The 288358-nt window shown below is 35.1% G+C and overlaps 2 protein-coding genes across 2 annotated transcripts; both read right to left on the bottom strand.

Moving 5' to 3' along the window:
• Positions 1–7527: 7527 nt before the first annotated feature.
• Positions 7528–204614, bottom strand: Srp54k (signal recognition particle 54k). The gene is made up of 14 exons (XM_090399586.1): positions 204367–204614; positions 179935–180026; positions 158906–158990; positions 140499–140603; positions 123267–123391; positions 108477–108627; positions 106669–106728; positions 106406–106494; positions 78662–78762; positions 59955–60041; positions 52904–52977; positions 33112–33220; positions 20979–21195; positions 7528–8612 (listed from the first exon to the last, which is right to left on the bottom strand). Exons 1-14 carry the CDS (start codon positions 204442–204444, stop codon positions 8474–8476), a joined length of 1512 nt encoding a protein of 503 aa, XP_090255712.1. The 5' UTR covers positions 204445–204614; the 3' UTR covers positions 7528–8473.
• Positions 204615–215521: 10907 nt separating this feature from the next.
• On the bottom strand, positions 215522–281242 carry LOC150102420 (protein FAM161B-like). Its single transcript, XM_090399023.1, has 5 exons — positions 279566–281242; positions 268973–269122; positions 246227–246326; positions 232899–233114; positions 215522–218953 (listed from the first exon to the last, which is right to left on the bottom strand). The coding sequence occupies exons 1-5, from the start codon at positions 280936–280938 to the stop codon at positions 218927–218929; spliced, it is 1866 nt and encodes a 621-aa protein (XP_090255149.1). The 5' UTR covers positions 280939–281242; the 3' UTR covers positions 215522–218926.
• Between the last annotated feature and the right edge of the window lie 7116 nt (positions 281243–288358).

Genomic DNA, 288358 nt, shown 5'->3' on the forward strand with positions numbered 1-288358 from the left:
GTAGAGTGATGTGGGCAAATACTAAATGGAGAACTGAACAATGAAACTTATTTGTGCTTATGGTCCTATAGAAAGTTCTACTAAGAAAGTAGAGGAATTTTGTGGTCCTTGATGGAAATGATTATCAGACATACAGAAATGTTTTGGGAAAATTTGGAGAAAACAAAAAAAAAAAAAATAATAATAATGGTAAGTATCTGCTAGATTTCTGTTCAGGACATGGATTATTTATTACTAACACCATATTCCAACATAAATATGAGCACAAATTCATATGGAGAAAAGATGCATTGTGTCTTTGACTGTTATTGTTGATGGATGGCAATGTTTTCCTACTAATTCAAGAAACGAGTATACAGAGGATTTGAAATTGGAACTAATCATCATTTGGCACTGAGCAAGAAAAAATTAAAGAGATTGAAAACAAGAACCAAACTGTGGAGATACAGTGACAAACAGTGAAAAAACATTGAGTCAGAGAGGTGTGTGGTGAGGTTATCTGCAAGGTTAGAAAAATCAGAACTCCAGAATGGAATCAGGATATTAGAAATTATCAGGATAAGTGAAACACTGTGTAAAACTAGCTAAACAAAAGTCATGGGAAGACTCTGGTAAGAACATAAAAAATAAATATCAGGAAGGTGGCAATATATTTTGGAGGCTATTAAAAAAGCCTAGAAATGGAGGAAGGAATACTGTAAAAGGAATCAGAGATGATAAAGGTCACATGAAAGATGACGATATCTGGAGTAATTTTTTTTTGAAGGATTGCTAAATTAAACAAGCAATGACAGCATGATGGTAGAAAACACTCAACAGGAATAGTATCAATACTCGAAGAAGGGAAAAGCCATCAAAACCCTCAAATGTGGAAAGGTAGCTGAAGTATATGATATTCAACCAGAAATGCTCAAATATAGAGGTATAAAAGTTTTACAGTAGCTACACTGCTTAATTCAGAAGTCCTGGTCAGAAAGTCAATTTTCCAGATAATTGGAGTAGAGCTGTCATAGTACTCATCTACAAAAAGGTAGAAATAAAATTGAATGTGAGAATTACAGAGAAATACTGAGTTCCTAGTAAGATTTATGCCAGTATACTTGAGAAACAGCTAAGAAAATTTATGGAAAGAAAATTTGGATTCAGGTCAAATAAATTGTCAGGATCAAATTTTCCCTTTAAGATAAACAGCAGAAAAAGCAGGAGAATATAACAAGGATCTGTATTTATGCCAGTATACTTGAGAAACAGCTAAGAAAATTTATGGAAAGAAAAGTTGGAGAAAAAAAAGCTGGATTCAGATCAAATAGAGACTGTCAGGATCAAATTTTAACTTTAAGACAAAGAAAAGTCATAAGAATATAACAAGGATTTGTATTTAAGTTTTGTAAATCTGGAAAAAACATATGATAAAGTGCAAAGAGAAAAGGTGTTCATAATGTTAGTTCATCATCATCATCAAATTCCTGCCATGTACCCTCAAGGGGTGTACAGGATATGATAGTACTACATGAAAAAAATTACATCATTATTAATTTCCTATCTACAATTTTCCTCCAAATCAGTCTGTTACTTGTCAAGACTCCAACATTATCAGATCTTATATTTCTATGGTCTAAAGCACTTTGTACCGTATCAATCCACCTATATCTTGGTCTTCCTCTGGGTCGTTTTGCTGCCAACCTGGCAGAGAACACTTGTTTTGCTAATCTTTCCTCGCCCATTCTATTTAAGTGTCCATACCACCTGAGATTAGCTCTGCTAACGCATTCTTGGATGCTGACAATGTCAAGTTCTTTCCTAATATCCTCGTTTTTAATATGATACTGCCATTGATGCCATCTGTTCATGCCTATAATCCTATAGCCTTTTCCAGATCGACAAAACTTAAATACAGATCTTTGTTATATTCCCATGATTTCTCGACTATTTGTCGTAAAGTGAAGATCTAATCCTGACAGCCTCTATTTGGCCTGAATCCAGCTTGTTCTTCACCAAGCTTTTCTTCCACAATTCTTCTCAACTGCTTCTCAAGTATACTTGCATAGATCTTGCCAGGAACACTCAGTAGGGAAATACCTCTGTAATTCTCACATGCAGTTTTATTTCCCTTTTTATATATGGGTACTATGAGAGCTCTACTCCAATCATCGGGAATTCGTCCCTCTGTCCAGGCTTTCTGAACTATGCAGTGCAGCACTGTAAGACTCTTATACCACCAGACTTCAGCATTTCTGGTCGAATATCATCTACTCCTGCTGCCTTTCCACCAAGCCTTTGATGGCTTTTTCTACTTCAAGTATGGATATGTATTCCTGACTGCATGCCTGGTCAGTGTTTTTTACCACTGTGCTGTCATCACTGCTTGTTTCATTTAACAGTTTTTCAAAGTAATTACTCCATACTTCAAGGATATCTTTTTCTCCCGTTTTCATGTCACCTTTATCATCTCTAATTCCTTTTACAGCACTGTTTCCTCCATTCTTAAGCTTCTTCAACAACCTCCAGAATATTTTGCCACCTTCTTGATATTTATTTTCTATATTCTTGCCAAAGTCCTCCCATGACTTTTGTTTAGCTAGTTTTACACAGTGTTTAGCATTCTTGCATTTGTCTCTATATTCTGTAAGAGCACAAGCTTACTTATTTGACAGGAACTTTTGGTATGCTTTCTTCTTTTCCTTCACTGCCTCTTTAACTTCCTGTGTCCACCAGGGAGTTCTGATTTTTTTTATCCTTACAGACAACCTCACCAAATGCCTCTCTGGCAGAATCAATCAATGTTTTCTTCAGAGTTTGCCACTGAATCTCCAAGGTTTGATTCCTGTTCTCAAACTCTTTCATTTTTTCTTCAATAATCTTTGTGTATTTTAGTCTACAGCTCACATCTGAGAGCTGCTCAACTTTTATTCGCTTTAAAACTTTCTTACATGTTATTCTTTTCAATATGAAATTCAATTTTATCCTGCTCAAGACTAAATAGTGATCACTTCCAATTTCAAATCCTCTGTACACTCTGGTGTCCTGCACCAGGGAGAAAACATCACTATCAACAATAACATAGTCAATGAGACCTTTCTTATTCCTAGCCTCTTCTCTCCATGTGAATTTGTGCACATTTTTATGTTGGAACAGTGTTAGTAATAACCAGTCCATGTCCTGAGCAGAAATCCAACAGATATTTGCCATTATTATTAGCTTTGCTCTTTTCTCCAAATTTTCCCAAAATATTTTTGTATGTCTCACAATCATTTCCTACTCTGCTATTTAGATCCCCAACAAGGACCAACTTTTCATTTTTCATTGTGTCAGTTGCTTTTTCTAAAGCCTCAAAAAATTCCTCCACTTCTACCTTAGTAGAACCTTCTGTGAGACCATAGGCACAAATAAGTCTCATTGTCCAGTTCCCCATTCTCATATTTGCCCACATTATTCTACTTGAGACTGTCTGCCATTCAAGAAGATTAGCCTCGTATTTTGTGTTGAATACTATGGCTACTCCTTCTTTTCCTTGATTGTCATTGCCTGAATATAACATTTTGTATTTATTGCTCAGAAAGATCTCACCAGTTTTGGTCTTTTTTGTTTCAGTCACCCCTATTATGTCAACCTGATACTTATCTAATTCCTCAGCTAGCTCCATTTCTTTGCCATTTAGGCTTCTTATGTTGATAGTACCGATCTTTAACTCTGGTGATGTTGAGTTGGGGTTTATTTTCAGATTTGTTCCAGTAGCTGACTTTTCGCTGTTCGCCCTGGTTCCCTGGCGAAAACAACAGGGGCCTTGTTTAAATTTCAAAATTTCATGCCGGCGATGCCCCATCTGGCATGAAATTTTGTCATGTTGTACCATCATTCTATATTTTGGTTTAACCAATAAGAATACAATTTGGTCGGCTAAATCCCAAATTGCCAGCCCATCCTCGTCTGTTAAGTATCCAAGTAGATACCCAACAGGGTGCACCACAAGAAGGTGAGGATTGGACATTAGGTCAGAAACCCTGGTCGGTTCTCCACATTCCTTTAAAGGCTATGTGGAGGTCTCCTCTCAGTTATACAGCTTTGACCCTTAAGCACCCCATAATGTTAGTTATATGGTGTAAATGGGACATTATACCAAGCATTACTTTATATATATATATATATATATATATACAGGGTGTTCGGGATAAATTTGACATATTTATAATTAATTATATTTTTCCGTAAGTTACATGTATTAACACACACTTCTCTTCATTGAAAAGTTTGGACCCTTCTTCATTCATATACAAGATGTCAGAAAGGATGGATAGCTGGAACCCACCTGAATCATGGAAGAGAATAACTTGTATCATGATGATTCGTGCCCGCCATCAAAATAAGGATATTACGACTGCTGCCCAATGCTCCCTGAATACAGTAAAAACAATCAGGCATGAACTAGAGACTTGCAATGGTGACTACGAGGATGTAGCAAGAAGAAAGATCCCTAGCAGACGATCTGATTGCGTTCGTACAGCAGAATTCCTCGCAAATCTGCAGGAACAGGTGTTGAAGAACCCTGGCATTGGAATTCGGGCTTTGTTCGTGGAGTTGCTAACTGTAGTCAAGCCCCGGATAACAAGGGTAGCCAATGGTAGGCCGTATGTATGGCAGTAGGATTCGGCCCCTTGCCACACCTCTGGGAAAAGTCAAAAATGGTTGTCTGAAAATTTCTACGACTTCACCAGTCCAAATGTTTGGCCTCCAAACTCCCCAGACCTTAACCCCATGGATTATTTTGTATGGGGCGCAGTTGAAAAAGACACCAATCGCACTTCCAGTAATACAAAAGCCCAGTTAATGGATAAAATTAAAACAGTTTTTGCGGCCCTTCCCAGGGAGACTGTAGCATCAGCTTGTTCGAGGTTCCGAAGCAGAATTGAAGCTGTGATCGATGCTAATGGTGGTTATTTTGAGTAAATCTTGTTGATAGTATTGTAATTAACTCTGCCTGTAATGTTTTTTTGTCAATTCATTAAATTTAATAGATACAAAGAAGATTTTCTTTTTCCTTATGAAACTGTCAAATTTATCCCGAACATCCTGTATATATGTGAGTTGTAAGTCAGTAGTTAGAATTGTGAGAGATATAGAAAGATGATTTGTTGTTAAATCAGATGTGAGACAAGGGTGTACATTATCTTTACTATTATTCATCATCTGTATGGATCACATCGTGAAGGAAATTGGCATTAAATGTGATGATCTTATACTTCTAAATAGATCCAGCAGAGGTCTGCAAGATTCTCCAAGTAACTGCTATAATAAATTTGATATGGAAATATTGAAAATGTCGACTGCATTCTGAATGGAGAATCTGTACAAATAAAACATATCAGCCAATTTAGCCACAATTTTTAGTGAAGATAAAAAATTAAATATGGAAATAGACAACGGAATTAACACAGCTGGAATGGTAGGAAGTCATACTGAATAAATTTATATGGAATAAGACAAATTAGTCAAAACACCAAACTAGCTACACAAAGACTGTTTCAAATCGATTTTAAATAATGGATCTAAGAGATGAGTTAGAAATAAAACGCTTGATGAAAGACAAGATCACAGAATGAGAGTTTTGAGAAAGATCAGGAGAATAAAAACATGGCAATATCATATTAAAAATTAGTATATTGGTAAAGAACTTGACACCATTAGGATTCAGGAATGTGTTAGCAGAGTTAATCTCAAGTAGTATGGTCCTAAAACAGAATGGGAGAGGAAAGGTTAGCAAAACAATTGGCAGGAAAATGATCCAGAGGAAGATCAAGTTCTAGGTGGATTGATACAATAAAAAGTGGTTTAGAAGAGAGAAATATAATATTTAATAATATTGGAGTCCTGACAGATTAATTTGGAGGAAAACTATTAATAGGAAGTTAGTAATGATGTAACGTTTTCATGTAGTACTATCATAATATCTTGCTCCCTCTCCAAGGGTACATGTAGAATTTAAGGATGAGTTTCTATTCTTTTTGCTTTTGCAGTTTTTATGGCCCATAATTTATTTCCATACAACAGAAAAGGTCTTGCCAAAACTATAAACTCTTATTCTTGTATGCATTTTAGTTGGATTTGGAAATATTATTAAAAGAGAAATACGGACAACTAAAATCTGGAAGGATGGATCTATTTCCATGGGAACAAAGTTGAGGATTTTGGATGTATTTGTTTTTCAAACAGCGACTTATGGATGTGAAACTTGGAACCTAAAAAAGTCAGATAAGAAAAGTATAGCTGCTTTTGAGATGTGGTGTTACAGAAGGCTGTTGAGGATATCATATTCTCTCCCAATATGGACTGGGTCACCATGGGAGTAGTAGACCCAAACCTCCCACAATGGGAGAGGCCTTCACCCTGCAGTGGGTAGAAAAATAAGCTGTTCATCATCATTACTAACAAGAAAAGCTAAACTGACTATTGTATATGCTGTATGTAAATTATTGAATGAAACCGCCTCTGCTGAAACCTTTTAAAAAGAATAAGCTTTATAATTATAGTAGTTTGCATTATGAAAAAAAAAAAAAATTCTTTCAAACAGAATTGTATTTCAGAGCATGCATTTCAAGTGTAAAAGAATGATAATGGACATCACGTATTTCAGCTGTTCATGAGAGAGAGAGAGAGACATTAAATCTGAAGAATAAAGTCGTGTGAAAAGGGAATTTTATAATTTTATTTTAACTGCTTGTCCATATAGGATTCAATCAGACAAAGAAATGGATGAGATATTTTGTGAAGCCAAAGAAACTATTATTTTCCAATTCAAATATTCAGCTGTTCATGAGAGAGAGACATTAAATCTGAAGAATAAAGTCGTGTGAAAAGGGAATTTTATTTTAACTGCTTGTCCATATAGGATTCAATCAGACAAAGAAATGGGTGAGATATTTTGTGAAGCCAAAGAAACTATTATTTTCCAATTCAAATAGAAGTGAGATAGGTAAAGGCTTTGTTGCTATAATATTTAAGAAGCCTGTCTGATGAGTCAGTTTCTTTAACATGCTTTTCAAAATAGTGATCATGATTCTAGTTGCTTTCTCATAGGCTCTTTCATATGGAAAATGAATTCAGTGACTGAAGTGTTTTGAGTAATGCAAATAAAAGGGTAACTGTTTTTCTTATTCAGTGATTAAAATGATTAGCTGTTTAAATATATGATGCTGTTTTACAGGCAGAAGTTTCAGTTTTATATTAATCCTCAGTGATTGTGTGATTATGAAAGAATGGCTGATGGTGGAATCAAGAAACACTGCCAGATTATGTTGTTTGTAAAACTGACAGTATACAAAAACTTGTTTTTTTAATGAAGATGTGCAATTCTGTCTGCTTATGTAAAAGACATAAGCAGACAGAATGGCATGATTTAAATAATGGTCTTTTTTTTTTTCTTCCCTTCTCACAACAGAGAATGATTTTAGAAAAGAAACAGAATTTATATGCACGAAGTGGTTTTTAAATAATTCACTGTACCTTTTGGTGCTAAAGAATAAGAGTCAATACTGTAAAAAAAAGCATACTTTAATATTGCAAATATGAATATATGCATAAATATATGCACATTTCTCAATTGAATATTACCTAGTAAGGACTACCTAACAAAATGAATATGGGCTTTTATGGTTTGCAGAATTCTTAAAGAGGTTAAGTATAAAACAAAGGTTGGTGTTAGGAAACTAAGATATTATGTACATTTTATTTAGATGTAATAACCTTACACCAATTAGCCACTGCCATCATGTACAGCTTTTTTTTTTAATATATATATATATATATACCTAATAAAACACTGTACAAAAGCAGAATGAATCTGCACATTGTTATAAAACTAATGATAACACCAAGTTCCTCCTTCATTATAGCAGTTTTTAGAACTTTCGATGAACATTTACAGCGTCTTAAATATATACCTGTCCTTATTACAAAGTATTTGCACACCTTTCTTTTTACTCCTTCTCTCTCTCTCTCACTTTTTTTTTTTAAATATAATTTACAAGACAATATCCTTTACAAATTCAACCAAGATGCCTGTAAGTGAACTGCTTACAATCAACGGGATACAGTTTCTGTCCTAGATGTAGGAATAAGCATTAAAAAAATTACTATAAAAAAGTGCCTTCAGATTGTACCACCTGTGGAAGTAAAAACAAATGTCTACTTCTGACTCCTGAAAAACTGTTATCTTGAAGTCTGTTATAAAATCAAACTTTGCAATTTATAGTCAGTTTTTTAAACTAAATAGTTTTAGAGATACCTGTAACCAAGAAGGTGATGTTCCCATTCAATGAGAGACAATATTCACAAAAATGAAATGTTATAAGAGTCAGAAATACAGTACTTCTGTCTCATTTTTCCCCGAGAAATCAATAAATTTCGGTTCCTGAATCAAATATCACACAGGAAAGGTCTTCAATCATGATTTACATGGCAGATTTATTCAGTCCCTTTGTCACTTCCCCATACCCATCATATGACTTAAATTGCCAGAAGCAGCACCTTGTAGTTGCCTCATCATGCTTTGGAGACCTGAAATTCCTCCTGCAAGTGAAGATAAGTGAAAATTAGAAACACACAAGTAGAATATTGAGCTAACATACAGCATTTAATTTTTCTCTGTATTGATTTATAACACAAAAGCAATAGAAACTTGCAATTCACCTTCTGAAAGTTAAGCAGGTGATAAATATTAAAATTTCCAAGAATTTTTCTTTCAGTGTTATATCATTAAAAAAATAATAAGAAAACCATGAAATTAATAAACAGCCAACCTGTGTCTCTGAGCATTATAGCATTATTATGTTCCCTACAGTTTTTTTTTTTTTTTTTTTAACTAGAAAGCCTGTGGGAGCAAGGTACTTAATTGTAAGGTACTCGCTGTATTTGAACAACTTAATTCATTTTCACACATGACATGCAGTTTAATTTATGATGTTTATAAAAGAAGTATAAACACTGTGAAACTAGAGAGAAAGGTTGGTGTGAAGACTATAAAAGAACCTGCTATTTTCTCATTAAGTTCCAGGATGAACCAAACCACTCTTTTTTTTTTTTTTTTTAAGTTATTTTCATTTCGTTGCTTACAGATGGCAATGTTCGTGTTATAGGACTTTAGGCTTATGATGAGTTGCATCATGATTAAAAAAAAACTCTAATGCCATTTTCTAGTGGATCCTATTTTGAGATTTATTTTTAAACTTCTTCCTAGGATGTATTTAGTTCATTCTCTTATATAAAAATTTCATTGACAACAAAACTATTAATTTATAATTCATACAGCAAAACAAAATGACTGACAAAACAAAGACTTGTACTCTTGTTTGAAATATGAAATATTAGCTTCTTAAAATTAATACAGAATGCTTACAACAATACAAGCATCTGCAATGAAAACTGAGGCTAAAAAAACACAAGTGACAGTTAGAGCTGGCAACTACTGTATTTGAACAACTTAATTCATTTTCACACATGAAATGCAATTTATAAAAAAGTATAACTAAATATAGTTATATTATACTTTGTTAATACTGTTAATAAATGAAATATGAGCATGTGTACTAAAAAAAAAAAAAAAAAAGAGAGAGAGAGAGAGAGAGAGAGAATCCTGATTGTGGAAATGAACATTGTGATGATTCAGTCATCTGATTAATAAAAATACCATATATTTTGTCAGTCATATTTGCACCTAATACCAAAGAAAAATGTATTTTCTCAAATGTTGAATGGTATTTTTCAATGCTACCAAATCATGATTTTTTTTATATATTTATTCCCTTCAAGCTGATTGATAATGAAGGATATCAATTTACATTGATTACCCTCTTTATCAAGCTGATTGATAATGAAGGATATCAATTTACATTGATTACCCTCTTTATTTCTTCTCCCCTTCTCACTTTTTCTTTGGTAGTAGGTACAAATATCCCCCCCCCCACCCCCCCCCCCCCCCACCCCCCCCCCCCCCCACCCCCCCCCCCCCCCACCCCCCCCCCCCCCCACCCCCCCCCCCCCCCACCCCCCCCCCCCCCCACCCCCCCCCCCCCCCACCCCCCCCCCCCCCCACCCCCCCCCCCCCCCACCCCCCCCCCCCCCCACCCCCCCCCCCCCCCACCCCCCCCCCCCCCCACCCCCCCCCCCCCCCACCCCCCCCCCCCCCCACCCCCCCCCCCCCCCACCCCCCCCCCCCCCCACCCCCCCCCCCCCCCACCCCCCCCCCCCCCCACCCCCCCCCCCCCCCACCCCCCCCCCCCCCCACCCCCCCCCCCCCCCACCCCCCCCCCCCCCCACCCCCCCCCCCCCCCACCCCCCCCCCCCCCCACCCCCCCCCCCCCCCACCCCCCCCCCCCCCCACCCCCCCCCCCCCCCACCCCCCCCCCCCCCCACCCCCCCCCCCCCCCACCCCCCCCCCCCCCCACCCCCCCCAAGCAGTTAACATTTTGAATAACTTTGGCAGCATCTGCTATGGCTGTCAATTGCATTTATTCTCAGAATGGTTTGTCTATTTTGAAAGATTAAAATAAAAATATAAAAATTCCCAGGAGGAAGCATTCTGCCATTTCTAAATCAGAGTGTCTGACTCACCTTCAGCTGAAAAGCCTTTATAAAACTTCTTAAGAGTCCTAGATAAGATTCAAACCAAGGTCTTTCCAACCAAAGAGAATCATCAATACTGACTGATGAGCCACAAAGAACTGCTAGACTGGCATATACTCAACCTAAGTTCTTGGCATATGTGCACTATTTCCATAGCTACAGCATCTCTAATTTTGTTTGTTCCACATAAGTGTAGGAACTTTTCTGGTTAATAAACCAAGAAGTTGGTTTACTAGTGAGGATGGATATATGCTTATATCCTTATGAAGAGTGTATAAAGCATATTACATATATAATTTGATGTTTTATACTGCACTGAGGTATAAAAATGAAATATATTAGTTTTTGTTTTAATCCTTTACACAAGTGTAGGCAAACAAAGTTTGCACCTGAAGTAGTTCAGGACTGAGGCAACTTGTAGCAAAGGTGGACCTAGCTCTCATCCTTTACTTTCATTAACTTACTCCAAATCCAGAGTAAATTAATAATAAGGTGGTACACCTTTTGGCAACTCGTATAAGTAAATATGACCTCTCCATTGCCTCTGCCTTAATATCACCACTTCTGGGTCTGCCTCCCACTGACGAGACCTCAATAAAGGTCAAAACCAGTCTGGGTAGTGGCCTTTCCCTTAATGCATAGCATTATACATGTCTGCAAGGAGATGTGCTTTGCATTAAGGGAGATTATGTTGAAAAATAAAAATAATTTTAAAATTATAAATTCCTTTTTTTCATTGTTAGGCTGAGAACTTTTCAGACCAATTAAGACTAATTTACCATTACTATACATTATCTCACAATCATAGACATTTTGCATACAATCTTTACATACTTTCAATAATACAACTACTTACAAGTTCATTTTAGCAGAATCTCTGACACCATCTTATTGTTCATATGAAAATCTTCTTATCTTTCTCTTTGCTTAGTGTCTTGCTCCTGTTTTCCCATTACTTTCTTTGTTTGAGAAGTCAACTATGTCTTTCTTTATTTGATCCTTGACATAGTTTGATATGCAGCTCCTTCCTTCCACAATGATTCAACACATTTCTCACGTGGCAGTGATCCAGGTAGACTGCTCGAAGCTTGCGATGCTTCTCTTTCACTTCCGACAGCGATTCTTGGCATTACAGTGACTTAGGTAAGAGAAGACCTAAGAAGACCTCCATTGTGCGCATGTCTCTCAAAATTGGTCACGTGTTACTTTTAGACATGCTGGCATCATTCTTCACGCATCTTTGGAACTCTTTGTTCATGGCTACTATGGTCACATATTGACCCCTGGACTTGACGGCGTCATTCTTCGTGGGTCTCTGGAAATTTCCATCCATGGCAATTCTCAGAATTTTCTCACTAATCTTAGCATTAACTCACTGGCTCAACTTGATGATGTCATACACCACATTAATGTAAAAAAGGCTGAATACAATACTTTTACATAAAGGATTATTTAACAATTTTCTGATTACATTCTCCTGTATAACAAAACATGTAAAACCGAACATGATAAGTTACAAAGTCACTTTATCATGAAGATTTTACATCAACTTCCAACCAACAATTTTCCTCCAAATCAATCTGCTATCTGTCAAGACTCCAATATTATCAGATCTTATATTTCTGTTTTCTAAGGTACTTTTTACTCTATCAATCCATCTCTGTCTTGGTCTTTCTCTGGGTTGCTAACATAGCAAAAAAAAAAAAAAAAAAACACTTGTTTTGCTAATCTTTCCTCTCCTATTCTGTTTAAGTGATCCTACCACCTGAGATTAGCTCTACTAACATATTCCTGAATATTAACAATAGCAAGTTCTTTCCTAATATCCTCATTTTTAATGTGATATTGCCATTGATGCCATCTGTTTACTGCCCTAATCTTTCTCAGAACTCTTCTCAAGTTTTATTTCTAACCCAGCTCTCAGATCCATAAGTTAAAATTGGTTTAAACACAGTCTTGTATGTATAGTTTAGTGTTTTAACTAATTTCTCTTGTTCCATATAAATTTATTCAGTTGACTTCCTACCATACCAGTTTTGCTTATTCTATTATTGATTTACATATTTAATTTGCCATCTTCACTAAAAACTGCACCCAAATAGCTGAAATATTTTATTTTATAGGTTCTCCACTCAGGATACAGTTGATGTTTCTAATGTTTCTGACTATTTTCATTGCTGATTTTCATACCAAATTTATTATAGCAGCTATTCAATTTAGTCAGGGAATCTTGCAGACTTGTACTTGATTTATTTAGAAGTATAACATCATCTACATCAAGTAAAGAGCTGAGATTAACATTACCAATTTTGGTATATGGTTTAATATCACTTTCCTTCATAATGTGACCCATATAGTGAAGATAATGTGCTCCCTTGTGACACACCTACTTTAACATCAAACGATCATCTTGTATCTCCTTCAATTCCAACTGCTGATTTACAGTTGAAATAGACACTCTGTATTGCTTTATATAATGTCCCATTTAAACCATATAAATGTAGTGTTTTGAACAGCTTTCCCATTGGCACCTTGTCCTTCTCATATGCCTTTTCCAGATCTATGAAACTTAAATACAGATCCTTGTGATATTCCCAACACTTCTCAACTATTTGTCTTAAAGTGAAAATCTGATCCTGACAACCTCTATTTGTCCTGAATCCAGCTTATTCTTCTTCCAACTTCCCTTATACAACTTTTTCTTACTGTTTCTCAAGTATACTTGCATAAATCTTACCAGGAAAACTAAAGATTCTGTTTAATTTTCCTTTTTACAGATGGGAACTATAAAAAGGAAAAGCAAATGTTTTCAAAGCTATGGAGAAAACAAAGAAACCCTTAGAGTTACAGTGGTGGTTAGGGCCTCACATTAGAAGGGACTTTGCCTTGGTATAGATAACCTAAAATTTACATCTTAATGTCACATCCATCCATCTATTCACTAGGCATCCACAGATGCCATATGGTCACTCCAATGCTCGGTGCTGCATTGGAGTGACGATATCGCTGCCACACCAGGCCTCGCCATGTAATTCTGTTGTATGCTTTTCTGGAGGCGTCAACTCTCTGAAGATCAGTCACTCCCCACACCATCCATCCATCTCATTGAGAGTCTACCCCTTTCTCTTTTTTTTGGAACTTTACAAGGATTGTTTGAAAAGTTTGGTAAAAAAATCACCTTTATTTCTCAACATAGTCTCCATCAAAGTCTACACATTTGGTCCAGCGAGTTTCCAATTTTTTCATCCCATCAAAAAAAGGATTTGTCAAATTGTGCAAAATAGTCATTGACAGCCTTGATGACATCCTTGTTCGAAAAAAAATTTTTTCCACCAAGCCAAATTTTTAAGTTTGAGAACAAGAAGTCAAGTCCAGAGAATACAGTGGATGTGGAACCAATTTGAACCTCAATTTGTGCAATTTTGCCATTGCAATGGCCGATGTGTGGAATGGTGCATTGTCTTGATGAAAGAGCACTTTTTTGTGCACTGATCTTGGCCATTTTGTCTTCAGTTCTTCTTTTAAACAAAAACCAACAGTCCAACAATGATGCATAATGGACTCCTGTTATTGTCTTACCCTTTTCCAAATAGTCTATCATGATAATTTCTTGGGAATCCCAAAAAACAGTGGCCATCACTTTTTTTTTTTTTTTTTGAGCTCTTTCACTGGACATTGTCCACTGTTTTGACTGCTGCTTGGACTCAGGTGTGTGTAGTGGTGGATCCAAGTTTCATCTACAGTCACAAATTGATGCAAAAAAAAATACTGCAAATTGCAATTAAACATGCCAAACACTGCGTTGAAATGTCTTTTCACATGTGCTTTTGATCGACAGTCAACAATCGCGGCACCCATCATGCACACAGCTTTTTCATGTGCAATTTTTTGTGCAGGATATTATACACCCATTCAGTTAAGATGCCTACAATCTCAGCAATCACACACACTATCATGTGGCAGTCTTCCATAATGATACCATGGATTTTGTGATTTTGTCAATCAGGTGTCTGGAATATGCTTCATCTTCGGTGGCCTTACAACCATATTTAAACTCATTTATTCAAAAAGAAATAGTCTTTAATGCTGGTGCAGATCCCCACGAACCATCTAACTTGGCTTTGATCTGTGTGGTCATACACTTCTTCAAATAAATGTGTTTTATCACTGCATGAAACTCACTTTTCTCCATTTTAATGTAAAATGCAAACATGATCATTTTAAATGTTTGCCAAACGAGAACTATGTGTCGCACATGGCTAAAATTTTTCCAGGCGTCGTGAAAAAGATGATACATGCCGACACTAGTATGAACAAACAAATTGTATCACCGTCTATTGAAAATTTACCAAACTTTTCAAGCAACCCTCGTACCTTCTATTGCTGTTCTGAGAAGTCCTCCTTCCATCCTTTCAGTGTGTCCAAAATATTTTAACTTTCTTCTGTCAGTATCCTTAAGGAACCTTGAAGTTCTACTGATCTTTTCTAACACACATTCAAAAGCAGCTATACTTTTCTTATCTGACTTCTTCAGGTTCCAAGTTTCACATCCATAAGTCGCTGTTGGAAAAACAAATGCATCCAAAATCCTCAACTTTGTTCCCATGGAAATAGATCCATCCTTGCAGATTTTAGACAAGTCTCTGACTGTTGTTTTTGCCATTCATAATCTTCTTCTGACATCTTCTGAACAGCAATTCTTCACATTAATAATGAATCCCAGGTACTTAAACTTGCTGACTTCCTCAATTCTTTCTCTATTAAGGAACACTTGTTTCTCAAGAGCTTCCCTGTTTGTATTTCATTTGAGAACCATGATCTTTGTCTTGCTAGGATTCAGTTGTAGTCCTCTGTTATTACTGATCTTGTTAACTTTATCAAGAATTTGTCCTAGTTCTTCCTTGTCAATACAGAGGAGTATGGTATACCTCAGATTACTGATCAATCTACCATCTATCCTAATTCCTGTCTTGAGCTCATCCAATGCTTCATGCACGATGTCCTCAGCATATATATATATATATATATATATATATATACATACACACACTAAACAAGCGAGGAAAAAGCAAACGTTCTTGCCTAATTCCCCTTCCAACCTGAAACCAATCAGTTAATCCAACACCTGTTCTTACTGTGGCTTCTTGCTCCCTGTACAAGTTGGCTATCAACCCGTTGTGTGTTAAGGAAAACTCATCTTTTCATTACTTCCCATAGTTTCACATGCTCAATAGCTTTAGAGTAGTCTAGGAAACATTACCAGAGGGAGTCTAAATTCTTTATATTTTTCAATGATCTGTCTAAGGCAAAGGATCTAATCTCTGATGCCTTTACCTTTCCTAAAACCTGCTTGTTCCTCAAGCATCGCTGCCTCAACTTTGACCTCAGTCCTATTTAGCATAATCTCATCTCATCTTCCTTTCCGTCTTTTACCTTGAGGTGTTGAGGATTTGTTAATCATCAGACCTCAAACCGTTCACAGGATAAAGTGGTCAGTCCTATGCCCTGGTGTATCCTATGTCCGTAATGTTGAGTTCTCAAGGCCAGTTTGCCTGCTCTGTGGGATGAAAAACCCCAGGATGAACTGGGGAAAAATCCCTACTGTCCACACCCAAGACTGGCTAACTTGGCTATGGCTGAGGAAGATCCTTCAGCTCCTCATGTCTCCGACAGGAATAGAACCTAGGACACTCCTTCCCCAGGCATATGGTTGCGAAGCACACAACCACTAGGCTAACTGACAGACTTTTAGTCTTCAATCTTCAATAAAATTTTTCTTGCATGAGATATTAAACTAATAGTTCTATAGTTCTTGCAAGCTTTCTTATCTCCCTTCTTATGTAGTGGTATGAAACCGACTTCTTTCAGTTTCTAGGTCATGATCCTGTCTCCCATATCCTTGAAATCAATCTATGAAACACTCTTATCCCTCCATCCCCTGTGGACTTGACTCTGCTGGGATTCCATCTGCACCTGGGGCCTTATTGCTGTTAAGCTGCTTAACTGCTTTTTCAACTACATGCCTAAGTGAAGGAGGTTCCAAATCGAAATTTTCCTGGTGATGAGGCTCCACCAAATTTTCTTTATACACTCTATTGTAGTTCCTCACAGTATTTTTTCCATCTGTTTTTGATTTCCAATTTTTCTGTTAGTAATGCTCCATTCCAGTCTTTGATAACCTAAAATTTACTCAGTAAAGGGCCCTTAAAAATTATATCTTAATGTCACAACAACCTTAAATCTTGCCTGGTGATGGGGGTATACTGGTGTCCAAAACCTAATGAACGAACACTATTTCTGAAGACTACAACCACAAATTCAAATGAATCAGCTTGTGGCAATTTGTATAACTAATGATTTCAAGCAGAAAGCAGGCACACATTCAAATTGTGTGCAAAGGGGTCAGCACCTAACAGGATAAAAGGCACTCAGCGAATTGTTGAAGAAAGCTCTTTTAATGAAGGAATAAAGTTGCAAACTTGGATGTCTTGTAATGTCTCATCATCTAGATGATTTCATGCAGGAAAAAATTTTTGGAAAGCTTGAAGAAGGTTCCAATATTGCCAAAGAGTTTGGAATCTCACATAGTATTGTATCCAGACTCTGAGTAGCATTTCAAACCAATGGAATGTGTTTCAGGCATTTCAGGTCATAAAAATCACATAAAAATCTGGCCTCATGCTCCATGGTAGAGTGAGAGTGAGGCCAGATTTTTAACAGCAAAACATAACGCACCACAATAGGTCAACTTGCAAGTTGGCTCCATTAAAGCACATGTACGTGGATGTCTGCAACAAGTAGGCCTATACACCCAAAGACCTATAGTCTGTGTAACTTTATCTGCAGCTTATCACAAAGCACGTTTTCAGTGGTGTTGTATACATAAAAATTGAACAAGAAACCAATGGGCTAATGTATTCTTTATAAATGAGAGTCATTTTAGTCTTTCCTCCAATTCTAGACACTTGATCTGGTGTGAAAGTGGTACTGTTTACCATCACAAGAATGTTCTTGAAAGGGATAGATACAGCAGTGCTGGGGTCATGGTGTGGGGAGACATTATGCTTAATGAATGCACCAAGCTACAAGTGCTGGAAAAAGGGACTATGACGGGCGAACGATATTGCAACGAAGTTCTTCAATGTCATGTTCAATTGTTACATGGTGCTGTAGGTGAAGTATTCATTTTTATGGATGACAGTAGCATACCACATCATACACGAACAGTGGAGATACTTCTGGAGACTGAGAATATTAATCAAATTGAGTAGCCAGCATGCTTCCCAGATCTCAATCCCCATGCACATGTTTGGGACACAATAGGTAGATACATTGCTGCTCAAAATTTTTCTCCAGAAAACAAACAAGGCCTTATCCTTGCCCTGAAGGATGAGTGCACCAGTTCACCTCAAGAACTCCTGAATCACTTGGTGCTAAGCATGGTATGACATTGAGAGAGAGCTGCATCGCAGTTTGGGTGGGCATATTTTGTACTGAAATGTTTCTCTGCATGCACTGTACATTAATTCCTTAACTACAGTGGTATCTTGCTAATCCGAACAAATAAAAACCATGCTCGTTCGGATTAGTGAATTTCCCCCAAGAGACAACAACAACTAGCGTTTAAGACAAAAATAATCAGATTCTAATGGCACATCAATTTACTTCCATAAATAAATGAAGTAACTGATAGAAAAAAAAGCTACTGTACTGTAATGTAAAACTTAAAAAAAAATACAGTACACAACTTTATTTTAGTAAAAAATTTAGTTTGTATGTACTATTTTGTTGAGGATTCTGATTTAATAAAATTGCATAGTTCAGCACATAACTTAATTTGCATAAAAAATATCACTTTCTTGTACACAACACAAGAAAAAGGTTTTTTTATTTCTTTATAGAAAAAAGTCACTGATTTTCTTTTGCTTCTTAGACACTAAACTTTTTTCGAATCCTTCTTTTCGGAGCTGCATTAGCAATAAAATTTTGTGGAATGGCGTATCATTCTGCTTAGCCCATTCTATACACATATTAAAACTGTCAACTGTCTCTTCGTGTTTTATTTTTTTCGAGTTATCATCATCATCATTATCTTCTAATTCATTTTGTAGCATCATATTTATAATTTCAGCATCTGATCTGATTTCGAATTTACTTTCGGTTCTACCTGTAATCTACAGTATAACCGTACAATCGGCAGTATGAAAAAAATACTGTACTTTGATAATAACAAAATAGATAATAATAGTTAAAATAATAATAATATGTAATAAATAAAACTTTTTTTCTTTCAAACTGCAATTTGGATTACTGGAGGGTTCGGACTAAAGAGGTTCGGATTATTGGGATATCACTGTATGTCCTTAGGAAATTTGTAACTATTGCCAAAAACATCTTGCAATTTAATTTTTTTAAATTGAATTAATTATAAATTAATTTAAATTTCTTACAAAATTTTAAACACATTTTTTGTGAAATACAATTTATTAGTATGCTGGCAATAAATTTATGTTCACATTTGACTGTAGTCATGAAAGCTTTTTTAATATACAAGTAAAAATGTAGTTTGCCCTTAGCTTTGTGGACAGCAGTATACTTCAGTTTTACATTCACTTCATAATGTATATTTCCAGGATAGTCTCTTCCTCTGAAGCAGCATATTTTTAAAGTTAAGTTTATCTACATAAGAATGATTAAACCCTAAAACTTATGATATAGTAATTAATATTATTTTTTATGCAATTTGATATGAGAAGCAATATGTATACAAAAGTCTAAATTTCAGTGAAATATTATGCAGAGTGATACAAAGCATATAAGTTACAATGCAGCAATTAAAAAGGATATATAGAAAAATGGATTTGATGCAATATTAAATCAAGGTGTAACATGAGTATCTCCACTGTAGTGCCCACATTATGAAGGAAAATTATTTTAAACCTAGTGCTAATAAAGAAAGTATTAAGTTCAGTTCTTTACTCTTAAATATATCTGTATGTCTTCAAGAATCTGTAGCCAAATTATATAACCACTGCCATATCTAGAAAATCAGCATTATTAAAACAAAAAAACTTTGAAAAAAGGCAGAAAGGGCAATCCAGTCTGGTTGGAAATGTGAATAGTGTACCCACTCTCCAATCAACTGGTTATGGGGTCAAATCCCAACTGTGGGCATGGATGCTGCTGATGAATATATTAAGATAATAGATGAAGGTTATTACCCAGTGTGTGAGAATGCATACTGGAGGCTTGAAGTTTATGTCTGGTCTGATTGACATGAATAAACATGCATTTTATTACCAAAAAGTTAACACATTTAACTGTTTAGGAAGCATGATATTTAATAAAAATGGAAAATCAGATACCCCACAAATTAAAAATAAAAAATGAATTGAACTTAAAGTTAAGATGTAAATAATAGAGTTTGTAAATTGGTTACTTAACCATTTGTTTCTTTTTGTATGTTGCAAGCAAGATGTTTTGAATTGCTGTTTTATTTTTGACTACTGAAGTCATGCATAGATATCAAATAAATTTATTTATCAGACATTAGCACTTAATTATATTTTTGTCTGAACTGTCAGATTTTGAATTGCTTGTGCTGGTTTCTATCCAGGCAAATACAGGAGTGAATTGAATACCAGTCAAACAGAGAAGCAGAAGTCACCACAGTAAGCATTGTGTGAATAATTAAATGAATTTAACCCAATGCATACTGAAGATATTATTATGTTTGTTTCAAAACTTTCCTGCACTGTAAAATGGAACTTTATCACAGCTTTAAGCACAATCCGAGTAATGGCAGCACATAATAGTGGTTTGGAATGGAAGTTGTCTACTGTAATTCTAAAAACCATTTGATACAAGACTGGAGTCCAAAATATGAGAGCGCAGAGGAAAATTAACAGAGCAAACACTTATGGTGGAACCATATTAAAAATGAAAATATCAGAAAAATACTAAACTGTTCAAAAATGTAAGCAGGTATGATCACTCAGAAGATGAACAATTATTAAAACAGGAAGGAAAATGACTAAGAGAGAGAGACTAAGATGTAGATTGGTTGACACAAACACAGAAAAGTACAAATTGATTGAACCACTGATATAACTAATAACAGGTGTCAATGTGGAAGAAAAGAGTTAACAGATAATTAGCTATGATGTAAAAAAATGATAAACAAATTGATTAATGCTGGTGTCTAAACATAGTCAACCATAAATAGAAAAGTCATCACAGAAGCTTCATTTTATGAAATTTAATCTTTTCTGAAGTTTGATAATAAAGAAATCAGAAGCACATCATTAATTACGAACGAGGTTATGATTTATGATGTTATATTTATGAACCATATATTTAGTTACTCTTTATGACATCTCATAATAATTATGTATTCCACTAATTCCTCACCTTTGAAGAGACCCTTAATACCTCCCATCTTCTTTACCATTGCAGCAAATTTTGTGTACTGAGAAAGCAGTTCTTGAACCTCTCTTGTGGTTACTCCAGATCCTCTTGCTACCCTTGTTATTCTACCTGGTTGTCTAGAAAATAATTTTGCTCCTTCTCTGTGATCGAGTTCTATGTGGAGAAGAGAAATAAAACAAAATCTCTTTAATATATTGAAGGTAAAAATGAGAGATACTTTAGGTCTACAAAATTATATGCACTTTATTAATGATGGATATATCCACAGTAAGCTTCAGTTGGTCAAGATTGGCAACATCCTCTGGATGAAATGATCTCAGTTTGAATCCTGTCCAGAATACACAGAATTGTTATAAGGTCTTTTCAACTGAAGATGAGTTAGCCAGTCCTCATATGGAGATGGCACAGTTGTTTTTCCTCTCAGAAACTTTATGGTTTTACATTCTACAAATACACAGGAAACAGACAAAACAGTGGCAGAAACAACAGACTATGTACATATTATGACTTTAATTAAGATCTGTATGAAGGCAAGTTCAGCCATGATGACATGCCATTAAACCTAACACAAAGACATAGGATATTCAAGTAAACTTTTATTTAGATACACCAATTTCACAAATTCTGCATACTACTTCATTCAGGATTAAAAAAAACAAACAAATATATAAAATAGATGTTATACAAGTCAACTAAGTAATTTTACATAATTCAACAGGGGGATAATCCATTATTAACTACTTCTTCCATAATTAGTATGCTTGGCCACAATGTCAAATGTGTGCCTTTGTTAGAGAGAGGGATATATAAAAGTTCGTAAGCAAAGAGCTCTTTATTTTAGTAAATACTTTTACACACTGACCGAGAGTTCACTTATGAAAAATGCACCTCTCAGGCGTTTCAAGTTCCTTAGTATTGAAAGAGAGTTTTTGCTCTCTTAAGGTTTCTGCCTGGTCTCTGACGAAAACCAACCAGTTTGAAACAGCTGTCAAGCCAGTGAAACCTTAAAAAATGGATAAATTAGAAAGTGAATATATGGACGACTGGGCAGTTTGCATGATTTCTAAGGTGGGCCACGTTAGGGCGACTCGTAAATGTCAGCAGATGTATTCCAGTAAGCTCTCTGGTCAACTTATTTTTTTATGAAACTTTCATACTTTCTGCTTTGAAATAATACTGGATCTAATATCCACTTGATTTTTATAATTTTTGCATCACCGAGCTGAAGCCTTTGGGATCTTTATCAACATTTAAAGGGAAATGAAAAACTTCAGAATGCTTGATGGTATTAGAGGAGCAACAGAAACAACAAATCTGATGCAATGGGGATGAGAGATTTTTAGCCAAAAAGTAAGGAGGAGTAATTGGTAAAACTGAGGTGAGCAGTGCTTGAAAAAGCTTAAATTTGAGATTTTGTTAGAAAGAAGTATGTTTGGTTATGATAAGGACAGGCAAGAACTGAAGGTGTAAATGAATACTAGCCAAAAACTAAGACCATATATATTTTTGATATGAATATAGAAGGCTGTGGAACTTTATCTGCATGTAATCAGTTTAGTTGAAATCACGAGGGACAAGAACTATACAGTAACATATTCCTTACCAACCATACACAAGGAGAATCATGGCTTCCGCAGTATCTCCCATATACTACTACTACTACTACCCAAATTTCCTCCAGACACACCTGGCAGAACAGTGGCAGCAAGATTTTTTGATGGTTGACCTAGAAGCCCCCCAAACTAATGGTAACATTGTAATGTTACCATTAGTTTGTTCCAATATACTATCTAATGAACAGTAAGTGGCATAGCCATTTTGAAGCTATGCCCTCAAAAGGAAATGTTGGGCCTCTCCATGATGTGGTTATGAAAATATCACTCATACTACATGCTAGAAGAAATGGGAGGAAACGTAACCAGGACTTTTGATATGTAATCTAAATATTTCTGACCACTCTTCAAGATTCCAAAGAACAAAATGATTTGGCATTTCTTTTGAAGAATGTAGGGCAGCACACTTTGACCCTTGCCAATGTTAGTTTACTCCAAGATAGTTTTCTTGTCTGATGGTGTAATGCCTGTTGGCTGGAGGATATATCCAGGACCACTAACAGGTCCACAAATGTGAACATATATGCAGAGGATTCAGCTGCTGCAGCCCAACTAGACTGCACTAAAGTAGACTTCATTAAAGTTTGGCATAAAGTGGTGTCCTGAACATCAGTTCCATCCATTAGATTTAGATTTGATTATAGCGTCAGAGGGCATTTCAGTTAAAGACGTAACTATTCTGCCTCCAGTTCATGACAGTGATCATGCGGTACTCACTTGGGAAGTGACTAAGTTTATGAATGTTCCATTCAGAAAAGGTTACATGCTAAACTACAAAGCAGGAAATTATGACCAACTCAGGAGTATACTGAGTTCAGTGGAATGGAATCGGTCGCTGGATGGAAAGAATATCGACAGTGCATGGAAAGCATTTAAACAATACTTAAATGATGCGATATTAGAATGTGTTCCGAGAGTTTGAAGAATAAATAGAGTAGGAGTCAAATGGATGTGTAATTATTAAGCAAGAGATTCGTAAGAAAAGGACGATGTGGAAGGAATCCCGTTTGCATAAGGATGACGTCCATTATGAACGTTATAAGCAGCAGGTTAGAATAGTCACAACTGTTGTACAGAAAGCAAATTCTGATTATGAAAAGAAACTGGGTCTGCGTGCTAAAGACAACCCACAAGAATTCTATCGATATGCTGCAAGTAAAAGAAAGAATGAATATGAAAGAATAACTCTTCTATATCCACATGCCACGAGGGTTACAGATGCAGAAGAGGTTGTTCAGTTAATGAGTGTCCATTTCGTTAAAAGCTATCAACCTGATGAATGCAACATTGAGCTCACTGTTACCTCTTCACTAGATGAAGAAACACAGGTGTGTGAGGTTGAGGTATTAGAGCTGTTGCACAAACTGAATAACAATTCATTAATAGGGACTGATGGAATATCAACACATGTGCTAAAAGAGTGTTCAGCTGAACTGGCCATTCCTTTGACCAGGATGTTTAATAGGAGTCTCAGAACAGGGAAGATTCCACAGGAATGGAAGGAATGTATGGTAATTCCATTGCACAAGGGTGGTGCAAAGACCGATGTATCCAACTATTGACCAATTGGTATCTCAGGATTAGTGGTGAAGATTTTGGAAATATTGGTTACGGCCTGCATTCAGAAATGGGTTGACAGTGAATATCTACTTTGCAATGAACATGGGTTTACTAAGGGAAGGTCATGTTTTAGCAACTTGCTCACATTCTATAACAATGTTACCATTGAACTAGACAAGGGGAATGAATACACGATGATACTTTTGGATTTTGCTAAGGCTTTTGACAGAATACAGCATGGCAGACTGCTGCATAAATTGGAGAAAATGGGTTTGGGTTATACAATATCAGCATGGATAAGAGGATGGCTGACTGACAGATATCAAAAAGTGGTATACGGGGGATCTGCATCTGCAAGGTTTAAGGTAACAAGTGGTGTACCACAAGGATCAGTGCTTGGTCCACTGTTATTCAATCTGTACATTAATGATATTGGGAAGGATTTGACAAGTGACATATAGTTATTTGCTGATGATGCAAAGATAGGTAAGGTAATCAGGAATGCTGCTGATATGCAGTCTGCAGAATCATTTGAATAGGCTGGAATTGTGGGCATGGGACAATGGGTGTCAGTTCAATGTCAGTAAACATAAAGTGGTGATATTTAATCACTTCGCATGATTAAATATCCGATGTCGTATTATATTGGTGGGATTAGGCTAGAAGAAACTGATGAGGCTAGGGATCTTGGAGTGTTAATAGATAGGAAATTGAAGTTTAGGGGGTCATGTGGCAAACATGGCCAATACAACTCCAAAGATAATTGCAATGCTGAAACGAACGTTCACATGTAAAGAAAAGGATGTTATTTTGCTCCTCTTTACAAGGCTTTGATAAGACCCTCACTTGGACTATTGTGTGCAGGTCTGGTCTCCTGGTTTCCATTGTGATTCTGATATATTGGAGAGAATACAAAGGAGAGTGTTAAAAATTATATCAGAATTGTGGAATGCTGATTATGAAGACAGATTGAGAATTTGTAGACTGCAGACACTAGCAAACAGGAGAAACAGGGGTGATATGATTGAAACTTACAAACTTCTGAAAGAGTCATACAGGATTTCAATTGATAGAATTTTTCGATTTATGGAGGGTGGGGAAAGAATGAGAAAGCATCCTTGGAAGCTGAGAATAAAGGCCGCCAAGAAGGGTGTGAGGGCTAGATTTTTCTCTCAGAGGGTGGTGCGTGATTGGAATGGATTGCCATTGGATGTTGTGAGTGAAAGCAGTGTGAATGAATTCAAGAATAAGTATGATAGCTGGTGTGTGCAATATGTGGCCTCCCTCGATGCGTCTCTGACTCCCTGGAGGTCTCTCTTAATAATAATAATAATATTTTAGACTTTTGAGATTTAGCCAAGTAGACTGCATGAAATCTATTTTCAAAAGAATGTCTTCAGCTCCCACTGTAACATAGCACAAAACATTTTGTACATGTGTATTAAATAAATGTGTATAATAAATCTAAAAATGGACATTTTTTCACTTTCTTTGAAAAGGAACTCCTGGAAGAAAAGAAAACCATCAAACAAGTTATAGAATCAACATATGGCATTATATGTAGTAAAAAAAATAAATAAATAAATAAAAAACTCTTATTTACTACAGCTTAAAATTGATAAGAGAATAAAAAGAACTAACTATACTAATATTTCTGTTGAGTGCTGTGAAAAGAGAGCATTTTTTCCTCGGCGTGAAAAATGATACTCAATGCTTTCGTTTTCATCCCCACAAGTAGTAGTAGTGCACACGCATGAAGCTCATTGTGCTGCACTCAGATATATATATATACTGAAGATAAGCTTCTGGATAACATACATATGTTGCCTAGGAGGTGTATATATTCATAAAAGACAATGATTGGAAGATCATAGAAATCAGCGGTGATCTATGTCAAGCTTTAGTTTAAAATTTTAATTCTTTTAAATGCATTTTTGAGATAAAATTCTAAAAAAGGAAGTCAAGTTTTTCCACCATAACACTCAAGTTTCAATAAATTAACTATTAAATTTCTTTCCAGATTCTTTCATTCAATGCAATGAATTTACTGTTAAAAACTAAGCTATTTCAATCAACAGATTTGAGTCTCTTCATCAAAGTTTTTGTATTCTGGAAAATAAATTTTGTTCATCATTGGGAAGATGTTATTTGGAAACTCATTAGGCATCAGTTATGTAACTCAAAGTATGTTGTTCACCTTATTTGAAAAGGAATTCTTAGAACAGAAAACTATCATCAAACAAATTATAGAATCAAAATAGAATACAGAATTGGTAGAAAAACATTCATTTTGGATATCTTGTACTATTTCTACACAACTCTGAGAAGTGAAGGGAGAAAATTTTGGTGAATAAAAGAAGTAGACTAGACTTGAAATCTCATCCCATCAGCACACGTTTACAGATGCAGCGTGCAAAACTCTCTACCAATTTATTCATTTGTGCATGTTTATATATACAAGCAACACACATTTCTTGTAATGAATCATAAGTTTATTTTAATTTTGGTGTCATAAGGCCTCAACATACTTGAAACTATACTGCAAAAAATAAGAACTATTTTTATGTTGTTTCATGACTAGTGGTGGAAAGCTATTTGAAACTTTTTATTTATATTATTTATTTTTATATGCATTCACAAATGCTTCGGAGGATTTTTATGTTTGAATTGTTATCATCAGTTTTCACTGGGAGAGAGGGAGTGAATGGGTCCATTATTCATTAAGTTTATTAAAAGGATATTACCAGCTTAATGCATTTTTTTTTTTAAATATCACTCCACCAATACATAACAGACCAGAAATTCTAAAGCAAATCACTCCTGCATATGTGTGCATGTGCATGCATGCGTACAGAGGTCAAGAGAAGAGTATTCTGTTGATAGTTTTTTTTTGTTGTTTTGTTTTGTTTGTTTGTTTGTTTTTGAAGAGATGGAAGTTGTAATTACTGGAGAATATACTTTCTGGAGAAGGTTATCCCAGCAGTTTCAGTGAGTCAACAATTCAACTGTATGATAGATGACAGTTCTGCTGAAAAGCATCTATGGAAATATAAATATATACAGAAGAAGAGTATGAGAGAGGTGGTCAAATAGCCAAAATGCTACCTTCAGAACAGAGTACGACCTTGGAAGTCTTAGATGTGCCACCAAAAATGTGTAAGCAGTATTCTAAGGTTGGATGGATATGATTTGTACAGAGTTAGCAACTGGGCCTACAAAAATACTTTTAGAAGGAATGGTACAAGAAAAAAGAAGAAGCAGAAGACAAAGAACAGATTGGATGGGAAATATTAAGGACTGGACCTTTTTGTCTTATGAAGAATGTAAGAGACAAGCACAAAACTGTGCATGGTGGAAGCGCATGGTAGTCAACCTCCTGGAAGGAGAGATGACACCTGACAAGAAAGCAGCTGGGCAGATGAAAAGTAACATCTTGAGTGGAAAAAAGAATGTTAAGTTTTTTGAAGCTGAGTATGCTATAGAAATAATATCTTATGCAAAAAAACAGCTATGAGTAAGAGTCAGTCTGAGAAGAGAGATTAGATTGTGACTAATCTCTTTTTTCACAATAAGATGAGCGCTGTCAAAAGTAAGAGAGAAGAACCAAAGTCTTTTTTTTTTTGGTTAAAAAAATACAAAACTGTTTTGGAAGCATTGAAAGGTGACTAGGAGATCACTGTCCCATTGCAGGATGGTATGGAGATCAGTATTTGGGGCAGTGCAGATCATTCTGAAGATTTATTCTGAAGCTTGGGATAGCTGAACACTACAGTTTGTTGCACAAGTAGGATGAATGGAGTGCTATCATTAGCATAACTGTGAATCAGGTTTGATTCATAATCTCTGTCTCATATATATATATATATATATATATATAAAATGAGGATATGAACTAATGCAGCAGTGCCGAACACCTGCATTAATAGGAAAACCTGAGGAAAGAGCACCTTTTACCATAGCATGCAGTTGGACAAACTAAAAAAAAATGGCAATCCAATTATGAAGGATGGAAGGCAGAGACCATAAGATGGCAATTTACTAAGAAGCTCTTGCTAAACCCTATCAAATGCCTTGGAAACCAAGTGCAACAGCACAAGTCTCTCCAAACCTTTTGATGGTACATGTCCAATAAGATAGGTCTGCTGTGGATCTTGACTGGCAGAATCCATACCGATAGTCAGTGATTAATTGAAAGTTTTTTAGGTGTTTTTGATCAATGACCATATCCATTACTTTAGATAGCACTGATGTCTAAAATGATGTCAGCACTGATGGTGAAAATTGTCTCTCTTTCTCTTTTTTTTTTTTTTTTGAAATTGATGCTTACTTCCATACTATAGCGTAGATGCTAGCTAAGTATAATATACTAGAGAAATGATAAAGAACAGGCATTAATTCGGGTGCATATCTCGAGCACAACTGGTAGAATATCATAAGGACCAGCAGTCTGATAGCATTCAGACTGTTGAAGATTCTTCTGATGATTTTCTGGCATAAGGCCACAGGGGGCACGTGGTGCAATATTTCAGGTAAAGTTGAAGATAATTTATCTTGTCATCTATGCATGAACTGGATGAGAAGAATAATGCCCAGGAGATCAGTTTTAAATCTAGGAAATTCTGCAATTACTACCGTCTGAGTGAGTGAGAGAGAAAGGCAAGAGTACAACTGGATAGAAGTTGTGGTTAACAGCTTTTGGAAGGAATCAGAACGCACGGCTACCAGTGACACGGATGGAGAGTTTCTACATTTAGTCCTCTTGGAGTTGACTTTGCAATGTTAACGACTGTCTTGTGTTTTGTGGTTTTCAACGTAGGCTGTGTATGAACTGGAGTTTTTGTCTCAAGCCAGTTATCCCCCCCCCCCTGCTTTTTTTTACCACCCTCTCGATTCTTCCCTCTTGGAAAACATGGTTTGGATAATTGGGAATTTGGATAAGTGAGAATTTAGACTGGGAAATGAAGCTCTCATCTCGGCATGGATAATATATCATGTGGTCACAACAAGTATCAGTACTGAAGAACAGAAACAGTAGTCTGGTATGGAAAGGAAGTAAAAGTCTCAGAAATCTTCCAACTTGGCAGTGCTCTGCTAAAGGATATGAAGTTGAGAACTGAATGAGGGTGATTAAACCCATATAAGGATATAATCTGAATTACCAAGAAGATAAGTCATCTCAAAAGTATACCTGGAAGAAGAACTAGTTAAAAAAAAGATTCAGAGTGTATGTAGATTGTTAAGGATCATGTTACGAGAAATTGATGAGGCTAGAGATCTTTGAGTTATGGTGAATAGGAAATGAAATTCAAAGGTCACATTGCAAAAATTTCAAATATAACTTAGAGGATAATTAGGATGATGAAATAAACACTGATACAAAAGGGTAAGGGAGTCATTTGCCTCTTTACAAAGCCTGATAAGAACTGCACCTAGTCTACTGCAGTGTTTCTCAACATGGGCCGTATGCCCCACAGGGGGAAAATTTGAATATTTTGGGGGGCAATTTGAAAAAGTACATGTACATATTTATACATATTTATATTATACTTTTTCAGAACTTGGCTGACTATTATGCTGGGGGAAGCATCAAAATCTTTAAGATGTTGAGGTGGGGCATGATCCAAGAACGTTGAGAAACACTGGTCTACTGGGTTCAGTGAGGATAAAGAAGAGTAACATAGATGATATTCGAGTGAGTGAGGAGCGGGTTCTTTACATGGAGAGTGGTTAGTGAGGGGAATGCATTGCCTGAGCATGTCATGAAGGTAGGCGCATTGAATCAGTTTAGGGCATAGTTCTCAGTACTAGGGAACTTGAAGCATCAGAGATGTGTATTTTCCATAAGCGAATTCTCGGTTGGCACGTAAAGTATTTACTAAAATAAAGAGCTAAAGGCTTCAGCTTGCATGGTCTCTTTAACACGCATACCAAAATGATGTATGGCTTTTGATGTGGGATATATTGAGCTTCCCAACACAGATAAAAGAGACCTTCCATTGATATCAGATGTTAATAGTAACAGTAAATGCTTAAAACAAAAAGATATACCAAACAGGTGGAACAATAAAAGTAAATGCCTAAAAGAAAAAGATATACCAAACAGGTGGAACAATACTATCACAATACTCTTGTTCAAAGAGAGCAATAAGAAAAAGATAGAAAATTACTAAGCTTGCTGTCAGAAGTATATAAACTATTTATAAAAGCAATAACAACAGAATCACCAAATTATTAGATGATGGTCAGCCTAATGAATAAGCTGGATTCAGAAAGGAGTTTAACACAATCGACCATCTACAGACACTGAGTTGAGTAAGAGAAAAATGCAGACAATATAACATCTTAGGTTTTTAGAGATAATAAAAAAAGCCTTTTGTTATTACAAAAAAAAAACGCAATTCTAATAGCAATGAAGAACCATCGAGTAAGCCAAAATTATATGCAGCTAATAAACAAAATATCTGAAAAAGAAACCATTAGTATCCTTAATATGAACACAGCAACTCATTCCAAATAAATTAAGGAGTATGCCAAGGAAATACTATTTCACTCAAATTATTCAATGTATTAAGAATATGCCCTGAGGTGAACGAGATTGGAGTGGGAAAGGGATTAATATCAATGCTAAAAAACTAAATCATTTATGATATGCTGATGATATTGTAGTAAGAGTATATAACAACAAAGAACTAGATAGAAGAAATGATGAATGAAGTAAATACAGTATCAAATAAAGTAGGATTATATATGAACAGACTAAAATGATGAAAAATATCAAAGAAAACTAGATAACAGAAGAACAAATAATAATGGACAATAACAAAATAGAGCAAGCACAAGAACATGTATACTTTGAAAGCACTTTCACATTAGATAAAAGAAGCATTTATGAAGAAATGAAAAAATTCCTGTGCAGTAAAATAAAACCAGAATATTGAACCAAACCTTTCAACCAATGTTTCACCCCAGTTATGACACATGGATCAAACACATATCCAATAATCAAACAAATACAGAATGGAGAGAATGAGAAAATTAGGTGTAGAATGAAGAGAGTCATGCTAAACATCAGACTGCAAGATAAGGAATAAAGATATAAAAAAAAGAAACAAAAAGTTTTGGATATAGGAGAAAGAGATTTTAAAATTAAAATGGAGATGAGAAGAATGAAAAGTGACAGATTAAGAAAAATAGATGACCAGACAGAAGATGGAAGGATGACCTAGTGGAGATGGCTGGCAAATGTTGGCATCAGAAAATCTTCAACAGAGATGGAGAAAAATGAGGGGAGAGCTATAGCCAAAAATGTTTATAAAAAGGGCTTAGAAGAAGATAAGCACAAGTGCCTTGCTTGTGATGGAAAGAATCAAACAGAATATAATTTGGACAATGGACTGTGGTAGTAATTTAGGTTATGTCAAAAAAACAAATCAGGTTTTGGATGCCTATAGGCAAGAGTTTGCATAATTGAAAGAGATATGCATTAACTATTGACCTATATATAGAGAACATCTAATATCCATGCCATAACTCAGTATCAATAGTGCATCCCTCTCAGTGTGATATGGCAAGGTGGGATTATGGACAGGATCATCAGGAAGCAATCTAAACACATTACCACAAGGTTTGGCTGTGTACACTATCTAGTAGCCAGCTTGTAGAACTACTGTACCCTTAAAGGGTATCTCTCACATCTGTAAGTTAAAAGGTTTGGGGTGGTGGGAAATAGATACCAAAACCCTTGCTCTGGCGACCAAAACAAAACATCAGCCACACAGTGTCTACTAACACACATGATAGGCAAAATAAAGAAACTGAACCAATTTAGCATTTATTGCTTGAAATTTTTAATGACTTCGCATGAACTCAGTTTCTTTATATTGGCTGTCATTTTTTAAAAAATTATAGTCATTCACACGTGAAATGTAGTTCAACATATACAACTTTCTACCCATTCTATCTATAGTAATGATGTACACTGATACCATAGAAGGAGAGAAAACTGAAAAGACACAAGCAACTTTTTAATGCATAAGAAGGGGATGAACAATAACAATAAAGAAGAAAACTTAGTTCTTGGTATGAAAGAAATAATGAATTGTCATTGCACATATCTTGCTAGACAGAAGAGTGAGAGAATTATTGATGCCAATTCTGAACAAAACAACAACTGTGGAAATATCTACAGAAAATGAATACAGTGGAATGTTATGGATGCAGAGACATTGGTTAATACTCATGTTAATGTTTAATGGAGAAAAAACACATCTAAAAGTAGATATATTTTCTCCATTAAACATCAACATGAAAAGAAACTGAAGTGGAGTGAAGAATGAAGTAGTGAGTCAAGGATCTTTAGGGGTGCTATTGCAAATATGAGAACAGTATTCAATGTTTCAATGAATTTGTGAATTGTATAGAGTTAAAAGTTGTTCAGAAGTAATATCTGTGCAAAAAAACATTTGGTGGTTAGCATTATCTCACTAAGGAGAGAAATTTAATTTGAGAGATTTATTCACCCTGCAAGTGAAAAATGACTGTTCCCTTGTCCCTACACAGTACTAATTTGGCATAGGTTTTAAAACCTCTTGTGAGTGAGTGTGTGTGTATGCATGTGTGTACACGTGCGATAACTTGTATAGCATCTATTTAGGTTAATCATCATAAAGTTGGCCTGAGTTTTTATGAAACTAATACCATAGTTTGGAATAAAACTACAACTTTACTATGGATTAGAAGTTTACTGCAATCATTTACTTCAATAGAATCTTAAAAAAATCATCTAATGCATTCCCTTCGGTAATTTTTCATAACTGAATGAAGTCAATCCAAAAGCTTACAGCTACCTAAAAGCATTTATATTTATGTAAAATGTAAATTATTAAGTTAAGATTACCTTGATCATTCATACTATCCATTATAGTCATCAGCTTCTTTAGTCTTGCCATTGATTCCTGTTCGTTACCTTTTGTCATAAAATCACTACTAAAGCCTGGAATCATACCCTATAGTAAAAAAGGACACTTAGAAAAAATGCATTTGTTAATGTCTCAAGTAATATATATATATATATATATATATATATATATATATAAGACTACTACTATTAACTCGGGGTTGGGATATGTTCATTTTAATATAAACTGACTATAAACCCGAGAATTATAACAAATGGAGATTTATTTGAAAACGCAACATGTTTCATCGAGATTGACTTCATCAGGCGTCAAGAACATAGAAAGATATTAAAAGACACTGAAATAAACATTGAGACACTCTAAAGCTATACAATTATAAAGTTATGATATTCGACTGTAAATTACAGTTATTATGAACTTGAGCTACAGTCCGTGTTAAAGTTCTATTGTTGTACACTTGTGCGTGTGTGGAACCACGCGATCTCCAGTATCTGATAGTAGAGCTGAAAGAGTCAGGCAAATTATAGCTGAGATTATTGTTCATATGAAGAGGGTCCAAGGTGATTTCTTTTCACTCTACAATGCGGCGTTCTACCTCATCATGGCAAATGTGTAGGTTTGAAGTTGTTGTCCAATTTACTGCATGTTGGCGGCTTTCGTTGTTCGTGTTTATTGAAAACAGTACATGGCCTGACAGGGCAGTTGCTCTGGTTCTCTTATAAGCAATGTCTCTCTGGTGCTCCTCGAGACATAGGAGAATAGATTTCTCCGTTTGGCCATAGTAAGGTTTTCTGCACTCACATGTGACTTTGTATACACCAGGAAATTGTAGAAGGTTGTGAGATTGTTTATAGTTGCTGAATCTTGATCTTATTTTTGGAAGAGTCGAGAAGCACGTTTGTATGTTGAATTTCTTTAAGATTCTACTCAGTTTTTTGGATAGTGTGCTGATATATGGCAAGGAGATATAACCTTTGGAGTCATTCTGTGTCTCCATGTTGCCGTTGATGGTGGGATAACTGTTTGTTGATACTTTTAAAGGTCCATTTAAGATGTTGTAGTTCTTTTTTTAGTTCTTCATCTGACAGTACAGATCTTGCACGATTCGCAAGAGTTGATATAATACCCAACTTTTGCACTGGATGGTGATGTGAGGACACATGCAAATATCTGTTCGTGTGTGTTGGCTTTCTAAATATAGAGACTTTTATTGATTCAGGCGTCTTGGTGAGTTTAACATCAAGGAAACAGAGGGAACTATTTTCTCCATGGTCAATTTTATATCCTGGTGGAGGTTGTTTAAATGGTTGAGAAACATGTGAAGATTCTCAATACCATGCTCCCATATGAGGAACATATCGTCCACATATCTAAGCCAAATTCTTGGTTTTAAACTAAAAGAGGAGATCGCCTTTTGTTCAAAATCCTCGAAAAAAATGTTGGCTAATATAGGAGAGAGGGGGCTTCCCATAGCTAATCCTCTGACTACCTTCGAATTCAAAATAGCCAGAATTTACACAGTGAGATAGTAGAGAGAACATTTTATTTGAAATCTTGTTCTTTAAAATATGGAGAACTTCTTGTGTCGGAATGTTGGTAAAGAGTGCTACCACGTCAAAGCTCGCCAAGATGTAAGCAGATTTGAGTTTAAAGTCCTTGATTTTAGAGACAAAATCTGTTGAGTTTTTAATATAAGAAGAAGATTTTCCCTCATAAGCTTTTAACGATGACGCGAGATATTTAGATAATCTGTAGGTGGGTGAGTCAATGCTGTCTGCTATAGGTCACAGTGGATAGTTTTCTTTATGTACCTTAGGGAGACCATAAAGCCTTGGAATCAGTGGGTGTAAAGAACGGATGGAAAGCAGTGTATTTCGTGGAATTTCTGTGGTCTTTTGTAGGAGATTATTGGTTCTATTGTGTATTTCTCTTGTTGGATCCCTCTCAATTTCCGAATAACTATCTGACTCTAACAATGTTAAGATTTTTTCTCGGTAGTCTGTTTTATCTAGAACTACAGTTGCATTCCCCTTATCAGCTTTTAAGATGATGATATCCTTGTTAATCCGTAGATTTTTAATTGCAAGTCTTTCACCAGGGGATATATTACGAGAAGGAGGTTTTGAGTTGTTGATTGCAAGAGTTGCTTCTATGCGAAGTAAACTCGCGTCTGCGGTAGGAAGTAGCGAAGCTGCTTTCTCCATCTTAGTTAAAAGTAGTTCTTTAGGAATGCATTTTGGTGCCAACACAAAATTTAGACCTTTTTCAAGAATTTTCTCTTCATCGGGACTTAGCACGCAAGACGATTTGTTAATCACCAAATTTTTAAGTCTGTTATGACAATTATTTAGAGTAGACCTTTCTTGTCTTGACTTCAGTAAGTTGAACTTTCTGATTAGCTTGTGTGTGTGTTTAAGTTTTGATATTGTAATGCGCGGTGTGTACTTAATTCTTTAATATAATTCCAAGAATCAAGGTCTAAGCAGCCTGCTAATTGGTTTTCTAATGATGTTTTTTCTGTGAAAAGCAAAGATAAATTGCGTTTTGTATCGCAAATCCTCTCCGTTAAAAGATCTAGTTTAGCTTTAGTGTAAATTCGGTGCGCTCTTTCTGTAGTAATGATTTCTTTAAATTGTAGGAACTTTGGAATAATTGAGGAAAACTTACATCTTTTCAAGAAGATAAGTCTGTTGATATTCATTCCAATGCTGCTGAGTGTCTTCTGATATGCTTTCGTAAGCGCACAATTACCCTCGTCAGAAGGGAAATGATGACTACTACTATTAACTCGGGGTTGGGATATGTTCATTTTCATATAAACTGACTATAAACTCGAGAATTATAACAAATGGAGATTTATTTGAAAACGCAACATGTTTCGTCGAGATTGACTTCATCAGGCGTTAAGAACATAGAAAGATATTAAAAGACACTGAAATAAACATTGAGACACTCTAAAGCTATACAATTATTAAGTTATGATATTCAACTGTAAATTACAGTTATTATGAACTTTAGCTATAGTCCGCGTTAAAGTTCTATTGTTGTACACTTGTGCGTGTGTGGAACCACGCGATCTCCAGTATCTGATAGTAGAGCTGAAAGAGTCAGGCAAATTATAGCTGAGATTATTGTTCATATGAAGAGGGTCCAAGGTGATTTCTTTTCACTCTACAATGTGGCATTCTACCTCATCATGGCAAATGTGTAGGTTTGAAGTTGTTGTCCAATTTACTTCATGTTGGCGGCTTTTGTTGTTCGTGTTTATTGAAAACAGTACATGGCCTGACAGGGCAGTTGCTCTGGTTCTCTTATAAGCAATGTCTCTCTGGTGCTCCTCAAGACGTAGGAGAATAGATTTCTCCGTTTGGTCATAGTAAGGTTTTCCGCACTTTACACCCACTGATTCCAAGGCTTTATGGTTTCTCTAAGGTACATAAAGAAAACTATCCACTGCGACCTATAGTTGACAGCAATGACTCACCCACCTACAGATTATCTAAATATCTCATGTCATCGTTAAAAGCTTATGAGGGAAAATCTTCTTATATTAAAAACTCAACAGATTTTGTCTCTAAAATCAAGGACTTTAAACTCAAATCTGCTTACATCTTGGCGAGCTTTGACGTGGTAGCATTCTTTACCAACATTCCGACACAGGAAGTTCTCCATATTTTAAAGAACAAGATTTCAAATAAAATGTTCTCTCTACTATCTCACTGTGTAAATTCTGGCTATTTTGAATTCAAAGGTAAACTATATAAACATGTCAAAGGATTAGCTATGGGAAGCCCCCTCTCTCCTATATTAGCCAACATTTTTTTCGAGGATTTTGAACAAAAGGCAATCTCTTCTTTTAGTTTAAAACCAAGAATTTGGCTTAGATATGTGGATGATATATTCCTCATATGGGAGCATGGTATTGAGAATCTTCACATGTTTCTCAACCATTTAAACAACCTCCATCAAGATATAAAATTGACCATGGAGATTGAAGAAAATAGTTCGCTCTGTTTCCTTGATGTTAAACTCACCAAGACGCCTGAATCAATAAAAGTCTCTATATTTAGAAAGCCAACACACACGGACAGATATTTGCATGTGTCCTCACATCACCATCCAGCGCAAAAGTTGGGTATTATATCAACTCTTGCGAATCGTGTAAGATCTGTACTGTCAGATGAAGAAGAACTAAAAAAAGAACTACAACATCTTAAATGGATCTTTAAAAGTATCAACAAACAGTTATCCCACCATCAACGTAGCAACATAGAGACACAGAATGACTCCAAAGGTTATATCTCCTTGCCATATATCAGCACATTATCCAAAAAACTGAGTAGAATCTTAAAGAAATTCAACATACAAACGTGCTTCTCGACTCTTCCAAAAATAAGATCAAGATTCAGCAACTGTAAACAATCTCACAACCTTCTACAATTTCCAGGTGTATACAAAGTCACATGTGAGTGCAGAAAACCTTAATATGGCCAAACGGAGAAATCTATTCTCCTACGTCTCGAGGAGCACCAGAGAGACATTGCTTATAAGAGAACCAGAGCAACTGCCCTGTCGGGCCATGTACTGTTTTCAATAAACACGAACAACGAAAGCCACCAACATGAAGTAAACTGGACAACAACTTCAAACCTACACATTTGCCATGATGAGGTAGAACGTCGCATTGTAGAGTGAAAAAAAATCACGCTGGACTCTCTTCATATGAACAATAATCTCAGCTATAATTTGCCTGACTCTTTCAGCTCTACTATCAGATACTGGAGATCGCGTGGTTCCACACACGCACAGGTGTACAACAATAGAACTTTAACACGGACTGTAGCTCAGGTTCATAATAACTGTAATTTACAGTCGAATATCATAACTTTATAATTGTATAGCTTTAGAGTGTCTCAATGTTTATTTCAGTGTCTTTTAATATCTTTCTATGTTCTTAACGCCTGATGAAGTCAATCTCGACGAAACATTGCGTTTTCAAATAAATCTCCATTTGTTATAATTCTCGGGTTTATAGTCAGTTTATATTAAAATGAATATATATATATACATCAGTGGCATCCCTTTCAGGTTGGGTGTGCTGTCATGTGGCTTATGAAACCATGCTACAAAATTCACATCAATTTGACCGTATGACTGCATTTTTTTTTATGTATGAATGTTTTAAGAGTGCACAGCACATCAGTGCTCATCTTAATTGGTCCAATGCAATTAACTGCAGCTAACTTTGAATACTTCAATTTATCAATTAGTATAATTTTAAATATGGAAAGCATAAAGGTCAAATGAACAATAGCTAATCTTTGTGCATGCCATTTACGTGAGAAGCACAAAGGGCTTATGCTTTGTGGTGAGGTTAGATTATCATTGGCAAACAGTAAAATGAGATAGACATAATTTGAATTTCGATACTATTTTTAAATACAGCCCATATAATAGACATAGAAATCAGACAAAATATGAATACCTTTGGAAAATTATTAATTTTCCAGATTGAACCAAAGAAAGAAAGCTCTGGCATAAAACAGGACATTCAATAGATCATCAACATTGTTTCCCATTGTAAATATGGGCAAAAAAGTTATAAATTATTTATAGAAAATTTTAAAAACTTGTCTATATCGATGTCCTAAAATTCACACTTCATGCATGAAAAACAGATGATACTCAGAAAACAAAAACAGCAACTCATGACAAATGACAATGTTTGAGTGGATTGGTTGACACAATAACTAATCACAGCCACTGATTTCTGAGTGTTATTGTCTCAGGCAAAGCCCTGCCTTGCCTTCTGGGTGATTTAAAACCACTGGACTGCTAAGAATTTGACCAGCCGCACCTTAAGTACGTCTGTTCAAAGGTGTTCATATTTGCGATCGCACACCTGGACTATTAACCCGAATGTAATGCAATTTTTATACATTGAAAAGTATCCTCTTCATGAAGCATTTGTATATTGTATTTAATTTTAGTTATCGCTCGAAGCCAGGATCTTTAACAGGAATAAATGCAAAAATATAATATCGATGATATTGCTATTCCATGAGTGTGCACTGCACACCTGGAACATGCACCTCTGATATATATATGCAAGATAAGGTAAAAGTTACTTGACAGTTAGATGTATTTATTAATGCAAGATGAAATAAAATAACAATCTGAAATACAGTTACATTTTACATAGAGTTACAAATGTTCAAACTGATTACCATTAGCATTTACACACTTCTGTAATGCATTGGTCACTTACAATACATCTATCAAGTGACTTTTGTCTCACTGTGTGTGTGTGTGTGTGTGTGAGAGTGAGTGAGAGAGAGAGAGAGAAAAGCAGAAGGGTGTCATGCTAGAACACTAAAAAAGCTACATGAATAAAGAATTCATCTGTTTTTATTCAATTTATCATCTATAACATAAAGGTGAGTTGACTGGTCTCACACAGAGGTGGTATAGCTACCCCTGGAAACTCTGGCTTTTCATCCTGCAAAATAGGTAAACTAGCAGAACACATGCAGCTGACTTATAAATTATATTAGCCTTACAGCCTCAGTTGCTTTAGAATTACAAGCTGTAACTCGAAATAACCATTTACAAATTAGTTATTTCTCATAAAACTTTGATGCAGTGTTATAATTAACATATAACTTACTTGAAGATTCTGTATATGATTGTCTTATCTCATAATAGCAACTCCATATTATGCATTAACAGGTACTGGTAACAATCATATGCTAACTCCTGCCATGCAGAAAGATTTAAATGACAGATTAAGTGTTGCTAATAACATTCGTCAACAAGTTTTGTAATAAAGATTATAGCACATTATCAAAAATTATGGAGACAACTACCATGTTAGAGCAAAACTTTAGTTTAATATAAACCAAAATGAACACTCGACGTTTCGACCTTCATATCAAGGTTATCATCTGGAGCATACACATATATATACAAAGAAACAAGCTACACTACAATCTACATGTTTGTTAAAGTTACTGACCAACCTTAACAATTATTGGCCTGACCTCTGGTGAGGAAAAAAAAACTTTACTTCAAAGCTAGAGTCCTATTATTATTATCTATTAGGTTAAAAAATTAAATTGGGCTGGAGAGCAACATGCTTATATATATATAACTATGTGATTATACATATGAATTTCAACCAATTGGTATGGAATAGTTTCCAATAAAAGCTGAAAATTGCTTCAAATCCTAAAGTATGCTGGAAATTAAGTAGGCTGAACATGTGCCATCCAAATTCTTGGAATTTTTATGCCACCATTATGGTTGAGATTAGGGTGTTTAATCAGAATTTCACAGGCTTCTTTAAATTTTCTTTCATACCAGGTTTTTGTATGATGTAAAGAACAGGTATTTTAGGGATTGGACGTCCAGTTTCACCAATAAAAGGTAAGTTACAGGTGCAGTAGATGCAATAAACTCCTGGATGTGCCAATGGGAGGAGAGGATCCTTAGAGGAGTTGAATATGCTTTTTAATTTTATAGGCGATTTAAAAGTGGCATTAAGGTTATAATGGTGTAGGATTCTATTGATTTTTTTCTGATACCCTTTAATATATGGGATGGATATGGTTTTATTGTAATCTATATTCTTTTTTGATAAAGTTTTATGAAGAACTTTATTAATAGTATTTTTGTTATAGCCATTATTTATAAATGTATTACTAATAATCTTTAATTCTTGTTTAAGAGCTTGTTGATTAGAGCAAATTGTTATAGCTCTGTTTTTCAGGGCGTTAATGACTCCAAATTTTTGCGACAAATGGTGATATGAGTTAGCATGTATATATTGACCAGTATGTGTTAGTTTGCGGTAAACTGTGAAGGACAGACAGACAGCCTGAGGGAAGACGTATGACCAGTGTATCCAAGAATGGGAGCGAGTTCTGATTTCCAATTTTTATTGGAAACTATTCCATACCAATTCGTTGAAATTTATATGTATAATCACATAGTTTTATATATATAAGCATGTTGCTCTCCAGCCCAATTTAATTTTGTAACCTAATAGATAATAATAATAGGACTTTAGCTTTGATGAAGTAAAGGTTTTTTTTTTCCTCACCAGAGGTCAGGCCAATAATTGTTGTAAAGGTTGGTCAGTAACTTTAGCAAACCATGAGATTGTAGTGCAGTTTGTTTTTTTTTGTATATATGTGTATGCTCAATGATGACCTTGATATGAAGGCCAAAATGTCGAGTGTTCATTTTGATTAATATTAAACTAAAGTTTTGCTCTAACACAGTAATTTTCTCCATAATTTTTGATAATGTATTCTGATCACCATGTAAACATGAAAGAAAAGATTATAGCAGGTAGGTTCTATGTAGTTTAAAATATAAAATTTCAACATGAAACTTGTTTTCCACATCAGGATTCTTTGATAATATGTCAAACCATAAGGCTGGCTAAATAATGATCAATGATTGAAAAAAGGGATTGGGGGGGGGGGGGGAATACAATTATCAATAAACAAAAACTATTCTTTTTAAAATAAATATAACCGGTCAAAATTCAAGCACCTGAATATTTTACTCCTTTTTTTTTTATCAAAATACACTTATATTCAAAAGTGCTTATTAAATATTTAGTTTCCTTTTGTAAGCACTTTTCATATTTGTTTGAAGAAATCAACAATCTCCCACCACACTAGCATTCCATTTACCTGGTTTCATTGCTTCATTATTATGATATCCTGGCAGAACTAGTCACTCAATATAGGTTTTACAGGAAAGAAGAACAGATGAGAATTAAGAAAGCAGAACATCAGAGCTGGCCCCATTGTGATACAATAATGCCCAAAAAGTCTTAAATGACATCTCCAAACAATTTTCATCTAATTCTATTTTAGTGATACTCTTTTCAAATTTTTCACCTTAATATTTCCCTAATTTGAGAAACAACAAATATACTTTTCTTAAACTGGCTTCAAATTTTGAAAATCTTGCAGTTTAGGGTACCAAAATGCAGTTCCATTTCTGTCCACTGCTTTAACGAAGTTCTCCATGAGACCAAGAAAATATTTCTGTTCATGTTTTTAACTATCCTGAAAAGCTGGTGTAACAGCTTTTCAGGATAATTAAGAGGGTGGTCTGAAAAGTTCTTGGCCTAACAATGAAAAAAAGGAATTTATAATTTCAGAATTATTTTTATTTTTCAACATAATTTCCCTTAAGAGTAATACATTTATATCAGCGATGCTCCAGCACCATTATCCTGACCCTGTAGTGGTTCTCAGTAAGATCTGCAAAATACCCCTCTACAGCTGCAATCACCTCTTGATTCGAAGAAAACTGCTGACCAGCAAGGAAGAGTTTTAGTTTTGGGAAGAGATAGAAGTCAGAGGTAGCCAAATCTGGGGAATTGGGTGGATGTGTTTTTCGTCTAGTCTGGTTAAAAGATCAGAATAATATTCTCAGGTTATTGTTTTACCCTTTTCAAGATAATTAATAAACAAAATGCTTTTAGCATCCCAAAACACTGATGCCATAACCTTTCCTGCTGATGAAACAGACTTGTCTTCTTTGGGGCTGAATGACTGGCTTCTATCCACTGTTTTGACTCCTGTTTGGATTCTGGTGTGTAATGGTGAATCCAAATCTCATCTATAGTAATAAATCTATGCACAAAATCAGTTTTATTCTTGTTAAACTGCTCCAAGCACTGTTCTGAGATTTTCATGCGAGTGCGTTTTTGATCTGCTGTGAGATTTTTAAGGAATTGCAGTTGTGGCTGCTGCTATAATGCATTCTGTTACATGCTTCTCTGTACAAGAAATGAACTGACTGTTGAAGAATCAAAATCTGCTAATGAAGAAAAGGTGGACCAGTCAGCATGCACAATTTTTCACCAATATCTGTGATGTAGTACATGGTTGCCCATGTAGAAGAGTGGATATCATGTAAAAATGATCACTCCCAAGTAGGTTGCCATCAGTTTCCCACTTAAACAGTGGGTAAAGAGAGGGTGAGCAGATAGTCAAGCCGATAATAGTGAAAGTTCAGGTAGGCATATGGAAGAAAGCATTGCTTCCTGTGTTTAAGAGGGAGAGATTGTTGTAGTTGAGCATATGCCCAACAACTCTTCCTCTGATGTTTGTTTGGGCACTACCTCACAGTGTTGTGTCCATTTAAATCCCCCAGTAAGACCAATGGTAACTGTAATATGACATCATCAAGGTCATCTTAAGAAAAATCTGTGGCAGGAGGAAGGTAGATGCAGCATACTGTTATTATATTTCTAACAAAGTCTTATAGCAACTGCTTCTATACTGGTGTTAATTTGGATTTGTTGGAAGAAGATATGGTTGTCCATAATGAATAGCATCTTCTCTGTAGGCAAGTCCATCCTGTGTCCTGTCCTTGAGAGTAATGGTAACAGTACAGAGAGCCAGATCATCACTCAGTTTCAGGTAATTTTCCTGCAAGCAGAAGCATAATGGTTTATACTTTTTGGTAGCATCATCTGGCTTCCTATGAGGAGTGGTTTTGTTTTCAATTAGACTTGGATTTTTTTTTTTCTTTTTTTGAGAATTGTGGATGTCAGTATCCATGACTGCTTCCTCTTCTAAAAAAATATCCAAGATTTTGTCAAATTCCACTCCCTCTAAGGCACTCAGTATATTAATGGTTTAATCTTCCTGAGGGGTAGCAGAGGTATCCATGCTATTTGTTGATGGGCCACCTAATAAAAGGTCTGGAGGCATATCTTTGATCCTCTGTATTGTAGGTTCCAATATTTTTTTTTGTAATAAGAGGATTTTCATGTAGTGGGACTCTTCTTGGCATATATTCAGGAGAGAGTAAATAATGATTTCTCTTTGATTCACTCAATGGAGATAGCAAGCAGGTCATATCTTTCAAGGATGCAGTTGTGAGAAAGTGGGATTGATATCCTTGTCAATGTCCCAAATGAAACTTTCTTTATGGTTGCCTTCTCGGTGTCAGAGGGTTTTAGCAGGTGTTGTTGTTACTGTTGTGATATATTGCCTCTTTGCCTCCTGGTATGGGATGCACTGCTCTGTTTCAAACTTTTGTCCTTCCACCTCTGGCATGCTTGGAACTATGTCGGATGGTCTCCCTCACAGACCATATTGGAGTTTTGTTCTTAGTCTTTATGTTTCATGTTCTTTACTGCTACATCAAGTAAAGATGGAAGAGCCACAACATGCAATTTGAGTGTGGCCACATTTTTGAAGTTTAAGGCATCGTAAGGGGTTTGGAATATAGAGCAGTACTGGACAGTTCAGATATCCAGCTTTGACAGCTGTTGGTGATTTTGGTTTGTTAAAGGTAAGGATAATGTTTTTAATGGGAACCAGATGCTATATGTATCACTATTCTTATTGCTGGTCACTCCTTGGTCCTTGAGTTTGGAGCATGTCTCTTCATCGGGAACATGACAGAAGTCTCACTCAGATATTGTGCCTATAGAAAAGTTTAAAGTTTAGTGGGGATGACTGTAATCAGTATTCCTCCAATAGACTACACGGAGTAATATTTCTGTTTGTGCTACTCAGCTGCTTCAACACGGATATCTCCCGAATGCAGTTTCTTTACATTTTTTGGAGTTCCTGCTAACCTTTCCAAACCCTTCTAGATGAAGAAGGGTTTCCATTTTTCCAATGGGGCATTCACCTATTAAGTGTATGATTAGGAACAGTAATGTATTATTTATTGCAACTCCTGATGTTTTTTGTTTCTTACTTTGCTTTTCTGTTGATGATTCTATAGTTTCTTGACCTGGTTGGTGCTTGTTGCGGACCCCCCTGATTAACAAGAGGGTGAAGTATCCCTTCTCAGGAGGAGCTGGATTCAGCACCAGAGCTCCCCACCCACCATACAGTCACAAATGGATGCCCACTCACTGGCAAGCAATGACTCTGTTCAGAAGCAGGCTATCTCAGATGCTATACAAGCACCACAGTAAGCTTCAGCCTGTCCCCAACACCATGGGAAAGGAGACTTACTGTAACACCTTTTATCTTTGCAGGCAAGCGTACTAGCTGACTGATCCTGGCCAGGTCATCCAGCAGGACCACTCACCTTGCCAAAGTACTGCAAGATTACCAGGATCCCCCCCCCTCCAGTTGTCCATGAGTCACATTGCACGGCCAACATGGCAGAAAGGAGTTAAATTCCAGTGATGGTGGTCTGTAATACAGGGTAGTAAAAAAGACTCAAGAGAGGTAAAGCAAATACAGGAAGAAAAGCATAGACAAAAAATAAGAATGCAAAGGGCCAGTACTATTATTGGGAGGTCCCTTCCACCATGAATAGGTGCCTCACATGGAGAAAGGAATAGCAAAATCCATACATAAAGCACAAACAAAATGACAACATGAAAATGCAAACAATAATGGGAGACAAAGCAAAGAACTAAAAGGATATGCAATTATAAAAACTGAAGTTCACAATTAATGTTTGTATGATGCTTAATTGAAATTTTCATAATGAACTATTTGCAGTCTGTACCATTAAAATAAAAAAAAAAATAAAAAAACTGAAAATTTCGGTTGTCTGTCAACTTGGCTACCTCCATTTACAAAAAGGAAGGGAAAACGACAGACACAGATGATGTGAATGTCAGCTTCTGAGTGGATAAAACCCAATGATTTACAGCTGACATAAACTGATATTAATTATATATTCATTTTAATCCTTTATCCAAGTGTAAGCAAACAAAGTTTGTGGCTGAAGTATTTTCAGGAATGGGGCAACTCGTGGTAAAGGTGAAATAAGTTCTGATATCACTTACTTTAGCATCTCCCATAATGCAAAGCACATCTCCTTGCGGACATGTATAATGCTAAGCATTAAGGGAAGGGCTACTATCCAGACTGGTTTCGACCTTTACCGAGTTCTCATTAGTGAGAGCCAGGCTCATCAACTATCTCTAATCCAGAGAATTTTAATAATAAGATGTTGACACCTTTTGGCAACTGGTATATGGTGATATAACTTCTGCATTACTTCCACATTAGTATCGCCACCTCTGGGTCTGGTTCCCACTAATGAGACATCAATTAAAGTCAAAACCGGTCTGGTTAGTGGCCCTTCCCTTAATGCTTATCATTATATATGTGTGTAAGCAAACAAAGTTTGCACCTGAAGTATTTTCAGGACTGGGGCAACTCGTGGTAAAGGTGGAATAAGTTCTGATCACTTGCCTCGGTATCTCCCATAATGCAAAGCACATCTCCTACATAAAAACTTACAACATTACTAACTTCCTATTAAAACGTTTTTTCCAAATCAATCTGTTATGTGTCAAAACTCTATTATCAGATCTTATATTTCTGTCTTCTAAGGCAGTTTTTTTACTGTATCAATCCAATTATATCTTGGTCTTCCTCTGGTTCTTTTTCCTGCCAACCTGGCAGAGAACACTTGTTTTTTAATCTTTCCTCTCCATTCTGTTTAAGTGACTATACCACCTGAGGTTAGCTCTACTAACACATTCCTGGACGCTAATATTGTCACGTTCTTTCCTAATATCCTTGTTTTTAATACAATTGCTATTGATGCCATCTTTCATGCCCCTAATCCTTTGCAGGACTCTCATATCTGTGGTCTCTAATCTTTGATCAAGAGTTTTATTTCTAGCCCAGCTCTCAGATTCATAAGTTAAAATTGGTTTGAACATGGTCTTCTAAACAGCTAATTTTGTGTTCCAACTAATTTCTCTCTTATTCCATATGAATTTATTCAATTGACTTCCTACCATGCTAGTTTTGTTGATTTCATTGTCTATTTTCATATTTAATTTACCTCTTCACTAAACATCATGCCTAAGTAGCAGCTGAAATGTTTCAATTGTTCTATAGGGTCATCATTCAGGATACAGTTAATGTTTTCAGTGTTTCTGCCTATTTTCATTGTCTTTGTCTTGTTATTGCTGATTTTCATACCAATTTATTACAACAGTTATTCAATTTAGTCAAGGGATCTTGCAGACTTGTAACAGATTTATTTAGAAGTATAACATCTAAATAAAGTAACGAGTTGAGATTAACATCTCCAATTTTGATATCAGGTTTAATACCACTTTCCTTCATAATGTGATCCATATAGATAATGAATAACAGAGGGGATAATGTACATCCTTGTCTCACACAGATTTAACATTATACCACCTTCCTGTACTTCCTTCAATTCTAACTGCTGACTTACAACTCAAATAAAGACTAAGCATTACTTGATATAATGCCCCATTGACATCATATAACTGTAGCATTTTGCATTGCTTTTCTCTTGGCACCTTGTCATGTGCCTTTTGCAGTTATATTCCCATGATTTCTCAACTATTTGTCGTAAAGTGAAAATCTGATCCTGACAGTCTCAAATTGGCCTGAATCCAGCTTGTTCTTCACCAAGCTTCCCTTCCATAATCCTCAACAGTTTCTCAAGTATACTTACATAAATTTTATCAAGAACGCTCAGTAGGGAAATACCTCAATTCTTACATTGTTTTATTTCCCTTTTTATATATAGGTACTATGAGAGTTTTACTCCAATTATCTGGACTTCAACCATCTGTCCAGGCCTTCTGAACTATACAGTGCAGCCACTGCAAGATTAAAGATACCAAGAAATTATATACTTGGTTTAATCCTTTATCCAAGTGTAAGCAAACAAAGTTTGTGCTGAAGTATTTTCAGGACTGAGGCAACTCATGGTAAAAATGGTATGATTTACATCACTTGCCTTAGTATCCCATAATGCAAAGCACATCTCCTTGTGGACATGTATAATGCTATGCATTATGGGAAGGAACACTACCCATACCGGTTTTGACCTTTATTGAGGTCTCATCAGTGGGAGCCAGACTCAGAGGTGATACCAAGGTTGAAATAATGCAGATGTCATATTTTCATATAAGAGTTGCTAAAAAGTGTCACACCTTATTATTAAAATACTCTAGATTAGAGATAGTTGTTGAAAGTTTTTTCAGTTGGTTATATTATAAATTAAATACTTAATCCTTTATCCAAGTGTAAGCAAATCCTTTATCCAAATTGAAAAATTTCAAAACACTCTCTCTCTCTCTATCACTTCTTTCACACTACTTTTGCTGCCTTGCATTCTAAAACTTCCATTCTTGTTTGCATTCCACTGCATGCATCATACCTGCCATGTTATCTCATTTGATTCCTTATTTGAATTTCCACTTACACTCAGCATATATTTGACTTTGATAATTAATATCACTGTCTTCTATTTTCCATAAACTATTCACATTTGCTAATGTATACATTCTGCATACACACTACATCAAACAAATTTTTTAAGGTGAAATTAAAACAAAGGATTCACTGCTTCCATTGAGGTGATAGCTGAATCTGCAGGAAGAATTTGAGTTTCCTGCAGCAAAAATTCTATTGACTCCATATGAGACTGGCTAACTCATTCTCAGTTGCAAAGCACTGATAAATACTCTTCATATATTAAATAAAATTTGAACAAAAGTGTTTCAAACCAAGGGGCATCATTGGAACTGGCTGAGCTACAGAGGCTCCTCTGGTTTAATCCAATAATATAAAATTTAGTTGGCTAAGTCCCAAACTGTCAGCCTATCCTCATTCATTCAGTATTCAGATGGATACCTAACACTCAAATGCACTATAAGAAAGTCAGTTAGAAACCTGGATTAGTTTACAGGCGATGAAATGTCTTTTCCCAGTTGTGTAAGCTCTGAGCATTAATTAACCCCTATTTCAAACTTATATTCCAATAAACTTATATTCAAATAATATTCCAATATGATATTTTACTTTAAACCAACTTTCAAAAAACGTGTTTACATTTGGATCAAGATATAAAAAAAAAGACTGTATTCTATCTAATGGAATGAAAAAATTGAACTCATTGCCCTATTTACAATCCCTAATGGTTTCCAAGAAAAATAAAATTTAGGAAAGTGCTCTTCCAGTGGAAAATTTTTAAAAACAATGTTTACAGCTTGCAATGGAGTTAATCTGACAAGAGAACACTCCCTGCATCTATTATGAAATAATTCATTTGATTTTTGTGTAACTTCAAAGTGAAACCGTAGTTGTGACACTTCACAATTTTTATGAACTGGCTGTTGCTTTCAATTCATATTGTATTTGTACAATTGATATCCACTTCTATATAATACTTGTATGTACAAAATGCTCAGGCATTATTTCCTTACTGTGCTTAAGCTCATACTGTGTCATTTTAGACTAGCAACATTCACATAAGAATTAATATGTGTGTGTGTGTGCATGCGTGCGTATGAAAGAGAGAGAAAGAAAGAAGAAAGAGTAGTTTTAAAATTGTGTCAACACTTTTTTTTTTATCATTCTATATCTTATATTCAAATTGACACGTTCTTCGGCTATCTTAATTAATACTTCACATTCTTTACATAAACATCCATTCAACTATGTGCTCAGAAATTAATACACACCTGGGGCATCGTTGATTCTAAATACACCATCTACCTTAATAAATTAAGTTAGTAATATTAAACAACTTGCCTGTATATGAGGAGGGAAAATACAACAATGGCTTATAACAGCATGTTAATATATCACAGCAAGAAAGGGCAACTGTTCAACATACAGGTAATTTTCATAAAATTAATGTCTCTAACAGTTCAATAATAACCTCAAACCTTTACATTTCTTGTACTGACACCCCTGTTCAGTTTTCAAGTAAAACTGTTCAAAACATCTCTTCCTAGGACATGTTTCCACATACTAGAAATGTGCAGTGATAAAGCATTCTTACAATGGGTTCCTCTGAATATTCCTTTATTTACAGTATTCCTTGTAAATAACTGTCTGATTTTCCTGTAGACAACATTCAAAGGACATCTTGCCAATCCCTTAACCCTGCAGAGGTCGTGGTCAAAAAAATTGCAGCGGAGGTCACATGTATCTGAGAGATACATTCATTACTAGTATGTGCTAAAATGCGATAAAACTTAAAAAAAAAAAAAACACTGCAAATATAATACACGATGGGTTATTTATTTTACCAATTAAACCAATACTATACAGACATCAGAGTTTGCGGTATCTCTCAGATACAATATGCTATTAAATATCACTTTCACTTTTGCATTCGACGCTATCATTCTCATCATCGGACTCGAGTAACAAAATTGCTGAATCTCTTCAACATCTGATGGATTATCCAATCAATATATTTTTCCAGCCATTTTCGATGGTAAATAAAAAATAAAAAAATACTATACTGACATCGGAGTTTGCAGTATCTTTCAGATACAATTACTATCAAATATCACACACCTTTACATAACACGTGTTAAACCAAAACTGACCGCATAAACAGTGTGAAATATCACTCGTAATATATGCATGCGTAGATAGTCATGACTTTCAAGCTATACACTGGATATGTGTAAGAATACTTATATTAAACAATTTGTTTGTATCTGTCAGATCAGCCGCGACCTCCGCAGGGTTAACTATACCAATTTTCCCAAAAAGTCTTCATAGTGATAGCTATACTATAATCTACTCAACTGGGGAATAACAGCAACAATGTTGAGAGGACATAACTACACTAATTACAGAAAGAAAAGTAACAGGTGGTCTAGCTATGTATTTTTGTAATTAACACCCGTAGTTCATAAAATCATTTTCTAGAAAGTGATTATGATTATCATCATCTTCAATTTCCTGATATGGACCTTCAAGAGGTTTACTTCATTACTAATCTCCTGCTATCCGTTTTTCTCCAAATTAGTCTATCACTTGTCAGCTCTTCAATATTGTGCTGATGCAGTCAGAGATGCCTAGAAGACACTTCAACTGCATCAATCCACTAAAATATTATGTTACTCTGGGTCTTTCTTCCGGCCATCTTAACATGAAATACCTGTTCTACTTTCCTCTCTATTCTGTTTAAGTGATTGTAACATCTCAAGCTCTGCTCATGCATTCTTGAATGCTAACAATGTTAAGTTTCTTCCTAATATCTTCATTTAATATGATTCTGTCACTGGTGCCATCTGTTCCCTCCCAAATTTTTTCTCAGAACTCTCGTATGGTTTCTAGTCTTTCATCGATTGTTTTATTTCTAACCCAAAACTCAGATCCATAAGATAAAACTGGTTTGAGCACTGCTTGTGCTCATACTGCTTGCATATTGGTAGTTTTGTGTTTTGGCTAATTTCATTCTTATTCCATACAAATTTATTCATGCTACCTACCACACCAGCTGCACTTCTATTGTCTATTTCCATATTTAATTGGTCACCTTCAATAAAATTATACCCAAATATAGTGACCAATCATTTATCCAACTTTAAAAACAACACCACTTAAAGTAACTAACTTCTGGTTCAGCACCATGTAACTGTACTTCAATTATGACACTTCTTCAATAATCAGAACTGCAAATTTGCTTTCCCAGCATGGTTACATAAAAGATGGATTACTGCAGCAGAAGTATTTTACTTATTCTATAAGTTCTGCATTTTGAATGGAGTTGAAGTTTTCCCATGTGCCTGCGTATTTTCAGAGTTTGTCTTTTTAGTGCTAATTTTTATAGCCAAATTTGTTTTTAAAGCTATTATTCTATTTAATTAAAGAATCCTAGAAACTTGCAGTGGATTTGTTTAGGAGTACATCATCATTTGAAAAAGGAAACAGCTAAGTTTGGCATCTCCAATTCTTATGTCGGGTTTAATTTCACATTCTTTCATAATGTAATCCATACATATGATCGATAAGTGACAATAGAATACATCCAAGTTTTAAATCTGATTTGACATCAATTTACTTCCTAGACTTTCTTCAATTCTAAGTGCTACAGATTTGATATTCAGTACAGCTTACTAATATATATCAGCATAATCTACCATGGCTTGCATACTACAAGCATAAAAATACTGCCAAATGCACCATTTGCTGACTTCAAATATCCTTATGATTCACTTCATGAATATTAAGACAATGATATCCACCACACTAACTTTGTTAGATTGGTTGTATCAGTCACATGCCAAATTCCTGCCTCCCAAAACAGCTCTTCTTGAACATGAAAGAGGACCAAAAACCAAGTATACTAAGGATGATATGATTGTTTAAAAATAAAATTAAAACTTTTTATTATTCTTCTTTTCTTTATTAATTCATCATCATCATACGTATATCAAGGATTTAGGCCTAGTATGGCCTGTTCCGGCCTTAGAAGTCATCGTTTAAGAGGACGTCCTGGTTTTCTTTTTCCTAATGGCTTGTACTTTAAGGCTTGTTTTGGTAATCTTTCTGTTTTCATTCTTTGAACGTGTTCCATCCATCTATGTTTATATTTTTTAATTTTTTCAATTACTGGTTCTTGGTTTAATTCTTTCATAATATCTCCGTTTCTTTTGTGATCAAATAGGGTATACTTCAGTTTTTCTCATAAACTTCATTTCTGCTGTTGTTATTTCTTTAGTTCGTTAGTTCTTTATTAATTACAGATAAAAAAATGAGAAGGTTTCACTATGAAATGCATATTTAAAGTAAGTGCTAAGAAAGAAAGAGTACTATTTTCTCACAGAAGATTATACATTTAGCATCAGTATTACTGGTGTTTATTGCAAATTAAAGTTATTTAATTGTAACATATATCTAATCAAAAGTATTAACATTATTAACAACTGCCCTTTTTGTTTTTTATGTTTAATGTTTTATTAGCTTTTATTACAATACGCTTTTACCATATTAGATGCAATAAAATTTAACTTACCATTATTTGACTGAAAGGTCCCATTTTCATTATATTCTGAAATTGTTCATACATATCTCTTAAAGTAAATTCACCTGCAAAACACAAAAAAAAGCTTTATGTAAATTTTATTACCATAAAATATTTATAACTAAGAAGAGTAGGAAGGACAGCAGACAGTTATTTCCCAACATTACTCAAATGATGACTGCAGTATCAGTTAACTACAAAAATCTCTCTCTCTCTCAAGATTCAATATTTAAATAAATCAACATTATCCACTATAAAATTCATCACAAATAAATAACGAGAAGAATAGCATTTTAAGAATGGTATAAAAGAATATTCAACAGAGTTCAAAACAACTGTTAAAAAGAAAAGCTGCAATAAGATTCCAATTATAACTGTTTAACAAAATATTAACATGTCAACTATGTTTTGGTTATTTTCAAAGTGAAAATTATTTTGCCTGTTAAACAGACTGTTGTAGAATTTGAATTATAGCAATCAAATTCTACAAATTAACAATGTGCACAGCATGCTAATTCATGAATATGTGTGCTTAAAACTCCAAAAGCCAGCATTTAAGGTCTTGTAATCAATTTTAAAAAAAATAAATACTTATCCAACCAAGTTTTTTCTATGGGAGGGTAAAGCAAAAGGAGTGGACTCTCTGTAGAAGCGTCTTGATAGTTTCTCTGACCTTCTGTCCAGGGCGATGACATTAAGTGACGTATATACAAAGATAATGGCCCATGTGAGCTTTCTTACAGTATACTGGTATTACTTCCAAGCCTGTGTGGAGTCCACAGACTCATCATGAGAGATCAAAATCTCATTTTTGCTTCCTTACTCACATGACCGTGTACAGCTTCCAGGTATGATTTATTCTCCCATCATCTATTACTGTGTGCAGTAATTCCCCTGTATCTATCTGATTAGTTATTCAACCCTGCACTCACTCTCTCTCTCTCTCTCTCTCTCTCTCTCTCCGATGTTTCCTTATTTCGAATATAGCCAGGCAGCCATCTGCACAAAGAAATCCAAATTTTTCAATGTGTTCCCTGAACTTCAATTCCCTATATGTCACGATCGCCAGATCCCTTACATACTCTACCTGCTCCTCCAATATGATAAACTTCATTTCATCTTCTCTGGCCAAAGTGTATAACTTTATACTTAGTAATTGAAGTTACATCCTCTTTCTTCAGCCAAAAACACCAGCTTATTCAAATCCTCTTGCAATAACATAATGTCAGAACTTCCTGACACTGCTCTTCCTTTTAGTGTCATCAGCAAACTAAATATCCTCTTCCAAACCTTGAATATGTTACTGACATATAAATTGAACAACAGTGCTCCCAAAACAGAACCTGGGAACACTCCGTTCATCGCATTTCTTTTTCAGGACACTGTATTCTCATACACAATTTGCTGGCTCTTGTCAATCAACCATTCCTGTAAGCAAGCTACTAACTGACTATCCATCCTATCCTGCTCAATTTCAAGTACCATGTTGCACTCCATCACATGCTTTAGCAAATCGAGATAAATAACTATATAAGCATCTGAGAAAATGTTTACACAATGACTGGACAGATGTGTCCAATCCACTAGTCACCATATTATAAAATGTAACCAAGTTCCTAAAGCAAGACCCCCCTTAACTTAACAAACCCATGTTGCTCTTTCAAAAAGATTTCCATTCTCTCAATCCAGGTTTGCATTCTGTATCTAACCAGTCTTGCTAAAACCTTCACCACTACACCTGATATACACTCTAGCCTATAGTTGGACACTACTACTGCGTAGATTCTCCTTTATGCAGTAGCACTATTTGTCCTTCTTTCCATTCTTTTGGAAATGTTCCTATTGCCAGACTTGACTTAGTTGTTCAACAGGAGAACTACCAGTTCTCCTGTTGAAGTCAAGGACACTGCCAGCTTTTTTCGCACATTCCCATAATAAACGTGGTGATATCCCATCCAATCCCACAACCTTATTAACATTGAGGTTACTTAATATTCTAAACACTTCCCATTCTTGAACTGTCAGTCTTTTGTCCTCCTTCCTATTTTTATTCAATACTACTCCTAACCCCTTCATTAAATACACTAACAAAATACTCCTACTTGAACATTTTTAGATGTAGATTTAGATACTAAAGTCAGTCTTCCATGTTTACCCTTCCTTTACTAGTGACATGACATAACTAGAATTCCCAAGGTTTCTGCTTTAGCTGATCTCCTTCCTAACTATCCTTGTGCCTTATACTCTTTATGCTGCTGAGGGATACCTTCGTTTTTTATATCTGCTCCATAACATTCTCTTTCTCAGATGCTCAGCAAAATTCCATGATTCATCAATTTCACCCCTATTTTATTGACAATCTTGACATTGCCATAAACAACTAATTTTGGACTAAGTTCCAGTTACTGTTGATGTCTTTAACTGATCAAATGACTGCACCAATCTCTTTTTTTTTTAGTTTATCATAGTCATTATAAACACCTACTCTGTAATTCCACATATTTCCTTTTCTCTGTGAAACTTGTACCTGCCTAGCCATCCTGCATCAAAACCATATGATAACTCCCCAGTTGGTGGCACTATGGTCACATCTATTATCACTGTATGAGACAATATTATTAAATCCAATACTCTTGGCCCATGTGTTGCTTCAACTACATGCCACATAAGGTAGTTGTGCCTAAGTAGCTCAATCTCCTTACTCTCATGTGTTTTTTCCTACTCTGAATCAATGCCTCCATAGTTAAAGTCACCTATTATTATCACTCTCCTGTCACTAATCAGTTTCATCTGTCTAAACACAACAAAATCATCTCCTACATTTCTTGGACTGTAGCAGCACCCCAATAAATATCTAAAATTCATGCTTACCTCGGCCTCACACCAAATGGCTACTTCCATTGAATTCCACAAGGATGAAACACAACTCTTCTGAAATCATCAGTAATATTCAACCTCCTCTTTTATCTTTTCTGTCTTTTAGGAAAAATGCTCTAACCATTATAATCTATTCCCTCCAATAACTAAGTCTCAGTAACAATGTTTTGTGGATTGACCCAACTTACTGTATAAAGGCCACAAACTCTACACCCTTATTCCTAATATTTCTTGCAATGGTGTATAAGCACAGTAGCTTTCCCATCATTAGAGTCCTTTGATTCTGTTGCTCCCATTCAGGCCATCCCTGCATCCTTGTCTTCCATCTTCGTTAATCTCACGCTGATCCTGGTATTTACACTCAACAACAATCTATCTAGAAGTAATTTATCAGAATAATTTAATAAAAAAGGTGACACACCGTTTGGCAACTCCTATAGGTAGAGATGACCTTGCTAATGTTTCTGCCTGGTATCTCCGCTTGGGCCTGGCTCCCACTGAAGAGACCTCAATAAAGGTTGAAACTAGTCGGGGTAGTGGCCCTTCCCTTAATGCATAACATTATACATATCCGCAAGGAGATGTGTTTTGTATTATGGGAGATACTGAGATAGGAGTGATGTCAGCTTGCTCCACCTTTTCAACAAGTCGCCCGGTGTTGTACTACCTTACCCCAGTCCTGAAGATACTTTCAGGTGCAAACTTTGTTTGCTCACACTTGGATAAAGGATTACAATAAATTTAGAAAACTAAATCTAATCTAAATATAAAATATAACAATCTATCTAGTTTCACACTGCCACTCTCACTCAAATGCAGACCACCTGTGGAACACATTCTCTTCCACCTACATATTTATTCCTCCTCTCTTCCTTAACATTCTAGCTATCATATTTTTGTAATCACTGCTTTTCTCCTCAGTTCCCTACTATCATACCTTGACAACACATTCAAAATTTTCAATCTCACTCTTCTGTTTTTCCATCTCTAACAACACCCACAAATCCTGCACTACTTCATTCACACTTCCTCGCAAATCATTTGTTCCTATCAGCAGTCAATTTTGATGCACTTCCTCTCCTTTCCACTTAACGTACTGTTGCTCCTCTCAGACATACTTTTGCCACCTGATCCATTTTCACATCTTTCCACAGTCTCCATACAGCACCACACTACTTTCCACCATTCCACTGCAATCATTCATCTTTAACCTATGTACCACTGGCACTTTTCTTCTTATACCTCCAACCACCAATCTCTTTTCTAAATGTCCTATTTCACTCTGCACATGCCTCAATTTTTCATCAATCTTACCTACTCCTTTCTAATATCCTCACTTACATTCCTATGTTTCATGCTACAATAATTACTATTTATCTGATCTTCAAAAACAATGACCCTTCAATTAACCAACTCTTGTATTTCAACTGATTTCTGGTGCAGCACCATGTAAATGTACTTCAACTATCTGCCCTAAAATTATGAGAAAGGCAAACTGCCTTCCCAGCGCTACGTAAATGTACTTCCACTATCTGACCCTAAAATTATCAGAAAGGCAAGCTGCCTTCCCGATGATGTGGTCAGATAAGATAACTGTAGTTCTTTACCATTCTGCCTTTCTTTTTTTTGTCATTCCAACGTCTTTCACATCTTCCTCTGTCTCAGTGCTCTGTTGTGTCGTTCACCACATTTGTACCACATTCATTATTGTCAACTTACAGTATGCCCATACTGCTTATGTCATTCACACATTCCCACTACTTTCAACCTTCAGTCACTGATATACTTTGAATGCACTCTCCTTCCATCTGTCTTAAAATTCTATAACTTATCTGCACAAGCAACCAGTACATGCAGCACATCTCACATTTCACCAAACAACTGAAATCAATAATTAATTCATTAACAAGGTGGCTGCCATTTTGTCCTGACGGGAGTAGTTTTCTTAGAGATGTATACAGCACTATAACTTAAGACTTTGTAAGAAAAGTGAAATAAACAAGCACACAACACACTACAATCACTAAAAGCACAACGTCTACAGCAACTCTCACAAATAAACACATAAATAAACATAGTTAATTAATCTAAAAAGCTTCTCTGCGTGCAAAACATCCTCTTCCAGGACAGATAACTATCAGTAATCCAATTATCCAAGCATCCAAAAGTGAAGACTACCCATCAGTTTCCATGGTGAATCATAATTTTGGATGAGTTGAACAGATTTTCTGAAGAAATCATCCAATTCATCAAGCAAAGCTTTATAAATTTCAAAGATATTCATCAATAAAGCATAACCATAAAAAAGGAAATGGAAGTATAATGTTAAGTATATATAAGATGTACAACAAACTTCAGCAATTGGCAAAGGTTTGAATAAGCCTGTCAAACACATGGCAATGCTTTTTACCAGTTTATAGTCAACTCAGACTATATAAACAAATTCATAAGGTTAAAAAGAATAGTTCATTATAGCAGATAGTTTGCTATACTGAATTTCCTTTACCACAGCATTGTGTCTATGAAGCTCTGATCAGAACCATTCAGTAATTTAGGACTTTAGGAAAATGGTAGCTTCCTCGCTTTGTTTCTCATTTGCTGTTGTGTAGTACTTGCGTGCACGTGTCTTTATCTTAAGTTCCCATGAAGATGACAATGTGATGTTGCCGAAATATTGGAAAGTATATATTAAAGTTTGATTTAATTTATATTTCTAGTATATGCTGTCAATTCCTTAAGAATTTAATAATCATGTTTAACCAGCATATAAGGCTTTCTACAAGAATAATTATCTTTAAATGGATAAAACAATAACTGGGGAATATTATTCCGATCTTTTAACCAGACTAGATGAAAAAATTCTTAAGAAAAAACCTGGTTTGCAGAAGAAAAAAAATCATCTTTCATCAGGACAATGCACCTGCACACAAAGGTGTTTTTGCAATGTAAAAATTAAGATATCTGCACTATGAATTGTTCGAACATCCATCCTATTTCCCATATTTGGCTCCCTCTGACTTCTATCTCTTCAAAAAACTAAAACTCTTCCTCGCTGGTCAGCATTTTTCTTTGAATCAAGAAGTGATTGCAGCTGTTGCAGGGTATTTGCAGATTTCACTGAGAACCACTACAGGGACGGGTTAATGGTACTGGAGCATCGTTGGAATAAATGTGTTAGTCTAAGGGAGATTATGTTCAAAAATAAAAATAATTTTGAAATTATAAATTCGTTTTTTTATTGTTAGGCTGAGAACTAGGTCTTCCTGGTTGGCCAAGTGGTTAGCGTATATGCTCTCTCCCGTGAAAAGGCTGCAGGTTCGAATCCCACCATGGGCTTGGATGTCTGTGATTGTCTAGTGGTAGTGGTGGACGGTAGATGTCGTTGGTGTAGTTGTGAGTGGTGGTGATAGATAGTAACTTTTCAGACCACCCTCGTATATTACAGATACCATTAGCCTGATTGTTACAAAACTTAATCAATGTAAAATATATATATATATATATATTTTTTTTCCTTCCTGAAGAGGTGTACAATAATGTTCATGAAACTTATAGAGATTAAAACTTAAACTGTTCAACAAATGGTCTCCATGCGGCATATATATATATATATATATATATATATATATATATATATATATATCAAAAACTTTCCAGATATTTGCCATCTGCAGCAGTCCCTGATGCCTAAAGGAAATTCTAAATGCAAATACACTGTTGCTCTACTTAGAATGGGCATCGTAGCTTATTAATTTTATTACATATGATTATGATATGCAATGAGAGCGTCTGTAGTTCAGTCATTAATGAATATCCTCTCGTCGAAAAGAACCGAGTTCAAATTTCATCTTAGACATGACGTGAATCTTTATTAAGGGCTTTTGAACTAAATTAGCTAGTCTCATACAGAAGTGACAGCATTTATGCTCCAGAAAAACAGATAGACCAGCCAGAGAATATACACAAATCACAGAAAATTTGCATTACAACCAATAGCAATATATAGTTTAATATGATAGTACCACACAGCTTGTATGGACCTCAGGCAATTGTATCATATATGCTGAATAGATAAAAATGAAATGCAAAAAATCCCTTAAGTAGTCCAGAAGTCACTTGTTATTATAACAACACAAATGAAAATAAATTAAATATTCAAACTTACCATGCTTTAGTTTTTCTATCAGCTCCTCATTATCATCTAATTTTAGTTCATTTACCTTATCTATTAAGCCTTCAATATCTCCCATTCCTGTAAGTACAAAATTGGGGATCTATCAAATCTTTTGAACTAAAAGCAAGAAAATATTTAAAACTTCTTTATAAACAATATTATATATATACATATATATAATTACATTGCTGTAAAAAAAAAAAAAAATGAATGCATTTGGTTTGCCATTTAGTGCACAGAGAAAAATGAATTTCTCAGCCACTTTCACAAAGTATTATATACAACATTGTAAATCAAATATAATCTTATTGCAATCATTTGATTCCACAACATGAAAATTTATTTCACAATGAGAAAATGGAAGTATCCTGGACTAATAATCAGATTCCTCAGAAAAACGTTCCTGAGGAATCTGATTATTAAACTCTATAGCAGACATCAGCAGCCTTTTCCTAATTAGATGAAAACATTCTTCTCACTGCAACAGATGATTTGATGATGCACTGCAAAAGGAAACTTTTTTTTCTACTTTATAATTACATTTTTCATTAAATAAGTGACTAACAGTAACTACAGAAAAACTGGAAAAAATATAAGTATTCTGTATAAGTATTCTGTTAATTCCACTGATGATTGCAGATCAAATAAAAATTTTCAATTTTATAAATTATTGATAATCACATATTTCAAGCATAAAACATCAGATCATGATTAATTTGAATTTTTATTATAGAATAAAACTAAGAGAGAATTATTAATGGGATTCTGTGAGAGTAAACAGTTAAAAATTGAGTAACAAAATGATACACTTGTAAATTGCCTTACAAAAGTATTTTTTACCTTTGTAAACTAATTTACAATTATCACCATCCAATTCCTGACAAGTACCTAGTGCACAGGATTACTATGATAGTTTGAACAGATTATTACTAACTTCCTAGCAACAAATTTCCTCCCAAATTACTCTGTCATCCATCAACACTAATACTGTAAGATCATACATTCCAGTGCTCTAAGGCACTTCTAACTGCAGCAATGTACCTAGATCATGGGCTTCATCAGGATCATTTTTCTGCTATACTGGCATACCTGAATACTAGTGATGTTAATACAATTCTGCTTGATACTATCAGTTCACACTCACTCCCTAATTTTTCTCATATCTGTGGTCTCCAGTCTTGGATCAACTGTTTAATTTTCAAGCTGACACAAATGAAATTTAAAACTGGTTTGAACACTGCCTTGTACACAGCTCATTTAGTTTTGACTAATTTCTCTCTTATTCCATATACATTTATTCAGTTTGAAACTGCCATACCAGCTTTGCTTAATCTGCTATTTCCGTATCTAAGTTGCCATTGTCACTGAAAACTGTACAACAATAATTGCAATGTTTTGGTAATTCTATTGGTTCTCTATTTAGGAAGTAACTAATGTTTTCGAACATTCCTACTCATTTTTATGGAACTCTTTTTTATTGCTAATTTTCATACCAAAATTGTTAAAGCAGTTATTCAGTTTAGTCAAGGAATCCTGCAGACTTACCGGATTTATTTACAACTGCATCATCATCATCTGCATTAAGTAGAGAGCCGAGATTATCACCTCCAATTATAAGAGCAGGACTAATGTCACTTTTCTTAATAATATGATCCATATAGATGATGAACAACAGTGATAGTGTACATCTTCTTGTATAACACTTTTATACTTCCTCAAACTTTACATATCATCCTCCATATGCCTTTCCACATTTCAGGATTCTGATGGATTTTCTATGTTATTTATCTACTCCTGACTCTTACATATTTTCTACAACTGTTCTGTAAATTCTTGTTTCATTTAGCAATCTTTCAAAGTAATTACTGAAGATATCTAAAATATCTTCTTCATGAGTTTTCATGTTACCTAAGGAATCCTTGCAGACAACTTCCCTACATGGCTGTCTGGGTGAATAAATTTATATATATTTTTTTCAGTCTCTGAGTCACTAAGGTTTGATTCTCGTTTTCAACTTCATTTTTTCTTGAATAATATATGTGTAATTTAGTCTTCAGTTTGCCTATAAATTAAATTTGATTCCTTTTAAAACTTTTTGCACACTTATTTTCAATATGATATGATTTCATTCTGTTTAAAACTAAACTTCTTGTGTGTCCTGAACCATTGTAAAGATATTACTATCCATAACAATCAACGAGACTTCTTATTTCTTGTGCCTTCTCTCCACATGAATTGTACACATCTTCATGTTGCAATGTGTCCTGAACTTGTGCTTTACTCAAAGTTTTTCCAAAAAATTTAATATATTTCCTACTCTACTGTTTATTCTAAAAAATTGTTTCACTTCTTCCTTGGAATCTTCTGTGAGACAGTAGACACAAATAAGTCTCACTGCATAATTCCCATTATGTTTGCCAACACTGGCTGTCTGGGTGAATAAATTTATATATATTTTTTTCAGTCTCTGAGTCACTAAGGTTTGATTCTCGTTTTCAACTTCATTTTTTCTTGAATAATATATGTGTAATTTAGTCTTCAGTTTGCCTATAAATTAAATTTGATTCCTTTTAAAACTTTTTGCACACTTATTTTCAATATGATATGATTTCATTCTGTTTAAAACTAAACTTCTTGTGTGTCCTGAACCATTGTAAAGATATTACTATCCATAACAATCAACGAGACTTCTTATTTCTTGTGCCTTCTCTCCACATGAATTGTACACATCTTCATGTTGCAATGTGTCCTGAACTTGTGCTTTACTCAAAGTTTTTCCAAAAAATTTAATATATTTCCTACTCTACTGTTTATTCTAAAAAATTGTTTCACTTCTTCCTTGGAATCTTCTGTGAGACAGTAGACACAAATAAGTCTCACTGCATAATTCCCATTATGTTTGCCAACACAAACCCACTTGATACTGAATGTCATTTGAGAAGATTATCCTCATGTTTGGTGTTTAATACTATAGCTATTCCTTTGTTTCCCTGATCATTACTGTCAAAATATAGCATCTTATATTTGTTATTTAGAAGATTTCACATCTTTATCTTTTGTTTTACAAATGCCAATTATGTTGAACGTCTACATAATTAATTTTTTCATTGATATTTCTTGCAATGTTGGTGCCTACCCTACCCTGAATTCTGCTGTCAAGTTGGAGTTTCAGCCAGTAACTGACTTTTCACTGTATGTTCTGGTTCCCTGAGGAAAGTAAAAGAAGCCTTGATTAATCAGGCAGTCCCAGTGAGCATGACATTTAATCTTTTTTGTATTACCATTTTTTTTGGTTTAAGTCAATATTCAGTATCTGAATCAATATTTATGAACAGGGTGTTTGTAAGTATTCATCTAGTTCTGGTGTTTCTAAGAGTTGCTTTAAACCACTTATTACTTTTTTTCTAGGCTTGCACATGTAGAACTTTTTCAATGACTTCAAAAAGGATAAATATACATATCACAATCAACCATATTTACATATATCAAAACACATTTCAACACAAATAATTTATTTCCTCCCCTTCGTATGTGTCTATATTATATTTAAGAAATATTTCCAGTGTATCCCCAGAATGCATTAAAATATCACAAGTATTAGACAGTGAAGAAACAAACTACAGCCAAACATTGCTCAGTCAGTCAAGCTTTGTCAGGGTCAGGAGAGAGAGAGAGAGAGACAAACTTCCAAAAAGAGTTCTTATGATGAAATACCTAGTGGCAGTCTGCAGAATTCAATTCCATAACACAATATAAAAAGTATAATAAAGTTAGTTTAATCCTTTATCCAAGTGTGAGCAAATAAAGTTTGCACCTGAAAATATCTTCAGGACTGAATATGGCGTTGTACTACCTTACTGGGGTAAGGTAGTACAACACCGGGCAACTCATAGCAAAGGTGGACCAAGCTAGCATCACTCCTATACCAGTATCTCCCATAATGCAAAACACATCTCCTTGGGGATATGTATAATGTTATGCATTAAGGGATTGGCCACTACCCAGACTAGTTTCGACCTTTATTGAGGTCTCTTCAGTGGGAGCCAGGCTCAGAGGTGGAGATACCAGGCAGAAGCAATAGCAAGGTCATCTTTACCTATAGGAGTTGCCAAAAGGTGTGCCCTTTTTTTATTAAATTACTCTGGATTTAGAGACTTTCAACAATATAAAAAGAATCAAGAACACATGAAAGAAAATAAAAGCAGATAAATATGAAAATGAACTATAGCTCCTCTGCATTTGAGTCCAAGCACACTTATCCTGTCAGATAAGAAAAACCATAACTAGCATTCTGGAGAATCTAATATTTTCTTTATTCTACATTAAAACTACACGAAGACTGACACTTTCATCATTTTGTACCTGATGTCCTTAATTCTTATTCTAAGAACATATTGTTAATAAAAGTAACAAACTAAGCATACTTATTAAGTAAAGTCCAATTTCTACAAGCAGTTTTCAGAACTAACACTTGTCTTATATCACCTCTACAATCTTACATACTTTGGTACTTATCCTAATGCATGAAATCAAAGAACATATCCAACCTATTCTTAAAAAGGAAGATAAAAAAATCTACCCTCAAACTAAAAATCTACCCTCAAACTATCAACTAATTGCCGTCACCTTAATTCTCTCCAAAATAATGGCGTCATTAAAAGCCAACTTCTTCGCCACCTAGAGGCCTGCCAGTTAGTTAATCAATGATCATCAGTATGGATTCCAACACTACAGATTCAGAGCTAATCTGTCTTAACTTACATCACGCACTACTTTACATGTCATGGGAAAGGTTTAGAGCAGTGTTTCTCAAAATGTGGTACGCATACCCCCCCCGGGGGTACGCGAAAGGTCTTCTGGAGTACATGGCAATTTTCGACTATGCATCATTAACGCATGGAATCATTATATTTCTCAACAAATAGTGCAATTAGTAGAGTGCAACTAATGAATCACATCTCCCCTCCAACAGAAACTGCTGTATAGACTCAAGCAAAACCATATGTTGCCAGTGCAACATATGGTTTTGCTTGACACCACCCCTTCGTGAACATGTTAAAACTAAGAAATATATAGTGAATGTGTTTCAGATATTATGGAATTTGGTTTAAGAGAATTAGCATTTCAACTCAACTGTTGAAATACTAATTGGTCTTTGGTTCACGCGATCTTTTGTTAATACCGCACCAATCATATGCACTTCTTCATAGCTGCTCTACATATCTCAAGTCTTGTAAATTACTGGTTTAAATATTGCAAATATAAGTAGCTGTAAGCAGCAAGAAAACATTGATATTGCATCTGGATCAAATGAAATTGATAAGGGTATGTCATCTGACATCTCTAGAGAACCATCTAGGAAGAAAATCAAAAATCTTCGTATGATATGAATTACTTGAAATGTTTATTTTCATGGACAGGGAATGAAGAGGAACCTATTCCAAATTTTGTTCTATTAAAAATAAATCATACTTTGTGTTTCCATGAACATATAAATTCAAATAAAATAGACATTTACAATGAAATATACTTTATTTATTTATCATTTGATAAGGGGTTACTTGTTAATAATGAAAATTTAAGAAAGGGTATGCGGATATCTGAAGTTTGAGAATTCTTTTTTCAATAATGAAAAAATGTTTCTCAATTTGATTATTGAGAAACTTTTTTTCTCAATAATCATGAATTTAGGCTTAGGTGCTTTAGAACTTGTGTTGACCATTTAATAGAAAACAGAATGAATTAAGCAACAGTTTAATGCTTCCAATATTTAATCTCTGTCACATCTTCAGGAGTACAATATAATCTATATATATAATACAACACACAGTACACACAAGCAACACAAAGTAAAGTGAAGCGAAACTTAGTAGAATAAAGTATAGATGCCTAGCTAGGAAAGATATCCTCTGTGGGCATTAGAAAAATGCCCAGGTTGTAATTTAGAATGCCTAAGAACTACTGTTTACCACGCTTTGGAAATTTAATGCAAACGCTGATGTGTTAAACGTCCATAGATGCATGTTGAACTTCCAAATATATCTGAAGAATAATTCTTGGACATGGAGTTAACATAAACTTCTTACTAAATTCACAGGGGGTGCCTTTCCTATCTAGGACTCTAGTCTACTAAGTTTCACTTCAGTTTGTGAGTGTGTGGGGGTTACAATTTATATTGCATCCCCGGAAGATGTGTCTGTAGAGTCAAAATAATGGAAACATTAAACTATTTTATATACAATGAAGTATGTTCAAATATGAATGTCAGTTCAAAGAATGTTCTGAACCTTCTTACATCATTTACATCTTAATCACCATAATGTACTATCCATTTTCAAAATTTGGGAAATGAGACTTTCTGAATCTTAACCCTCCCCCCCCCCCCACACACACACAGTTAAGTTCTTAATAATGTTATTAATTTTAAACCTGGTACATGTGTAACTGTTTAAAGAAATATAACCACTTTAACAACATGTAGCTATAGTCTATTGCTTGAATTTCCCACTATTCTCTTAGTTTTAATGCAATGGCAATGTTCTGTAATATGCAAAACAAAGTATCTATTAAATAATGTTCACTTGATTCAACAGTATCCTTTTTCACTATGGTCACATTTTTTCCTTTTAATATGGAAATCCTACAGGTTCTTTAGATTTACTGTAACTATATATTATTATTATTATGTGGATTTTTCATATATGTATGCGGGTTTTTCATCCCGCATACAGACAAATCAGAACACACACAATTTACAGACAAAAAATACTACTTGTGGTGGGCAATAGATAGCGTTGATGGAGATGATTGGTAATAGAGGTTTGGTGTAGTGATGGAGACAGTTGTATAGTGGGTGTCCTCCAACGATGAGTCTTTGGACCTGTTGGAGGTGTCACGAATAATAATAATAATAATATATCAAACAACTAAAATGTCACAAACAAATATACATACACTTTGCATATAAGCAGTGTATTACAACAAAGCAACAATTCTATCCTGCACTGAAAGTTAGGTGAATTGATGAAATTTATTGCACATATACTGCCAGAATTCACAATCAGATTAAAAAATATTTAGCGACCTTTGGTCAAATGGTCAGAAGAAGAGACTACTTAAAGGTCAAAGCTAGATAACTGGAAGATGATTGAAGAAAATGGAGAACCAACCAGGGCTTCTGACCTAATGTCCAATACTCACCTTTTGAACCCTTATTAGCAGGAACCTAGATACTAAACAAATGAGTGCGGGCTGGCAACTTGAGATTTAGCTACTGTTAAATTCTGAATGAAAGAGAATTTATTTCATAATTATTTCATTCAGATTTAATGAATAACATTCCCGGAGCTAATAATTGTGCATCAGAAAGCTGAATGTAAATTACCGACACCGTGTATATTTCAAGTATTTTTCTCTATCCATTTTACTGTTGTTGGTCATTGTTAAATTTACGAGAAGTTAAAAGTATGTGAACCTTGTGTTAATGTGTAACTATCTGAGTCATAATGCAAGCTAGGTAATTGGATTAAGCATTGAAGACCTGAGGCGAACACGTGCACCAGAGTTGAATAGCACGCAGAGGTTTCCGGCAAAGCACACTGGGTGAAGTGGCAGTACTGGGTGCTGGATTAGTTAGTTAGTTAGGTGACGAGAGCAAAAAAGGAGAAGAACGTGACGTAGGAAGAAAAACATCACACCTCGGATATACAGAGCTTGGCAGTGCCAGCTCGGGACCTTTTTCCTTTCTCTTCGTTCTACGGATTCAAGTTCCAGGATTTCCGAGGAAGGTTGCAGGAGCGTGCGGACATGTAGTGAGGCAGCCCACCGGTCAATCAGCAGTTCAGCGAGTACAGACTTCGGCCTTGCAGAAGACACAGCGCAGACCGACAAGTTATGCTGAACCACTCGATCTGATAGTGGCAGGCTAGAATGGCTTACATCGAAGGAAGTGAACCATGTTCAAACCCACCAGTTGGTTCCTTCAGATAAAATCAAGCAGACACATGATCACCGAGACGAAAGCACTCAATAGACGAATAAGAAGAAGTATTTCTGGAGTCCCTGGTAATGTTAAAATTTTGTTCTATTAAGCTTAAGTTCTAAGAGGGATTATTTGTGTTCGTGCAAGGAACTTTCTAGTTAATCAAGTTACATTAAAGGAAAGGACTTCAGGACTGAAGCAAGGAGAAAAAGGGGAACCGTATGTTCTAGAAAAGGTTGTATAGGAACTTGTGTATGCTTTATGGTGTACTTAGTCTGATAATTCATTAAGCCTCAGGAAGTGTTGATTCCAACTAGAATGTTAAGCTACAAGTTGGAACTCTTATTTAGTTTCAATTGAGATTTTGAGAAATATAATGTAATGTTAAGGGCGAATTTGTATTACTTAACTGAATTCAATCTGAAAGATAGTTTTGATTTTTAATCAGAAATTAATGATACCTTTACTAATGATTTGATAAATAAATGTCTTTTTTTGTCAATCTAACAACTTACCTGATTTTAATGCTATTGCACCGCCCATAAAAGCCAGAACCAGTGCAGAGGTTAAGACATAAGGGTAACCACGACTGCAAATTAAATATAAGTTTTGTATGATTTAAGTACTCAGCGAACTAATCAAGGAATTAATTAGTAGTGCACATTTCTGGATGCTAATTCTCTGATAGTGAGTTATTCTCTTGTCTAGAATTTAGGATGGCGCAGCATAAAAATATAAATTTTTCCTAAAATCCCTTTGTCTTTCAAACTTTGTACACTCATCATTGGATTAACTAGTGACCTAGAGTTGATAGTGCGACTGCATAGTAGAAGATTGATAAATCAATCAACACAACTAAGATTGATCAGCAAACACAATAACTGCAAAGTTATAGTAGTAAGACTTATACGTTGGTTAGACATAACTGGTAATTAATTTACGGAATTGACAACGCATATAAAGTAAATAAATTAAAGATAACTTTAATGAATCACTTCTATATTTCAGCAATGTCACATTGCCATCTTCGGGAACATAAAGATATGGTATGTGCACTAAGGAACTAACAAAGCAAATGAGGAAGAAAATAAGAACTAATTTTGTTCCTAAAGTCCTAATGGTGCCCTCTTGCTCAGATTAATCTGCTCAGATGACAAGGCCCTGACTATGGAACTAAACCACATCCTCAACACTTTCTTAGCCAATGGCTACAACCCCAAAAAAATCCAAAAAATACTAAAACCTGTAAACCACAACCCCCCTCCCCCCTCCACAATAAAGACTACACCAAGTCTATCACTATCTCCTACATCCAGGGCACCTCTGAAAAAATAACTAATATCCTCAAAAAATATGACCTTACTTCCTGTTACAGACCATATAAAAAGTTGGCGTCCCTTATCCACTCTACCAAAGACCAACCACTTCCCCTAGACCTACCTGGTGTATACCAGGTCCCTTGCAGCTGCAAATTGTCCTACTTTGGCCAAACAGGCAGAACAACAAATATCAGGATTTCAGAACACCAAGACTACATCCGGTTTCACCAGTACAGCCGCTCTGGACTGGCAGACCATGCCTTAGATACCCACCATAAAATTCATTGGAAGAAGACAAAAATAATCCATCGCAGCAAATTTAAATACGAAAGACTATTCAAAGAATCTTCAGCAGCTCTAAAAAACTTTCCTAACCTCTACAAATTTGGGTGCATGAAACTGCCCCAAATTTGGGAGACTTTTATTTTGAGAACTTCAGCCCAACGGCCAAGACTACCAAATTAGCCCGCAAGAGGGCACCATTAGGACTTTAGGAACAAAATTAGTTCTTATTTTCTTCCTCATTTGCTTTGTTAGTTCCTTAGTGCACATACCATATCTTTATGTTCCCGAAGATGGCAATGTGACATTGCTGAAATATAGAAGTGATTCATTAAAGTTATCTTTAATTTATTTACTTTATATGCGTTGTCAATTCCGTAAATTAATTACCAGTTATGCAAAGTTATAGTTAATGATATAAAAATAGAAAAACTTATAATTATAAAAGACAAAATAAGGAAGTATTACACTACCAAACTGTATTCCAATAGGTTTAAATCAGAAGATAATGATGGTACAAGAAGATGAAATGTCATGCTGGCTGATGTATTGTCTGGTTAAACAAGGTCACTTATATTTTTGCCAGGAAACTAGGACAATCAGTGAAAAGTCAGCTACTGCAGCAAACTCCAACCCATATCAACAAAATTTAAGATAAGCAACATTAATGTAAGAAGTATCAATGGAAAAGAAGTAGAACAGATGGAACAATTAGAGCAGCCATGTTAATATAACTACAGTTACTGAAATGAAGAAAAAAAGAAGTGATATTTTAAACAACTACAAGATGTTACATGCAGGCAATAATGATCATGGAAAGGTAGAAGTAGCTATATTATTCAACACTAAATACACCAATATCTTTTAAATGGCAGAAGGCAGACAATTTCAAGTAGAGTGATGTGGACAAGCATCAAAATGGAGAATTGGACAGTACACTTATTTGTGCCTCTGGACCGGACCTATAGAAGGCTCTGCAATTTTTCAAATCATTAGAAAATGCAGCTGAAACAGAGAAAGTTGTTCCTTTTAGGAGATCTAAATAGCACAGTAGGAAATGAATGCCAGACCTACAGAAATGCTTTGAGAAAATTTGGAGAAAAGAACAGAGCTAATAATAAAGGTTAAGTACCTCAGGGATTTCAATGTTCAAGATATGAAGCAGCCATTATTAATACCATGTTCCATCAAAATATGCACAAATATATATATATATATATATATATATATATATATATATATAGAGAGAGAGAGAGAGAGAGAGAGAGAGAGAGAGAAACACAAGAAATAATCAAGTCTCATTGACTATGTTATTGTTGATAGTAATTTCTTCATACCGGTTAAGGACACAAGAGTATACTGAGGATATGAAATAGCAAGTGATCGCTATCTAGTTTTAACTAAGACAAAAATGGAAAAAAATCAAAGTAGAACAGTTTTCAAAGGTGAATTGTAGATTCAAATATACAGATATTATTAATTTTTTTCTTGAATAATCTGAAAAAAAACATCTATTACTTTCGAAGAGACATATGGTGAAGTTGTTTGCAAGGAGAGAAAAACCAGGACTTCATGGTGGACTCAGGAAGATGGAAAAGAAGAAAGTATATTGAAAATTCCTGGACAAGTAAGTTCAGATCATTTGTTTAGCTAACTTGGAAAGCACTAACATTAGATTCAGTTTTGTATTCTAACATGGTAATTCACTAGACAGTATGCTAGACTGAGGGAAATAATGATGAAAACATCACTCCTGCTGAAAGAAAAAGAAAAGCAGGCTTTACTCTGGAATTCAAACATGGATTTTTTTTGCTACTTGCCTCCAGTAAGCAACTGTTGGTATTATATTAGATCAAGAAACTCTTCCATCACTGAGGTTGGCCTCAGTGATGGAAGTATAGCTGAGGTTGGCCTTTCCTTAGGGGAGAGAGCATAAAGCGGCATCTTGATCCCCGCTTGTGTTAATTTGCTCCATATAGTTTCATCTAATGTGATGGTCAATGCTTGTTGGGATTGGATATCATCAGGGTTACCTCACATGCCAATATGACAGCTTAGACAAATGAATTGATTATTGTAGACTAACTGGATTTGACTAAAGTTTAGTATACACACCACACCTGTATGATAGTTCCTTTCCCTGTTTTAGACTTTGAGGTTTAGCACAAGACCAATATAATCATGAGATCTTAGTTTTCTCAAGAATAATGGCTATACCCACCTTTTATTTATCCTTATAAAATGTGATTGTATTGTTCATTGAACATGTGATCATATCTAGTATACGACGGTGGTCTGAAAAGTTCTTGGCCTCGACCATAGATTATTATTTATTTCGGGCAACTCCAAGGAGTCGACAAACTCATTGAGGCAACACTATCGGCAAGATTTTTTTTTCCAAGTTGGTACATCTGTTATAAGCATCCATGTGAAATTGAGTCATTCTATCAAGTAGTTTGTTTTATACAGCTATCTGAATCAAAAGTGTTGTCTGTATCCTTGAAATGGATAAAATTCAGTATTGTGTGGTTATAAAATTCTTTGTAAAAGAAGGTTTAATGCCAAAAAAATTTCATTCAAAGTTCATAAAAGTTTATGGGCACTCACTCCTCTCCCTCGTTTTTGACAATTAAGAAATGGGCTGCTTTAAATTTGGCCATACCAGCCTTGAAGATGATCCACATGAAGGACATCCAAAAAGTGTAACACCACCACAAATCATTGATCAATTGCATAATATGGTATTGGATGACTGGTGAGTCAAAGTGCATGAAATTGCTGAGACTATAGGCATTTCAAAAGAAGGATATATTTTGCATGAAATGCATATGAAAAAGCTTTGTGCAAGATGGGTGCCGTGCTTGCTCAGAGCAGATGAAAAATGCACTCGCATGAAAATCTCTGAAACAGTTACTGTGCTTGGAGTGGTATAACAAGAATAAAACTGATTTTGTGCATTGATTTATTATTATGGATGAGACTTGGATTCACCATTACACACCAGAATCTAAACAGCTATTAAAACAGTGGACAGAAGCTGGCTGTTCAGCGCCAAAGAAGATAAAGTCGGTTCCATCAGCAGGAAAGGTCATGGCATCGGTGTTTTGGGATGCTAAAGGCATTTTGTTTATTTTGAAAAGGATAAAACAATAACTGGGGAACATTATTCTGATCTTTTAACAGACTAGAAGAAAAAATTCGTGAGACAAGACCTGGTTTGCAGAAGAAAAAAATCATCTTTTGTCAGGACAATGCACCTGCACACAAAGGTGTTTGGGCAATGGGAAAATTAAGACATCTGCACTATGAATTGTTGGAACATCCACCCTATTTCCGATTTGGCTCCCTCTGTTTTCTATCTCTTTCCAAAACTAAAAATCTTCCTCACTGGTCAGCATTTTTCTTTGAATCAAGAGGTGATTGCAGCTGTAGAGGGGTATTTTGCAGATCTTACTGAGAACCACTACAGGTATTGGATAATGGCACTGCAGCATAGCTGGAATAAATGTATTAGTTTTAAGGGAGATTATGTTGAAAAATAGAAATAATTTAGAAATTATAAATTCGTTTTTTCATTGTTAGGCTGATAACTTTTCAGATCACCCTCGTACAATAGTCAATCATGTGAACTGTACACTGCTCACATAAAATACTGAATTGTGTATAGATAGAGAAGAGCTGATGAGTAAATTTGCAGCTGGGACTTCAGTATATGTGTACACATGAAACTTTTTTCTTTTCTTTTTTTGACATTTCCACCCATGAAACATACTGAACCTAATTAGTTTTGTACTCTAAATGGACTAGAGGCTAGTAATACCTCAGCTCTGCCTTGAGACAAAGTATGGTTCTTTCCCAAGCCATTTGTCTTGCTTATGCCTCCAATAAGTAGGAGCATGGTAATCAAACACTGAACAATGAAAATCATCTACTGCTTTATGATTATACACAGACATACATGTACAATGAGATTTAAACCAACAGACTGTAAAAATGGAGATGGCATTCACTTAGTCTTGATTAAAACAACAAACCAGGCAGGTAACACCTTTCTTTTTTTTTGGACTGTTCTTTCTGAAGGTTTGTGCTCCAGAATTTACTTCAGTTCTGTGCTGCTATTTTATTCTGTCATGTTCTATAGCTTGGAAACTAGCTTTCACATTCCCATTGGTTAAAAGAAGTGATAAATCCTTAGCATCAAATGACTATGACTGTTCAACTTCTCTTACACCTCAATGCTTTGACATAATAAAAAAAAAGCTTAAAAATATCTTTCTATACTTCCACCTAGAAACTTATGGACTAATAAATGATCACCAGTATGAATTGCACCACTGTCAATCACAATGGAACCTTTTTCGTATGTCACACAACTGTGAACAAATTTCAAGGAAATGTTTAGTGGTTGCTCATATTTGTACAGCATATTAAAACGACATTGGACTACATTCAGAAGCTTATTAAATAACCTCCTATCACACAGTCTATCTTCTGACTTCAGTATCTGGGTTTTCAGCTTCTCTCTGATTACACATGATAGTGGATGGATCTTTATTTTGAAACTTTGCAACTAACACAAGGTAAAGAACACAGAGTTGTGTTCTTTCACCTATTCTCTTCCTTCTACATATCAATAGCCTTCTCCAGTTGACTATAAATAAAATGTAGTACACAGTGTTGCCAATCATACATTGCACTCTTCTTTCTATTTCACAAACACTGCACCTACACAAATCAACAATACTCCAGAATATCAACTTTTACAAATCCAAATTCTGATCAACAACCTATTATTCAATGCTAGTAAAATTCAATCAAAGACATACAGTTTTTGCTGCTTGCATTTTCTACAAATGTTGGTCACTCGAGTTGGCTTTGGTAACTCTACAATGTTTTAAATATACGTCTAGAATGTTTTTTGTCCATTCATGTTGAAACAGGCAGCAGCTATTTAACACTCCTTCACAATTCAACTCCAAACTCAGAAGAACGTTTTTACTCTTTTTATTCATTCCTTCTATTATCTTACAAAACAGCCCCACACCCACCCCACATAGCACAAATAGAAAAAGGAATTAGAAATCTACCGGACAACACGGCAGATCTTATCCGTATAGAAAGTACAGCTTTACTATTAAAAAGCAGATTACCTCGTAGGAACTTACCTTACAATGAATACGTTTGCCTTAAAAATTTAAAGGATGACAAAAATATTGTCATAATAAAAGCTGATAAAGGCAATGCAACTGTCGTTTTAAATGCTACAGAATATGATAACAAAATGAAAAGTCTCCTGGAAGATACAAACACCTACAGACCCATAGACAGAGATCTGACTTGGCCTACACACAAAAAAACAAACGATCTAATAAAAAAAGTGCCTCTCTGGACAGAAGAACTTAAAAAATGCTTACAATCAAAACATCCTTTGATACCAAGAATATATGGTGTTCCAAAGATCCACAAGACAGATATACCTTTAAGACCAATAGTAGATGGAAGAGATTCACCGACTTCCAACTTGGCGAAATACCTCACCAACATGATCTCACAACATATAGGAAAAACATCTTCCTTCATAAAAAATAGTAAACATTTCATAGAAAAAGTGAAAGATATACATATTGGTCCAACAGACATCTTAGCAAGTCTCGACATTATCAGTTTGTTTACAAATGTCCCGAGACAAGAAATTTTGAATCTCCTAGAAGACCTCTTCCCTCCGGACATCTTGAATCTTTTTAAACATTGTATAAACAATACTTTTTTCACCTATAAAGATAGAATCTGGGAACAAAAAGAAGGGCTGGCTATGGGTTCATCATTATCAACGGTATTAGCAAACCTATTTATGGAAAAATTTGAAAACAATGCTCTTAAGAATTACTATAAAAAACTAAAAATATGGCTACGCTATGTGGACGATATTTTCATCATATTCAGTGGAACAACAGATGAACTTATCAATTTCAAAGATTATCTCAACAATTTGCACAACACCATAAAATTCACTTTAGAAAAATAAAAAAATAAAAAACTTCCTTTTCTGGATTTTCTATTAGAAGTTAATGAAGAAAGTAAACTCTCCTTCTCAGTATATAGGAAGCCTACAAACACTGGAAGATTTCTAAATGCAACCCCACACCACCATCCTTCACAAAAAATAAGCTTAATTAAAACTCTTCGAGACAGAGCATACAATATCTCCAACACACAAGAAAGATGTAATGAAGAACTAAAATACTTAACACAAATCCTCCAACAGAATGGATATGAAACAAAAACCATCAAGAGAATCCTTAAAATGCCTCCAGCAAACAACACAATAAAACAGGATTACAAAAATGCAATCTCGCTTCCTTATATCAAAAATGTTACAGACAAGCTAGCCAAATTGATGAACAAACACAACATAAAAGTAGCCTTCCTTCCTATGGAGAAAATCTCAAGATTCCTACATCCACCAAAACCACCTCATCATCCTCTTAAAAAACCAGGAGTCTACAAAATCCATTGTTCTTGCGGGATTTGCTACGTAGGACAGACAGGAAGATCTGGAGAAATACGCATGGCTGAACACCAAAAAGACGTACAATACAAAAGAGAACAAAAAACGGGTCTTGCTTTCCATACCACTTCCACTGGACATGATGTACTCTGGCAAAAAACGATGATGTCATACAGAGAAAACAATAGTTATATAAGAAAATTTAAAGAAGCTGCTAATATGCTAAAAAACCCAACCCAATGCAATAAAAATCAAGGTTTAATTCTCCATCAAGTGTGGTCAGCTCTAATAAAAAAATCTACCTCAACCTGAGCTCGGACTGTATGAACGAGAACAAGCACACGTGACATCATCCAGTATTGTTCAACGTGAATAAAGTTATATATCTGCATTCTGTTATTCGAGTTTTATGAATAGCCAGACGGTTATGATTTGTATTTATTAATTCTCTTGTTTAAACTTTAAGTTATACTATTTACCCCCTGAAGATGTAAATCCTACGATTTACGTAACTTGTCAGGAACTATTATTTCAGTGTTTTATAGAACTGAATAACAAAAAAATGTGGTGTAATCACCGAAATATGTCTTTTGAACCAATTAGCCACAGAAGTTTACGCCTGCGACCTAACTTCTTGTTATAGACCAATGTTTCCCAACCTTTTTGAAGTTGCGGACCCCCAGTAGCGAATGCTAATATGTTACGGACCCCCTTGTAGCAAATGTTAATTCACCACGGCCACCATAAAATTAAAATGGAAATTTTTTATATTTCATCATATCATAAAGGTGAAGTAATAAATTACAATTTTACAACACTAAATGTGTTATTTATGACAATGCAATACTGTTATAAATGGAGATATTCAGAAGAATATGAACATATCAGTTAGGCCCGGTGTTAACAACAGGTGCGAGCAACATGATAAGATAAAGTTTAATGGAAATAAACTATCCTGCGGACCCCTTTGAATTATTTGCAGACCCCCAGGGGTCCACGGACCACAGGTTGGGAAACACTGTTATAGACCATATAAAAAGTTGGAATCCATTATCCACTCGATCAAAGACCAACCACTTCCCCTAGACCTACCTGGTGTATACAAGGTCCCTTGCAGCTGTAAACTGTACTTTGGCCAAACAGGCAGGACAGCGAATATCAGGATTTCAGAACACAAAGACTACATCCGTTTCACCATTACAGCCACTCTGGGCTTGCAGACCATGCCATAGATACCCGTCATAGAATTCATTAGAAGAAAAGTAAAATAATACACTGCAGCAAGTTCAAGTACGAAAGATTATTCATGGAATCATCAACAGCTCTAAAAAACATTCCAAACCTCAACAAATTTGGGTGCATGAGACTGCCCCAAATTTGGGAGGCTTTCATCATGAGAACTTCAGCCCAATGGCTAAGACAACTGAATTAGCCGCTAGGGGGCACCATTAGGACTTTAGGAACAATATTAGTTTCTTGTCTTCTTCCTCATTTGCTTCTGTTAGTGTCTGTGTGCACATACCATATTTGTATGTTCCTGAAGATGGCATTAAAGATTCATTAAAGTTTCCTTTAATTAATAACTGTTTTATGCATTGTAAATTCCTTAAGTTAATTACCAGTTAAATAATTACCTTAAAAGCAAATGAGAAATGACCAAGTCTTCTCAGCAAATTCAAGAATACAAGTACTTCTGATGAAGAACCAGTGAAAACAATATGCATAGATTTTTGGAACAGCACAAAAAAAGACAGCTAAAAGAATAAAACTTTCAGCTGAATTTTCTCTTAAATTTTCTTAAGTTATTTTATAATTCTTGAAATCTCGTCCTACAACAGGAAGGATACCAAGTCTAGATCTCCAACAAAAATCAATTCTTCATTTTACTTTACATCAATTTTCCTCTATATCAGTGGGACCACAGATACATGCATGTGAGAAGATTGTATAGTATAATTTTTCATTTTCATAATAATGGTATGAGTAATTTCAAATCATTTAAGAATTTTTTAAGAATTAAGAATTTTTAAGAATTTTTAGTTTTAAGAATTTTAAAACATGCATAAAGAGAAATTTAGTGCTAAGAAATATGAAAACACAATGTTGAGAGCACTGAGACAAAGAGGATGAAATCAAGCAAGATTTCATCTTCGAAATAATAACTATGTAATGATCTAATCAGGTCAACAATCACTGAAGGAGTATATTTTGTATTTAACAATAAGCACAAACTTCTTAAACGAATGCAACTCAAGCAGAATGCAAACCAAATTTTAGAATGGAAAATTCCATATAATTATCAGTACTTTAAATTTCATTGAAGACATCAGGAACAAAGCAGTGGAGGAATCAGAATCCCAGAATTCCCTAACAAGGATCATCAAGGAAGCAGAACTGACAGAAAGAAAAAAAATATTCTTATTAGAGATCTACACACACAGATCTGGAAATGAATTCAGATTATACCCAGAACTAATCAGCCATGTAGCAACATACCAGATTATTATGAAGATCTAAGAAAACTGACTAGTTACTGATTGCTATTCACCGTTAATTTTTTACAAAGAATATATTCAATAAATCATAAAGTTTGGCTTAAAATACTTACCCAGAAGTTTGCTAACAAATGGATTCACTTTAAATGGCTCAAAGTCATCTATATGTTCACCCGTACCAATAAAAATTATGGGACTTTGAGTGGCTGCAACACTAGTATATATAAAATCAAGAGATTAATCTGAAAGTAATTTATATTGATTATTGAAACAATATATCACAATCAATAAGTTTTAAATTGAATACATATTATTTAAATTAATAAAACTAAAAAAGAAAATAAAAACCTCACTGAACATAGTCATAGATACCTACCAACATATATCCTCATTGCTATGTCAAAACATGAACAGAAACACTACATGAAAGTGAATTTAAATCATTTTTCATCAAATCAAAAACCAGGGAAGTTTGCAAAATCCTCCTTCAAAGAGGATTAGCATCTTCATTTGTTGCATTATTAAATTCACATTAACTTCTACAAAAGATACGTTTACTGACAAGGGGATGGTGAAAAAATTATTACAATCAAAAATCCATTATAACCAAGACAATTATAACTGAGATAATCACTATGTGAAATAATATATCAAAACAGCTGAAGAATCAGAAAAACTTTAGGTCCTCAGTAGTGATTCACCTAAGATCTAATGTAAATGAGTTGCTATTGTAAATGAGGTTGACTGAAGTTGTGATGGCAAAACCAATGGTATAAGGGTATAATTCAAAAATACTCTAGCTGTTGTATATTTTGAAGTTGAACATGCAAAATAGGAAATAGGTTTACTTTAATTCATGAAAAGTGGTCTGCAAATCATAAGGAAGTGCATTTCCTATTATCTGCAATTATGCAAACAATTTGGAGCATATTTCTTTTGTTTGCATTTCTGATGCCTGCAAGATCTATCCATTAAGCAAACTGTATTAATGAATTTATTATTAAATTTATGTCTAAATGTTATTATGAAGAAAATCTGCAATAGTAAACTATTCACTATAACAAAACAATACTGTCTCTACAAGTTCTGATCTAACTGATCACTGTCATAACTACTCTACTAGCTACAGTCACCTCTCACTGGAGAAAACTTGTAGAGACAGCAGGAATATTTTTGTTAGTCAAAAAACTCTTCATAATAACATTATGTCTATAGATCTTTAGACAGGACTGTTCAGTAGTATGCTGTTAATTCCACAATGTTTTTCTGAATGTGGATATCCTTCCTAAACTAAATCCTGTATAACAATTTCAAGTTTATATATTGAAATGTTTAATTTAAATGAATATCGAAGTTCATTAATAATTTTAATAAAGATTCTGAATATCAAATTTCAGCAACATTCATTCAGCCTACACAGTACTTTTACCTGCATATGGAATAAATAGAAAAGGTAATGATAACAGGAAATACAGCCACATGTATATATTGCAAACATGAATAGCAAGTACACTAATTAGATAGAATGCTCAGAGGCATAGCTTGGGGGGGGGGGGGGGTCTTCCCCATGCGGCACTTTGAACCTTTTTGAACTTTTGCAATTAATTCTAAAATACAGTCTCGAGAACTCACTTCCAAATATTGTAATACTACTGCGAATTATTATTTTATTTATTTATTTTAGATAAAAGTTCAAGGTTATCCAAAATTGGGACTTTTGTGAAACAATACAAAGATAATAATTATATATAATTTTTTTTTACATACTACTGCGAATTTTCCTCACAATTGCAGTAAGTGTTTCTAGTTGTGAGAGGAGTTTTTCGAAATAAAATTGATTAAGAATTACCTACATTACTATGAAATAGACTTTGCCAATGTCATCGACGATTTTGCTAACAGAAAAGCAAGAAAAATAACATATTAGAATGTTGAAATTAAAGTTTTATCTCAAAAATAAAAATAGTATTTTAATTTATTTCTCTATATGTTGTTTTGACTTTGTGTAGTATTTTTGGTGTGTGTTGAGAGGGCGGCAAACTCAGGGACCGCCCCAGGCAGCAAAAGCTCTAGCTACACCACTGATAATGCTATATTATTATTTTATTTATTTATTTTAGATAAAAAGTTCAAGGTTATCCAAAATTGGGACTTTTGTGAAACAATACAAAGATAATAATTATATATAATTTTTTTTTACATAATAATTTATATGATTATTATTATTATTATTTGACATCTCCAGGGAGTCCAAGGATTCATCGAGGGAGGGCACCAGGTCTACAACTCCGTCTCCACCATTCAATCACAACTGACCACAACAACACCAACGCCATCTACCGCCTACCCCCACTGGTATTTCCACAGACAATATATGTATGGATACATATATTATACATGTTAGTGCACTGGATAAGTGAGATTTAGGAAAGAATAAACCTATTGGTTTATTCTTTCCTAGTTTTCTTGAAAGCTTTGAGGTTATAGTTGTGAAAACTCTTCATGAAGAAGGCTGTTGCTCTGAGTCAAATGGAATAAAAGAAGAAGAAAAGAGAATGTTCAGTGTAGTAAAATTAGGCTTGTGTGAGAGAGAGAGAGAGAGAGAGAGAAAGAGAATATAATACATAAGATCGTTTTCTAAAAAAACTATGTAATTAGCTTAATAATAAGAAGAACAACAACTTATAAAGTAATAATCTCAGCTCTGCTGAATCACCACTGGAAGAATATGATTTGCCTAATTTCACATATACACCTTTCATCACAGATAACCTTGCTGCTTAACTTTTTTTTTTATCTATTCATCGATAATGCTAAGTATTTTACAAATATGATAAACTATGTTATCATAGTTTATCATATTTGTAAAATTTGTATCATAGAAAAAGAAAGTTTATACCAATGTATAAACTTTCTTTTAATCAACTACCATTAACTCTTTAAGGTGCGATTTCCTTCTGAAGAAACTGCCACAGCATATCACAGTCTAAGCAACTTGAATGCAAGTAGAAACCAAATCTTAGCTGAACTGGTGATATCAAAGAAGATGTGGAAATAATGAAAATATGTAAGAGAGAGAGTTAGCTTCCCCAGCATTAATATCAAATAGTAATTAATATCAAATGTTTGATACAAACCTACCAGCTTTGGTATCAAACATATAAATACTAGAGTAGCTGTTGGAGGAAGGAATACCATTACTACACCTGCTCCAAATTCAAATGCAACTTCTGCTTGAGCTCTCAGCAATGAAACTGACATTTCATGATCTCATCTCACCAATCATTTAAACAAATGCAAATAACTGTTCACACGATGTGCAATTACCCAATGGCAATAAAAAGGCTGGGTAAATAGGAACTCATGATAATAAAGAAGCCGGCATGAAATTTTGTCATGTTGTACCATCATTCTATATTTTGGTTTAACCAATAAGATTACAATTTGGTCAGCTAAATCCCAAATTGCTAGCCCATCCTCGTCCGTTCAGTATCCAAGTAGATACCCAACAGGGTGCACCACGAGAAGGTGAGGATTGGACATTAGGTCAGAAGCGTTGGTCGGTTCTCCGCATTCCTTTAAAGGCTATGTGGAGGTCTCCTCTCAGTTATACAGCTTTGACCCTTAAGCACCCCCTCACACATTCTTGAATGTCAAATTCCTTCTCAATATCTCCATTTTTAATATGACTCTACCACTGATGCCATCTGTTCACTTTCATAATCTTTCTCAAAACTCTAATATCTGTGGCCTCTGATCTTTGATCAAGCTCTTTAATTCTAACCCAACTCTCAGATCAATAACTTAAAACCAGTTTTAAGTTATGGATTTAATTTTTCTAATTTCTCTCTTATTCCATATAAATTTATTCAACTGGCTCCCACCACAGCTTTGCTTATTCTGTTGTCTATTTCCAAATTTAATTTGCCATCTTCACTAAAAACTGTGCTTAAATAGCTGAAATATTTTATTTGTTTTATAGGTTTTCATTGAGAACGAAGTTGAAGTTTTATATGTTCCTGCCTATTTTCATAGTTTTGGTCTTTTTATTGCTGATTTTCATGCCAAATTTGTTATTCAATTTCTGATGACATAAAGTGGCATAAAGACATACATAAATATACTTGGGCAGCAAGAGGATGGAAATCAATATTAGATTAGTTCATATTAAATGAAAAGACATCAAAATTTTCACTAGATGTTAGAGTTCACAGAGGATATGAAATAAGCAGTGACCACTTCCTTGTTAAAATAAAATTAAGATTACCACATAAATGGCTACAAGTAACAAGAACAGAAAAAAAAATTGAAACATTTGTTTATAAAACTAGACTATTGAATGACACAAATGTACAATGGCTATATGAACAAAGAATTAACCAGTATCTAGATAAAATAAAACAAAATGAAGAAATAGAAATAGAATGGCTTAATATAAAAACGATACTAAATGCAGCAGCAAATGAAAGCTTAGGAAAGACCAAAAAATTCAATAAAAGAAAAAAACTGAAGATCTGGGATGATACAATCAAAGAAATAATCAAAAAGAAAAAAGAAGCCTATCACAAATGGTTAAGCAGTAAAAGATTAGAAGATGAAATAGAATATAAAAGAATAAGAGCCACAGCTAAAAGAGAAGTCAGAAAAAGACAGAGAATCATGGAATAAATTTGTTTCTAATTTAGAGCATGATTTATATAAAATAAGACCCAATGTATATATGATTTTGAAACACCTAAATGCAGATACCAAAGAAAACATAAAATTAAACACTGAATTGAAATGAGAAGAATTTCTAAATTACTACACAGAACTGTGGACAGACAAATATTTTAAAAAAGACAACTGGCAAACAATTAACGAAAATGAAAAGGAAATAACTGAAGAAGAATTAGAAATCAGCCCGAAAGAAACAAGAAACAGAAAATCACCTGGAGAAGATAAGCTAGGTTCAGAACTATATAAATACGCAGGAACAAGATTCATAGGAAGACTCTTATTATTTTTAAATAAAACTTACTCAACTGGTACCCCCCCCCCCCCCAACAGAATGGAAAAAAGCAATTGTGATTCCTATCTTTAAGAAAGGTAATAGAGATGACCCTAAAAACTATAGAGGTATCAGTATACTAAATTCATGTTACAAAATATACAGCAGAATCTTAAATAACAAACTAATGAAATATTCCAAAAACTTTATTCTAGAGGTACAAAATGGATTTAGAAAAGGACGATCATGTATAGACCCAGCCTTCTGCCTAAAATTAATAATAGAGAAAAGAAGAGAATTTAATTTAGAAACACATATTGCATTTATTGACTTTGAAAAAGCATTTAACAAAGTTAAAAGAAACATATTATTTAACATATTAAAAGAAAGACAAATACCAAATAATATCCTAAAAGCTGTCACAAGTATATATGAAAATAATCAAATACAAATAAGATTAAATCATGAGCTATCATATACAAGAGAGATAAACCAAGGGGTCCGACAGGGATGTCCCCTCTCAGCAACTCTTTTTAATATCTACTTAAATGAAATAATAATAAAATGGAGTAAAAATTTACATCAAGGAATTAAACTTTCACCTACAGTTAACTTAAACACTCTCCTCTTTGCAGACGACCAAATAATAATTACAAATTCTGAAGATAACTTACAGAAAGCTATTTTAAATCTAAATGAGATATCCAAAGATTATGGTATGATAATATCAACGGAAAAATCAAAAACTATGGCCTTTAAAGGACAAGATCCAGCAAGAACTAAAATAGTATTAGATAACAAGATCTTAGAACAGGTGAATTCATTTAACTACCTAGGATGTATGATCACTTATGAAAATGAAAAAGATATAAACATAAAAATTGCAAAATATTTAAAAACAACAGGAGTAATTAACTCTATATTTAAAAACCAAACCTAGTTCAAAAACAAACCAGGCTAAAAGTATACAATACATTAGCCCTACATGTCTTAATGTATGGAAGCGAAATCTGGACAATAAAACAAAAAGACAAACAAAGATTAACAACAGTAGAAATGAAGTTTATGAGAAAAACTGCAAAGTATACCCTATTTGATCACAAAAGAAACGAAGATATTATGAAAGAATTAAACCAAGAACCAGTAATTAAAAAAATTAAAAAATATAAACATAGATGGATGGAACACGTTCAAAGAATGAAAACAGAAAGATTACCAAAACAAGCCTTAAAGTACAAGCCATTAGGAAAAAGAAAACCAGGACGTCCTCTTAAACGATTCAACGATGACGTCTAAGTCCGGAACAGGCCATACTAAGCCTAAATCCTTGATACGTATGATGATGATGAATTTCTGGTGACCTGAACTGGATGTGTTTAGAAATACAATATCATCTGCACAAAGCAAGAAGAAGTGAGTTTGACATCTCCAATTCTGGTATTAGGTTTATTGTTACTTTCCATGATGTCTATAGAATTCCAGCAAAATCTGGATACAATTCTGTAACACCTATTGAATAACATGAACAAGGAGTGCAATTAGGTCTCACTATTTTATCCACCACAGCTGGTAGAGAGGTTAACTCACAACAACAAAAAAACTGAATTTATTAGTTGTTGATAATGCTAAATTCAAGCTAGCAATTTCAGTATACAAAAGCAGTTTCCACAAAAAACTACAATTAAGTAACTAGTGGAAACAACCACACTTTGAGATTAGTGGAATGCTTTATTGCTGATGATTCCAAATGTAGCCTTAGCCTCTCATATTTATAATGGATTGTAAATAGTATCATTGGTTTCTTCCATTTAATACTATGTATGAACTAAACTCTAATACACAGTTCTGCTTGTCCTGACTTACCAGAATATGCACTTTAAGGTAGAGGGTTAATAGTTTTCCTGTCTGCTCAAATAAGCCAAGATGCAGGCAGATCATTGCACTAAATACACTCCTGGACAGGAGTGTATTATACACTCCTGGTCAGATGGACTGTTCAGCAGAAAGGATAAAGGTAGTAAGCACTCTAGCTATTTTTTCAGACAAATCCTTAATAAGAAAAATAGAAATAGTATAACTATGATTTTTGTAGGTTAATGTTTTATCTATTTTATAAAGGCTGCAACCATTGGCTAAAAAACATAAAAAAACACAGCCCTTGCTTTATGTGTCAGTGTTTTAATGAGACATTGTTAGGAGTGGAGACAAAATGATTGCCTCTCTCTCTCTCTCTCTTCCAATGGGTATAGGCTTTCTATGTACAGCCAATTCTTGACTGTATATAAAATAATTATATAAAAGAGGAGAATGTGACCTGTTATCATCTTATCATCTTATCTGCATCTTAGTGCAATGTTTTCCACTAAGCCTGTTGAAATATCAGAAGCAGCCACCCATCATCCTTTTACTGCTCAACTTCAAATACATCGAACCAGCTTCTCCTCTTTTATTCCAAATGTCTCTATTCTAGAAAATAGCCTTCCTCATAAAGCATATCACCAATTGCAACCTCTAACTCTTTTTTTGGGGGGGAGGGGGTAATAAAAAATCAATAGGTTTCCTTTTCCATAAATCTTGCCTACACATCTCAAGTGTACTGTGGGGTCTGCAACTTCTCGTATGTATGCATGTGTGCATAAATTTATAATCAGTTCAGAAATTAGACAGTCTTCTAAAATCCCCAAAAGATGACCTTTCTTGTTTGAAATAATACAAGCCACTCTGTATAAAAGAGTTCATGACATTGGCCACTCTGGTCTGTTGTAACAGACCAGAGTGGCCAATGTTATGAACTCTCTTATAGCATACAAAAGAGATATCAGGGCTAACTGTTATATCATGTCATATATGGCAATTTTAATGGCTGAAACTTGTAATACTTTATTTAAAAGAAAATTTCTTGACACATCATTTCAGAGAATTATGTGAGGCAATCAATTCATAATCAGATTTGCAATACTCTGGCTTCCAATTAATTTAAAAATCATAAGCAAGCAAGCAATAAATGGTGATGATACAATATATGCAACGCAAAAACAAGTCACTTGGATCCCATTATCAAATTCCTTTATACTGAATTTTTATATTCATTTTTTCCTTGCATTTGCCCAATTATTTTATCACTACCTCTAAAAGCATTAATTTTATCTTCTTCTTCTTCTTCACAACATGGTTTTAAGGCCAAGTCGCATGTTGCCATCTCATGCCACCACTATTGTAGTCTTCCAAATCTTCTTTTTCTATTTGGATATTGTCCATTAAATTTAGATGTTCAATCCATTTTCATTTTGTGTATATTTACTTGTGTAATAATTTATTGGTTTTATATTCAGAAACTGTAAATTTTCATTTTGTGGTCCCAAATGGATCACATAAGTATCCAACTGTTTTTCTGAGGAATTTCATTTCTGCAGTTTGAATTTTTCATCTTTTCCCCTTCACAGTCCATGTTTTGCTTCTATATTCTACAGTTGGTTTAGACAATTCAAAATATGCCTTTGTACTAAGGGTGATTTAATGGCTATATGTTTTTCACATCTTCATATAATCAAGCATCAATCATATGAATATGAACAAGTATCTGAAATTAGAAATATATACACGTCAGCACGAGAATAATATTTAATTTGCCAAATATTTTGGTCTGAATATTACAGATCATCTTCAGTGGCTGCATAGGAATAGTTTTAAAAAACAAAGTGGAATACGAACAATTGATCTTTCATACATAGAAAGAGCCGCGTGATGTCATATCGCTAAGTATCAGAAGAGTAAACATTTTGTAAAACATATAATTAAAGATATTAATTCAGAAATTCATATAATGATCTTAAATAACATTATACTGATAAAAAATAAATAAATAAAAAAATAAAAAAGATTTAATGTGTTATCCTGATTAAACTTTCCCAAATTTTTGATATAGATGTACATTATTCTTGTGTTAACGTGTATATATTTCTAATCATTATGTCACAAGTATCATTAAAAAATCAAAGTATCTGAAAGTATTTACTTGTTATTATTTTATTATGTACCACAATGTAGCTTATTACTGGGTTTTCTACTTTAGAAGCCCTTATTTTTGTTTTTTGTTTGAGTATTTTCATATAATACTGTTCTGGGATTTCATTTAATGATTTCACTGATCTCTGTAGATTATTTTCTGATATAGCCAAATTTGGTTGCTGTATATGATGTGTCTATCTATGTTTTGTAGGTTTATTTGTATTCCAAATGGGTTCTGATGTTTCCAAATTGATTTTTGTATGTATGTATATTAATAAAATAGAGGTGATAAAGTACATCTGTATACTTCTCTGATATATCTTCCCATTCTAATATTTGTTCTAATCTGACTGCTATTTTTATGTATATGTTGTAATAAATTGAATAAATTGTAAGAAATGGTTTAGTATATTTAAATCTGTTAGTATTTTAAATAATTTTTGTCTTTAATTTTATCAAAGATTTTTTGTAATCAATTGTAATCAATAAAGGCAACATATGCTACTTGTGCCACTAGTTTTATAAATGGCAAAACATATTGCTCTGCAAATTATATACTTCACTCTGCAAATAATTCACTAAAAATTCACTAAACGAAATAATTCACTCTGTAAATTATAAAAACAACATCAAAAACAAAGTTATTACAATTAATTTAGTTTCGAAGCTTTCATGTTATAAAAATCCTGCTATGTGTAAGAAGATTCTAAACAGAAAGGTATTTGAACCGAGAAATTCTGCACCCATTAAAAAAACTAGTTTCGACATTCTAAAGAAAAAAAAAAGCAATTTCACATGCAAGATAACTTAACTCAGATGTGACTAATCTGATTGCTTCCTTCACTTATAACACTGTATATCATATTTTCTTTATGATCCTGGAATCATCATCATATAATTCCATGGAGGCCAGCAGAGAAAGAGCAATATTAATTATTGCAATATTCTTTCAGTTATACCACTGCATTTCACATTCCACCTTGTAATTAACTGTCATTGCCACTAATGATTCAGTAACACAAAATACTTTGTGTATTTTGTGTTACTGAAAAGAAAAGTATACAACATTGAGCTCATTGTTACCTCTTCAATGGATGAAGAAACTCGGGTGTAGAAGGAGGAGGTACTAGAGGTGCTGCATAAGCCGAATAAAAATTCAGCAGCAACTGATGGAATAGCAACATGGATGCTAAAAGTGTTCAGCTGAACTAGCTATTCCTTTGACTACCATACATGATTCGAGTTTCAGAGCAGTGAGGATTCCACAGGAGTGAAAAGAATATATGATAATTCAAATACACAAGGATGGAGCAAAGATTGATATATCTAACTATTGATCTATCAACGTTTCTAGAGTGGTGGTAAAGATTCTGGAAAAGTTGTTTAGGGCTCACATACAGAAATGGATTGACAGAGAATCCATACTTTGCAATGGTTTAATAAAGGAAGGTTATATTTGAGCAACTTGCTCACATGCTATAATAATGTTACTGCTGAGTTAGACAAAGGGAATGGATGCAACATGATACTTTTGGATTTTGCTAAGGCTTTTGACAGAATACAGCATGGAAGACTGGTGCATAAATTGGATAATATGGGATTGGATTATTATAAAATATTGACATGGATAAGAGGATGACTGACTGACAGATATCAAAAAGTGGTATACGAGGGATGCGAATCTGCAAGATTTAGGGTAATCAGTGGTGAACCACAAGGATCAGTCCTTGGTCCACTGTTATTCAACCTATACCAGTGGTCGCCAAAGGGGTCGATATGACATTGTTAGGGGTCAATTCGGGCTCAGGGGTCGATTGGGGGTCGACAGAAAAATATAAGACATCATTGTATGGATAATATTTAATTCGGTTAACTTGGATTACCTCCATGACAAAAGATATGGAGGTAATGACAACGCAATTAAGAGTGAATCGTGGGATCAGTACCTCCATCTTACAAGTCCATGAATAGGATCTGTAAGATGGAGTAAGGTCATGAAAATAGTTACTGAGGCCAATCAAGTAGGCGAAAATTCGTATTTACCAATAAACGGATGTTGGTGGTTCCTGCTGGCCAGCGCAGTGGGAGCGAGATTGCAACACGTGCGTGGTTCTTATTTACTGATACTTACAAGTATTCGATCCCAGTCTCATTCTTCCGCACCAACATACAAGTGAGCATTAATGTTCTAAAATTCATCAACATACATATTATAATTCAATCATTATTCATTCACGAACTAAACTTCTCTATGTTGAAGAGTTGAGCAGCGCTGGTAGTAATACCAGTGATGTTAATACCAGTAGTTTATTAATATCACTAGTAATACCAGTGATATTACTAGTGATAGTAATATAATAATATGTACTACATTATACATACAATAAACACTGTAACTATAAAATAAAAAACACTGTAACTATAAAATAAACAATCTAAAAACTCATATAAGCGTCTTTTTTTGCTTGTCCTATTATAATTACGTAATAGTAAAATATAGGGGGTCGATAAAAAGTCAAGAGACTCTTGAAGGGGTCGACGGGCAAATAACTTTGGTGACCCCTGACCTATACAATAAGGAAGGATTTGATAAGGGACATACAGCTATTTGCTGATGATGCAAAGAGAGGCAGAGTAATCAGGAATGCAACTGAAATGCAAAAATTACAGAATGATTTGAATAGGCTAAAATTGCGGGCATGTGAAAATGGCATCAGTTCAATATTAATAAATGTAGAGTCAAGCACCTCAGTGTGATGAGATATCCAATGTCATATTGCATTGGTGAGATAATGCTAGAAGAAACTGATGAAGTTAGGGATCTTGGAGTTTTAGTAGATAGGAAGTTGAAGTTCAAGTGCCATATAGGAAAGAGTGCAAATACATCTCAGAAGAGAAGTGCAATGCTGAAACAAACCTTGACATGTAAAGATAAGGAAGTCACTTTACAAGGCTTTCACAGATCTCACTTGGACTATTGTGTGTGTAGGTATGTTCTCCTGGCTTCTGTGGTGAAATAATTGAGGAATCTTAGGAACATAAGGATTTGTATTTAAATGTTGTTGATCTGGAAAAGGCATATGACAAGGTACCAAGAAGAAAGCTACAGTTATATGGTGTAAATGGGACACTATACCGAGCAATACATCATCATCAATTTCCTGATATATACCCAAGGAGTGTTCAGGTTACAGACAGCACTACATGATTAAGTTTACATAATTATTAATTTCCTATCCACAATTTTCCTCCAATTTAGTCTATTACTTCTAAGCACTCCAATATTGTCATATCTAACATTTCATTCTTCGAAGGAAGTTCTGACTGAATCAATCCACCTAGACCTTGGTCTTCACCTGGGTCTCTTTCCTGCCATCAAACACCTGTTTTGCCAACCTTTCCTCCCCTATTCTATTTTAATGGCCATGCCACTTTAGATTAACTCTGCTGACACATTCTTGAATGCTAATAATGTCAGGTTCCATTCTAATATCGTCAGTTTTAATATGATTCTACCATTGATGCCATCAGTTCACTCTCCTCATTTTTCCCAGAGCCCTAATATCTGTGGTCTCTAGTCTTTGATCAAGTGCATTATTTCTGACCCAATTCTCAGATCCATAACTTAAAACTGGTTTGAACATGGTCTTGTATACTGCTAGTTTGGTGTTTTGGCTAATTTCTCTCTTATTCCATATAAATTTATTCAGTTGGCTACCCATCATACCATCTTTGCTTATTCTGTGGTCTATTTCCAGATTTAACCTGCCATCTTCACTAAAAACTGTGCCTAAATAGCAGAAATCTTTTACTATATAGGATCACTATTCAAAATGCAGCTGAAGTTTTCTATGTTCCTGTCTATTTTCATAGTTTTTAGTCTTTTCATTGCTGATTTTCATGCCAAATTTGTTACAGCTGTTACCCTGGAGACTTGCACTAGATATGTTTAAGAGTACAACATCATGTGCATAAAGAAAAAAGAACTAAGTTTGACATCTCCATTTCTAATATCAGGCCTAATGTGAATTTCTTTCATAATGTGATCCATATAGAATGAATAAGAGTAGAAATTATGTGCATCCTTGTCTTACCCCTGACTTTACATTAAACCATCTTCCTGTATTTCCTTCAATTCTAACTGCTGACTGACAACTTAAATTTACACCATGGATTGCTCTGTATAATGTTCCATTCACTCCATATAATTATAGTGTTTTGAACAGCTTTTCTCTGGGCACCTTGTCAGATGCCTTTTCCAGATCTACAAAACTTAAGTACAGATCCTTTAAACTATTCGTTTAAAAGTGAAATTCTGATCTCGGCAACCTCTATTTGGCCTGAACCCAGCTTGTTCTTCTCCAAGTTTTTCTTCCACAATCTTTCTCAACTTCTTTTCAATATGTTCGCATAAATCTTACCTGGAACACTTAGTAGAGAAATTCCTCTGTAATTCTCACATTGTTTTATTCCCTTTTTTTAGATGAGTACTATGGGAGCTCTACTCTAATCATTGGGAATTTGACCCTCTGTCCAGGCTCTCTGAATTATTCAGTGTAGCGACTGCAAAACTTTATTCATACTTAAGCTTTTGTTGAAAGTTTTTCCACTTGGTTATACTATAAATTAAAGAAACCAAGAAATTATATACTTGGTTTAATCCTTTATCCAAGTTTAAGCAAATAAGTTTGCACCTAGTCTGAACTATTTCCAGGACTGGGGCAACTCATATATAGACGCTTATGACTTTACTAAGGCAAGTGATGTGAAGTCATAAGCTTCTACATACATAGTCATCCCAGTCCTGAAAATAGTTCAGGTGCAAACTTGTTTGCTTACACTTGGATAAAGGACTAAACAAGTATATAATTTCTTGGTATCTTTAATTTAAGCATTTTTGGTAGCATATAATCTACTCCAGCTGCCTTTCCACGTTTCAAGTATTTGATGGCTTTTTCTACCTCAAGTATGTACTCCTTTTTGCATTCCTCTTGAAAATTTTCTAGTACGTTCTGTCACTGCATCGTTCATTTAACAATCTTTCAAAGTAATCACTCCAGACATTAGGATATCCTTATCTTCAGTTTCATGCCACCATTATCATCTTTGATTCCTTTTACGGTACTCCTTCCTCCATTTCTAAGCTTCTTCAATAGCCTCCAAAACATTTTGACACTTTCCTGATATTTATTTTCGATACTCTTACCCAATTCTTCCCATGACTTTTGTTTTACTACTTTTATGCATAGCTTAGCTTGCTTACATTTTGTATGTATTCTTTTAGGGAATCTGCTGACTTATTTGCTAGAAACATTTGGTATGCTTTCTTCTTTTCCAGGAATGCTTCTTGTGTCTACCTTTAACTTCTGGTGTTGTTATTTTTCTATCTTTGGATACAACTTCACCACATACCTCACACATACTTCAACCACAGTGTAAAATAAGGTCGGCTGCACCATTGTATAATATTGTCTCTACTTTAATTTATATTCTATCAACAATTTTGGTTTTATTTCTTTGCCCACTAAAATTTCCCTTAAGTTCTATTCAGATCTCATATACGCATGCATTTAATACCTTATTCAACTTAGCAATAATCTGCTTATCTTAGGCCCTGCAATTAATCCTTTCTACTCTTACCTATGTTCGCTATGTTAGTGAAAGACCCTTGATTTTAGTCTGTCCACTATAACAGGTTACCAACTCCCACACTCTGTAATTTAGAGAAATTTATTTGTTTTATGACTGTGCCACTCTAAATTATGTATACAGCATGAGAATTTAAGTTTGAACATACATAAGATCTGAATCTTAATTTACCCAATTCCTTAAAAGCTAGTCATGGCAATTCTTATTCTTTATAACTTTAATCAGGCTCGCAGGTTCGATGTATATTTGGAAACAGTGCATTGGCTAATAGATCAGGCAAGAGATTTACATAAACAAAATGTTTATTTTAAACCAAATCAATTGTACAAAGCATTAGACAAATACCAAACAAAAGCTCTTAAAGGCCTATCACTTACTCAGCATACAGCATATACAATTGGACATAACATATCCAATACTTAATCAACTCGTTTACAACACAGCTAGTTTGAGCTGCCTCTTACGTTATACTTAGCTAAACATTCTATTTAGGCATACATAAGATATTTAGCTTCTCTCTCTATATTCCCATAACTTAATAATTAACTAATCACAATTTAACCTCAGTAAGTATACATACAATCTCAAGTACAACTACTGTAACACAATTACTCACATTTGCGTTTCACATACAGTCCTAACAACTTGGACGATACTTCCTTAAGTTCTGCTACACTTTGCTGTTCTTCCTGGATGCTGGCTATAATTTGGGCAGTCCTTAGCATTCTTTCTGTGGCAGTTTCTCCAGGACAGTGTAGATCGTATCTTCATCGGTAAACTGGAACCACTGTTGATGCTGCAAATTCCACACGTTCGTAGCATGTCTGACAGCTACTGGAAATACATCGGACAGTAACGGCCTCTTCTATATCCTCCCCCCCTTTGCCTGGGGTCACACACACCTGGAGCCAAAGTCTCGACACAAACAAAACTGAAAGAGAGTTCCAAGAGCCTACAGCCCCTTTACAGCCCCGTTCATTCTTTGTTCTTTGGCGATAACTCCCCGGATCTTTTGCGTACATGATGACGTCACCTAGGTTACCTTTGTTTTTTGGCGGCAATTTTCTACATTTGTATAACCTTTCGAACTTGTGTTCTTACTGGTCAAACATAATCTGGGCTAATCCCTTATTTTCTGTTACACATAGACTTTCAAATATACATCGTTTTATATACACTTAATAGTAGAATTATTACATTCGTTTTAAAACTACAATTTCTTAATTCTACATGTTTTAAAATCTTTGTAAAAGCGATCATGAAAAATTTTTATAAAAATTTACTGTGAGAGATTTTACAAAGGCCCAATTTTCCTCAAAAAAAAAAAAAAAAAAAAAAAAAAAAAAAAAAAAAACGTTTTTTTTCTTCTTTTTTTGTTATTGTTCGCTCTCTGGAGAGGATATGACAAACTCCAGTTTGATTCCCCCCTTTGTTTCCTTTTCTTTGCATACCACCTCAGTATTTCTTTCCTTGGAAGTTGGTCGAACTTCGTAGCCTTTGTCTCAAGTCTCCTTTTTCTCACACTGGATGAAATAGTCAAAATGTGGTGAGTAGGACTGTTTATACTATCCACATTTGGCTGTAACGATGTATTGTTTTTGTTAATTTTTGGTGCTCCATATATTTTGGGTGTTTTACAAGAAAGTCTCAGTTTCTTAACAGTTTAAACTGGTCTTACAGTTAACTAAATTGTAGCTGTTTGTGTACTGTGACAAACTGTTTTTGTGCTCCAAAGATGTGATATAATACCAGTGAAATAACAACAAATAAGTTGAATAAATATTAATTTGTTTCTTATTATTCTTGTGTTTTGAATTAATACCTTTAAATAAATTAACATGAACTGCCAACACAAGCCTTTATATTCATCTAAGATAATTATTTGGATAAAACCACCATTACCTTTTTTTAAACCTGTTACATTAAATTTAACATATATTATTCTATAGATCGTTAAATATCATGAATATATTTTGCCATTTATTTATGCTAACTGGAGAGCATAATTCAAATAACATTTATTTAATTATTTACTGACCTCTAATCTCGTGTAACAAACACATTAGTGTCTTTTATCTATATTTGACAGATTGATTGATTGACAATTACAATTAATTTGCGCACCTCCCAGTTTCAAAAGCATTTGTTTCCTTACAGTAGCGAACAAATTAATCTGAACTAGCTGAATTTTCATCAAGTTTTTGGTATTGGTTCACTATCTTGGTTGAGTACCTTTACTGTCAGGCAAAAAGGTACCTGTTGTACTAAACATCTTTAAAATTGCATTAACTGTACCCAAACCAACATCATGCATTAGTGATTTGTCTTTGAGTCATGGATGTGCACCAAGAAAGAGCACATATTTTTAAATGCTTTCTTGGAGATGTGTCCATTTTATAGCTACACAAAATGAATCGGACACTATATCGACTTGTTTATGCTATTAAAAATGTAACAACACTTTTAACTGTCTCTATGATGTTTATTAATAGTGTTGTGCATTTTTAATACTGTAAAAATGTTTAAAAATGTGTACTCTTTCTCAGCACACATCCATGACTCAAAGACAAATTGCCAATGAGTGTGGTGTTGGTTTGGGTACAGTTAATGCAATTTTAAAGAGGTTTAGAGAGACTGGTACCTTTTCTCCTGACATACAAGGTAAATGTGGGCTAAAAAGGAAAACTATACTAACTCAATCATTTACTAGTCAGGAAAAGCAAAATGAAATCCAAGATTGTCTGCTGTAGACTTAAACAGAGGCTTGGCAGCTAGTGGGATTAATTCTTCTGACAAGACAGTCCATCCAATATTGTTGGAATCAGGAAGGACTGCCCATAGACCAAAAAAGAAACAACTGTTGATGAAGGCTATGCAGAAAAAGAGGCTTCAATGGGCAAAAGTGTACAAAGATTGGAATGTTGAGAAGTGGAAGAAGATTATATTCTCAGATGAGAGCCATTTCTTTGTCTAAGGAGAGCGAGTACCCTATGATTGCACAGCAGCTGAAAAGACTACTTCTGCCCACCTTCAACAAGCTCCTAAACACCCAGCTAAAAAGATGGTCTGGAGTTGTTTTACATATGACAGTCCAGAATCACTTGTGCCTGTTGACAGTATGATGAAAAGTAGCCAATATATAAAAATACTGAAAAAAAGAGTGGTCCCATAGATTCAGAAAGACAAAGAACTTATCTTTCAACAGGATCGTGCTCCATTCCACGCTTTAAAAAAGGTGAAAGAGTTCCTAAAAAATCACATCATCCAATTGCCTCAGTGGCCAGGTAACTCTCCTGACATTAACCCAATAGAAAATTTGTGAGCTATAATGAAAAACAGACTTGGAAAATTAAATTATGATACAAAGGATAACTTAATTAATACAGTCCATTATAAAAGTACATTTCGAAATGCAGAAATAAGAAAAATGTGTTCTACATTGGTAGAGTCCATGCCTAAGCAAATTAATGAACTTATCTGGAACAGAGGAGCAAATATAAATTATTAGGTAAAGTTGGAGTTTAATTTTTGTACTTATTTTCTCAGTGTGAAAAGCATTTAACAACATACAGAAACAAAATAAGCAGAGCTAGTACAGTTGGGGGGCCAGATGACTGAATTTATATGAAATGAGGGAGAAATTAGCCAAAACGCTAAATAAAAAAACAAAACAAAACACAAAACTTCAATACATATAAGATGTATTGAAGCCAGTTTTATACTGTGGATCGTTTTACTGCCGATTTTTATGAAAAATTTGTTACACCAGTTCTTCAATTTAGTTAAGGAATCCTATAAGCTTGTACTCAATTTATTTAGGAGTATAACATCGCTTGCATAAAGTAAAGAACTGAAATTTATATTTCCAATTTTGAAGTCAGTTTAATGCTGCTTTCCTTCATAAAGTGATCAATACAGGTGATGAATAATAGTGGAAATAGCAAACACTCTTACACCTGATTTACAAACTATCATTGGTGTATCGCCTTCAATTCTAACTGCTGACTTACAAACTAAAATACAAACTACGTACTATTCAATAAAATGTCTTGTTTATGCCATATATTGTCATGTTTTGAACAGCTTTTCTCTTACCAACTTATATGCCTTTTCCAGATCAACAAAACTTAAATATAGATCACTGTTCTATTCATTATAAGAGGTGTAGAGGATATCATGATAATTAAAAGAAACACACATATTAACCACAGTGAAAATTATTTAATTGTAAATATTTCATCCTAAGTATCTTAGGATATCATCAGTACAGTATTTAAACAATAATAGGAATAACATACAGTTGGGGCGCATGATTACAATAGAATCTCATTAAACAAGCATAACGTGCTAAAGTAGTACAAAAAAAATAAAATAAAATAAAATAAATTTAAAAAATTAATTATTTAACACAATTTTGTATGACAATTTCCCATACTTTAGGAATAGTAATCGTTGCGGTTTAAGTTTGGTCTGTGTAGTAGGGCTTCAGAACTTTCTTTGTATAAACGTTCATGTTTAAATAAAGATCTATGTAAAAGTTTAGACTTTTCCCAATGGATCCTATGGTTTGGATTTTCAATTCCGTGTTGAGAGAGGCCAGACTTCTGCGGTTTAAAAAGACGAATGTGGTCTTGATGTTCCTAGATGCATTTCTGAACAGACCTACCTGTCTGTCCAAAGTAAGATAACTTGCATGAGCATGGAATCTCATAAACACCAGGTGACATCAAGGGTGAGAGTTTGTCCTTAGGAGAAGGTAACAAAGGCACCACAAGTTTCATTATTTAAAAAATCATGATAGTACTATACAAAAAGGTTATATCTTTAGTTTTTGGTCATTCTCTGGGTCTTTTTCCTGCCATCCTGGAAAAACACTTGTTTTGCTAACCTTTCTTCTCCCATTCTGTTTATGTGACCATATCACCTAAGATTAGCGCTGCTAACACATTTCTTGTTGGAAGTTTTTTTCACTTGGTTATACCATAAATTAAAGATAGCAAGAAATTATATACTTGGTGTAATCCTTTATCCAAGTGTAAGCAAAAAAATTTGCACTTCAAGTATCTTTGGCAACTCGTGGTAAAGGTGGCGTGACTTCACATTACTTGCCTCAGTATCCCATAATACAATGCATATCTCCTTGTGGACATGTACAATGCTATGCATTATGGGAAGGGTCACTACCCAGACTGGTTTCGACCTTTATTAAGGTCTCTTCAGTGGGAGCCAGACTCAGAGGTGATTACCAGGCACAAACTTTGTTTGCTTACACTTGGATAAAGGATTAAACCAAGTATATAATTTCTTGGTATCTTTAATTTAACACATTGTTTCTCAACCTTTCTAAACCCAAGGACCAGTAAAATGCATAAAACAATTCTACGGACCACTGAGTTATAGATGCATAGTTGGGAAGGGGGGGGGGTATTCATCCCAGGCAGTACTTTTTTGGCATTTAAGAACTCTTGCCACACTGTCTATAAAAAGTGATGAAATAGACTTCGAAAATGTCATTGACAATTTTGTGAACAGAAAAGCAAGAAAAATAACATTTTAGAATGTTGGATTTTTTTTAAAAAACCTATGTAGGAATTACTAACATTTCAGAAAAACTGTGTCATTTATAACATAATCAATCTAAAAGCATGTTTTGAATACATATGGAAACAATTTTGGAAGTAAACGATTAAAAATGTACCATCGTTGAACAAAGCTTTAATTTTTATTAAACAAATAAATATTATGGTATAATTATGCTACTACTTACTTTAAATGAGATGGTTGAGCTTCTCAGCCCATGCAGAGTTGCTGGATATCTGGCTCAATATTGGTCAACTTCAGTCGGAGATCGGCATACACACACTAAGATGATTTCTGTATTTTGTTTTATTTGAAGGAGCGATTAAAATCTTTTCTCACAAAGATAGGGTGAAGAAAACTGCATGACGATTTTCAGTGCTTCTTCAGATAATTCGGAAAATCCACTTCTCAATGAAGGCAGAGATCCAAAATAGAGCCAAACCAAGATCACAGAATTGCATTGTGACTGTCACTTGAAAGCTCAATTAACTATTCTTTTTTCGATAATAAAAGGTCTTCTCGTGACTGCAAGCCTGAAATGGATTGCAAACCCACAGAAATTTCTTATAAAAGTTATTCGGAAAATATGTTTCAAAATTCCATTTCAGATTTTTGAGGTGGTCATAAATCCTTTCCAGAAACTCAGAATCAACAAAAATATCATTTTCTACTAAAAAGAATTCCAATGTTGGAAAGGGTGCAAACTGTCTGTCTTTTACATAATTAATCCACAAAACCAGTTTTTTCTCGAATGCCTTTATTTTGTCGTAGGTATCCAGAACAGTTAAAGAATTTCCCCGTAGGGAGAGATTTAGTTTATTTAATTTCGAAAAAAATGTCTGACAGATAGGATAATGTTGATAACCATGTTTCATCAACAAAGAGTGATGCAAAATCAGAATTACATTCATTTACAAAAAATGAAACTTCGTGCCTTAACTAAAATAACCTTGTTAGTACTTTGACCCTGGAAAGCCAGCGAATTTCATAATGAAGCAAAAGTTGCATTTATTCCATTTCATCGCAGAGTACTAAAAATAACCTGTTATTTAATGGTCGAGCTTTAATAAAATTAACTAGCTTTACAGCGTTGTATAGCACGGTTTTAAATTCTGGTGGCATTCCTTTGGAGGCTAACACTTCCCTGTGTATGAAACAATATACCCAATTCATATCCAGAGCTACTTCCTTGATCATAGAAACAACCCCACTATGCCTGCCTGTAAGGGCACGAGCTCCATCCAAACAGAAGCCTATACATTTTCCCCGCTGGATCCCTTTGTGTGTTTTGTATCTATTGAGAGTGTGAAATATTTCTTCTAAAGTTGTTCAGGATGGCAAACTTCTACAAAGCAGAATATCATCATGAATGTTGTTATCATGTGCATATCTTACGTAGCATATTAACTGCGCATCATTTGTAATATCAGTAGTCTTGTCTATTTGGATTAACTGAGATTCTACGCAACCTGCCATATCATTAAAGAATTTCCCCGAAGGGAGAGAAACGACCGACAGTGTCATTTGAAAGAGGAATCAAATCAACATCTTTTAGTAACTTGTTACCAAACATAGTTTTTACTACATCTTTTATAGCTGGAAGTAGTACATTTTCCCCGATAGAATGAGGTCTCTCTGTTTTTGCTAAGAGCAAACTTAAGATAGGATGCTTCCAGTGTCTTGCTATTAATGGAACCCATGGCCGAAATTACATCTTTCCCATGATTTAATATCCCTAAGTGCCGCCGAAAAAATTAATTTGGCTTATTTTTCACACTGCAATGTTTAGTTTCTAAATGTTGTCGGAGATTCTCATCCATAATAATAAATCAATGCACAAAATCAGTTTTATTCTTGTTAAACTATTCCAAGCACCGTTCAGAGATTTTCATGCAAGTACATTTTTGATCTGCTGTGAGCAAGCGCAGCACCCATCTTGCACAAAGCTTTTTCATTTGCAATTCTTCATGCAAAATATATCCTACATGTTATAAAATGCCTATAATCTCAGCAATTTCACACACTTTGACTTGCCAGTCATCCAATACCATATCATGCACTTGATCAATGATTTCTAGTGTTGTTACACTTTTTGGGTGTCCTTCATGTGGATCATCTTCAAAGCTAGTATGGACACGTTTAAACTCGGCAATCCATTTCGTAATTGTCGAAAAAGAAGGAGAAGAATGCAAATAAACTTTTATGAACTTCAAATGAATTTCTTTTGGTGTTAAATCTTCTTTTACAAAGAATTTTATAACCGCACGATACTCAATTTTATCCATTCAAAGGATACTGACAACACTTTTGCTTCAGACAGCTGTATACAACAAACTACTTAATAGAATGACTTGCAATTTCACATGGATGCTTATTATGGATGTACCAACTTAGGAGAAAAAAAAATCTTGCCGATAGTGTTGCCATTTATGTTTGAGGCTGAGAACATTTCAAACTACCTTCGTACATCAAGTTCTTTATTGATATCTTCATTTTTAATATGATACTGCCATTATACTCTCATTAATACTGCCATTAATGACATCTGTTCTCCCCTAATCTTTCAGAGAACTCTCAAATTTTAGATGCATAAGTTACAATTAGTTGGAATAGTCTTGCATATAAATAGTTTACTGTTTTGACTAATTTCTCTTTTATTTTATCAATTTATTCAGTTGACTTCTTACCATACTAGCCTTGATAATTCTGTTGTCTATTTCCATATTAAATTTGCCATCTTCACTAAAAATTGCACCCAAAAAGCTGAAATGTTTTACTTGTTGCATAGGTTCTCCATTCTGAATGCAGTTGACATTTTCAGTGTTTTTTCCATGTTTACTGCCTATCTTTTTTATTTTTGATTTCCATATAAAATTTATTACATCAGTTATTCAATTTAATTGGGGGTAGAGGAGGGTTCTGCAGACTTGTACTGGATTTAGAAGTATAATAGCATCTGCATACAGTAGAGAGCTGAAATTAATATCTCCAATTTTGCTATCAGGTTTAATGCCCAATTTCTTCATAATGTGATCTATAAAGATAATGAATAACAGTAAAGATAATATACATCTTTGTCTCACACCTGATTTAACAACAAATCCTATATCTCTCTCAATTCTAAGTACTGACTTGCAATCAAATATAAACTATGTATTGGTTAATATAATGTTACATTTAGACCAACTAACTATCTCATTTAAAGTGATAATCTAATTCAAAAATTCTGTATTTGGTTTGAACTCAGTTTCTTGTTCTCCAAGTTTCTCTTTCACTATTTTTCTTAGCCTCTTCTCAAGTATGCTTGCATAAATCTTACTGGAACTAGTCACAGGGAGATTTCTCTCTCTTAATCTTGCATTGTTTTACTTTCTTTTTTTATAGATGGGTACTATGAAAGCTTAACTTCCATTCAGAATTTGACATTCTAACCATGCCGTCTGAATTATGCAATGCACAGCTACTGTAAAACTTTATTTGATCATTTTTAGTCTAATATGATTTACTCCAGCTGCTTTTCCAGACGTTTCAGGCCTTGGATGGTTTTTTCAACCTCAAGTATTGATATATACATAATCATGCTGCATTCTCCTTGCATAGTTTTTTACCACTGTTCTGTCACTGTTTGTTTTACTGAATAATCGCCCAAAGTAATCATTCCATATTCAGAATATCTTTAGTTTCAGTTTTCATGTCATCTTTATTATCTTTGATTCCTTTTACCTGAACTCCATTTCTAAGCTTTTTTTTCAATAGCCTCCAAAACATTTTGCCAGCTTTCTGATATATATATATATATATATATATATATATATATATATATATATATATATATACACACAGGGTGTTCGGGATAAATTTGACATATTTATAATTAATTATATTTTTCCGTAAGTTACATGTATTAACACACACTTCTCTTCATTTAAAAGTTTGGACCCTTCTTCATTCATATACAAGATGTCAGAAAGGATGGATAGCTGGAACCCACCTGAATCATGGAAGAGAATAACTTGTATCATGATGATTCGTGCCCGCCATCAAAATAAGGATATTACGACTGCTGCCCAATGCTCCCTGAATACAGTAAAAACAATCAGGCATGAACTAGAGACTTGCAATGGTGACTACGAGGATGTAGCAAGAAGAAAGATCCCTAGCAGACGATCTGATTGCGTTCGTACAGCAGAATTCCTCGCAAATCTGCAGGAACAGGTGTTGAAGAACCCTGGCATTGGAATTCGGGCTTTGTTCGTGGAGTTGCTAACTGTAGTCAAGCCCTGGATAACAAGGGTAGCCAATGGTAGGCCGTATGTATGGCAGCAGGATTCGGCCCCTTGCCACACCTCTGGGAAAAGTCAAAAATGGTTGTCTGAAAATTTCTACGACTTCACCAGTCCAAATGTTTGGCCTCCAAACTCCCCAGACCTTAACCCCATGGATTATTTTGTATGGGGCGCAGTTGAAAAAGACACCAATCGCACTTCCAGTAATACAAAAGCCCAGTTAATGGATAAAATTAAAACAGTTTTTGCGGCCCTTCCCAGGGAGACTGTAGCATCAGCTTGTTCGAGGTTCCGAAGCAGAATTGAAGCTGTGATCGATGCTAATGGTGGTTATTTTGAGTAAATCTTGTTGATAGTATTGTAATTAACTCTGCCTGTAATGTTTTTTTGTCAATTCATTAAATTTAATAGATACAAAGAAGATTTTCTTTTTCCTTACGAAACTGTCAAATTTATCCCGAACACCCTGTATATATATTTTTTTTTATTTTTTTTTTATTTTTTTTTTTTTTATTTTATTTTTATTTTTTTTTTTTTTTACACCAACTTTGCTTTCTTACATATTTCTCTACATTCTCTCAGAGCATATGCTGACTTCTTGCCAGGAACTTTCAATATGCTTTCTTCTTTTCCATGACTGCCTCTGGGTCCAATGTGGAGGAGTTCTGGTTTTTCTATCCATGCAACTTCAGCACATCTTCCTCGGTGAATCAATGAATGTTTTCTTCAGTGTATGCCACTGAATAGCCAAGATCTGATTTTTATTTTCAAACTATTTCATTTTTTCCTGAATTATAATTGTACAGTTGATTCTACAGTCCACATCTAAAAGCTGCACAACTGATTATTTTTAAAAATTTCTTACATATTTTTCTTTTCAATACAAGTTTCATTTTTCATCCAAGCTGAAAAATAAATGGTGATCACATCTAGTTTCAAAACCCCTGTATACTTTTGTGTCCTGAACTAGTTTAAAAATATTGCTATAAACAATCTTGTGTCTTCTCTCCATGTGAATTTATGCACATCTTTATGTTGCAACATGGTATTGGTGATGAGCAGTGTGAATCCTGACCAGAAATCCACAAAGTGCTTTCGATCATCATCATATTTGCTCTTTTCTCCAAATTTTCCATAACATTTTATAAAAGCTTGTTCACAAACCAAATACATACTGTATTTGGTTTGTGAACAAGATATTATTATTATTATAATAATAAGATCTATATAAGATACCATTGTTATATCTTGTTCTTTTAATTGGCATTTGGTATCCTTTCTTACATTAATTTATTGTTCTTAATATGTAAGGTGTTGCTTTTACCTATATGTCTTGTTCACTCTAAAATGCGAGACTAACTTAAGATCGTTCTTCACTACTTGTGGTAGAAGAGCTATCTACACATTTGATCGAACCTGCAATTGATCACATGTATTAATTAATTAAACAAAGGTTTGCCTCAGATTAGAGCCAAATCTTTTGTAACGACTATCTGGAGTTACTCCTCAATTGGGTACTAGTAAAAATTTATTTGTTTTAGATGCACCAGCCAATACCTTTAGGTTAGAAGGATTCTTAACCAAGCAACAACTCCTAGAAAATATACAAGACTGATCAATCTATCAAATACACTTAATATCAAATTACCTAAATCACTTATGCTAATTTTTGTTTTCAGTCATGGTCTCAATTAAGCAAATCTATTCTGCTCAGGTTCAGAAATTAAAATAAATGGTGCATTGGATTCATTCTCAGGCCACAAGTCAGGTTAAACTACAAAAGTACATTTATTGAATTCTTAGAATACATATCCAAAAATTATACACTCAGCTAAATTGATGGCATTCTAGGTTATAAAGCTAATTATGGCAACCACAATCAATACAACTGAATCTTATCATGAATTATTACTACTAGATTAATTCTTAACTCTCATCAATACACCTATCTATAATTTCCTCCAAAACAGTTATTCTATTAACTTCTTTAACTATTTCACATAACATAATTCATCTATACAATCACTCATTAATGTGTTCATGGAGCTATGACACTGCTACTAAATAATCACTAAGAGTTCTATAATAGAATGTTCCTGCTTACTAATTCATAACATTTCTTCCCTTTCTCAACAAAAGAAACACTAAAGGTTGTACATTACCAACTCTCAGGAAATTCATCAGGTCTGTCACTTATTCTTCAACTATTCTTACGAAATGCTTGTTCTTTGACTGGACGATTGTCTCACATGGCTAGACTTGGAACTCATTATTAGGTCTCTTTCTCTGAGGTAGACTAGAAACAGCTCAGCTTAATTTTGATACATGTGGTCGATCCTCGTGATCATCAGGTACAGATCTCTACGTATGGAAGGCTGAACATGTGTCCACGCTTGGCCCGCTCCTTCGCCGCTTGTCTCCATCTGACATGCCGTTCCGATGGTCATATTCAGCTACTCATCTCTGAAGATGTTTCGAGCCAGGACCCTGGAACCATGGGTGTCGATGCCGAGCAGCAGAGAACTATCCAGAACCCAAAAAGAGGCAAGAAGAAAAAGCCTCGAGAAAGGGGAGCAGACTCCTTTTATGTTACTTCTCTGGCAACCTTCTCACTGCATCATGTTTTCTCCCTGATACCAATTTTTTTGCACACGAGATGATCTCCTTTGCAGTGTCTTCCAGGAATTACGAGTGCACGCCGCTCCCTGTGCATACTCGATTGCCACAGGTCAAACATTTATCTGAAAGTTTCGCCAGTGAACTTTGAACTCTTATTCTTACATCATAATAAACAATTTTCATATAATATTTCTTTCATTGTTAAACTTTACAAAACAGATTACATTTATTATTTTTCTATGGAGTAATTCTACATTAAAGGTATTCATTTATAAATCCTTGAACAATCTGCATCTTTACCTATGTACAAGTATATCTTTGTTGAATTGTTAAACTTGTTAAATCCTGAATGAAGTATAAAAAAATTCTTCATTCAAGATCTAACACCATACATACATCACAAACTTAGTTTGTCATGTAAGAGAAATTAAATAGCCCTAAAAACCTTTGGCAAATATTTGTCATTTAATACAAATCAATGCATTATTTATTGAAGGCCAGGAGCGTTTAGTTGTGTTTAACCTCCAGAGTAGGTTTTACTAATGAATTTGGTTTTTCCAATGGTAGTACAGATTTCTAACCTTTCATGAAAAGGGATGACAAAATACATATGCATATATATATAAAATAAAATTAAACCAGGTTTCAGTAACAAAGATTTAAGAATGATCAAGAAGACTATTAAAATGTACAATAAAAGTAAACAAACAAAAAAAAACACTTACGCACTGAGTGCACCACCCCCTTTTGCATGACCATCTAACTTTGTTACTATAACGGAGCCAACATCTACTTTATCCTTAAAAGCTCGAGCCTAAAATAAACACATATTCATTTCCATTATTACAGATTACTCTGTTCCCATACAGTAAAATATAAAAAACATGAAGACTTTTCATACATACTATAAAAAAATAAATGCAAATACTCACATCTGTTTTAGATTTATATTTACTCTAAAAAAATTAATAATACTGATGCAACTTACTTGTGATTCACATGCTTGACCAATAGAGGCATCCATTACAAATATAACATTATCTGGGCTCTAAAAGAATAAAAAAAAAGCAGAAATTACCTTCCATCTTTATAAAATAAAAATATGATTGTTAAAAATCCTTCACAACTTCAAAATATACAACTTGTAATTAACAACATAGTACTGTAATTCTGAAACAATTTAAATTGTAACTGAAAAAAGAAACTAACATCCTATCACAGCATCCTCTAGGGTCATACAAAAGAAGTTGCCTGTAAGCAACTTCCATTTCCATTTTCCAATATAAAGTGGAGCCTAGGATACTAGCTGTTTAAATATGTAAAAGTCATGTGGCCAAACAGAGAATATATCATCCACATAGTGTAGCTAAATGGTGAGTCTGTGTAGAGAAGAGCATTATTTTCAAATGTCTCCATGAAGAATTGGGAGTGGAAAGAGAATATATTTCATATTGGAAATATAAAACAGTAATCTGTTTTTCGTGCCTTTTCCATATATCTTATGATAATGCCAATTTAACTCAGCCCAAATAGCAGAATTAAAGTCTTTTAATTAAATCATAAATACACTCAATGGACTAAACATTACCTACCTAATATTAAGGACATTTCAAAGGCTTTCAAATTTCTTTTATTTAGTTGACTAAAATTTCAAAGATTGATGTCAGTGAATAGTGAAAAATGAGATGAGACTCTCCGAGGCATTGACTCCACAAGATGCTGGAGGGTTGCTGTAGGTAATTCCAGCCATGCCTGTTGCAGCATTGTCCACAATTTAGACATTGGTCCCGGATACATGGATCTGATGTATCACTCTATGGCATCCCAGAGAGAGAGATTTGATTGGATTTAAATGGTTTGCAGGAAGCACAAAAGCCATGAAAGTGTGCAGGTGATCAGCCAGCACATTCTGGTAACTCACAGTTTAATGACCTCTCCAGACATACTGAAGGACCTAATGTGTCAGATGAGAAGGCTCCCCAAACCATTACAGAGCCACCACCACCTTGAACAGAGCCAACTTGGCATGACACAGCAATGGCCCCATGCTGTCAATGCCACACCTGCACCCTCCCATCAGCTCAGTACAACTGGTAATGGGGTTCATCAGAACACACAACACCTGATGACGAGCTATCAACAGGAGTACATGATTAGAGTATTGGCTCCCATAACCAATGGTATGCAGGATATGCCATACCATTCACTTGCTGATGCTGCTTGGACCTCTGATATTGAAATTGGATATAATTTGTGCCACTGTTGCTCTGTGGTTAGTCTGTAAAGCCTAGACAGTCTACGTCGACCCTGGTCATCAATGGCATGTGGTTGGCCACCACTTGCTCACTGGGTGCTGGCACATCTGTTGATGGTATACTCACGGCAGACCCTTGATATGGCTACCTCGAGAATCCTAGAGTTCATACCACTTGGGTGATAGAATGACCCATCTGTTTTGCACTGGTAATACATTCACGATCAGAGTTGCTAAGATTGCCACATTTACCATGTTCGTCAATTGTGATACACTGTTGGGAAGCCTCAATGTCTACCTATTTACCATCTGCATTTGGTTTGGATAGGTTTCACCCTGTGCAGGGGGATGCCAGCGTCAACTTCCTATCGTGCCTAATGTTTTGTCCATCGAGTGTATATTGTTATCTATTTCTTAAAACACCAAACAACGATTGTTAATCAAATACATGTCTGCACACAAGGAATAATACAGCTAAATTTTAAAGCTTGCTTCTCGAGTAAGATATAATAAAACAAAGAAATAATATAATATGTACTTACAATTGCATTTGATACTTGTAACATTTCTTCAAACAGCGAATCTTCCTGTTTATGCCTTCCACTAGTATCTACAATAATAATTTCAAACCCTTCGTTCTTAAACTTCTCAACACCTTCTTGAGCAATGATCACAGGATCAACTTCTGTGTAACTAGTTATAAAATTAGGTTTATATTAAACAAGTAATATTTACATATTTACAATGAATGAAACTAATGATCATATTGTGCAAATGCAGTGAGCTCTCAATTATCTGGTCATGTTAGAAAATGAATTTATTTGCTTACACTTTAACAAAATACCAAACATACATTTACAGTGTTGTAAACCAGAATTCAGTTTTATAAAAGCTGGATATTTTTTTTTTTTTTTGGAGGGGGGGGGGGTCCATTCACAAGAACAGTTGTAAAGCAATACTACATACTACATCAGTGCCATGGAATGGCTAAGGATTTTATTTTAATTTTTTGTATTTTTTAAATTTTTCTCCTTTTTTTTTTTTTCTTTTCTTCCAAGCCAGCAAAGGCCTCTAAATAAGAACGATGGTTCACTCTGGATAATGAAATTCATCTCACACCTATTCCACCCTGCAGCTTGCCAACAAGTGACATGTTAACTACTTGGCCATCCAGCTCAAAAATATACTTGTCAAGGTGCTATAAAAATGTAAACGATAAAGTTTGGCATATTAAATTTAAAACTCATGAATTAGAAATTCATTTAATACTATTTCCATATACTACTGTAATAGTTTTTAAAGAGTAGTATTCAAATTCCTAATACCAGAAAATAAAAATACAGAAAAGGAATTCCAAAAGCAGACCAAGTTAAATGATCATGCACTATTGGTCAGCTTGGTTGGCCAAGCATGGTGTTTCTGCTCTCCAACCATTATATACCATGGGTATACATTGGTTCCCACTCTAGGCATGGATGTTCCTAAATATTGTTAGTGACAGATAAATTTCATCACCAAGTGGTGACACCATCATCCAGCTCAGCAGAGACCTGAAATAGCTAAAAATAAAGATCCATGTTTAGTTTCTAGAGCAGCATGCTCAGAATCTAAGCCTGACTCATGCTAAATGTATAATAGTTTACAAACATTCATGGGTGGAATTCATCTAAAAAAAAATTTAATTCAGCTTATAATCTCTACAATAGGTACAGGGACTTGTATGACAATAAATTTGGTTTCACTTCAATATAAAAATATAGCTACATGAAAACAAAATTTCAGCATTATATGAATGAGACAGAAAACAAATTCTTAAATGGATTCGATCTCAGTGGTTTACAGTAATGGATATACTGCTCTTTTTTGTACACTTTACAGTTGGAAGAATTATAAAGAAAATAATAGTTCTCAATAAAACTGGATTTTGTATAGTATTTTAATGTTAAGTAGACAGGAAAATAAAGATACTGAGCATGTCTGTTTTCTTTTTATATTTTTGGTGTTGCAAGCTACTCTAATCAAGAGTACATCAAACCCGATCAAAAAAATCAAAAAATATCTGGACTCCCAATGGAGTACTGGATATGGCTATATGCATCACAAATGTGGCTCATGCAGGTATAAAAGGGAGCATGAGATCTTGCAATCTTCATAAACAAACATGGAAAATAAAATGGGCTATACTGAAGAGCTCAGTAACTTTCAACATGGCACTATCATAGGATGTCACCTTTGCAACAACTCAATTTGGGAACTTTCTGCTCTGCTGTAGCTGCCTAGATCAACTGTAAGTGATATTGTTGTGAAGTGGAAATGCCTAAAAGAAAACAGCAATTGCAACCTGGCAGGCCACATAAAATCACAGAGCAGACTGCCGAGTGTTGAAGCATGAGGTGAAAAAAAAAAAAAAAAAAAAAAAAAAAAAAAAAAAAAAAAACCTCCAGTCCTTGGTTGAAACTCTCATTACTGAGAAATGCCTCTGCAAGCAATACTAACACCACAACTGTTCGTCAAGAGCTGAAGAATGTGGATTCCCATGCTGCACACAAGCTTAACATTAGCAAGGGCAATGCCAAGCATTGGGTAAAGCAAAGTAAAGCTTGCCAGCAGTGGTGACAAGCTTTACTCAACTCCACCAGCAAAATTTTATAACAAAGCAGTCGGTGGAAATGAGTTCTCTGTAGTGATGAATCATGCTTCACCACCTGGCAGTCCAAAATATGAGTTTGGGTTTGGCAAATGCCAGAACGCTACCTGTCCGAATGTGCTGTGCAAACTATGAAGTTTGGTTAATGGAGGCATGATGGTCTGGGGGTGTTTTGCATGGTTTGGGCTGAGTCCCCTAGTTTCAGTGAAGAGCATTCCTAACACTGCAGTCTATAACATTCTAGACAAATCTGTGCTTCCAACTTCATGGCAACAGTTTGTTGAAGGCCCTTTCCTGTATCAACACAACAACAACATCCCAATCCATAAAGCAAGGTCTGTGCAATGGTTTTTGATGAGATAGATGTTGAAGAACTTGACTGACCTACACAGAGTTTGATCCCAACTCCAATGAACACCTGTGGAATGAATTGGAACACTGGTAGTGATCCAGGATGCTGAATTGCAAGATATAGCAACCTTACTAATGCTCTTCTGGAAAAATGGACAGAAATTTCCACAGCAATATACCAAAATCTAGTGAAAAGCCTTTCCAAAATATTGAAGGCTGTTTTAGAAAAGGATGAACCAACTCAATATTAACACCTTTCATATTAGACTGAGAGTTGGGATGAGCAGGCATCCAGATAATGTGTGTTGGAAAAGAGACACTGATATACAGCATTTACAGAATGATTTAGGTAGGCTGGATGTCTGGGCAAACAATAGTGATACAACTTTAATGTTAATTTCATTTTATTAATATATAAAATAAAATGTTAAACTTATATTTTTGTATGAAAGTGAGTCATTGCTTCATTCAGTGGTTTTGTGATTGTTCAGACGGCTGAGAATACAAATGTATTATTCATTTTTACTCCCCAGATTTGACTAAGTTTACTCTCCTTAAGAGTGAACTAGAGAAATAAAGGAAGCTTCATTCAACCATTACAGAACTGTTACCTATCCTGATGAAACTATAACTGCTGTTATCAGAACTAAAATCAGTCATATTTCACATAACTATAAGTTGTTCAGAGTTATGCAAAACAAAATCTCTGGCCAAGTAGAAGGAAACCAGCCATATGAGCAGGATTTAGAAAAAACTTTACCACAACAGATCACTTGCATACAATAAATCAAATAAATGAAAAACATAGCGACTATAACAAACCTATATCACTTTTATTGATTACAATAAGCATTTGACTCCATGTTCATCTTTCAGATACTCTAGTGGAAAGAAAAGGAAATGAGTTTTCTTTCTTTGAAAAGAAAGCTCATAGGAGAGAAACTAAGAAACTTTGAAACTTTACTGATGATACTGTTGTCTTCTCAGAAGACCCTGAAGTGATAGAGATCATAAATGAACTGAACAAAAAAAAAAGCAACAAACTGAAAAAGCAAACTGGTGAGACTCAAAGTCAAACAAGAACCAAAATTATTACTGACATCTCAAAAATTCTTATCTTGCTGGAAGGCATCAACATTGAATACATGCCAAAATATACCTATCTAGGACCAATAATACCCTTCAACAACAGAGAAGACCAAGAAATACAGTCTGGAACAACTAAAGTGGAATAATCACTGGTGATAGGCAGTGGATGAAGGCCAATTTGCCCACTCTCTTAAAAGGAAGTTGTTGGATTTCAATATACTCCCAAACTAGGTCCTTGACATAAAAACAGCAAAAATTTAGAATATGCCATTGAGCAATGGAGAGAAGTATTTTCAGAATTAAAAAATCAAAGTAAAAAATTCAAACATTAGGCAGTTCACAAAAATTGTTGATGCTATTCAAGAAAGCCAAACAATTAAAATGGAACTGAGCAGGCCATTTGGCTAGCATGAAAGATGACAAATGAACAGTCCTTACTACAGTTTGGATTCCCAGAGAAAAAGGACAGACGATGAAATCATAGGAATAGCAAAAAATTACTGGATTATGATGGCTCATGAAAAAGTGGAGAAGAAATTGGAGACACCCCTTTATCTCTACAGTGAAATGTAACAGGCTGATATCACCATTTTTTCAATCTCTCACAAAAGGCTACAGACTGTACAGAGGGTGCAATAATAATAATAATATATTAGTACAGTTGGTAGGCTAAGGTCAGATAATCTGGAAACCAAACATGGAACTCTTTCGAACCAAATCTAGCCTCCAGTGATGCTCTCACACCATGTAATGAAATTCATCTACCACCTAAAGATATTCACAAAGCATCTACATCACACAGCAGGATTTGAATGCACAGCCTGTTAGTTGGAAAAAGATATATTAACCACTTAGCCCATCATGCTAGCTAATTATCACGCACAAATGCAACAAGTGTGATACGGAATGTAATAAAAGAAGTATGAAATTACAATACAAATAGCTTGCAACAGGAAGAAATGTTATGCATGTATGTTCATGACAAGAGGATGAGAAAGGCTAGAGTAGATGTTGTGGCTTTGCAAAGGACTTGACTAGAAGGGGTTATGGGCAAGTCAGTGGGATTACCAGTTCAGTGCTGCAAAGTCTAAGACTTTTAAATTTGGAAAGCAAAGATGGAATGCAGAATCGGATGGTGGGGGACACCTTAGATGTGGAGGAAATAAAGAATCTGGGAATGATGGTGGATATGTTGGTAAGGGGTTATTAGCAGATTAATGTGGATGAGATTTTTCATAGAATCTGTGAAGACAGGGAACAAAAAGACTTTCTTGGAAGCTGTATAAGGTATACCAACAGGAGTGAGAAGTAGATTTTTGTAGGGAGAGTGGTGTGTGAGTGGAGTGCACTGCTTGAGAAAGGGGTGTTTATTTTTTCAGTTAAACAAAAAAAAGTCTTATAACCTCGAGGAACAATACCAGCTCATCCAGAGCAGGTATTTACAAACACATGTCCACAGGTGAGACTCTAACTCATGACTTGTTTGTTGAAGAGTGGGTATGCTATCCACTTGGTCAATTAGGCTGGGTCAGGTGGTAAATTTCATTTAAGGCGTGTTTTCCTATCACCAGTGATTATTCCATAAGAGCTGTGTGTGTATGCGCACACGCCAGTGAAACATGGCTAATCCTTCTACTCTATGCAGATTTGATGGTGTTAATAATAATAATAATTTGATCATTATATATTAAAAAGGATATTATTATTATCATCTCCATGCTGTCCAACGACTAATCACAGGAGGTCCATTATTCATAAAATATGTATCATGCTTCTCCAAATCATTCTGACAAAGTGCTTTATGAGAAACTAGTAAGCCAATCCATTCATTCACCAATCTCCAAACAAAAAATGTAATCCTCACACTCTTTGCTACTATCTGCATCCTAATTTTCAGGAATGATTCCTTGTTCTCTCCCTTTTCATCCTGAACTGAACAATTTCCTCTACATCAATCCAATAAACCTCTGTGGTAACTTATGTTTCAATCACATACCCTCTTTCTCACATATCAACAAATGTTTCAGTCCACAAATATTCAACCTATCCTCATGAGGAGGACTGAATCCACAGGCCTGACACAATCTTGGTTAATTGCCTGTGGTTCCTTTCTACTACTTCCTCATCTCTAAGGAGCACAAGTAACCAAGATCTGTGCACCATACTCCAGATGTGAACATATCAAAACCTCATAAACAAATAACAGCTTCCTTATCACTGCTTGTCAGTGTGTGTGCATGCATGTACTTCAACAACTGATATGATATTTTGGCATTCATGTGTTAAGGCTTTAGTACTAAGAGGAACTCATGTTGGAGGCTTAATGGAATGAAACAGCACTGAGAAAGGATTAAAAATACTATTTAATTTTCCCAATATTTCATCTCAGTCATCTTTAGGGAGTAGTATAAGACTTGGAACATGTGTGCGTGTGCACAAAGGCAACGTAAAATTACATGAAGTAATCTTACGTTGGATAAAGTGGACAAAAGACTAGAGTCATAAGTAGGTGGAGCACCCTCTGTGGATCCCTGTTGGTTGCCTAGGATGTAAAATGGAATCTTGAAGGAATTAATGATTTCCCAAATTTTGGAAAGTTTTATGCACCCATATTTATTCAAGTTCAGCTAATTTTTGAGAACTGCTGGAGATTCTAAAATAGTCTTTCACTTCTAAATTTGCTGCAACAGAGCATGGTATGCAAGGCCTGATTGACCATAGTCATGACTGCTGATGCATTTTTTATGTTCTTCTATGCAGATGGTAGCTAGCTGATCTTCCTGTCTGCTTCATAGTAAGCCAACTTTCAGGAACAGGCTTCAAGCTATGCAGAAGCTGCATTTCTTTAAGATTCTGGTTATTTTTAGTGATATCATTACTAAAATCCTTCTGAAGAAAAGGTCACAGATAGCAGGAAGGAGTGATTTTTTTTTCCCTGCATTCTGTGAGAACTGTTGCCATCAGAAAGAAAAGTGTGGTGTATATGACTTAGTTCTACTGCAAGAGGAGCCTCATTTGAATAAAGGTTATAGGCTCTACTGGTCAGTGTTTTAATTATACTATATTGCTGAGAGGGGAAATAACAGGAAAGTGAGTAAACATATCTGCCTGTATGAGTGAGTTTCCTGTATGATGAAAAGAACAGGTTATCATTAAGCAAATGTGTCATTAAGGTGTCTAAAAAAACTACGTTATTATTAGTTTCTTCATCATCATCGAATTCCTGCCATTTACCCTCGAGTACAGGATATGATAGTACTACATGAAAAATTTACATCATTACTAACCTCCTATCTACAAATTTCCTCCAAATCAGTCTGTTACTTGTCAAGACTCCAACATTATCAGATCTTATATTTCTATTGTCTAAGGCGCTTTTTACCATATCAATCCACCTATATCTTGGTCTTCCTCTGAGTCTTTGTCCTGCCAACCTGGCAGAGAATACTTGTTTTGCTAATCTTTCCTTGCCCATTCTGTTTAAGTGACCATACCACCTGAGATTAGCTCTGCTAACACATTCCTAGATGCTGACAATGTAAAGTTCTTTCCTAATATCCTCATTTTTAATATGATATTGCCATTGATGTCATCTGTTTGTGCCCCTAATCTTTCTCAGGACTCTCATATCTATTGTAAATTGGATTCCAGGGTGAAGACTATAAAGGTGACAAAATAAAGAATCCAATGTGTCTGGGCCACTAGGCCAAACAGAGAAAACATCAACATATCTTGGCCAGATAAGATTCAAGAGCATGTTTTTCAAAATCTGCCATGAAAACACTGACAATGGGTGGATGAGAGAGCCCACAAAGGTACCCTGTATCTGTTTGTAAAGTTTGTTCTTCCAAGAGAAATATATGCAGTGTATTGCAAAGGTAAAGAGATCTGTGATATTAGAAGGAAAACCTATTTTTTACAAAGTGATAAGGTATCATCAAAGGGAATGTTAGTGAACAGTGAAGCGATGTCAAAACTATGATTTTCAAGAAGTTTTAAAATGATTAGTTTTTTATACAAGATGTGGTAGAGCCAGTAAAGAGAGTAAGAGAATTTGCTAACTGTTTAAATAATTTATAATTTAGGGAATCAGTAGCATCTACTCATATTTGTAAATTTAGGGGCACAAAAAACACACATATTGAACAGATTATTTTATTAATTACTAATAAAATAAAACTTGACGTTTCGACCCCTGTGTCGAGGTCATCATCAGAAGAATACAAGTGTATAAGGAACCAAGCTACATGCTCATGCCCTGTATACTGGGTAAACTAAATCTACGTAGTTACTAAATCCTTTTCCCTAGCCTGACCTCTAGTGATAAAAAATAAAATAAAATAAATTAAAAAAATAATAATAATAATAATAATAAATAATATATAAAAAAATAAATAAATACAACTACAATAAACTGCTAAAGTCCTCATGTATAAATATTCTTCTAGATAGTTCTGATTGTTATAATAAGATTTCTTTCAGTTGCTGTTGAATGTTACAAACACTTCACCAGGTTGTCTTCTTGTAGTGGGATTTTTCTATGGCTAGTTTGGGTTGTTATACAGGTTGTAGATGGGTCCTCCACATTCTTAAAATGGTTAGACCATCATTTTTGTTGAGATTTGGGTTGTGTTTGAGCATTTCACATGACTCTTTAAATTTTCTCTCAAACCAGGTTTTGGTGCGGTGTAGGGACTTCGTATTTTTCCAATCAATACTAAGTCCTTACACTGCACCAAAACCTGGTTTGAGAGAAAATTTAAAGAGTCATGTGAAATACTCAAACACAACCCAAATCTCAACAAAAATGATGGCCTAACCATTTCAAGAACGTGGAGGACCCATCCAACTGTAAACTGCCAAGGTAACAATTGAACAAGACTGAAGATACATTCGGTTTCAGTCAGCACATGAGACTCAACCTTCGAGAACTTCTTCATAAGTGCTCCAATCTCTTCAATAGTGAATTAATTGATGGTGAAATAGATTTACATGAGGAGGAACTCTACAATTAATAGAAGACATCGAACCAAATGGTGGGGAAAGTTCTGCCGAAGATTCTGATTATGATGATTATGAAGGAATGGTCTTGGGAAGAAAGTTATTTTATGGATAATGATCTCTCAATGGAGCACTCTGGAAAATTCACGAGACAATTGGATATTTGTTTAGCTCCATATTATGAACTTAATAAAAAATTGCAGCATAGTGGTAAGCAAGGTCTTATTACTGACTTCTTGATAACTAAACCAGCCAAAGTATGCAACGAGAATTATACAACTGATGTCCAAGAGATTTCAAGTGATGACGATGTGTGGCCACTTGTAAATAAAGAACATCTACAAAATGTTAGTTTTGTAGAGAGTGATGATGATAAAAATATACACTTTATTTTATTTTGCCTAAAACATTTATGTGTTATGTGCAATGAAGTTTATGTACAATTTATAATTTTTTTATAATTTTATATTATGTATTTGTTTCATAGTTTATATGTTTTCTTAACTTACATGAATTACCTGAATTAAATAAAAATATTTTTTTTGTTGGCTATGTCATTGTTTATATAATCTTTAAAATTATATTTCGGAAAATAACCCTACTTTTTCTATGTGATCTGAGTCTTGCATAATGCAATTTATATAACGCGCCATTTTTGCAGAACCTAACATCTGCATTATACGAGGGTTACCTGTATTTATAATGTGTACAATACATAAATCATGCTATTCGTGGCATCAATGAGAATGAGAATAATGGTGGCCAAGTCATCATTTGTTCAGGGGTTTTGAGAAATGGGGGTTTTGTAAAATATAGCGTGTGCATGTGTGTTGTGTATTCATTGCCAAGAGAAAATGGATTATGATACAAGAGTTAGAAAGAGAGAGTGTCGCAGACATTTTATGAGCCAGAAATGTGAGACTTGTCAGAAGTGGAGAAAATGAGGTAATGGAAGTTAATGATGAAAGCTGTGAAACTGAAAGTGAATATTACTCCATCCACTATAAATGAATTATACTGAATGGAGATCTGGGTTTAAATGACAGTAAAAGAATTGTGAAAGAGTACAGATGAGATGAATGGAAGTGATGGTATGATAGCATACGCAAAAGTTAAACCAATGGACTGTAAGATAGTAAGTGCAATAGGTAGAGAGGATGAAAGTGCAACTGACTTGGTAGAGATAGCGAGAGCAGTAAGAAGGCGATTTAGGATTTGAAAGAGTTGATGAGGATGAAGCAACTGTGGAGTAAAATGAGGAGAATAACAGGTGTGCTAACCATTTCACTTGGCCTGGTTGCCTGAGTGGTTAGCATATTCTGCTGTGGGCATGGATGTTTGTGATTGTCATTGGGTGGGAGATGAATTTCAATGCTCACTGCCCTGCTTATAAGAGGCCTGAAGTGGTTCTAAAGAGTTCCATATTTGGTCTCTAGAGCAGAGTTTCCATACTATGTAAAAATAAGTAAAAATACAAAAAAAAATACATAAAATCAATGAAAATGGGGAAAAAACCTAGCCTGACCATGGTATGAAATGCACTATAGGTTTAGAAATAAATCTTTTGTGTGTAGGAGCCACATTAAAAAAAAAAAAGAATAGAAGAGAGACGAAGGCTGAAATAAAAGATGGTAGCATGAAAGCAACATCAAATGATTCGAAAATGCCCATGTATGGGGATGTGATTTTTAGAGGCGTGGTTAATGAGAAGGTGCATAATGTTTGCTTTTGATGGGGATAGATTGAACAGAATGACTCAAGCACTTGATATGAGAATTAGCAAGCAAGCAAAAGAGTTGGTAGTGGGCACAAATGACTTGAATGGCAACAAGGAGAATAGGAATGGATATCAGGAGGTTGCTGAGGAGAGTAAAAGATAACATTGTAGTAGGAAAGGAAGTCGCATATTCCTCAGGTATAACAGTGATGAGTTGATACAAAATTAATAACGGAGAAAACTCATGTACAAAGATTATTTAATAGCATAATTTTCACCTGTGTGTCACAGGCATCTTCAGTACATATTAAGCTCAAATTAAACAATAACTGACAATTCCAAAAAGCCCCACCTAAGTAGCTGGTGTAAGATAACTAAAAAGGTCAATAAAATTCCTTAAAAAAAAAAAAAAAAAAAAAAAAAAAAAAAAAAAAAAAAAAAAAAAAAAAAAAAATCGATACAATAAAAAGTTAGGAAAGATTAGCTGATTTGTAAAGGACTATCTCCCATAAAGGGGTTAGACGTAAGCCATCGGATCTGTTTAAGTTAGGAGAATGAAGTAGAGTTTCATATGTTTCTTTAAAGGCATTCCATGAGAAACTGACTTTTGTGAAGAACTCTTGTCTTTCTCCAATGAACTCTGTGTCTAGTAAAGATGGCATGTTCTGCAAGTCCAGACTTTTCAAGTTTAAAGTATTCAATATAAGATTGGTGTTCTTCTAGCTGAATAGAGGCAGATCTTCCCGTTTCTCCGAAATAAGATAATCCACAAGAGCACGGAATCTGGTAGACACCTGGATGTTTAAGATGTGGAAGCTTGTCCTTAAGAGAAGAGAAAAAGGTGGAGATTTTTCTAAACGGTCGAAAGGCAACAAAAATATTCAGTGGTTTTAAAACTTTTGCTATACGTTCACTGATGCCTTGTACATAAGGGATAATAATGCGCACTACTTCTTCTGTGTTTGAAGAGGAAGACATATTAAAACTACTCAAAGTTCTTTTAATGAAGCAATTCTTATAACCATTAGATAGAAAGGAAGAAGTTATATATTGTAGTTCTTTTTGTAAAAGATTGTCTGAAGAACAAAAGGGGCGGCCCGATGAACCAGTGTTTTAATAGTTCTTGCCTTTTGACTGGGATGGTGATGAGATTCCGCATGGATATAATGGACTGTATGAGTCTTCTTTCTATAACCTGAGAAATCTAGGTTACCATCTGGTTGGCGAAGAATTAGAAGATCTAAAAAGGCTTATTTGATTCTACTTCTAGGGTAAACTTGATCCTAGGATGAAATGCGTTTAACTTAGTGAGAAATTGATGAAGTTCATCCGAAGAGCCATTCCATACAGCAAAAATGTCATCGACATATCTGAACCAATGAGTAGGTCTGGGAGAAATGTTGTTCAAAATGTTCCATAAAAAAATTGGAGATAGCAGGAGAAAGAGGATTACCCATTGTTGTTCCTTCAATCTGTTGATACAACTTATTTTTAAAGGAAAAATAACCAGAATTTATTACAAAATCAAATACGTTTACAATGTCTGAAGGAAATTCCAGTTGTAGTAATTCAATGCTTTCCGAAAGAGGCACATTTGTAAATAAAGAAACAACATCTAAACTGATCATGATATCAGAAACATCCAAATGAAGATCTGAAATTTTATTTTTGAAATCCAAAGTATTTTTTTTATATAAGTATCAGTTCTTCTAGTTGAAGAGGAGAGTAAATTTGATAAAAATTTTGAGATTTTGTAAGTGGGGCAACCTATACAATCTACAACTGGTCTTAACGGAATACCTGGTTTATGAACTTTTGGAAGACCATACAATATAGGTGGACGACCAAAGAAGGTTTTAAGTTTTTTCTTTTGATCTTCATTCCATGTAGATACATTATCTATAAGAGAATTAAGTCTCTTCAATTGACTCCGGGTAGGATCCAACGTAAGAGGCCCATAAGTTGAACAGTTGGGAAGTAAAAGAGACATTTTTCTCTCATATTCCTTCCTATCTTGAATCACTACAGCCTTCCCCTTATCAGCTTTCGTAATAATTAAATTATTGTTATTCTTCAGTGATTTCAATGCTTTAAACTCAGAGTAAGAAAGATTAGGACGAGGAGGTTTGGCATGAAAAAGAATTTGTGCACATTCAAAACATCATCTGTTGGCTGTTTTTTGGATAAGGATCGAATACCCCTGTCTATGTTGTGAAAAAAATCCATAAGTGGCACCTTATTCGGCATAACAGCAAAATCATGTCCTTTTGATAAAACAAAATGTTCACAGTCTGTTAGTGGACGTCCGGAAACATTTATAACTACTTTATCTATATCAATAGTATTATTACTGGATCTAGGTATGCTGACCAGTGATTCAAATTTGCATTTTAGCTTGTCACAAGAATCATTAAAGACCTTTAGGTAAGAACTCGAAGATATGTGCATTACAGTATTACAAGTTTCAGCCAGTATTAAAAACTTTTAATACTATAAAACAGTACTAAAAGTTTTAAGAAATGAAAAAACCCAAGTTTCTGGAAGAAAAAACCCTGCTATCTCCATATGAGATCAGCTAACTCACCTTCGATTGAAAAAGTCCATATAAAAATTCTTCCCATCACAACGAGAATTGAACTTAGGCTTTTTCTAATCAAAGGGCACAACGTACTGTCATTCTTCCAACTGTGCTACGGAGGCGCTTTAAAAAAAAAAAAAAAGACTCATCTAGAGATGAGTCTTTGGCATGCATACCTTAATTAATGTATGCATGCCTGAAGTAATTAATTCGAAGGAATGCTAATTGTAACAAGAAATAACAGAACATGCTAGAAATTAATCCAGAGGAATATAATCAGGAGTACAATACACAAAGTAGAAAAAGATATCAAAAGCATATAATGAAGAGAGTCAGCTGAAGCAGATGATATTTGACCAGATGAAATGCTCAAATATGGAGGTATAAGTTTTACAATGGCTACACTAATTTACAAGAAATGGTCAGGTTGACTTCCAGATGACTGGAGTGGAGCTCTCATAGTACCCATCTATAAAAAGGGAAATAAAATAGGCATTACAAGAGTAATTTGGCCCGAGATTCTTCTTCTCAGGCCCACAGATGGAAAATGTGAAGATCAAGAAAGAGTAACATAACAAATGATAAAACAACTAATAATTATAGCACGCACACAGAGAAAGAGGAACCAGTTTATTAACATTCAAGAAATGCTAATGAATTATTTTTCTTTTTTTTAATAGCAAACTTCATGCAGCAATGTATATGACTGATTTTATTGAGAAAATTAACAAATTGTGGATGACAACCAGATAGCAAACACCTCATTCATAAATCAAAACTAACAATGAAGTTGGGGAAAATATTAAAGAATAATTGTTTTTTTTTAAATGCTTCTGGTGAATTAATACTCCCAGTGCCCCTTCTTTCAAGCAAGATATTTTACTTTATAAGTAAAATATCTTGCATGAAATGAAACTGAAGGATAGGATAACATCAGGAGGCAACTTGTATTAATTCAAATATATCCTTTAAATCAATATTAGTAAATAATGGGATAACACTGAAGTTTACCACGATTTCATTATCTGTTAATGACACAGATCTTAAATAAATTCAAGTCATATTAATGACATGAATTACCCATAAACAAGAACTGTAATTTAGAAAAAAATTTTGAAACCCAATACATAGGGACACCAACGTAGCTGCCTATAACAAGCAACAGATATTTTGCCTTCTTTTCTCTGGTCGTCCATAATTAGTAGGACAACAATGAAAGGAACAAACTTTATCTACAGTCTCTACTCCATAAGCTGAAACTATCTAGAAAATTAAAATGGTACTTAGTAGAATTCTTGGTAATCATCCTGTGCATGACTCAAAACTGATCTACAAATAATCTAAGATTTTTTTAATAAAATATATATCCTCACTTCCCAAGTTCTATGACTCAGTTCATACTGAGCTCTTCTCTGTATCATATTACTTATCGAATTTTTTTACAAATTTAATTTCTCTATTTATATGCTTATTATTCCATTTACTATTTAATATTTACTTATTATTCCATCATAACCTAGCTGAAGTGCACTTGTAATACAAATGGGACTTGGCTGAAAGGTTGTTAAAAATGAAGTCTTCATAAATTTATCCAGTGATTTCCTACCAATAGTAAATTTACGATATGCAGTGAACATATATAATAAAAAAAAAAAGTCCAGAATTAATGGATAATTAAGCTTTCTATTGCCAATGTTGTAATTTATTTTTAAAATCTATTATTCCAACTAATACAGAAAGTTGAAACTACCTAAATTTAGAGTGATATAATTTATATATTACATAATTATGAAAAAATGACTATCATAAAATTACTAAAATTCAAAGCTCCCATAAGACATTAAGTTTTAATATTAGAACTTCCCTTTATAAAAGGCAGTAGCACATAAATACAAGAAAATCACAATTTCTAAACTTTTTTAAGTATTTTCTATGCAATGAATACCTACCTTCCATAAAAAGGAATTCTTGCTTTGGTAGCATTCTGTTTCAGCTGGTCAAAAGCACCTGCTCTAAACGTATCAGCACATACTAGGCATGTCTTCCATCCTTTTTTCATATAATAATATGCTAACTAGAAATACAAATACCAAAAATTAAACAGAATTATAATAGACTTTAGCCATAATAGAATTTTTCTGCTAGTAAATAAGATTAAATATGATTCAAGTAATTATGTTTAGTGTAGGAAATCAGCAATATGTACAATACATGATATACAGATACTCCTAAATATTAGTAAAAAACAACTAGCTAGTCCGATGTCTTGACAACAGAGGCACATTGATCACATATGCTTTATATGCTGCTTGTTATTTGGCATTTGTACTATTTAAAAACATTATATTTGCACTTCTTCATTAGACTTTTTTTTTTTTTTTTTTAAATTTTTGCTTGAGAAGAATTGGCCATCCTTGTATTTAATATTTAAAACTGCATTAATGAAACTGTGTTGGATTAAGTAAGTTATCCATCCAAGATGGTTTGAGTCCATGATTAGGAGTTAGAGCCAATTAATGAAGCTGTTGGAAGTTTTTTCACTTGATTATACTATAAATTAAAGATACCAAGAAATTATATACTTGGTTTAATCCTTTATCCAAGTGTAAGCAAACAAAGTTTGCGCCTGAAGTATTTTCAGGACTTAGGGCAACTCGTATAAGGAAGCTAAGACTTCATATCACTTGCCTTGGTATCCCAAAATGCAAAACACATCTCCTTGCTGACATGTATAATGCTATGCATTATGGGAAGGGTCACTACCCAGACCAGTTTCGACCAGGCAACTCGTATAAGGAAGCTAAGACTTCAGAATGAAGTCTTAGCTTCCTTATGCAAGTTGCTCCAAGTACTGAAAATACTTCAGACACCAACTTTGTTTGCTTACACTTGGATAAAGGACTAAACCAAGTATATAATTTCTTAGTATCTTTAATTTATAGTATAACCAAGTGAAAAAACTTCCAACAACCTTTCTCTAATCCCAGAGTAATTCAATAATAAGATATAACACTCGTATTTCAGCAACTCGTATATGAAAATATGACTTCTGCATTACTGCAACCTCTTAGTCTGGCTCCCACTGGAGAGATCACAATAAAGGTCAAAATAAGTCTGGGAGTGACCATTCCCATAATGCATAGCATTATACATATCTGCAATTAGATGTGCTTTTCATTATGGGATACTAAGGCAAGTGATGTGAAGTCTTAGCTTCCTTATACGAGTTGCCCCAAGTCCTGAAAATACTTCAGGCACAAACTTTGTTTGCTTAAACTGGGATAAAGGATTAAACTAAGTTATAATTTCTTGGTATCTTTAATTAATGAAGCTGGCTTGCCATTTCTCTGTGCATTCATGAAGTGCAAGTATTTCGTGTCTGTAAATATGTAAGGTCATAAGGCCAGTTTGCCTGTTTTGAAGGATAAAAAATCCAAGTTTCTGAGAGAAAATATTCCTTCACTTTCATATGAGATCAGCTAACTCACTTTTAACTGAAAAGCCCTGATAGAGGTTCTGGGATTTGAAACCAGGTCTTTCCAAACAAAGGGCTCTGTTTAAAACAACTAACCTATAGAGACTTTAAGTAAATGATATGTGAAAATATTCCAATATTTGATTTAAACATCATATCTGAGTATTTGCTGACATAGACGGTCAAATGAAAAGTGCACCAACTCTCCAATCTCTCCACTCAAGAGGCTGTGGGTTCAAATATGCAAACATACACATTTGTGAATGTAATGCCTAAATAGTAGATATATTTCATCCTGCTTAATGGAGGCCTGGGTCGAAAACATTACATGTGGTTCTAGGACATATTTCCAAATTATCCAGCTCACTACATTTTTGCATTGTTAAATATAAAACCTGTTGATTTTCATTTTAAAATATTAAGCAACTGTATGTAATCAATCTATACTAAGAGACTTTGATGATAACTGAGTGAAAGTACATTTCTTTCAGTACAGGCAATATGAAAAATAACTTACCGATTCAAAGTTAATATATGGAGAAAAAGAAACTACAGGCTGGTGTGTGTATGTATATATATATATATATATATATATATGAGGTAATATCAAAAGTTCAGAGAATTTCGTGACTATTGACAACATCCTGCGATTCTGCCTGAATCTTCTCAATCATGTCAAAATGACGCCCTTTTAGCCAGAATTTCATCTTGGGGAAACAGAAAAAAAGTAGCAGGATCGAGCTCGGGTGAATGGGAAATGACTGTCGTATTTTTGGAAGCCAGGAACCATCGAACAAGTGATGTGTGGGCAGGTATGTTGACACGGGGGAGAATCCAGTCGTTGCTCTTCCATTGTCTAGATATTTATGTCAAATGCTCTCCCTTAGCTGCTTCAAAACCTCACAGTAAAACTTGCTGTTTGACTGTCTGACTTGGGGGAGGGGGAGGGGGTGGAAGAATTCCTTGTTGTGGACAATGACTTGGATGTCAAAAAAAAAAAAAAAAATCAACATTAACTTGAACATTGCTGCAAATTAGACATGCTTTTCTGACAGTACATTTGGCAACTTCCACTACAACAACTGCTGCTATCAACTGAGTTTTGACTGTAGGTTTTTTTTTATTATTATTATTTTTTATTTTTTGGAGGTTGACGCAAAATTTGATGATGAATCTTTGCTCCTCAAAATTCATCATTTCAATTAGAGAAGAAAATCACTAAAACACAATATTACAAAAGCACACGAAACCCAAGAATGCGATCTCTTAGCTTACCAGCTGTTGGCATATTGATTCATAAAGGGCACTGCTTGTCCCTTATAGTAGCAGAAAGCTGTAATACAACTGGTTCACACACACTATTCTAATTCCCTGAACTTTTGGGTAGCCCATCATACATTTTGTGAAAATTAAATAATTCACAAAAGTACATATAACACTCAAACTACAATGAACTTAAATAGAAGTAAAGAAATAGTCTATTACAGTAAATTTCTTTATAATAGAATTGTTACTTTAGCTGAGAATTCTCAGTACCTTCTTAGAGTGAATAAAAATTCCATCACGGTGTTTGTTATAGTGAGAGCTGCTTATAATTTTAAATTTTCAGGAGGACTGTTATTATGTGATACACTTTCTACTTTAATATCATCATCATCATAAGGTTTTTAGCTTTGTCTTTCATTATCATGTTAAGATGAATGGCCTGTCATGCAAAGATGAGAGTTTACCATTTTTTTCAAGAATCTTGCACAAACAGCTAGTCAAAGCAACTGGATGGTAGTTATTTGAGAATTCTAGATCCTTCATTTGGTTAGGAAAGACAATTATAATTGCTTTTGCCAAGTATTGGGAAATTTGCCAGTTAATCCATGGAGATGATGACAACAGATGTTTTAGGACCTCATAATGGATATTATCTGGTCCAAGAGCAGTTGGATAACATTTATGCAAAGCAGCTTTCATTTCTTCTTTGGTAAACAGCCTGTTGTATTCTTCTATGCCATTCAAACAAAACTGAATTGTTTTTCTGCTTTGTATTTTTGGGCAAGGAACTTGGAGGGATAAGATGTTGCCAGTGCTTTTTCAAAAGTTTTTCCATCCAATAGGCAATCACTATTGGATCACCAATGTGCAACCATTGTGTTCAAGGAAAGAAAGCCAGTGGGTGGAATATTGGCCTTTCATTTTCCATCTTTTTACACATATTCTTTGCTATTGGTGAATCTTGATATAGAAGAAATAAATTGGATCCAGGATTCTTTTGGCTCAGGTAACAGACATATCTAGCTCGAGTGGGGACACGTTTGAAAGCAATTAGATTTGTTGTTGTGGAGTACCTGCAGAAAGTACCCCAGTTTTCTTCTGAGCTATATTGCAATCATCTGCTGTGCAGTCATCATTCCACCATGGCTTAGGAAAACATGGGCACCTACTAGCTGTTTTAGGAATTGCAGTTGTTGCTGCTGCTATAATATACTCTGCTACATGCTCCACTGCATCACTAATAGGAGATAAACTGACTGTTGAAGAATCAAAATCTGCTAATGAGGAAAAAAAGTGGCACAGCCAGTTTACTCAATTTTCCACCGTGATATCTGTAATGTAGTGAATAGGTGTCCATGTAGAAAACTGGATATCACAAGAAAATAATGGCTCCCAAATAGGTTGTCATCTGTTTCCCATTTAAACAGTGAGAAAACTGAGGGTGAGCATGGGTATCTGTTGATGGACCATCTAATAAAGGTCCAGAGGCATATCTTTGATCCTCTGTGTTGCAGGTTCTACTATTTTTTTAATAAGACAATCTTCATGTATTAGGACCCTTTTCTTGGCATATCTTCAGGAGTCAATACTTTTTTTTTTCTCTTTCATTTGTTCAAAGGAGATAGCAAACAAATCATATCTTTCAGGGATGTTGTAGTTGTGAGAAGGCAGGATTGACATCCTTGTCAATGTCCCAACTGAAACTTTCTTTATAGTTGCTTTTCAGTGTAAGATAGTTTAGCAGATGTTGCTATTGTTGTGGTTTGCTGTCTATTTGTCTCCTGGTATGCGATGCATTACACTGTTTTTAACTCTCCATTTTTGTTCTTCCACATTTGGAATGCTTCAAAATGCATTTTGGTGTTTTGATCTTACAATCTTTATTCTCATGTTCTTTAAGGCCACATCAGGCACAGATGGTGGAGCTATGACAGGTAGCTTGAGAATTACTGTATTTCTGACATTTAAAGCATTATTAAGGAGTTTGGGATATAGAGCTGTACCGGATAGTTAGGATATCTAGCTTTGACAGTTGGTGGTGGTTTTGGTTTGTTAAAGGTAAGGATGATGTTTCTGGTGGGAACCAGATGCTCGTCCCTATGCATCACGATTCTTCCTATTGCTGTCACTTCTTGGTCTATGGGTTCGGTACATATCTCTTCATCAGGAACATCAAGGAGGTCCAACTCACATATTATGCCTCTGGAAAAGTTTAAAGTTTTGTGGGAGACTATAATCAGTATTTCCCTGATAGATATTACAAGGAGTAATTTTTCTGACTGTGCTATTGTAGCAGCTTCATTGTCAAAAACTTCATTTATCAAGTTCCTTTAATTTCTTTCTTCCTGTTATTCTAGTTATCTTTATAACATAACAGCTAAAACTTTTAAATGTCTTTATTTATGAGACTACTACTAATGGAACTTTCCACTAACTCATTCCAAAAATTCCTGCATCTCTTTCTTTCACACACATCTCTCTCAGCTGTTTATATCATCATCAAATTCCTGCCATGTACCCTCAAGGGGTGTACATGTACTACATGAAAAATTTACATCATTACTACCTTCCTATCTACAATTTCCCACCAAATCAATCTGTTATCTGTCAAGACTCCAACATTATCAGATCTTATACTTCTGTCTTCTAAGGCACTTTTTACCATATCAATTCACCTATAACTCGGTCTTCCTCTGGGTCTTTTTCTTCTCAACCTGGCAGAGAACACTTGTTTTGCTAATCTTTCCTGGTCCATTCTGTTTAAGTGACCATACCACCTGAGATTAGATCTGCTAACACATTCCTGTATGCTGACAACATTAAGTTCTTTCCTAATATCCTCGTTTTTAATATGATATTGCCATTGATGCCATCTGTTCATGCCCCTAATCTTTCTCAGGACTCTCATATCTGTGGTCTCTAGTCTTTTGTCAAGTGTTCTAGTTTTAAACCAGTTCTCAGATCCATAAGTTAAAATTGGTTGAACACTATCTTGTATACAGCTAATTTAGTGTTTTGACTAATTTCTCTCTTATTCCATATAAATTTATTCAGTTGATGTCCTACCATACCAGTCTTGATTTATTCTCCATTCACAATGCAGTTGATTTCAATGCTTCTGCCTATTTTTATTGTTTTTGTCTTGTTATTGCTGGCCTTCATACCATATCTATTACAACAGTTATTCAATTTAGTCAAGGAATCTTGCAGACTTGTAGCAGATTTATTTAGAAGTATAACATCGTCTGCATAAAGCAAAGAGCTGGCATTAACATCTCCAATTTTGATATCAGGTTTGTTTACTAGTTATCCTATTCTTTTCACTGTGTGAAAAGTAACATTACAAAAAAAAAACTTACAAGTAACATTGAGCTCTAAGCACATTGAGCAAGAGTAATTCTTCAAAACTGTTGGTTTATTAATTAGGTGATTCATCAGAGAAGGAAGAGGAGGTTATGTCATCACAACAAATTTTCAAATTCAGAAAATCTGACTATGCAGTGTTGGCCTAACAGTGTAAGGCCAACACCCATACACTTTTCAACTCCAAACATATCAAGCAAACATCTCATCAGCCTCCTTCATTCCATCCACTTCTATTCTTTGGAACAATCTCCCTATCACCTTACTGTTTACAAAATATAAATCGGACTTTCCTCTCAAGAATGTTAGCAAGTAAGCCATTATTTTGTTGTAATATGTTATGTGAATGTAACTTGAAATCGTAAAGGATTGAGAGAGGTTACTTGTTAACTGGCAGTTAAATTGAATTTTGAATAAGGGAAGAACATATATTGCTAAGTATGTCTAATTCATAAATTGCTTGTGTTAGTATCTGAAATTGTATCAATTAAGTATTGAATGTGTTGGAAGAAAGTTAATGTAATCCTTCTTGGAATATTTATGCATGCTTGCAGGCCAAATGGTGTCATAGAAGACACTGTTAGTTCAAAGTACAATAAGTTTTCTGATAGTGAACGTGCTATAGTTTCTGCTGCTTAGATAGCAAGTTGTCTTTGTGTGTTAAAGTGCTTTAGATTAAGTAATTCTTTTATTAACTTTTATGTGCTTTGTATCACATCCTTTAGTTTGATAATAAACATGTTTTTGTTTTGTAATTACCTGGTTCTCATTCCTTAGCCAATGCACTATCCCAAAAATATTAACGAACCTGCGGAATAGAATAAAGTTACGAGCTACGACTTGCATATAAAGAAATTGTATAGAAGTATTAATTTATTTTTGTTTTCTCCTCACCCTGACTTTCAAACATAAAAGGGTCAATTAAGTGATGTAGTCATTACAAATAAATAAATTTCTTAATTAATATTGTGCGATTGCTCAGGGACTGATACATAGACTTATTACACAAGGTCTATCTAGCTACAGAAAAGGGGGAGGGCAAGAATAAATTTAAGCAAGGAAGTAGATAGACAGAATATATAAAAGGAAAAGCAAAGAAAGTAAATATTTTACAAAGGTGCAGAAGACAAAGATTTAATAGGATTTGGTAAGAATAAATATTCAATAAGATTTTAAAGAAACAACAATATATTACACCATGAACTTTCATATATGGGATCATCATTAAAAAAAAAAAAATGGTTCCCTCAATGCAAAATTTGCAGAATTTAGGCTCATCTTCAGGGAGTAAGGTAACAGTAGGAATGCAATTCTTTAAAATAAAGTATATTACATTCAACTTAGTCTGCAAAAGTTTCCTTTTCTTTCCTGCATGAATTTCTCTGTAGCAAGCACTTACAGATTGCATCATTCTGTCTACTTGGCTAAATCTCTCCATGGTGGGGTCCATTTCTGCAAACAACTAAATTAACTTATCAACAGAAGCAAATATCTCTGCCAATTTCACCACTGTAAAATTTTGGGACTCGACTTTTTCATCCACAAACTTTTAGCTCTATCCAGTCTTCATTTGAAAAGACTTTCCCCAGCTTCCACCAACTGCACTACATCTTTATTATCAACTACCAACTGCTTTTTAGCCAGCAGCCCTCTCTTGTAAGGCTTTGTTGAATCCTTTTAATGTATGAACATATATTTTCAGCGGCTTCTTTCAAAACACCATTCATATGCTCTGCTATCACCTTGCTTCATACTGCATCAACAGTCTTTGTACAATGAAAGATATTATATTCCTTCCAAGTCTGAGGATTTTTCACTCTCAGTAGCAGCAAGAGTCTGAACAAAAGTATTTCTTAAATACTATGTCTTTAAAGCAGCAATAATACCTTTTCAATGGGTTTCAGGAGTGAGGTAATATTGGATGAACGTGTTAATAGGCTGAGTATCATAAATAAAAATGGTTGTATATTGCATCATCATCGAATTCCTGCCATGTACCCACAAGGGGTGTACAGGATAAGATAGTACTACATGAAAAAAATTATATCATTACTAACTTCCTATCTACAATTTTCCTCCAAATCAGTCTGTTACTTGTCAAGACGCCAACATTATCAGATCTTATATTTCTATCATCTAAGGCACTTTGTACCGTATCAATCCACCTATATCTTGGTCTTCCTCTGGGTCGTTTTGGTGCCAACCTGGCAGAGAACATTTGTTTTGCTAATCTTTCCCCGCCCATTCTGTTTAGGTGACCATACCACATGAGATTAGCTCTGCTAATGCATTCCTGGATGCTAACAATGTCAAGTCCTTTCCTAATATCCTCATTTTTAATATGATATTGCCATTGATGCCATCTGTTCACGCCTATAATCTTTCTCAGAACTCTCATATCTGAGGTCTCTAGTCTTTGGTCAAGTGTTTTACTTCTGACCTAGCTCTCAGATCCATAAGTTAAAACTGGTTTGAACAGTGTCTTGTATACAGCTAATTTAGTGTTCCGACTAATTTCTCTCTTATTCCATATGAATTTATTCAATTGACTTCCCACCATACCAGCTATGCTGATTCTGTTGTCTATTTCTATATTTAATTTACTGTCTTAACTAAAAATCATGCCTAAGTAGCTGAAATGTTTTACTTGTTCCACAGGTTCTCCATTCACAACACAGTTGACATTTTCAATGATTCTGCCTTTGTCTTTTTATTGCTGACCTTCATACCATATCTATTACAACAGTTATTCAATTTAGTCAGAGAATCTTGCAGACTTCTAGCGGATTTATTTAGAAGTATAACATCATCCACATAAAGCAAAGAGCTGACATTACATCTCCAATTTTGATATCATGTTTAATACCACTTTCCTTCATAATGTGATCCATATAGATAATGAATAACAGAGGGGATAATGCACATCCTTGTCTCACACCAGATTTAACATTAAACCATCTTCCTGTACTTCCTTTAATTCTAACTGCTGACTTACAACTCAAATAAAGACTAAGTATTGCTTGATATATTGCAACATCGACACCATATAACTGCAGCGTATTGAATAGCTTCTCTCTTGGCACCTTATCATATGCCATTTCCAAATTGACAAAACTTAAATACAGATCTTTGTTATATTCCCATACTTTCTCGACTATTTGTCGTAAAGTGAAGATCTGATCCTGACAGCCTCTGTTTGGCCTGAATCCAGCTTGTTCTTCACCAAGCTTTTCTTCCACAATCCTTCTCAACCGTTTCTCAAGTATACTTGCATAGATCTTGCCAGGAACACTCAGTAGGGAAATACCTCTGTAATTCTCACATTCAGTTTTATTTCCCTTTTTATATATGGGTACTATGAGAGCTCTACTCCAATCATCGGGAATTCGTCCCTCTGTCCAGGCTTTCTGAACTATGCAGTGCAGCCACTGTAAGACTCTTATACCACCATACTTCAGCATTTCTGGTCGAATATCATCTAATCTAGCTGCCTTTCCACATTTCATGCCTTTGATGGCTTTTTCTACTTCAAGTATGGATATGTATTCCTGCCTGCATGCCTGGTCAGTGTTTTTTACCACTGTGCTGTCATCACTGCTTGTTTCATTTAGCAGTTTTTCAAAGTAATTACTCCATACTTCAATAATATCTTTTTTCTCCAGTTTTCATGTCACCTTTATCATCTCTAACTCCTTTTACAGCACTCTTTCTTCCATTCCTAAGCTTCTTCAACAACCTCCAGAATATTTTGCCACCTTCTTGATATTTATTTTCTATATTTTTGCTAAAGTCCTCCCATGACTTTTGTTTAGCTTGTTTGACACAGTGTTTAGCATTCTTGCATTTGTCTCTGTATTTTCTAAGAGCACAAGCTGACTTATTTGACAGGAACTTTTGATATGCTTTCTTCTTTTCCTTCACTGCCTCTTTAACTTCCTGTGTCCACCGGGAAGTTCTGATTTTTTTATCCTTGCAGACAACCTCACCACATGCCTCTCGGTCAGAATCAATCAATGCTTTCTTCAGAGTTTGCCACTGAATCTCTGAGGTTTGATTCCTGTTCTCAAACTCTTTCATTTTTCTTTAATAATCTTTGTGTATTTTAGTCTACAGTTCACATCTGAGAGCTGCTCAACTTTTATTCACTTTAAAACTTTTTTACATGTTATTCTTTTCAATATGAAATTCAATTTTATCCTGCTCAAGGCTAAATAGTGATCACTTCCAATTTCAAATCCTCTGTACGCTCTGGTGTCCTGCACCAGGGAGAAAACATCACTATCAACAATAACATAGCCAATGAGACTTTTCTTATTCCTAGCCTCTTCTTATTCCTAGTATATTGCATACATCATAATTAAAGGATTGACTGTATATGGATGCTCCAATTATGACATGCTGAATTACAAAGCTGGAAATTATGACAAACTCAATACCAATACTATGTTCGGTCTTATGGTATCAGCTGCTGAAAGGGAAGGATAACAGCAGCAAATAGGAGTCTTTGAAACGATGCTTAAATGATGCAGTATCACAACATCTGTAGAGTTTGAAGAACAAATAGGGTGGGAATGAAATGGATGCACAACTTTACTGATAAAGGAAGAGATCCTCAAGAAGAAAATGTGTGTAAGGAATATCATGAGAATAAGGATGACAGAGGAGTAATGAAATATATAAAATAAAAGCCAGAAAAGTTATGAGCAAAGTTAAAAACCAAAAAAAAAAAAAAAAAAATTGTTATGTTGCAAGTAAAACAAAGAATGAATGTGGAAGAATAACTTTTCTGAATGCAGATGGTATCTATAAATTAAAGATGTCAAGATATTATATTCTTGGTGTGCTATCCAAGTGTAAGCAAACAAAGTTTGCATGTGAAGTATCTTCATGACTGGGCTACTTTTATATAGGGACTAATGACTAATAGGAAGGGCCACTACCCAGACCAGTTTTTACCTTTATTGAGGTCTCATCAGTGGCATCCAGACCCAGAAGAGATATCAAAGTTGAAGTAATGCAGAAGTCATATATTTCTAATATACAAGTAGCAAAAGGTGTCCCATCTTATTCTTCTTCTTCTGCAGCTTCTCCCACTTAAGTGGGGTCACTGTTGATGATGAGTCTCCTCCACATCCTCCTATCTTGGGCTGTCACCACATCCAAGTTCTTTATTCTCAAGTCCTCTTCTACCAGCTCCCTCCATCTCTTCTTTGGCCGCCCACACTTCCGCCTTCCTTGCACATCCATCTGCATGACCCTTCTTCCCACATATTCATCCTCCCTCCTCATCACATGACCAAACTATCTCAACCTTGCCTCCTGTATCTTCGCTCCTAAGTTCGTAACTTTCACTGTTCCCCTCACATAGTCATTTCTCAGATGATCTTTTCTGGTCACACTGCACATCCACCTAAGCATTCTCATCTCTGCTACTTCCATCCTGTCGATGTTATTTTTCCTCTGGGCCACAGTTTCTATCGCATACGTCATAGCTGGCCTCACTACTGTCCTATAGATTTTGCCTTTCGGATTGATCAGCACCCTCTTATCACATAACACTCCAGCCATCTCCCTCCAGTTCCTCCAACCCACTTCCTTCTCAGCTCCTCCATCTTCTTCCACTGTTGAACCTAAGTATCTAAAGCCACTCACCTTCCTGATGGCATTTCCTTCCAGCTCCAGATCTGTCTCCTGCCCACTGTGCAACACAGTGTCCCACCTTATTGCTGAAATTAATACTCTAGATTGGAGATAGATGTTGGAAGTTTTTTCACTTGGTTATACTATAAATTAAAGATGCCAAGAAATTATATTCTTGGTTTTATCCTTTATCCAAGTGTAAGCAAACAAAGTTTGCACATGACAGTATCTTCACTAGGGACTAATGATTTCACATCAATCACATCATGCAAACTTCATTTGCTCACACTTGCTTAATATGGTTGGTACATTTATTTCACTTGTACTTTAATTATTCTTTGAACTATAAAGATACAGTGAACTCTAGAGCCTATTATGGACAAAGGAAAATCTGTTAAGATCAGCCTTGGAGAACAAAAGAAATATGTATGTTACCAACATTACAGAAAGTTAGGAGGAAATGGCAAAAAACTACGGTACTACACAGAAGCTATTATAAAAATTATAGACAATTTATTATTATTATTATATTATTATATATATATGTTACAAAATATATAGCAGAATCTTAAATAACAAACTAATGAAATATTCCGAAAACTTTATTCTAGAGGTATACAGAATGGATTTAGAAAATGACGATCATGTATAGACCCAGCCTTTTGCCTAAAATTAATAATAGAGAAAAGAAGAGAATTTAATTTAGAAACACATATTGCATTTATTGACTTTGAAAAAGCGTTTGACAAAGTTAAAAGAAACATATTATTTAACATATTAAAAGAAAGACAAATACCAAATAATATCCTAAAAGCTATCACAAGTACATATGAAAATAATCAAATACAAATAAGATTAAATCACGAGCTATCATATACAAGAGAGATAAACCAAGGGGTCCGACAGGGATGTCCCCTCTCAGCAACTCTTTTTAATATCTACTTAAATGAAATAATAATAAAATGGAGTAAAAATTTACATCAAGGAATTAAACTTTCACTTACAGTCAACTTAAACACTCTCCTCTTTGCAGTCACCAAATAATAATTACAAATTCTGAAGATAACTTACAGAAAGCCATTTTAAATCTAAATGAGATACCAAAGATTATGGTATGATAATATCAATGGAAAAATCAAAAACTATAGCCTTTAAAGGACAAGATCCAGCAAGAACTAAAATAGTAATAGATAACAAGATCTTAGAACAGGTGAATTCATTTAACTACCTAGGATGTATGATCATATATGAAAATGAAAAAGATATAAACGTAAAAATTGCAAAATATTTAAAAATAACAGGTGTAATTAACTCTATATTTAAACCAAACCTAGTTCAAAAACAAACCAGGCTAAAAGTATACAATACATTAGCCTTACCCGTCTTAATGTATGGAAGCGAAATCTGGACAATAAAACAAAAAGACAAACAAAGAATAACAACAGCAGAAATGAAGTTTATGAGAAAAACTGCAAAGTATACCCTATTTGATCACAAAAGAAACGAAGATATTATGAAAGAATTAAACCAAGAACCAGTAACAGAAAAAATTAAAAAATATAAACATAAATGGATGGAACACGTTCAAAGAATGAAAACAGAAAGATTACCAAAACAAGCCTTAAAGTACAAGCCATTAGGAAAAAGAAAACCAGGACGTCCTCTTAAACGATGACTTCTAAGGCCGGAACAGGCCATGCTAGGCCTAAATCCTTGATACGTATGATGATGATTATACGGGCACTTCCAAACAGACTCATCACGGAAGACCCAATCTATACCTCTCCTAGAACAACCCATTAACAGAGGAAAGCACTCATAACTGACTCTGGCAACCCATTCCGCTCATTCACAACTCTCCAAGTAAAAAATCTAGTCCTCACACCCCAACTAACCACACCTTTATTCAACTTCCAGGGATGACCCTCTGTTCTGATCCCTGTAGCCAAGTGCTGAAACATTTCCCCCGCAGCTGGGTAGCTGCTGGACAGATATCAAAAAGTGGTGTATGGAGGAGAAAATGGGTGATGTGCTGTAAGGTTCAGTGCTGCTTAATTTGTACATAAATGATATAGAAAATAACCTGAAAGGAAATATTCAGTTGTTTGCTGATGCAAAATTAGAAAGAGTAATAGTTAATCAAGGTGATGTGGAAAGCTTGCAGGACAATTTAAATAGGTTGTCAGTATGGGCAAAAGTTAGTGGATGTCAGTTTAATGCCGAGAAATATAAAGTTATGCATTTTGGGATAAATAGATTACAAGCCATGTATCACATTGTTTTTTTTTTTTTTTTAATGTTCAGCCCATACATGAAAGGTTGGTTGATCAACCTATAGTACATTAGTACCATATATGGATAGTGGGTTGGGAAAGGAGAAACTTGTTTATATTTGATTTAAAAGACTGTATATTGTATTCCTTGGGAAACAACAGGGGGGGAAGACAAACACAATACAGCAGTTGCAGGGATGAAGAAAGAGGAAAAGAAACTTGTTCTGTGGGTTTCAAGGTGCACTGTGAAGGGATGCTGAGCAGGCAGCTGCACATGTTCAAACGAGCTTAGTACTAAGTGGGGGAATTATGGATGCTACTTCAGATGAACATTTCCCATAGAAATATTTGTAGAAGAATATACATATTGCAGAAACCAAACATCTGTGTCTGTGCAAAAGTAGGGGGGGGTGAGTTGGTAAGTTAATATTGAGTCAAGCATTTTGAGGAAGCTTTTTTTTTTGGGGGGGGGGCACCCTATATGTGAGAGTAGTATTCAATAGCTGGGGCAGATTTGTGATTTGTATAAGGTTAACAGCTGTTCAGGGATGAAGTAAAATTGAGCGAAAGAGAAATCCTAGTTTTATGAAGGCGAGGATGTAATGGTTGCAATATGTTTACCCCAGGAGAGGCTTGATGTTAGCGTAATTCCAGGAAGAGAAATCTCAAATTGGCTGGAAATTTGATTATTGTCAAAAATAATAGTGGGGAAAAAATGGTTTTTATTAGTATTAAAATTGATGAGGTTATATGAACCCCATTGCAGAATGGCTTGGAGATTAGAATTGAGGGCAGTGGTAGCTGATGTTCTGTAGGTTGAGGTAAGTTGTGTAGAGTAAGGTTTACCAAATGAAAGGGAGGAGCGCAATGTGCTGTCATCTGCAAAACTGAGTATCGGGTTGTGGGCCAATTGAAGTAGGTCATTGATATATATAGCAGGAAGAGGGTTGGTGAGAGGACAGAACCTTGTGGAACCATGGTATTAATTGAATGGTGAGAGGATAAGGAACTATCCACCATCACACAAGAATGCATCCAGACAGAAAGCTAGCAATCCAACTACAGAAGTCCTGAGACAGACCAAACAATGGCAGTTTGCCTAGTAAGCCTTTGTGCCAGACCCAGTCAAAAGCTTGGAGATATCAAGTGCAACCAATTGAGATTCACCAAACTTCTCCATAGCATTTGTCCAGAGATGGGCGACATATGTGAGCTGATCTCCTGTTGATTGGCAGTAATGGAATCCATACTGGTGGCCGTTTATTAGGTGGGTGCCTTCAAGGTAGTGTAGGAGTTGGGAATTGGTGATTTTTTTTTCCATTACTTTAGACAGGACTGAGGTGAGCGAGATAGGGCGGTAGTTGGATGGCAGTGACTTGTCACCCTTCTTGGGAATGGGTTGAATATACATCAATTTCCAGGCTGTGGGATAGATACCAGTGGAGTAAGAGCACATATACAGACGACATAGGATAGGAGTCAGTTCTGGTGCACAAACTTTCAAGACAATTGGAGGAATGCCATCAGGGCAAGGAGACTTTTTTTTGTGTGTCTAATTTGGATAATATTTTTCTGATCTTTCTAGCAAAAAGATATATGGGGCATTGTGTGTTGGGCATCTTTTTTTCGTGCCCACCAAATATTGGCCCAAATTTTTGTGAGTAGTTTTGTTTTCGTTTCCAGGTAGTTACAGATAAAGAACAAATATTTAGGTTTACATCTGGTCTCATGCAGAATAACAAGGATATATCTTGTGAATAGTATCTAGAATGAAAAAGAGGCACAATAAAATAGACATGTTTTATTGCATGTTCAAAGCTTTGCTCTACTCCTAAGTGTTTATCCATATCACTAATAGGTGTTATCAAATTTCACTCATTTGGAGAATAAAAAACTCATGCCTCAAAAAATCGTGGTCAAACAGATTTGACAATAATTTTTTTAATGCACTCCAAAATAAAACTAAAGGTAAGCAGTATCAGATTAATAAAACTGAAGGTACAGTGGAAGTTCACTTCATGTTTGCCAGTGAAGGCATCTGTTCATCTCCTTCAGTTCTGACAATTCTCATATGTTATTTCCATCCTTTGGTCAACTCCTTTATTTCTTACCCAACTCTCTGATCCATATGTTAAAACTGGTTTGAACACTTCTCTGTATATTATTTTTTTTATTTATTTTTTTTTTAATATCTGATCCACACACAAAAGGCCACAAGACCTATAGTATATCACTGCTATGTGTGTGGGGCAAGAAGAATAGAAGAAAGGGGGAATCTGTTCACATTTTGCTTGAACAGCTGAGGGTTGTGATATTTTGGGAGGACAGAGTTGGAGACTGTTCCAAAGGACAGAAGTAGATGGGATGAAGGAGGAGGCAGCGAAGTTGGTTCAGTGAGTTTCAAGATAGACTGTTTTTGGGTGTTGGTTAGCAATGGTTCTTGTTTTAATGAGGAAAGTGGAGGCATTTAAAATAAAACTCAAGGTATGCAGTATCAGAGTAATAAAACTGAAGGTACAGTGGAAGTTCTATATATATACATATATATACTATACATATACTTATGTACATATATTATACTTCTATATATACTACTACATACTACCAAGTCGGTCTTTTTTGCTCACTTACTTTTTTTAACAATGATAGCTAAACCACTATGTAGTACAAAATGTATAATCTTTTATATAAATACTAATCATTCAATAAACACTGTTAACACTGTCAAAGTCTTTAATATGAATAGTAACAATTATAAAAGTGTATTTTTACAAGCAAAAGAACACATCTTTCAAAATTAGTTTTATAATATGATGATCTATTATATTCAGTATAATCAAACTACTGCACAACAATATTGAATTTTTCTCTGATTTGCTGCAGTATTGCACCACCATGATAGCTAACTTGTTACATGAGCTTGTTATTTTTCTTTTTCAGCATCCAAGTTTATAGTATAGATAACATTGGGAAAAAAAACAGGAAAAAGTTTAAAAAAAACTCAGCATCTAGCAATTATTTTTAGCCTTCCATCATGAGACTTGAATCCATGCTGGTGGCAATGGCATAAAGTCATGAATTACCAAAATTTATACTTTATACATTTACAATGAACATAAAATAATAGCATAACAATTCAAAACATCATTAAAAAGCATACACACCTTTGTACATGTTGTGGTTTTTCCACTTCCCTGCAGACCAACAAACATAATTATATTTGATTTTCCTTTTGTTGGCTGTTTTGCCTTAACTCCAGGATCTACCAGCTAAAAGATTTATCAAATCAAGTTTAATTCCAAATTTAAATTACTATGGCAGTAATAATAAATAATGTTACTGATTCTAATTACTTTTCTGAAGCATGATATATTCTTAATATGATGTAGTGCCTAAGTAATCTACCTCCAACATAAATGGTCAGTTTAAATTCGGCAGAAATCATTTTTTTATACTGTGTACCCATAGAGATATATACAAGAGTACATGCAATGCATTAATTTGCAGAGAATAACTTAAAAAAATTGAGTTGCAGATCATTAATTGCAACTCAATTTATGTTATTCTCTGCAGATTAATGCATCTACTCTTATTTGGCACAAAATTATTTCTGCTAAATTTAAATTGACCATTTCTTAGCTAAACAGCTTGAAACAACACAGTACCTCTTATAAATTAGTCACCAGATATGTTGATGTCTACTGGAATAAACATGTTACTATAAATAATAAATACTACTATTTACGTCAGGTCTAGTCTACTTCTCTATTTTTTATTATATAGTGTATTGTGGAAAAGTTTCCTAAGGTACTGCTCCATGTTATTTTAAGGTTTTCTTTATGCTGGTAGAATGCATCATTTATTCTCAACTTATTGTGTGCACAGAACTGCAGTGAATTAATTCCATTTTTATTCTGCACTGTTAATTAATCTCTAACATATTCCTGGTATTCTATAGAATATCAGGAATATGTCAGAGATTTAATTAACAGGATGAGACCACCACCTTACTTATTGGAGGTCTGAAGTGGCTGAAAAAGTTCCATGTTTGGGCTCTAAAGCAGGGTTTTCAAACTATTATTATTATTAATATTCGTGACACCTCCAAGGAGTCCAAAGACTCATCGCGGGAGGGCACCTAGTGTACAACTCTCCGTCTCCACCACTACCAATCAACTACATCAACGCTATCCACCATCCACCACCACAAGTATCTTCTGTCTGTAAATTGCATGTGTTCTGAAGGGCTGATTTTTCTGTATGCGAGATGAAAAACTATGTAAAAATAAATAAAAAATTACAAAAAATATATATATAATTGATAAAAAAAATTGGCCAAAAAAAAAAAAAAAAAATCCTTAGCCCACCATAGTACAAAATGTACCATAGGTTATAATAGCCTTTCATACGTGGGAGCCACACAGTTCAAAAATATAAAATAAAATAAATCAAATCCTAATTTCTCATTTGTTCAGTTGTTATGAATTGGAATTACAGTTTGAACTTTATGATATAATATGCACTCTCTGTGTATTCTTTAAGATGATGCCTTATAACACAATGGGAAAACTGAAGCTATCGATTTCAAGTTCTATCGATTTCATTTCTGATTCCCAAAGGTTAAAATGTAATGCTTCTCTTTTGAAGTTAATGCTTTCCACTACAAGCATTTGATATTCTCAAATTCACTTTTCCTCTCACCAGACACTTTTGAGGGCATTAATATGCACTTTGCATTACATAATTTTAAATTAAACTGACAATAAATGAAGGACCAGGCAAAATATAACAATTCACTTGAACCATAGGCTTCTACCTCTGCAGAGAAGTAATCCAGGCACAGCAACTCAATGGGACAGTTTTAGAAAATGCAAATATGTATGCAATATTTTGCAACATTAAACTCAAGGGGAAAAAAATATTGATCCAGTTGTTAGTCATCATTCACAGTAATTAAGATGTTTTATTCTCAGTTACTCTCTGGGACTCTTTTCATCAGAGGTACATGTGTGTATAAGTTTACTTATATTTACTCTAATATACAACTTAGAACTTCTGCTTGTCTTTTATCTTCTTTTACTAAAAATATCTCAGTCCTACTTTAGCAAATTCATCACCATGATCAAGATCAGTCAGCCAGCAACCTTAAATAGAAGGATCACATTCCATCACCTTACTTCTGTGATCTGAGTCATAAAGTGGAGTCAACTGTACACAAGTTCTCCATGTGGCTTAGTAAAGAACCTGTCACTATATATATTCTATCCCTCCCCAAATTCCAAGCCAAGCAAAGAGAAACAGATTATATGCAGATGAAGGCAAACTTTATAAAGCCATCCAGATTCATTTAACAGATAGGTGGTTTTATCTCAAACCTCAACAATGTTCATTTTCATCTACAGTCTGCAAAATCATGCCAACTTTGCCTAACAGAAACTCAAATTTCAGCTTCTTTAAAGAGTACTTATATCAGTTTTCCTACTTACATACTCTGGGCTCTTTTCATTATAGGTACATGTGTCTATATTTTTTTTTTTTTTTTTTTTTTTTTGTACAATAATAGGTGTGGATACTCATTCTTTGCTAGAAGGAAAAATTGAAAATTAAAAAGAAAATTAAAACATTATTTACTGATATTTTTTACTTCATAGTGTGATAATGTTTTTGGAATAAGTACAGCAAATTAATAATATAATACACAATTTATTAAACATAAATTTACTGTATATTAAAAATAAGTAAAATATATATAGATTTTCAACAAAAATTTTATACAGCCAGTATAAAAAAATATATAGCAAATATCTCAATAACAGACAGCAATAAATGTAGATTTCATTAAATAACTAAGCATAAGCTTAGTTATTTATATGCAAATAATTGCATATCAAGTAGACATGTAAAAAATTACTAAATATTGCAAATTTCTAAATGTACCACATGATATGTCCTGTTAACAAAGGTGCTGGCATGCCATACCATCCCAAGAAAAGCACTGCTTACCCCTATAGAGCTTCTATGACACAGCTGTTGTTTACCATTTAATCATTTAATTTAATTATGACGAGGTATCCAAAACATGGTCTGCCAGTTCTGGCTTGCCATATTGCAATTGTTATTTTTTTATAGAAAGTTTTTTAACTTGGGTATATTATGTATTCAAGATACCAAGTAATTTTATATAAACTTGGTTTTAATCCTATTTCCCAAGTAAGCAAACAGACAAGAAAGTCAAGTTTTTACACCTGCAAGTAGTGCAAGTCCAAAGCAACTCATGGTAGTGCCAGTCAAGGCTTACTTGGGAAATAGGATTAAAACCAAGTTTATATAAAATTACTTGGTATCTTGAATACATAATATACCCAAGTTAAAAAACTGTATACATCTATCTCTCATCCTGAGATTTTATATTTATAAGGTCAAAGCACCTTGTGGCAACTTGTTTTGGTAAAATACATATGAGCTCTGCATTACTTCATCCTTAGCATTTTCAAGTCTGGCTCCCACTGACGAGACCTCAATAAAGGTCGAAACCATATGGATAGTAACCATTGCCTTTAATGTTTAGCATCATACATCTCTGCAAGGGGATGTGCTTTATATTAAGGGGGAAAACACTAAGAAAAGTGATCAGATCTTTATCCACCTTTACCACGAGTTGCCTTGACTGGCACTACCATGAGTTGCCTTGGACTTGCATGATCTTTATCCACCTTTACCACGAGTTGCCTTGACTGGCACTACCATGAGTTGCCTTGGACTTGCATGATCTTTATCCACCTTTACCACGAGTTGCCTTGACTGGCACTACCATGAGTTGCCTTGGACTTGCACTACTTGCAGGTGCAAACTTGACTTTCTTGTTTGTTTGCTTACTTGGGAAATAGGATTAAAATTGTTTTTTATGTTCTTCAAGGTATATGTTAACAGATTTATTGGTATGTTCAAAGTAGGATAAGTTGAAGGTACAAGAATCCTTACAGCACCTAAGAGAATGAAGTTGTTCCTCTAGAGAAATGGATGATAGCTGCTTTCCAGAAATTTTCAGATGTACCTTGGATATACTAGTGTGGAAATAGTTTTGTTGTGAATCCTGTGTGTAAAATGTGGAAGAAATAGAGAAGACAAGCACACATTTTGTCTGTTTTACAGGAATCATAGCCAATGACTAAAAAAAGTGTCATGAAAATAACCAAGCTATGTGGCAGAGACTGAGTCATTAAAGCAATAGCCCTGCTTCCTGCCTTTCCAAGTGTTTTGAGGATGCCATACTGTTGGGATGGATGGTGGTGTGACTGCTCATGTATCTTCAAGTGTGTGTAAGCTCCCTATAAACTAAAAAAAAGGAGAACTTCAGCTATCTTTTTTTAAGTACTCTTAATATATAAGTAATGGAAATAGTTTCCCTGTAATCCTGTGTTGGTTATAAGAGGGAATGGGGGGGGGGGGGGTGAGTATGATATATATAAACTGCTGCACAATCCCATATGTATAATGCTATATTTTAAGAAAATCACTATAGCAACATGTCCACTATAAAAACCCACTCCTAGGGGTTCCTACAAGTTTGCTATAGTGACAATCAACTGTATATTCAGCGTGTGGATTCCTATAAAAAGAAAAGTATAATAAACCATTTTGGTAGTCACATACCAAATTTGTCTAGGATGGGAAGACACTTGTTTCTTTTTCTATAGTGAAATCATTTTAGAATGTCAACTGTTTAAACAAATTCAATGTGTCTAAGGCTATAAGATCAAATAATAAACTAATCATCTACACAATGAAAAGCCAGACTGTTGTTTGTGTGTTGCAGTATTGAATTTCTAGAAAACCAAGGACTTTATTTCTAGAAATTCAATATAAAAATGGAAGGAGGGATGCAGTGCAGTTCCATCTAACTGTATGCAGATTCTTCCTTTCCATGAAAAACAACCTTTCCATCTAGAGGAGTACTACCAGTTAATTATGACCATCAATATGGATTTTTCAAAAGAGTCATCTCCTAGTCCATATCATTCACCTCAAGGATATGGACACTATTCTGCTATTGCACTTAACATTTCCAAGGAATTTAATGGGATCTGGTAGAGAAGGCTACTTAGCAAATTGCCATACTATGGTCTGCCTTCTGCCCTTCATATCTGGACACACAGTTTTCTCTCCAATCATCAACTGCATGTCTCTTTCTTTTAAGGTTACACGGTTATCAGCATTCATATTTGTGAATTTAGGGACACAAAACACACGTGTTGAAAAGATTATTTTACTGATTAATAATAAAATAATAACTTTACGTTTCGACCCCTGTATTGAGGTCATCATCAGAAGGATACATGTGTATAAGAACCAAGCTACATGCTGTTGCACTCTATACAGGTAAATTACACCTACATTGTTAACTAATCTTTTTTTCTTAGCCTGCCCTCTAGTGATTAAAAAAATAATAATAATAATAATACCGATAAAAACTACAATAAACTCTGCTAAAGTCCTTTCGTACTAGGATTCTTCTGGAATTATACAGTTCATATTGTTATATTACGATTATCTTCTGGATTTATACAGTGCAGGTTGCTATTGAATGTTCAGGAAAAAAAAAAACAGTTCACCAAGTCTTCTTGTATTGAGATTTTTCTTTGTGGTTGCTATGAAGGTTGTAGATGGATCCTCCACATTCTTGGAATGGTTAGACCATCATTTTTATTCAGATTATGTTTGAGCATTTCACATGCTTCCTTGAATTTCCGCTCGAACCAGGTTTTGGTGCAGCGTAGAGACTTGGTACCTTTCCAGTTAATTCTGTGGTATGTTTGGAGTACATGGTCAGAAAGGCCGGTTTTTCCAAAATGGAGGTGCTTTATATGCCGTTTGTGTTCATCCTTCCTGATTGGGATGGTTCACCCTGTTTCCCCTATGTATGGTATGTTACATGTGCATTGTATTTTGTAAACCCCTGGGTGGGCTAGGTGTGGCAGAGGATCCTTGGAAGAACTGAGTAGGTGTCTTAATTTTGTCAGGGCTTTAAAGGTAGATTTGATGTTGTATTTGTGTAGTGTTCTGTCTATTTTTTCAGAAATGCCTCTAACATATGGTATAGCAATAACATTCTTGAAATCTTTTTTTGTTATTAGTGGTATCTTCGTGGAGGATCTTGTGAATGGTTTTTATACTGTATCCATTTTTCATAAAGGTATGTTTGATGGTCTCATATTCGTGATTAAGAGCTTGTTCATTTGAATAAATAGTGAGCTCTGTGTTTAAGGGTGCTTATGACCCCTAGTTTTTGTGTTGGGTGGTGATAAGAAGTTTTGTGTATGTACTGGCCTGTGTATGTAGGTTTGCGGTAAACTGAGAAGGAGAGACAGCCTGAAGGAAGACGTGTGACAAGTGTGTCTAGGAACGGAAGAGAGTTGTTTTTTTCTATTTCAATGGTGAATTGGATGCGTTTGTGTTGTTTGTTCAGGTGGCTTAGGAATGTATTTAGTGCTTCACAGCCGTGGGGCCAAATGGCGAAAATATCGTCGACGTATCTGAGCCAAATTTTGGGTTTTTGGCAAGCCGACTCTAGAGCTCGTTGCTCAAAGTCTTCCATTTAAAAGTTAGCTATTCGGGGGGGGGGGGAGTGGTGAGCCCATGGCTGTATCCTCTTTTTGAAGATAAAAATTGTTTTGCCACACGAAATATCCGGAGCGGAGTATGAGGGCAAAGAGGGCCGTGAGGTCGTGTGGAAATATGTTCTGTAAGAGCAAGATAGTATCATTGATTGGGACATTGGTGAAAAGGGAAGTTATGCCAAAGTTAACTAATAGATCTTGGTCGTTGAGTGTTAGCTAACACCTTTTTATTCCCATATATGGGAGTAGGCGAGGCCATTTAGCCCTATCTAACTTTGGAGACTGAGTGGGCAGTTCAATCTCCACTGGTACCAATCAGAGATAGATTGCCCAAGGCTATCACTAATTAAGCGATACACAGTGAAGAGAGACGGCTCAAATGTGCCGCCATCTCGTGGTCCCTAACACAATACATATTTAATGTCTGAAATAATGTGGGTTCTACGGTCGATTTTCTTGAGTTTACAGGACGAAAAACACGCTTGCCCGTGCCAGAGATCGACTGACTCGGGAGCCGGTCAAAAAAAGCTTAGAAAAATTTCCTCTAATCACCGACTAGACTCGAAACCAAGTCTTCCTTCGTGCGACCAAGCGCTGTGGTATGCAAATGCCACAACCACTGAGCTACACAGGCTCCTGTCGTTGAGTGTAATGTTTTTAATTATGTTTATGAAATGTTGTGTATTTTTTATGTAGGAAGGGGAATGACAAACCAATTCCTTGAGTGTGGCCGCTAATTTTTTGGCTAAGTGGTAATTTGGGCTGTCGATTCCTTCTACAATAGGACATAATGGTGTTTCTGTTTTGTGTACTTTTGACAGGCCATAAATTCTGGGCGCGCGGACATACTGCAGTATTAATTTTTTAATTGTTTTTTTCCGGCCAAGTGTTAACTGATTTAAGTAGTTCAGTACTTTTCTTTTTGTTGCATTGCATGGGGTTGTAATTTACCATTTGGTAGGTGTTGTGGTCCGATACCAAATGGTTCATTTTTTCTATGTAGGTTGTCCGATTTAAAACAATAGTGGCATTCCCTTTATCTGTTTTTGTGATAATAATGTCACAGTTATTTTTTAGGGATTTTAGGGCCAGTTTTTCAGCTTTGTTTAGGTTGCTGCTTAATTTTTTGGTTGAATTTAGTAAACAGGCTGTTTCCATCCGTATTTTGTCAGCTAAATTGGCAGGGAGGGATCTTAAACCTCTCTCACAAGATGATAGATTATATCTAGTTAATTTACTGACCTCAGAGCAATGGCATAATTTAAACCTTTCTCTAGTAGCGAGAGTTCACCTTGGGTGAGGTTGTAATCCGATTGGTTGATAACCAGACAGTGGTCCGATGGTGGTTGGTTGCTCCTAGCTGCGTTTATGGGTGATTGGCTGCTCCTTTCATTATGGCATCATAATTGTCTTGTGCTTTCCTGTAGTTTTAATGCTTGAAACTTTGTTATTAATTGTGCTTTGTTTTTGAGTAATAGATGCTTGGCCGAGTCGTCTGTGATCTTGTCCAGAATATCCCAAATTTCTGGATTAACATAACTGGATAGCTCAGATTTTAGTTGTAACACTTTGGCTTGGGTAAATGCTAAGTTCTTTCGTGCCTCGTGGATCTGTTCTCTTAACAACGCTTTTTCTAGCCTGGCATAGATACAGAGCACTTTAGCTGATGTAAATTTCTTCTTTAGTTTAATGCATGTCATGGTGGGTGTTTTTTCTTTTCAGGTTTCACTACTAATGAAAAATGCCCCATGGACTTGTTCTATTGCCTATCTACTACCACTGACCTCAATCCCTATCCAAAGTTTTGCTAATAACAGCAAGTTCCATTCCTCCTAATCATCCAACAATTGCAAACATCATATGATTCAAGATATTCTACAACTGGTCTCTAAAAAGACACTGACAGTTCATTCACACTATTCTTCTATGACTTGAAGATGCTTATTCATCATCAATGCCACCATAACGATTCTCTCTTTTTTCCTCGAACAAAAGATCTTTTCACCATTCTTTAGCCCAGTTCACCAGACAAGACTAAGGCTGACATTTACCTCTAGCTTTCCTAGCATACATACAAAATCAGTAGTTTCTCCACTTCTAAAAATCTAGATCCCTTGACCTCTCATGTATGGGATCAATACATAAAATAAAAAATAAAATAAAATAAAATCTTATGATCTTGGAGAGAAGAAAATAACAAAGCTTGTGTGATGTTTATGTTCTTTATGTCTGATGTTAAGCTTGTGGGTCCTTTTCTCTTTAGAATATAAGATTTTAGTTATAATACAGATTTGTATATAGTGCTTGCAAAGCAAACCTTTTATGCATGCATGCACATGTGTGCATGCATGCATAAAAGGTGCATGAAAAGTGCATTGTTATGCCCATACAATACCATACTTTACCCTAATAATATTTGTTTGTGATAAAAATATTAATTTTGAATTTACTTTGTCTTTCACTCAATCTCTTTACTTCTATAATTTTTATAATAATATTGCAGATCCAAATGTTATTAACTGAAAACAAAAAGTTAATAAACCACTCTGGTATACCATAGACAATTAGGTCTGAATGCCACAGCTAAATCCAAATGAAAGGGATAAATAGGAGTGAATAGTAACAGAAAAATTCTGTCCCATGATTCCAAAGAAAAGGAAAAGTTCTTTATTTATATCCATACATCCAATGTGGAATGAAAGACTTACAATCTTCAAAATTTTCCATAACCAGTATCTTTTACACTGATCTCTTTGCTTCCCACACAGAGCACCTAGTCTTCTGCCTTTTGCATGATCTTAGCAATATCCTTTGCATAATAATATATTTTGACTCCCTCTAGGTATGATCTAGGATAGTAAATGGCTGCTAATTATTTGCTAGCTGGTGGTGGTCTCCTGATGTATTCCCATTAGGTATGTCTTATATACCATCTGTTGGCAGGCCTGCAGAACCACTTTATTGTAATAATGAAGGAGAATCATTACAATAAAGTGGATGTTATTTGGGATGTCCTTTTAGGCTGTCATCTTCATTACACATAAGAAGAGAGAAGGGGGGGGGACATTTGGAAACTTTACTCTGGAGACCAAACATGACATCTGTCATTTTAGGCCTCTGCAAAGCATGGTAGAGTTTCATACCTTAATTCCATACTTAATGGAATACCACTTCCTCTAGGATTGGTGTGATGTTTTCAAGTGTCAGAGTAACCATGGATCTGTTCTTGCACATATTATTTTCCTACTATACATAAACGATTTGTCACTTATCTCAAATCCTATCCAATGTTTTGCTGATAACAGCATTTTCCATTTCTTTTTCTTAGTTGATAGACTTTTTAGTCTTTAAACATTCCAAAATTTGATGGTATTCTATAACCAGTACCTTTAAACACAGATCTGCTTGCCATTCTCTAGTCAGGTGAAGACAACTTCATCAACTTTCAGTGCTGCCAAGATTCAGTCCAATCTCATTTCCTTCAAGAAAGATCTTGCACTTCACTTACCTTTACCCCTGATAATATCAAAATCTTCAGATCAGATCAGATGCCTTCTCAGGCTGACTTACATCTGTAGCCTTTCTTGGCACAAACACATCATATTTGTAGTATTCTCATCTTCCAAAAACTGTCACTTGAGAACCTTATTCACACAAATGTAAACATGTGTAATATTAATTTTGCCCTATCTTGCCAACAGCAAGTTATTCCAAGACTCCTGCTTTATGGCTTTTATTAAAATTTGGAACACTTAAAAAAAAACTGTTGATCCATCCCAATTTTTATTTCTTTCAGAACATTGGAACAAATAGAAGCAGAATATATTGAAATCATACAGTATACTGCATTAACTGCTCTAACCATATGAAATTTATTAAAATTTGGATTTAGGATACACACAACATGACTATATGGTTCAGTTTTGGTTTCAGTTGTATTATTTTTGCTGATCTTGTTATGACTCAGTGATGAGTACATGGGGGAAAAAATGCTTTAGAGGAGAATGATAGTTGGATGTCATTTGAGAAAAATGTATGTGGACTGTTACACAACATTTAAGCATTTCAAGATCCTTGAGAATTTGTTTGGACATTTGAGCCACAGTTGCATAAAGGTTTCCACAACATACAGAATTGCATGTCATGAACTTTCACAGAAGAGGCATGGTCCTTGAGACTTGTTAACAATAATAAATATACTTCATTAACTGACACTGACCAAGGCATGCAGTCTGCACTATGGAGTAACAAGTTACTGTGAAAATGTTTGAGAGTGATAGATGCCTGGAGACCATTTTTTTTATTTGAACATACTGTCCCAGTGATGAAGTCTGAAGACACTGGGTAATGATGCGAGACTGCTCCTAAGTGGTATGGATTAGGCCTGCTGGTTTTAGTGTATAGAATCACGAGTGCCAGGAGCTGCATTAATGTTCTGAATAATAAACAGTGGCAGTTTATACATACACACTGACCTTGACATGAAAGACATGAAGCATCCTTAAACTATTGCAAATGTACTTTTGCAGAGAATAACATCAGAATATAGCAGTGGCCATTAGAGAGATCTGACTTGAACCGAGAGAACATCTATAAAATGAATTGCAATACAGAATTTGGGTAACTCTAAGATGGTTCTCTTCATTCATGAAACTTAAGGAGGAATTAGAAATTGCAAGAACATCTTCTGTGAATATCTGAAGCAGTTATTATAACCAAAAGCAGGACAATGTATTACTAATTTCTATCAATAGAAATGTCATGTTTATATCTGAAGGTGTCCCATGACCTGGCAAGGTGGTGCATACCAAAGATATCATTATCTTGACCTGATCATATATCTAAGACGAACAGTCCACCATCATCAAATTCCTGATGTGAACCTTCAAGGGGGGGGGGGGGGGTATATGATACCATGACAGTACTACATGAAGAATTTATATTATTACTAATTCATATTTACAATATTCCTCCAGATTAGTGTGTTATCTGTCAAAACCCCAGTATTGACAATCTTATGTATCAGTCTTGTAAGTTACTTAGGTAGTCTGCCAACAGTTGAGAGAACTGTAGCTGGCTGAGAGCCAAGAAGTCAATTCATGATGAAAGGAAGAAAAGAATAATGGATGTACGAATTTGTCACCAACATGCGAAATCACGTGTTTTATAAGAAAAATTTTCCAACTGTTATACAAGCAAAATAGTTACCACTTTAAAAACTAGAATAATGTTCATAAAAGAAAAGCAAATTTTCAGAAATGTAATGATAAACACTCATCCCATGAATTAATTATCTTATTATTGGAATGAATTTGCCATCTTCTGCAATGTGCAGAAGTGTCGAGGATTTTCTCATCTGTGGTCAAACTATAACTGCATCAATCCATTCACTTACATCTTTCTCTGGATCTCTCTCTCTCTCTCTCCTGCAATGTGGCATTAAACAACTGTTTTCCCAAACTTTCTTCTCATAAGTAACCATACTGCCTGAGAGTGGCTCTGCTTGAATATTTCTGAATGCTAACCATGTCAAGTTCCTTCCTAATATCTTTATTTTTAATATGATTCTGTCACTGATGCCATATTCTCACTCGCATAATTTTTCTCTGAATTCTCATATCTGTGGTCTCCAGTCACGGATCAACTATTTTATTTTTAACCAAGCTCCCAGATCGATAAGTTAAAACTGGTTTGAATACTATCTTGTATACAACTAGTTTAGTGTTTGGACTGATTTCTTTCATATTCCATACAGATTTACTCGTGGTGAAAGTTTTTTTATCCTTGGTTACACTATAAATTAAAGACGACAAGAAATTATATTCTTGGTTTCATCCTTTATCCAAGTGAAGGCAAGCAACCTTTGCATGTGAAGTCACTTCATGATTGGGCTACTTGTACACAGAGGCTAATGACCTCATATCAATTGCCTTAGTATCTCATAATGCAAAGCACATCTTTTTTTAAGGTTCGAAATTTTTTTAGTTTTTTGAAAAAGATTTGTTTTGTTTTTTTTCACCACAGTGACACTATTTCAAATTATTGTCATAAGAGTGCTGAAGAGGTGAAGAGAAAAATAGCAAAGAAATATGCAATAGGAGGAGTTAGACATGTTGTCCATACAGTGAGCATACAGTCTGCACACCATAACATGGCCTCAACAGTGCCCTCCTCCTTCCCACATATCTCTATATGGCCTCCTCCTAGTCATAATCTCACAGTGTAGATGGCAGCAGACTTTAGGACCCCAACTTCAAGGTGAGGTTTCATCAGGTGATAAACACCATCTAGCCACCACCTAGGGTGGTCTGAAAAGTTCTCAGCCTAACAATGAAAAAACGAATTTATAATTTCAAAATCATTTTTATTTTTCAACATAATCTCCCTTAAGACTAATATATTTATTCCAGCGATGTTCCAGCACCATTATCCCATCTCTGTAGTGGTTCTCAGTAAAATCTGCAAAATATCCCTATACAGCTGCAATAACCTCTTGATTCGAAGAAAAGTGCTGACCAGCAAGGAAGAGTTTTAGTTTTAGGAAGGGATAGAAGTCAGAGGGAGCCAAATCTGGGGAATAGGATGGATGTTCCAACAATTCATAGTGAAGATCCCTTAATTTTCCCATTGCCAAAACACCTTTGTGGGCAGGTGCATTGTCTGCATCCCTTGAAATGGATAAAATAGAGTATTGTGCGGTTATAAAATTCTTTGTAAAAGAAGTTTAATACCAAAAGAAATTCATTCGAAGTTCATAAAAGTTTATGGGAACTCTTCTCTTTCGTTTTCAACAATTAAGAAATGGGCTGCCGAGTTTAAATGTGGCCATACCAGCCTTGAAGATGATTCACATCAAGGACATCCAAAGAGTGTAACAACACTAGAAATCATTGATCAAGTACACGATATGGTATTGGATGACTGGCAAGTCAAAGTTGCTGAGATTATAGGCATTTCAAAAGAACATTTTTTTTCTTCTGCAAACTGGGTCTTTTCTCACAAATTTTTTCGTCAAGTCTGGTTAAAAGATCGGAATAATATTCCTCAGTTATTGTTTTACCCTTTTCAAGATAATAAACAAAATGCCTTTAGCATCCCAAAACACCAATGCCATGACCTTTCCTGCTGATGGAATTGACTTTGTCTTCTTTGGCGCTGAACAACCAGCTTCTGTCCACTGTTTTGACTGCTGTTTGGATTCTAGTGCGTAATGGTGAATCCAAGTCTCATTCATAGTAATAAATCGACACATAAAATCAGTTTTATTCTTGTTAAAACGCTCCAAGCACTGTGCAGAGATTTTCATGCGAGTGTGTTTTTGATCTGCTGTGAGCAAGTCTTGTGCAAAGACTTTTCATTTGCAATTCTTCATGCAAAATATATCCTACATGTTCTTTTGAAATGCCTATAATCTCAGCAATTTCATACACTTTGACTTGCCAGTCATCCAATACAATATTGTGCACTCAATCAATGATTTCTAGTGTTGTTACACTTTTTGGACGTCCTTCACGTGAATCATCTTCAAGGCTGATATGGCCACGTTTAAACTTGGCATCCTATTTCTTAATTGTTGAAAACGAAGGAGAAGAGTACCCATAAACTTTTATGAATTTCGAATGAATTTCTTTTGGCGTTAAACTTCTTTTACAAAGAATTTTATAACCGCACAATACTCTATTTTATCCATTTCAAGGGATGCAGACAACACTTTTGTTTCAGACAGCTGTATAAAACAAACTACTTGATAGACTGACTTGCAATTTCACATGGATGCTTATGACAGATGTACCAACTTAAAAAAAAAAAAAAAATCGTCCCAGTAGTGTTGCCATCTATGTTCAAGTCCGAGAACTTTCAGACCACCCTCATAGCTGGCATTTCCTCAAATTAGAAAGTATCCTTTGACAGTGATTGTTCACAGATAGTGCTAGAGCTTCTTTGGGAGGAAAAACAGGCTATGCCACAAGAAAGCAGGGTTTGGTTTGAATGGGAGATGCCATATATTGCATATCACCAGCATATTAGTGGTGATGAGACTGGAAAATGGTGAAAACCAAACCCACACTGAAAAATTAATACATTTTTGAGTGTGCATTTGGTTTCTTCCTAAAAACAGAAAACTGGAGTCTTCCATCTGGCTGATAAAAAAATTAGACCTAAAAGGGAAATGCAATGGTCATTTTCTATGTCTCATGTGAACTTTTGGCAAGATTCTGTAACTGAATTTCAAGGGTTTACCAAGATGCTACATTCATCATATGATCTAGTCTAGAAATAGAAAACTACTATCGTATTACCTTTCTAGATCTCCTCATTCATAATCATTTCCTCAAATTAGAAAGTATATCCTTTGATGGTTACTCTCTAAAACAGAAAACTTTGACAGTTTTCCATGTTTTAGAAAGAAAATCTACATTAGACATAATATATTCATGAATTATTCAGGCTATTTTTCATAGAAAGAAAAATGTATACCAACTAAATGGAACTGCAATGCATTCCATCCCCCCACACACTTCTATCCAATTCCTATATGGAATTTTTAAAAACTAAGTACCAACAACTACATATAAATTAATTTTGGTTACACTATGTAGATGATGTGTTTACTATTTGGTCTTATGTCCTAGACACAAATAGATTCATTTAAGTGCATTCACAGAGACAACATCCAAAAATACATTTCACTATAGAAAAAGAAACTAATTATGATATTCCCTCTATTTAGACCCACTACTTACATGACTACTAAAATCGTTCATCATCTATTTCTGTTTAAACCCATAAGTATTACCATGGGAATCATTTTTTTTAAAAGTGAACAGTTTGCTATAGTGAATTTCTTTGCGTATGGCATAACACCTATAAGATTTTGGTTTGAATATGGCAGTTTTATATACAAAATGTCATCCCCCCCCCAATCATCCCTACTACAATCAACATACAAAATCACAAGAAAATTATTCCCATCACTTATATTCAAAATACATTAAAAAAGATAGCTACAGTTCTCTACAGATCTCCATACCACTTTTAAGCTATACATTTAGCTAGCAATCTTCCTTTTACATGTCCTAGAACAGGGATTCTCAATCCGTGGTACGTGAGCCACTGCCGGCTGGTAAGAAAACAGATTTGCTTACTGGTATATCTAATATTTTGAATTAAATATAGTGGTATGCCACTGGAAAAGGTTGAGAACCCCTGTCCTAGAGTATGTGAAGTTCCTTGTGCCTGCAATTTAGCCTACTTTGGACAGACTAGTATTTCTGCTAACACCTGCTTTAACACCCGAACATAAAAATTACTAATCATCTGTATGACAAATCAGGAGACACTTTTTAATCTGTCAATGATCTGAAAGAGTTATTCTAAGACCACATTTAGAATGACTTTTGTAATCGACTTTGTTTTTATCTAGGGGACCCTGGTAGGATGTTAGTTCCTTTTTCAGTTATAATTTGAATCATTTCTACAACAATCTAATTGACTGTTGTGTGTTTATTACAGTTGTAATTTGCACTCTGAAAGTGCTGGTTGGAAATCCAGCGAAATATTAATAAGGTCAATAAATGACTTATTTTCCTATATTTCTTATCTATACTTATAATCACGCTCTAACCATTATTCTTGTCAAAAATCCAGCAATATCAGTTTGTGAAGGACAGAACTAGAAAGGACCAACTTTCTAAACTGTATTAAATTCAATGAGTCAGAATAACCAAGAGTTGCAAAACACACCATCTCCCTTAAACAAAGTTTGTTTGTAAAAGACTTCAAAGTCTTACATACACTCATGAGCAGTTGAATTAGAGATACCTGCCTAGTAGCAGACAGCACCTTCCTTTCACCTTGATGACGGCAGCGATGCAGCATGGCATGGACTCCACAAGGTACGAAGCGTTGGGGAGCCAAACTGATCCATGACCACTGCACAGCCTCCCACAATGCACGGAGATTGGTCAGAGCAGGGTCCAGGGCACTTATATCTCTCTCTCTCTCTCTCGACAGCTGTGTTCGATAGGATCGAGGTCAGGGGACCTCGGGGGCTAGCCAACCATCCTCATATCCGTGGAGTGTTCATCCACCCACTCAGCCACAATTCAGGAGCAGTGGGCCGGTGCACTGTCTTACTGTAGGTACAGGTCTCCTGCAGAGTGCTGTAGGTGCAGAAATGGGTGCACATGATCTGACAGCAGGTCCCTGTATCTTTTGCTGGTGAAGGAAGATGGTAGATGTACCAGGGGACCCATTTCATCCCATGTAAACAGTCCCCATATGAGGATATCACCATCGGCCTGCTGGCATGAGGGATCCATCACTTCATGTACTTGGTAATGCACTCATACCCTGCCATCGGCATGTACCAACATGTACCTCGACTCATCAGTCCAGGCGACCTTTTTCCATGGATTTAGGGACCAATGGCGGTGTTCCTGCACTCATGCTAATCGTTGTGCCTTGTGGCGTGCGGTGAACAGAGGTACCCTAGTTGGGCAGTGGCTTCTTTACCCCACAGCGAGGAGATGATGGTTTTGGATGGTGTGGCTGCTCACATGTCGTTGTTGTCCAGCATTGAATTGGCGAGTGATCTGCAGCACTTTGGCACGTCTATCTGCTGTTACCATCCGAGTAAGCCGAAGGCGTCCCCTGTCATCGACACATTGTACACCATGGCAGTTTTCCCTGGCGGCTGTGGTTTTACCCGATTCCATGTGCTCACGGTACACTCTTGACACAGTGGCCCGTGAAAAGCCCTGTGCCTGCATGACTTCGGAGATGGAATGCCCAATACATCTGGCAGTGATCGAATTCGCTGAGATCTCAAGTCTTCCCCATTCTGTGCTCGACTATTACTCAGACGGTCAGTACAAGGTCTGATGGCACCCCATCACATGCCACGTGGCACTATTCCATTCGCCAGGGCGACCACAGCACCATTTCGCCAACACGCCAGGTATCTCTAATTCAACTGCTCATTAGTGTATGTCCAGTTTCCTCATGGAATCTTTGTAAAAAGAGAGCTGTGAAACTTTGTCATATGACCCTAATCTCAAATGATCTAATGAGCTACAGTTATTCCTCTTTGTAGGAAACTTGATCCCAGGATTAGACCAGCTACTCTACAATATTCGTGTTTTTACCTTTGTGCTTGTATTATTTAATCTTCAGTTATGTTTGCTCAGGCCTCTATTTCAACATTTCTCAGAGTATGTCCAAGTGTCAATTCTCTCACAGCCTACTGAGAAAACCTTGTGGCTCACTAGTGAGTGAGCCACATGGTTTTCCTGGTGGGCTGTAAGAGAATTATATTAGGAAATAAATACAGTACTTTTCAGTTTTTTAAATCTTAGTTTGTAAATTTTCAGATACAGTTTAAAATACAATATATTAAAAATCCTATTAATTAAAAATTTTTTTACATAATTCATTTAATTTCAATACAACAATATGTACAACATTTTGCTACTTGCTGTATATCTTAACACGAAAATGTACAATCGTAGATAAAATCAGCCACTGTACGGTAGATATGGTAAGAAATGCATCAAGAAATCCTATCCTAATTTTCAACTTAAATATATTAAGGTTACGTATATTATGACACCCTCATAAATTTGCTCGTAGGGGCTGCATGTGAAGGTTCACTGCTGGTAAAATATGACCTATCAATAAAGGGTATGATATGGGGTTAGTGGGCTGCAGCCAGAAAAGTTTGAGAAACACTGCCTCTATTCAAATGTTAAATTATATTGGGGAAGTCTTTGATACCTGGGTTAAAATTTTATATGAAATAAATCATTTCACATGTTATCTTTTTTCTTTTAACAGAAATTCTAATAGAAGATCTGAAATCATTCAAATAATGAAATCAGAAACATGTGTCTATTTGTAGTGTAAAATAAAAAATAATAATAAATAAATAAAATAAATTGAATAATATACAATACCTTTACAAGTTCCTTATATACAGCAGACTGAATCATGCGACGCTTATTTAAACCTGCTGCCATTTCATCAAAATCTATAACTGACCTATATAAAAAAATTTACATTAGTATAAATTATGAACATAATCAGTAATGTATACTATGATACTCACTGATATATATGGACCTGATAATGATTGCATTCACATGTCAAGAAGATTATTTTATGTCAATGGATTTATGTCATGGATTTCTTTTTGTCAGAAGACTATAGGTGACATGAAGGGAGCTGTTCTTGGTAGTGTGTTCAGGGGGGGGGGGGCTTTTGCCATTTGGGCAGAAGGTGAGTTTGCAGCATTTGGCACTTTCAAAGTCCGACTTGTCCTTGGTGAGGATTTGTGGTAAGCATGGAGTGGATGGTGGCTGAGAATTTGGAGTGGAATGAGGGACAAAGGCCTTCATTTCTGTGAGGAAGATTTCTGTTATTCGGTCTGAGCAAGTGTTTGGATCAGAACTGAAGCAGTAGTCAGACCATGGAAAGAAGGAATAGAAGTCACAGAGGTCATCCCAGTTGGCAACATTGTAGTGTCAAAGGATACGACTGTGTGAACTGGTAGGTCTGTTGCAAAAGAGACTTGTATGAGGTTGTGGGTTCGAGTTACCTAGAGGAGAACCGAAAATCACAGCATACCTAGAAGGGAATCTTGTTAGGAAAAGGTCAAGTGTGTTGGCAAAATGGAGGGGGTTGTCAGGTATTCTGGCAGGTAGATTAGGTCACTATCTCTCTCTCTCTCTCTCTGTCTCTCTCTCTCTCTGAAGCTTGGTTTTCTGCAGTCAAAACTGGAGAAGGGGAGCCAATGTGGGTTGTGGACAAAGTCCCCAAGAAGGAGGACTTCACTATTGGGGTATTTCGAATGCAGAAGGCACCATGAGACAATCTGTTTCAGTTTTTTAGTCTTTTAAAGCTTTAGAAAGAGAGATAGCTGAAGAGGTCAGAGTGGTTGACAGAGTTTGGAGAGCGATAGAGAGAGAGAGCATATGAAAAGGGGCAGGTTGGTTTAGCATGGAAATTTCAAGCCAAAGCAGATCAAAGTGGGGATTCGAGGATTCGCAGTCTCTGGCATGGTGGGTGTGTCAATTCCGATGAATGCACGAGTGCCACTTGTGGTGGAAAGAGCTGTGTAATGTATAGTTTGGGCAGTTGAGATGGACAGTGGCTGTTGAGGTTGTCAGTTAGGATTCTGATAAGAATAGTACTTCTGGTTTAGATGAGTGCAGGTGGTGGTGTGCATATTGTTTATATTGCTGTTTAGACCACGGATGTTGATGAAGTGGATACAGAATTTAAAAAAAAATTTTTTTTCGAAAGAATCCATGTTGATGGTTGTTTGGTTGGATTTTTGATGTTTTTGTGGGTGGATTTTTGATATTTTTTAAGAGTTTTTTTTAACTATTTTTTGTGGGAGAATTTTTGAGATCTGCAGTAAAAGTACATTTCTTTGGGTTGTGGTTCATTGTATTTTGTTAGGATAAGATAAAGGGTAAGTGGTGCATACAGTAAGGTGACAGACTTACAAATATGCCATCCACAAAGAGGGAAATCAGTCTCCTGTCCATACATGGCCTCAACAGGTCCACCTGCAGCTACATTATTTGGTCTCACTCCAGTCATGAACTAGCAAAATACACAGCTGCAGGATTTGACGCTGGCTGATCAGGAAGCTACTAGCTAGTTCAGTCCCATGTACTATCCAGCAGCCAGCCTGCAGAACCATTTTACTGCTGTACCCTCAAATCAGAAAGGGTTCCCCTACAGTAAGATGCTATATCATTGAAGTTATCACTCTCACTGCATGTGAGATGAGTTTTTTTTTTTGGGGGGGGGGGGGGGGAGAACCAGGAACCTTGCCCTAGAAACCAAACATGGCTGAAACCACTTCAGGTCTCTAATAAGCAAGGTGGTGGTGCTATTTCACCAGGTGATGAAAGACATCTACCACCAACAGTTGTTGTCAAGGTACTGGAGAAGTTGGTCAACTTCAAGAGCAAAGTACAGGAATGGACAGAATGAAATGGGATACTGTATGGGGGACAACATGATTTTGTGAAGGGTAGGTCATGCCTCAGTAACCTGCTCACGTTTTATAATATAGTAACAGCTGAGTTGGATAAAGGTAATGGGTTTACAGTGATACTGATAGACTTTGCAAAGGCCTTTGACAGGATACCACATGGAATTCTAATCAATAAACTGCAGCACATGGGGATATACGATTGGTGAGGTGGATAAGAGTGTGGTTGATGGAGAGATATCAGAGAGTAGTTTATTCAGGAGTAGGATCCAAAAAAAGGCCTGTGACATGGCAAAGGCTGTTCTGAGAAATAGAGCCTTTGCTATGGATCTGAGGAACTATTCAGTTGTTTGCTGATGATGCAAAATTGGATAGAGCAATAGTTAATACAGATTATGTTAAAATTTTGCAGGATGATTTGGATAGACTGGCTGTCTGAGAAAAGAAGAATGGATGTCAGTTTAATGTGAGGATTGGTGAGGTGAAGTGTAAGGTTATGCATTTTGGAGTGAAAAGATTACCAGCTGTATACCACATTGATGGAACTGTACTCCAGGAAATTGATGAAGCCAGAGATTTAGGAGTATTAGTGGATAGGGAGTTCAAGTTTAGAGGGCATACAGTAAAAGTAGCTAAAGCAGTTCATCAGGTTACTTGGTTACTGAAGAATACTTTGACAAGCAGAAACAAGCAGGTTATTATTACTCTTTATCGAGCCTTGATAAGATCCCATCTTGATACTGTGCAGATCTGGTCACCTGGGTTTCTTGGGGATGAGTGAGAGGTGGAGAAAATCCAGAGGCGAGTGACAAGATGGTAGCAGGTTTATGGAATGAATCTTAGAAGAAAAAGTTGAAGATTTGTGGGTTACAGAAACTGGTTTACAAGCGGAAAAGAGGTGATAAATGATCAAGACATACAAATTACTGAAGGGTTTTTACCAGATTAATACAAAGGAAATTTTTCAGAACAGGTCTGGTGGTGGGAGAACTAGGGACCATCCTTGGAAATTGAGCAAGAGTGTGGTTAACAAGGGTGTTAAAACCATATTTTTTGCTTGGAGAGTGGGGGAATGAGTGGAATAGGTTGCAAGAGTCTGTTTAGGATGATATGATATGAATAAGTTCAAAGCAAAGTATGATAAATACTGCACAAATATTGGATAATGCCTGACATGATGTTTAGGACCTCCCTCTATGAGTCTAAGCACTCCATGGAGTAATCCATAATAATAATAATTTGTGGGTTACAGAACTTAGTTGAAGGAGGGAAAGGAATGACATGATTGAGACATACAAGTTACTGAAAGGTTTTTACAGGGGGTTGATACAGAGATTTTTAGGGGGGGGGGGAGAAGGAATTAAAGATTATCCTTGAAAATGGAGCAAGGATGCCAGGACTGCATCTTTGCTTGGAGAGCAGTGAATGAGCAGAACAGGTTGCCAGTTTGTTTGGAATATATACTGGTGAATGAGTTCAAAGTATGAAAGATCATTATGGCACTATCCTTGAATACTGAATAGTGCTTGCATAATGTCTAGCACCTGCCTCAATGAGTCAATGGAATCCATGGAGCTGCCAGTGAAAAAGCTCCTGTCATTCGATAAAACTAAACAAAAAAACAAACAGTACTCATATTGATTTATGAAGTCAACTACCATTTGAGATAAAAACTTTAATAATATTAAAATTCTACATTTTGATAGAATATTAAGATCATCTTCAGGAATATATACATCTATACATACACACACACTATATAACAGCAACTAGCAAGAAACCACTATTCTACTTCTTCTCAGCCATTTTCTGTCCACTACTGAATGAAGGCCTCTACCAGTTCTTTCCACCTTTCTCTGTTCTTGGCAATGGCTGACCAATTTTCCCCCAACAAATTTTGACAGTTCATCACTCCACCTTCTTTTAGGATGCCCTCAGCCTTGTTTCCCTTCTTTTGGAATCCAGTTCGTTAGTATAGTAGTCCATTATTCATCTTCTCTCCTGGATAGAAATCCGGCCCATTTCCATTTTAGTCGCTTATGGTGAAGAATGAAGTCAGTGATGCGAGTCTGGCTTCTTATCCAGGTGTTTCGCTCTTATCTTTTGATGTGATGCCTAGCATCAACCTCTCCATTTTTTTTTTTTTTTGAGTTGTTGTTAGTTTATTTGCCGGTGCTTTTGTTAGTGACAAGTTTCATAACCATATATGATGACTGGAAGTATACACTGGTTAAATGTCTTCCTTTTTAAACAAAGTGGAACATCATTGTTTTGAAAAATGCTTTTCAATTTTCTGAATGCACACCAGGCAAGTTGAACTCTCCTATTTATTTCCTCTTGGAGTCCACAGTTTAGATCAATGAGATGACCTAAGTATGTATATGAAGAGACTCTTTCCAAGAAATTGTTTTCTATTATTATGTTTTTTTGGTGTTACAAAATGATTAAACATGATTTTAGTTTTTTCTCTGTTTATTTTTAGACCGACTTTTCTGCTTTCATGATATAGGTCTTCTATCATTATATTAAGGTCTTCTGGAGTGTTTTCAAAAATTTATGATGTCATCTGCATATCTTAGATGTGTTAAGTTTCTGCTATTAATTTTTATACCAAGGTTTGTCCAGTTTATATTATTAAATATTTCTTGAAGTACTGCTGTAAAGATTTTGGGTGATAGTCTCCTTGTCAGACACCTTTTTCAATTGATATGTTATTGCTACTTGTATGAAGTTGGATTGTTGCTGTTGCAGTGTGGTATATTTCCTGGAGGAGGTCCATATATTCTTCAGGAACTCCCTGATTCTGGAGTGTTTTGCTTATCACATTAGTTTTGATGGAAACGAATGCTTTTTCATAATCAATAAGACTAAACAGAGAGGCAATTGGTTTTCTTCTGCTTTTTCTATTATTTGTTTTACTGCATGAATATGATCAATTGTGTTAAAGCCTTTATGGAATTCTACTTGTTCTACTGGTTGATTGGAGTCTAGAAGAGGGGTTAACCTGTTTGTTATTACTTTTGTGAGAATTTTGTACAGATTGGAGAGAATACTAATTGGAGAGAATACTATAGTTCTTTTTCCCCTTTTTTAAATAACAGTATCAGATAGCATTTTTCCAGTTTTCTGGTATCTGTCCCTCTTCTAGGCATAGATTTAGTAAGTTTGTGACATGGTGAATGATATTATTTCCTCCCCATTTAATTAATTTTGTGTGAATTAGGTCTTCACCAGGACATTTTCCATTCTTCATTTGTTTTAATGCTTGTTTTATTTCATCTGAAATGAATGGGGATGAATTCTATATGCAATGGAGAAGAGTTATTTATATTTTACTAGGGGGGGCTATGCCCCCTGGTGCCCAACCCCCTCCCCTCCCCCGAGTTCCGGACTGGTAGGCCGGTTCTCTTTGAATTCTGATGACTCGAATTTTGAAGACTCGACACTCAGGGTAGCCCCTGAGTTTCAAAACGTTTCAAAAAACGTGACATACAAATGTGAAATAAAAACGTGACATAAAACAGCTTATCATTTTTTATACATAGGGTAGATTTATATTGAAGGACCACTATAGAGTTCTTTATAAAATTCTTCTAGCCTGCTTAGGATTTGTTCTTGGTTCCTTATTAAAGTTCCATTCTTGTCTTTTATTGCAGTTATTTGACTTTTGCCAACTGATGTTTTCTTAGTATTTTCATATTTTTGTTTTCAATTGTTTCTTTTATTTTTTTTTTAGTGTTATAAGATCTTATTTCATTTCTTATATGTTTCCTTATTGTTTTGCATAGTTCTGCATATTCTATTTTAGAAATTAAGTTTTTTTCTTGTTTCATATTTAGTCTCTTTTTTAGTAGTTGTAAGTTTATGGTCTTTTTGGTCTTTTTGTTGCTTTTGAATTCGTTGGCTGCTGAGATTACTACTTCCGTTAGGTTTCTGCTTATTTTATTTATCTTCTTCTTCAAATATATTCATTAAGTCTAGTTTTGATTCAGTTTTTCTTCCTAATCCTTCTTTTTGTCTTGTTTCATATTTAGTCTCATTTTTTTAGTAGTTGTAAAGTTTCCTCTGAAAGTTTATGGTCTTTTTGTTGTTTGTTGCTTTTGAATTCGTTGGCTGCTGAGATTATTACTTCCGTTAAGTTTCTGCTTATTTTATTTATGGAAGAAATATATTCATTAAGTCATTTTTGATTGAAATGGCTAACCAACAAAGAAGGATTTCTTCGTAATCCTTCTTTGTTGGTTAGCCATTTCATTCTTTCCAATTTGGGGTTTATTTTAATTTTGGCTCTCACTAGTCGGTGGTCACTTCCTGTTTTTACTTGATTTAGTACTGACGTATCTTGATATCACTATAAGCCATATTAAATCTAAAACTACATAGTCTATCTGGTATGAACTCTTATGGTAAAAATTAAAATAAAATAAATTAAAAATATTCAAGTAAGTCCAAAAAACTGTCCGAGCAAAAAAGGAGTCCTACCTAACATGGCTTAGGGTCAAGTCACCTGAGATGCGTTTGCGGTATGCTGAGGCATGAAAAGCTGCTGCTGAGGCAGTAAAGACAGCAAAGCAGAAGGCTTGGGAATCCTTTGGAGAAAGATTAGACTCATCCTATGCAAATGCAAACATAGTATTCTGGCAGACCATCTGCTGCCTTCGAGGGAGGAAATCATGCACAGCAAGGGTAATTAAGGCTTCTGATGGTGCACTTTTAACGACCGAGAAGGATATCTTCCACAGATGGAGGGAATACTTTGAGAACCTTCTTAACCCAGGTGGCCCAGCAGTTGTGGACATCCAAGAGGTGCAGATCGGGGCAATGACTAGTCTCACAGCAGAAGAGGTCCATTTAGCAATAAAATCGGGCAAGGCTGCTGGCGATGATGAAATGCAGCCCGAAATGCTAAAAGCCTTAAATCGAGATGGTGTTCTCTGGCTGACTCGAGTGTGTCGGGCTGCTTGGATATCTGAGCAAGCACCAAAGCAATGGCAGACAGGCATAATAATACCAGTCTTCAAGGGAGACCAGAGAGAGATTGCAGCACCTCTTGTGGCATCTCTCTGCTCAGCCTACCTGGGAAAGTATACGCTAGGTGCTTGGAAAGAAGGTGCAGGAGCATAGCTGAGTCAAAGTTCCAGGAAGAACAATGTGGCTTTCGTCCTGGCAGAAGCACAACTGACCAAATCTTCACTTTAAGGCAAGTCTCTGAGAAATCTTGGGAATATGCCAAGAATGTCTACACATGTTTTGTGGACTTGGAGAAGGCATATGACCGGGTTCCTCGGGATAAGCTCTGGCAAGAAGTAAAGGAGTATGGAGTGGATGGCCAACTATTAGCTGCCATCAAGTCCCTGTAGGAATGCCCAGAGTTTTGTGTCAGGGTAAACAGCACAAACTAAAAGATAAGCTTAGGTGTTGATGGTTATCAACACCTAAGTTGAAACTGAAATTCGGTGAGTTGAAACTGAAATTGTCCAGAAAATTGAACAGGTTAGCCTTCCTTAAACGATGCCGCGACAACGATATCATTCCATCTTTTCTGAAATTCAAAGAAAAGTTGCAATCGGCAAAGGCACATCGTATTTATTGACGGGCGAGTTTAGCGCTGCTTTGAGAACAAATCGCTGCTACTCGCATAGAGCTTAGTAAGCTAAACAGCTCTATCACAGCTCTACAACAAGAACTAATCAACGTGTTAAATCCTCAAATATGGACTGTCCTACAGCACATCTCCAAAGTTGCAGCAAAAAAAAAATTCACAAAAGTAAAAAGCAAACACCTAAAGAAATATGAACTCCTACAACAGCGCCAACAAACGAAGTCCTGACCACAACTTCGACAAGACCACGTGGTCGTAAACCTATCGTCGGAAACGCTCACTGAAGAAGCCAAGAACGCTCTCAGTCTAGGACATAACTTTGCCGTCATGCCCAAACAAATTCCTAAACTAGAAATTATGATGAAAGTAGAATGGGGTATCCACGATCTTCCGCCAGCAATGGCCAATAACGTGCGACTAGATATAGCAAGTATTATAAACAAGGCTAAGCCTCCAAAAAGTAATATGCCACATAAGCAAATAACTGCCCTAAAAAAGTTATATAATAATAAAAATATTATTATTACAAAAGCCGATAAAGGAAATGCAACAGTTATCATGAATAAAGAAGAGCATAACAGAAAAATGCAAGATCTCATATGTGACAGTTCCACATATCAAATTATACATCGAGATCCTACAATGTCTCAAAAGAGAAAAGTCCGAAAATTACTGAAAAAAGTGACATCATGGCCCAAAGAAATCATCAGGAAAATAAAACCAATTCCTGTTAAACCACCCTGTATTTATGGATTACCAAAAATCCACAAAACTAATATTCCCCTACGCCCCATAGTTGATAGCATAGATAGTCCCACATATAAACTGGCCAGGCATTTAGCCAAGTCACTTGCCCCCCCCCCCCCCCTTACTGGCAACTCCTCTACTTTTGTAAAAAATTCAATCCATTTCAAAACACTGGTTAAAAATCTAATCCTAAAAGATTCAGACATAATGGTTAGTTTCGATGTCACCTCCTTATTTACCAATGTATCACTTATAGACATTCTTGATTTAATCAAGTGTAAATTTCCCCCAGATATTTTTGAATTATTTCAATTTACCATGAATGCGGGTTATTTTACATGGGGAGGAAAATTCTACAAAGAAATTAATGGTACTGCTATGGGTTCCCCCCTCTCTCCCCCGTTAGCAAATTTTTACCTGGAACATTTTGAAAACAAAGTACTTACCACAGCTACATACAAGCCACAAGTGTGGTTATGCTATGTAGATGATGTGTTTGCCATCTGGCCCCATGGACAAGACACTTTGGATGCTTTTGTCATCTACCTAAACAGCCAACACCCCAAAATTCACTTCACAGTAGAAAAAGAATCAAACTGTTTACCATTTCTTGACACATTAGTCACCCGCCTTTCAGATGGATCACTATCTTTTTCTATTTACAGAAAGCCTACACACACAGGAAGATACCTACATAAACAATCACATCATCATCCAGTCCAACAGTACGGCATTTTAAAAACACTTACACACAGAGCCAGAGCCATTTGTTCTAACAATACAGCTCTGACCACTGAACTCCAATATCTGCGCCATACGTTCTTAACCAACGGCTACAATCCCTACAAAATAGATAAAATACTACATAGGCCCATTACTCTGCCCTCCCCTAATACACAGTAATACAACATTCAAGAATACAACATGACCATTTCTATTCCCTATATCAGAGGTACATCGGAAAAGACAGCCAAAGTATTGTTGAAACATGGCCTTCGCACCACTTTCAAACCTCATGTCAAGCTGGCAACTCTGATCTGCTCACCTAAGGATAAACCTCACCCTTTAGCACACCCAGGAATGTATGAAGTGCCTTGTGACTGTGACTTGTCCTATTATGGGCAAACAGGAAAATCAGTGAACATCTGCCTGGAAGAACATGAAAGATACATTCGCTACTATTACTATGGCAAGTCGGGACTGGCAGACCACGCTTTGGACTTCTTCACACAGGATTAAATGGATGAAAACGAATGTGCTATTTAGGAGTCGTTATAGATCTGAAAGATTATTTTTTGAGTCAGCAATGGCTTTGAAGAATTCTCCCAACCTTAACAAATATGGTTGCATTAATTTGCCAAAAATTAGGGAGACAGTTATCCTAAGAAAAACTCCTGGATAGCTGCTGGTTTTCTTTTTTTTCATTAGAGGGTGCCAAAAAAAAAAAAAAATAGGACTTTAGATCTTTTGTCTTTTACAATTATATTGTTTCACTCACTCACTGTCGCGTTTACAAGTGTGTTGTGCTCTGATGATGCTGAGTTGAAAATCAGCAAAATATAAGTGTTAATAAAACATCTTTGTGATAAAAGTGTGTGTGGTGTTGTTAATACCGTGAAAAATAAGTCATGAATAAACAGCACAAAGTCTGAACCTTTCACAGTCTCCATTGACCTCTGCCAAGGGTGTGTTCTGTCACCCCTCCTTTTCATAATATTTATGGACTGGATTGATAGGCACAGCCAAGGCAGTGAGTGTGTCAGAATTGGAAGATGTAGCATTGGACGTCTGCTTTTTGCAGATGACCTAGTTCTGCTTAGCTCTTCCACAGATGACCTCCAGCAGACCCTGGATAGGTTTGTAGCTGTTTGTGCAGATGCCGGAATGAAGATCAGTGTGGCCAAAACTGAAACATTTGTGGTCTCAAGACAACCATCCCACTGCACTCTACATGTAAGTGGAGTCCCAATGAGGCAGGTGGAGAAGTTTAAATACCTTGGATCCATATTCACGAATGATGGAAAATGGGATGTAGAGCTAGATACTCGAATTGGCTTAGCAAGCTCAATATTGCGGGAGTTTGGCCGTTCGGTAGTAATGAAGCGGGAGTTAAGCCAGAAGGCAAAGCTGGCTGTCTTCAATACAGTCTATGTCCCCATCCTCACCTATGGTCATGGGAGTTGGGTAATGACCGAAAGAATGCAGACACGAATCCAAGTGGCTGAAATGAGGTTCCTTCGAGGGGTTGCAGGGCTGACAAGACTCCACAGAGTCAGAATCTCTGCAATTCGGGAAACCCTCAATACTCAACCGCTGCTTCTCCATGTTGAGAGATCACAGTTACGTTGGTACGGGCACCTTGTCAGAATGCCAAAAGAGAGGCTCCCTCAGCAGGTCCTCTTTGCCAAGCCAGAGGGTGGGAGGCCACATGGAAGGCCAAGGACTCGTTGGATAGATTATATCCAAAACCTTGGGTGGACATGTTTCGGAATCCCACCAGAACACCTGAGCTTGGTGGCAGAGGATCGTGACCATTGGAAGTTCCTCTTGCAGTTGTTGCCCCCACAACCCAATTAGGAAAGGTGGGCCTTGAAGATGTATGTATGTATGTATGTATGTATATTCAAGTAAGAAAGATTAATAATTAATTAAATCAGCCAATCAGAGTATTCTTATACTCTAGGGGTGGGGCTAACTGCTCCAATTAAGATCTTGTATTGGCTATATTTTTCTTGTTGAACTCATCATTTTTTCATGAATTGTCATTATCTGATGTTAATTTTTCTTCTATTTTTTGTTTTAGAGATCAGTGTCGTGAGGTACTTCAGTCAGAGGATGTGCATTGTTGTATATGTGATTTGCAAAAATTGATTATTTTTAGTCATCATTTTTGTTTAACATTGGTTGTTTTATGACTGTTTCACATGTCCTCTTTACATATCATTTCATATCAGGTTTTCATGTGTTGTAAGAGTTGAATGCTTTTCCAAAATCACTTCAAAGTGATTTTGCAAGAATTTATGCAGAAATGAATGAAGGGAAGTGGTATTAAGCCTGATATCAGAATTGGAGATGTTAATCTCAACTCTTTACTTTATACAGATGATGTTATACTCCTAAATAAACACTGGATAAGTCTGCAGAATTCCCTGACCAAATTGAATAACTGCAGTAATAAATTTGGTATGAAAATCAGCATTAAAAATACAAAGACAATGAAAACAGGCAAGAAACACTGAAAACATCAACTGTATCCTTAATGGAGAACCTATAGAACTAGTAAAACATTTCAGCTATTTAGGCACAATTTTTAGTGAAGATTGCAAATTAAATTTGAAAATAGGTATCGTAGGAAGTCAACTGAATAAATGTATATGGAATAAGAAAGAGATTAATCAAAACACTAAGCTAGCTGTATAACTAGTTTAGTGTTTTGATTTGGACACTGTTTTATACAAGACAGTGTCCAAACCAATTTTAACTTATGGATCTGAGAGCTGGATTAGAAATAAAACTCTTGATCAAAAACTGGATACTACAAATATGAGAGTCCCAAGAAAGATTAGGAGACTGAACAGATGGCATCAACGGCAGTATCATATTAAAAATGAGGATATTAGGAAAGAACTGGACATTGTTAACATCCAGGAATGAGTTAGCAAAGCTAATCTCAGGTGGTATGGTCACTTAAACAGAATGAGAAAGGAAAGATCAGCAAAACAAGTGTTCTCTGCCAGGTTGGCAGGAAAAAAGACTCAGAGATAGACCAAGATATAGGTGGATTTATACAGCAAAAAGTGCCTTAGGAGACAGAAATATAAGATCTAATCATATTGGAGTCTTGACAGATAACAGATTGATTTGGAGGAAAATTGTTCATAGGAATTTAGTAGTGATGTAAGTTCTTCATGTAGTACTATCATAATATCCTGTACACCACTTGAGGGTACATGGCAGGAATTTGATGATGATGATGCTTGTCTTCCAGTCATCAGGAACTTCACTGTATAGTATTTGGTTAAAAAGTTCAAGCAGGAAAGTGATGGCTGATATACCACCATATTTCCACAGTTCAGTAGGAAGTTCATCATAACAAGGTGACTTATACAAGTTTATTTCGTTTATTGCTTTCAAAATTTCTTCTGCTTTTTCTGTCTTTTCATTTGTGCTTTTATAGTCATCTTCCCTCTAGAAAAATATCTGGTAATATTCTTTCAAAATTTTTTATATGTGTCTTGAATTGTTCCAGTTTTAATATTATTTTTTGTCTACCATTTTTAGTGCTCTGTTCTGGGCATTTTCAATATTTCTTTTATAATTTTATATACAGTTTTGCTGTCATTTCATTCTTGTCATTGACTTCTTCACACATTTTTACTTTTTATTCCAACCAAGCATTTTTGGAAGATCTGCACATTCTATTATGTTTTTCCATCTTTTATAATGTTGCTTATTTTCCTCTTTATTTTCTCTGTACAAATTATTTTTTGCAGCTCTTCTTTTTTCTTTTAAGGTTTCCAAATTTTTGGTTATTCACTCATTATTTTCTCTATAATTGTTATATCAAGTTTTTTCTTGCAGAATTTATCACAACTGTCCTTCCCTGTTTCCATGTATTTTCTACATTTTCCAAAGTTATTTTCTTTAGCTCTGTTTCTATTATATTCTGTAGTTGTTTTGAACAGTTATATCTTTCGGATTTGTAATGTTAATAATATTGCTTAGAATCTTTTTTTAATGCTATTTTTAAATTTAAACTTAATTTTTGCAACTAGTAATTAATGATCAGAGTCAAAATCTGGTTTCTTTAGTTCTTACATTTTGGATTGAGGATTTCCAGTTATTTTAGATCAGAATGTAATCAATACAAATTTTAATCATACCATCTAGAGATGTCCATGTGTATTTGTGTGATGGTCTATGGGAAAAAAATAGTGCTTAAGATGAATAGATTGTTATGTTCACATAATTTCAGCAGTCTTTCACCTCTTATTTCTCTCTTCCACTCCAAATTTATCCCATTGCTTTTTTCATGTTTGGTGTGTTTGGAGGTTTTTTTCATAAAAAATGCCCTACTTTTTGGCACTCTTATAAAAAGCCACCTCTTAATTTATTTTTTTAACATTTTATTATGTCTGAAATAAATTACATACATACAATATAAAATTTAAGCAATAATATTACATTTTCTTTATGTGATTAAATAATATCATTATAATGTGCATAATGTGTGTAATAATAATACCACAATAATTTACTATTATAATTCACAGTTACACAAGAAAATCTGATTGCATGTTAAAGTTTATTTTTTTTTTTTTAAGTATGATAAAATATGATCATACCAAGTATTTACAACATGTACAATTAATACATCATATCTTCTGTTTAGTACAAACATATAGTAAATAATAATAATTTTTAATAATAATCAAATAACGCTTTATTACTGTCAAATAACATACATACATATACAATTCAATTTTAATGATAATAAATTGCATACTTTAACAGTGTGCAATTCATATAGTAGAACAATTCATGTGATATTATAACTATCACAGTAATAGTTTATAGTTCTCAGTTACACCGGATAAATAACCTGATCATCTGTTTCAGTTTATACACACACACACACACACACACACACACACACACACACACACACTTGGGTATCAAGAAGATGGAAATCAATATTAGATTACTTTATCATAAACGAAAAGACAAAGTTCTCTTCAGATGTTAGAGTTCACAGAGGATATGAAATAAATAGTGACCACTTCCACGTTAAAATAAAATTAAGAACACCACCTAAATGGCTACAAATAACAAGAACAGAAAAAAATTTAAAACATTTGTTTATAAAACTAGATTTAAATGACACAAATATACACTGGCTATATGAACAAAGAATTAACCAATATTTAGATAAAATAAAACGAAATGAAGAAATAGAAATAGAATGCGTTAATATAAAAATGATACTAAATACAGCAGCAAATGAAAGCTTAGGAAAGACCAAAAAATTCAATAAAAAGAAAAAAAAATGAAGATATGGGATGATGCAACCAAAGAAATAATCAAAATAAAAAAAGAAGCATATCATAAATGGTTAAGCAGTAAAAGATTAGAATATGAAATAGAATATAAAAGGATAAGAGCCACAGCTAAAAGAGAAGTCAGAAAAAGAATCATGAAACAAATTTGTTTCTAATTTAGAACATGATTTATATAAAATAAGACTCAATATATATAAGATTTTGAAACATGCAAGTACGGATACTAAAGAAAATGTAAAATTAATATTTATTTAATTTTATTATTATTTTTATATTTATTTATTTTATGTATTTCATAATTATATTTATTTTAATATTTATCTATATGAAATAATAATAAAATGGAATAAAAATTTCCATCCAGGTATTAAACTTTCTCCTACTGTGAACTTAAACACTCTCCTTTTGCTGTTGACTGAATAATAATTACAAATTCTGAAGATACAGAAAGAAAACTTACAGAAAGATATTTTAAATTTAAATGAGATAGCCAAAGATTATGGAATGATAATATCAACAGAAAAATCAAAAATGATTCTTTTAAAGGACAAGATCCAGTAAGAACTAAAATAGTAATAAATAACAAGATTTCAGAACAGGTGAATTCATTTAACTACCTAGGATGTATGATTACATATGAAAATGAAAAAGATATAAATCTAAAAATTGCAAAATATTTAAAAATAACAGATGTAATTAACTCTATATTTAAACCTAACCTAGTTCAAAAACAAATCAGACTAAAAGTATACAATACATTAGCCCTACCAGTCCTATTGTGTGGAAGTGAAATCTGGACAGCAAAACAAAAAGATAAACAAAGATTAATAACAGCTGAAATGAAGAGTATGAGAAAAACTGCAAAGTATACTCTATTCAATCAGAAAAGAAATGAAGAAATTATGAAAGAATTAAAACAGGAATCAGTAAGAGAAAAAATTAAAAAATATAAACATAAATGGATGGAACACATTAGAAGAATGAAAACAGAAAGATTACAAAAACAAGCCTTAAATTACAAGCCATAAAAAAAGAAAACCAGGATGTCCTCTTAAGAGATTCAAAGATGACTTCTAAGGTCAGAACAGGCCATTCTAGGCCTAAATCCTTGACAAGCATGATGATGATATATATATATATACACATGCAGATCCTTCCCCAAAGTGTTAACAAAAATATTATGATATATACAATTCACTTTTGATTCCTTGTATATTCAATTCAGAAAAAGTGCATTTTTTTATGGATATATATACTCTTTTTTTTTTTTAATACTATTCATATATTTTCAGTTTAGTACAGGATGTTACAGGATGAACTACATGATACAATGCAACATTCATTTTTAGATAAATAATTATAAAATTATAAAAGAATACTGATAGATGTGGACTAAGACAGTTATTATGACATGTGCAAAGAGAGTGAAGTATATGTAACTAAGGATGAAGTAGATTGTCATAGGAATAAATAATATCTTTGAGGGATAATGTTCTATAGAGGATACCGGTTATGGTAATGTGACCTGGAAGTTAAATTGTAGCGATAGGATTATAGTGTGATTTACAAACCCAACCATCTTTGAAGCTAGAATAAGCTTTAGTGAAGGCAGTGGGATTATTGTTTATTTACGGTTTGTGTTTTGGTGTATATGTGCATGTGTTTTCCCTTTAGCCTCCTAAATAACTGATCCTGTGTAGCCTTTCAAGTTCTATAGATGTATTGTGCTAATCTTGCTGGTACAAATTCCATAATTGTTGCTTTAGTGTTCGATAACTAGTTAGGTATTTTAAGTTGTGTAGAAAATTATTGATGCTTACTTGATGTTTCTTCATACCTATCATTAAAGTGCTTGGTAATGTAGAGAGTAGTGGTTTGCCTTGTTATGCAGTATGTTTATGAAAATCATTATTGAAGTAGTTTTTTAATATGATTACATAGTGATTTAAATATAATTACATAGTCTCAGGTCTGATAAGCATAAAATTTTGTGTAAGGTCATTACAGAGTTTGTCGGCATTTAATGTGTACTGGCTCTCCAAATCATCATCACAGAAATTATTCTTTTGTGCAACAATTCTAATTTTGACAGGAGAGTGTTTGCACAGATTGCTATGCAGTACTGTCTGACCACAGATCCGAGACTCTCGGCTGGCAATGTACCAAGAAGAGTAAATTCATGTTCAAGGGGAGGAAGGAATAAGGAGATGGACGAATTCATTACCAACACATGAAATCAAATACTTTATATGTAAAAATTTCCAACTGTTGTATAAGCAAAATAGTTATCACTTAAAAACTAGAATTTTCATAAAAGAAAAGCTAATTTTCCAACGTATAATAATAAACACTCATACCACAAAATGCATTGATTACCCTATTATCGAAATGGATTTGCCTTCTTCTGACATGCGCAGAAGTGTCGAGGGGTCTCGCATCTGTGGTTGCACAGTATCTTAGTATTGACTGACAGATACTATGGTAAATAATTTTTTTAGTGTTGATTGGTATCGTGTTCTTTACTTGGAACAATTTGGCTGCAATAACAGGAAATTTCTTTTGAAGGTATTTGATGTGTCTGGTCCGTTTAAAGTGACTGTCGATGAGAAGGCCCATGTATTTAACATGTGTTATGGGTGTAGTTTCAGGACAAACTTAATTGTTGGCATTGATAACACAGTGATGTATGTGTGACTGTGCAGCGTAATTGGTACTAGCTATGGGACTCTTGGGTTATTAATAATTAACATTGGGGTTTTGGCATTGTTTGTTATGATTGAATTGTTATGAAAATATCTTATTAATTCATTAAGCTCTCAAGCTTTGGAGACGGCTATGTTACTATCTATGTGTATTGTTCGCAGTGCAGTGTCGTCTGTATAGTGATATATCCGGCTTTGTAAGGGAAGATAGTGAATATCATTTATGTATATGTTAAAAAGAGTAGGTGATATTGTACCTTGTAGGACTCTGTGTTTAGTTTGTATACCTGTACTATATAGTTGGAACCTATTTTTGTTACTTGAATTTTGTTTGAGAGGTAATTCCTGAAACAGGAATATAGTTTCCCCCGAATTCCAATAGAGTGTAATTTTTGTAATAATATTTGGTTGAGTATGTCAAATGATTTTTTTTTAGATCTAATAGTGTGAATAAGGAGAATTTGTTTTTATCCAAAACTTTGCACATGGTGTCCATAATACCTTCTAATAACATGATTGTGCTTTTTGGTTTTTTGGAAACCATAATGCTTTTGTGAAATTATATATACAGGGTGTTCGGGATAAATTTGACAGTTTCGTAAGGAAAAAGAAAATCTTCTTTGTATCTATTAAATTTAATGAATTGACAAAAAAACATTACAGGCAGAGTTAATTACAATACTATCAACAAGATTTACTCAAAATAACCACCATTAGCATCGATCACAGCTTCAATTCTGCTTCGGAACCTCGAACAAGCTGATGCTACAGTCTCCCTGGGAAGGGCCGCAAAAACTGTTTTAATTTTATCCATTAACTGGGCTTTTGTATTACTGGAAGTGCGATTGGTGTCTTTTTCAACTGCGCCCCATACAAAATAATCCATGGGGTTAAGGTCTGGGGAGTTTGGAGGCCAAACATTTGGACTGGTGAAGTCGTAGAAATTTTCAGACAACCATTTTTGACTTTTCCCAGAGGTGTGGCAAGGGGTCGAATCCTGCTGCCATACATACCGCCTACCATTGGCTACCCTTGTTATCCAGGGCTTGACTACAGTTAGCAACTCCACGAACAAAGCCCGAATTCCAATGCCAGGGTTCTTCAACACCTGTTCCTGCAGATTTGCGAGGAATTCTGCTGTACGAACGCAATCAGATCGTCTGCTAGGGATCATTCTTCTTGCTACATCCTCGTAGTCACCATTGCAAGTCTCTAGTTCATGCCTGATTGTTTTTACTGTATTCAGGGAGCATTGGGCAGCAGTCGCAATATCCTTATTTTGATGGCGGGCACGAATCATCATGATACAAGTTATTCTCTTCCATGATTCAGGTGGGTTCCAGCTATCCATCCTTTCTGACATCTTGTATATGAATGAAGAAGGGTCCAAACTTTTAAATGAAGAGAAGTGTGTGTTAATACATGTAACTTACGGAAAAATATAATTAATTATAAATATGTCAAATTTATCCCGAACACCCTGTATATATATTTTAAGTAATTTTGTGTACTATTTTTTCTATTGTTTTGGGGATTACAGGTAAACTGACAATGGGTCTGTAGTTTTGTGTCATTTTTTTTTACCGTTTGTAGAGAGGTGTAATTTCTGCTGTTTTTAATTTGCTGGAGATAATACCCTTATCGAGTTTTGCATTGATCAGTTTCAAAAGTACCAGATATATATAAACACTTTATAAGTATTTATATTTGGGTGTCATTAGGTGATTTTTTTTAATCTCTTCCAAAGATTATTCTTGAGGACAATGCTGTGTAGTATTTCACTATTTAGCCAGGAGTTTGTGTCTGTTTGCTTTCTTTTCTTAAAACATTTTGTAGACTTTCTGTATATTTCTGTAATGCAGAGCAAAAAAAGTTTTCATACAAAGTTAATGGATCTTCTAAACTAAGTAGTCTGTTCCAGTCTGTTTTTTTACGAGGTCGTCTATAATGTTTTTTTCTATGACAGTTGAAACTGTTTTGTAGAGTTCTGTTGCTTGTGTTTGTGAAGCAGATAGTTCTAGTGCTGTGAAAAGTGGCAATTAGGTAATGGTCCGCTATTTTTGTTGCTATTACTGATGATGTATATGAGTTTGTAGGAACTCTTATATTAATGTGATTGATGCATGATTTTGTGTGTTTCTCAATATTTCTTCTCTTCGTGGCAGTAGAGATAAAATCTAACATATTAATGTTGACATCTATTAAAATAAGGTGGTCTGTTGTGCAAGTGGTGATACCATTTATCCAAGTTTCTAGTTCACATAGGAAATTTTGAAGGCTTATGTCCAGAGGTCTATATATTGTGTTAATGAATTTGTATTTTTTTTAGCACAGACATGTTCAAAGTTGGTTGGTATTTTGGCAACACTCCAACCTTCCTTAACAAAAGCCATAATGCCACCTCTTCTAGATGTTTTCTACACCAGGTAGAGTTGAAAATTGTTAATATTGTATGCGACTATTATTTATAGACATTTCTGTTAGAATTAGTATGTTAGTCAATATGCATTGCTGTTAGGGTAAGCCAATGTTTCTTTATACTTCCTATGTCAGTATGTAAAATGGCGAGTTCAGGGCTTGTATGAAGATTGTCTTTCCATGTGTTTGGTGTATCGTAAACAGTGGTCTAAGAGAGTTCTGTTTGAACGTGTTCACCTGGGTTTGCGTCAGCCAGTGTGTAGGATACTTACAGCTACCTTTTATTGGAGGGGGGAGGAATTGCCAATATACAGGCAGGTGGGTTAGATCAGAAGCAGATGCAATTACACATACTCAGCTGATCCTTTTTCACATAAACCTTTGAGACTTTAGTCTGCATGAATTTGTAGTTTTTTTCTGTTTTCATCTTTTTGGATTGGAATAGTAGGTTCTTATTGTATGGGGTCCAATGTTCTGTTATGTATATTGGTGATGTGGTTGCTGGCTTCAGTTTTTTTGCAATAAGAATACAATCTCCCAGATTTTTGCTGCTTAGATGTGTGATTATTGGTGCTGGTTATAATTATTTAATATATAAGAGATTAGCAATAGATAAGCAATAATTATCTATTGCTGTCACAGGAATTCCTACACTGGCAGCTGCCATTTGTATTAAAGTAAACAAGTCTTCTGCCTTGTCACATGGGATTTCCTCTACAGATAATTCTTGTCCCCCTCTTTTAGGATGTCTACTTCGTTTCTTAGTTCCGTCTTTTCTCTTTTTAAGTTTTTCTATGTCTGTATCATTTCCAGTTATTGAACTTTAAATATTCTTCATATGCTTGGAATTTTTTATTTATTTCTTCCATGTGTTAATTTAATAAATCTTGTATCATGCTTTTTGTCACATCTATATTACTTATAAAATAAGTCAGGAAATGACTCCTTGTTGGTTTTTGCTGCCTTTGATAGACTGCTTTCTGCTTACCAGTTTTTCTCTATACTGCAAGCAATGCCACCCCATATGTTTGTTAGCATCTTTAGCCTTCCAAGTAGATTCTGATAACCCAGAGCATTTTGTACCAGCTTACTTTTACAGTATATATAGTCTAGTTCTGTGCTCAATGGTTCAGCACACTTATTATATGATATTTAGGCATTTGAATGTGATCTTGACTGGACAACGACAATAGCCTTCTTATGCAATTAACTTTGGTGGTCACGGGGAGGTCTTTCTTCTCTTGAGCAACTTCAGCATGACTAAAAATGGCAGTGTCCTTTGTTCTTCACTGATTGGTGACCACAGTCGTCTATAACTTTCAGCACATAAAACTGGATACTACTCATATTCTCACTAATAAAAGTCCAGTACTATTTTTATGGCACAGCTAACCTTAAAAAGAACAATGAATTTACGAAAATACAAACGTATATATATAAGATTACATACCTAACATTCTCTCTCAGCTGCTTTACCAATTTGATATTTACATCAGCTTCCAACAAAGCTGTACATATCTCCTTTAGCATAGAATCTAAAACCTATAAGTATAATAATACAAATGAACAGAAACAGTTACCATGTAACTCTACTTTAAATTTATATTATAAATCTGTTTTAAATATCACAAGCTTACAAATTTCAGATTTTAAAAAATTCTGAAGCTGCTGTCATGATCACAAACTGGTGCTGAGAATCAAATAGTAAATTAATATCATTAATATGACTACCAATAAGGTCCTAGCAGTTCATCTGTAATGTTAAGCTCAATGGTGAAGTAACAATTTCCTATAAACCTAATTAAGGACACTACTGTTAATCCTTTCTATACAAACAATCTCTCAACTGTTCAATCACTCTGTTTGGTGATTAACTGAAGGTACAACTAATTGAGCATATACAGTTTTAATGTGCTGTTTGAAGAGTCATATATACTAATTCAAAGATTAGTTAACAGGGTATGGTTATTTGAAGGGTGAATAATTGAAAGATATCAATGCAGAGTAGTTTGCTACATCTTTCAATGTACATATTCTCTGGCTAGTTTGTTTGTTTTATAGGAGGATAACACAAATGGCCAGAAGGAAAATCCTGCTTCCCCAGTCTGGATAACACATCCTCGGGTTGAGAAATCTATAAAGATTCCTTGCATCTTCAATAAGATTTGCAGGTCTTTCCAACAAAGGGACACTGTTTTTCTATTGACCACACTATGGTGGTATGTGCTCATATTTATAAAATAAAAACATCTGTTTATTTTATAAATATGCAAACTGTGCAGATGAGCATTTATGAGTAAAAAGCTTCACATCTATTCACTAATGCTTACCAACTTGTAGTTGTATTATTTCTGTGATTTTTTAAACTTTTTGAAGCTTTTTTTTTAAGAATGCAAAAAGAGTAATATTCACCAAGATCATAGTCAATATGATTGAGTTTCATATAATATATGGGAGCATAACATCCGAACAGCCAGAAATATTAGGGTTATGTGATGGTTCAATATAACTGACAGTCCATATGCACACCATTCGAAGCACAGGCTAAGTCACAATAGTATTCAATTTACCCCACTATTCACTTGCGCACACACACACACACTGAAACAGAAATATAGTTTCTGGAGATATAATGTCAAGAGATAATCCCAGGTTTATATATGTAAATGTTACAAAAAGAACTAGGGTTTCACTATACCAAAAAATTAAACACACATAATAATGATTTAATATTTTTATTTCAAAATATTGCAATAAATTTTTCTTTATAATAACATCAGGCTCAGGTCCCTAGTGGCCAGGTCTGATACCCGCTTCATCCACCTCTAAAGAAAGGTAAGGTCAAGTGAGCTCAATAGCTGAGAAATGGATCTATCTCCACCCATGGTCTGGTACCAAGTAATCAAGGAAGGAGGCCATCACAAAACTAGTCCAATCTTGCTGAAATATGAGGGAAGGTTAACAATAATCTTTGTTCCCACAAACAACTGAAGAATGTCTATGCTGCATGCCAGCAATCATGTTACATGTGAGGTCTCACCAAATGTTAAATCTGGTCTCATCTCTTTTGGCCTCATGAATGAGGTGTGGAGCCTTCTATTAATAAGTAGCATTGCGACAATTCTATTTATGAGCCAAATAAATTATTGGGCCATGTACATTGATGGGATGCTACCACCACTGAGAAATTGTAGATTCATCACACTCTTACTCTACATATCTATGGTCTTTCCAAGGTTCAAAAAGATGGTTATCCATTACATCCTGTAGTCGTATATTTTACTAATCTTCTTCAAAACCTCACTGGCCACACTAGCTAATATTAAAAACAACACCAATTAAACTAAAATATAAACAATGATAAAATTAAAGATCTCTGTCTATCTACTGGATAATGAAATAAAGATTTCCTTTGATGTGGTTTCCATGTTCACCAACCTACCAGTCCAGAAAATTCTTCAATTTTTACAAATGATTTCTCAGAGGACACTATTAATCTTGATTAAATTCATCACTGATGCTGGATTTCTTATATGGCAAAATAAACTGTACAAACAGACTGAAGAAACAGCAATAGCAGCCCTATCTCACCAGCTTCAGCTAATCATTTTATGCAACATTTAGAAAATGTAAATATTTTTTGTGAACATTTAGAAAATGTTGAATAAAGTAATCCGTTTTTCTTCAATATTGTATCTGGCTTCAATTCATGTGTGGATGATATCGTTGCAGTTTGGTCCCACTCGAGACAGAATTACTACAATTTTCTGGATAAAATAAACTCCTTGTATTCCCATATCCAACTCACTATTGAACGTGAAACCAACAGCAGTCTTCTCTTTTTTGGATACCTTAATGATCTGTACTCCTAGCTGTCAGATGAATTAAATAAAACAAAATAAAAATCACTTTATTGACTAATGGTTTTACCACTGAAAATTGGGAATTATCATTCCTCAGCCAGACAACAATCTGATGTGAAAATAATTTTAATACTGTAATTAAAGGAACATGTGAACAAATAGTACAGATTCTTTGCAAGTACAACGTATACACTACCCTCAGGACTTCAAAAGTGGTCTTCTTTACTACTAAAGACAAATTATCACCTCTTCCCCACCATGATATCTGTCAGATGCCCTCTTTAAGTCAACTTTGTTCATTTAGACAGACTGGCTATTCTGCTAAGATCAGAATCCAAGAACATCAGGCCTACATTAAATTTTTAGAATCAAAGAAATCTGACCTTGCTTGACATGCCACTGACACCAGATACAGAGTAGTTTTTTGGAAAGAAACCAAGATTCTTCATTCCAGTATACTTAAATTTGATCATCTGTTCCTTGAAACTTGTGAAACCTTATGACATAATCTGAAAATCTTTACTCTGATTCCATGACAATTTCAAACCTCAAGAAAGTAACTGCCATTAAGTGTTCATAATTTCTTTCGTAATATTGATTATATTATTTATTTTTAGTTACAGAAGCTATCCATAACAGTGCATTCTTTTGTCAACTCAGCTGTGACTGAGACATGAGCTAGTAAACACATGTTACATGATTTATGTTTTCACTGCAGTTAACTGATCTTCTCACTCCCTGACAATGTCCATGTGACATTGCACAAAATATATTGACGTTTTAATAAATTCACATTATCTTGGATAGCAGGGAAACAACAATTAAGTTGTTTCCCTGCCATACTAGAAAAAAAAACTTGCTCTGCTAATCTTCCTTTCCCATTCTGTTAAAATGACTATAACACCTTAGATTAGTTCTGCTCATACGTTCCTGAATAGTTCCTTCCTAATATCCTCTTTTTTTGTATTTGGTTCTGTTATGGATGCCATCTGTTTAATCCATTCCCCCAATTTTTTCTCAAAACTCTTGTATCTGTGGTCTATAATCCAATCAACTGTTTTACTTCTAACCCAGCTCTCAGATCCACAAGTTAAAAATGGTTTCTTGTACAAGCTAGTGTTTTGACTAATTTCTTCCTTATCCATATATTTAGATGACTCCCTACCATACCCATTCTGCTGATTCTGTAGTGTATTTCGATATTTAGTTTTCCATCTTCACTAAAAATTGTGTATAAAGAGGTGAAATGTTTTACTTGTTCTTTAGGTTCTCCATTTGGAATGCAGTTATTGAGTCTTCATCTGAATTTCGTAGATCTTTGTCTTTTAATTTCTGATTTTCATACCAAATATATTACAGTTGTTAAATTTAGTTAAGGAATTCTGCAGACTTGAAATGATGTGTAGGGTATATAAGTAAATAATGCGGAATGTAATATCGGTATATATAAAAGGGTATATAATGCTGGCCTGATTGGCTGAGTGGTTAGCATATCTGCTCTCCAGCCAAAAGGCTGCAGGTTTGAACCCCTGTCATTGGCATGGATGTTTGTGATTGGCTGTGAAAATACTAATGGTGGTGGGCAGTAGATGCCATTGGTGTAGATGATGTAGTTTGCTGTAGTTGGTGAATTGAGCAGTGAGATGAGAGTGATAGAGTAGGTGTCCTCCTTCAATGAGTCTTTGGACTCCTTGGAGGTGTCACATAATAATAATAATAATAATACAAGGATTAAGGCAATCAGCCAGCTCAAGGCTAGTGCAAAGGACTGGCAAGAAAGATGAACCAGCATAGTAAGAGAAATAAAATCAGATTATTAAAAAACTGGGCAAGTCATAGAAAATCCAAAAGAGTTCTTTCAGACTGCAAATAAAAGGAAGAATGACTGATGGTAGCAAGCAGTAGAAGAAACTGAATGCTTCACAAAGGTCTATCATCCAGATAAAGACACTGCTGTAACAAATTCTTGTAGATAAACTTATACGTTGGTTACACGACTTTAAATTTTTCAGGAAATGACAATGTATACTAAAATATTAATAAAAAAACTTGAATCAATACCTTCCAATATTTCAGCAATGTTACATTGCCATTTTCTGGGAACATAAAACCATGATATGTGCACGCAGGTACTAACAACGAGCAAATGAAGCTGAAAAAGGCAACTGGCACTGGTCCTAGAGTCCTAAAGGTATCCTCTAACGGGCTAAATTGGGTTGTCTTGGCTGTTGGGATGATGTTCTAAGGATGCAAGCCTCCCAAATTTGGAGCAGTCTCATGCCAAATTTGTTGAGATTTGGGAAGTTTTTTAGAGTTGAGGCTGATTCCAGAAACAATCTTTCATATTTATATTTGCTATGGTGTAGGAAAGTGGCTTTCTTCCAGTGCTGTAGTGGGTATGTAGTGCATGGTCTGTAAATTGTGGACCATGTTGTTGTTGTAGAGCAACCACAGCCTGTTGTTGTAGAGCAAATATGCTAACCTCTCAGTTAACCAAGTCAGCATGGGAGAGACAGAAGAAGAAGAGCAAAATAGTTCTGTTGCATAAAAGAGGATCTACCAAGAATGTGGTACAAGTATCAACCAATCAGTATCTAAAGAGTGGTGATAAAGATATTGGAAAAGTGGTTGAAGACAGAATTCAGAAAAGGAGGTATGTATGATACCATACAGGGTGGCATGCAGGGCTTTGTGAAGGGTGAGTCTTGTCTTCATAATTTACTCACTTTTTTATAACATAGTAACAGGTGAGATGGATAAAGGGAACAGTCACAGAATCATTATTTTTTATTACTATTATTATTATATATTTCTCCTTGAAGTCAGAAGACTTATCGCAGGAGATCCATTATTCACATACTAGCTGTCATGCTGTCATTCACACAATACCTATCATACCTCTCCTTAAACTCATTTACTGATGAAGCACCCACAATCACCTCTGACAAACCATTCACCACTCTCCAAGCAAAAATCTAGTCCTAACACCTTTGCTAACCACAATTTTACACAGCTTCCACTGGTGACCCCTTCTTGCCATGTACTGAAAAAAGTCTCGAGTGTCAATCCTATAAAACCCCATTAATAACTTAGATGCTTCTATTGTGTCTTCTCTTTTTCGCCTATCAACTAATTTTTGAAGCCTACAGACCATCAATCTATTCTCGTAGGAAGCATTCCACAGACATATCCCAATGTTTGTCATTCACATTTGAATCCTCTCCACAACTTCTTCATCCCTACAGAATCTTGGAATCCAGATCTATGCATATTAGTCCAGATGTTGCCTTATTAAATAAAGCCTTATGTAAGGGACCAATAACCTCTATCAATGCTTGTTGTTGTGTATTTCAACAACAACAAGCATTGATTTGGTTACCTTTGCAATATGCCCTCTAAACTTCAACTCCCTGTCCAATCAGTTTCCTGCAGTTCAGTTCCATCAATATAAAACACAGCATCTGATCTCTTTCCAAAGTGCATCACCTTACACTTGGTCATATTAAACTCGCAGCCATTTAACTTTGTCCATACTGCTAATCTGTTTAAATCTTCCTGCAGGATCTCTGCACCACCTTAATTTACTATTACTCTTCCCAGTTTGGCTTATCAGCAAACAACTGAATATTTCCTGTCAAATAATTTCCTATATCATTGATATACAAATTAAACAAAAGAGAACCAAGTACTGAGCCCTGTGGTACACCACCAGTCACTTGCTTTCCCCTGGACTCAACTGCTCCATAAACCACTCTTTGATATCCATCTATCAACCACCCTCTAATCCAAAAATTGATATTCAAATGAGAAATATTCATTTCTCATTTGATCCAAATGAGTTCTATGTGGAATCTTGTCAAATGCTTATCAAAGTCTAACAATATCACTGAGTAGTCATTTCCCTTACCCAACTCCATTGTTACTTGATTATAAAAAGTAAGCAAATTACTAAGGCAAGACCTTAGTATTTTTGTGAAGGGTCAGTCAAATCATTTACTGTATAAATTATACAGTAAATGATTTGATTTACTGTATAAATTATACAGTAAATGATTTGATGATACAAAACTGGGTAGTGTAATGCACTTTTCACATTAAATTGGTCTTAGTTTAATGATGAAAAATGTAAAAGTATGCATTTGGGAATGAAAAGTTTAAAAGCTGTTTATCTACTACAGGAAATTTCTAGAAGGATTTTATAGGATTGATGCAGAGGAAATTTTTCAACACTTGGGGCAAAACAAGAGAGAATCCTTAGCAATTGAATGTATGTGGTTATAGGTGAATTCTTTGTCAAGTCAATGCATTTATTTATTTAGGGTATGATGGTAATACAACAGCCATGATGCCCATATGGGCAGACGGGCAGATATAGCACCATCTTATGAAACTAATGTAATATGCTATTGATTGTAATGTCTGTTTTTCTGTAAATCTGCATGAGTTCTTCTGGTTGGGAGGGGAGAGTTTTCCAGGAGGATAAACCCACCATCTTCATATGAGACCAACCAACTCGCTTTCAATTGAAAGACTCTGATAAAGGTTCTTGGTTCTTCACATCCTAGACAGGATTCAAACCTAGATTTTTTGTCAACCAAAAAGCATCATCAAACCAAATAAGCCATGGAAATTATAATACATTCATGGAGAAGTACAATAAATATTGTGCAGAAAATGTAGCTCTCCCACAACAAGTCTTTGGACTCTATAGATGTTATGTAACAATGAAAATAACATATAGATAAAAAAAAAAAAAGATGAAATATTTGTAAGTCATTTTATTTTTATACAGATATTCTGTATATTTGCATTCAACTAAATTTTTGATTTTGGACTATTATTACAGATCAAGCTTTCCTCATACTTCTCAGTGCATTGCAGTCATCTTTTATCATCTTTTAACTACAATAAGGATGATCATGAAACGTATATGAAAAATATCAAATAATATTACATAAATGAACTGGTCCATTTATTTTCAATTTTCCTTCCACATTTACGATTCACTTTCAGCTGTGGGAAAAGAAATGAAGAAAGAAGATCTTAGCGTTTACATTTTTGCCTTATTCTCTCCAACATATGCTTTATTTATTTTTATTTATTTTTATTTTATTTTATTTTATTTCAAACAATGGCCCTAATAAATCTGCTTACATAACATCCAATAACCTTGGCTGCTCAAGGGAAAAAAAAAAAAAATGGTTGGAATTATCAGCTGCTAGAAAAGAGAAAGGATTCAATGTTTGAATAATATGTACCAAATAACCAATATCGATACAGCCATTTTTGATAGCTGGGCTGTCAGATGTTGTCTGTCATATATGCTGCTTTTTATTATTATCTGACCTCCATGGAGTCAGAGGCTCATTGTGGGAGGTACACACACTATTGCACACAATGCTCATCCAAATATGCCTTAAACCAATTCAATGTGTTCTACACTCAACGCACTCAGGCAATGCATTCCACTCACCAACCACTTTCCATGCAAAGAACCTGCTCCTCACTCCTCTGCTCACACCCTCTTTATACATTTTCCAGCAATGGCCTCTTGTTCTATGCCCCTCTCCCATTCTATGAAAACATTGATTACTAAGAAAATGCTAATATTTTTCATCTCATCCCTTCTCTTGAAAATTTTCAACAGGTATTTGAAATATATGTTTTGGTTCAGCACAATCTTGGAGGACACAGTGCACATTTTTATTATGAATATTAGTAATATACGTTTTTTTACATGAGTGAAAAGAAAAGTTGGTGTAAAGGTATGCAGTAGGGCAAGAAACAAAGCAGAACCAAGGAAATACAATGAATTATATACAGCAACTCTGTTTTGCAAATTTAATGATAGGTTGCAAAAAATGTCCTCAGAGTGCAATATATTAGCAAATGAGATCATGTTAATTTTAATAAAAAAACTAAGAGACCTAACAAGCTAAAACAGCTGAATTAATCTTCATATCAAACATTTTAAAATTATAACCAAATCTTGTGAATTTCTCATAATTACTTTTAATTATAACAATTTTTTTAAGTAAACTGAAACTATTTAGTATGTAGTTTGTAAATATAAGGTACAGTGGTTTAAGAAATGAGGTTACATCTCTTAAACCTGGTCAAAAGTGGTCTGGGATTAGACATTTAGGGCTCTAATTGGGTAAACAAGAGATCATGTAGACAAGATAAAGAAGGAAATAAGAAAGAAAGACAGACTGTAGAAAAGCATGAGGAATATAAGGTTGTGAAGTGATTATGACAAGGAAAAGTGAAAGTGGATGGAATGAAATTAGTAGGCAAAAAAGGGTGACTAGAGTGGGATGAGAAGTATATTACAGAGTGCAGTTTGAAGAAATAGCATAAAGGAGATGGCTTCAAACAGGTGGGATCAGTCTCCTAAGAAGGAAGTGTATGATTAGTGACGTAGTACAAAAAAACGTAAAGACATAAACAAGGCTGATTATAGTTCTCCAAATGAGCCATCATGTTTATATACTAATTCACTGAGTATAAGAATAAGTTGGTGCCATTGGTTTAGTTAGTTTTCCCAATCATTATTATTCATATACAAAATGAGTTAACTGAAGATGATATATACAAACAAGGAAAAGAAAGGGTGTTCTCCTGGAAGTTTTTCCAGGAGAACAAGAAAGACAAAAGAAGAGGAAACATACCCAAATGGTAACAGAGGGATTATGCCCATTTAGAATACAGGTAAAGGACGTAACAGTTTTGAAGCTATTTGGTGTGAGATAAAGAGGCCAGGATAGCTAACAAGATGGGCTTAGGATGGTAGAGGAAAATGACTAAATTTTTTAAATGTTAAAAAACAATTAGTTGGGAATCTAAATTGAAGGATTTTAATTATAAGAATATAGATTGAAAAGAGAAGTAACAAACAGAATCAGAATGTGAGAAAATTAATTTTAGAGGTTCTTACAAAATAATTATCTCAGACAACGTGATGAAATCAACCATGTTCTCCTCTGAGCATACTGGATAAAATAGACTCACACTTTCTTAGGGAGAATTTTCACCAAAATGCAATGGTGTTCAAGTATATCCCAAATGTAATATGATTCACTGTGAAAATTTTTTTTTCAACAATCTCCAAAATATAGTTCATATATTATGCATGCTCCTATGCTCTTTTATGCAAGGTGACAATGCCAATATCTATCAAAATATCTCACTTTCTCTTAAGCTACTAACTAACATATTTGTATCCTTCCATCTCTAACAATGAAATAGCATGAAGAATGCTCAAACATTCATAAACATTTTATATTTTTCATTGTACTATATAAAAAATGTAACAATACACTACAAATAAGAAAAAAAAAAAGGGGTAGTCATTGAATTTTATCAATTTTTTGTTTTTTAAATATATTATTATTATGTGACTGTTAGAAATGGAAAAGGACAAACATTAATTTTCCCTGGACATTCCTGAAATGTAGATTATTATCTAAAAGGGTGTTGTCCCAAAGTGCAAGGTAATTTAAATGCATCATATAATTATCTACTTCTGTCCACATCAGCCTTTCTAATGCCATGACCATGAAAATACAGGTTTTAGAAACTGAATCATGTGTTTTGCAAACTGGTTAGCAAAAACCTTATTAATAAACTGATATATTAAACAGATACCAAAAGCAGAAAAACATGGGAAATATTAATATATCTATTATTTAATATAAATTATAACCATGCATGTGTTGAACTTCAGCAGATTAAAAGAGGGAGTTTAAAACAATGACATAAAATCACAAGAAAAACTGAAATTAAAAAAAAAAAAAGTTTCAGTATTCTGTTTGTTCTAAAATAAAACTGCTTGTTACTGAAGGAAAACAGCAGAAAACTAACTGAACAATCATGAATGATAGATATGCAATTTTTTGCAAAGACAAAGGCTGAAAAAATAAATAATATCAATACTATATATTATAGTGATAGTGGATAAGGATCTGAAATTTAGGGGACACATAACCAAAATTGTGAAGACAACACAAAGGCTTCTGGGAATGATGCGGAGGACACTGATATGTAGAAGTAGGGAGATTCTTGTTCCGTTGTATAAGGCTTTGATTAGGCCACACATGGACTATTGTGCCCAGATTTGGTCACATGGTTTTCAGAAGGATGAAGAGATGTTGGAAAGGGTCCAAAGGTGATTGACTAAGGTAGTTTCTGACCTCTGGAATGTTGAGTTTCTGACCTCTGGAATGAGGAAAGATTGAGATGTAATTTGCAGAGTCTGGTGGACAGGAGGAAGAGGGGAGATGATAGAGACCTACAAGTTGGTAAGGGGTTGTTATAGGATCAATGCTGGATCTCCCAATATCAAAATAGTGGGAGATCAGGGGAGAACCAGAGGTCATCCCTGGAAACTGTATAAAGAGGGTGTGAGTAGGGGAGTGAGAGGCAGGTTTTTTTCATGCAGAGTTGTAAATGATTGGAATGCCTTGCCTGGGTGTATGGTGTCTGCAAGGAGTTTGAATGTGTTCAAGGCATGGTATGATGAGCTGTGTGTGTGTAATAAAAGAACCTCCCAGATGAGTCTTGGGGTCTTTGGGGTAGTAATAATAATAATAATAGCAGAATAAAGTGTCATACTAGAATGAAAAATCAAGAAACAGAGAGAATAGCTTTCTTGGTTCTTCACTTTGGAAGAAAAGCCTATACGGTTTTCCACTTCTTTATGGTATGAAGTAGAGCTGTTGATATGATATAATATATAATGGACTTATGCTTGTATAACCCAGGGAATAATGATGAAGATGACTATAACTAGGAAAGTATGACCAAATAGGTAGAGAGTAATTATTATGAAAGATTTTCACCATGGCAACATAGGAATGGAAACAGAGAAGGGCATATAACAGAGAAAGTCAATTTCTAGAATTACTTAAAAACTATTATTTAATACAGCATATGACAAAAGAATCAAATGCAATGTGAGTTGTGACTTGGTGATAGCATCCAAGGATATAAAAGTAAACAATATCTCCAATACTGCCAGCAATGTGATGAGCAGGCAATATTGGATATATTCTGTGTTCTACTATGGGAGGAAGCTAGGCAAGTACATGCACTAGTGAAAAAAGGGATATGATATATATGGAATGAAACAGGATTATGAAAGATTCATAATCCCATTTCATTAATCAAGAAGCAACACAAAGGCATCATGGCATGAGGAAATAGGAGAATAATAGTGCTTCTGAGTCTGTTCCAAACCATATGGAAATAATAATGAATGTATTCCTCGAGTTAGGAAGATAAACAGAACAGGCATTTCTCTTCTACTGTATTTTCTTCTGTAGAAGAAAATAAAGTAGAAGAGAAAGAGGAATAATCAGCAAATGTACAAGTATAAAACACGGGTAAGTTGGAGTGAGGAAGGAGAAATTATTGTCAAAAAATTGCCAGCAAAACTGTGAAGTGCAATACTTTGGAGAGGTTTTTTTTTTTTTATTTAACTTGTGCAACCAGTACTAGCAATGATGAAACATATGGCAGAATAACATTAGTTGCTGAGGATGAACTTAAGGTGATACCAGGAGGCAAAAGAGTAAAAATGTTCAATGATTTTAGCAGTGTATTTCATGATAGAGGAAAATAAATCTAATATGAATGATAAGGAAAATGAGAGACTGTGTGTTTGAGATATAAATAAGGCAGTAGAACTAGTGGAATATCACCACTTAAAGAAATATACAAAAGAATTAACAATATGCTTAAGCCTCACAGGAGGGAGAAAATGGTGCTGCTGCTTAACTAAGAATCCAGAACAGTCATTAAAACTTGACCAGTTTCTGTTTCAGTAGTGACAAAGGAACTAGAGTAGTTGTTTAGGAATAGAACACAAGTCTAGTGAAAGAGAAAAGGACTTGGCTGAATTGACTGCAATTACAGTCAAAGCAACTAAAGGGACAGTGTAGTGAATCTGTAAATAGTGTGTGTTCTCCAGTCTGTTTTGCTGAATGAAAAAACCCTATCATCTCTGTGTAAGACCAGCTAATTCGCATTCAGCTGAAAAGTACTTATAAAGATTACTCATGTTCCTGAGGTTTTTCCCAATGAAGCACAATGTCACAACATCCTTGTGAATGCGTTACAAAAACATTAGAGAAATGGTAAGCCAGAGATCTGTTAAACAAAGGCACTGCTTTTGGCAATTTACAGAATATCAAATTGCAAACTTTGGTTCACTGTGCACATAAACTATGTTCATCCAAATCCTCCTCTAGAAGAGGTTTCTAAAATTTGCATGCCATATGTAAAGGGAGTGTCGAAAAGAACTGCGAGGCTTCTTTGCTAAATCAATCTAAAGTTTCTTTCCAGCAAGTTTGGAGATGAAATTCCATAATAGACAGACTCTCCAAAAGATGAATATCCTCTGCTTTCTCATCCTGGAGTTTACAGTATCCTATGCTCATGCAGCCTTTGTTATTATAGGCAGATGGGTCATTCATCTCAGATTCATCTAGAAGAACAAGATTATATTTTACTTCACAAGTCTGATAAATCTGGTTTGGCCAGCAACGACTTATCTACTAGGCATGGAATTCATTGGAATATCTAAAATCCTACACAAAAGATATTTTTTACTTGCAAGACTACATAAAGAAAGTTGTGAGGCCCACATTCACAGACCAAACTTCAACAAGAACAACTATCTTAAAACTTTCCCAATTTTGGGAAGGCATCCTAAGTAACACTCCTCATTCCTGTGTTTAATGAATTAGTAATTATTTTTTTAAATTTATTTCTCTGAATTTTAATAGTTATAGATGAGGTCATCCTCCTGCAATTATCATATATTATCATAAGTGCTTACATTTTAAGTGTTTTTCTAATTTTGTTTCTCTTTTCATCTATATATATTGAGAATTGGCTACAAAACAACTACAACACTGCGATCCTCTTTCTCCCATCTCTCCAAAATATTAAACCATATATTGACCTTACTTCCTCACTCTTGGGTTTTTTATTTTCATATTCAGCATACTATATTGTGAACATGTTACATAACAATGGTCCTACAACATAAAAGAACCTTGCAGCACACCACTTGTCACTCTCTCCCTATACAGTCACTATCTGCATGTCACTGTATATAAATCACTCTCTGTATGTCACGCTCTCTCCCACTCCCTATCACACTGTCACACTCCCTATACAACTTGCTGATAGACATCAGCAAGTTGTATAGGGAGAGAGTGACAAATGGTGTACTGCAAGGTTTTTTCCTGTATATTTTTGTTGCCTTTTGACCGTTTAGAAAAATCTCCACCTTTCTCACTTCTCCTAAGGACAAGCTTCCACATCTTAATTATCCAAGTGTCTACCAGATTCCATGCTCTTGTGGATTATCTTATTTCGGACAAACGGGAAGATCTGCCTCTATTTGGCTAGAAGAGCACCAATCTTATATTGAATACTTTAAACCTGAAAAGTCTGGACTTGCAGAACATGGCATCTTCACTAGACATAGAGTTCATTGGAGAAAGACAAGAGTTCTTCACAAAATTCAGTTCCTCGTGGAACGCCTTTATAAAGAAACATGTGAAACTCTACTTCATTCTCCTAACTTAAACAGATCAGACGGCTTGTGTCTATCCCCTTTATGGAGATAGTACTTTACAAATCAGCTAATCTTTCCTAATTTTTTATTGATTTTTTTTTTTTTAAGAAATTTATTGACCTTTTTAGTTATCTTACACCAGCTACTTAGGTGGCGCTTTTTGGAATTGTCAGTTTATTGTTTAATTTGAGCTTAATATGTAATGAAGATGCCTGTGACACACAGGCAAAAATTATACTATTAAATAATCTTTGTACGCGAGTTTTTTCCATCATTAATTTTGTATTTTCATAGAATAGACATAGAATTGACTGGAAAATCACCAGTTGTTTACATCACACCAAAACATGGTATGAACGCAAATTTAAGGAAGCCTGTGAGATTCTTATCAACCACTCCAATCTGAAAAATAATGATGGTCTAAAAATCCTAAGCATATGGAAGGCACATATTCTATCCACAGAACCTTTCTTCCTAAGAGCTAACTATAAACAGGACTAGATAATCCAGAATCTTAAATCTAATATAACAATTGTCATGTTAAAAAAATAGGACATCATTGTTACTGTAAGAAAACTATCAATATGAAAGAATGTTTCTCTCATGTTATCTTAAATAGAATTTAGCTTTGATGTAGTTTCTAAATATTTAATTAATTTTTAATCTTAACTGTATCTTTTTTTTTTCTCACTAGAGGTCATGCCAGTAAAATAACCGGTGATCAAATCACTGTTTCTTTAGCTTACTGTGTGAAATGTAACTCAGCTTGTCCTTGTATATTTGTATATACTCCAGATGATGACCTTGATATGAAGGGTGAAACGTCAGGAAATTAAAAAGTTATTTATAACATGGTTGTAAAGTCCATAATTTCCAAAATGAATGCAATGTTTGTACTTTCATGAACAAGTAACGTGTCTGCATTTGAAATCATCTAAAATATTCACAGACATTCGTGGCAAGTGGGATTTTAACTCACAACTTGTAGGTCAGAAAATGGATATACTAACCACTCAGTAAGCATTTGGAACACTCTTCACAGATATGTTCAATGCATAGGATGTCAGAAAAAAAGAAGGAAAAAAAAAAAATCACTGGAGAGATGAGGTGGAGGGAAGATCAACACAAAGTCATCTCAATGGAAAGTGATGAAGGCCTATATTTTTAAGGAGACTGGTGGCTGGGTAGAATGCATTACCATACCACAGAGTAGTGTGTACACTAACACTGAATGATATCAAGCAAGGGATGCAATGATGGACCTTTCATGATGAGCTGTTTGACCACAAAGGCCTAAAATGATACTAATGCTGCTAATTTAGAACAGGATTTCTTCCTTCATTTCTTTGCTATTTCCCCACATATGAACATGTATATTTATCATAATATCAGTTTAATCCAACCAAGAATTACTTTCAAAAAAACAGTTAAAAAGTTAGGTTAATACACTCTCCCAACAAGGACTCAGTTCTGCTTTTGATATGAAAATTCAATTACTATATTCCCAATAATTTCCACCTCCAGCTAGGCACCAGTGGTCTGAATGTCATGCAACCAAGATATCACTGTAAGTATATTAACCAATGAAACTAAGAAAATTATTATTACTGGCATATAATAAAATATTATTAAACTAGTGTATTTACACTTTTTTTTTCTCTCTCCTTGCTTTTCTCTGTTGTAGAAATCTTAGAACCTCCATTAGAATGGGACGTGTGCAGTGCACATAGGTAAAAAAAATGAGTAGGTAAATAACAATATTCAGTAACTACTTGTTTAGTTAGAAAAATATATGCATTTAAAAACACTTATATTCTGTGAAGACCCTGTACTGAAAAGAATCAGAAATGAGGAGCATGGGGGGGGGTTGAAATTTCTGATGATTATGTAGATTTTTGACCAGTAAAAATAAATTATAAGGAGAAATATGTTTGTTTTTTTTAATCAGTCCAACACACACACAAGATAACTAACCCACAGGTTCATGTGTGGGCTATAAGTTACTTATTCATATGGGGGTCCCCCCCCCCCATTCCTCCACCATCACTTAGAACTAGTTGAGCCCCCTCTAATGTGATTATTATTAGATGTGATTTCTCCATACTCTCCTCAAGCCATTTCTTTTTCTCCTTACTCATCCCATAACCTTCTTCAAATCTAACTGTTTTCCCTACATCCCAGGTCATCCCCTTCTCTTTTGTCTACATATACATTCACATCAACCTTTCTCATGCTGTGTTCCTCTGTCCACCTTGAGTCTCCCTGTACACTTGTTCTCCCATTCTCTACACTTATGCTACCCACCTCTTCATTCATAAGCACCACTTCAATCTCTCCTTCCTTACTCTCCCACTGTTTACATCGCTTCTTACTTGATCAGATTCATTCTCTGCACTCATTTCTCTACCTTCCAGCAGTAGTCTCTCCAAATGACTAATGCCAAACCATGCAAATGCAATCCATCACTCTTATACAGTACAATTCTTCTTTCAAACTCATTCCGCACATTAACAAACTTCACTCCATTCTCTTCACACATTACTGCTAACATATCATTCATAATTCTTGCTCTCTGCCTCATCTCATCACTGTCATATCTGGGCAACACACTGACTATTTTTCCTATCACACTATTATCTTTTATCCTTCTCAACGACTTCCTGATATCAAATTTTACATTCTCCTTTTTCCCAGCCAAGTCATTTGTCCCTACTACCACAACCAACTCCTTTGCTTGCTTAGTCCTCATATCCAATGCCTCAATCACTCTACTCATTTTACCTCCAGGAAAACAAACTTATGCATCTTCTCATTTACCACACCTCTAATAATTGAATGGCCAAGCAATGGCACTCACAGGTCTTTTATTACCATTTTCATACCACATCATTTCTTTTCGTCTTCTTCGATCTTCCAAACATATCTCCTATTCTCTTCATTTCACTTTGCATCTGCCTCATCTTCACCAACTCAGCTTTCAAATCTTGTATCCTTTTTTGCTATCAATCATTCTCACTATTTTATCACCAGCCACATGCACTTGTTTGCCATTAATCTGGCTTGCCACCTTACTGTTAATTAGATTCTATTTTTCAACATCATTATTGTCCACTTTATCATTAATTTCACTCTGTTTTTTAACGTTGTATAACTTATTACCTGCTTTATTCTAACATAAATGACGTTCATCACCGCTTACACACATCCAAACAAATTGCAGCTACATCAACCACATTTCACCTTCAATGCCCAAATTATACTCTTCACCAGAAAGGTGGCGCCTATGCCTTTGTGCTTTCTGACATTACCTGCTAAAGAATGACAAATTAAGAATCCCCTACTCTCTCTCAACCTTTGCTGGCTGAAGGTTTCCTTGTCCCACTTAGTAAAATTCATTGCTGCATTTACCAGTCTCCTAACTCTGAAAACCACTCCAACCTCTACACTTTCCTCTCCATAAATCTCTACTATCTTCAATCCATCTATCCAAACTGCAAGGTCATCTTCCTAGATGACCATGGTCCATAACTCCAACTGGTTCCACTTCTCCAACACTACCAATCAATCTAGATGTGATGCAGAAGTTTTTGCTATAAGTTATGATCTAAAGCAAATCACACATCTACCAACCCGAATTCCCAATAATCCCCTCCTCTTTCCCGATACCCTTTTTTTTTTTTTTTTAAAACTAGTTCTCCTTACAGACACACTGTAGAGATTACTTCTCTTCTCAGCAACTCAAACCTCAATCTTGTGAAAGTTTTCAGTCTCACAGAACACCCCTTCTCTGACAACACCCAAACTCATGTTTCTTGGCACTATAAAGGTGTCAAGTGGGATGACTTCCAGAACTACTACTACTATTCTTTTCCATGAAATGGCTATTGATTCCACTGTTCTGACCCAGATACCTGCACTGAGTCAGAGAAATCATCCACACTGGCATGAAGTAATCCCTCATTCCATCCAAAATTCTTGTTCTGGTTCAACAAATGTAGCAGTTGAAGGGAAAAAACTCAGCTTACTGCAGATGACTTGCATTAAGAATTCCAGCTTCAGACTCAGCCAATGTGGAAGCACACAATAAATGTAAGCAACTATCAGCAAATTCAATTTCATAAAGACCAAGAGCAGAAAACTTCCCTTGTGTCCAAATGGAAGCCATGCCTTCTATTCCCTTGCAAAAGCCATTGGGTCAACTTCTGCTCACCTGCACTTCCATCTGTCTCCCATTCAGATGGCAGCACTGTTACAGCACCTGAGGAAAAGGCTGACTTCCTGGCATCACTCTTTTCCTCTAACTCCTACACAGATGACAAATGGAAATCATCTCTTTCATGCCAGCAACTTAGCACTATATGCTTCCTGTGGTCTTTTGCCAAAAACACATAAAAAGAATATTATACAACTTGAACAGTACAAAGTCATCTGCCCTGATGGCATCTCTCCTGTTGCACTCAAACATTGTACTCTAGTGCTGCTAACACCTGTCCTCTATCTTCTCTTCAAATCCATAATCAGCTGGCACCTACCTCATATCATGGATGCAAGCATATATCCAACCCATTCCAAAAAAGGGAGACAAAAGCCTATCGCCCAACTGCCATTACTTCAATCCTCTCCAAAATAATGGAAAAGGTTATCAAGAGTCAAATTCTTCACTGACTAGAAGCTTGCGAGTTAATTAGCAACCACCAGTAGTTCTGCCAATTAAGATCCACAACTGATCTCTTAGTCTACATCATCCACCACTGGACACATGCCATGGAAAGGTTCAAAGAAATGCGAGATGTCGACCTTGACATTTCCAGGACTTTCAATTGTGTTTGCCATCAAGGCCTGCTTTCTAAATTGACCTCCTTCACTCTACTTGCCATCCTCTGTAACTGGATAGCCAACTTTCTCTCTGGTGGTTCATTGTATGTCATGGTGGACAGAATCCTCTCTTCAAGTTTTGTCACCAATGCATTAGTGCCTCATCGCTCCATTCTACCACCTACCCTCTTTTTCTTATACATGAATGACCTACTCTCCTACAAATCCTATCTAGCTTTGCCAATGATAGCAATCTCCATTCATCCTACTCCTCTGACAAACCATGTAGTTCCTAGACATCCCTAACATCAGGATCATCTGCAACCAGTGCCTTAAACACTAATCTCCATACCATCTTCCAATGGGAGAAGGATAATCTGGTCACCTTCAATGCCACCAAGTTTTGCCTTTTCTCTCAAAAAAAAAAGGGATCTTAGCTCACCTTCCCTTATCCTCAGTAATACACACATCACTAGACAGGATGAGCTATTTCTCCTTGGACTGAAATTTACCTCCAGCTTCTCTTGGGACAAACAGATCACATCAATAACTTCCTCAGCCTCTAAAAACTAGGCAGTTAGGCATTTTACCAGCTACTAATCCTATACAAATCCCAATTCCACCTATCTTAAGGATCAGTGGAATTGACACTATCCAGAGGAGAGAAATTTGGCTAATAGAGGATCCTTCCCTTAAAGGCTCACTTCACCCTCACAGAGCTGGAACCTTGCATCTCACAGATGCAAGGTTCCAGCTCTGTCTCTTCTGCAAGTACCTCCATGGTCACTGCTTCAGTGAATTGGCAAACATTCTTGCTGTTGGGCCTGTTAAAACAAGAGCAGCAGCTACCAACATCTGTTTTTAGTACAACTGCAAACACATTGAATCTGCTTCTCCTCTTCCTCATTTATTTAATCTACCCCTGTCTTCTGGAACAGCCTTCCTTATTAATGTTTCCCAACAACTTCAACCTCCAGCTGTCTAAGAAAATTGTCAACATATTTCTTCTTTCTCAATCCTTTCAACCTTTATATCAATGATATTGTTACTGAAATTCAAGGAGATATTCAACTGTTTGCAAATGATGTGAAGTTGAAGAAGGTTATTGAGAATAGTGCTGATGTAGTGGCTCTTCAGGAGGATCTGAATAAGCTGAAAATGTGAGCAGATGAATGGGGATGCCAGGTTAATAGTGCTAAATGTAAGGTTTTGAGTTTCGAGAACTGGAGATGGGATATTGCATACACTATATGTGGAAATATGCTGGAGGAAGTTGAAGCACAGGATCTTGGGGTTATGGTGGATCGAAATTTGAAATTTAATGGGCATGGGAATTTAACGGACAAAGGTGGTTAAGACAAATCAGAGGAGTGCTGCAATATTAAGACTAACATTAATCAACAGAAAAAAAATTTTTAGTGATTCCACTGTATAAGGTCCTGATCAGACCACATCTGGACTATGCTCAAATCTCAAATGAGGAGGGAAATGATGGGATCTGCACAGTCAGTCCCATCATTTCCCTCCTCATAAGCGTGGAATAATTTCCACCTTGGGACATAGAGCCCGTTCTCTTCTTAATGATCCAAATGAACTGCTTACAGAAATAAACCATCTGAAAACTTCTTTCGAAGTTAATGGATATTCCAAGAAAATCATTAACAAATTCCTTCTTAATCCTCCCAGGCATCACTCAGAAGAAACAAATAGATTCAAAAGCAATATATCTATTCCTTACATAAGTACTGTTTCACATAAATTAGCAAAAGTTCTAAAAAAATACAATATCAGAACCTTGTTCACTCCACTTCCAAAGATCCGTTCCTTAATTAGCCACCCAAAACCTTGTCATCATCAACTCAAATACCCTGACGTATATAAAATATTATTTGACTGCGATATTCCTTATTTCGGGCAGACAGACAAATCTGTCGAAATGCGTATGGAAGAACACATGAGAGACATTACTTACAAGAGACAGCGAGCAAGTGCATTATCAAGTCATATCCTCTTCTCGGCTAATCCTAATGATGATAACCAAAGTCACAAAGTCTGCTGGGAAAAATCTACAAACATCTTCCATTGCAGTGACGAAATAGAGAGAAAAATTGTGGAATCGAGAGAAATCATCTTCAATCCTGTTCATCTAAATAACAACTTAAGCTACAACCTCCCAGATAGTCATTCAGCTGTAATCATGTACTGGCGTTCACGTGATGCAGTAAGCACGCACTCTCCCAACAATGCAACAAATGAAAGAACAGCTTCAAATACAACTACAACGTTTTCATGCTAATTATGTATAAAGACTGTCTATGTTGTTCACAGTCTTTTAACCCTCAATGTTTAGTGTTTTTTCTTTTATAATGTCACCTGAAGAAGGCTGTTACAGGCCGAAACTAGTAGTGTGTTTATATTAAAACCTTTTTAATTAAATCTCGGTTCTAGTCATTCAATTTTTTTCATAAAATATACACACACACACACACACACACACCAAAAAATAAAAACAGCGTAAGCATTGCAGATACATACAGGTTAGTAATGAATTATCAGTGAGAATTCAAAGCCACTTCCAAGAATTTACAAATTTTTAGAGCATCATTCTGATTAAGAATGATTTATTAACTGTAGCACTTTGAAGTCTCAACTTTAAAATGACTTGTGTGAAAAATTTTTATGTTGTCTCAGAAGATCTTGTGGCTAAAAGGAACCTTATGTTCTGATCATCTGATGTCTACAGTAAACCAATCTGGCCAAAACAGAAGAGATTTTAAGAACATGGAATTTGGTACACTCCAGAGTAGGCCAGGATGAAGTTTATCTCTAGTGGAAGGAAGAAAGGATAGTGGAAAAAACTTGTTTTTTGGTTTGAAGGTTATATAAAATTCAATTTTTTTTTTTTTTTTTTTTTTTTGAGATGTATTCAAAAGTACCTTTTATGTAAGGAATGGAAATTTTCTTGGTATAAGTTGATAGGCTAATTTTTCTTAGAGAATAATTTTCCAATTATATGTTGTAATTTGAATGGATAATATCTATTCATCATTTTTTTTTTGTTTTATATATAGATTATTCTTCTGAGGACAACTCTTAGATTACAGAGTATGCTCAGAAGAACAGATATGTGCTCTGTGGGCAAAAGTCTCTGCAATTCCAAGTTCTTTGAAGGATAGTATATAGTCATGGAGAATATATCTCCCAGTGGTTTTTATCTACTGAAAAGCCAAGAGAGCCAAACATTTCTTTCTTTAATCAGTGAATCCATGAAAGGATGAAGTAAGTCTATTATTTTCTTTTTCTAATGCAAATTTTATTCTAGGGAAAAGATTTTCACTCTCAAGTTGATGTGTTTGCTATTTGACGATACTCAATTTTTTAAACATTTTTTATATATATATATATATATATATATATATAGTTATCACCCACGAAAGGTTACTGCTAAACCTATAGTACATTTGTACCATGGGTCGACTAAGGATTTTTTTTTTTTTTTTTTTTCATTTTTGTCAATTTTTATATATTTTTGTAATTTTTTTCATTTATTTTTATGGTCCAAAAATCCTGTGATAGAAACCAAACATAGAACTTTTTCAACCACTTCAGGCCTCCAATAAGCATGATGATGGTCTCACCGAGTGGTGAAATTCATCTTCCACCTAAAGACAATCACAAACATCCATGCCATGGTGGGATTTGAGCCCACTCTGTTGACTGGAGAGCAGAATGCTAACCATTCGGCCAACCAGGCTAGCATTAAATAAAATTAACAACCTTTTCCCTAGAATAAAATTCACATTAAAAGAAAATAATGGAGTTCTTCCTTTCTTGGATTCACTGGGAGTAAAATGGATGGATCTGTGTTCTATTTATAAGAAGCCAGCACCCATTGGATGATTCACTCTCCATAACTATGCAACACCCATCACAAAACTCTGAATGGTCAGTGCTCTTGCCAACAGGGCACATATCATCTGTTCTTCTAAGGGCACTCTCAGACTAGAATTACAGTCTATAAAAGACCACATGACTTTGAATGGATATTTTCCATCAAAATTATAATTATTCTCCCACTAACAATCTGATACCAAGAGAATTTCCATTCCTTGCAGAAAAGGCATTTCTGAATATGTCCCAAAAGTTTAAAAAAAAAAACTGAATTCCAAACAGCCTTTAAGACAGTAAACAAGATTTTTCCATTATCCTGTCTTCTACTAAAAACAGACTGCTTTCTTAGCTCACCTGAGCGAGCACCAGATTCCTTGGTCCTGCAATCTCTCATGTGTTGGTCAGAGTGGTCGTACTATAGACATCCAACAATCAGAATGCATTACATCGATTTCTCCATGCTAAGAAATCTCGTCTTTCAGATCAATGAATTTCTTTTAGGCCACAGGATCCTATAGGACAACACAAAAATTCTTCTCAAATCCTTTCAAATTTGAGACTTTAAAAAAATATTTATGAAGCTCTTTGTAATCAACCAAGTCTTAATCAGAATAATGCTCTAAAAATTTCAAAAATTTCTGGAAATAATGATTGGAACTCCCACCAGTAATCCAATGTTCAATTGTAATATGTATTATCTGCAATGCTTGCAGATAATACATGAACACTTTTTTTGTGGTGTATGTGCATGCATGTGTGTGTGCTCATTTTTTTTGTTTTGTGGTATGTGTGTACTACACATACCATATATATATATATATATATGCGTATTTTTCTGTTTAGTGACATATATTTATTTATACTTTTTTTAGACTTAGTTTTATGTGTGTATATATATATATATATATATATATACTGGGGGAGGGGGTACAATGGAATAATGACATCCTTAGTTCTACATGTAAGTCTTCTCTGCATCACTGACATAATCTGCTGTGTTGTCCTCACATTTTTAGCAAAATGTTCCCATAATTTCAGGTTCATATCCACCATCACCCCAGATCTTTCATCTCCTCAACCTCCACTAAAATATCCCCCACCAATCTTATACCATGCAGCCCATCTTTGCTCCCGCACACTGAAATCACATCCCCACACACCCATTCAGAAAGTCTATTCAGATCTTCTTGCAAGGCTACAACATCTGCTGTACTTCTCATAACTCTCCCTAACTTCGCATCATCTGCAAACTGTACATCACAATTTAAGCCCCTCTTCTGGGATTATCGCTCCCCCATACATAACCTGCTGATACTTATCAGACAGCCAATCCAAATTATACAGAGGAACAAATGAAAACAGAGGAAGATGAAAGCCAAGGAAGTAGCTTTGGCAATACACACGCAAAGTCCGTTCTGAAGATCAGACTTATACACCAGTAGATGCTAACTGGTACGCAGAGAAATCTGACTTGCCTTCATTTATGACTATCCCCATAGGCTGTTAATCCATATTTCTGTATACATCCCTATTCATACTACCATGAAATGACAAACATGAACTAAGAATAAATACAATCGAAAAGCAAAATATTAAATGCAAACTATATCTCTACCAGCACTCTTTTTGAAGCACAGCTATATAACCGAATGAATTATGAAAATCTAAGGTCCCATACTGTAGAGCACATGAACAGGTGATATCATCTGGTATATTTAAATCTTACCTCTTTATTTATAATTGTAGCATTGCTAAGTGACCGCAATGCAGAAGTAATTTTTCTTCCTAGGTCGGCTAACACCATGGTTAAATTTTTTAACTATACTGATTTTAATACAAAACACTTGAAACAATATCACAACACTTCAACAATTGCAAACACTCACAAACACGTATATCGAGACATGAAGTTTAATGAATGCCACCTTCTGGTGGCATTCATTATTCTCCGTGGAAAAACTCCAAGTAGCGAAATTAAATCGATATAAATAAATCCTCCGACGCTTTTTATTCCATAGATGGAGTAGGCGGAGGGATCCTTAAATCAAAACTTTTTGAATAAAGAAGGCACCCCCTCAAGCCTTCACATAGTGAAATGACGCTATCAATGAACCAAAGCTTTTCAGAAAAAATAAAGTACTGCAGGCAGCTGCCGCATTTCGTGACACTAACCCATACCCGTATTATTAATACTATGAGTTCTACAGTCGATCTTTGAGATCAGGGACGCGCAATAGTGTCCGGCGCCTGTGTGCAAAACTTTAGTTGGCGCCCCTATCCCCCCCTCCAATAAAAAAATCACTTTAAAAAAAACGCTTTTTTTAAGTATTTCTTCCTCTTTGGCGCCTTTACTATCCTGGCGCCTGTGTGCGTCGCACACATTGCACATATGGCCGGCGCGCCCCTGTTTGAGATATGGGTTAAAACACGCAAGTTTCGGGAGAACCTGCTTTACACTATTAGACTGACTGGCTAACTCGGGAAATGGACAAAGAAAGTCCTAGAAAAATGTCCTCTAGATTCAGCACACTAGAATCGAAACTATAACGATCTAAACTGTTTGGAAATAAGTCAAAGGGCACCCCATACACAAGCTGCCAAGGTTGACTGTGCAAGGTAATGAGTCATTTGTTTGTAGCCGGTATAAAGTGGAGGAATAAGATGCTCCCAAGTCATTAAAACTGAGTCCAGGTGAAATGGCAGCACAGTAGAAGTGGCGTTTGCAATCCATAGCGCTAGATCACCCACAGAAAGAGCATCGTAGTTCAATTCTAGTCGCCGACTAGAGGAACTTTTACTAAGCCTTTTTTCACCCAGTTCCCGAGTTAGATCTCTGGCTCAGGCCAGGGGTGGGGGGGGGGTTATTCCGGAAACTCGGGTTTTTCATTTCGTAAACTCAAGAAAATCGACCGTAGAACCTGCACTCTGTTCACACAGTAAATATAGTTATGATACTGGACCACGAGATGGCAGCACTTGTCAGCCGCCTCTCTTTATCAGATGCCATGTGTAATTAGTGCCAGCCTTGGGCCAGTTATCTCTGACTGGCTACCGTTGGAGAATGAACTTAACCCCTCAGTCTCCAAAAGCTACATAGGGATAAAACGGCCTCGCCTACTCCCTATATGGGAATAAAAGGTGTGAGCTAATCCAATCAGTCTATGTATGTATGTATGTATGTATGTTATATATATATATATATAACATACACACTGATTGGAAGATGAAAGATGATCATGGACACCCCCATGGGCAAGGTGCATCGTGCCATGTAACGAGTCACATATTTGTAGCCGCTATAAACTGGAGGAACATGATACTTCCAAGTCAGTGCAATTGTGTCTGGGTGAAATGGCTGAGAGAAGGGAACTGAACTGTTTAAAAGAGGTGCTGTGAGAGGATGCCAAGTTCTAGGCCTACTGTTGACAAATTAGGCCATCCCAGGTCAAAAATCAGTGATACCATACTGAGATGGAAGCACAGGGAGTCAACTGCAAGTGTTACCGCAGTGGACGGCTCACCACAATCATCGAACGTAACCGCAGGATGCTACAAAGGATAATATTTAAAAAGCGCCATTCATTGGCCGATACATTAAATGCGAAGTCTCTAGCATCGACTAGAGCACGAATGTGAACAAAAACATTCAATATCGAGGCTTACAACATTGGTTTCCATAGTAGGACCACATTACCAGAATTAACATGCATCATAGTATTCAGTGGCACAAAGATGGTGCACATTCGGACGTGGACACTTGAAAACCTGTGTTACGGATTGACGAATCACGCTACACCCTGTATCTAGCAGATGGATAGGTATGGGTGTGACAGATGCCCGGAATGTGTGTGTGTGTGTGTAACCTCAACTATGAAATTCTAAGAAGCAGTATGACAGTATGGTCCTGTATTGCCTGGTATGACGTCGGACTTCTATTTGTGGTAACATGAATATTGAACTCCGAGTGGTATCTAAACATTATGAATGCAGTGATTCCTACTTTGTGGGTTTCTATGAAACCAACCATTGCCTCTTTCGGCAAGACGACACTGAATACATGTCCACTCATTTTGTGGACATGTATTCATGTCCACAAACTGAGTGGTTTGTGGACATAAACGTCACCACATTTAACTGGCCTCCATAGAGCTCTGTGTGATCTCAACCATTATTAAACACCTCTGGGATGAACTAGAGCGTCATGTGAGGTCACAGGATATCCGTCCCACAAAAGTCCATGACATCATTACGTGCCTACATGAAGAATAATTCAAAATTCTCATTAACCACTATCGGACGCTTGTGGAAAATATGTTCCGTAGGATTGCTGCAGTCATTACAGCTAAAGAAGATGTCCTACATCTTATTACGGTTTCCCCATGGCTATTTGTTCCTCACATTATGGTGTTCCTTGACCTCTTTTCGAGCCATATATCTCTAACATGTAATTTAACGTTATGGAAGCAAAAGCCATAAAATTCATCTTGAAAATGAAACAAAAATTTTATATCAGTTTATAATTTCATGAATGCAGGTATTCGACATGAAATTTTGAACTCAACCATAATGTTCTCAGATTGGGGCATTAAGACAGAAAAGAGAGATTTCCTTTTCTAATTACGCTTAACATCATAACGCAATGCTTGCGATTATGATAAGATCTGATTCAGTTTGTGCAAACAATATTAAACTAATTTCATGTGCTTCAATAGAGAAAGAAAGAAAGAGAGAGAGAGAGAGAGAGAGAGGGAGGGGTTCTTTTCTAAGAACGCCTACCATCAGTTTGTACAAATTATATTAAACTAATATCCTGCTCTTCGATTTCTTTGTGATATCTAACTTTGTACACTGGCACATACTGCCGTTTTAACAATATGTGGGGGAGGGGAAGAAAATTACAATGCAATAAAATTCCTCAAAATAGAAAAGGGCTAGGTATTTTTCTGCTTTGAGTTGATTTAATTCTGAAGCAGAGAGAAAATAAAGCATTAACCGCTTCAGTTTTACTTAAATTTTTTTTTTTAAATGTAAAACACTAGAATTAGCCAAATCATTGTACTTGAATAGTTTGGCACAAAGTTAAAGAGAAAGAATAACTTGTTAACATTAGGAAACCTGTAGTCTATCATTTTTAGGAAATATATCATGTACTAGCTGTTACACGGACATTGAAATGAGAGGAAAGACTTGTTCTGTAAATTTTGAGTTGGGGAAAGAAAACTAGCAATCAGGCTCAGCTCGAGGCAGGGAAGGAACTGGGTAAATGCCGCAGGCGGAAAAGTAAAAGGACGGAAAACTTACTGTAAGATAAACTCTTTAGTTTATCTTACAGTTATACTGGAGGCAGAAAAAATTAAAAAAAAAATTAAATTGGATATATCATATATTTCAAAAATATTAAATTTATATATACATATTTATAAAGATAATTATATTTTATTCTAATCATATAAGCTCCAAATAATTATTTTTATTTTGATAATCCCTGGGACAGAAACATTTAGATCCAATTTCATTGAGAAAATTTGATTCTCTTATAAATAGAATATTTTTATTTACGAAACAAAATTAATCAGAAATTTTAATTTAGTAACTTAAAATTTTAATATAAAAATTTGATATATTCATAAATAATATAAATATGAAACCGAAGGGCGGAAAAAAAATCTTGCGCACACTCAAAAATTTGCTCGGGCCAGCGCTGCTAGCAATACATATAACAGATTTAGCAGGGAATGGGGAACTTTAGTACCACTTCTGATGAATGGTATGGAAATATCAGCAGAAAATAAAAACAGCAGAAATTAAATATCTACAGTATATCATAATGGTATAGCAACGAACCCTACTATTACCACATATGACTTATATGGTAAGAGCAGGTATGTCTATGGTGATGAGCCAATAAAAAGTAGAGTGAATGATAATGCCATCAGAAAAAGCGTGGATAAGATTTGTAAATTGTAGTTCACTGGAGAAAGTTCTTGGGTAAAATTATACATTATCAATATAAATTAATAGTATTGGATTATTAATATTTCAAAACTACCCAGGAATCAAATGACTTATTTTCGGGAGGTCCTTCAATTCTGTGCACAGCAACACTAGGTAGAGATGACCTTGCCAATGCATCTCCACTTGGGCCTGGCTCCCACTGAAGAGACCTCAATAAAGGTCGAATCTAGTCTGAGTAGTGGCCCTTCCCTTATACATAACATTATACATATCCGCAAGGAGATGTGTTTTGCATTATAGGAGAAACTGAGATAGGAGTGATGTTAGCTTGCTCCACCTACAGCCTGGAAGCACCATTTCCACAATCTTCGATAATGTGGCTTATAATACACCTACGATTTCTACTTATGCACTCTATGATATGAGATTTCAAGAAGTGTGTATGCACAAATTCCACTTTTCTCTCGAACTATAGCAGAGTATATAATTAGGTAAGAGCATAAATGTCAGTCCATTAATCAGCATAATGGACTCTTTAATACCTAAATAATTTGTGCAGGTCTTTTTAATAGAATTTCTTCATTTCTTTAGAAAAATAAATATTCTTTGATCAGATTGTATTTATTTGGGTTGGTCATTTCTTGATGATAATTAGTATTATTATTCGTGACACCTCCAAGGATTCCTTCGGAATCCTTGGAGGTGTCACGAATTCAAATACAGGAGGATACCTATACAACTCTACACCAAAAATCTACTACCAATCAATGGTTAGGAATTGATTTTTTTTATGATAATAGTTACGCACTGATTTTTTCTTTTTTTTTTGTTGATAATGGTTAAATATTCATATTTTTGTGGCTAAATGAGTATAATGTTCATGTATTGCTTCTTTATTCGATTTAGAAACTGCATATTTTTGGTCCCTATATCTACAAAACAAAACATCTTGTTTCATTCATTGTTGTTTTTATGAATAACAGTAGCCTATTAACATAACAATATCTAAGAGGTAATATTTTTTATGGTATACCATAACTTATCACATTTTCATTAAGGTATCTGAAATGTTACTGCAAAGTGCAATAAATGTTAATGCACTTTGAAATATCTTTATACTAGTTTATAAGAAAGCAGAACAATGTTCCGCACATGAAATATATTCAAATCTGAGCTATTTGTATTTAGAGGCTACTGACTTCATATCACTTGCCTTAGTATGTATCCCATAATGCAAAGCACACCCCCTTTCAGACGTGTATAATACAAAGTATAATAGAAAGGGCCACTGCCCAGACCAGTTTCGACCTTTATTGAGGTCGAAATCCCACTGATGATCTCATCAGTGGGAATCAGACCCGGAAGCGATATCAAGGTTGAAGTAATGCAGAAGTCGTATATATCTCATACAAGTAGCCAAAAGATGCTCGACCTTATTAATAAAAATCTCTGGATGAGAGAAAGATGTAGAAAGTTTTTTAGCTTAGGTTTATTATCGAACCTTAGAGAACAGATTGGAAACCACGCCTTAACTTTTTCAATACCTCGTCATAATCTTCGATAATGTGGCTTATAATACATCTACAATTTCTACCGTTTTGGTCATGGCAGCTACTGCAAGTGGCACTCCAATGATCATACCTTTTTGGAGGTCACTATGATCTAACATTTTGCACACTAACTGCACAACTAATTCAACATCGAATATGACGCTACTGTGTGACTGCCGATATCGGAAAATGTTATTATAAAAAAGCCGTACTCTAATGATCATACTTCCAAAAAAAAAAAAAAAAAAAGATATGATCATTGGATTGTGGTCGGAGAAGCTGCTATAATTTGTTTCCTAATGCTTTTAGAAAACCTAGCGAAATGGTTAAATCATTTACTCAGTGTGGTTTTTGGTTTTTAACCCCGTGCACCTATTCTTATTGGTAGGTACAGCCGGCCAACATCACTTCGTGGATGCAATGCATAATCATTAATTTTCTAGTTCTGCAGCCCAATTTGTCCAATCTACTATGTCAATTGTGTATCATATCCCTGCTATAGCGCAAGCGTTCATTGTTCTAATTGGGTTAAATCCATTAAGTTTTCGTTTTAGAATATTTTGAAGTTGCTTTTATATATTTCTCCAGGTTAAAATTAAAACTGCTAGCGTCATTAAATTTTTTCCTCGTTTAATAGATAAAATTGTACATTTATCCAAACTAAATCAATTTTGATGTCGTGACTGAAAATACGATCCATGTTCAGCGAGTCTATTTGCTGTCCCAATTTTCCATATAATTTCACGTCCTTTATATAGAGCAGATGGGGAATTTCAAATACAAAACACAACTTTTGAAGAAAAGTTGTTTTCTTCAAAATCTTAGAGAAAGGTATCAAAAATGTTAGAGAAATGAAGACCTTGAATCACCTTCGAAAATTCCACGTTTAATGCTAATATCTCCGATTCGTTCATTATTATTATTATTCGTGACACCTCCAAGGAGTCCGAAGACTCATCGCGGGAGGACACCTACAACTGTCTCAAAACCACTACACATTATTACCACTACAATTATTAAAACTGTTTTCCATAATTTGACAACATCAGTCAGAAACGAACATATGCTTTTGCTAATTCCAAATATTTGCAGTAGTTTTAGGATCCAATAGTGCGTGAAGGAATCAAATGCCTTCTGATAATCTATCCATGCCAGGTTTAAATTAGTTTTTCGTCTTTTTGAATTTCTGAGGATCATTTTATTAATAAGGAGCTGGTCCTTTGTTATTCTAGATTTTTGAAAATTTCCTTTTTGTTCAATTAGTGGTATATATGGAATTTCTCATTGCAGTGAACTGCTTAAGCATAGTTGATGGACATGTTATTGGACGATAATTACTTCGGTTTGCATCCTTATCCATATCTTTGATGAAGAGATGCACAGATATCATTCAGCCTTTCACTGAGCTTGGCTGCAGCAAATAATCCATTAAGCAAAATCCGTGTGGTTCGATTTTTCCCAGGAGCACTCACTGCACATTTTTTCAATAACAATATTTTGCATTTGTGTTTGTTTCATTTCTGATTCTATTTTCTTTAATCCATTAGGCATCTTTATGTTCAATGGGATTATCCCAGATTGACTTCCAAAATTGGAGTGCTGCTTCTTTTTCTGGTGAATAGCTGTTTGCATTTATATTTCTGTCATGAGACCTGAAAGAAGTGATGCTAGTTCAGTCAAAATTGCATATTTTGTAAATATTGGTCGATTCTTGCTTCATATTTTTTAATTTTCTGTGCAGTCACTTGGTAGGTAATTCTTTGCTTTAGCTCTTCACTAACTTCAGCAATTGTTTTGTTGGCCATATTGTATTTATTTATGAGTATGTTTTTGATGCTATTATTTTTCAGCAGTCCTTTAAAACACTTTAAGAAGCTTATAATGTTGCCTCCAAAGTTTGTTGTCTGTTCGTTCCAACCGGATTTTCCATTGTGGCAATTGCTTCATCTTCAGCTTTTTCTCGTCTGGAACGAAGCTTCATTTAACTATATAAGCTGATTTGTTTCCTTTATAATGTTGATTATGGTGGTTTTTTTTTTTTTTTTTTCACAGCAGTTGTGTCTATGAGGAGCTATTTTAGCTCCGATTTATGTAATGTTGGTAGTAGTAGTCTTATACAATCATTTATGGAGTTCATAGGTTCCAATATTTTGTCAAAACATTTTGAGATATGTCTTCAGCTTGAGTTCAAGTTAGATATAGCTACCTCCTGATGATTAGCTGTTACTGGAGCTGTTGATTTATTACATAACTCTTGCAGGTCAATCAAGTTCAGTAAATATTTTGTTGCAGAAAATGAAAATTTTCTGCAACAAAATATTTTCTCACGTCTTTTATTGTGCATACGCTTTTCTAAAACCCTGTTTTCCTAGTGTTGATCTATAAAAACATTTCATGACTTCTGTTTTCTCCATTCCATTTTTCACATTAGGTTTCTTCCAGTCGCTTTTCAACTTCCTGCCCTGGTCCCTAGCAAAGACAGCTGGGTCCTGTAGCCCACTTTTCATCTGATGCCCAGGATCTCTGGCATGTGACTCAGTCCTTGATGACCCAGGCATCGACTGATCTGGTATGGATTTCTTCTAGATTTTCATCATTAAAATGGAGAATGAAACACTTAGTCTGGCTCCTCAGTTGAGACCTGTCTGACAAGAGTGTCCCTACTGGTAGCTATGCTACTGCCAGCATAGCTCTCAACGTGATCAAAGCACATAAGCCCCACCGTGACAACAAAGCCCTGTTCCTTGGAGGGTTTATTAATTAATTTATTTGTTTGTTTATTATTACTTTATTCACATAATTGATACATACACAGTCAAAACAAGAAATCATTTAAACAACAATTTGACTGCAGAACAATTCAGATTCCACCCAAGAATCTAAGAATAATCTATCAGGTAGTATTGTAAAATGTGGACTGTTCCGAGTAATGCTGTTTTTTTTTTTTTTGTAGATCATATGGGGTCACTTTCTGTAAATAGTTGGATAGCAACTTTGAAATTGCACCAAGTACACCAATAACTATGGTTTATTATTATTATTATTAAGAGAGACTTCCAGAAAATCGAGTACGTATTGATAGACCACGTATTACCTGCATTTGTTATCATAACCTTTCTACAATTTATTCACGCTACCTGCATTCACTGGAATGGATTACCAAAGGTAATCCATTCCAGTCACACAACACTAGGTGAGAAAAAAAATCTAGCTCTCAATCCTTCTTCACTGGATTCATTCTCAACTTCTGTGAATGCCCTGTCTTCCTCTCACCACCCTCTATGAAATTAAAAATTCCATCTACTGGTATTCTGCATGACTCTTTCAAAAGTTTGTAAAAATCAATCATATCACCAATCTTTAGCTGTTTGCTGTATCCGCAATCCACAAATTCTGAGTCCTCATGATCTGTATTTCACAATCACGGTATCAGCTTTAATATTTTCCTTTGCACTCACACTAATGTATCAGCATCGCCATTAGAGCTATGAGACCAGATATGCACACAGTACTTCAAGTGATGTTGTCTGATGACCTTGTAAAGAGGCAAAATTGAAACAGTGAGACAACTGGAACATGATAAAGGCAGAAAATGAATGGGATAAGGATGTACATTGAACACCACTTATTCAGTTTATGCCAACAAAATTTACAAAAATCTCCAATTCTGTTTAATGCCAAATTTGTTTGGCCTTTCAACAAGCAGGAATTTTAAATGGGATGAATGAGGAAATGAAAGCTTTTTTACAGGATAATTTCTATAACTTGTACCTTGAGTAGGTGTTAGGATTAAGAAACAGCCTGACTACAGAAAGGAAATACAAAGATCTTGTGGATCATTCCGGATGTCAGCGTTGTTGTTTTTGTGCTGAAGGAGATGGATTTGGAGTGGATGAGAGAATTGCATCTGTAGGAAAGGAAACTTCCACAAGTCTATGGTGTGAGTCACTAGAAGGAGAGATTATCTTTACAGTATACCTGGAAGGAGAACTATTTAAAAATATCGTTATCTAGTTGAAAACTGGATGATGCAGATCACTGCTTAGGGCAAATATTCTCCATATCGTACTGAAGCTTGGTTGGTGGGACTGGAAAATAGAAACCAGTTGGCAGTTGTGGGTGTTAAATCAACTGGAATGATTACCTCACTATTTAGAAAGTCAGACTGAAGAAAATGAAGCTTCGGGGATAAAACAAGAAAGTAGGTTCATTATGTGAATAATGAACTAAAATGAAATAAAATAATGAAATAAAATCAGTGATAATGGCAGAACATGAATGGGACAAGGATGTCCATTTAACACTGCTTATTCAGTTTAGGCCAACAAAATTTACAAAAATCTCCAATTTTGTTTAATGTCAAATATGAAGAACATGGTTACCTACGTCTTTCTGGAGATGAAATTTTTGTTTGTGTGAATGGCAGCAAATTGTAAGTAACAACGAACAGCATTAATGACCATAGTATCAGCCCAGATGAATGTGTTCCAAAAACCTTCATTGCATTCATCTGCAAAACGTTTATTGCTTTCACTTCACATAAAACTGGACATGAGTTCAGGATTTACACACACACACACACACATATTCTTATTCTTTCAAAAATGTTCTTAAAAAAACTGACTTTAAAAGAACATTTTGAAAGAATAAGAATGTTGAAAAAATAAGCATTAATTGGACTTGAATAAGTTTGCAATTCTTCTTTTAGGAAATAAAAGGGAATTTTAATAAAATGGATATATCCACACTTGATTTTTATATTGATTCAGAGTTTCTTGCAGTTTATAAGTGTCTGAGGAACTAGTTGTTAAATAATCAGCATTAACTGTTAATATACCTTTATCATCAGAATAGCATCATTTTCCTAAAAATCTTAAACTGTTAACAAAAACTGGATGAAGTATTTTGGCAACAAAATATAATGGGATCACTCAAGGAGTGGGGTAGGGAAACTCTATACACTGTTCTGAGTACTCCTTTTCATTAGCCCATTTTCAAATTCTAAGCCCATTCATTCAATGAATGGGCTTTTAGGCAAGACCATGAGTATGAGTTTATTTTCTCTTGACTGATCTAAGTCCATGTGACTTACATATTATTATTATTATTCCTGACACCTCCAAGGAGCCCGAAGGCTCATCACGGGAGGACACCTACAACTGTCTCAACCACTACACCGAACCCCTCCTATGAATCATCTCCATCAACGCCATCTACCGCCCACCTCCACCACCACAACTAGTATTTTTTGTCTGTAAATTGTGTGTGTTCTGAAGGGCCAATTTGTCTGTATGCGGGATGAAAAACCCCGAGTTTCCGGGAGAAATATATAGATATTATAAAATGTAATATGGGTTTTGAAAAGAAAACATCATAGTAATTATAATAAATTTAATTTGCATATTTTAAAAACACTGTATAAAGTACCAAAAATTACAGGAAAAATTGCTCTTCATAAACTTATCACATAAAATCAGAATAATTTCTAAGCACATAATCTTGTTTATTATATTCAACAACAGGTTATAAGATTGTTCTTTTCATAGCTGGCTCATACCATGTCCACTGAGACACTCCAACAGGCTGTGGATTCAAATCCCACTATAGGTAGAAACGTTTATGCTAGTCTTTAGTGGGAGAATTTCAATGACACAAGTTTGAAAGTGGCTTGAAAAACTTCAAGCTTTAGACACCATATTTGGAATAAATATGTTAACACATACAGGAGTTGCCAATTTCAAGATAATGTATTAAAAAATACATCCTTAGTCCATCCATGGTACTAATGTACCATATGTTTACAATCTTTCATGAATGGGAGTAATAAAAAAAACTTCAGACTGCATTTTTTGTAAAATCTTTTGATAATACAGCATGGTTTTTTTTCTTGTTTATAATTCAAACAATAACATCCTTGTTTCAGGTGCATCAGATATTTCTATTTGATACTTTTGTGGCTTCATAAAACTATCTTTCCAAATCAAATTGTTGTATTTATAATTACTACGATAAAATATAGTAAAATCTTAAAAGGGACTGTGTAGTCCTGTGGAAATGCTGTTTGCTTCGATAGTACTAATCAACCTTAAGAAATGCCCATATAAGTTCATGTCTAGTTATTGACCAGAATTTTTTCTAGACTTTTCTTTCTGAAAACTTGGGTTTTTAACCAAGCAGCTCAAAAACCAACTATAGACCTCAATATTTCAAACAAAATATATACCAGTCAAGACTATCAGATAGCAGCACTTGCCTGCTATAATCTCTTCCATGAAAGCCTTAATTCACTGATAACTGTGAGCTCAGCTGTCAGTAATGGACCATAGGAACAGTAATGGGACTATAAGAACTTCATCTACTCCCTTTTGGAATAAAAAGCATGAGAGAATTTATTTTTTTAATCAATTGGCATAGCTACTTTGTAATTCACAGTAATAGACAGTAGTTGATTTTTTTCTTTCATATTTTGCAATGTAAAGTAATGTTAAATGCCAAATAGATGTATAATTTCCACAAGAAATATCTTAACATTTTTAACATCCACTACCTTATCTCAGGATGCTAGCTGTTATGTTTATAATATCCTGATTATCATTAAAAACATACAGATTACAATAGAGAGTACTTTGATCTTCATTAATAATTTAAAACATCTAAATACATACATACTGAATTTAATCTTGCACCTCTGCAAACAATAGTTCACAATTTTCAGCATTTTTCACTTTTTTTTTATGGGAAAATGTTTATTTTCCCATAAAAAAAAAATTTCATTTCCAATCACATCTGCTTTATTTTTGATTTTGCAACAAGAAAATTAGTTCAGGGAAAAAATTTAAATAAACAGAATTCAAATCCCAAATAATCACAATTTTATGCTAAGAATAGCTTGGTAAGCCACAAATAGCTAACGTATGTACACAATGATGAATACAATTTGCAACTTGATGCGGTAGATTTTCAATGCCAGAAATAGCATAGACTATTCTGCTGCTTGGTGACCATAAGTGGCATGAACATACCATATTTGTCATTAAAGAAAGAGTCCCCCAGTTTATATAACATTTGATTTTATGGTTGGAAACCTGTGGAAGTATTAAAGACACAGTATGGCAGTTTCAGCATTATGGGTGGGACTATTTCATCCATGAAAGTACATAAATAAAAGAAAATAAAAAGAAAAAAAACTGGGCTGTGGTAATGTACTGATAAAAAATAAATAAATTATATACATATAATATATATTACACAAGAAAAGTATAAAACAAACAAAATATAATGAACCATAGTTACTGAAAACAGCAGTTTATCATGGCAGCAATTTCAAAAACTTTTGTGATCACTTCTAAGTGATGGATTTGAAAAGTCATATTATGTAAGATATGAAATTGTAATTCAATTCATAACAAACAGCTACTATAGTTATAAAGTTTTAATTACATAACGGAAAAAACAGACTACAGACTACCATGTTATGCAATGTAACTCAAAAATAAAATGTCCTGAATCCTTCAGAATAAAAAAAATAATAATAATAAATAAAATAAAATAAATCTATGGTAAATATCCTTTTTTTTTTGTTTTTTCATCTCAACTGTGTACGTACACATATGCAACTAAATCTTAAGGTGAGTAATCTAACCTTCACTAATCAAGTGTGCTTAATGATTGGAATAAACACAGACTCTCTATGCTGATAAAAGCAATGAAGAATAGCATGCAGAGATTTTTGTGGGCTTAAATTGAGACAGGTGAGGAAATTCATTCAAGAGCACAGCACAAGACAGTGTTGCAAGAAGACACGTAAAAGTAGATTCGTATTTTGCAAAATAGCTGAATAATACTGTCAAAATATGAGCAGGGTATCTAACAATGGATAAATCAAAGAAAACCCAATATGGTTGTTCCCAGAGTGATAGTGATGAACTGGCAAACCAATTTTGTCACTGTTCTCTGAATGGCTAATATTTTGTCAACAAATGAGAAATAAAAAAAAGGGTTTAAATGAGATCATTTACCCAGCCAGAATGTTATTCAAAGCTTTTTTTTGGGGGGAGGGGGATTATGTTAAGAAATGATTAAGTATCTTCTGTACTGTTTTCATGAATTTAATACACGCATTATGGATACCTTTGATTACACAGTGTTTATACATTTCTTAAAGATAGTTTTAATGAATAAGTCTATAATTACAGGCCTAAAATACTATACTTGAATATAGAGGGATGCTTTTTTTTTGTTTTTTGGAACTTTTATTCATATTTTTGGTGCAATCACTAATTAAAAGCAAGAACCACCGTATGGATGTTAACACTTCTTAGTATTTTACTCTAACTGGTTTAAAAACAATGAAGTGCATAGTGTTCCATGCAGCATTTAACATCAGTTTTAAAAAATTCCAATGCCTTTGGTTCTCATTAGATATTATATCATAATTATTTATTTATTTATTTATTAGTCTCATATGGTGCAAAAACTGATATATATATCAACCTAAAACAGTTAGCGGTTCTAACTCTTCATCCAATTACACTGGATAAACAGAGGTTCACAAAAATGATGTTCAAGAGCCATTGCATAACCTGGATAAGAATTTGTCAATAGGGACAGATGGAATATCAGCCCATTTGCTAAAGGAATGTTCAGCTAAACTGGCTAAATCTTTCACATGTTTGTATAACTTGAGTCTCAGCACAGTAATGATACCACAGGAATGGAAGAAATGTATGATAGTTCCAAGGGCGAATGCTGGTCTTGAAATTCATGCTTGCTTTCTTGTTATCAGGGAATGAGAGGTGTGATTGAAGTCTAATTAGCAGAATAATGAATTACTGACCATTTAAAACTATATAATTCAAAATTTATGTACATTTAATCATACAAATACAACATTTATTTTACAAATGATATTCTATCTTTTTCAATTTAGCTACTTGAATACAAATTCTACCCTATGGTTCTTCTTTATGAACTGGTCAATAACATCGTCATAAAAAGTTGGTTGTAACTTAATTTTCCCAAGCAACACTCACACTTGAGGCTGGCTGAAGCTCACTGGCTAGAGCTACGTTGACTGTGTAAGGCCTGTGTTTAAGCAACAAAGTGAGATGACGTGAAGGGAGCAGAAATATCCATGTGCGCACATGAAATCACAGTGCTACAGCGAGGACCTGGAAGCTCCGACAGCCAAGCAAGCCAAGGTAGCTTTGACTAGACGAGCAAGTATCGGCCTTCGATACACAATGCAAAGCTCAATTATTGCCGCGCAAGCTTAGGACATCTTCTGTCTACAAAAATAAAAGCCTAAATGGAATGCTTATAAATGCATGCATTTATTAACAAATAAATATTACTTCTTTCTCAAGTAATGAGCTTGCGCAGCAAGCATACCAAGCATGCAGAATTTGCCCCTGGATAGTTCCATTGTACTCGTATAAGGGTGGTGCAAAAAACTGATGTGTCTAACTACTGACCTATCAGTATCTCTGGTGTGGTAGTGAAGATTTTAGAGAAGTTGGTAAGAACTCGTATACAGTCAAATGGGTAGACAAACAAGCTGTATTCTGCAAGGAGCAGCATGGGTTTACTAAAGGAAGGTCATGTTTTAGCAATTTAATCATATTTTATAACAATGTTACTGCCAAGTTGGATAAAGGGAATGGATACACTATGATAATGTTGGATTTTTCGAAGCCATTTTTAGGATACCACATGAAAGGCTGTTGTATAAACTGGAGAATATGGGATTGGAATATAAACTCTTGACTTGGATCAGGGGATGGTTGACAGATAGATATCAAAAAGCAGTATACAGTGGGTGTGAATCTGCCAGATTTAAGGCGACCAGTAGTGGACCTCAAGGTTCAGTTCTTGAGCCATTATTGTTCAATCTATACGTTAATGATATCAGATAGGGTCTAACATCAGATGTGCAACTGTATGTGATGATGCAAAGATAGGCAGGGAAATCAGGGATGTTACTGATATTCAGCACTTACAAAATGATTTGAATAGGCTGGAAATTTGGGCAAACGAAAATGACTATCAGTTTAATGTTAGTAAGTGTAAAGTTATGCACTTTGGTGTGATTAGAGTTTCAGCAGCATATTATATTAGTGGGGTTATGCTACAAGAAACTGAAGAGGCAAGGGATATTGGCATATTAGTGGATAGGAATGTGAAGTTCTAAGGCCACATAGCAAAAGTTACAAATACAACTCAGAGGATAATTGCAATGTTGAAATGAACCTTGACATCTAAGGATAAGGAAGTCATTTTGCCTTTTTTTTTGTAAGGCTTTGATAAGACCACATCTGTATTATTGTGCCTAGATTTGATCTCCCGGATTCCAAGGGGATAAAGAAGTTGTGGAAAGCGTGCAAAGAAGAATTACAAAGGTTATATCCAAATTATGGGATTTAGAATATGAGAACAGATTGCGAGTATGGGTAACATTACCAACTCTGGTTAATAGGAGAAAAAGGGGTGATATGATAGAGGTCTATAAACTTTTGAATGGATGATATAGGATACTGTGTAATGAAATTTTTCGTTATATGGAAGGTTGGAGAGAGAAAGTTTTTTTCGCACTAGACGCACTTCATTCATTTGCACTAGATGCACTCACCACCTTTAAAGATAGTGAGTGCATCTAGTGCGAATGAATTTAAGGGAAAGTATGACAGCTGGTTTGAGTTATTTATAGCCTCCCTCAGTGAGCCCTTGACTCCCTGGAGGTCTCAGAAAATAATAATACAAATAATAATAATGTTTTGCTGCTGAAAATGTTTTTGAAAAACAAAGGTTAGATGGGCAAAACTGAATTTAAATCCCAAATCTGCATTTTCTAATATTATTTTGGCAATTAATAAATTTATTAATCCTTTTTTATTGTAAAGTACTTGTAAAAATATTATCAGGTGATTTTCATAAGAGAATTTTCTTAGTATGATATTAGTATAAAGTATGACAAACAATATCTAATGTCATGTTTGTCTGGTAAAAATATGGAAATGCAAAATCGATGTGAAAAATAATGCACAAGAATTCTAATAATAATTTTATCATTTTTATTAATGTTAATTTTAATATTTGTCAATATTACAATTTTTTTAAAACTCTCAACTATATAATAACTTTAAATGGTTCTTTAATGGTCAGAGTAATTTAGCTATAAATTAAACAAGAGTTAACATTCTAAACTGATTTCCATTTAATGTTAATCTTGAACATATGTATTACATGCTTCCATATGTCAGTCCATTTTGATGCTACCCTCTGGTTGGAAATATGAGTTTAAATCCAGTCCAGAATGAGAACTTTTATTATTATTATCATTATACTGGTATCTCCACAGAATCAGAAGACTCATCAAAGGTCTACACCAATCTACAGACCTTCAATCTATTCTCATGGAAAGCATTCTGTAGATTTGCCACAATCTTTGTAACTCACCGATGAATCCTCTGCACTTTCTTTATCCAAATCACAACAATTATTATTATGGGAGAATTTAACTATTGGGACATCGATTAGAGGGAGAAAAGGGGGTATAGCATGATGGAAATGGAATTTATACAGTTGCTAAGGGGATAATTACATGAAACAACATCTTATAGAGGGGACAAGGGGTTTGAGGATGTTGGATCTGATACTAGCATCAGAAGATGTCTCCATAACCAAGGTAAACGCTGCCTCCAGTTAGGGAGAGTGACCATGTGGTCTTATTCTGGGAAGTTGCCAAACACGTGGAGTTCTCTGTCAAGAAGGGGTTTATGTTCAGTTATAAGGCTGGTGATTATGAGAGACTCAGGGGTCATCTTGGAACAGTCCATGGCTTGAGAAGCGACAAGGAAAGAATGTCAGTAGTTCATGGTAAGTGGTCAGAGATTGCTTGAGGATAGCAGTATTAGACTGCATACCCAAGATCAGGAGGATAAATCAAGTTGACATTAAGTGGATGAGCAGGGATATAAAGTAAGAGCTGCAAAAAAAGAAAGCATTGTGGAGGAAATATAAAGAACAAAGTGATCAGAATACTCATGAGAAGTACAAAGTGCAAGCAAGAAGGGTGACTAGTATGGTAAGGAAGGCCAAATCAATGAGAGAGAATTAGCCAAACAGGCCAAAGTAAACCTAAAAGAGTTTTTTCATTATGTAGCAAGTAAGAGGAAAAATGACTATGGTAGAATGACTTTAAACAATGCTCATGGTAGGAAGGTGACTGAACCAAAAGAAATAGTTGAGCTGCTGAGTAATCATTTTGCAAAGGTGTATTATCCTGGTGGTGATTTTACTGTTGCTGATGTGTAAAATGATGCATATCAACATTGAGGTAGATGAACAGGTGTTCAGCATATTAAAAAAAATATGAATGTGAACACAAAGTTGTTCAATCTAAGTCTCATCTTTGGCAGAGTTGCAAGGGAATTGCAAGTACCACTGCATAAAGGTGGCTCCAAGACAGAGGTAGCAAACTACAGACCAATCAATATGTCGGGAGTGGAAAGTAGTTGGTGAAAGGTAAAATACAACAGTGGGTGGATAGAGATGTGATACTCTATAATTTGCAGCATGGTTTTGTAAAAGGTAGATCCTGTTTCAGTAACTTAATCATATTTTATAATAAAGTGACAGCAGAATTGGATAAAGGTAATGGCTACACCATGATACTGCTTGACTTTGCCAAGGCATTTGACAGAATACACATGGAAAACTATTGCAAAAACTGGAGAGGATGGGAATGGATATAAGGCTAGTAGAATGGATTTTTTTTTTGGGGGGGGGGAATGGCTGACAGACAGACAGACAGACACCACAGAGTAATATATGGGTGGAACCTAGGAGAATAATGGTGACTAGTGGAGTACTTCAGGGTTCAGTCCTAGAGACCAGTGGCGACTCATGGCTTGAAATCGTGGGGGTGCTGCAAATTTCAAAATATACATACACACTGCACATACAGTGTATACTTGTTTGGATAAAATATCAAAATTATGGTAAAAATTAAAAAAAAAAATTAAACATGAAAAAATATTGTTTATTATCAATAAAATTATACAGTTTAGCATAATTCAAAATTACTTAAAAATAAAATTCATTCCTTTAATTGTAATTAAAGGAATGGATTTACAATTTTTGGACATTACAATTAAATCCTTTAATTGTAATGTCCAAATATTTAAAGAGATGGAGTAAACACAATAAGCACTACGAACACTCTACTGCAAACTGCATATAAACAACAGCGGAACTGCACGACGGACTGTGCCGCATTACGCTAATAGCTCGCATCTCACTAGGATGTGCACATGCTTGTGCATATAGCAATATGACACTGTGGTAAACACAGTGCTGCTAGTGTCCTTCATCCTCCTAATGCTACAAGATGTTTTTTATTTTTTTTTTATACAAAATAACAGAATTGTTGATGATAAAATTAAATATTACAAGCAAATATAAATAAATTAATAAATATATTTATATATTAAGAAAAATTGGGGGTGCTGCAGTTCCGCAGTGCCTATGCACAAGCCGTCCGTGCTAGAGGCACCACTCTTTAATTTATATATCAATGGCATAGGGAAAGATTTAAGAGGGGATATTCAGTTGTTTGCTGATGATGCAAAACTGGAGAGAGCAATATTTGATAAAGGTGATGTAGATATCCTGCAGGATGATTTAAATAAATTGGCATTGCAGGCAAAGGATAATGATTGTCAATTTAATGTTGCAAAATGTAAGGTTATGCACTTCGGGTTGAAAAGGTTGCATGTGATGTATCATATTGATGGTATTGATTTACAGGAAATTGACGAGGTTAGAGACTTGGGGATAATGGTGGACAAAGAGTTAAAGTTCAGAGGACATACTGCAAAAGTTGATAAAATAGCTCAATGAATTACTTGGACACGCTAACAAGTAAAGATAAGGAAGTTATTATCCCTCTTTATAAAGCTATGATTCTGCCGCATCTTGACCGCTATACACAGATTTGGTCACCTGGGTTTCTTGGGAACCAGGAGGTGGTCAAAAAGATTCAGAGATGAGTGACCAAGATGGTGACAGGTCTGTGGAATACTCCTCCATGAGGACAGGTTGAAGGTTTGTGGGTTACAAAGTTTAGTTTATAGGTGGAAATGAGGGGACATGAGAAACTTTTAAGATATTAAAGGGATTTTTTAAAATTGATACAAGTGAAAAATTTCAATATATGACAAATAGTCAGAGAACGAGGGGCCACCTGTGGAAATTGTGTAAGAATTTATTACTAGGGGTGTGCGGACTAGATTTTTTGTGGTAAGCAGAATGCAGTGCCAGAATTGCCTGCGAGTTCCCTGATAGTGAATGGATTCAAGGAGAGTATGATAGGATTTGTGTGTATGATGGTTGATGTGGGTCTCCAGCGACAAGTCTTCGGATTCCATGGAGATGCCATAAATAATAATTCTGATGGTTTGTGACATAATTAGAGCATCCAAGATTTGTGTGCACCAGGTTTTTAATGAAAGATGACTAAATCTGATGTAGGATCATTACCTTGTTTTTTGTTGCACTTGTCTAGATTTTTTCATTTCAGATGACTCTGACTGTTCTCACATAGAAATTGTTGTCAATGTACACATTATGTTGGTATTTTTCCAAACTATGAGGTGTTCATATTTTAACGAAAGAAAGTTTTATGACTAAAAACGATACAAAAAAAAACAAGAATTTATTAGTCTTTACCTAAATAAATAAATTACACCGACTAATTTCACCACCTAAAAAAAGAACTGGTGGCTTCTTTAGGACTAGATACTTCAAAACAAATATAAATACAAAGGTTACAAAGTTGATTAAATGATGAAATACCATTGCAATGCAGATAGTCAAGTTCATTCTAGACAGTAAACGTAAAACACATGGCTTGCATTAGCTGTCTGCAGTAGTGATAGAAGGTGACTGCAAAAGTGCATTCTCTAATGTTGAAAAAGATTTATCTAATGTTTTGATATATTTTTCTCAAGTTTTCTAATTTCTCTAATAATATTTCAAAATATTTCTCTAATGTTTCAACATTAGAGATTTCAATTTTGCCAACAATCACCTTTTATCACTAACTGCAGACAGCTAATGCATGGCACATGTTTTCAAGTTTACACCATCTAGCATGAACTAGCTTATTTGCATTGTAATGGTATTTCAGCACTTAATCAACTTTGTGACCTTTGAATTTATATTTGTTTTGATATGTCTAACCCTAAAGCAGCCACCAGTTTTCTTTTAGGTAGTGAAACTAGTTGATCTAATTTATTGACTGAAAGGAGAAACCCAATAAGAAATAAAATAGTGATAGATAATAAAATACTAGAACAAGTAAACACTTTCAGATACTTGGGATGTGATCTATCATACGAAGAAGAAAAAGACATAGACACTAAAATATCAAACTTTGTCAAAGTAAATGGCATAATAAATAATATATTTAAGCCAGTAATGGTACAAAAACACACTACAATCAGACTATATAATGTCTTGTCAAAACCAACTCTACTATACGGAAGCGAAACAAGGACCATGAAAAGGAAAGATGAAAAACGAATTCAAACAGCAGAAATGAAGTTCCTCAGAAAAACAGCTGGATATACCAAGTGGGACCAAAACACAAATGAAGAAATCTTACAATCCCTGAAAATAAAACCAATTAATTACTACATAAGACAGTATAAACAAAAATGGCTAGAACATTTAAATCGAATGGACAACAGCAGACTACCAAAAATATTATACAGATACAAGATAAGTGGAAAAAGAAGAATCAGAAGACCAAGAAAGAGATGGCATGAGACCGAAACAGGCCACATGGCCTAAATTCCATGTTAGGAAGAAGAAGAAGAAGAAGAAGAAGAAAGACTAATAAATTCCTGTTTTCTATGTATATGAGGTATTCAGTTTCTGTTATATGTATGTATTGCTAGTACTGATTTATGTTTCCTTTTTTTTTCCACATCTTTGATGTGCTCTGACACATGTATCTCTTCTGGCTGGCCTGTCTTTCCTATACAGCAGATTCCAAATATGCAAGTGATTTTGCATATCTCTGATTCACTGAGTGGTGAGTAGTATAGTTTCAGAGGTATAAGGAGACCTGAAATCTTTTTTTTAGCAGGAAGAAAGTGACCTTTATCCCCTGTCAGTGCATTATACCTAATCTGTGATCAAACAACAAAAAAAAATGTAAGGAAATAATAATGGGTGGACAATAATATGATACTCTATACGGACCAGAATGGCTTTGTGAAGGGTTGGCATTGCATTAGTAATCTACTAACATTTTATAACAGAGTGGCAGCTGAGTTACATCGAGGGAATGGCTACAAGATGATAGTGTTGGATTTTGCAAAGGCATTTGACAGGATATTACAAGGAACTCTATGATGCAAACTGCAATAAACAGGGATGAATATGAAACTGGTGATATGGATAAAAGAGTGGCTGTTGGACAGACACCAAAAAAAAGTAGTATATGAAGGAGCAGATTCCAGGAGAAGGCAGGTGACTAGTGGCATGCTACAGGATTCTGTTCTTATATCAATGCTGTTTAATTTGTACATAAATGATATAGGAAATAATCTGAAGGGGAAATATTGAATTGTTTGCTGATGATGAAAAGTTGGATAGGGTAATAGTTAATCAGCGTGATGTAGAGAACTTGCTGGATGATTTAAAAAGGCACAGTATGGGAAAACATAATGGATGTCAATTTAATGTATTACAATAGAAAAGTGTCAAGTTGTGCATTTCGGGATAAAATGTAAACTTCAACTCTTGATCTACTACCACTCCTAAATCCCTGGATTCTTCAATTTCCTAGAGATGTACAGCTTCCCAAATGTGGTGCATATTACAAATTATGCACCACATTTTTGGAACTGTACTCCTCCAGGAAATTTGAAGAAGCCAAGGATTTAGGGGTGGTAGTAGATCAAGAGTTGAAGTTTAGAAGGTATGTTGCTAAAGTAGCCAGGGTAGCTCATAGGATTACTTGATTATCCATCCTATCATCATCAATATATCCATCAATATATTTTTACACGTGCATATCATTACTGAACTTGATATAATGTTAAAAGATTTTAATTTCACCCTATCACCAATTAAATTTGCATGGCACAAAAAAAAAAAAAAAAAAAAAAAAACAGATCAAACAATAAATATCAATTTTCTTGCCAGCATTTACACGATAAGATAATAATAATTAAAAAAAAAAATCAGCTAACTCCTTTTATTCCCTTACAGGGAGTAGGCAAGGCCATTTTTGTCCTATCTAACCTTTGGAGACTGAGTGAGCAGTTCAATCTCCACTGGTAGCCAATCAGAGATAGCTGACCCAAGACTATATTAATATCATTAATTATATTAATATATAATATTAATATAATATTAATATCATTAATTATATTAATATATAATATTAATATAATATAAATATTAATAATATTAATTTATATTAATAATAATTCATCAATTCTAATACCTTTATATACAGAATTCAAATCTGGTATTCACTGCTAACACTCAGGGAGTAATGCCTTGGCTTTGGTGTATAGCCATTCATAATGAACAAGCTGAGTTCATGAAGTGGATCTTTCAACCTTAATGATGGTGGTGAGAAGTCTAGTTGTAAAACATCACTGGTCAGTGATTACGTGAGCCAGTGTTCCTAATAAGACGTTACTAACCTATTAACACTAAAAATGCAATTATCAAAAAGATAAGGAAAAAAAACATATAATGCAAATATTACTACTATTAATGATGGCCGAAGTAACTAAGACAATGAGATCATCATATCGTAATAAAACAAACCAGCTCTACAACTATATGTTCTAGGGCTTTTTTTGTCTATTTTGCAGGAAGAAAAATCAATTACAAAGAGGAAAACTCCAATACTCCACATGAAATGAGTTCACTCATCTTCAACTGAAAAGCTCTTATAAGATTTCTCCAAATCCTAGATGAGTATTTACTCAGGTCGTTACAATCAAAAGGCATTGCAGATATCTAATGAGCTGCCAGGTCTCCCCAATGCTACCAGTATTAATGAAAAGTTCTTTAATTAAAAGATATCACAGATCATGCAAAAAGTGTGGTCAATATCATGAAAATTTGTGAAAACATTAATAAGTGAAAAATATGACTAATGAAAGCAAAGCAAATACAGCACAAAACAGTTCCTAGTATACATAAATATGTGTATGAGGGTGGTCTGAAAAAGTTCTCAGATTCGACCATAGATGGCAACACTATAAGCAAGATTTTTTTTTTCTAAGTTGGTACATCTGTCATAAGCATCCATGTGAAATTGCAAGTCATTCTATCAAGTAGTTTGTTTTATACAGCTGTAGCTGTATAAAACAAACAAAGCAAAAGTGCTGTATGTATCTCTTGAAACAGATAAAATTGAGCATCATGTGGTTATAAAATTCTTTGTAAAAGAAAGTTTAATGCCAAAAGAAATTCATTCGGAGTTCATAAAAGTTTATGGGCACTCTTTTCCTTTGTTTTCGACAATTAAGAAATGGGCTGCTAAGTTAAAAGTGGCCATACCAGCCTTGAAGATGATCCATGTGAAGGACATCCAAAAATTGTAACACCACCAGAAATCATTGATCAAGTGCATGATACGGTGTTGGATGACCGGCGAGTCAAAGTGCGTGAAATTGCTGAGTCTATATGCATTTCAAAAGAATGTGTAGAACATATTTTACATAAAGAATTGCAAATGAAAAAGCTTTGCACAAGATGGGTGCTGTGCTTGCTCACAGCAGATCAAAAATGTACTCGCATTAAAATCTCTGAACAGTGCTTGGAGCGGTTTAACAAGAATAAAACTGATTTTGTGCACTGATTTGACTTAACTATGGATGAGCCTTGGATTCACCATTACACACCAGAATCCAAACAGCAGTCAACACAGTGGACAAAGCCGGCTGTTCAGCACCAAAGATGACAAAGTCGGTTCCATCATTAGGAATGGTCATGGCATCGGTGTTTTGGGATGCTAAAGGCATTTTGGTTATTAATTATCTTGAAAAGAGTAAAATAATAACTGGGGAATATTATTCTGATCTTTTAATCAGACCAGACAAAAAAATTCATCAGAAAAGACCCGGTTTACAGAAGAAAAAAATCATCTTTCATCAGGACAATGCACCTGCCCACAAAGATGTTTTAGCAATGGGAAAATTAAGAGATCTGCACTATGAATTGTTGGAACATCCACCCTATTCCCCAGATTTGGCTCCCTCTGACTTCTATCTCTTCCTAAACCTAAAACTCTTCCTCGCTGGTCAGCGTTTTTCTTCGAATCAAGAGGTGATTGCAGCTGTAGAGGGGTATTTTGCAGATCTTACTGAGAATCACTACAGGGATGGGATAATGACGCTGAAGCATCGCTGGAATAAATGTATTATTCTTAAGGGGAGATTATGTTGAAAAATAAAAATAAGTTTGAAATTATAAATTCGTTTTTTCATTGTTAGGCAGAGAACTTTTCAGACTACCCTCGTACGTTAATTCTCATTCACTATATATAGAGATGAAAATGAAATAAAAATGAAACAATCGTAACAATTATAGACTTATACATTAAAACATGAATATAGACATTTGCTGATCACCTTACAACAGGCCAAACATTCATAATATTTATAATACAAAATATTTATATATACTTTTGTGAGAAATTTTTAATACCGTTTCTATATCACAGATTCTAAAGAACAGAGTATTTACATAACCATTAATCTCCTTACTGGACTTAACATGTTTACACATCAATTATTACACAGATATGAAATATAAATTAGTTGATATTTTTATCAATATGTCTATTTGGATGGTTGACATACTAAATTTGGAATGGAAATATAATATTAAATCTATTAAAATAGGCCCAGTGATGAGTTGGAGCAGATGTAGCGTGCGCTCGTGTGTACTGGTTGTTAATTTTAAAAAAGTTATAAATTTGATATTTAAAAAAATTATTTTGCATCATCTTGCATGCACTTATCTACAGCACTTTCCCTTATGGACACCAGAAACTTAAGTAGTTCTTTAACATTATAATATCCTGAACTGTATAGCCAATGCCCAGACCAAAACTACCGAGCACATGGACAAAAACTGACAGTGTCATAATATCTGTTTCAAGACTTCTAATTTGTCAATACAGTAGTATCTCGCTAATCCAAACCCTCCAGTAATCCGAACTGCGGTTTGAAAGAAAAAAAAAAAGCTTTACTTATTACGTATTATTATTTTGTGTACTATTATTTTTATTTAATAATTATTATTTTAACTATTATTATTTATTTTATTATTATTACAGTACAGTATTTTTTTTTCATACTGTCGATTGTATGGTTACACTGTAGGCCTATTTTGATTTATTGTGTGTTCACGTTTGCTTTTTTTATACTGTACAGTACGTACTGTATTGTCGGCACGAATCACCGCTGTCGAGTGTCATGGAAAACTGTGGCCTTCTAGAATAATTTACGAAGATAACTACAGTGATACACAAAAAGTGTAAATTCAAAACATGCATAATTTGATTAAAAATATAAATCCAATGTTGAAATTTCACAAACAGATGTTACGGAATGGATTACAGATAGAACCGAAAGTGAATTCAAAATCAAACAGATGCTTAAATTATAAATATGATGCTATAGAATGAATTAGCAGACGATGATGACGATAAAGAATTCGAAGCAAAAAAAAAAGTAAAACATGAAGAAGCAGTTGACAGTTTTTAATGTGTGTATAGAATGGGCTAAGCAGAATGATACGCCATTCCACAAAATTTTATTGCTAATGCAGCTCTGCTAAAGAAGCATTTTTTTTGAATTGCTAAAGAAGCATTCAAAAAAAAGTTTAGCTTCCAAGAAGCAAAAGAAAATCAGTGACATTTTTACAAAGAAATAAAAAAAAAAACTTTTTTGTGTGTTATTTTGTGAAACTTTTTTTCGTGTTATGTACAAGAAAGCGATATTTTTATGCAAATTAAGTTATGTACTGAACTATGCAATTTTATTAAATCAGAATCCTCAACAAAACAGGTACATGCAAACTAAATTTTTTATTAAAATAAACTTGTGTATTATTTTTTAAGTTTTATATTACAGTACAGTAGCATTTTTTCTATCAGTTAATTCATTTATTTAATTATGTCTTAAATGCTAGTTATTGTTGTCTCTTGGGAGAAAATTCGCTAATCTGAACGAGCATGGTTTTAATTAGTTCGAATTAGCGAGATACCACTGTACATTTATTTTGAACCGTCTTTTAGCCTGAAGATTAAAGATTAAAATTGCCTCCTAAGTTTCAACCAATAAAAATTTATTAGCAATGCGATGTAGCCATTTAAGTGAACTTTGCCATCTTTTTCACTTTTTATCTCTCATTTCCTTTCCTCAGGAGAGCACTCTTTGTAATTCTGAAAACAATGCCATGTCAAAATGGTTCATACACTGTAATTATGAGATACGATTTTATTTCTTCATCCTTTTCTGCAGTTTTAAGTTATTCATCCTTTTCTGGTGGTTTTAATTATTTCTCTATGTATTTTTACTTTTATATTTTAGTCTTTTACACTTTAGTATTTTAAATTCATTTCTAAATTACCCTTTCATGATTGTTTCATTCCCTTCTTAAGTCTTTAAAATAATTAGCCATATACTGTCTCAGTGAAAATATCAGGTTTATGAAGATGGTAGAAGTATGAAGCACTACAGTTCAACCCTAAACATAACTTCAAGGTGTGTTTTTTAAAATGGATTATTGTTGATTTAATGTAACCTATTGGAAGTTTCATAATAGTTTAAATAACAGGTCTGCGTTCAAAATTTGAGATGCTCCTAAACAAAATAATAAGTGTGATATGTTATATTGATAACTTTCTAAACATAAGCTTTTATTTTATTTAAGAAAATGCAGAAGAACTTGTGTAATATAAAGGGTTATTCTAATTACAAATAATATAACAAATTATGATTTGCAAAAATTAACATTGTTTTTACTGTTCTTCCTATTATTATTTACTGACTTCTTGGAATTGTTCTTACAGATAGGAAAAGTTTTCCAAACAGTGATATAGCACCATTAATTGCTTTATGGAACTTCTATTGCCTATTTGGGACACATCATTACAAAAAAGAGTGGAGGGGATCTTGGGCAATACTTTATGCATATATATACATGATGTGTGTATAAACCAAATAAATATAGTGTATTAACTAAAGCATGTGATTTTTTTTTTTTATCAAATCAGCTCTGCTTATCTCTCTGTTTATCAATGAGAGAATTAAAATTTATTTATATATATATATATATATATTTTTTTTTTTTTCTTTCCTATAAGCTGGGTAAATTTCAGCAGAAAAAAATGAAGAAAGAATATTTAAAAATGGAACAACATTGTAAGCATAATTTGAAAAAAGGGAAAGTTTTCTGGAAAAAAAAAAATCTTATTGAAAGATAATTTACAATATAGTAAGCAACCATTTTAGTGTTAATCAGAAAATTTCTTTCTGAATCAAAACACTAACCTTTTAGTAGGCACACCATGAAATAATGGTAATGAATAATTATCTCCTGTAACAGGATGATGATGGCACATTAATTTATAAATACTGGCAAGAGCTTTTTAATTCGAATACCAACTAATAATAAAATATAAAAGAGGTCAAGATTTAGTTGAACTAACAATATCTTCTAAATCATCATTTTCTTCAGAGCGACTATTTAAGGATTCAACGTGAGATTCATTCTGTGAGGTTTCTTGGAAGCTTCCAACTTCATCACTTGACTGACTATGGTTATCTTCAAACTTTTTACTTTGTTGTTCAATAAATTCCATATCTAAGCCTGCACTTTGGAGTTTTTGTTGAAACTTCTTTTCGATAAGATTTTTTGCAGCATTCTATATTAAAATAATCATGTTGTAATACACAAATGATTCCTGATGGCAGATCATTACATCATTTAAAGTTTTAGTTAAATAATATTTATTTACATTCTGTCTTGTCTGTCTGTGTGTGTTTTTTATATAGTCAATACTCATCATAGCTAATTCATAAGGGAAAAAAGAACAGTTTTAGCAGCAAGTTTGATATAATTAATTTCCACCATAGTGAGCAAGTCCACTACAATGATGTCAGTTATAGAATGAAGATGAGTACACCTCATACTTTCTCTGTTCTTCCATTGAATATTAAACAACAGATCTGTTAAAATAAGCAAATGTAATGTGATGTGATAAATAACATCTGAAATATTTTATTTCCATTTATAAATTGACTCAGAAATTAACAAAAATTGTTGGCATAAACTTGCAATAAACCTGGACTATATATCATTGAAGTGTATATATAGAGGTAGTCATAATAGCTCAAGCAGCACATTTAAGATTACTCATTTTCTATCAATTTTTTTCCAAGCGGTTATCTTATTTCTTGAGAATATGGTAAACACAGTTAACCCATAAAATATACTCTACAAGGGCCTACAACAATATGAAGATGCAAACCACTATATTAGGATATTACAGAGATACTAAAAAATTAGCATATTGGAATAAACAAAGATTAAAATTTACTTCAATATAAGAAAATAAAAGAGAGTCATAGGGGGAGGAAAAATGTATTTAATAAATTAAACAAAACATATATTAAAAAAATTTGAAGCACAAAATAAATGTGTACTGCAAGTCACACAAATTCAAACTCAACAAATAAATAACCATCTTTACTTTTTTTTGAAGCAGGTGTGACAAAATTGAGAATCCAAGGCCCACAATCATTTTTAAGCTGTCTATTACAAAGTGAATGCAAAGTGGGTAGTCAAGCTATTGCAGTTCATCTACAGAAAACAAGAATTTCTGGAAATTACCATAGTTAAAACCAAGGAGAAGAAAAGAAGATGAAAAAATTAAAAAAATGTTTCATAATAACATGATTTTCTGCATTGTTACTTTTTTGGCACATATCAAAAACAGATTTATTCTGCCAGCACATGATTATCTTATCCAAATTGAAGTCACTGTAAAAATTCAGTATGGCATTCAAATACATGACACCAAAGTTCAAACTGAAAGATGGACAATAAGACTTATTTGTGCCTATGGTCCCACAGAAGCTTCTTCTACTTCTGGTAGACAGGCTTATATGGTGGTTACTCAAAACTATTATTTTTTCAGGAAATAATGTATACTAAAATATGAATTATTACAACTTTAATTAATACTTTCTTATATTTTGGCAATGTTACATTGCCATCAGGGATCACAAAACAATATGTGCACACTGGCACTAACACTAGACAAATGAGGCTGAAGAAAGGCAACCAAAGCCAGGCCGAGATCCTAAATGCCCCCCCCCCCCCTAGTGGGCTAGATTTGGTGGTCTTGGCTGTTGGGCTGAAGATCCGAGGATGAGTGCTTCCCAAATTTAGGGCACTCGCATGCACCCAAATTTGTTGAGGTTTGGAAAGTTTCTCAGGGCTGAGGTATTTGAGGAATAGCCTCTCATATTTGTATTTGCTGCAGTGTAATAGAGTGGCCTTCTTCCAGCATATCCTGTGGTGGGTGTCCAAAGCATGGTCAGCATGTCCTAAGTAGTTGTAATGGTGGAACCAGATATAGTCCAAGTGTTCAGAAATTCTGATATTGGCTTTCCTGTCCGTTTGGTCATAGTAGGATGGTTTGCAACTGAAAGGGACCTAGTAGACACTTAGTTGGCCTAGGGAATATGACTGGTCTTTGGTGGAGCAGATAAGGTAAGCCAATTTTTTATGTGGCCTGTAAGTGTTGTAAGGTTGTATTTCATTAGGATATTTGCTAATTTTTTGGATGTGCCTTGGATATATGGAATAGCGATTGATTTTGAGTAATCTCTTCTCTAAACGGGGGGGGGGGGGCGTCGCAGGGTTTAAATTTTTTTTCAACACTTTCTTAGTCAATGGCTAAGAGAGTGCTGCCAATATAATCAAGTTCTACCAGTAGTCACCCCCAACAATATGGGATTATAAAAAACCATAAATAACAGGACAAAATTAATCAGTTCTGATAGCAGTGCCTTAACTACTGAACTTGACTATATTCTCAACATCTTCTTAACCAATGGTGGAATAAAAACGGATATTCTCGATGTACACAGAAATAACATGGAAAGATTGTTAAATGAACAAGGAGTGAGAGAGTGGTGGTAGAAAATATTCAAGAAGAATAAAATCAAAAGTACATATCAGAAAAAGGCATCAGAAGCTTGAAATGTGGAAAGCAGGTGAAAGAGATAATAACAGATAGAAATGCTGAAACATGAATATGTATAAGCTTTATAGTAGCCCCACTGTATAATTCAGCTGGTTGGAAATTCTGGATGATTTGAATATATTTTCATACTAGCCATCTATACAAAATGGAAAACTAAACTGAATATGAGAATTATTAGAGAGGAATTTATTAAAAAAATTACAGAGGAAATTACTAATGATATCAGATGATGATTTGTGTCCAGATAGGGTAGAAACTCATGAGGACAATAACAATGTTCCATGTAACAATAAGTTAGATGATATCTGATGTGAAGTCGAAGCTAACAAGATAAAATATATGGCGGGCGCTACTACAGATCTGGTGGTTCATCTACTGGAGACAGTGAAATGCATTGCTAAATTATCCTGATGGGTACTAAATGATAATTATTATGAGTGACTTAAATTATCCAAACAATGACTGGGTAGAAAAGAAATCTCATGATAAGAATGAAGGATAATATATGGAGTTGTTGAAAGACAACTTTCTCAAACAGTATGTTAAAGAATGAACACAAGGTCTAAAATGTTAGATTTGATCATAGCATCAGAAGGGGGGGGGGTCTCAGTTAAGAATGTGAACGTTGCCACCAGTTGGTAACGGTGATCATGCTGTACTGTTCCTGAGAAGTAGCAATGTCAATGTTCCAATTATAACAAATTACATGCTGAATTACAAAGCTTGAAATTATATGGGAAGCTTTGAAAAGGTGCTTAAATGAGGCAGTATCTGAACATGTCCCTAGAGTTCGAAGAAAATATGGGTGGGAGTGAAGTGGGTGTGCAACCTTGTTAAGCAAAAGATCCATAAAAAGAAGATGATGTAGAAGAAATATCATGAGAATAAGAGTGAGAATAATTATGAAATATATAAAGCACAGGTCATAAAACTTACAAGTAATGATTTCTTCCTAAAGTTCAAAGAAAATATGGGTGGGAGTGAAGTGGATGTGCAACCTTATTAAGCAAAAGATCCATAAAAACAAGACGATGTAGAAGAAATATCATGAGAATAAGAGTGAGAATAATTATGAAATATATAAAGCACAGGTCATAAAACTTACAAGTAATGATGTACAGAGAGTTAAATCAGAGCATGAAAAGAAATTGTCTGTGAAGGCTAAAAGCAACCAAAAAGAATTTTATCATTATGCTGCAAGTAAAATTAAAAATGAATGTATAACAATAAGTTCAGCAAATGCAGATGGTACCCTTCTGTCAGAAGCAGATGAGATTGCTCAAATAATAAGCGCTCACTTTGCTAATACCTAACAAGCAGGTCCACAATGCTACCACTACACTGAAAGAAGATATATATGCATAAAAATGAGATTCAACAATTGTTGCATAACCTGGATATCTTTTTTTCCTTTTCTTTCTTAATCTTTCCCTCTTTTACCTTTACGGTGACAAGGGTTTCTATTCCTTATAACTGCAGCCATCATACGAGGATAGGCCAGTTTGACTGCTTGCAGAGGGAAAACTCCAGATAAACCGGGGAGAAAAAACCCATGCCCAAGACCGGCTAACTTGGCTATGTTTGAGAAAGATCCTAAGCTCCATACATCAGTGATCCAAGCTTTTGAGAGAAAAACTATACTTTGCAAAGAACAGTAATGGGTTTACTTAAAGGATGTCATGTTTTAGCAATTTGCTAATATTTTATAATAATGTTACTGCTAAGTTGGATAAAGGGAATGGATACACTATGATACCATGAGACTTTGCTAAGGCATTTAATAAGATACCACATGAAAGGCTGTTTCTTAAACTAGAGAATATGGGATTGGAATATAAACTACTGACCTGGAAAAGTGGGTGGCTGATGGATAGGTAATAGAAAGTGGTATATGGTAAGTGTGAATCTACCAGATTTAAGGTGACCAGTGGTGTTCCCCAGGGATCTTGGACCAGTTACTTGGACTATCATTATTCAATTTATACATTAATGATATTGGGAAGGATCTGACAGGAGATGTTCAATTGTTTGCTGATGATGCAATGATAGATAGGCAATCAGGAATGCTAATGACTGATTTGAATGGCTGTCAGTTCAATGTTAATAAGTGTAAAGTTATGTCATTGGAAATTTTATTATGCCAAAGTGGATATTATGAGGGTTGTAAATAAAGTAGTGGCAACATGTGCACAAAATGTAAAATAGTTTATTTATCAAGTCTATACAATTACATCCCTTCAACGTAATCTCCTGATATGTTCTGCACCTGTTTTCAAATTTGTGGGAGCAACTGGATACCATCAGCAGTGTTGCCTTGATATCAATGTGATATCAACAGGCTAGAACTAGAAGTAGAAGCTAGAACTAGAAAAACTAGAACTAGATTCTAGTTTTTCTACTTCTAGTTTCCCAGGAGCAAAAATTAAAAATATGACAAATTGAAAACCAAAAAAGAAATGTAAAAGAAATGGTAATGCTGGTAGGTACAAATAATTTAAGTGGTGACAAACATAGTATGAGAGAAGATATGAAAGGTCTGTTGGAAGAAGCAAGACAGAAATGTAAAAGAGTAAAAAATTGTAGGATTACTACCTAGATATGATAGTACTGAGTTAAGAAGGAGGGCGATGATAGCAAATGATTTCATGCGCAGGCTGTATAGAAGATATGGATGTGAGTTTTTAGACATGTGGGGTGTGTTTGATGGCAGAAAAGATTTGTATAAGAATGATGGCCTGCACTTGAATTCATTTGGCGCCAGAAGCCTGGAGAAATTACTTCTTGGTATGAGACGTAATGCAGAGAGTCAGGGAAACTAGATCATCAAGGGAGGAATGGGGGAAATGTGTGTGAAAGTTCAGTCATGGTATACAAACATGATAAAGATATAAATGCCTTTGAACATGGTTATGTATGTAGCGAAGGAGTGGAAAAATATGCTTTGGGTTCGGACCTTTTAAGTAAGCCTGGGGAGGGCAAAGAGGAAATTCTAGAACAAGACCTAATACATTGCATATCTAATTATAAGAATAGGCTAGGTCATAATTTATTATGTCTATGCACAAATGCCAGGAGCATTAGAAACAAAGGGGTTGAGTTTGTTGCTTTATTGAATACAAAGTGGCCTAAGATTGTTAGCATTAGTGAAACCTGGCTATCAGAATCAGATGTGGTGAGTGGGACCGAGTGTAACGGATATAATATTTTTAGGAATGACAGAAGATATAGGAGAGGAGGAGGAGTGCTACTAATGATATCAGATGATTTAAGTCCAGTTAGGGTAGAAATACAAGAAAACAATGACGGTAACAATGTCCCATGTAGCAATGAGTTTGAGTCTATTTGGTGTTAAGTGGAGGTTAACAGAAATAAATATATGGTGGGGGTGTTGCTACAGACCTGGCAGTTCAGTTGTAGGGGACGAAGAAATGCATCGCCAATTGAGCCTTATGTGTATCAAGCAAATGATCATTATGGGTGACTTTACTTTTCCAAACATTGATTGGGTAGAAGAGAAATCTCATGATCAGAAAGAACAGGAATTTATTGAATTTTTGCGAGATAACTTTCTTAAGCAGCATGTGAAAGAAGGAACTTGAAGTCAAAGAGTGTTGAATTTCTCATAGCATCAGAAGGGATCTCTGTCAAGAATATGACTATTTTACCACCAATTGGTGACAGTGATCATGCTGTTCTTTCTTGGGAAGTATCTACTTGTATTGAAGCTCCGATTAAATCAGGCTACATGCTGAATTACAAAGCCTGGAAATTATGATCAACTTAAAAGAATACTATCTTTAGTCCCATGGTATCAGTTACAGAATGGAAAAAATGTCAGCAATGCATGGGAATCTTTGAAAAAGTGCTTGAATGAGGCAGTATCTGAATGTATCCCTAGTGTTCAAAGAATAAATAGGTTGGGAGTGAAATGGATGTGCAGCCATATTAAGCTAGAGATCCACAAGAAGATGATGTGGAAAGAATATCGTGAGAATAAGAGTGAAAGGAGTTATGAAATATATAAAGCTCAGGCCAGAAAAGTAATGAGTATTGTGAGAAAAGCTAAATTGGAGTATGAAAAGAAATTGGCCATGCAAGCTAATGGCAATCCAAAAGAATTTTATTGTTATGTCACAAGCAAAAGAAAGAATGAATGTGGAAGATCAACTTTATTGAATGCAGATGGTACACAAGTGTCAGAAGCTAAGGAGATTGTTCAGTTAATGAGCGCTCACTTTGCTAAGATATATCAACCAGGTGTATGTAGCATGGTGCTACTGCTACGTTGGATGAAGAGTTAGAGGTTCATGAAAATGAGGTTGAAGAGCTCTTGCATAACCTGGATAAGAATTTGTCAATAGGGACAGATGGAATATCTGCCTGTTTGTTAAAGGAATGTTCAGCTGAATTGGCTAGGCCTTTCACACATTTGTATAACTTGAGTCTCAGCTCTGGAATGATACCACAGGAATGGAAAGAATGTATGATAGTTCCATTGTACAAGGGTGGTGCAAAAACTGATGTGTCTAACTACCGACCTATTAGTATCTCTGGTGTGGTAGTGAAGATTTTATAGAAGTTGGTATAAATGGGTAGACAAGCATTCTATACTCTGCAGGGAACATGGTTTTACTAAAGGAAGGTCATGTTTTAGCAATTTGCTCATATTTTATAACAATGTTAAGGCCGAATTGGTTAAAGGGAATGGATACACTATGATAATGTTGGATTTTTCTAAGGCATTTGATAGGATACCACACGATAGGCTGTTGTGTAAACTGGAGAATATGGGATTGGAACATAATCTATTGACTTGAATCAGGAGATGGTTGATAGACAGATATCAGAAAGTGGTATACAGTGGGTGTGAATCTGCCAGATTTAAGGTAACCAATGGTGTACCTCAGGGTTCAGTCCTTGGGCCATTATTGTTCAATCTATACATTAATGACATCAAGCAGGATCTATCATCAGATTTGCAATTATTTGCTGATGATGCAAAGATAGGCAGAGCAATCAGGGATGCAACTGATATTCAGCAATTACAAAATTATTTGAATAGACTGGAAATCTGGGCAAACGAAAATGATTATCAGTTTAATGTTAGTAGTGTAAAGTTATGCACTTTAGCGTGATTAGAGTTCCAGCGGCATATTATATTAGCGGGGTTATGCTACAAGAAACTGAAGAGGCAAGTGATTTTGGATTAGTGGATAAGAATTTAAAGTTCAAAGGTCACATAGCAAAAGTTGCAAATACAACTCAGAGGATAATTGCTATGTTGAAGCGAACCTTGACATGTAAGGATAAGGAAGTCATTTTACCTCTTTATAAGGCTTTGATAAGACCACACTTGTATTACTGTGTGCAGATTTGGTCTCCTGGGTTCCAAGGGGATAAAGAAGCTGTGGAAAGGGTGCAAAGAAGAGTTACAAAGATTATATCCGGATTATGGGATTTAGATTATGAGGACAGATTGAGAGTATGTGGATTACAAACTCTGGTTAACAGAAGAAAGAGGGGTGATATGATAGAGGTCTATAAACTTTTGAATGGATGTTATAGCATTTCAACTGATGAAATTTTTCGTTATATGGAAGGTGGGGAGAGATCACGGGGGGGCATCCATGGAAGTTACATTTATTTGCAGTCAAGAAAGGGGTAAGAGCTAGGTTTTTCTCCCAGAGAGCAGTGAGTGAGTGGAATAATTTGCCCTTATGGGTAGCGAGTGCATCTAGTGTGAATGAATTCAAGTGTAGGTATGATAGCTGGATTTGGTAATTAACAGCCTCCCTCGATGAGTCCTTGACTCCCTGGAGGTCTCAGATAATAATAATAATAATATCAACAGTGTGACCTACTGCTCAAAGAACCTCTTGAACATCGCAAAACTACAGATCTCTGAGGGGTTCTTTCATTTTGGGGAACAAGTCGAAGTCACAAGTACTCATGATGATGAAGAATGACACCTTGAACATCCTCAGCAGTAAGGGCAAACTGTTAATGCCAATACTATCAACAATTTCTGGAGCACCATTTGTGTCCATTTTTCATGGGTTCTCCACCATGTTTGTTGTGCAACAATGAATGATGTCATGTGTTACAAATGATTATAGGATGTTTGACTGGTGGCAATGGAAAATATTGGAACTTGTTCCCCAAAATGTAAGCAATTATCAGCATGACTAACTTTGTTGGGTTCCTGGAAAAGTTTTTTCAGATAGGGTGATCCTGAATGGTGGCATTCATTGGATTATCTCTTCAGTTCAGGCTCATAAGCCCTTGCCCAAGTTTCACAAATGGCTATCATACAATTGAACAATGCATCCCCCCCCACCTTTATTTGTGTATCATTCCAGATGGAGGCCAGCAGCTGCATACCTATACCATTTTTGCATCTCAGTCAAGTGATTTGGAACCCAACTAGCTGAAAACTTGTGTATACCAAGCCTTTCTTTTAGGATGTGACAAACACTTTGGTGGTTTATCCCAGTTTCCTGGGCCAACAAGTGTACAGTCCATCGCCAATCAACCGCAGAGGAGTCCCCAAACAAGCTCAACATGTTAATCTGAAATGGTAGGTTTTCCTGCACAATGAATCTGGGTGATCTTTCCCCTGCATGAAATGCATTGACCCATCTTGTAAGAGTCCAGTACAGTAGGGCACTATCATCACAGGCTTCCCTATAGCTGCGATAATGGTCATTCGCAGTTTTACCACATCCAACCTGGACCTTGATACAGGATCACTATTCTAATCCTGTGAACATACCTTAGAGTGTTGCATACTGAGATATTGACTTTAACCGCTTCTCTAAACAAGGACACTTGTTAGAATGGGTTGTCACCTTGTGTGCATGTACAGCACAGTATAACTAACACCTTCTAGTGCTTCTATCTGTAAGAGTAACATTTGAGTTACCATGTCTACTGAGAGTGTTGTCACTACTTTATTTACAACATTTGTATATTTGTGGAATTATGTTACAAAAAATTTATGAAGATAGGGATCCTGGGGTTATGTTGGATATGAAACTGAAGTTCAAAGGTCACAGTGCAAAAATTGCAAATACAACTCAGGATAATTAAGATGTTGAAAAGAACATTGACATATAAGGATAAGGAAGACATTTAGCTTCTTTACAAGGCCTTGATAAAACTGTGCCTGACTACTGTGCACAAATTTGGTCTTCTGGGTTTAGAGGAGATAAAGAAGCTATGGAAAATGTGCAAAGTAGAGTAACAAAGATTGTGAGGATAGATAGAGAAAAAGAGAGAGTATGTGGAATGCAAACACTGATAAAGAGGAGAAAGAGGGGGTGATATGATATAAACTTATATAAATTTATAAACTTCTGAAAAGGAAGTTATAGGTTATAAACTGATGAAATTTCTCAAGGCAGGAAGAGGACAAAATGGTAAGACCTAGATTTTTCTCTCACAGAGCAATGAGTTCCTGGAACAATTTGCCTGTTGAAGTAGCAAGTGCATCCAGTGTGAATGAGTTAAAGAAAGGGTATGACATCTGGAGTGGGTGATCTATGGCATCCCTTGACTCCCCAGAGTTCGCTGATAATAATAATGATTTCAGCACTGAAATTATTATTATTATCAAGATTTAAAAATAAGTTACAGAAGAGAAATTTGGAAAATAATATATTGGGTTCAGGCCAAAAACAGAATTTGTCAGAATCAGATTTTCAATTTAAGAGAAACAGTTGAGAAATCATGGAAATATAACAAGGATCAGTTTTATTTTGTGCATCTGAAAAAGGCATATGACAAGAAACTAAGAGTAGTGTTCAAAATGCTGTAATTATATGGTGTAAATGGTACATTATATTTAGCATTACAGTTTATATTTGAATTGTAAGTTATACAATTCAAATATAAACAGCAGTTAGAACTGAAGGTAGCAGGCAAAGATGATTTGAGTTAAATCAGGTGTAAGACAATGGTGTGCATGTGCACACTATCTTCACTGTTATTCATCATCAAGATGACATTGAGAATCATCAACTGTTTTTTTTTTTTTTTCTGGCATATATGATGAAGTAAATTGCCTCCTCCATTCATCCTACTTTTTTGTTGTTTTTTTAACCAAAGGTGGCTTGCAATGAGAACTCCAGCTTCATAACTCTATATGTACCTCCTATAGTTTTTGGCAAAAAAGATAAGAAAGAAAAGACACTAAATAAGCTGGACACTCAAGAATCTTCTCATCCTGTTGGCATCTCTCCAACTGTACTCAAACATTGTGCTCCAGAGTTAATAACACCTGCCTTCTATTTCTTTTCTCTACTGAGCTGGCACTTATCCCAACATATGGAAACAATTATATCCAACCTATTCCAAAAAAAAAGGAGATAAACGCCTGCCATTCAACCATTGACCAATCACCATCTTCTCAATCCGCTCCAAAATATGGACAAAATTATTGACAGTCAATGTCTCCAGTACCTGAAAGCGCACAACAATTAATCTGAGACAATCAATATGGATTTCAATAATCTATATCCATGGCTGATCTCTTAGAGTTTTTAATTGTGTATGCCATTAAGATCTGCTTTGCAAAGTGCACTTTTCTTTTCAGTCTGTCTGCCACCCTCTGTAACTAGATAGCCAGCTTTCGCTCTGGTCATTTGCTGCATGACTTGGTGAACAGGGTCGTCTCTTCAAGCTTTGCCACCAATGCAAGAGTGACTCAGAGCTCCATTATATTACCTACTCTCAAATCACAGCTAAAATCCAATCCACAGCTTTGTTGATGATAGTGCACCCCATTCATCCTACTTCTTTTTTTTTTTTTTTAACCAAAGGTGGCTTGCAATGAGAACTCCAGTTTCATATTCAGTCTATGCTGAAGCATGCAATAAATGTAAAACAGCCATTCAGGGAATTCACATCCAACTTTATGAAGACCAGTAGCAGGAAACTTGCCTCCTGTCCAAATGAAAGCTGTGCCAGACATTCCAAGCTTCAAGGTTATCTATAACCAATGCCTTAAACAATGATCTCCATGCCATCCTTCAATGGGCCAAAGATAACCTGGTCACCTTCAATACCACTAAAACACAGTCCTGTCTTTTCTCTCACAAAAGGGATCGCAGCTCATCTTCTCTTACATTCAGTGATACACAACTCGCCAAAAGAGAATCAGATCTCTCTGATTCTGTTTGAAAGGAGAGCAATTTGGCTCATAATGACCCTTCCTTTACAGATTTCACTTAATCCCATATCTCACAGATGCAATGTTTCAACTTGTCTCTTATCTACAGGTACTTCCATGGACACTGCTCCAATGAAATCTTCAAGTAGCATATCAAATACATTTTGACAGTAGTGTTACATAAAAAACTTAACAGAGTATAGAACAGGAAACTGTTACTGCTTAAATTCACTGCCATCAGGCACATTTCTCTAGGAAAAGTTGTGATAAAAATAACAATATACTAAACAAATATATCCAAGGTGGCTTGCAATGAAAACTCCAGTTTCATATTCAGTCTATGCTGAAGCATGCAATAAATGTAAAATAGCCATTCAGGAAATTCACATCCAACTTTATGAAGAGTAGCAGGAAACTTGTCTCCTGTCCAAATGAAAGCTGTGCCAGATTCCAAGCTTCAAGGTTATCTATAACCAATGTCTTAAACAATGATCTCCATACCATCCTTCAGTGGGCCAAAGATAACCTGGTCACCTTCAATACCACTAAAACACAGTCCTGTCTTTTCTCTCACAAAAGGGATTGCAGCTCATCTTCTCATACCTTCAGTGATACACAACTCACCAAAACAGAATCAGATCTCTCTCTCTCCTGGCTTAAATATATCACATCAGTAGCTTCCTAGCCTCCTAAAAAACTTCCACTCAAAAAGTTATTATACATCACCTATTATACACAAAGCCCAAATCCACCACCGTTTAGAATAGTGTTTATACATTTGGGGTGGTGCACCTAAAACCTCCCTAAAAATTCATGATGCTATCGAAAGGAGAGCAATTTGGCTCATAATGACCCTTCCTTTACAGATTCACTTAATCCCGTATCTCACAGATGCAATGTTTCAACTCGTCTCTTATCTACAGGTACTTCCATGGATACTGCTCCAATGAAATGACAAACATCATTCCTTCACTTTCTATTGTGCTTTGTAAAGCAAGAGTAGCAATTCCAACATCCCTTTTCACAACCAGAAATACATCAAACTTGCTTTTTCAAGTAGCATATCAAATACATTTTGACAGTAGTGTTACATAAAAAACTTAACAGAGTTTAAAACAGGAAACAGTTACTGCTTAAATTCACTGCCATCAGGCACATTTCTCTAGGAAAAGTTGTGATAAAAATAACAATATACTAAACAAATATATCCATCACTTATTAAGTGACATATAATGTCATTTAATAAGTGATGGAAATAATAAGAATGAAAATAATAAGGTTACAATTCCAGACATAATGAAGCATAATATGATGCTGTAAAATAGAAAGATTTAGAAAGATATATAATAATTTCACTAACATAATGCTTAAGATGAACTTTTGTCATAATTAATTACAGCAAAATACTTTGCATTAACTATTAATGTCAAAGGCAGGAGGTTCAGTAATTCAATGTTATAAACCTTTAGGCAAAAAAAAATAAAAATAAATAAAAAAATATCAAAAAGAGCAAGAATTGAAGCAATTTGATTTCTGTTGGCATTAATGTACTTTATTTCTAGTTTTTACTAATATTAAAAAGTTTCATACTTACTAAAGCTTGCCGTTCAATTAGCAGAGGCATTTTCTTAACCCTTTCTTCCATTTCTTTCAGTTCTTGTGCATATTCCTGTTGCCGTATCAAGCTGGCTTCTCTGCAATGAATTGTAAAATTATGTCATAATTAAGCATTGTGACTAATACAGGGTGTCCCAAAATTCACGCAAGAAGTAATTTTGATAGAAAACACAGGTTTTTAATTAAAAATTGTAATTTCTTATTGATTCATAAAGTATACAGTATAGGGTTATGCATGGAATAGCATATCGGGTAAATGGCCTCCACGGTTTTGCTAGCACATACGCACTCTTTTGTCGAAATTTTCCATGACCGTTTTGCATAAATGTGGCTGAATTTTGTTGATACAGTGCTCAATTTCCTCCTTCAAGGAGTGGGCTTGTTGGCATAAACCTTAGACTTCAAAAAACCCCAAAGAAAAAAGTCCAATGGCGTTAAGTCACATGATCTGGGTGGCCAATTCTGATCACCAAAATGGGAAATTACACGACCGACCGTTTTGCATAAATGTGGCTGAATTTTGTTGATACAGTGCTCAATTTCCTCCTTCAAGGAGTGGGCTTGTTGGCATAAACCTTAGACTTCAAAAAACCCCAAAGAAAAAAGTCCAATGGCGTTAAGTCACATGATCTGGGTGGCCAATTCTGATCACCAAAATGGGAAATTACACGACCAGGAAATGCAGTAATTGAATTGTTTCTGGCGCTGTATGGCATGTGGCACAGTCTTGTTGAAACCACATGTCGTCCACATCCATATCTTGCAATTTAGGCACAAAAAACTGGATTATCATATCGCAATAGCGAGCACCATTAACTGTTATTGCCTTACCAGCCGCATTTTCGAAGAAGAATGGACCGATGATGCCTCCAGCCCAAAATCCGCACCAAACAGTGACACATTGTGGATGCATTTGTTTCTCAACAATCACTCGTGGCTTTTCTGAATCCCAAATGAGACAATTTTGTCGATTAACAAAGCCATCAAGATGAAAATGAGCCTCATCGCTGAAGATGATTTTGTTCGAAAAATAAGCTTGTTGTTGTTCCATAATCCATTCGACAAACTCTCTTCACTGTGTGTGGTCAGCAGGCTTCAGTTCTTGAGTCAATTGAACTTTGTAAGCATAATGATGCAAATCTTTCATGAGAATACGCTGTAGAGAGCTTCTCGAAATGCCCAATTCAAGACCACGGTGCCGAATTGATGTTCATGGACTCTCAGCAACACTCTCACGAACTGCTTCGATGTTTTCTGGTGAACAACTTGTTGAAGGACGGCCAGGGTGTATAAGATCACTAATTGATCCAGTTTCCTTGAATTTTTTAATTAATCTTTTCACAGTTGATGAAGTTAAATCACTATTCCGACCATATTTTGTACGAAAATTGCGAACTGTAGCTGCCAAACCGTCATTATATTTAAAATATTGCTCAACAATGAAAATGCGTTGTTCTTTTATGTAGCGCTCCATTTTTAATAACCCTGAACTGTTAGCTGTCACGCTGTCTTTTTTTTCTCGTTGGCAACACTTTATCACACAAATGGCGCTAAATTTAAATCTTGCGTGAATTTTGGGACACCCTGTATAAGACAATATTTTAAAGGAAATCTCACAAGATGTTAACATTTACCAAGAGACTGATTGGTTGTTTTAGATTTATGGTGTTGAAGCAACTAAGACTATGAGGCTAGCATATTATGATTGTAAATTACGTGTTCTTCTGGCCTGTGTTTTGCAGGATGAAAACCCTGCCATCTCCATATAATATGAGCTAACTTGCCTTCAGCTAAAAGGCTTTATAAAGGTTCTTTGCATCCCAGAGGTGATTCGAATTCTGGGTCTTTTCATCCTAAGGGTAGTGTTGAAACTGATTGAGCTATGGAGGCTCTTTTACCAAGAGATAGAGAGAAAGAGAATAGTTTACCTACTATATACACCTGATCTCATTCAAGCATCAAGGAAAAGCAATCATTAAATTAAAATTTATCGTTTTTGATACATTTTAAATTTTTGTTGTTCCTTAAAAATTAGTTTTCAGTTTCTTTACTTAAAATGGTATCTGTTCTGTACATAATTAACGAAATGGACAGAAGTGGAGAGTGAATAATTTAACTCCTTGAAATCAAATTCTCCGATTGCACTCGCATTACAAAAGCATTGTGACTAATATAAGACAATATTTTAAAGGAAATCTCACAAGATGTTAATACTTACTCACTTGGAAAACTTTATTATTATTTTTTTATTATTATTGAAACCTTAGTATTACATTTAGGTCTACCTACTCACTGATGAGACCTCAAAAAGGTCGAAACCGGTCTGGGTAGTGACCTTCTCTCATAATGTAGAACAGTAATACATCTCCTAGGAGCTGTGTTTTACATTATAGGAAAATATTAAGGGCAGTGATCCACCTTTACTACGAATTGCCTTGGCATTGCACTACCAGGTGTTGGCTTTCACTTGGACTCGCCGAACTTTATTTATATAGTTTTCTATATTCGGCATGAAACTCTTAGATTAGATTTCCTATCTTTGAGTTTCTTATTCGGCTAAGAAATAATGTGGTATTCAATATCCACTTAATTTTGAATAATTTATTATTATTATTTTTTGATAGTTTCAATGATAAGCAGCAAATTTCTGCTATATATATATATATATCCTTCACAAAAATAGAAATTTGGGGCTAACTGCCATACCAGTATGTTTTAATACAGCCTCTATGCAGATTAATATTTTCAGTAGCTTTATTAATGAATAAATTCTAGTTTCCTTAATTAGGAGACTGGAAATTTGGTAAGATGAAGGGGAATTTCTCTTTTCATGATAGTAAGGTTCTGCTGAAAAACAGTTTATTATTATTTCTTTAACAGCTGTGAACAGTCTAGTAAAGAAGAATTAAAATACTAATTACTAATAAAGATTATTAGTATAAAGATTACAAATAAGAATTACTAATAAAGAAGAATTAAAATAACAATTTCAAAGTAATTTCCAAAATCAACAGAATGCACTTAATAATCCATGATGTGTCAAATTTATTTATTTCAAAAACGGAATTCTCAAATAACCAAAATGAAGGAAATTTTCTGTAATGAGACACTATGCACAACTGGAATTATTTACTTTATGATACTTACTTAATGACTGAGTGACTACCAAAGATAAAAATATGAAAATGTATCTCAAAAATTTTCAAAAAATAAAAAAATAAAAATAAAAATAAATAAAAATGAAGATTTCCTTAATTAGAAAATAAAAATAATTTTTTTTAATGGGACATTATGTACAACTTGAATTATTTATTTTGTAATACTTACTCAATGAACGAGTGACTAACAGTCATCAAAACAATCATCTTATTAATTTTCATCCTTCTGCTGATCTGGTGCTTTTTCTACTTCAACAAAGAACAGAATTATGGAACTTCATTGAAATTCCATTTAATACGAAAACCATTAAGCTGTTTATGAAGCATACTTTCTTCAGATAGCAAGTAAAGGCCTAATACACATATGGGCAACCCCTGGCCAGTGGGCCAGATCTGGCCCTAATCTATTTCAGCGAAGTTGGCTGATTCATGGTGGGAGAAAACATGGTGTGTTCTACTAACTCACATTAAGTTGACGTCATATGACTTGCGCAAAACACATTATGTTTTCTCTGACCAAGGTCTCTTTCTCACTTTGACTAGCAGCGTGCATGAACGTGTTACAACATGTCAGTTGGGTACTTGCATTAGTGTTGTGCTTTGTTCGGCGCCTGCATTGATGTTGTGTTCTGTTCAGTGTGTAGAAGACAGTTTTGTTTGACAGTTTGAATATCGCTTATAAATTTGGAACAATGTCAGGGTTTATTGCAAAAAAAAAAGAAAAGTAGATGCAGAGAATCTTCAATTTCAAGACAACTGGACGGAGGATTATTATTTTATTCTGAATAAAGGTTTGTCTGTATGTTTGCTGTGCAACGAATCCGTATCCGTCAACAAAGAATACAACTTGAAGAGACACTTTACTTCGAGACATGCGGTCACCCAAAAATTGATGGACAACTACGAAAAGTTGAAATACAGAAGTTGAAGAACTTGGATACCCAGCAGCAAATATTCAACAAGCAAAGAATGCAGCACCACAGCATTGTCAAAGCCAGTTTTGTGGTAAGTGAAAAAAAAATCACTAAGCATTCTAAGTCATTTGGTGAAGGAGAATTTATCAAAGAATGTCTGCTGGATGTTGCAAGTATAATATGTCCTGAAAAGAAAAAAGACTTTGAGAATATTTGTTTGTTGAGACGTACTGTTGTCCGACAGATAGAAATTATGGCTGATGATATCAAAAATAGTTTAAAAGAGAAGATTGTTAGATCGGAAGCATTTTCAATTGCTTTGGATGACAGCACCGATGCCTCTGATGTAGCACAACTAGCAATATTCGAGGAGTTGATGTGGATTTCAACATCACAGAAGAATTATTGTCGCTTCAGCCATTAAAAGGAACAACTACAGGTGAAGATATATTTGAAACAGTCAACACAGTCTTAGAGAGGATGTTGCATATGCACCGATGGAGTCCCTGCAATGGTTGGTGCACAGGAGGGATTTATTGGAATAGTTTATGAAAGAGCAATAGAACTACAGATCCATCCATAAAATTTAACAAATTTTCACTGCATTATCCACCAACAAAATCTGTGTGCAAAATCGATTAAATTCACAAATGTTATGGAAGTTGTAGTAGCCAGTAGTAGCCTTTATTAAGGAGCATTTGGCAGACCTATTTTCGGATTATGAAGATGTGTCTTATTATTGTGAAGTGAGGTGGTTGAGTAAAGGGAAAATGTTAAAACGATTTTATAATCTGAGACAAGACATTGCAGATTTTATGGACATAAAAGGAAACACAATTAACCAAGTAAAAGATGATGAGTGGGTGCGTGATTTAGCATTCCTTGTAGATGTCACCAGATACCTAAACGAACTGAATCTTAAATTGCAAAAACAAGGACAATTGGTTCATGAACTGCATGGACATGTCAAAGCTTTTTGTAATAAACTAAGATTGTTGGAAAGTCAGATAAGAGCTAAAAATTGTTATCAATTTCCTACTCTGGCAACTCATAAAAATATCCCTTATAATTGTTATGGAGATGAACTGAAGGCACTAATAGAGCAATTTGATACAAGGTTTGCCGACTTCAAAAACAAAGACTCCACATTCACTATATTTGCTCGTCCGATGGATGCTGATGTAAATAATGTGCCAGAAAACTTACAGATGGAACTTATTGAGCTTCAGGTGGATTTAGTGCTAAAATCACAATTTAACAACATTGTTTTGACGGATTTTTATACATTTTATTTGGTGGAAGAAAAATATACAAATTTATGTGCCTTTTCAAGAAAAATCATTTGTCTTTTCGGCAGCACATATATGTGTGAAGTTTTTTTCGAGGATGAAATACAATAAATCGAAAATTCGGACAAGAATAACGGACGAAAATCTCGAAAATTCTATGCGATTATCCTTAAGTAATATTAACGTCAATATTGATAGTCTCGTAGTTGAAGTAGAAGGCCAATCTTCACATTAAATTGTTATATCATTCATTTTATAAAATTTATGTAGAGCTTTATACCAAAGCATTATATTATAAATTAATGAAATATGAAGTAGCAACTTGTCTTAATTCATTTAATATTAATTTATTTTATTTAACAATTTGGTCCGGCCCTTGACTCGGAGACAGAATGATAATTTGGCCCCCGAACTAGGAAAGGTTGCCCATACCTGGCCTAATATATTATTTGGTATGAGTTTTTAATTACATATACTGTATGTATTATGAAAAATTAGTAAAAAAAAAAAAATTACTCAGTGTATGAAAGTCACAACTTATGAGATATTTATGTAGATGAGATATATATACTTTAATAAAAGTTTCACTTAATTAAAAGCAGGATTACTGAAAAAACTGGACAAAATTTATTGCAATCAAATAACTAATATTTTGAAATGATGCATTATGTAACTCAACTTTGACCATTAGCAGCCAGCTAGCCTGTGGGCTTCATTTTTACAAGCCTGCAAGAAATGCCAAAATGGACCAGTTCACACTGCAGTCAAGATGTAGTCCACTGCAAAGATGGACAAAACAGCGGATCCCTTATTATGCTATCATACTGATCACACATAGTATGATCAGCATGGTAGACAGGAAAATGCTACTTTACAGGGGACAGCATAGCCTTAGGAAGGATAGGTTCCTCCCCCTTAGTAATTTTCTCACTCTTTATAACAGTGATAGTCTAGTTAGATAAAGGAAACTACAAAGGTATCTGACATACTGCACAGTAATCTATTACATTAGTTGGAACAAATGGGAACATATATGAAGCTGGTGGCATGGAAGGGAGTATGACTGACAAAGACAGAGAGTAGCATATGGTGGAACAGAATCCAGTAACTCATGAGGTACACAGTGAATGATTTGGGGGTGGGGGTATCCAGTTGTTGGCTGATAATGCAAAATTTGGGAAGGCAATAGTTAATAAAAGTAGCATAGAGATCCTGCAGGATGATTTAAATAAACTGACAGTCTACATGGAGTCACTTACAGATCAAAGCTAGATAAATGGGAAGAGACTTCCACTTAGTCTAACAAGGAATGCAGAGAACTAATCATGGTTTCTGACTTAATGTCCTATCCTCACCTTCTCATGGTGACACCATTAGTATGTATCTACCTGGATACTGAATGAACAAGCATGGACTGGCAATTTGTGATTTAGCTGACCAAACAATATTCTGTATTGGCTTAAACAAAACAAAACACAAGACTTGTACAACAAGATGAAATGCTACAGCAGCTGGAATATCAGGCAGTTAAACAGGCTTCCAGCTATTTTTGTCAAGGAACCAGGACAAATCATGAAAAGTCAGTTACTGTAACAAACTCCAATGTGACATTGGCAGAATTCAAGATAGGCATCATCAACATAAGAAGTATCAATGGAAAAGTGGAACTAGCAGAAGAATTGGAGAAGTATAAAGTCAACATAACTGGTGTTACTAAAACAACTAAATAACAACACGGGATGCATTCTAAATGCAAATACAAATTCAGGCAAGACTGGTCAGGGAAAGGAATGAATAGCTATATTATTCATCACTAAATATAAGATAAACTTCTTAAATGCCAGGAAATTTCAAGTAGAATGATATGGGCCATTATTGTGAGACTTATTTATGTCTATGGACCCACAAAAGATTCTATAAAGGAAGAAGTTGAGGAATTTTTCAATCTCTTGTCTAAAAAGGAAAAGGTAGTCCTCACTGAAGATGAGAACAACATATTAAGAAATGAATACCAGATATATAGAAATGTGTTGGGAAAATTTGGAGAAAAGAGAACGCTAATAATAATGGTAAGTATCAGCTGGATTTCTTCTCAAGACACAGAACTAATCATCACTGATACTATTTTCATAAATGTATGCAAGTTCCCATGGACAGAGGATAAGAAATAAAAGTCTCATTGACTATGCTATTGTTGATATCGATATCAGAGTACAAGCAGAGGAATGACGGTGGCCAGTATTCAGCAGAATACTGGCCATAAACCTACTTATTTAAAAAAAAAAAAAAAAGAGAGAGAGAGAGAATTAGTGTAATGATTGGAAAATGATACAATGATTTTTGGTGGCCAAAGAAACTATGGATATATGTAAGAAAAGAATAGAAATATAAATATGCCATAAGAGAACCTGGGTATTACTAAAGGAAATGGGAAGTAAAGTAAAATCATTCTTGTCAGAAATATGGGCTAATCAGCTTAAGTACAAATGCAATTTTTAGACAAGAAATACTCTTAGTGAAGGTAGATGGAGTTGTGTAGTTTACAGATTGTGGCATACCATGTGTAGAGAGAAGATTAAGATGGTGGGTTGTGTGGAGTAGAGTGCCCTTCCACAATTACCCTACCTTGGAAGTGTCACATAATAATTAGAATGATAAAAATACATCAAAATAACACAGGACAATTTTTTGATATCATTAAAATTACAATGGCATCTTCCCACACTGAAAAATGGCAGGAAACCAGAGTTTACAGTACTAGTTATGGAAAATCTTGATCTGAAGGTTGTAATGTTGCAAGAGGAAAACAACAGTCTCCCTTGCCTAGACACTCTAATCACTCGCCAGCCTGATGGATCTTTGGTTTTCTCTGTTTACAGCAAACCCACTCATACAGGCAGAATACATTCACCAGCAATCCTCCTCCCTCACAACAATATGGGGTTATAAACACTATATAACAGGGCAAAATTAATCTGTTCAGATGACAATGCCCTAACCACTGAACTAAACCACATCCTGAACTTTCTTAGCCAATAGCTACAACCCCCAAAAAAATCCAAAAAATATTAAAACTGGTTAACCACCCCCCTCCAACAAAGATTAAACTAAATCCATCACCATTCCCTACATCCGTGGCACCTCGGAAAAAATCAACAAAATCTTAAAAAAACATGACTTGACCACTTGTTACAGACCACATAGAAAATTGGCATCCCTTATCTGCTCCACCAAAGACCAACCACTTCCCCTAGACCTACCTGGGGTATACCAGGTCCCTTGCAGTTGTAAACTGTCCAACTTTGGCCAAACAGGCAGGACAGCAAATGTCAGGATTTCAGAACACAAAAACTACATCCGGTTTCACCATGGTCTGCAAGCCCAGCGACTCTGGGCTTGCAGACCATGCTTTGGATACCAGCCACAGAATACGTTGGAAGAAAGCCATGTTAATACACCATAGCAAATTTAAACGAAAGATTGTTCATGAATCAGCCTCAGCTCTAAAAAACTTTCCAAACCTCAACAAATTTGGGTGCATGAGACTGCCCCAAATTTGGGAAGCTTGCATCTTGAGAACTTCAGCCCAACAGCCAAGACAACCCAATATAGCCTGCTAGGGGACACCTTTAGGACTCTACGAACAAGAGTAGTTTTCTCTCTTCTGCTTCATTTGCTTTTTGTAGTGCCTGCATGCACGTGTCATTGTTGTATGTTCCCATGAAGATGGCAATGTGACATTGCCGAAATATAGGAGGTATTTATTAAAGTTTCTTTTAATTAATATTCCAGTATACGTTGTAAATTCATTAAATAATTTAATAGTCATGTGTTACCAACATATAAGCCCATCTACAAGAAATATAGTACAGAGCAGTTATATGAAAAAGAGGAATCAAATACACTCTCATCAATAAAATAATATCTGTTACTGAAATACAAAAAAAAATAAAATAAATAATAATAATAATAATGCATTTCCAGAGCCTCCATAGCTCAGTCATTATAGATGAAGCCATTTGGCCAGAAAGACCTGGGTTCGATTCCCATCAGTTACATGAGGAACCCTTATCTGGTCTCTTTCGACTAAAAGTGAGTTAACCGGTCTCATACGGAAGTTTAGGATCCCCCAGTAACTAGGGTTTTTTCATCCCTCAAAACAGGCAAACCAGTCCCATGAACACATACAGCTACAGTCATAAAATATACTACAGCAAGGAAGGCAACGGGAAACCATCTCACTCATAATCATCTCCCTAGTATGGTAGTATACAGCTACCCCAACCAACCATATGGCTAAGGGAATAGGATAGGAATACATTACTAGACATGAAAATTCAGGTCAAGAAAATACAACAGTTTAACACTGATAAAAATGTGATGTATAATGAAACTGTCAGCATTCATAAAATAACAACAAGCTATAAACAGGATTTCATATAAAAGATGACCAAGATTACCATGATTTGGAAAAAACCTACAACCAACTGCAGAATTTTACTTAGACTCTCTGCTTCAATATTTATAGTAAAGAGAAAATGAATGAAATATAAAACAGGTCTTTACTTTTTACTAACAACAAAAAAAATGTACTGTTATCATATTAATACAGGTTGGTCAATGCATTAATAATCACTATATTTTTTTAAAAAGAGCATGTTTTTTGTTCTCCTGCTTTTTCCATGCTGAGAGAATTATTTATGGTTTTCACCACTCAGGGAAATTTACTTCCATATCATTCTGAAATTGAAAGAGTACCATATATTTCAGAAATATACAAAGATAAAAAAATAGCAGTACTCTGCAACATGCATAAATAATATAGTCAACTATTCAAAATAAAATCAATAAACAAATAAATGAATCAAATAAATAATAATAATGGAATTTCATTTTTTTCATACAGAGTTTGCGAAGCTGATAATGCCTCCAATGATACAATACTCCTAATTACTCCATCAAACAATATTCTGAGCCATAACTGAATGACCCAAAATAACCCTTTCTTTCCTATTTTTTAAAAAAAGTTTTAATCATTTAATCTTGAGTAGATGGGTGAATAGTTATGCAGTATATGAAGCTGATCATCTTCCTCCTCTGAACCTTTCACATTTTTTCAACTATATTTCAGTATCTTTCAAGATGTGTTGTTTGGTGCTGTTATCCATAATTTTTACCAAAATCTGATCCTATACAAGTAATTATGCAACATTTTTACATGTGACATGATAATGGAACTGAAGGGTTTCTTTGTATGAAAGTAATTATGCAACATTTTCACATGTGACATGATAATGGACTGAAAAGTAACAATATTAGGGTATAAGCAGTGCAGAGCATAACCATGAGAGCAGTAACAAGCAGAAGTGTGAGCAATAGACTGCGAGTTTATTGGACGAGTGCTGGTATGTGAACGTCAGTGTAAATGATGGTAAGAAAAAGTGTATGATTGAGGGCCAGAATAATGAGCATGATTAATAGAGGAGGGTAACCAAATTGTAAGAATGTGTGTATGTGTGGTGAAAGTGATACAAGATTTGAGAGTTGATTTGGAGAAGATAAAGACATACAGAAAATAAAATTATAAGATTTATAGATATAAATGAAGAATGAAATAAAAGATAGTGAGATGAAAGAGGTGATGAATGATGATCCAAGATTTGTGCTATATGGAGATTTCATTATCAGAGTCTGGATGACTGATGCTTTGGTTATGAGGGATGAGCAAAGATCATGAATAGTATGTTGGCAGAACTATGTGATGAGAGAAAAGTGTAGTTTGTGAATGTGTGAGATGAAACTGGGGAAGATGGAACTGTATAGGAGTGATGGACTGCAGATGAATGAATTTAGTGTGAATCAACTGGAAAGGCTGTTGCCGGAGGAGTAGGGAGTAATGACAGAGGTGAACAGGAGATATGTAGATGTAAGAAGTGGTGTGGAAGAGCAAGAGAATGAGATAGGGTAGACTGAAGAAGTGCATATAAATGAAGAGGAGTGGAATTGTGTAGGAGATGAAAATGAGAGAACGGCATGATGGACAAGGAAAAGAGAAAACTTAGAAAGGACAAAGGGAAAAGGTGAAAGGAAGCAGTAGTGAATGCATGTATAATGATAGTCAAAGGAACGGGATGGCCTGAGATGCAAGGGAGATATCTGATTCTAAGAAAAATTGCCAAGGGCAAGTTTGAAGAAGTTGCAGCCAAGAAGTGACACAGATTAGACTAGTTCTAGACCCAAAACTTAATTTGTGTTGGTTTTCAAATACCAAAAGTATCAGAAATAAGGAGAACAAAATTGATATGCTGATCAATCTCATCTACACAAAACTGGTGGATAAGTAAAACACGATAAGGATGATGTCCTGATAAGAACAAAGATGAAGGAGTTTAATGAAAGCAAAGAAGAGAGAAGTTGGATGAGGATGATGGTTGGATAACGATGATATCCTTATAAGAACAAAGATAGAGGAGTTTGATGAAAGCCGAGGCTATTGTCTATTTGAAATTATGGCAAAACAACTAAGGCAATGAAGACAGTGTATTGCCTAACTGTTAATTGCATGTTTGTCATTTAATCATCATCATCAAATTCCTGCCATGTACCCTCAAGGGGTGTATAGGATGTGATAGTACTACATGAAAAAAATTACATCATTACTAACTTCCTATCTACAATTTTCCTCCAAATCAGTCTGTTACTTGTCAAGACTCCAACATTATCAGATCTTATATTTCTATTGTCTAAGGCACTTTGTACCGTGTCAATCCACCTATATCTTGGTCTTCCTCTGGGTCGTTTTGCTGCCAACCTGGCAGAGAACATTTGTTTTGCTAATCTTTCTTCACCCATTCTGTTTTAAGTGACCATACCACCTGAGATTAGCTCTGCTAACGCATTCCTGGATGATGACAATGTCAAGTTCTTTCCTAATATCCTCATTTTTAATATGATATTGCCATTGATGCCATCTGTTCACGCCTCTAATCTTTCTCAGGACTCTCATATTTGCGGTCTCTAGTTTTTGGTCAAGTGTTTTACTTCTGACCTAGCTCTCAGATCCATAAGTTAAAACTCGTTTGAACATTGTCTTGTATACAGCTAATTTAGTGTTCCGACTAATTTCTCTTTTATTCCATATGAATTTATTCAATTGACTTCCCACCATACCAGCTTTTCTGACTCTGTTGTCTATTTCTATATTTAATTTACCATCTTCATTAAAAATCGTGCCTAAGTAGCTGAAATGTTTTACTTTTCCACAGGTTCTCCATTCACAACACAGTTAACATTTTCAATGATTCTGTCTATTTTCATTGTCTTTGTGTTTTTATTGCTGACCTTCATACCATATCTATTACAACAGTTATTCAATTTAGTCAGAGAATCTTGTAGACTTGTACGGATTTATTTAGAAGTATAACATCATCCGCATAAAGCAAAGAGCTGGCATTAACATCGCCAATTTTGATATGTTTAATACTACTTTCCTTCATGATGTGATCCATATAGATAATGAATAACAGAGGGGATAATGTACATCCTTGTCTCACACCAGATTTAACATTAAACCATCTTCCTGTACTTCCTTCAATTCTAACTCCTGACTTACAACTCAAATAAAGACTAAGTACTGCTTGATATAATGCCCCATTGACACCATATAACTGTAGCGTATTGAATAGCTTCTCTCTTGGCACCTTGTCATATGCCTTTTCCAAATTGACAAAACTTAAATACAGATCTTTGTTATATTCCCATGCTTTCTCGACTATTTGTCGTAAGGTGAAGATCTGATCCTGACAGCCTCTATTTAGCCTGAATCCAGCTTGTTCTTCACCCAGCGTTTTTTCCACAATTCTTCTCAACCGTTTCTCAAGTATACTTGCATAGATCTTGCCAGGAACACTCAGTAGGGAAATACCTCTGTAATTCTCATATTCAGTTTTATTTCCCTTTTTATATATGGGTACTATGAGAGCTCTACTCCAATCATCAGGATTTTGTCCCTCTGTCCAGGCTTTCTGAACAATGCAATGCAGCCACTGTAAGACTTTTATACCACCATACTTCAGCATTTCTGGTCGAATATCATCTACTCCTGCTGCCTTTGATGGCTTTTTCTACTTCAAGTATGGATATGTATTCCTGACTGCATGCCTGGTCAGTGTTTTTTTTACCACTGTGCTGCCATCACTGCTTGTTTCATTTAGCAGTTTTTCAAAGTAATTACTCCATACTTCAAGGATATCTTTTTCTCCTGTTTTCATGTCACCTTTATCATATCTAACTCCTTTTACAGCACTCTTTCCTCCATTCCTGAGCTTCTTCAACAATCTCCAGAATATTTTGCCACCTTCTTGATATTTATTTTCTATATTCTTGCCTCCCAAAGTCCTCCCATGACTTTTGTTTAGCTAGTTTTACACACTGTTTAGCATTCTTGCATTTGTCTCTGTATTCTCTAAGAGCACAAGCTGACTTATTTGCCAGGAATTTTTGATATGCTTTCTTCTTTTCCTCACTGCCTCATTAACTTCCTATGTCCACCATGGAGTTCTAATTTTTCTATCCTTGCAGACAACTTCACCACATGCCTCTCTAGCTGAATCAATCAGGGCTTTCTTCAAGGCTTGCCACTGAATATCCAAGGTTTGATTCCTGTTCTCAAACTCTTTCATTTTTTCTTCAATAATCTTTGTGTATCTTAGTCTACAATTCACATCTGAGAGCTGCTCAACTTTTATTCGCTTTAAAACTTTCTTATATGTTATTCTTTTCAATATTCTTTTCAATAGTAATCACTTCCAATTTCAAATCCTCTGTACACTCTGGTGTCCTGCACCAGGGAGAAAACATCACTATCAACAATAACATAGTCAATGAGATTTTTCTTATTCCTTGCCTCTTCTCTCCATGTGAATTTGTGCACATTTTTATGTTGGAACATGGTGCTAGTAATAACCAGTTCATGTCCTGAGCAGAAATCCAACAGATATTTGCCATTATTATTAGCTTTGCTCTTTTCTCCAAATTTTCCCAAAATTAAGATGAAAAACTTAAATTTCCAGCAGGGAAAACCCAGCCGCCTCACTGTGACATAAAGAAGAGGCAGTGCTGTTGATGACCTCAAAGGTAAAGATGCAAGAGGGAAATGGTGTCATCAGTTTTAAGGCAGTATGGTGTGAAGTGGAGAGGATGAAATATTTAGTTGGATGTAGGCCAGGAATGTAGAAGATAGTGATACAAAGTAATGTGTGGGCAAACTGGCCTAACAAACAAGAAAAGGGTGATTATTATAGGTGATTTTAGTTATGATAATAATGGAGTGAAGCGATGACATCCAGAAAACAAAGAAAATTCATTTCTAGAGTTTTTGATTGATTACCACCTTAGATAGTATGCAGCAGAGAACATATGAAAATGAAGAGTCTTAGACTGGATTGGATCATTTCATCAGAGATATTATTGTAAATGGAATATTAAATCTCTCTCAATTTGGTAAAAGTGACCATAAAGTGATCACCTGGGTAGTTGGCAATTATATGAGGACTGTGAGGAGAGAATACATGTAGAACTGAAGGCAATGATTATGGAAAGCTCAGGAGACTGCTCAGCTTGGAAAGGGGTTAGGAGGTTAATAAGGCAGGTGTGAAATGGATAAATGAAGATTAAGCATGTAGTTGAGAAGAAAAAGGCATTATGAAGACAGCATAAGATGTAGTAATAATAAAAAAAAAACTGCACAAAGAGCAAGCCAGGATAGTGACTCACTTGATAAGTTAGCAACAGTAAAGCATGAGCAGCAACTAGCCAATGAAGCCAAGAAAACTCCCAAAGAATACTTTCAGTATTTGGCCAGTAGAAGAATTATTATGGAAGGATGATTGCAATTAGTTAAAATGGCATAATGATAACCCCAGCAGAGGATACAGTTAAAATATTAAAGTATTTTAATATTTTATTAAAATGATATGATAAAATGATGAATTGTGACTCTCAACAGTCAAATTTGTTTTCCAATAAAGTTATTATTTGATTCATAAAGGCATTTTATCCTCTAAAGGTGAGATCATGCAGAGCTTGAGTGTAGTGGGAATGGAAGAATAACTAATGGTGAGTAGGCAGAAGTATATGAGGAATTTATTTAACTTGATATTAATAAGATAGCAGCAGGATTTGATGACAAATGGAAAGAAGACAAAATTGTCCTACTTCACAAAGGAGGTAATAAGACTGAAGTGAAGTGAAAATTACAGGCCATTCTGTATGTCTGGAGTTATGGGGTGTTGGTGAAGGTTAAGATATGGAACTGTCTAACATGGATTTATTAAAGACAGGTCTTGTTATAGTAATCTACTTATATATTACAAGATGACAAATGTACTGGATGAGGGTGATGTTTATACATTAGTATATTTAGATTTTGCAAAAGCATTTTGATAAATTACCATATACAAGTTGGCAATTAAATTGGAATGGATGGAGTGTGATCAAAGATTAGTGACCTAGATATAAGGAAATAAATAAATAATAAATAAAAAAGTAATAAATAAAAGTAAATAATAAATAAGTAAATAAATAACCTTCATGTCAATAAAGCGATAGGATTTGATGACATATCACCACGAGTCTTAAGGGAATGTTTCAGGGAACTAGCAGTAGCACTGGCATGTCTGTTTAATAAGAGTCTCAAGGTTCCAAGGGAGTGGAAAGAAGACAAAATTGTTCCACTGCATAAAGGTGAAGATAAGGCTGTGGCTATAAATTATAGTCCAATCTGTATATCTGAAGTTGTGGTGAAGGTATTACAGAGATTGGTGAGAAGTAGGATACAGAAATGGGTTCATAATAGCATTATTCAGCATGGGTTTATTAAAGGGAGATCATGTTCTTACTTATGTACTATAACAAGGTGACAAATACCTTGGACAGAGGAGATGCATATACAGTGGTGTACTTGGCAATCTACACAACAAGCTTTTAAATAAATCGAAACAGATAGGATTGAATAACAGACTTCGGAGTTGAATCAGTGACTGGCTATCATATAGGTATCAGAAAGTTGTATATTGCAGTGCAGTATCCCAAAAGAGGAAGATCACTAGTGGTGTGCTGCAGGAGTCAGTTTCGGGACCATTGTGGTTCAATTTGTATATTAATGATATTGGGATGGGTTTAACTAGTGATATGCAGCTGTTTGTAGATGATGCAAAATTGGTAAGAGCAACGCAGAGTCAAGCAGATCTTATGGCCTTTTATATACTGTATACTTTTCATCCCATTGCTGCTTACCAAATTTCAAAACCTTACACTTCACAACATTAAACTGACAGTTCCACTTTCCTGCCCATTCATGCAATCTATTAAAGTCTTCCTGTAAGGGCAGGAAAAGTGGAACTGTCAGTTTAATGTTGCAAAGTGTAAGGTTTTGAAATTTGGCAAGCAGCAATGGGATGAAAAGTATACACTTGGTGAAGAAATTTTAAAGTAGAGGAGATGAGAGATCTGGAAGTGGTGGTGGACAAGGACCTGAAATTCAGGGGACACATCACAACAAGTTGTGAAGCCGTCACATCAGATAAAGGCAACGATGCAGAGGACCCTAACATGCAGAAACAAAGAGGTTATGATGCTCTGATCAGGCCTCATATGGATTATAGTGCACAGATTTGGTTGCCGGGTTTCATTGGTAATGTCAGAAAAGGTCCAGAGAAGATTCACAAATGTGATCAGTGGTTTTTGGAATGTGGAGTATGAGGACAGATTGAGAGAATGTAAACTCCAAAGCCTTATGAATAGGAAGAAGGGGGGTGTATATGATTGAGACACATAAACTAGTCAGGGGTTATTATCAGGTTGATATAGAGATTTTTCATACAATGGGAGAGGGGGGGGGTTAGAACAAAAGGCCATCACTGGAAATTGTATAAGGAGGGTGTGAGCAGAGGAGTGGGGAGCAGGTTCTTTGCATGGAGTGTGGTTGGTGAGTGGAATGCATTTCCTGAGTGTGTAATGAATGTAAACACACTGAATCAATTTAAGGCTCAGTTGCATGAGCATTATGTGCAAGAGTGTGGTAACAGCTTTTTTGATGAGTCTCTCTGACTTCATGGAGGTCAGAAGTTAATAATAAGACTAGCAGTCTGACAGGTATCAGGAAGTTGTGTATGGAGGCGCACCATCTCAGAAGAGGAAAGTTACTAGTGGTGTGCTCCAAAAATTTGTTCTGAGGCCATTGGTGTTTAACATACAGGCATATGTTAAACACCAGTGCAAGAGATGAAGGAAATACCAGATCTGGAGATATGGTGCACAGGGACCTACTCATGACAATGATGCAGAAGAAGATTATAATTCCTCTGTATAAAGCCTTACACGTGATTTATAGTACTTCTACGATACTTCTACCTCTACTATAAATCATGTACAGAAGACGTGCACATGATTTATAGTACTCACATTTGAACACCTTGCTTTCAAAGGAGTGAGGAGATATTGGAGGCTCATTCCAGTCTCTAAAATGTTGGATATGAGGAAATGCAATTTGCAGAACCTCATCATCAGGAGCAGGATACTACTGAGACATAAGCTGATAAGGGGCTGTTAACACATCAATGTGATGTTCAATGGGAAGGAGACAGAAATAGAACAAAAGGTCATCAGTGGAAGCTATATAAGAAAGGTACAAGCAGGGGAATGAAAGGTAGAATTTTTTCAGAGAGAGCAATTGATGACTGAAGTGCACTGTCTCAGAGTGCAGAAAGAGTGAATAAGTTTTAAGTAGAAGATGATAGAACCGCAAAATTTTCAGAAACCAACTTCTTGCTTTCAGGAGCGTAAACAATCATTCAAAATGTAGGAGAAGAAAACTGCAGTTCAATCTAAGAAAAAATTACCGTTGAGAGTCACAAGTAAAATTGTGACTCTCAACAGTCAAATTTTTTTTCCAATAAAGTAATTCAGAACAAATGCAGAGTTATTAAGACAAAAGTTTATTCTGTCAAAAATCAAAATCTGAAGCATCTGGAAGATAATATTACTATAGAATGTTGTGATCGCCTGGTATATCACATTCAATAAAAACACTAAAGCTACAGCACTATTTAATTTTGTACTGAAATACCAGCTATCAAGAGAGTTTGCTGGATTGAAGTCTCTGGTTGAAGGTCAATTCAAAGACACAAGATTGTTCAAATGCTTCACAAAAAACTTGGTTTGTCATTTATGTTTTATGAGAAGCATTTACACTTGAAGTTAGCTGGTCATTATTTTCTTGAATGGTACTACTTTATTTCACATGTGCATCATTTTTATTTAAAGCTGGTTGCTCACAGGCTAATTATTTACATAGAAATGTGTAAGTATACATTCTTTTTTTACTTATAGCAACTGATTTTTTGCTATTTTGCTAATTTTATTCCATATTAAATGACTATCTAGTAGAAGTGATGTCTAAATATATTCCCATGGTCAAAAGGTTAAATAAGGTAGGTGAAACGGATGAATAAAGATATTATGCATGCAATACAAAGAAAGAAAGATATCAAGGCAACATAAGATGGGTGGTAATAATCAATTAAATAAGGAGTACAAGAACAGACAGGAGGGTGACTTGGTTGGTAAGGATGGCAAAAGTGCAGCGTGACCAGCAATTAGATAATAATGCCAAAAATACCCTAGTCAGTTCTTCTGATAGCTAGCAAAAACAAGAATGATTATGGTACGGTGACAATGATTAGAGAAAATGGTATAAGAAACAACTGCTGCAGAGGATATAGGTGAGATATCTAATGAGCAGTTCATAAAGGTCTTTTATCCTTGTGAATGTGACATCATAAAGAGTTTGAGAGCAGTGGATGAGGAGGAGAGACTAACTGTGAGTGTTAATGATATATCACCACATATTTGGAAGAAATGTGCCAGGAAGTTGACATCTGCCTTGGAATATTTGTTTAATATCAGTATTACATTGGGTTAAGTTTCAAAGGAGTGGAAGAAAGGCAATATTGTACCAACATAAGGGACATGACAGAACTTAAGCATCAAGTGCCTCTGTAGTGTGATTGGAAGAATGATGATACACTGCAACTGGAAAAGAACTGAGTTTGATTCTTGTCATAACAAGAGGTATCTTTATATTGGCATTTTCAGATGAATGTAAGTTCACTGACCTCATAAGAAAGTAGCAGGTTTTTTTGGGTTTTTTTTTTATCCCAAATACAGGCATATCAGCCATGAGAACACACACAATTTACAGACCATATATATTAGTGGTGGAGTGGGTGGTAGATGATGCTGGGCGCTGATAGTAGTAGTGTCATGTAGTAAGGGGGAGTAAGTAAGGGAGACAGTGAGTTCTTGAACTCCTTGGAGGTGTCACAAACCACAACATCTATATGTCAGATGTTGTGGTTAAAATGTTGGAGTGATAGTCAGAACCAGTAACCAGAATTGGATTGACAACAGTGGTATTATCTTTCGTTGGCAGCACAGATTTGCTAAAGGGAGGTCATGTTTTAGTAATCTGCTTGCTTATTACAATAAGCTGACAGTTGCACTGGATGAGAAGATGGATGGAAACTGATGATGGAGTTATATATTAGACTAGGTGCATTGGATTGGCTATCTGATGTCAGCAAGTTGTGTATGGAGAAGCAATATCCCAGAAGAGGAAAGTCACTAGTAGGGTGCCTCAGGAGTCTGTTTTAGAACTATTGCTGTTTAACCTGTATGTTAATGATATTAGGAATTATTTGAATGGGAATATTCTATTTTTTTGCAGATGATGCAAAGCTGAGAAGAACTACAAGGAGCACAGCAGATGTTGTAGTCTTACAAGAAGACTTGAATAGACTGATTGAATGGGAATACCAGTTCAATGTTGCCAAATATAAGGTTTTAAACCTTGGAAAACAAGATGGGATGTAGAATTTACTCTTGGTGGGAATATATTGTTGGAGGTAAAGGAATAAAAGATCTTGAAGTAATGGTGAATAAGGATCTAAAATTTAGAGGGCACTACCAAAATCATGAGGACAGCATAAATTCTGGCAATGATGAGAAGGAAACTGACTTGTAGGAGGAGATTCTGGTTCCATTGTATAAAGCCTCGATTAGGCCACATATGGACTACTGTGTACAGATTTGGTCACCTGGTTTTCAAAAGGATGAAGAGATATTGGAAAGGGGCTAGAGGTAATTGACTAAGGTAGTTTCTGGTCTCTAGAATGTTGAGTATGAAGAAAGGTTGAGAAGATGCAATTTGCAGAGACTAATGGATTGGAGGAAGAGGGATAATACAATAAAGATGTACAAATTATTAAAGGGTTGTATTAGGGTTAATGTTGAAGAGATTTTTCATGAAATGGTGGGAGAACAAGAGATCATCCTAGAAGTGTATTAAGGAGGGAGTGAGAAGCAGTTTTTTACATAGAGAGTTGTGATGATTGGAATGCATTACTTTAGAATGTGGTGTCTGCAGAGAATTGGAGTGTATTTAAGTCAGGGGTATGATGAGCTGTGCCCGAATTGACTCTTTGACTCCACGAGAAGGGGGGGCTATCATAATAAGAAGAGATGGATCTCACCTAACAAGCATTAAAATGTTTAGAATATACCAATTAGCAGGAATGCAATCATGACAAGATTCATGATTTTAAAAAATAAAAATGTTTATGTTCATAACATGAAAATAAAATGTTCAGAATGTCACAGACATGGCAACTTAAACACTGGATTTATCTACCCATGGTTTCAAGCATCATTTGTGTGTGTATGACAGTAAGACCCCCCCCCTCATAATGAGTCTTAACTCCATGGAGATTGGATGATAATAAGAAGAAAAAGAATTCTTGCATTTTTATGTGTGATGCTAATATGTGACATAACTGTGGAGATGAACACTTTCTAAAACACATGTCCGAAATCCTAGACCAATGTTTCTCAAACTTCAGATATCCGCGTATCCCCTCTTAAATTTTCATTATTAACAAGTACCCCCCCTTATCAAATAATAAATAAATAAAGTATATTTCATTGTAAATGTCTATTTTATTTGAATTTATATGTTCATGTAAATAAAAAATATGATTTATTTTTAATAGAACAAAATTTGGAATAGGTTCCTCTTCATTTCCCGTCCATGAAAATCCACATTTCAAGTAATTCATATCATACTTACGAAGATTTTTCATCTTCTTCCTAGTTGGTTCTCTAGAGATGTCAGACGACACACCCTTATCAATATCATTTGATCCAGATGCAATATCAACGTTTTCTTGTTGCTTACAGCTACTTGTATTTGCTATATTGATCTCTTTTGTGGGTTTTATAAATCCAATCTTTAACCAAGATCCAACTTAAGAAGTTGAAAGCTAAAAAAATTACCATATATACTCAAATATAACTTGCACTTTTTTCCCAAAATTAAAAGCTAAAAAATCGTGGTGTGAGATATATGCAGTGTAAAGTTTTCAGAAAAAAACTTTAATTTTTTCTGAAAAAAATTTAATTTTTTTGTGACTTACTAAAAAGCTCCTACTTGCTATCACTACTTTAGGCATCAAGAACAGTTTCCTTGTGTGCAACATCAAAGTCATCTACCCAAATAGCTTCATCTTCTTTCCCATTATTTCAAGCAAAAATTTCCAGTAATTTACAAGACTTGAGATACGTAGAGCAGCTATGAAGAAGTGCATATGATTGGTGTGGTATTAACAAAAGATCGCGTGAATCAAAGACAAATTAGCATTTCAACAGTTGAGTTGAAATGCTAATTCTCTTCAACTGAATTCCATAATATCTGAAACACATTCATTATATATTTCTTAGTTTTAACACGTTCACGAAGGGGTGGTATCAAGCAAAACCATATGTTGCACCGGCAACACATGGTTTTGCTCGAGTCTATACAGCAATTTCTGTTGGAGAGGAGATGTCATTCATTAGTTAGTGCCGTTTTTATCTCAGTTGTCTATAATTGCACTATTTGTTGAGAAATATAATGATTCCATGCAATGATGCATGGCTGAAAATTGCCACGTACCCCCTGAAGACCTTCTGCGTACCCCCGGTACGCATAACCACACTTTGAGAAACACTGTCCTAGACTATATAAAACTGATTCCATTTATGAAAAGTTATGAAAATCATCTCAAATTACCATGACCAAGTAATAAAGGTTTAAAAATAAACAAGTTGGAACCTTATACTTTATTTTTGAATAAACAGGAAAACAAATTGTCAGAGTACTGCTCATTATTTTATACCAATTTTATAAATTTTGTAACTGTAAATTTCCATCGAGTGAATATTCCTATAATAAACAGTTAATGTATTTATTTTTAAAATAATGACTTACCTATAGATTTTTGCTTTTTCTTCAAGAACATGTTCAGAATTGAATGTTGGATAACTTCTCTGAAGTTTTTGATATATTTCCCTTTGTAATTCTGTTGGCTTTGGTTTCTGGGACTTTGTACATTGCAAATCCTTCTCTTTTATTCCTTTTCTAAAATATTTGTTAAGTGGAAAAAAAGCATCTGGGTTAATAGAACAAAGGAATTCATCATAGCAATCATCTGCTAATTGTGTCATCTAAAATTAATAAGAAACAAAGCTACCAAAAGCATGAACAGCAATGAACACAGCAAAACCTCAAAAACTCAGAGATCATTCACTGAACTGCTTACAATCTTCCATTTTCTTATTTAAGTTGCTATAAACCTAAGAGTGTGCTAAGATCAGATAAACCCAAGAAATCCTGCTCTAGAAACTAAACATGGATATTTTATGAGCCACTTCAGGCATCTAAATGCAGACTTGTGGTTTCTCATGGGCTGATGAAATTCATCTATCATCTAAAGGCATTCAGAAATATTCACTTCATGTCCTCAGAATGAACTCATAGTTAGCTGGAGAATGGATATGTTATTCACTTAGCTAATAAGGTGGACACGTTATCTTGTATATTAAAATTACATTGCATTTCTATTTAATTTATTTTGGTTGTTCATTAAATTATATGATATTCTAAATTCTTTGCTGAGAAGCATATTAAATGCTGGTATTACAAACAGAAAATAACTTTTTAAAGCAAATCTAAACCACAAAAGTCTTTTTATCTATAATTACTATAGTGCATAAGTCATTTATTAATTATATAATATTTAGATCTACCACAGTACATTAGTATCATGGGTGGACTATGGATTAGATAACTTAGAAATTACTTAAAATGAAACATTAAAATCGTGGATCCTCTAAAGACATTTACAAACTTCTATGCCACAATGGGATTTCTTTCTTTAAGCCCAAAGAAAGTTAGGTTGAAATCCTCACTGAAAACTAAAGTAGATTGTGAATGCAGCACGATGAGTGGCAATAATCAGTTATATAAGGAGTACAAAGAGCTAGCAAGGAAGGTGACTCACTTAGTAAGGGTAGCTAAAAAGTGCAGTATGTGCAACAATTAGAAAATGAGGTGCAAAGAAATCCTAGGGAGTTTTTTTTTTTTTTTTTTCAATATGTAGTTAGTATAAGGTAAGATGAACTGAGAAGGCAAGCAAAAATCATTAATGGTGCTAGCAGAGTTTTGTGAGGAGAAAGGAGTTCATTTTATGAATGTGTGAGATTTATTTGATGGATGGATGGAACTACGTAAAAAGATGGGCTGCATTTAAATGGATTTGGTGCGAGTCAGCTGGAGAAACTGTTGCTGCAATAGAAAGTAATGAATGAAGTGAATGGATGACCTAAGAAAGCAAGAGCAGGAGAGTAGGATAGGAGACTTTGCAAATGAAGAGGTAAGTGGAATGAGTGAAGAGAATGAGAGAGAAGGAACACAAAAAATAGACACTGAAACAGGGGAAGTCACGGTGAGCAGAGAGATACTGCATGTAGTGTATATATGATGGTTTCAGGAGTGGATGTATGACTGAGTACATGAGGATGACATTCTGACAGGAACAGAGATGAAGAGATATGTAGTTTTTCATGAAGACAAGACAGAAAAGTAGGGAGACTGCTATTAATGATGGCAAAGGAATTGTGTCCATCTAAGGAGATGCATGGAGCAAGTAGTGACAGTGGTTTTAAAGCAGAAGTGGAGAGGATGAAATATTCAGTAGGATGTTGATATAAACTTGGTAAAGTGGAAGGTGGTTAGAAGTTAATGAATAGACAATTACAGGCAATGTGTGAACAGCAGTTCAGTAGAAGGAAGAATGATATTGGTCAGTGATAATGGTAGAATGATAACCACTTAGGATGATATAGTGAAGATGTTAAATGAGCAATTCCTTAAGGTATTTCATTCTTGTAAATGTAACATAATGTATAACTTAAGAGCAATGGGAAGGACAGAAGAGCCACTGATGGTGAGAAAGAGGTATATATGATGAACTGAGCAAACTTAATGTCAATAAAACTGTAGTATGTGATGATATTATAATCATATGTGTCTTGAGGGAATGTTCCACGGAATTCACTACAGCTTTACTTAGCCCCTTAACATGAATCTTAAAATGGCTCAAGCTCCAAAGGAGTGGAAAGAGGACAAATACGAGGGGGGGGGGATAAGACTGTCTTAGAATAAATTAAAGATACCAAGAGATTATATACAGGTAGCCCTCGTATAACGCGGTACTTATACAACACGGTTTCGATATAACGCAGCCTACAAATTGTATTAACCCTTGTTGAACGGGGTATACAACACAATTTCGATATATGACGGTCTACAAACTGTAGTAACCCTTTATCTTTTCATATATTCTTCAAAGCTCGACTTAAAATTCAAATTTTATCTTCGTTAAATTTGCATCTGCCCACCGCACGTAGACGTAGTTACACATTTAGCACGCATGTACATCAATTGTTTACCATATAAAGTGCTTATTGTTGAAAATTGTCTTCGTTTTCAGGAAAGTGCATTAAAAAATCATAAAAATCAGGGTGTTAATCTCAAGCTGAGCACTTTATTTTCTGGCGAGTTGTATACAATATATAATGCATTTTTTTATGTAAAAAATTTATTTTTATAGTAATGGCAACTTAGAGCACTTTTGCGATATGGTTGAAAACGAAATTAGTGAATTAACTGATGGGGAAATAGATTTAAATGAGGAGGAATTGGTACAATTAATAGATGATGTCGAACCAAATGGTGGAGCAAGTTCTGCCGAAGATTCTGGAATTCAGTTTAAAGAAATTAGCAGAAGGATTGAACTTGGAAAGAAAGTTATTTTACGGATAATGATCTCTCAATGGAGCATTCTAAAAAATTCACGAGACAATTGGATATTTGTTTAGTTCTTCTTCTTCTGCAGCTTTTCCCACATAAGTAGGGTTGCTGTCTGTGGTGAGTCTCCTCCACAACTTCCTGTCTTGGGCTGTAGCCACATCCAAGTTCTTCATCCTCAAGTCCTCCTCCACCATCTCCCTCCATCTCTTCTTAGGATGTCTGCACTTCCTCTTTCCCTGCACATCCATCTGCATGACCTTTCTTTCCACATACTCTTCCTCCCTCCTCATCACATGACCAAACCATCTCCACCTTGCCTCCTGTATCTTTGCTCCTAAGTTCATAACTTTCACTGTTCCCCTTACATAGTCATTTCTCAGATGGTCCTTTCTCGTCACACCGCATATCCATCTAAGCATTCTCATCTCTGCTACCTCCATCCTGCTGATGTTATTTTTCCTCAGGGCCAGAGTTTCAAAAGCATACGTCATAGTTGGTCTCACTACTGTCCTGTAAATTTTGCCTTTTAGATTGATCGGCACCCTCTTATCACATAGCACTCCAGCCATCTCTCTCTCCAGTTCCTCCATCCTGATTGTATCCTGCATCCCACTTCCTTCTCAGCCTCACCATCCTCTTTCATTGTTGAACCTAAGTATCTAAAGTCACTGACCTTCTTGATGACATTTCCTTCCAGATCTGTCTCCTGGCTGCCTTGCATTTGCAACACATATACTCGGTCTTAGTTCTGCTCAGTCTCATACCTCTCTCTTCCAGTACTTTGCTCCAACTTTCCAGTTTGGCTGTCACTTCTTCTCTTGATTCTGCACACAGCACGATGTCATCTGCATACAACATAGTCCAAGGCACGTCTTCTCTCACTTCCTCCGTCACCACCTCCATCACAATATTAAACATGAACAGACTTAATGGAGACCCTTGATGCAAGCCAACTGTCACTCTCAGGCAGGTTCGAACACTTGTCTTCACATTTCTGTACATCTCTTGCACCAACCTGACATATTTCTCCAGTACCTTCTTCTTCCTCAGACACCTCCAGACGTCTTGCCTTGGCACTCTATCATACGCTTTCTCCAGATCAATAAATACCAGATGTAGCTCCCGTTGCTTCTCTCGAAACTGTTCCATCATCTGTCACACCCCAAAAATAGCATCTGTGGCCGATCGACCAGGCATGAAGCCAAATTGTTCCTTTGCAATCTCCATCTCCTTCCTCGGTCTGGAAGGAGGTGGCGATTGCATGTATTTATATGTCTGCTCATGGTTTGCAATTATTAAGATTGCACTGTAATTATAAGACTTATTGGAAGTTAAAGATACCAAGAAATTATATACTTGGTTTAATCCTTTATCTAAGTGTAAGCAAACAAAGGTTGCACCTGAAGTGCAGTTTTTCATTTCACAATGACAACATTTCTTCCAGACCTACTCATTGGTTCAGATATGTCGATGACATTTTTGCTATATGGAATGACTCTTCTGATGAACTTCAACAGTTTCTCACTAAGTTAAATGCACTTCATCCAAGGATCCAGTTTACCCTTGAAGTAGAATCAAATAAGCAATTAGCCTTTTTAGATCTTCTAATTCTTCGCCAACCAGTGTTGGCAAAGAATTAGAAATAACCTACATTTCTATGGTAATCTACATTTCTCAGTCTATAGAAAGAAAACTCATACAGGCCATTATATCCATGCTGAATCTCATCACCGTCCCAGTCAAAAGGCAGGAACTATTAAAACACTGGTTCATCATGCCCACTCCTTTTGTTCTTCAGACGATCTATTACAGAAAGAACTGCAATATATTACTACCTCTTTTTTTATCTAATGGATATAAGAATTCCTTCATCAAAAGAGCTATGAGTAGTTTTAATATGTCTTCCTCTTCAAATACAGAAGAAATAACTTGCATTCCTATCCCTTATGTACAAAGTATTAGTGAACATGAAGCAGGAACTATTAAAACACTGGTTCATCATGCCCACTCCTTTTGTTCTTCAGACGATCTATTACAGACAGAACTGCAATATATTACTACCTCTTTTTTATCTAATGGATATAAGAATTCCTTCATCAAAAGAGCTATGGGTAGTTTTAATATGTCTTCCTCTTCAAATACAGAAGAAATAACTTGCATTCCTATCCCTTATGTACAAAGTATTAGTGAACATATAGCAAAAGTTTTAAAACCACTGAATATTTTTGTTGCCTTTCGACCATTCAGAAAAATCTCCACCTTTCTCACTTCTCCTAAGGACAAGCTTCCACATCTTAATTATCCAGGTGTTTACCAGATTCCTTGCTTTTGTGGATTATCTTATTTCAGACAAACAGGAAGATCTGCCTCTATTCGGCTAGAAGAACACCAGTCTTATATTCAATACCTTGAACCTGAACAGTCTGGACTTGCAGAACATGCCATCATCACTAGACATAGAGTTCATTGGAGAAAGACAAGAGTTCTTCATGAAAGTCAGTTCCTCATGGAACAGCTTTATAAAGAAACATGTGAAACTCTACTTCATTCTCCTAACTTAAACAGATCTGATAGTTTACGTCTATCCCCTTTATGGAAGATAGCACTTTATAATTCAGCTAATCTTTCCTAACTTTTTATTGTATATATAATTTTTTTTTTTTTTTGTTAGGAAATTTATTGACCTTTTTAGTTATCTTACACTAGCTACTTAGGTGGCGCTTTTTGGAATTGTCAGTGATTGTTTAATTTGAGCTTAAAATGTACTGAAGATGCCTGTGACACACACAGGCAAAAATTATACTATTAAATAATCTTTTTACATGAGTTTTTCCGTTATTAATTTTGTATTTACAGTGCAATCTATTGTCTATAGTTGTGATCAAGATGTCAGAGAGGCTAATGAGGACCAAAACACATGGGTTGACAGCAATAGAATTCTCGTTGATGGACAAAATCAGTTTGCTAAAGGAAGATTATGTTTTAGTTATCGGCTTGCTAATTATAACAAGGTGACAAATGCATTGGACAAGGGGGTGTGCACACATAATAGTACATTTAGATTTTGCAAAGGAAATGGATAGCACTGGGATGAGGAGTAGATTTTGCATGGAGAGTGGTGGGTGATTAGAATACATTGCATGAAAGAGTACAGAAATAGTCAATGCATTTGAGTCAACGGAGTCAAGAGTCTTATCACCATGGGTGATAACAAATCTCAAAAGGCAGGAATTACATGACTATTTGCTCTTGGTAATCTCTTTTATCATCATATTTACACATCATTTAAAAATTTTTGGTAAAAAAAAAGCATTAAAAAAAAAGAAAAAAATGAAAAACTGAATTATATATATATAAATATATATTAATCTCATACAGAGAAGTTATAAAACTTATAGCATACACTAGTAGACTAGTCAACTTATCATTATTATTAACACTAGACCTCCATGGAGTCAAAAGACTCATCATGGGAGACAAACACTATTATACACAAAGCCTACGAAACCATGTTTTAAACTCATTCAATGTAACTGCATTAACCAACATCAGGCAATGCATTGCACCAACCACTCTACATGCAAAGAATCTGTTCCTTATACCCCCTGCTCATACCCTCCTTATACAGCTTCTAAATATGTCCTCTTGTTTTACGAAAAATTTCTTCCACATGAACCTAGTAACAATCCTTTACCAGCTTAAATGTCTCAATCATATCCCCTCTCTTCCTCCTATTCATAAGGCTTGGCAAACTACATTCCCTCAATCCGTCCTTATATCCCATGTCCCAAAGACCAGTTATGACTTCAGTCAGTCTTCCTTGGACCCTTTCCTATACATCCTTGTTGTGTCGGAAATTACTGGCCCACTATAAGTCAGCTATTGGTTTCAGACACAACATGAAAGAACAGAATCTTGATGTAAAGACATGCTTGAACTCTCAAGAGTTTACGTAGAGAGGCAACAACTAACTTGTAAATGTAAAGTGTATCAATTTAATTATTAATGTTCTTGTAAAATAATTCAAATATTGTTTTAGAATAATACCTAATACTGGGAAAATTCATGTTAACCAATCAGCAGAAGGCCTGATCATTACGTAATAGTCCATGACACAGCAGAAAATTCGAAGCGTCATCCGGTAACCCCTGCAGTAACAGTTCCGTCGAGAAGGCCGCCGAGAAAAGAACGTGACCTTATCTGACGAATCAAAGATGGCTGGGTGAGTGACATAGACAGAGAGAGGGAGGGCACTCACTGCTAAGATATAAGGAGCGGCGCACTTCAAACTCTCTCTTGTTTCCTTCATTTTTCCTGTGTGCCAGTGAGAAGGCCGTGAAGGCTGAGGAAGCCTGTCGCCGTTGTCCAGCAACCCTCTACGTTGCAGTGGGTCCCGATGCGTACAGGCCGTCCAACTGAACAACGAGGAACTAGCAGACAGGGCCATTGGTGAGTTACTGCCAATGTGACAACTTTGAAGTGTTGAGTCCTTCAAAGTTGTCACATTGGCAGTAACTAATGAGTAAAGAAAGACAGTGGAATGACAAGGAATTCTTGACATATCCGAGGAAAGATCAGACATAAAACCAAGGGACCACTTCGCTAAGGAGATTAACCGGTAAGGCAAATATTTCTTACCCTATATGCATAAGAAGTGCTGTAAAACCAGAGTGAACAAAGAGAAAGGGGAAAACCTTAAGCATAGCCCTGCTTGACCCGCCTAGAAGATCTGTTTTGGACTGAACATCTTGATAGGACCTTCCTGCTGTGACTTGTAAATTTGTGTTTGTGTGAACTTTTAGTGGAAAAGTTTTAGAAATGAGTGCTATATGAAATGCTATAAATGAAGTTTCAGCTCTGTATATTGAGCCTGTGATTTGCATGAGTTAAATAGCAAGGAGTTTACCTCTCATAAGATAAGCAATCTGTAGGATTAAGAGAATGTGTCATGTATAAATTGATTTATTAAGTGTTGTTAAACTTGCTTAAGGACAGGAGTATCAGTTAATCTTAGCACAAACCACACTGATTAATTAATGCTCCTCAATTAGAATTGTATAAGCTTGCACATTAGGAAGTGCGTGGGAAGAACTGATTGAGCCTATTGCTATTGAGTGGGCACTTGTGCATGAATCTACTTCCTTTTTTTTAGTATTATATTTACATGATTTTTCCTGTATATGAATTTAGCTGCATTAAAATGTTTTATCTTAAATCAGAGTTTGTATGCTTCTGTTGTTTGAGACTGACCTACCACTTATAAAAACCGAACCTGTGTAAGTGGGGGGGGGGAGACACTCGACGTTAAGTTAAGAAGGGAGGCGTGACTGCATACCACGAGTTCCCAATGCTAAGCAATATTGTCGAGATAGTTTGTTAAAGTAAGATTAAGTATCATGAACTAGTCACCGGCTGGCGCAGTCGATTTAAGATAAACAAATTTGTTGGAGGCTAATTTCTGGTAAGTGTAAGAAGTAACTTGTAAAGAAAAAGTAAAACTATACTAAGTAAAAGCAAAAAGAGAAAAAATAAAGATATAACAATCCTCATCACCATGAAAACCAGAGGACCAACTCTGTGCACAATAATCCATACCAGGCCTGATCAAGGCATTATATAATAGAACCAGAATCTCTTTATTTCTATAAGTTAAATCCAGTCTCATCAAACTACAGAGCAAATCTTTGCTAAAGCAAAGTTTCATTAATGAAAATCTTCATGATTTCTGGTCTTTCCAAATAGCTGCATACCTAGTTTTGGCAAGTAATGTGCTTTTACCCTTAATCCCATTTGCTACAACCATCTATGCGAATCTGGATTTTCAAGATTAGTCAGCGTGAAGACAAAGTTTAAAAATCAATTGCATGCCAGAGAAGACATTTGCCTAGCACTGTCAAAGAATGCTCCTTGATCTTCTGTTCTAACTAGTCAAAAGCTGCAGCATCAATTTCATTAAAGCAGTTCTGAAGAATTATATACTAGCCATAAATACTATTACAATTTAAACAGTGCATAAAATAAACCTTTAATCTATCAGTAAATAATTTACAGCTTTCAGCACATACAAATCCCACATATAACAGCACTCAATGTTTGAAATGTTCTCATTTTGTCTTCATTCATTCACACCCGAAGTCTTTAGGCTACCAATGATGACATGCACAACATCCAACAAAAATGCTGCCATTGTTCACTCCAAATCCCCCTTCAGACTGGCAATGCTTCGATGTTGTTTCTTGCAGGCTACTCTCTCAAGCTACAACCACAATTTAAAGTCCAATGGATTCAGATGGGGACTTCCAGATGTAACATGGTGATATGTGATTCACCTCCATTCACATATTCACCTCCAACCAGTGTTGTGTGGTCCTCACCTTGTGTACAGGGACTGAGTCCTGTTAGAACATCCACTGCCTGCCATGAAACAAGGTGTTGTTCAGGGGCCATACCACAAGTTCCAGCATGGTATCATGATACACTTTGGCAGAGATTTTGACTCCTTTCTCACAGAAATGCAACTTGGTTATCCCTTAATATGTCAACCCCTACCAAACCATCACTGACATGGGGTGATGACTTCTCTGAATCCTGGATGCTGTGACCATCTGGCAGTTAAACGACTCTTCTATGGTGAAAATCTTCTTATCACTAAAAAGGATATCGCTGTGTTTGTTGTTCATGTACTGTCGGAGAAGTGCCTTTGATTTTGTCACTCTCTTCCACATAAGCTGTGGAAGCATCCAGTAAAACGATAACATGCTCTTACCCCCCAGGTCATCAGTTAGTATGTGTCATCATTCTCTGTGAAATGTTCATCTCTTGCAACATCATTTTCTACCTTCTCATAGGATTCCAGTGGAGATGTGCCTTCACAGCCCTCATAAGCTATTGCATCCTAATGTAGCATGGCTGACCTGTATTTTGGTGGTCAAATACATCTTCATTATGGTTAATAGTCTGATACACATACATCCCATTGATCCCAGGTGTTTTTAACATATTGATAATAACAGGTGGGTGCATTCCAACTTTATGAAGTACTATTACAGCTACATGGTTCTCATAATCTCTCCACTGCATGTTAACTCATACAGCTAGAAAACTCTCTCTCTCTCTCTACTGATTAGCATGCAAATATTGGCTGCACACAGTGCCACTAATGGAACCAGACTCTCACAATTCTGTGGGCAGTGAAGTTGTAACAGTATTTATGACAAGACTGTGTAATTAAGTTATAATGTTTAGGATAAATAATTATTTTTGCTTCACTTGAACATTTTTTTTTATATCTATATTAAAAATAAAGTTCATTGTATTGTTTTCATTGTTCCTTTGCATTCATTTTAGTGTCAGGATTTTTTGCAGAAGTGTGTACACCTCTGCAAAAAATCCTGTGATGGCAAAAAAGTTTGGGAACTGCTGCTCAAAATTTATAACAGGGATCTGGAATCACTACATATATATGTTAATAAATGATATCTTTACTCTGCTGATAAGATCAATTCTTTCCATTTTAATTCAATACTAATTGTTCTGAAAATAAAAAAGACACTTGCTCAAGTCAAAACAACATTAATATATAAATAATTTAAATTATTTTAAAACAATTTAATATTAAAAAAATTTTGCACCCAGAAAAAACTTTCATATGAAATTTAATTAAAAATCTGAAACATATGCCAACATAACTTAATTGTATGGCATTGTTACCTCACATGAGCATCTCTGACAAGCATTGCTGTAGTCATTTTAACTGGAATATCTGTGGACAAAGATAATGTACTACTAGGCACAGATGTTGCCACATACTGCTTAACTGTTAAACTATCTTCAGGTTTAAAATCAGGACCATCATGGTCCTTTTTCCTTTTAATCCGTTTATCGGAAGCAAAATTGAACGGCTGACAAACAGTTGTTACCCTTGATTTCCAGTTATCATGATCTTTTTCCTCCTCTTTCTTTTCAAACCTTTTGTGCCCTGTATCACTTGACAGGTTAGTATAAGATGCAGATCTTGTCATATATGAGTTTGACTTCTGTGCGGGTCTTTCACTAAAAGGCAAGGAGGCTTGCTTTAATAACATTTCTGCTCTTTTTGCTATTCTTATCTTTCTGACCTCCTCTTCAACTTTAAGTCGCTGGCTAATCTGATCGTTTTTCACAGATTTTGGAATGGGTTTTGCCTTAAATGGCTTTGTGATTTCATCGCTCTCAATCTGACTTAAATCTGGCATTGATGAAGCCTTTTTGCGAGATGCTTCTTTGTTTGTACTAAGATTAAATGGCTTAACAATTGCTTTTAATTTTTCTGCATTTTCCTTTCTCTCATTTTTTCTTTTATCATAAGTTTCAACCATTTTTTGATAAAGTGGTAAATGAACATGTGCTGGTACTGGATTTGCATGTATTTTTGTATTAAGTTCCTTCTTTAATGCACTATGCCATTTTTCAATCACTTTTTTCTTTTTTATTTCCTTGGCACTTCTTTCCTGTATTTCTCTCAAAGTCATCCGAAATGGTTCAGGCACTGTCACATTCAATATTGCTTTCTTATTTGGAAATTTTTTTGGTTTGGGGGCATTTTTTTGTGGATGTTGAAAAAATCCTGGAAAAGGTGCTGCTGCAGAAGTAGTATTTTTCAACTTCTGTATACTTCTTATATTCTCTTTGAGTACAATATTTTCATCTGAAACAAATTCAGAATTAAACTTTTCATCTTTTTGCTGTAACTGGTTTTGTGAAATACTCTTATGTCTCTGAAAATAATCAATCAAAAGTGGTGAACAAACGTTCGCATGATGAAAACGACTGGCAACTGAAATATTCAATTCATGTTCGTTCAAACACTGCTCCTGTAATGCGCTTATGCAACTTTCAACCTCTAAATCTGGTAATTGATTATCTTCAGCATCTATGTGCTTAACAGATGCCGAGATCAGATGCAATGGTTCTTCACGAGTTCCGATTATTTCATTATAAATTCTCCGGATATTTTTTAAAGCTCTAGTTTGCTTGCAAAGCAGCTCTTCCAAAGTTTCTTTAGTCTCTGTGCAACTTATATTGTGTAAAGTATCAGTCTCCATATTATATATAACTTAAGAGTTGTAAAACAGGAGAAATTTCTTCGGTGACTAACACCATGAAGCACATAATCCGACATCACATTATTTAGTCGGATGATTAAATCAATGATGCTTCATAATTTATCAAAATTTATGCAGAATGGTTTTAACGAAGAAATAATTGGCAATCCATTTATACTTTCTTGCAAATACATTTCTAATGAACATTTTTCTGTAAATTATATATAACACTAGACCTTTAAGATTAGTAGATTTTACAGGTCTTCAACAGGTCACAAAAACAGAATTAGATAATGAATTTTCTTAAAAGACGAATAATATTGTTAACGGCAATTGCTGTGGTGTATAAAGATAACAATGAAGTGGTTTAAAAAAAAGCATCATATTAAAAGTTTCAAATAACAGTTCGAATGGTAAATTCCATCACAGCATAATGCACGCATGCGCGCAGTTTCCTCTCAAAAAATCACCACCTGTAACACCACCGTTATGTGCAGACGATGAAAGTAAAAATAATTTCAATTATGAAATACAGTACAGCAACTCTCGATTAATATGCTCTTTAAGACAGGCGCATTACTCGAAAACACACTAATCGAATATAATAACCTATGGGGAAAAGTATAATTCGTTCCTCAAATTTCATTTTTGACTCTTATATAAAAGAATTAAGAAATTATTTTATATAAAGAATTTCTCAGGACCTAGTTAAAGGAAAACTATAAAGCTGAAAGACAATGAAACATATTCAGAAAATAAATTTATCATTCTACTTCTTAATAAAGAATTGGCCTAACGTAGTTTGGCGGAATTCTGTTTCTTTTTTTCACACAACTGACGGTATGACCTATTTCCTCTTCTACTCCTGCAAATTTTACTACTTCTTTTTTCATCAGGGTCAGCCTCTAAGGATTGCTGCTTAAAAACTTCGATTGTACGAAAAATATTTTCAAATTGTTTCTGTAAAATCTCTTTGGGCTTGTCAGTGATTAAATTTTCTTCATATGCTTCAGGATCTTCCAGCTGTGCATCTAAATTTAGCAGGTCGGATTCACTGAATTTCTCAGAATGAGATTTAATTAACTTAGATTCGTTTGAAAAGCTTCTAAAATCATTTGTATAATGTGGAAGAATGTGCTTCCAAACGTCTCGCATATTGCTAGCAGTAATTTCATTCAACTTTGCGACTTTCTGAAATTTCTCTGATTTAGCCAGAAAGTCTTGGAAGGCATTCGCTTCCGAAAAAAGGCCGGTTTCATCGACATTAAATATTTGTTGGTCACAACAGTCCCCCCCCCCTTCTGCCACAATTTTCTTCAAAATTCTGGATAATTTGTGCCACCTCTTATCTCCACTTGCAGCTTCGCCTGTGATTAGAACATTATGTAAGCTATTTATCTTTTTTTTTTTTTTTGAAACGCTCAAACTACCCAGCACTAGCGTGGAATTCTTCTTTTCCATCATTGATAACCATTTCTTTCAAGGTGGCAAAGAGACTTAATGCTTTCGATTTTATAAGGTCAGTGCTTAGCAGAATCTGTTTTGAGTTACTGTCTTCGAACCATGTAGAAAGAAGTCTCTCTAATTCAATCATTATAATACTTTTATTTTTAGCGCATGCATGATGAACTTGAAGCAACCTTACCTTTTTCTTTGTATTCAGCAGCTTTGCTTAAAATTGCTCTTATAGTTGATTGACCCATTTTTGTGGTCTTGTCCTATCTTTGATCTGGACTCGCCTTATTAATTTTTCTTTATCATTTCAAGCTTTTCTTCTAATGAGATTACTTTTCGAATCTTTTTCACACTCCCACATTTTTTTGCTCACTAATTCTTTTACTCATGATTAAAGATTGGGAAAATACTTTAAAGGAAAACAATTGCAAAGGTGGCACGAGATATGATAATCAAAATGTTATGTAATTAGCAGACGACATAAATTTTAGAACATAGTGTACATGGAAATAGTGTAGCATGCCATTAAAAAATAACTTTGTAAAATGGTTTAAATCGGTCACTAAATTATTTTATCCTGGTGAGTGGTTTTTAAAAATAGTTAGCCATAAAAATTTATGGATAGAAAATTTTTAAAATCTGTAACATTTATTTTTCAGGTGTATACAGGCGCACTAATCGAATTTCAGAGGCACACTAATCGAATCTGGGTATAGAAAAAAAAAATGCCGCACTAATCGGAAGCGCATTAATAGAGGGATTGCGGTACACCTAATTTCCAAAACCGACATTTTTAAACTTATTTGGATGGCATTAAATGCCACTGGCAAGTGGTTAGGACTAAATGTTATTGCACTAAAAATAATTACCAACAATTTTTTGATTGGGAAAATAATGTGGAACATGAAAACCAAATACATTGGTAAGGATATAAATCATTCATATTATGTGATACCTCCAAGGAGTCCAAAGACTCATCCAGGGAGGGTACCTATTCCAACTCTTTGTCTCCACCAACTACAGTGAACCGCATCACCTACATCAACGCCATCTACTGCCCACCACACAGACAATCGCAAATATCTATACCCACAGCGGGATTCGAACCCGCAGCCTTTTGGCTAGAGAACGAATACGCTGACCACACGGGCAACAGGCACACTTGTCCAATTATATTTGACAAGAAATTCTCACACAGTCTACAATGCGTTAAATAAAGATAAAACAGCTTCGGTTATCCCTATAGGAAATAAAAGGCGTTAGCCGATTTTTAGGGAAAGAAATTCTATATTACACCAGTGGAAAATATGCCTAGTTGGCTGAATAGTTAGTATATCTGCTGTCCACCCAAGAAGATGTGGGATAGAATCCCGAATGGTCATTAATGTTTGTGAACGTGCCACTAGCTCTCTGTAGGGAAAGGAAATCTAGGATTCTGCCACTTTTTCTGGCAGAAGACTTCACTTCCAAAACCCTGTGAAGTACGGGAATGACTATATGGTGTCCAGTGATGTCATATGTGAGTAACTTACCAGCCAAAATACGGACTCACGAACCGCATGTGGTACGAGTTTCTTCGCTACTGCTCTACAAGCAATTTTGTTTTTTATTATGCTTATTATAAAGGATAAAAATTCTTGCTACATATATGATATTTTTCACATACATATAAATTCTTACGTCGGGTTGATTGGCCGAATGATTAGCAGACCCGATCTCCAACCAACAGGCAGCAGCTGGCAACAATCCCATCGTGAACATGGAAGTTTGCGATTGTCTTTAGGTGGTAGATGAATTTCATCACCCAGTGTGCTCCCCCCCGCCTATTGGAGGCCTGAAGTGGTTGAAAAAGTTCCATGTTTGGTGTCTAAAGCGGGTTTCTGGACTATATATATATATATATATATATATATTATATATATTATATATATATATATATATATATATATATATAATATATAATATAATATAATATATAGCACTGTATATATATATATATATACAGTATATATATATATATATATATATATATATATATATATATATATATATATATATATATATATATATATATATATATATAATATAATATAATATATAGCACTGTATATATATATATATATATATATATAGTGCTAGACTCAGTATTTAATCTTGGAGGGAGTCAAGCACTCAAGATTTAATCTTGGGGGGGGGGCGCCGAGTTGAGTACACAATACCCATTGCATACGAGCTATGACTGAGCAACTGCAGTGATCGCTGATACATGATATCTGTGATCTCTGGCTTGGGCAAATGAAGTAGCGCAAAGCACTACTTAGTTTGCCTTGCCTTCAAAGCGGCCAGGATTCCCGATAGCTATAGATTATTCCCACCTTATGTGACCGCTAATTGATAAGTAGCATAGAAATAGAAGACACGACAAAACATACATTTTTTTAAAAAAAAAAGAGTTTTAATTAGAAAAAGATTTTTGGAAATTTTTTTTAGTGTTTTTTTCTTTTTCTTTTGGGGGATGGGGCCAAGGGGCTCTGGCCCCCAAAAGACTAGAGGAAATTTTGCCGACTACAGGAAATTTTTCTAAGCCTTTTTAAGACCGGTTCCCGAGTTAGTCGATCTCTGGCATGGGCTAGCGGGTTTTTTCTCCCGGAAACTCAGGTTTTTCGTCCCATAAACTCAAGAAAATCGACCGTCGAACCCACACTGTTTTCAGACATTAAAAATACTGTGTTAGGCTTAGGGACCACGAGATGGAGGCACTAGCTTGTCGCTTTCTTCACTGCATATTGATGAATCAGTGATAGCCTTGGGCCTGCTATCTCTCTGATTGGCTACCAGTGGAGATTGAATTGCCCACTCAGTCTCCAAAAGTTAGATAGGGTAAACGTCCCTGCCTACTCCCTATACGGGAACAAATAGGCGTTAGCTGATATATATATATATATATATATATATATGATCGAGATTTTAACCGATACTCAGGAACAGCATTGTATTTACACCATTTGTGTACCTTTATTTATTTTATTTTTTTATTCTTTTTTTTTTTTGCACCTCGTGAATATCTGAAAAACGTCTTATGCGGCTCTTGGGCCTAGGAAAATTAGACACTCGTGTTATATCATTTTCTATAAATAACAATATTTCAAAAAAAAAAAAGATACAAAATAAATTTTGCAATGCAATAATGGATTTAAAGATAATGAGATTATAATTATGATCTAAATACTCACAAAAAAGTAGTAAAGAAATCCAGCCAGCATTATGACGATGTGCTGTATTTTGTGATTCCATAGAAATATGATTTATTATCCTCTTTTAACGACGTTTAATTAAAAAAAGATAGTAGGCGAAGCCAGTCAAATTTATGTAACCCTCTGAAGACAAGTGGAAGATGTACCTCTATCCTTAACCAATCACCGAATAGCTGGCCTAACATTACTGGTGCTTTTAATTGCTGTTCAGAGAGATAGATAGTATGGCACACAAATGCCGCCACCTACCCGGGCTATAACCCTAATACAATATATTATTGTCTGAAATAGTGTAGGACGCAGGATGCAGGATGCAGGACATATATGGTGCAGAGGGTGAAGCTTGACGCTTTTCATATTCCTTGTTGTCTGTTTCGGGAGCAGTGATGGGAGAGATTTGTGAGCTATTTTAGCTCGCCCTGAGTGGGCAGAAGTGGTTATTCGTCATTGGGTGTTAGGATGGCTTTCGGTCTTTTATGTTTCCAGTAGTCATCACCGTCATAGTTTCCGGCTTCTTGTATCAGTTGGTTTGGATGCATAGATGTCTTCATAAAGAATTTTTCTGCTAGGGAGCGTAGTAGCGGAGAGATGTAGGGGATATTTATGTCCCAGTGGATCTGGGCGTTCCTGATGAACCACGGGGCATCCAGAATCATTCGCAGGCATTTGTTCTGTAGTCTTTGTAGCTTGAGGATGTTTGTCTTGGAGGTATGGCTCCAGGCTGGGGAGGCGTATATCACTGTGGGACGGATCACTGTCTTGTACAGTAATATTTTATTTGTTGAGCTTAGTTTGCTGTATCTGTTGATCAAGAGGTATAGCTGGGCGATAACTTTTGAAGCTTTAGTGCATATGCTCTTGATGTGGCTGTTGAAGCATAATCGTTTATCGAGAAGTATTCCTAGGTATTTTGCTTCAGTTTTCCAGGGAATGTTAGAGTTGAACAGGGTGATGTCTCCTTTGGAGGATGCTCGTCTTCTTGTGAAGAGTATCGTTGTACTTTTCTGGGGGTTTAATTGTAGTCGCCAGTCTTTAAACCATTTTTCTAGATTCAGGATGGTGTCTTGTAGTTTTTTTGGTGACGAGAAGTGGTTGACGAGATCTGGCTAGAATAGCCGTGTCATCAGCATAAAGGGCGATGGTGGATGTAAGAGGATTTTGAGGGATGTCTGCCATATAGATGTTGAACAGGATCGGTGTTACCAGTGATCCTTGAGGAACTCCAGCGAGGATTTTCCGTTGGGTTGAGACTGTTTCATTGATTTTGACTTGCATTCTCCTGTTGGAGAGGTATGATTTGATCAGCTGTATCATGTTTAGTGGAAGGTTAGCGATGATAAGTTTGTAGAGGAGGCCTTGGTGCCAGATCTTATCGAAGGCCTTTGAGATGTCTAGGAAGACAGCTCCAGTGTGTTGATTCCAATTGAATCCTGTGGTGATGTATTCTACCAGTCTATGGATTTGATGGGTGGTGCTGTGATTTTGATGGAAGCCGAATTGTTCTTCTGGAATGATATTTAATTGGGTGACATGATCTTGGAGTCTGATGAGGATGATTTTCTCAGCTATTTTCCCTAAATTGGATAGCAGGCTGATGGGACAGTAATTTTCAGGTAGGTGTGGATCTTTGCCTGGTTTGTGAATTGGGATGATGTCAGCTATTTTCCATGACTGGGGGAAGTGCTGCCATTTGAGGATGGAGTTTATGATGTTTGCCAGCTGTGCTATGGCTTTGCGTGGTAGTGCCTTGATGACTTGGTTAGTGATGCTGTCAGGACCTGGGGCTTTTTTGATCTTGAGATGGTTGATGATGCCGATTATTTCGGTAGGTGAGGTAGGCATTATAGGACTTGGATTGACATCGGGACGATTTACTGTGAACCTGACTTTACGATGGATCTTGTATACGTGGCTGATGTTTAGGTTATCATATGCAGGACTGCACTGTTTCTCTAGGTTTCTTGCTATGGCTTTGGCTTTGTCAGCATCTGTGTGTGCAAGGTGTTGTTCTGCTTGCAGAGGGGGGAGGGATTTGCGCTTGATCCTGAGATTGTTTAGGAATTTCCATATAGAATGATCTGCTGTGGAGATGGAGGTGAGCTTGTTGTCCTATTGTTGGTTCGTGTGGTTCTGGAGAGCTTCTCGGACAGATTTGTTTAATCTGTTGAGGGCTGTTTTGTCCTAGGGAGCACGAGTGTTGTGACATCTTTTTCTTTGTCTGTTTTTTCCCCTTATTAAGTCCATGATTTCTTCCGGGAGACGATTTTGTTTGTGGGTAATCGTGAATATTGTGGCTGCTGTTATGGCTTTATTGATTTGATTGGTGAGGTTCTTTATTGGCGTGTCTATTTCTTCCTTGGCTTTTATATGGGGAACTGGACCAATGTGTTCTGGTAGCGCTTTCTTGAGTTTCTCCCAGATGATGGAGGTTTGCGGGGGAGGTGACTGATCTTTGTTCCCTAAGTGAAGTAGGATTGGGTTGTGGTCTGATGATAATTCGTTCAGTGCTTGAATGCTATGCTGATATTTGATGTTGTGTAGAATGACGATGTCTATAATGTCGGATGTGCCAGTTGGGCTGTGGTGGGTTGGTTCAGTGGGTCCTGTTACGACAGCGTTGTTTAATCCCGTGTAGCTGAAGAGGATAAGGCCATTTTTATTTGTGGTTCTGCTGTTCCAGGACGGATGTTTGGAGTTTAAGTCCCCAGCGA

This window comes from Typopeltis vanoorti, chromosome 10 (assembly GCF_054136105.1).
Source record: "Typopeltis vanoorti isolate ZY-2024b chromosome 10, IOZ_Tvanoo_1.0, whole genome shotgun sequence".
Classification (NCBI taxonomy): domain Eukaryota; kingdom Metazoa; phylum Arthropoda; class Arachnida; order Uropygi; family Thelyphonidae; genus Typopeltis; species Typopeltis vanoorti.

What these genes read in the sequence shown, in the direction of transcription:
- Srp54k (XM_090399586.1), bottom strand. Translation starts at nt 204,444, where the DNA reads ATGGTGTTAGCCGACCTAGGAAGAAAAATTACTTCTGCATTGCGGTCA. An exon ending in CAGCTGAGAGAGAATGTTAG is followed by an intron (nt 158,991 to 179,934) that starts GTATGTAATCTT and finishes TTTTTTATATAG; the next exon opens with GTCAGTTATAGATTTTGATG. An exon ending in AGAATTCCTTTTTATGGAAG is followed by an intron (nt 108,628 to 123,266) that starts GTAGGTATTCAT and finishes TTTTATAACTAG; the next exon opens with TTACACAGAAGTTGATCCTG.
- LOC150102420 (XM_090399023.1), bottom strand. Translation starts at nt 280,938, where the DNA reads ATGGAGACTGATACTTTACACAATATAAGTTGCACAGAGACTAAAGAA. An exon ending in GTCAGAGATGCTCATGTGAG is followed by an intron (nt 269,123 to 279,565) that starts GTAACAATGCCA and finishes CAAATATTTTAG; the next exon opens with AAAAGGAATAAAAGAGAAGG. An exon ending in TAATTGAACGGCAAGCTTTA is followed by an intron (nt 233,115 to 246,226) that starts GTAAGTATGAAA and finishes ATTTTAATATAG; the next exon opens with AATGCTGCAAAAAATCTTAT.